This window comes from Rhinopithecus roxellana, chromosome 1 (assembly GCF_007565055.1).
Source record: "Rhinopithecus roxellana isolate Shanxi Qingling chromosome 1, ASM756505v1, whole genome shotgun sequence".
In the NCBI taxonomy this organism is placed as follows: domain Eukaryota; kingdom Metazoa; phylum Chordata; class Mammalia; order Primates; family Cercopithecidae; genus Rhinopithecus; species Rhinopithecus roxellana.
In genome coordinates this window covers 191,283,632-191,486,738 of record NC_044549.1, presented here as the reverse complement: position 1 = coordinate 191,486,738, position 203,107 = coordinate 191,283,632, and the positions used below count along the sequence as shown (strand labels likewise).

At 43.9% G+C, this 203,107-nt stretch overlaps 1 protein-coding gene and 1 long non-coding RNA gene across 3 annotated transcripts; both read right to left on the bottom strand.

Annotated features, from left to right (window-relative positions):
• Positions 1-25,927: 25,927 nt before the first annotated feature.
• Positions 25,928-175,606, bottom strand: CCDC3 (coiled-coil domain containing 3). Of its 2 annotated transcripts, none has more exons than XM_030934906.1 (3): positions 175,487-175,606; positions 125,368-125,542; positions 25,928-27,968 (listed from the first exon to the last, which is right to left on the bottom strand). In XM_030934906.1, exons 1-3 carry the CDS (start codon positions 175,567-175,569, stop codon positions 27,663-27,665), a joined length of 564 nt encoding a protein of 187 aa, XP_030790766.1. In that variant the 5' UTR covers positions 175,570-175,606; the 3' UTR covers positions 25,928-27,662. The 2 variants fall into 2 exon arrangements, with proteins under 2 accessions (XP_030790766.1, XP_030790764.1); XM_030934904.1 differs by lacking the exon at positions 175,487-175,606 and adding an exon at positions 128,507-129,066.
• A 2,326-nt stretch (positions 175,607-177,932) lies between these two features.
• Positions 177,933-202,589, bottom strand: LOC104664880. Its single transcript, XR_748331.2, has 3 exons — positions 202,359-202,589; positions 201,702-201,835; positions 177,933-178,207 (listed from the first exon to the last, which is right to left on the bottom strand). It is a non-coding gene; the product is annotated as an uncharacterized LOC104664880 (long non-coding RNA).
• Positions 202,590-203,107: the final 518 nt, after the last annotated feature.

The following is a 203,107-nucleotide window of genomic DNA, read 5'->3' as shown; positions in this document are numbered from 1 at the left end:
ATTCTCCTGCATCAGCCTCCCGAGTAGCTGGGACTACAGGCATGTGCCACCATGCCCGAGCTAATTTTTAATATATACAATTTGTATTTGTCAACTCTACCTTAATTTTAAAAAGAAAGAAGGGAGAGAAGAAGGGAAGGAAGAGAGAAACATATAGCCAAGGTACATTTCCTCAGAGCTCCCAGGTGAAGCATTCATCTTATAAAGTAGGAACCACGGAAAATCCAAGGATGTTCTTGAGGCAAATTCTAGCCCACTGTGTTTTGTGACCTTAGTCCTTTGGTTGCATGGTGAGCATGGAGGACTCTTGTTTTTATTTTCCTGATATTTGGGTTTTGAACTTGGAAGATGAGACAGGAAGAAGGAAGAGAGGTTAGTGAATGAGACTGGCCCATCTTCTGTTAAAATCACCCAGGGAGCTTCAAGGTACTGCCATGGTTGAGAACCACTGGTGGAGCTTGCCAAGGAGACACTCTACATTTTGCATACCCAACTGCACATGCTAGTAGACAAGAAAGGCAAGAACCACCACAACCCATCAACCCATGGTGTCTCAGCTCAGGCAGCTCAGATGTACCTCACCCAGGCCCAGGAACCATCTATAAATGCTCACACATGCTAAAGACCATTGAGGATATGAGACAGAAACCAGAATCCGGTGAGGTAATTCAGCCACCTGGGAAGGAAATGAGTGCAGCGAATGGGATTCCTGTTTCAGTGCTACATCTGGCCAGGATGTCTCTGTTCTCTCTTTTGAGCAGTTCTCACGTCCCTAGGGCCACCTCTCATGCCCATGTATCATCACCAATGGAAAGGGAAGAGACGTGGAGAGTTGGAGCTGGTTTACTGAGAGGCACCTGTGTCTGCATCATCTGTCACCTCTCTCGGGTGCCTGGCTCATTGCTAGCGGTGTCCCTCATCTTATAAAATAAATGGGGGAAGGACAGAACGTTGCTGTTTTAGGGCTCACTACAGTTTGGGCTGGTTGCTGTGACCGAACAGCTGAGCTCCTGTGAGGAAGAGGAAGGGCTGGTTGGGGGCTCTCAGAGCTCAGAGGACAGCGCAGGGCACTTCATTACATCCCCACCATACAGCCTTCCAGAATGCGCAGTGTCCACTTACATGGGCTCCAGGGAACCATTGCTTCCTTGTTTTCTTTCTGCTTCCTTTACACCCTTGCACCTTCCTGGCTGATCCTGGGTCTAGTCGGCCTTCATTCTTATGTCTGAGTCTGGGCCACCCATGCCTGGCTGTACCCTGGAAGGGCCATGGCTGGGCCTCAGGCAGGACCACCCCTCAGGACCCAGCCCCTCGGTTTCCAATACTTTCTTTATGCTGCATGATGTCGGGGATCACTGTGCCCATGGGATGGACGGGGCAGGACGGAGCAAGGAAGGGACATGGTGGAGACAGGAAGTAAAGGAGTAGAACATCATCTTGCCTCACACCCTCCCTGTGTGACAAAGGAGAGGGCCTGGGTGACAGCGGGGGATGACATGCACCAGAGAGCCAGAGCCACCTGCAAGAGCATCACCGAGCACCCCAGGTGCAGCTGCAGGGGAGGGCTGCAGGCAGAGCATAGTCCTCTTCTGGGAATTCTTAGGAAAGTGGGTGCAATTCATGGACTTTCACAGAATTTTCCATTCTGGGAGATTCGTGGAAGAGAAGCGTATGTTATTTCCATTAAAGAACATCTCTGGGGGACTTCAAGGTATTCAAATTATAGATCCATTCTTCCATGAATAAAGCCACACTTTAAAAAATGTGCAGCAGGAGACACACATCTCTAAGGGAACCATTTTATAGAGTGAGTAGCCCTGCGTGAAGGCAGTCCCCTTTGGAGCAGTGAAGAGCGTGTTGAGAAGCGCAAACCTCTACAGATCCCACATCTGCCAAATAGCACGCTCCCAGTACAGAGCTTTCTCCCTTTCATGTCTGAGCAGTTTCCATTTGTTTGTTTGTTTTGAGATGGAGTCTCGCTCTGTTGCCCATGCTGGAGTGCAGTGGTGTGGTCTCAGCTCACTGTAACCTCTGACTCCCAGGTTCAAACTACTCTCATGCCTCAGTCTCTCTAGTAGCTGGGATTATAGGTACCTGCCACCACATCCAACTAATTTTTGTATTTTTAGTAGAGACGGGGCTTCACCGTGTTGACCAGGCTGGTCTCGGACTCCTGACCTCAAGTGATCCACCTACCTCAGCCTCCCAAAGTGCTGGGATTACAGGCGTGAGCCACCGCACCCGGCTGGTTTCCAGTTGTTGCGTCCATGCCCACTGCATATCTCATTTCAGCAAGCATCGCCTCTGTTTTTGCACTGGTGATCATTCGTTCTTCTTCTCTTCTTCTGAAAATGACCTTCTGTCTCTTTCCAGCTGCTTCCCTCCCAGGAGCCCAGGGCAGATCTCTGCTCATGTGGCTCTTCTCCCAGTTACAATCTCCACTAAGGGGAGATTTTGTCTCTCTTTTACATAAAAATCTCCTCAAATCTACGACATGGGCAGCCTTCCGTGCTGCTCAGAGTGTGGTCTGTGCCAAGAGACAAACACGGAAATCGAAGGTAAACATCTAGAAAGTTTTTAGCAATTCGACATTGCCACAACACCCAAGGGGGCGATTCTGAACATGACATGATATTGCCAGACACCAGTCCTGCTTCTGTAGTAAGGGGCCTTGGAGCTGCTAAGGCAGTGTGGTGGTGACAATGGCTCCCGTAACATGCAGGTGACTGTACCGTAGCTCGAGATGTAGGAGGTAGAACAGCCTTATGTCTTGGTTTGCCTGGGACGGTCCTCTTCATCACTACGGTCTCAGCATAATTGGATGATGATGCCTCCTTTCCACTCTTAGAAGTATCCCAGCTTGGCCAGGCGCGGTGGCTCACACCTGTAATCCCAGTACTTTGGGAGGCGGAGGCGGGCGGATCACCTGAGGTCAGGAGTTCGAGACCAGCCTGGCCAACATGGTAAAACCCTCTCTCTACTAAAAATACAAAAATTAACTGGATGTGGTGGTGCATGCCTGTAATCCCAGCTACTCGGGAGGCTGAGGCAGGAGAATCGCTTGAACCCAGGAGGCAGGTTGCAGTGAGATGAGATTGAGCCATTGCACTCCAGTTTGGGCGACAAGAATCAAACTCTGTCTCAAAAAACAAACAAACCAACAAAACCATAATTCAGTCCACCAATGGCCTCAGGTTACTGTGGATACAAGGTGTTTGTGGAATAGTCCTGGTCTCCCACAATTTCAACTGATGTCCAGAGTTAAAGGGCTCTAAGTAAGTACCTGACCTTCTATAAAGTGTTGCTAAGCAAAGCCCCCAATGCTGAGGCTTTGATACAAAGTAGCATTCCTCCACCTTCCCCTCAATCCTTTTGTTTTGTTTTGTTTTGTTTTTGAGATGGAGTCTCGCTCTGTCGCCAGGCTGGAATACAGTGGCGCGATCTTGGCTCACTGCAACCTGTGCCTCCTGGATTCAACTGAGTCTCCTGCCTCAGCCTCCCGAGTAGCTGGGACTACAGGCATGCACCACCACGTCCAGCTAATTTCTGTATTTTTAGTAGAGATGGAGTTTCACCATGTTGGCCAGGCTGGTCTCGATCCCCTGACCTCATAATCTGCCCACCTCAGTCTCCCAAAGTGCCGGGATTGCAGGTGTGAGCCACCACATCTGGCCCCTCTCCATTTTTTTTTACATCAGAAGAGACATGAAAAGGGAGAAAATGGTAGTTGTGGTCAACTCCATGGTCAGCAGTGTTGGCAGTGGCAGACTGCAGAGTTGAAGAGAGGGGTGCCTTCCCTTCTCCTTTTGCAGAGGCCAAGTGGGAAAGGCTGAGGAGCAAGAGAGGGAGACCAACATTTCTGTTTCTCAGTTGGGTTCCAGTTTGGGCACCTGCCTGTCGGGTCATCCGCCCAGGAGGAAGCACTTCCTCGATAACCGTGCAGCAGTGCCTGACCCCAGTTCATGCGACTCAACTGTGGATTTCTCTCTTTAGTATGAGGGGTACTTAGCAGAGTATTTTTTTTTTTTCAGATTTGACCTTTAACTGGCAAATTCTGGGTCAGGAAGAGCGCCCCCCAACATTTTTTGATGCTAATCCTTTCCCCCCAAATCTGCCACTGGTTACAGTAACTCAACTTGGGAATCAAGGCTTTCCCACTTGAGCAATTTGAGGGATGCAGGGTCTGACAGGAGCCCAGAGGCCATTCAGAGGATGGGCAGCAACAGTGCCCTGGCTCCAAACAGGGCAGCCAGGTGCAAGGTGGGCACAGAGCTTAGCAGGGAAGGTGGGTCGGCAAGGCCAGGTGCATGGCAGGAGTGGCAGGGAGCCTGGTGGGCTGTGGGGAGTAGAGGTAGTTCATGGCCAGCCTGGAGTTGAGAACATGGAGAAAGAACCGCAAACTCTTAATTTTTCTGTAGAACTAGGCTGGTGCTCAGAGCTGCTGGCAGCCTCAGCTGGAAATCTGTTTACCCAGAGAACGAAGCATCAGATAAGCTTTGTGGTGGAAGACAGCCATGATTCTCAGTCTAAATGTTGCAATTAGAGGGAGAGGCAACGGGAATCCAATGGAACTTGTGTCCAGTGAAGCTCTAGTCAGCCTGAGGCAGTGACTTGGGTCTAAGGTGAAGCCTTATTTATGGAGAAGTGATCCCAGGCAAAAACAGCTGTTGGCCAGAGTTTTGGAGAAACATGAGTTGACTCAGAATTAGGCCATGAACTTAGGTTATTATTTGCCTTTTTTTCCCCCTAGATTTTTTGTTTTGGGTTTTATTTAAATTATGTTTGGTAGAAAGAGACTTACAAATAGACAGATTCTTATTTTTCTTAACTTTATCGTATGAGTTCCATTAGGAGATATAGATGACTAAGTGGTATTGTGGTTTTTATGAACATATTAGGGTTCTCCAGAGAAACAGAACCAATAGCATCTATTTTATATATATACACACACACGTATATATGTGCATATATACACATGCATTTATATTGATTTTTTTTTTTTTTTGAGACAGGGTCTCATTCTGTTGCCCAGGCTGGAGTGTAGTGGCACCATCACAGCTCACTGCAACCTCGACCTCCCAGGCTCAAGTGAGCCTCCCACTTCAGCCTCCTGAGTAGCTGGGACCACAGGCATGTGCCATCATGCCCAGCTAATTTTTCTATTTTTTTGTAGAGACGGAGGTCTCCCTGTGTTGTCCAGGCTGGTCTCAAACTCCTGAGCTCAAGCCATCCTCCTGCCTTGCCCTCCCAACATGTTGAGATTCCAGGCATGAGCCACCATGCCTGTCCTATTTATATGTATTTCTATGTGTATATAATATGTAGAGCTTTACTGTGAAGTATTGACCCATGCAATTATGAAAGCTAAGAGGGCCCACAATCTGCCTTCTGCAAGTGGAGACCCAGGAAAGTCAGTGGCATAGCTCAGAGGCCTGAGAGCTGGAGACCTAGTGGTATAGATTCAAATCCAGGTCTGAAAGTCTGAGAATGAGGAGCACTGAGGGAAGGAGATGACCCACCCTCCAGCTTCAGCAGCCAGATAGAGAGCAGATTCCTTCTTCCTCTGCCTTTTTGTTCTGTTCAGGCCCTCCGTGGATTGGGTGATGCCCAGCCACGCTGGGGATCTGCTTTATGAGTCCACCAAGCCAAAGGCAAGTCTCTTCCAGGAACATCCTCCCAGACACAACCAGAAGTAATGTCTAACCAGCTCTCTGGGCACCCCGTGGCCAGCTTGACACATACAGTTCCCCATCACTGCGAATCATGGATTGGGAGCTGTGCTTTGCTGGCGAAGCAGCTCTCCATGGGGAACAGTAAGCCCTGATTTGTAGCATTGGCTGGTCTTTGTGGCATAAATGCTCCCACTTCAACTCATTTCAAGCTCTCCCACGAAGTCACTGAGCGGAGAATGGGATGAGATACACACGATCAACTTTCCCAAGCCAGTACGAGCTGGCTCCAGCACTCCCCAGTGGGGACCAGACGTCTGAGACCAAACGAAACGTTTAGGCTCACAGTTGTCACTACTGTCTTAGAGTCGGGTGGAAGGACAAATTCTGGGATTCTGTATTTTTGTGGTAGGTGTTTTTTTAAGTTTTTCTTTATTTTTTGCTTTTTGGGTTTTGTTTGTTTGTTTTGAGATGTAGTCTCACTCTGTTGCCCAGACTGGAATGCAGTGGCGCAATCTCAGCTCACTGTAACCTCCACCTCCCAAGTTCAAGCAATTCTCCTGCCTCAGCCTCCCAAGTAACTGGGATTACAAGCGTGCATCACCACGCTTGGCTAATTTTTGTAATATTTTTAGTAGAGACGGGGTTTCGCCATGTTGGCCAGACTGGTCTTGAAATCCTGACCTCAGGTGATCCACCCACCTCAGCCTCCCAAAGTGCTGGGATTACAGGCGTGAGCCACCATGCCTGGCCATATTTATTTATTTTGAGACAAAGTTTTGCTGGTTCACCCAGGCTGGAGTGCAGTAGTCTGATCGTGGCTCATTGTGAGGCAGGAGAATAAGGCCTGCAGGCAGGGAACTTAAGGGCAGCTAACCCATGCTGACTTCCTAGAACAAAATCAAAATGAAAGCACTTCAGCAACAACAGGAATGTGAATGGCTTTGTAACTTCACTTCATCCTCTCCATTTACATAGACCACACACACCAAGTAACATCCTCTCCATTTACAATAGGGTGCATTCTGAGTAAATGAGTCTGTAACTTCACTTCTTTCTTGGTTATATGCCAGGTAACCAGTGGGAAGCCTCTAGAGTGTTGAAACTCCAACAAGGTCTGTAACCAGGGCTCTGGAGCCCCTATACTTGGGCCACACCCATTCTATGGAATGTACTTTAATTCTCAATAAATCCATGTGTGTTTTGTCCAATTTTTTGTCAAAGAAGCCGAGTACCTGGACACCTTCTACCGGTTACAACTGCAACCTCCGCCTCCTGGGTTCAAGCGATTCTCCTGCCTCTGCCTTTTGAGTAGCTGGGATTACAGGTGCGTGCTACCACGCCCAGCTAATTTTTGTAATTTTAGTAGAGCCAAGGTTTCACCATGTTGCCCAGGCTGGTCTTGAATTCCTGACCTCAAGAGAGCTGCCTGCCTTGGCTTCCCAAAGTGCTGGGATGACAGGTGTGAGTCACTGTGCCCGGCCAGTGTTTAGAAGTTTTTTTAAACAACTACCTACTATCTCTCTCTGGTTCTAATAGTAATTTCTTTCCCAATCGTCTAGGGAGTTAGAGAATTCAATCCAATCTCTCATGGAAATTTACATCAATCTAACATTCCTCAATCCGGAAAAGATCTTATGAGTTTTCTACTTCAAACCATTCATTTCAAGATGTGGAAACTAAGGCTCAAAGAGATAAAGTGACTTGTCTAAGATCCCAGGTAAAGTTTCCAAAGAAATCAGAACTAACATCTAGTTCTCCTGATAAGTGTGTGTGTGTGTGTGTGTGTGTGTGTGTGTTTCTACTACAATTTGCTGCTCCTCAAAGATGTAGAAACAGGGGCCCTGCCTCTGAACAATACATGAGAAGGAGCCCATATATTGTTCTGGATGGGTTAGAAGTTGACATCAGCCAGCAATGTACAGTATTACCCCTCTTTACTTTTGCTATGGTAAAGGGACAAGGAGTAGCAACCTGGGAGGAAGAGAAATTAGCTTTTGACCATAAACCTATAGCATTTGCCTCGAAATCAGTTTGAAGAAACCCTGACAGAACTCAACTCTGGAGCCCCAAGTATGCATTCCTTGGATCCAAGGAAAATCATGCCTTCCACCAAGCTCTGTAAGAGGCAGAATTGCATGGCACTTTATAAATTGATAGGGGATTTTTGTTTGCTTGTTTGTTTGTTTGTTTGTTTCTTGGGAGCTAGAGGTGGTAGCAGAGTCAGCTGCAACAAGATGGTGGTGAAAAATAGCGAGTACATGGGAAAAAAAGGAAACTGCACATTTCCTCCCAAAATGCAGAGGGTGCCTTGGCCTTAAAGTCACCAGGGGCAGAGAGAACACCTCTCCCTGGCAGTTGATTTTGAGTCAAAGTACAAAACAACTGAAAGACAAGAGGCAACAACCGGCCATTGTTTGAATCTACAGACATTCAAGTGAAGTTTTGTCTCCTCTGTATTTTTACATAATGCTAAGAAAGGCTAGGATTATCAAAGATGGAAACTAAATGGTCTCAGGACAGCCTCCTCACTGTTCTTTACAACACTAGCAGCATCTTGCCCCTCAGTAGTGCTTACCCTGAGAAGCAACCATTTTCCATCCTTGATACTCAGCTCAGTGTAGCCCTGACAAGCTCTGAAGGCAGGAATCGATTTTGTTGGACCTTCTTGAGAACTATTAGCTGAGGAGTATGGGAGCCTCTGTGGACTGTGTGGGGTTCGTGTTAACTTCTACAGTTGCTTATAATGGAGTCAGACTAGTTTTTTCATATCTAAATTGATTTCATTATTTTATATTCTCAGGTGGAGAATGAAGTTTGGGTAAAAGCAAGTCCTGGCTACATGTGGAACTCAATCATCAGCCTTTCTTCTCTCTGAGGCTCCTTTCTTTCCCACGCATATGGTGAAGATGCATAGGTTAGTTTCAGTCTTTCCCAAGTGGCCTCACAGCTGTGCTCCTGGAGTCTGTGGGCTCTCCCATCCCTCCGGGATCCCACTTTACTGCCAGCTAGGTGCTAACACACCCTTTGATAGGATGGCATTCCCTGTCCCTGGTTCCAATGGGGAGATGGGACTGCATTAGTAATTAAAAACTTAATTTGAATTAAAGTCTCCTTTTTAGTTTAATGTAGTTTGAATTAGGTTTTCTAACATTTGGAACCAAAGAATCTTCACTGAGTTCACTTCACTGCTATATATATTTAGCTTGTTTCTATCAGCCTGACAGGTATCTATTTCTCACATGTGGCACACTCAATGTAATTTATTTCTTTTCACCCCCTAAGTGAGCTCTATGTGGATTTTTCCGTGTTTCCACCTGTTCCGTAGTGGCTACTACTAAAGGGTATGGATAATTAAATGAAATTTCATTGTAGGGAGTGAGATGGATTTTATAGTAATGTGCTAAATATGACTTTACTCAGTGTCCAAGAGAAAAATCATTTAAGAAGTGAAGCCTTCCCAGTAGATCCACTCAATGGCATATTCCAGTTCCTACCCATTTTCCGAAGTGCTTCATCTCTACAATCTTCCAACACCATGTGAACTCTCTATCTACCTAAAGTGTATCCTGCAGTGCCTCAGCCCCTAGAGACAGCACCCCAAATAGTTGCTGTTATTAATATTCTACTCTGCAATTAGCTTGATGGCTTTGGAAGCAGACAGTCCAAGTTTCACAAACCTAACTCTTATCACTTCCTAGTTATATGAATGAGGAGGAAGTTCGCCTTTCTGACCTTTATTTTCCTCATCTGTAAAATGGGGCTCCATTTTTATTGTAAAATACTTGCTCCAGGCCAGTTGTGAAGATTCAATAGGATAATAAAGGAGAAAAAAAGAAATCCCAGAACCTGGTGCAGACTAAATTATAACCCAGGGCCTCACACTGGGGGGGCCCCCTCCACATGGGTCAAAGCCATTATGTATAGTTCTGTATTCATTTGATTGTTGTTAGCCAGTCAGAGTGCACCTTGTCAGTGATGCTGAACATCTTTTTAATAGCATTGGATTTCAACCATGCTGACCTTATGCTAGCCTTCAGTTTCTTCACTCACAGGACCCTTTTAAGGAAAGAACAACTTGGCAGTATCAAATAAGACCAGCTGCCCTAAATTAAGATTTTTAACATTTAGTTTAGTTCTAGTTTGAAAAGGACCAAATGTCTCCCAAAAGCTCTCTGATGTCTGGAGAAGCATTTTTATTTGGAAAGGGCACCATTTTGTTCTCTAAATGCCTTGAGGTTGGCTATTCATAAGACATTGCATTTTTAAATTAAATAATTAAAATCTAAGCTCTATTCCAATTGCTCCTGATATGGTTTGGCTCTGTGTTCCCACCCAAATCTCATCTTGAACTGTACTCCCATAATTCCCACATGTTGTGGTAGTGACCTGGTGGGAGATACTTTGAATCATGGGGGCGGTTTCCCCCATACTGTTCTTGTGGTAGTGAATAAGTCTCACAGGATCTGATGGTTTTATCAGGGGTTTGTGCTTTTGTATCTTCCTCATTTTTCTCTGGCCGCCACTGTGTAAGAAGTGCTTTTCACCTCCCAGTATGATTCTGAGGTGTCCCCAGCCACATGGAACTGTAAGTCCAATTAAACCTCTTTTTCTTCCCAGTCTCAGGTATATCTTTATCAGCAGCAAGAAAAGAGACAAATACAGCTCCTTACAATTCCTTTCTAAGATGTGGTTTTCCCTGGGATGTCAAGCTCAGTTCTACTGAGGAAAACACATCTCCTGGGAGAAGAAATGGGTTTTTAGGGATATGCTCTTTCCACTTCTGCTATATTGTCTTTGCTTTTAGGGATAATTAAATTAATAAAAGACATTGCTAGCTGGGTGTGATGGCTCATGCCTATAACCCCAGCACTTTAGAAGGTCAAGGTAGGATTGCTTTGAGTCCAGGAGTTCTGGACCAGTCTGGGCAATATAGTGAGACCCTGTCTCTACCAAAAAAAAAAAAAAAAAAAAAAAAAAAAAAGCCAGGTGTGATGTTGTGTGCCCATAGTCCCAGCTACTTGAGAGGCTGAGGCAGGAGGATCACTTGAACCTGGGAGGTCTAGGCTGCAGTGAACTATGATTGTACCACTGATACCCCATCCTGAATGACAGAGACCCTATCTCAAAACAAAACAAACAAAAACATATTGCTTTTGATTCTTGGGCGAAGGCCTATAAGTTAGAAACTTCTGTCCATCTAGGTTCATTGGAATTGTCATGCAGAAATGATAGCTTGTAGAGAGGATGAAGAGGAGTGAAGGAGATCGATGAGTTTGGAATCAGCAAATGAGGCTCAAGTGACCTGAAGACCCTTAATGGGAGGGTCCCCATATGAAATCAATGCCAGACACCATGGGCCGATCACCCACTAATGATCAAGCATGTGGGAAGTTCTTACCATTCATGACCTCATGGACCCTGATGCTTTTAGTCCCATTTCACAGATCCATTCCAGGGCTGTCTGACCCGAAAGCCTGGCCCTTTCTATTGTTCTAGCCAACCTTTCTAGGACTGAGATGAGATAACTACAGTGCAGGTCTACTTGGAAAGTCACCACTTCTGCAAAAAAAGATCTCACATCTTCGCATATCACTCTGTTCATCATTCTGATGGCTTTGGTAAACAGGGAGGAAGCTTTGGGTAATGGAATGAGCAAACCCCCAAGGCCCTGGGGGCAAGTCTCAGCTCTGTAATTTACTAGTTGCATGACCTTGTGATGACAATACCTGAATGAACTGAACTGTGTACTCCCAAAATTTGTATTTTGAAGCCCTACCCGCAACGTGATAATATGGCAGGTAATTAGAGTCAAACGAGATATAAAGGTAGATGCTAATATAATGGCATTGGTGTCGTTCTAAGAGGAGAAGATACCAGAGAGCTTGCTCTCTCTGCCCAGAAAGAGGGAAATGCCACGTGGATGCATAAGGAGAAGGTGGCTGTCTACAAGCCAGGAAGAGAGCCCTCACCAGAATTCGAATCTTCCAGCACGTTGATCTGGACTTCCAGGCTCCAGGACTGTGAGAAAATGAATTTCTGTTGTTTAAGCCACCCAGTCTGTGGTATTTTGTAATAGCAGCTCAAGTAGACTCATACAATGGTGAATACCATTCTAAGCACTTTAGAGACATCAACTATCCTAATGTATAACTACGAGGAAGATATTATCACCTGTATGTTACAAATGAGAAGCTGAAAGCTTAGAGAGGCCATATGCCTTAGGGGTGAAAAATAGTTTAGGTAATACACAAAAAATACCAGCACCAGCAGAAAGAGATCAGGAGTTGCCCAGTGCCAAGGATGACAAAGATTGAATGCAAAGGGGAACAAGGAAAGTTTTGGGAGTGATGGAAATATTCTGTATCTCCTTTTATGTCTTGGAGGTAGTCACATGGGTGTATATATTTGTCAAAACTTATTGAGCTATAGAGTTAAAATGGGTATATTTTACTGTACATAATTTATGACCCAAAGATGATTGAAAATTTTTTAAAAAGTAGTTGTAGCCAAAAAGAAAGATAGGAACTAGAGTTAGAACATTTGTGTCTGAATTGAATTCCAGCTCCACCACATATTATTTATGTGCTTTTGATCAAGTTATTAATCTCTCTGGGTCTCTCAGCCTTCAGTTTTTCATCTCTTAAATGGTAGTAGTGTTTTCTCAGTATATATTTTAAGACTGTTATGAAAGTATTTCATACTATATTTTATTCATTTGTGCATTCATCCGACAAGCATATAAAGAACACATACTGTGAGTCAGGCACTGTTGTTGGTAGGCAGGACAGATGCACCATTCTGGGAAGTAGAGCAGGAAACCACACAGAAAGGGACAGGAGACCAAGGTAGGGGGATTGCTTGAGTCCAGGAGTTCGAGACCAGCCTGGGCAACAAAGTGAGACCCTGTCTCTATTAAAACACACACACACACACACACACACACACACACACACACACACACACACCCTATGTATGTGTATGCATAAAACTGACAGGGACTCTGTGCCCAAGGAGCTAATTTTCTTTTTTCTAAATAAGGGATTTATTAGCTTTTTTTAAAAATAAAAAATAAAAACAACCTTTTATTTTAGGTTCAGGGATACATGTGTAGGTTTGTTATATTGGTAAACTCTGTCACAAGGGTTTGTTGAACATATTATTTCATCACCCAGGTACTAAGCCTTGTACCGAATAGTTATTTTTTCTATTTCTCTCCTTCCTCCCACCTCCACCCTTTGGTAGGCCCCTGTCTCTGTTGTTCACCTCTGTGTATCCATGTGTTTTCATTATTTAGCTTCTACTTATAAGTGAGAACAAGCAGTACTGGGTTTTCTGTTTCTGTGTTAGTTTGTTAAAGTTAATGGCCTCCAGCTGTACCCGTGTTCCTGCAAAGGACATGATATTGTTCCTTTTATGGCTGCATAGTATTCCATGGAGCTAATTTTCTAAAAAAGGAGAGGAAAGACCACAGACGAGTAAAATCACAATTGCAGGTAGAAATATATTCTATGAATGAAATTAAACAAAGCCATGTTATTACCTAGGGAATATATTGGAGAGAATGCACAGGGAAAGGCTTCCTGAACCTTGAGGGGGTGTCTGAACCAAGTTTTAAGGAAGGAGGAGGAGATCATGCAAGGATCTGAAGGAATGGGTCTCCAGGCAGAAGGAATAAGAAGTGCAAAGGGTGGAATGAGCTTGGGCAGTCAAGGAATAGAAAGCCCAGTATGACTGGAGAGGAGTGAGCCAGGCCGAGGGTTAAGGAACAGGAAGAATAGTTCGAAGTGGGTTTGTGGTGAGCATGGATCAAAGGCTATGTTGTGGAAAATTCTTCATGGTGGGGACAACGATGGAAGCCAGCAAACTTGTAGGATGTCATGACACTAGCACAGGCACCAGGGCTTGGGCCGGGCTGGTGGTCTTAGAGAAGGAGCAAAGCACGTGGACTCTGGATACACGCTGGTGATTGGGTCAGCCGGGCATGCTGCTGTATTGAGGGAGGGGAATAAGAAAGAAAAGACTCAATAATGGCTCTGAGTGGTTTTAACTTCTACAACCGGGTAGATGTTGGTGCCCTCTGCCGAGGGAAGGAAGTGTGGAGCAGGAAGCCCGGAGCTCTGGTTTTGACTTGCTAAATTAGACACGCCTGTTAGACAACCACGTGGAGATGGCAGGTCTGCAACTGGATATGAATCTGGAGCTCAGGGGCAAGTTCAAGGCTAGAGATGCAAGGAAATGCCTAGAGCAACGTACAGCATTTTGTTGTTACCTCTCCTTGCATTCACTGCAAGAACCACCACTTCCTCCTGTCACCTTCTAAAGAATATTTTATTCTCCCTAGATGCCTACGGGGTGGGAGCTCAACTGTGGGCGCAGGAAAGTGAGGTGAGCACAGAAGTGGTTCTCATGGTTCTCAGTAGACACGAGACACGATAGCCAGTCACTGCACTCCAATGAGTAGTCTCTTTCCTGAGGGATCATATATATTTGCAGGCTCCTTGTAAGGAGACAAGGTCTAGCTCTGTCACCCAGGCTCGAGTGCAATGGTGCAATCACAACTCACTGCAGGCTTGACCTTCTGGACTCAAGTGATTCCCCTGCCTCAGCCTCCCAAGTAGCTGGGACCAAGTCGCATGGTGTCTGCCACCATGCCTGGCTAATTTTTGTGTTTTTTGAATTAACAGAGTCTTGCTATGTTGTCCAGGCTGGTCCTGACCTCTTGGGCTCAAGCAATCTGCCCACCTTGGCCTCTCAAAGTGCTGGGATTACAGGTATGAGCCACCACTCCTGGCCAGTCCTTCTCATTTTAAAGACTACCTTCTGGCTGGGCACAGTGGCTCGTCTGTAATCCCAGCACTTTGGGAGGCCAAGGCGGGCAGATCACTTGAGGTCAAGAGATTGAGACCATTCTGGCCAACATGTGAAACCCCATCTCTACTAAAAATACAAAAAATTGACTGGGCACAATGGCTCACGCCTGTAATCCCAGCACTTTGGGAGGCTGAGGCAGGAGAATTGCTTGAAATCAGAAGGCAGAGGTTACAGTGAGCCGAGATGGTGCTACTGCACTTCAGCCTAGGCAACAAAGCAAGACTCCATCTCAAAAAAAAAAAAAAAAAGAAGAAAAATCAAAAATCAGTCAGGTGTGGTGGTGCATGCCTGTAGTCATAGCTACTCAGGAGGCTGAGGCAGGAGGATCACTTGAACCTGGGAGGCGGAGGTTGCAGTGAGCCGAGATTGCGCCGTCCCACTCCAGCCTGGCAACAGAGTGAGACTCCTTCTCAGAAGGCAAACAAACAAACAAACAAACAAACAAACAAAAAGACTACCTTCTAAGAAGCACCTTCTTGACCATCCTATCTAAAATGGGTCTTCTCCCTTAGCTTCCACTCCCATGGTGGCATTTCCTCACCCAGCACAATGTTGGTTTCATTGAAAGCAGTCATTTGTAATGATAATGACTAGTTCAAGTTCATTGTCTCTCTCCACCTTTGGAGAGAGAGTTTGACTCTATGTTGGAAGGAAATGTGCCTGTTGTGGCAATCCTTGTCAGCCAGAGCTACCATAGTGCCTGCCACACCCTAGGTGCTCAATAAATATCTGTTGAAGAACTTAATGAGTTATATCTGAGATATCATGGTTCAGAGTGCATTAATTGAAGCTCCAAGCATGGGCTGAAGCAGCCTTATTCCAGATCACCAGTCCCTTAGCCCAAGGCCAGAAATGGGTTTCTAAAGATGGCACAGGGAGCAATTATCGGGGCGTGTGGAGACGAACAACATGGCAAATCTCCAAGCCTTGCCAGGCACTGGGCGCCATTTGCATTCATCACTGAGCACCACGGCATATGCTAGCTTGTTAGCAGGATCATGGGCCAGAGATGGATAGATCCACTCCAGCCTCCTGCTAAGCTCCTGAAACCAAAGATTTTTGTAAGTGTTTTGAATTGTTCTCATGAGATGTCATGGCCGGCAAGCTGGAAAACCATGTGGCTCTTTGCCAGTTGCCTGGTTTTAAATCTAGTCTTCCATGGAAAATGAAATTGAGAAAGAATTTAAGATTTCTAATTGGGATCTGTCCCCTGGAGGGGAGAAGGCTATTTTTATGTTCCAACCCAACACACTGGAGAGATCTGGGAATGCAGCCTGTATCCAACTTCTTTTTTATTTTTTTTTCTTTTTTGAGACAGAGTCTCTGTTGCCCAGGCTGGAGTGCAGTGGCACAATCTCGGCTCACTGCAACCTCCGCCTCCTGGGTTCAAGCGATTCTCATGTCTCAGCCTCCTGAGTAGCTGGGATTGCAGGCGTGCTTTACCACACCCAGCTAGTTTTTGTATTTTTAGTACAGAGGGGGTTTCTCCATGTTGGCCAGGCTAGTCTGAAACTCCTGACCTCAAGTGATTCACCAGCTTAGGCCTCCCAAAGTGCTGGGATTACAGGCATGACCACTGTGAGAGAGACTGGAATGAGAAGCTAAGCACTAGCTGTCCTCCAAAGAGGAAGCCAGAAACATCACCCAGGTCTCAGCTTCTCAGCAAGGTTTATCGTCCAAATCTGTTCAGAGATAGGAAGAGAGGATTCAGTAGGTCCAGATAAGGAAGTAGGGCTGGGCATGGTGGCTCACACCTGTAATCCCAGCACTTGGGAGGCCAAGGCAGGAGGGCCACTTGAACCCAGGAGTTCAAAATCAGCCGGGGCAACAAAGTGAGACCCCAACTGTACAAAAAAGTAAAAAAATTAGCTGGGCCTGGTGGTCCATTGCTGTGGTCCCAGTCACTCATGTGGAAGATGTGGGAGAATCACTTGAACTCGGGAGGTCGAGGCTGCAGTGAGCTGAGATCGTGCCACTGCACTCCAGCCTGCACAACAGAGTGAGATCCTGTCGAAGGGAGGGGTGGGGAGGGGAGGATTCAGACATTTGTTATCTTGAAATAAGAGCCTCTTTCTATGCTGAAGAGTACTAATTTATGCATGTGAATTACCCAGTAGGAAGGCATGAAGGCAAAGGAAAAACCTACACGATTTCCATTACTGGAGAAGAGGGCAGAGTTCATGAGTTAAGAGAAATCGTGATGAATGCAGGGAGATGCTAGAATTTGTGTCTCTTCTGAAATATTGTATATGCCTCTTAGTGAGGGAAACACCTGTCTCTCCCTCACTAAATAGTGTGATAACATGCTAGAAGGATCTGCTTGTATCAATCACAGTATTTTGGGAGAAAAGGGAGGGGTTAAATGTTTGCAACCCAAGGAAACAGAAAACAGGAACTAGTGGCTCCCCAAGTCCAAAACCTCAATGGTATTTGATTATTTAAGAGCTGGAAAACGATGTGTATGACACATCACTCAGGCTTGTTGGCATTTGGTATCTGACACCAAAACGGTCAGGATGAGTTGAGGATCGGTCCCTTCCTCAGAGATGTAGAACAGTTCTTTGTGAAATGCTGTCTGGTTACTTTCTGGGTGCCCTGATTTGTGGCTGATAATGTTCCCTTTTCCCACCACCATCCAATCCTTGAAAGTCCCACTATAAAAGGAAAACGAAAAAGAGACCAATGGCATGGGTTGAAAAACTGCAGCCACAACCGACAGGATTTTAAAAGCAGAAACAGCTTCTGTGCGATGTGAGTGAGCACGGCAGGAGAATCCTACCGTTCTTTCATAGGCCTCCTGAGCTGGAAGCTTTCCCACTCTTCATGTTCCCCACCCCAATCTGGGTCCCTGCTCCGTGCCAGGGGGGCCATCGGCCACAGTGTGGAGGTGAAGGAGAGCTGCGGGAGCCCAGGCCCTTGCTTGCTGGGGTTCAGGGTGGGATGGAAATTCTACAGTGATGCCAGGACAAATATTCTACTCATCATCACTGATGCTCATGGTCAAAACAAGAAAAAGTTGTGGAAACAAAAATCATTTCTCTCAACATGATGTGTTGCTTTCCTCTCTGAAGTCCCCCCGGTGAATAGTTCTTGGCATCAGGCAGGCTGGGTGGATCTGAAAGGTCTGTGCCTCTGGGACACAGACAGGGCTACCTGGATGGACGCCGGGGAGGCCAGGCCAGCCCCTCTTTCCAGCTGATGCTTAGAAAAACTTTCCACGTGGCCTCGGGTTGGGTAACCCAGAGATCTGCGGCAGCCTGCCTCTTCCAAACTAAACACTCTGGTCTGCGTTGTTAACTCCAACTAAAGTAATGACCTTGGGGAACCCAAAGCAAAATCAAACTTATAAAGAAAACTGGTTTTAAACACAGGCCACAAACAACAGTGGGGCATTTAGGCAAAGCTATCCCTTGGAAGAGATCCACGCACTTGAGCAAGTATGAAAAAATCAGTGCCCTCCACCTATTTTCAGGGGCCATATTGGAAAGCAAGATAGATGTGAAGATGGATGGGTGGGTGGGTGGGTGAACGGACGGACGGATGGACAGGTTGATTGATTGATTGATTTTAAATTTACTCATGGGGAAACGAGTGCAGAGAAGCTAAGTCATTTCTAGGCATCACAGCGAAAGCAATTCTGAGGCAGAAGAATAAGTCAGCACTGTCCTTTAGCCTCTCACAGCAATGGCCTTCTCCTTATGAAACATGTCACTGTAAATTTCCCCATTGAGCCCAGGTAGCCAGCAGAGAGGGTGCTATGACCTGCCTATTTGTGTCCCCCTAAAATACCCATGTTGAAGCTCTACCCTGCAATGCGATGGTATTGAAGGTAATTAGGGAGGCAATTGAGTCATGAGAGTGGAGCCTCACGTTGGGGTTAGTTCCCTTAGCAGAAGAGACAGGAGGCCGGGCACAGTGGCTCATGCCTGTATTCCCAGCACTTTGGGAGGCCAAGGTGGGCAGATCACGAGGTCAAGAGATCAAGACCATCCTGGCCAACAAGATGAAACCCCATCTCTACTAAAAATACAAAAAAATTAGCTGGGCTTGGTGGTGGGTGTCTGTAGTCCCAGCCACTCGAGAGGCTGAGGCAGGAGAATTGCTTGAACCCAGGAGGCAGAGGTTGCAGTGAGCCGAGATTGCACCACTGCGCTCCAGCCTGGCAACAGAGCGAGACTCTGCTCAAAAAAAAAAAAAAAAAAAAAAAAAAAAAGAAAAGAAAAAAAGAAAGAAACTGGCTCTTCTCTCTCTGCTCTCTGTCATGTGAAGACACAATGAGAAGATGCCATCTGCAAACCAAATCTTGGACTTCTAGGCTCCAGAACTAAGAGAAATCAGTATTAGTTATTTAAGCCACCCAGTCTATGGTTATAGGCAGCCTGAACTAACTAAAACAGAGGGCTATTTAAAGAAGGGATTTGAGTTTGGATTGGAGTTGGCCTGCAGAGCCCTTAGAATTCCTTTTTATCCTGGATTTCTCTGTGCTTTAATTGAGTCTTATACACTCTTGTTGGATGTTGGACTACATCAGGGAGACCGTGGATGACTTACCAGTGCTTCTGTGATTCCCAGATACCTTGGGGGGTTGCCAATTGCCCCTCATAAAAATACCAAGCCCCTAGTGGTGGTGGAATAGAAATAGTGGAGACTGATAAAACTATGTTTGTGGGTATGTACTTGCCTCACCATAGGCTGTGCTTTTATAAGGTTAAGTTGAATTATGAAAGCCCAGGTGTGGCAGGCCAACTAAGCTGGCTCCCCTAGGTCCTCAGCTCCTAGTATTCATGTCCCTGTGACTTTCCTGCCCATTGGGCATGCATGGGACCTGTGACTTGCTTCTGGTCAGCAGAATATTGCAAAAGTGATGGCACGTCACTTCCTCGATGAGGTTACCTAAGATTGTGACTTACATCTTGTTGTAGACTTTTCTTTTGCCCTTTTAGTCTGCACACTTTGATGAAGCAAGCAGCCATGCTGGGGAGGCCCACTTAGCAAGGAACTGAAGGCAGCCAGCAGCCAGGGAGGAAATGAGGGTTTCAGTTCAACAACCTGAAAGAAACCAAATCCTGCCAACCATCATGTGAGCATAGAAATGGATCCTTCTCAGTCGAGCCTTCAGATAAGACCATACCCCGGCATGATATCTTGATTGCAGGCTCATGACAGACCCTGATGCAGAGAACCCAGCTATGCCATGCCTAGATTCCTAAACCATAGAAACTGTGAGATAATAAATGTGTGTTGTTTTGAGCCACTAAGTTTGTAGTAACTTGTTAAACAGCAATAGATCATTAACATATCAGTAACATATCAGTCTAGAGTGTTTGTATCACTTTACTGATATTCAGAGCTACTCCAAGGGCCTTAACTTGTATCTTCTTATCAAGGGGACTCCCCAAATAATTTTTCCCAGAATAAAGTGTTTATTCCAAAGGGAAAGAACCTCTTTTACCCTTAGAGCAGTGATTTTTCAATCCTGGCTGCATAGTATCTTTATGCAGAAGGCAGTTTGTTTTGTAGTGCTTTGCTTCATTTTGTTTTTAATGTCTATGCTGGAGGCCCATTCAGGTAGGAAGGGGGAAGCTGCCAGGTACCCTTTCATTTACAGCTCCCAGTTGTTCCTGTTGGGCAGCCAGGGTTGAGAACCATTAGTTTAGAGTCACATTATGTAATTGTCTGGCACTTTTATAGTGGCAGTTTTGTCCCTGTTTCCAGCCTCTAAAGGTCCAGAAATATTGAACTCTACTCCCAGCATACCCAGCTACACAATAAAGACATATTTTTAATAAAAGGACATTTCTGTGTCTGGTTTAAATATTCTCATTTTATTGGACAGGAAGAAATGAAATGCCAGGCCATTTAGTTCATGCCCAAGCATCTGGCAACTGGAGATTCATCTCGTAGGGGCAGAATAATGCAGCCGACTTGTGATCTTTCAAGGGAAGCAGGATTAGTTGGAAAAAACAGATAACAAAAATGTTTCACTTTAGTTCTCTTTTTCAGCCTCCTTTCTGAGCCCTTAGCAAAAGTGGAAGAAAGCTGCAGACAAGCTAATTACAGTTTTACCCCTTCACTATGTGCAGCCTCTAGGGCCAAAGCCAATATGATCTGGAGACACCCAGGGAGTGGCAGTAGGAGGGCAAAGGGGGGAGAAAAGCAAGGGGCTCTCTAAAATAAAGAAAAAAGAAAAGTGTTTCTCCCTCCCTGGAGAGACACTTACTGGGACACCAAGAAGTGAGTTTGCCGTGTAGCCATCTTATTATATAGTCAGTCATTCAAGGTGGGGAGCCAATGCTGCTATTGGAGAATGTTTTACATGATCCTATAGTCCAGGAGAGTTGGAAGCCAGAAAGAATTGGAAGCTAAAAAAATCTTTAGATATAGAACAAAGAGTTTTGAATCATAGCAGTTCAACAGCTAGAGGATTTAGCCATGAAACTATTCTGGTGTAGGAGTTTTCTTGAGGCCAGACACTGACGAGACCCTAGAACCCAAGGAGTGATTGTCATGGCCCCTGCTTTTGGCCAGGGCTGAGGCAAGGTGTGAGGCCAGGATGCAGAGGAAGAGGAGGAAACCTGAGTGGTGAAGAGTCCTTCTTTGTCTCCTTCTCTCCACACCTCCAGTTCTTACGATGCTGGCAGTCTCAGTACCTGATGCTACCATCTTCAGCCCTTCATTCTTTCCTCGATGAGCATTTAGTTTGTGTCACAGTGTGCAGGCCATGAAGATCAGAAGTGAGTCAGCCACAAGCCCTGTCCTCACGGAGCTCAAAAATTAGTGAGAGGAACAGACACAAGAGCTAACTGGACAGAAATGTGGTCTAGAACAAAAGCGTGCCCCAAATGCTATAGAATTACAGAGGGAGGAGTCATTGATTCCAATTAGGGGGTTAGGGAAGACTTCACCAATCAAGGTTTCAGTGATACTCAGTTGTTGCACAATGGTATCAATATGTTTAACACTATTGAACTGCACTCTTCAAAATGGTTAAGATGGTAGTTTTATAGTGTGTGTTTTTTTAAACTGCAATTTAACAAATTGATACTTACCAAAACTTTCCAGTTGGGCTTAGACTGGATAGCCCCCATCTTCTCAATAGCTATCCACTTCTAAACTATAATATTTTAAAGAATTACAAAAATTGCTTTGAGGAATGAGAACCATGGTAGCATCTGGGCAAGATTTTTAAACTTAAGTAGGATTTTCTCAGATAGAGGTGGACAAAGAGAGGCCGAGACAAAAGGTAAAGGAAATGGTACAAGTAAAGACATTGGTGCTGGGTAAGTTGCATCCAGTGAGGGTTTATATTGATGAAGGGAAGGCAGGAAGAACTGAGACAACAATTTCCTTTTATTAAGATAAAATTTGCATTAAAAATTCACCATTTTAACCGTTTTTAGGTGTATAATTAAGTGGTTTTCAGTATATTCACAGTGTTGTAAAATACTACTGCTATCTAATTCTAGAACATTTTATCACTCCAAAAGAGACCCTATACCCACTCCCCATTCATGTCCAGCACCTGGGAATTCCTAATCTACTCTCTGTCTCTTTCTTTTTCTACTCTCCTTCTGGGACTCTCAATATGTGTATGTTGGTCCACTTGATAGCACCCTATACATCTCTTCGGCTCTGTTCATTTTTCTTCATTCCTTTTTATTTATCTTTCTCAGCCTTGTTAATCTATAAGTTCACTGATTATTCTGCTTGTTTGAGTCTGCTGTTGAACCCCTTGAGTGAATTTTTCAGTTATTTGTACTTTTCAACTCCAGATTTTCCATTGGATTCCTTTTTATAATTTCTATCTTTTTGCTAATATTCTCCGTTTGGTAAAATATTATTCTCCTGGTTTATATTTTATTTACTCTTCATCTACTTTAGCATTACTAACAAATTGAAGTTCCAGGGTTTTCTCTTGACCTTCCCTGACACAATAACCTTAACCCCATGGTTCAGAGAGCCAGTGTGGGCATCTGCCCGATGCCAAGAATGTCTATTCTGACTACTTACTCAGGAGCTGGGGAAAAGAGCCACAGAATGGGTTTACAGACTCGTGAGGCTTAATGTGAGGTGGATTTGTGCCTGAGCACCATTTACTACTCTCTGACCCCCATAAGCATCCCCTCTAACTGTTGTCTCAGTAAGAGCTCAGCACCAGTATCAATAATCTCTCAAAGGTTTTAGGATTTCCTTTGCTGTGGTGCACAGTTACACTGGTGAGCATCTGAAGCTCCCTTTCTAGTAAGTATAGGAAGATCTATAGCATCCTGTAATGTTACCACAATGCCTTTCTTCAAGGGTTCCTGACCTCCCTTTGATCAAGGGGCTCTATGAACTCTTAGGTCTTGGAACTGGTTGAAGGGCCATGACTTTCCCATACATGTAGGCTCAAGTCAGGCTTCTGTCTGCCAGATCTAGATTTCTCTTTTTTTGAGAGTCTTGCTTTGTCACCCAGGCAGGAGTGCAGTGGCGCAATCTTGGCTCACTGCAACCTCTGCCTCCCAGGTTCAAGTGATTCTCTTTTCTCAGCCTCCCAAGTAGCTGGGATTACGGGCACCCACCACCACGCCTGGATAATTTTTTGTACTTTTTTTAGTAGAGATGGGGTTTCACCATGTTGGTCAGGCTGGTCTCAAACTCCTGACCTCAAATGATCTAACTGCTTCAGCTTCCCAAAGTGCTGGGATTACAGGCGTGAGCCACCATGCTTGGCCTAGATCTCCCTCCTTCTTTCCCTCCCTCCCTCCCTCCCTCCCTCCCTCCCTCCCTCCCTCCCTCCCTTCCTTCCTTCCTTCCTTCCTTCCTTCCTTCCTTCCTTCCTTCCTTCCTCCTTCCCTCCCTCCCTCCCTCCTTGCCTCCCTCCCTCCCTCCCTCCTTCCCTCCCTCCCTCCTTCCTTCCTTTCCTTCCTTCCTTCATTTTCCCTCCTTCCTTCCCTTCTGTCCTTTTCTTTTCTTGCCTTTCTTTCCTTCCTGCCTTTCTTTCTTTCCTTCCTTCCTTCTTTCCTTTCCTTTCTTTTCCTTTCCTTTCTTCTTTCTCTCTTCTCTTTCTTTCTTTTCTTTCTTCCTTCTTTCTCTTTTTCTCTCTCCTTCCTTTCTTCCTTCTTTCTTTCATCTTCCTTTCCTTCTTCCTTTCCTTTCCTTTCTTTCTCTTCCTTCTTTTCTTCTTTATTTCCCTCCCTCATTTGCTCACTCTCTTTTGCCCCCCCCTCTCTCTTCTTTCTTCTGTCTTTCTTTCTGGTATATATACAAATCAGTCCAGCGTTTCCTAGGAGGTCCATCTGTTTTTCAGTCCTAGGAACTCTATGATCAACCATGTAGATGACTTCCTTGGCCCTGCTTCCTATTCCAATGACCACATCCACTTTGTCTCTGGAAGTTGAGCATGGCTACATGGTGTTTGTACCCTAGGACCCCATAATCCACACTGAGCTCAGGGATCCAAGTTAATGGCAGCATCTCCCACATTCATCTCTAAGCTTCCAAGTATGACTGCCTCTGTGCTTTTCAAGGATGCCAACACATGATACTTTCTAAAGTGAATGTGTCTCAGGTGTCAAGTTAGGAACTAGCTGACTGAGTTGCAACTTGAACCTTCCTGTCTCCCTAATCCTTTGGATTGTTTTGTCTAAATTATACCTAGCAACTTCTGGCATCTCATTTTCATTCAGCATAGGTTACCATTGAGTCCATAGTTCAAGTAACTGAGGAAGAACCACCTCCAGCTGCCTGAGTGAGCTAGTACATTGAATCCTGACACTATCAAACACACCCATACAAATAAATTCTGCACACTCTAAATTTAGGTTTCCCCTTTGCTAATGTAGGAAAGACACTAAGTATCCATTCCCACCGTATAACCCTTAGGCTTTAACCACTATAAATTAGCAAAATCTAGAAATTACTTTGGTGTGTAAGCAGTTTTCTGAGTGTGACTTGGTGAATTTCCCTATGTCCAATTAATCTGATTATATATCTAGAGGTAAAGATGGAATGGTATCATGGGCAGGGCCAGTTTCACGGGCCTTTGACCATGCAGTCACATGGAGCATTGTGCTTCAGAGGGTCCCACACTTGGTTTAATGCTTTGCTGCTGCTTCCTTGAAATTCTCAATTTTTTTTAATAACAGGCTCTGAATTGTCATTTTGCACTGGGGTCCTGCAAATCATGTAGCTGGTCCTGAGAGTGCAGCGTGAAGACAATTGGGCTCTTTACACACAGTAAGTATCTCAGGAAAGGCCATGTGCGGTCCTTAAGCAAGGTAAGGACAGCTTCATCAGACAGGGAGGGAGCTGCTGTTTCTGCTAGCAGGAAAGCCCAGTAGGGTTTATGAGTTGAGGGGAATTGGACTGAATGTATCTATTAAGATTTTTGAGGTCCCCCTCATTTTCAATGAGTTACTGAGATTTTTCTATGAGTTCTGGTAAGGCTATGACTTCAACCTAAGTTGCCCTACATCTGATGTTTGCCTATGTTGGCTTTGTGGTTAAATAAATGGACTTTCTGGGGTTTTTGGCCATGGCTTAGGTCAATAATTTCTTGTTTGTTTTGTTTTGTTTTGAGATGGAGTCTCACTCTGTTGCCCAGGCTGGAGTGCAGTGGTACAATCTCGGCTCACTGCAACCTCTGCCTCCCAGATTCAAGTGATTCTTCTGCCTTGGCCTCCTGAGTAGCTGGGACTACCTACCACCACGCCCTGTTAATTTCTGTATTTTTAACAGAGACAGGGTTTCACCATGTTGGCCAGGCTGGTCTCAAACTCCTGTAGGTCAAGAATTTAAACCCATGCTAGCTATGGTCCACATGCTGCTATTTTGATTTCTGGAAACTGCAGTTTGAAGATTCTAGACTCTACCTGGCTCTTGTTATGTGAGTTTAGAAGTCTCCTGGGCTCCTCGTACCACAAAGGGAAAGTAAACAATGGCCTGGATCTCAGAGATAGTGTCCGGACAGGCTGGCTACAGTGAGTCAAGGTCTGAGTAATTATTAGAGTGTGAAGCATAATATATTCCTACAATTAACAGATGACGAGGGCAGCAGAAGATGACAGTGCAGCAGATAACAGGGGTCTGGGGAGTCCCCTTTGGCAGCAGATCTCAGTGTGCTTTTCGGAAGACATCGATTAATGTCGCTGCTTGTCCCTTGCGAGGAGCCAGGCAGGAGAACACTGCTTTTCTGCAGGTGTGTTGAGAAACGGAAACCTCAGGGCGAGATGGGGTGAGGCCACATCCAGACAGGGACAGCAGAGCAGGCTTGAATTCAGGCTCCTCAATGCCCCAGGTGTTACTAACAGGCATTTCCCCAGAGGATCTAAATCACTTTTCCAGGCCAAAGCTGGAAATCCTGAAATCTCCCTGACCCAAAAGAAACACTCATCATCTCACTGTTGTGGTTGAAATCGCCGCTCGTATTTATTGCAAAAGCAGAACAGAATGCACCTGTAGGGGTGCAGCTTCCACGGTTCTCCAAGCACGGGCTGTACATCACCCTTAGGCTGACCATTCCCTTGCAGGGGAGCAAAACTGCTTTGAGGAAATGTCCCCAGTAGGAATACACTAGAAGACGCACCTGCTATTACACCACGCTATGGAGAATACAGCTAATGAAGTGGTGGCAGAAGCTTGGTTGTGTGAGTGCCCTGGGGTAAAAGTCTCTCTTCTGTCCAGTCCAGAGCAGAGCAGAGACTTCTCCCCCTTGGATAGCAGCCTGCCACCAAGACTCAAGTGGCATAAGACTCATCTCGCCAGACTGGCTGTCAGAACAAAAAGCACCCAGCTTTCCTACAGGCGGAAGAGTGGAAATCTAACAGTGCCTGTCATTTCCGGTGCAGAGGACAGCATCACCAGGCCCTGCAGTGTCTGGGTGGTCGCTGGGTGGTCTCTGGTCCTGATGAAGGGCCAGGAGCCTTTATCGGTGGAACAGCAGGGAAGGACCCTTGTTGGATTGAAAGGCCATGATCAGAAGATAACCCAGAAAAGGCCACTCAGTTGACTTCTTAATCACACAACTGGGACCTGCTCAAATGTGCCTGAGCAATAAGTATAGTGAATATGCTCATGTTTACTTATAGTACTGTCTTAAAAGTGTTCTTTCCGGAAAGGCAAAGAAGTGCTTTGGTGGTGTAAGGAACGGACATAAGGAGAAGTGCCCTGATGTACAAGTATTCCTATCGGAACAAACAAGATTTGTTGGGGGAAAGTGTTTGTATAAAGAAGAGATTGGAATGGCTGGAAGGAGCCCTTTGGGAGCCTGGCTGGGAGTGAGGTCACGTCACCCGATCCCAAGAGGCAAGGAGGTGTCTTTGCAGAAGTTCACAGCGTCTTGGGGGCACCTCACTGTGAATTCAGAGACATTAGAAAACAATTACTGAGCAAACAAGAAGTTAGGCGATAGCAGTGGCGGAGAGACTGCTTAGCTTCTTTCAATTTAGGAAGCAGTTTGATGACCCATGGCAGGCCGATCAAGGCCGTTGCCCCCGTGCTAACACGACCCATAGGTATCATCTTCAACTTGTCGTAGCTGGTGTTGGAAATCAGGTATAATTTATCTTGTTTAATTACCTGCTGCCCTGCTCCTAATTCAATTCCCTCCCCTGTGATGAGCTTATTAAGTCTTCACCTGCCTCCGCTGGAAGGCAAATGCTGGCTGGATAGGGAGGCCCTGCACGTGTTGATTTTCAGGCATCTCGGGTGCAAGGCCACCATCCCCTTCCAAAGATGTACAGTAAGGTGCCAGCAGGTTTCAGCACTAGCGTCAGCTCACTCATCAGGACTAGTGGTTGTCCTGGACTGGGGAGCTCAGAACCACCCTGATTTTCTTCTGAAATAAAGGCTAAGCACGTTGATTCTACAGTGTTCTCTCCCCAGTCAGGGTTCTTTCTAGGCCGCTCTGCAGGCGAGCACACAGCACTCAGGGATCCCGCTGCTTCTGGACTGCCAGGCACTGTGTCTGGGATCAGGCCAGGAAGGGGCAGCGCGTGGGGTCTGACGCTGAGGCCAGCACCCAAGGGGAAAGCAAGCCTTGCATTGTATCCATTTAGACTCTACCAACTGCGTGATTAAAAACAAAAACTCCTACAACGTTTGAAACAGCTGCATGTACAAAACCTCACTCATTCTCAATTACCGCCAGGATTGGCCCCGCACACCCGGCAGCCCCGGGCCGTCACCCGCGCAGGTAGGGGGCGCGCGCGGGCCCCGGGCGTTGATGTGCGGCAGCGCGCCCGCCGCCAGCTTCTCGCTGAGTTTCTGGTTCGCCAGCTGCAGGTGGCGGCCCTTCTTACGCGCCTGCCGCAAGGACCTCTTGACCTTCTTCACCCGCTCCCGGAGCTGCCGGTTGCGCTTCTCCAGGGTGGCCACTTTCTGCTGCAGTTTCTTGACGTGGTCCTCCTCCTCAAACAGGGCCTTCTGCACCGAGGAGCACATGAGCTGGAGGCGGAGACAGCATGCAGGGAGAGGAGGTGAGTCCCAGAAATGGTGCTGGGGGCAGGGGAGTCCCAGAAGCTTCTCCAAGTGCTGACAGCAACAGAGACCCCGATTCCCCGCCCCAGGATGGGGATAAACCCCCGGATGTCCTTGACGGTGACATTCCCTGCCTTCCACCCTGTGAATCCCGCCCTAGCCTCAAATATAGAGCCTCCATTTTGCTTTCCATACTTGGCTTCCTTGGAAGATGTCGTTTTCAAAGGATATTCTGAATTCTTGTCATGCATAGCAAAAAGGAAAGAGCCCCGCTTTGGTAAAAGACCAAAACCAGAAATGCACAGAGAAGGTGGACAGTCCCGGGGATGGGGGGGAATCAGGTGACCTAATCAACAAAGGCTCTGATCAATGCTGGCCTGTCCGACTGAAGGGAGGGGTTCCCTTCAACAAAAGGGATTCTGTTTGCTCCCTTCAGCTGGGCTGGCCAGCACACAGAAGGTGGCTAGCTCGCAGGAAAGAAAACGTCAATATCTCTTAAACGTATTAAAAGATGCTTAGCCCCACTCATAATAACATAAAAAAAAAAATGAAAGCCACAGTGAATTACTATTTCTCACATATTGGCAAAATTTCAGAGTCAGGATTAGGGAAAACAGGTGCTATCATACTGGGAGGAGAGTGTTGACTTCTATGAAGACCAATTTGGCTCTGTCAAAATAACTGCATATACCCTCTGATCTGGTAATTCTGGGACTCTCTCATATAAATACTCTCATATGTGCAAGTTGCCACATGTGCAAACATTATGGCATTACTAAAAGATTGGGAACAAAAATATCCATCAAGAGAGGTCTGGTTCATTAAATTATAGTGAATCTATACAATGCAAAGATCTGCCGTTTTTAAAGGAACAAGACAGCTCCGTGTGAATGGTGGTGTAGCAATGTCTAAGTGGTGTTCATATTGAAAAGCTGTGCAGAACAGTGTGTATAGTGTGATACCAAGAGTGTGAAATATGGCACCCATCTGTGTCTGTTTAAATATGCATACGCTAGCTCTGGAAGCATGTGCAAGAAACGGGTAAGGATGGCCGTATCCAGGGAGCAGAGAGGACAGGAGTAAGAAGATTCATTTTCACTTTTTTAAGTTTTGAATTTTGTATTTCATAGGTTTGGCTGTGTCCCCACCCAAATCTCATCCTGAATTGTAGCTCTTATAATCTCCATGTGTCATGGGAGGGACCCAGTGGGAAGTAATGAAATCGTGAAAGTGGGTTTTTCCTGTGCTGTTCTCGTGACAGTGAATAAGTCTCACGAGATCGGATGGTTTTAGAAAGGGCAGTTCCCCTGAACGCTCTATTGGCTGCCATCATGTCAGACATGACTTTGAGCCTATTCGCCTTCCACCATGATTGTGAGACCTCCCTAGGCGTGTGGAACTGTGAGTCCATTAAACCTTTAGAAGTTACCCAGTCTCAGGTAGGTCTTTATTAGCAGTGTGAGAACGGGTTAATACAGTAATAAGGCTGGCATTTCCTTTATATGTGTGTGAACCTATATATAAAAAGAGGTATTCTCATCTCCAGTCTTTCTCCTCCCACCCATTTTACCTCATCAAAAGCTACATTCCCAAAGACAGACTTGAGCCTCAACTTTCCTCTTGCTTAGAAATCTCCATCATGTCGGGCCGGGTGTGGTGGCCCACACCTGTAATCCCAGCACTTTAGGAGGCTGAGGTGGGCAGATCACGAGGTCGGGAGATCAAGACTATCCTGGCTAACATGGTGAAACCCCATCTCTACTAAAAATACAAAAAAAAACCCACCAAAAACCAAAAAACAGCTGGGTGTGGTGGCAGATGCCTGTAGTCCCAGCTACTCAGGAGACTGAGGCAGCAGAATGGCATGAACCCGGGAGGCAGAGCTTACAGTGAACCGAGATTGCACCACTGCACTCCAGCCTGGGTGACAGAGACTCCGTCTCAAATAAATAAATAAATAAAATAATCTCCATCGAGCCCCACTATCTACACTGCAGTATGGTGGTGATTGGTGAAGAGCTCAGACCCTGAGGCCAGGCTGCTTTGGTTTCCAGTCCTGCCTCTTGCACTGACGAGTGACCTGAGACCTTGGGCAAGCTTCCTAGGCTCACAGTAGTGGACTCTGGGCTGCATTAGCCAGAACCCACTTCAGTACTAAAGGATTGATTTCCCCAGCTTCTTGGAGTGCTGCAGATTGATAGCCCTAAGCTGAGTCTCTCTCCGGAAACTGACCCTGGCCTAAGAGAGCTGCCCAAGGTCATGCCCCCTTCTTTGGAGCACCTGTGTCCAATGACTGGTTGATACCAGTGTATGAAGACCAAGACCCCTCATCCCAACTTGGAAGATCTCTGAAGGGCAGTCCCCACTGCTACGTGTCCTGGGGTAGGCTACAGCCTTTGTTGAGACTGGATCACAGGTCGATGTCTGCCTCTACCTGTTCTTGCTCTTTTCCTCCCCAGGTATTAATCCCAGGAGCATTCTTGAAAACACCACCTATACTTTTTTTTTTTTTTTTTTTTTTTTTTTTTTTTTTTTTTTTTTTTGAGACGGAGTCTTGCTCTGTCACCAGGCTGGAGTGCAGTGGTGCGATCTTGGCTCATTGCAACCTCCACTTCACGGGTTCAAGCAATTCTCCTGCCTCAGCCTCCCAAGTACCCAAGTAGTAGCTGGGACTATAGGCATAAGGCAACAGGCCTGGCTCATTTTTTTGTATTTTTGGTAGAGACGGGGTTTCACCATGTTGGCCAGGATGGTCTCGATCTCCTAACCTCGTGATCTGCCTGCCTCAGCCTCCCAAAGTGCTGAGATTACAGGTGTGAGCCACTGCACCCGGCCCACCTGCACCTCTTATTCCAAAGCCTCCATCTCAGGGAACCTGGCCACTCGCAATGGGATGATCATGGTTGTTGCATTTCATGAGTTAACTTGAAAAATGTTTAGAACCATGCCCTGGTGCACAGTAAACGTTCACTAACTGTTAGCTGTGATGATAGGATAGAGTCAAATCTAAAGCCTTTACCTTTTGTGATTGGACCTGGCCAACAACTCCAGTCTTACTGTTCTTCCTTCTGTTCTCACATTTTATACCCAAGACACACTGGGTCCCACCCAGCTCTTCCTCCAACACATCAGTGCTTTCTCATCCCAGAGGCTCTTCCTTCTGTCTGGAGCGCTGTTCTCCCCAGCTCCGCCTGGCCATCTTGGAAGCCCTCTGTGGTCCCCTCTCTCGATGCTTTCCACCGGGTTTCCATGTGTATGTAATGTGTCCCCCTCTCCAGTCTCTAAGGCACGCTGTAGCTATTCACACCCACACACCAAGCACCTGGTGGCACTAGGAGAATGACTCGAGGGCCTTGACATTCACAAGTCACAAGCTCCTGAAGGCCTAGTTCACATTGATTTTTGCATCCTTGTTGCCCTGGCCATTTTAGGCCTACAGCTAAGAAAAAGGTGCCAAGTGGAATGTTCCAGTAATACCTGTCATTTAATAAGAAACTCTGGCCTCCCGGGGAAGCCGCTGTTACAGGGGAGACCGTATGTGCAACACTGCCCTCTTCTGGCCAAAATGAGACCCCCCCCCCCCACCCCAAAAAGATGGAAGGTGGGCATGGGAAATTCCTGGGAGAACTGACAGTATTTCTATTGTCTTGTGGATAGATATTAGCTATATAACTTAGGCTTTAATATGGCTAAGTACCAGGCTGAGCACTGTATATTGACACTCCCTCATTAAGTCATGAGTTTTCTACAAGTTATAGTAGATTCTTCAACCAAGAACAAGACAAAAAAGTCCAGACAAAGCCCATGACAGCAAGAGTATTGGGTTTTTGGAAGGTTGCTTACTCAAATTTTCAAAGAATAGAACCCAATAGTGGCTGTAACATAACATCAAAGAGGAGTTGAAGGCAAGCTCGATGACGGTCTTCGGAAGCTGCATTTAAAAATCATGAAAAATAGAGGAGGATGCTGGGACTTGAGTGATCACGTGTTAAGAGTTCTTTTTTTTTTTTTTTTTTTTTTTTTTTTTTGAGACGGAGTCTCGCTCTGTCACCCAGGCTGGAGTGCAGTGGCCGGATCTCAGCTCACTGCAAGCTCCGCCTCCCGGGTTTACGCCATTCTCCTGCCTCAGCCTCCCGAGTAGCTGGGACTACAGGCGCCGCCACCTCGCCCGGCTAGTTTTTTGTATTTTTAGTAGAGACGGGGTTTCACCGTGTTAGCCAGGATGGTCTCGATCTCCTGACCTCGTGATCCGCCCGTCTCGGCCTCCCAAAGTGCTGGGATTACAGGCGTGAGCCACCGCGCCCGGCCACGTGTTAAGAGTTCTAAGACACAACATTCTTCATAGTCAGCCCTCGACTATGGACACAGCTGTTCTCCAGGGGAGCAAGAGGATGAATTTCACCTCCAGCAAGACTTAGAGCCCAGACGAAGGGATGACCTTGACCTAGGCTGTAAAAACCAAGATGGAACAGAGGGACGCCTTCACATGCATCTGTGTGTGTATCTGGAGGGAGAGGATCACTGAGATGGGAATGATAAATTCCCAAGCAAAGGTGAATGTGCAAAGAGCAGATGGGATGAGTGGAGTTCCTTAGTGAACACGCCATTCTTTGGTCCTCATGGCCTCTAACATGGGTAGGGTTTGAGTAGGAGCAAAAGACATCAAAGGACTCTAGTAAGGTATCCGACGTGACTGACATAGCACAGCCATGACCCAGGATAGCAGGCAGGTCTGTATCTCTGCAGCAAAGTGGGCCATGCCTCTGAGTAGAGGGAGCCGGTGTCATGTGAATTGAGGCTAACGCAAACCAAGCCATGGAGCGGATGAAGCTGGTGGAGCCCTCTAGCATCCCAACTATCGCCTCAAAGGAAAATCCTTTGTTTAAGAAAGCAAGAATTTCTAGAGGAGAGCTGTGCTTTCCAAAATGTGTGTTTCTTTAAGAAACGCTCCTTCCTTTGGAATGCTTTCCGAATGAAATCCATCTCCTTTTAAAACTGCTTTAAAAAGAAAAAAAGGTCCAGACATGCTATTTGCTCATTTTACTTTGTGGTATTTTTTGGTAAACTGAGAAGAGCAGGGAAAGGCCAGGCCAAGCTGAAACAGGTACTGCCATATTTTCTTTGAAGAAGAACCAAAGAGAAAGTCCTACAGGGCAGCCCGAAGCAACAGACTCCTCACAGGCAGGCCCCGCTCAGGGCTGCAGCACTCAGCGCCTCCCAGGTGCTTGGGTACCTTCGGCATTCGCCTGTCCAGAGCTTTTCTCTGGAAGTTTCCATGTGGCCAACAGGATGCCTGCCTCAGGACAGATGGGAAGATTGCCCTGTGAGCCTGCTCTCTTATTTTCAAAAAGACAAAAGTTAGGCTGGGATATCCATTCTTCCTTATCTGTCTAAAATAACACTTTTTAAACCATCAAAGCACACACTGATTGTAGAAAAACATTTTTTAAAAATATGAGAGTAACAAAAGGAAAATCAAAATCAATGATTCTATGGTACAGAGATCATCACTGTGGACATTGTAATCTATTTCTTCCTAGTATTGTTTCTATGGGTGTAAATAGGTAACTATTTCAAAGAAAACTGGAGTCCTGCTGTTATTCGGTTTTCTGTTCTAATTTTTTTTTCCCTTTTCATTTTATCATGACTGTTTTCCAGTCATTGGTCTGTACACTTCCTATGAGTATTTCATGGGAGCTGGAGGGAGCATCTGGTGGTTTCACCTGGCCACGAGGACTAAATCACTAGGCAAGACTGGCTCACTAGGCCGGGCGTGGCAGCTCATGCCTGTAATCCCAGCGCTTTGGGAGGCTGAGGTGGGAGGACTGCTTGAGCCCAGGAGTTTGAGACCAGCCTGGGAAACACAGGGAGACTCCCATCTCTAAAAAATAAAAATAAAAAATAGCCCAGCATAGTGGTGCTCACCTGTGGTCCCAGCTACTTGGGAGGCTGAAGCTAGAGGATCACTTGAGCCTGGGAGGTCAAGGCTGCTGTGAGCCATGATTGCACCACTACACTCCAGCCTAAGTTACAGAGCAAAACCCAGTCTTAAAAAAAAAAAAAAAAAAAAAGACTGACTCAGGCGCACTAGTTATTAATCCCCCTCTATCCTTAGGACCACAGGCCAACGGGGAGGGATGGCAAGATAGGTGCTTATGCATCCATGAGACTGAGTGGCCTTAACACGGCCTTTTTTGGTCACCTGTCTCCAGTTACGGGACAAATCCGCAGAGAGCCCTTCACCCGGGTCTCTATCTGAAGTCTTCGTATAAGTTTTCTGGTTTCCCCGGGAAGCTCAGGTGTGACAAAGTTTCACAATCAACATCTTGAGCAGGTAAGGAATTATATCCATGATACCATCTAGAATCACCTGTGTCATTTCCAAACGGTTTGGCTTCCATGTATTCATTCATTCTGGCAAGCAGCATTTATTCTGTGCCTGGTGCTGTATGATGCAGAAAGTCTTCCCCAGTTATTCTGCAATATAGCAAGTTTGTATGAAGCTAAACAAAAAGACAGTACATTTTTAAAAAAACTATCTCATGGCACCAGACAGACGAAAGAGTCACCAAGAGGATTCTTGCCTTTCACAGCTGCTTTTAATTTAAATAACCACCTATAAAGACAAGACAAAGTGTACTTCCTAAAATGTAAAAATATAAGGGAAGAACAGTCCAAAAGCAACAACACAGACGAATAGCTTGCCTTTTTAACACTTTGTTCCTGTTCTCGGGATTCAAAAATGAGAAGGAAGAAAAAAGAAAACCCAGAGCAGTGATCAGGAAACGCTGGCCTATGGGCCACATCTGGCCCCCTGCCTGTTTTTGTGAATAAAGTTTTATTAGAACATAGCTATACTCATCAGTTTGTTTTGTTTGTAGCAGCTGTTGTGCTACAATGGCAGAATTGAGTAGCTGCAACAGCTGATTCCACAAAACCTAAAATCTGGCCCTTTACAAGGAAGAGATGCTGAATCTTAATCTCAAGAGGGGCTCAAGGCAAACGGAGGTGGGAATTGGATGGGTTTGGAGGGCAGCTGGTCTATAGGCAAAGAATGGACGAAGGACAAAGGTACTGAAAAAAACACCTGGTGCTAGAGACTCCCAAGAACCTCACTGCCCACATCTCACCCCTTTCCCACCACGTTCAGACGCTGGTTTGTGATGATGGCTTTGGCTGCCAGGTCATGGTTCAAGGTCTCCATGATCCTTGTCAAAGGTCCCATTGACTCCATCTCAATGTACTGCAGCCAATGTTTGCAACTGGCTCCAGGTGGAAATGAACAAACCAGCTCTTCCCAACACGACTGACCAACTGTTTCTAAAATGCATCCCTTGACATGGGACAGATGCGCCTAGAGCCTGCCCCGTGCCCTGCTTGGGAACATCAACTCAGTGTGGAGAAGGATCTGTAGGGGATTGCTCTGGTCCTGCAGTTGGTTGGTTAATTCTGAAAAGTTTACATGGCGCTGTGTTTTCTGACCCAGTGGAGGGCAGAGGCCAAGATTCCTTCATCATCCGCATGATTCAGGGACTCTGGGGAGCTTGGTGGGAAGCCACTGGGCCTCCACCCACGTCCTCCACAGTGTCTTTTGGCCTTTTCCATAAACAGGTTGGAAATGCAGCTTTGTTCCTCCATCCTGTAAAACCCTTTAGAGACAGAGATCTGTGAGGAGGTGGGTGAAGAGCCACGTCCACATGGAACAGTTTCCTGAATGACTTGACAGGACCAGGCTGAAGGATGCCCAAAGCTGCTGAGACAACTCCCAAAGCTGGGAAGTGACAGCAGGGCAGTTCTTCCGAGGACTGTCTGGAGGGACAACGTGAGATGCCTCTGGCTGCATGTGGCTTGGCAGCTCATTCTCTGCTCCACCCAAAGTCAAAAGAGCTGCCTCCCTGATGCCAAGAGCCCAAACCAAGGGAACGCTCATGCCCAGGCTGTGGCTGGAGGGGAGGCAAATGAAGAGGAGGGTGGAGATGGATCAGGGAAGAGGTTGGGGCAGGAATTCTCTTTCCATGAGGCAGCACCTGGCCTAGCTGGGTCGGGCCACAGCAGCCTCTCTTGCGTCCGTTTTCTGATGCTGCTCGGGGAGGAGGCAGCCAGGCAGCTCCCCTGGTAGGAAGGGGTTTTGGAGTTAGGCAACTCTGGGACTGAATTCTGCCTTAAAGGATCCCACTCTCCACGTACCCAGATACCTGTTAGAATCCATGGTTCAGGGAGCCCACTCAACCCCACCATCGGGCAGTGAGGTCTCCCTTAAGTCAAAGAACCTGTCTTGGCTCAAGTCACCTCATGTGTACAATGGGCCTAATAATGCCTCTTCCCTAGAACTGCTCTGAAGATGAAATCAGATGATAAGGGTAAAGCATCTGATGTGGCACCTGGTGTAGGGTGAAGGGCACACGAAGCTTTTGTGATTGTTGTTCTCCTGAGCTTGACCTTTGCTGCTGGAACTGCTCTCTCACCATACTAGGTCCTCTTGAGTGTCTTATGATTTTTTGCATCTAATTCCTTCCGCTAATCTCTGCTCATCCACTGCTCACACCTTAATCAAATGATGACATTCTACTTCTTCTCCAAGTCTTGGTTCGAGAGTCACCTCCTCTGTGATGCCCTCCTGGTTCCTTCTGAAGTCTTCCTATAAGGAAGAGACCTGTCATCTTTTCCTGGTTCCATTGTCAAGTTTATCACATAGAGCTCTAACTGTTGGCTAGTCTGACTTTCTCCCAGACTGAGTCCCTTGAACACAATGGCTCCATCTTTTCATTCTTGCATCTACACTTAGCATGCAGTAAGCACTTTTAATAAATGGATGAAGGGATGCAGGTTGAAATAGAAGCAAGTCATTTTCAATGACTCAAAAATGGACAACCAGTGAAGAAGCTGGAGCTACCTTTTAATGCTGGGGCTGGATTCACCATCATCCCTGTGAAGCTCCATTTCCCAGGAATAAAGTTAGTTTTGCTGGGTGCAGTGGCTCACACCTGTAATCCCAGCACTTTGGGAGGCTGAGGCAGGAGGATCACTTGAGGACAGGAGTTTGAGACCAGCCTGGCCAACAATGGCAAAACCCCATCTCTACTAAAAATATAAAAATTAGCCAGGTATGGTGGTGGGCACCTGCACTCCCAGCTATTCAGGAGGCTGAGGCAGGAGAATCGCTTGACTTGGGAGGAGGAGTTTGCAGTGAGCCGAGATCATACCACTGCACTCCAGCCTGGGTGACAGAGCAAGACTGTCTCAAAGAAAAAAGAAAGTTAGTTTTGACCATTTGTTCTGGTAAGATCTGGGAGCTGGATTCAAGGAGCCCTAAACTTGGGGTATTTTCCTTACTTTCTTTTCTGCCTGCCCCTACCTGCCCATCCCCTGCTGACTGGGTTATTTTGTACATCCCCATACGAAATCCCTTAAGAATTGCGGGACATGACACAGATGAGAAAAGAAAATCCATCTTGGGAGGGGAGATGCTAGATGATGGAAAACCTGGGTAAATGCAGGAGAAGGGATCACATTTCAGAAGCTGGGGGCAGGGCCAGCCCTGCTGAGAGTTGGATTGCAGTAGCAGCTGGATGTGGGAAGAGGGGGCGGGGGAGGGGGGGGACAAAATCTTAAATGGCCAGGGGTTAAGTCCTGTTGATGGCCCATGATTAAAACCAGGAAACACTGAGCTGTCTTGGGTGAATTGCCTGCCACCAGAGGAAAGGGGGGTTTATTAGCTAAGTCCCACTACAGAGATCATAAAGCCATGTCTTCAGATAAATCTACTACAAAGGTTTCCCAAAGTGGAGTCTCCAGGACACTCATTTCATGAGATGTTTACATGGGGACCAAAAGGGTGGTTCTAGTTAAAAAAGGTTCAGGAATGCTGCATATTATGGCTTCCTCTCTAATGTAATGCTTAGGATCAGCTGTGCACAGAGGTCTGACAACCTCTCTAACTTTGTTTTACCCCAAATCTCATTGGCCTCTGGTGGAGATCTCCAACACACAGCAAGAATAGACAACAAGAGTGAGTGTCTAGGCTGCTCACTTATGAGCAGCCTCCTGTGTTTCTCCCAGGGAGTTTTGCAAACATTTTCTCTTGTCTGTAATACAAAGAAGCCTGGGAAACACTAGGTCATGGAATACTGATTTCAACTCTCAATCCTTTTTCTAGAACTACTAAGGGCTAGAAGGGTGCTGAAATCACCCTTGGCTAAGAACTGTGATTTTTTTGTTTTTGTTTTAGAGACGGAGTTTCAGTCTTGCCCAGACTGGAGTGCAGTGGTGCGATCTCAGCTCCCAGGTTCAACCAATTCTCCTGCCTTAGTCTCCCAAGTAGCTGGGACTACAGGCGCCCGCCACCACACTCGGCTAATTTTTGTATTTTTAGTAGAGATGGCGTTTCACTATGTAGGCCAGGCTGGTCTCAAACTCCCGACCTCGTGATCTGTCTGCCGTGGCTTCCCAAAGTGCTGGGATTACAGGTGTGAGCCACTGTGCCCTGCCAGAACTGTGATTTCTTAATGCTGACCACTGTCCATGGTGAGTGCAGAGAAGGCGTCCAGGTGAAGTGGGAAGGAAGATGTTCTACTTTTTTTTTTAGGTTCCCAGAAAATCCACATTACGGTGGACAGGGCACTGGTCTAGGTGCAAGGCTCCATCTACCTGGTGTCCTTGGACACTCATGGTCCTGTGAGTTACAGCATCTGAAAGACATCTTCCAACCTTGGATGCCTCTGCTTGTTTAGTCAAAGCCTCCTTGGGGGCACCTCAGTCCTTAGCCAGTCACGGCCAGTTAATTCTCTCCCATGAAAACAGCAGGAGGGCTATGAGGGCACTACAGCCTGGCTGATGCTGTCTGCCTGACCCATCTCTAATCTAGTGCTGGTTTCCATGGGGTACTTTTCAGGGTCTAGGCTATTGGGTAATTAGGGGCCAGTCTCCAGTTGTTCAACTGAAAAAGGCAGTGAAAGGCCAGGCTCCACCTTCTTCCTGAGGGCTGGGGCATGTGCCTGGTATCCTCAGTACTGGCTGAAAACCCCAAGGGCTCCTGGCCATCCGCCCTCCTGGGGAATGCGATGGGAATTTATGAGCTGTGATCGTGTTCGTGTTTACTTCTCAGAGACTGATGACTTGTCCACACAGCCACATCCAGGGCCTGCTTCAGCTAAGAGTCTGTTTATTTGGGAGAATTTATCAAACCCAGACACAGGCTTTTTTCTGCTACTGAACCAAGGCAGGTGGCCCTAGAGCTGACTCTCCTTGGATTGGAAAGAGCCGTGGGTGCGATTTAGTAAGACCTTGCTTCAAATGTGGTTGTGCCGCTTGCTGGCTATGTAGCTGTTTTCCTTTTTTAAAGCAGATATACTGATAAGGAGAAAAACTATGGTGTATTTGGTATGCCTTAAAGCCATTCAATGTTGACTGCAGTTGTTGCTACATATTGCCAGACTCAATCAATAACCATATGTCCCCAAATAAATTCTCAGTTAATATTTTATTTGGTAAAAATATTATTGGAAAACCTATACACAACAGATGACAAGCACAATGATATGTGTTTCTGCCAATTCAAGGATTGTCCTTCCTGGCTTGGTTTCTGGCACAAGTCCTTGCAAACTTGCAAGTTTCAATAACTTGCAATATAATAATAGAGCAAAAAAAAAAATTTTTTTTTTTGACATAGAGTCTTGCTCTGTTGCCCAGTCTAAAATATAGTGGCGTGATCTTGGCTCACTGCAACCTCCACCTCCCAGGTTCAAGCGATTCTCCTGCCTCAGTCTCCTGAGTAGCTGGGACTACAGGCACCCTAATTTTTGTATTTTTAGTAGAGGCGGGGTTTCACCATGTTGGCCAAGCTGGTCTCAAACTCCTGACCTCCAGTGATCCACCCACCTTGGCCTCCCAAAGTGCTGGGTTTATGGGTGTGAGCTACAGAGCCCGGCCAAGGGCAAAATTTATATGTGGAAGGCAGCACATTACAGAATCCTCCCCAGTGCATAGTTGCAGCCAGCCCCTGCGACATGAATATTATCTGTGAGAATTTTAAATATGTCTGAATTACTGTTCCATTCTATAAATGACCACAGTTATTCTCAGCGATTTCTTCAACAGTTTGCTGTTCCATCTTTCTGGAAGGCCATTCCATGACTCTGCAAGGCAGGTTCATTCTCATCCTGGTTCCTGTGTCACCTCCGCAGATATGTTCCCTTGTCACCCCATAAGTCGCCTCTCCTAGTGAGGCCGTTTCACAACCCTGCTTCTCTTCAGTGGCTTATAACATTGTTGGGTTTCCTTATTAATGGCTAATTTGTTCTTTCTTCCACTAGACTAAAAATCTCTCATTTTTACTGCCATAGCCCTAGTGTCTAATACCGTGCCTGACACACAGTAAGTACTCAACAGAGTCACTGCTGACTGAAATAACACATTCTAAAACTAATATATGCTAATGGTTTTTTGAAAATTATAAACTAATGAGAAAAAAGTCACCTGTAATCTCATCACTCAAAACTTGCATTTCTATTTTACTGGCATGATTTCTTAAACCTCGTTATAAACACCATATTTAACATTTTAAAAATATTTAAATTGACAAATTTCTATATATATTGAATGTGTACAACATGATCTGAAATATGTATACACTGAACTGGCTAATTAACAGATGTATTACCTTACCTTTTTTTTTTTTGTGGTGAGAACACTTAAAATCTACTTTTAACAATTTTCAAATACACAGTGTATCATTATTAACTGTAGCCACCATGATGTCCTTGTAACATTTTCTTTTCTTTTTTTTTTTTTGTTGAGACGGAGTCTCGCTCTGTCGCCCAGGCTGGAGTGCAGTGGCCGGATCTCAGCTCACTGCAAGCTCCGCCTCCCGGGTTCACGCCATTCTCCTGCCTCAGCCTCCCGAGTAGCTGGGACTACAGGCGCCCGCCACCTCGCCCGGCTAGTTTTTTGTATGTAGAGATGGGGTTTCACCGTATTAGCCAGGATGGTCTCGATCTCCTGACCTCATGATCCGCCCGTCTCGGCCTCCCAAAGTGCTGGGATTACAGGCTTGAGCCACCGCGCCCGGCCCCATGATGTCCATTAGATCTCGTGAAGTTATTCCTCGTAACTTAGAATTCCTGAAACGTTGTACCCTTTAACCAGCGTCTTCCAATATCTCCTTCCAAGTCTCTGGTAACTGCTATTCTACTTTTTGGTTCTTTTAGCTCATTTCTTTTAGATTCTACATTTAAATATTAGTAAGATCATGTGTACTGGTGCCTGGCTTATTTCACTTAGTATCTTCCAGTTTCATCCATTTTGTCACAAATGACAGTATATCCTTTTTAAAGAGTGCATAGTATTCCATTGAGTATATACACATCATGTTCTTTATCGATTCCTTCATTGACAGACAGTTTGATTCCCTATCTCAACTATTGTAAATAATGCTTCAGTGAACATGGGAGTGTAGATATCTCTTTGACATACTGACTTTGGATGTATACCCAGTAGTGAGACTGCTGGATCATATAGTAGTTCTGTTCTTAATTTTTTGAGAAACCTCCATACAGTTTTCCATAATTACTAATTTACATTCCCACCAAGTGCGTAGGGGTTCCCTTTACTCCACATCCTCACCAACACTTATCTTTTGTCTTTTGGATAATAGCCATTCTAACGGTTGTGAGATGATATCTCATATTCATTTTAATTTGCATGTCCCTGATTAGTGGTGTTGAACATGTCTAAATATACCTGTTGGTCATTTGTATGTCGTCTTTTTAGAGGTCTATTTAGGTCCTTTGCCCATTTTTTAATCGGGTTATTCGCTTTCTTGCTGTTGGGTGTTTGGTTTCTTTTGGTTATTAACCCCTTATCAGATGTGTGGTATGTAAGTATTTTCTTCCATCTGTTGATCATTTCCTCTGCTGGACAGGAGCTTTTTACTTTGAGGTGATCCCATTTGCATCTTTTCCCTTTAGTTGCTTATGCTTTTGTGGCCATACCCAAAAAATGATTGCCCAGACCAGTGTCATGAAGCTCTGCCCCTGTGTTTTTTTCTGGTAGGTTTACAGTTTCAGGTCTATGTTTAAGTCTTTAAACATTGAGTTGATTTTTGTATATGGTGTGAGATGAGGGCCTAATTTCATTCTCTGCACGTGGATACTCAGTTTTTCCAGCACCATTTACTGAAGAGACCGTCCTCTGCCCGTTGCATGTCTTGGCATCTCTGTTGAAAAGCCGTTGACCATACACATGGATTTATTTCTTGGCACTCTATTCTGTTCCATTGGTAGATTTCTGTTTTTAGGCCAGTGCCATCCCATTTTGATTACTATTGCTGTATAGTATATTTTGAAATCAGATAGTACAATGCTTCTTTTTTTCCCCCCTCAAGATTGCCTGGCTATTCAAGGCCTTTTGTGGCTCCATATGAATTTTATGATTCTATTTCTGTGAAAAATTCCATTGAGATTTTGATGGGGATTGCATTGAATCTGTAGATCACTCTGGTAGTATAGACACTTTAATAATATTCTTCTAATCTATGAGCATGGGATATCTTCCCATTTATTTGTATCTTCAGTTTTTTCCATCAATGTCTTATAGTTTTCAATGTACAGAGGTTTCACCATTTTGGTTAAGTTTATTCCTGAGTGTGTTATTATTTTGTAACTATTGTAAATAGGATTGTTTTATTGATTTCTTTTCCAGATAATTCATTGTTAGTACATATAAATACTACTTATTTTTGTGTGTTGATTTTGTATCCTCAGACTTTACTGAATTTATTAGCTCTAACAGTTTTGGGTGGACTCTTTGGGTTCTCTTTGTGTGTAAGAGCATGCCATTACAAACAAGGACAATTTGACTTCTTCCTTTCCAATTTGGATGCCCTTTATTTCCTTCTCTTGCCTAGCTGCTCTGGATAGGACTTCCAGTACTGTGTTGAACAGAAGTGGTAAGAGTGAACATCTTTGTCTTATTCCTGATCTTAGAAGAAAAGCTTTCAACTATTCACCATTGAGTATGATGTTAGGTGTGGGTCTGTCTTACGTGGCCTTTATTGTGTTGAGACACATTCCTTCTATACCGAATTTGTTGAAAGTTTATCATTAAAGGAAATCGAATTTTGTCAAATGGTTTCTCTGCATCTATTGAAATAATAAGGGTTTTGTACTTCATTCCATTAATGTGAGGTATCTCATTTATAGATTAGTGTATGTTGCACTATGCTTGTATCCCTGGGATAAATGTCATTTGATCATGGCAAATGATCCTTTTAACGTGCTGTTGGATTCAGTTTACTAGTATTTTCTTGAGAACGTTTGCGTCTATGTTCATCAGAGATTTGTGGCTTGTAACAGGCTTTTTATAGTGTTTTGGTCTGCATTTAGTACCAGAGTGATGCCACGTACAGTGAGTTTGGAAGTATTCCTTCTTCAGTTTTTTGGAAGAACTTGAGAAGAATCAGTATACTTCTTTAAATGTTTGGTAGAATTCAGTAGCAAAGCCATCAGATCCTGGGATGTTCTTTGATGAGAGACTTTTTACTGCCATTTCAATCCTCTTACTCATTATTGTTCTGTTCAAATTTTCTGTTTATTCATGATTTAATCATGGTAGGTTGTATGTGTCTAGGAATTTATCCATTTCTTGTAGGTTATCTAAATTATTGGCATATGATTGTCTGTGGTAGTCTTTTTTAGTCATTTGTATTTCTGTGGTATCAGTGTAATTTCTCCTCTTTCATTTCTGATTTTATCTAAATTTTGTTGTTGTTGTTGTTGTTGTTTTGCCTTTGAGACAGTCTTGCTCTGTCACCCAGGCTGAAGTGCAGTGGTGTGACCTTGGCTCACTGCAGCCTCTGCCTCCTGAGTCAAGTGATTCTCCTGCCTCAGCCTCCCAAGCAGTTGGGATTACAGGCATACACCACCATGCCCGGCTAATTTTTTGTATTTTGTAGAGCTGGGGTTTTGCCATGTGGACCAAGCTGGTTTCAAACTCCTGGCCTCAAGTGATCCATCCACCTTGCCCTCCCAAAGTGCTGGGATTACAGGTGTGCATGAGCCACCACGGCTGGCCTGAGTCGTCTTTTTTTTTTTTTACTTAGTCTAGCTAAAGGTTTGTCAATTTTGCCTTTTCAAAAAACCAACTCTTTATTTTGTTGATCTTCTGTATTATTTTTCTACTCTCATTTATTATTATTTCCTTCCTTCTAACTTTGGGCTTAGTTTGTTCTTCTTTTTGTAGTTCCTTGAGGTAACATTAGGTGTTTACTTTTTGATGCAGGCATTCATTGCTATAAACTTCCCTCTTAGAACTGCTTTTGCTGCATCCCATAAGTTTTGGTATGTTGTGTTTCCATTTTCATTTGTCTCATGATACTTTAAACATATTTTAATTTTTTTCTTTGACCCATTGGTGTTTAGGAACATGTTGCTTAATTTCTACATATTTGGGAATTTCCCAGAATTCTTCCTGTTGTTGATTTCTGGTTTCAAACGATTGTGGTTGAAAAGGATACTCGGTAGGATTTCAGAATTTTTAAATTTATTATCTATCCTGGAGAATTCTCTGTGTGCACCTGAGAAGAATGTGCATTTTGCTGCTATTGGATGGAATGTTCTATGTATGTCTAGTGGTCCATTCATTAAATGTCTTGTTTGGGTCATTTATTTTCCTGATTTGTTCAGTTGTTTTTCTGTATTTTGCAGGGTGGGGTGGGGTTACTGACCTTCCTTGAAACAATTATTTTGAATTCTTTGTCAGGTAGCTCATAAATCTCCATATCTTTTGAGTCAGTTACTGCTGCTTTATTTTGTTCCTTTGGTGAAGTCATTTTTCCATGATTGTTCTTGTGGGTATAAGTTGGTGTTTGCACATTTGAGGAAGTAGAGATTTATTTCAGTCTTTGTTTCAGAAAGCCCTTCACCAATAGCCTGTGCAGAGATTCTGGGCAGGCTGTCTTTGTGTGGTCATGGGTGGGTTTGCTACTGGAGTCTTTGGGTAGGCTGGCCTGGTGCCTAGATCCACTAAGGTGAACCTGTTAATTGGGACTGTGGAAGCCAGCCTGAAGCCTAGGTCCACAGAAACTGACAAGGTATTGTAGTGGACTTTGACCCTGGATCTGTAGTGGCTGGCCAGGCCCTGGGACAGGATTGGAGCCTCAGTCCATGAAGGCATCCCTTGCTCTTGGGACCATGGGTGCTGATCTGGCACCAGGGTCTGCTGGGTGGACCTGGGGGAGGTATGGAGCCTGGGTCCATGAGTGCTGAACTGGTACCTAGAACCATGGGGGCTGGTTTGGAACCTGGGTTCACAGTGGGTGGTCCTGGAGCCTGGGTCCTCAAGGACAGGCCTAGCACTCGAGTGTCCTGGGACAGGCCTAAACCCCTGGTCTGCTGGAGAATAGCACTGCAGGGGCTGCCCTGGCACTGGGCAGGCTTGGAGACTGTCTTAAGATGCCAACCTGGGCCAGGTGCAGTGGCTCACGCTTGAAAGCCCAGCACTTTGGGAGGCCAAGTTGGGCAGATCACGAGTTCAGGCGACCGAGACCAGCCTGGCCAACATGGTGAAACCCCATCTCTACTACAAATACAAAAAATTAGCTGGGCGTGTTGGCGCATGCCTGTAATCCCAGCTACTCAGGAGACTGAGGCGGGAGAATCGCTTGAAACTGGGAGGCGGAGGTTGCCGTGAGCTGAGATCATGCCACTGCACACCAGCCTGGGTGACAGAGAGAGACTCCATCTCAAAAAAAAAAAAAAAAAAAAATTGCCAGGCTGGGGCCAGGGGTGCCAACCTGGTACCATGGTGGACTCAAAGCCTAGAGCCATGTGGACCAACCTGAGGCAGGAGAATCGCTTGAACCTGGGTGGCAGAAGTTGCGGTGAGCTGAGATTGTGCCACTGCACTCCAGCCTTCGTGAGAGAGAGAGAGACTCCATCTCAAAAAAAAAAAAAATAAATAAACTGCCAACCTGGGACCAGGGGTGCCAACCTGGTACTATGGTGGGCTCAAATCCTGGAGCTAAGTGGACCAACCTGGCTCAGATCTGGTCTGGAACCTGAAGTAAGCCTGAAGTCTGGGGCCATGAAGACTTGCCTAGCACAAGGCTGGCCTGGAGGCTGGGTCTATGGCTGCTGGCTTGCTGAGTAAGACTACAGGGGCCTGTCTGGTGCTGGGGTGGACCTGAAGTCTGGAGCTATGAAAGCCATCTAAGTGCTGGAAGCAGTCCAGAGCTTGGGGCTACTGGGTTGGGCCCGGAGACCAAGTCCATTGGGCAGGTCAGGTGCCAGAGCAGGCCTTTATGCCCAGTGCAAGGGTACCAGTCTGGAGTCTGGGGCTGTGAGGCCCTTGCATGGCACTGGTTTTTTCTGGGACAGGCCCAATTAGGTCTGGGGCAAAGTCCAGAGCTCACTTCCCTTACCTTCCCCCAAGTGGAGAGGATCTCTCTCCATACCGTGCTGCTTGAGGTTGGGGAAGAGGTGATGGTGGAAATGTCCTTATTTCCATGCCACACTCAGATGCTGTAATCTCTCACCTGCTTTCTCTAGCTCTTGGGAAGGTGTTTTCATGTAGGGATAGTTGTGCCAACTGATTTTCTGCATGGGAGATGAGTGGTGAAGAGTCCTCTTATGTCATCTTGCTGACATCCTACTTCTTGAAACACAGTGTCGTGTAGTGTGAATTTTGCTTTCTAAAATGTACATGGTATAAAAACATTGCAACCCAAGTTTCATTATTCTAATGGCTGTAATGATTTCAGATGACTCTTTACGTTACCACAGTCCTTTTGTTGAGTCTGTGGGCTGTTACTGAAGTTTGTACTTTTCTAAAGGATTTGACGTGCCATGTTTTTCTTGATCAGGATTACTTCTTTAGGATTGACATTCAAAAGTGAAATTACTAGAACTTACGAACACTTCTTTGAATTATGGCTTTCCGTTGCCAAATTGTTTTTTAAAAACGTCATACTGACTGAAGGTTTCATGTTTCAAATTTCTGAGTTTATCTAGGATCTAGTTGGGTATATGGTATGAAGGGAGTGTATAAAGCTTTTCCAAGTAACAAATCAATTATTCTCCCATATTTTATTAAATACGGCTCCCTTCCCTACCCACCTGTATTATTAGGATTCTTGTGTATGCTAAGGTCTGATCGGACCCACCTTGTCCTGTTTAGCTGTGGGTTAATAAGTACTCCGATGCCATGACTTTTGTTAAATTAGTTTTACAATACGTGATGTGATAGGATGTTCCTTTTTCAAAAATTCCTTGGCCAACATTTTTTAAATACAGAAGCATTCTATAAAGATCTTCAAATATAGTATGAAACCTTTGCAGTTCCACACATGCTTTGAATGGATCAAACACTACAAACTTTATTAGGCTATTACAAAGTTATACTTTAGTTCTCTGATCAGTTTCTATGCCCATTATTTTTCCTTAAAGACACTCTTGATTCCTTCTCTAATTCCTAATCAGAGAACAAAGCCATAAAATTTTATGCTTCATTCTGGATTTAACCTATAAAAGTCGCATTTTCCCTTCTTCTCATTACCTATCTAGAAAAATATGCACAGATGTTCATAACAGGATGATCACTGAAGAAGTAGGAATGACTTTAAGGCCCATTCATAAGAGTACAGTTACATAAACTGCAGCCCATCTACCCTATGCAACACTATGTGCGATTAAAAAGATGGAATGGGGAAGGCTTCCAACATACATTATCGAGTAGAAAAAAAAGACACCAAGTTGGCTGAACACTGTGGCTCAAGCCTGTAATCCCAGCACTTTGGGAGGCCGAGGCAGGCAGATCATGAAGTCAGGAGATCGAAACCATCCTGGCTAACACGGTGAAACCCCTTCTCTACTAAAAAATACAAAAAATTAGCCGGGTGTGGTGGCGGGCGCCTGTAGTCCCACCTACTTGGGAGACTGAGGCAGGAGAATGGCATGAACCCGGGAGGCAGAGCTTGCAGTGAGCCGAGGTCGTGCCACTGCACTCCAGCCTGGGCGACAGAGCAAGACCCATCAAAAAAAAAAAAAAAAAAAAAAAAAGGACACCAAGTTCTAGCACTATTCCTATAGTCTGATACCATATAGTTTTTAAAATGCCCACATAATTATTTTTTAAGGGTCTATGTATATGTGTGTAAAGGCCTAGGCTGGAGGGGTCTTTACTGTTAGAGTGAAAAGGAAGCTGTGTTTTTACTTGCAATGCTTACATTTTTACACAGATCATGTATTTGTACATGCTTTGCTTATGTAACTAGAAATGAGTACTATTAACCAGGCGCAGTGGCTCAGGCCTGTAATCCCAGCACTTTGGGAGGCTGAGGCAGGTGGATCACTTGATGTCGGGAGTTTGCAACCAGCCTGGCCAATGTGGTGAAACCCTGTCTTTACTAAAAATACAGAAATCAGCTGGGTATGGTGTTTTGTGCCTGTAGTCCTGGCTACTTGGGAGGCTGAGGCAGGAGGATTTCTTGAACCAGGGAGGCAGGGTTTGCAGTGAGCTGAGATCGTGCCACTGCACTTTCAGCCTGGGCGACAGAGTGAGACTCTATCTTAAATAAAATAAAGAAAAATGAGTACTATTTTAAGAGTCACGCTCTTTGAAGGGATGATCGGCTCCTGGGCTGTATTCCTCTTGCAGTCGCCTTGATGCCTTTGCACCTTGCAGCTCCGTCCATGCTCAGCCAGACTTGTAGCCCCACAGAGTGCCCGGGGTGGGTGGCGGGCTGGGCGTTAGCCCGAGATGGCACGCAGCTCCCAGGGAGATGTGCTATGACTAAATCCTTGCCCTTCAGGGATCACAAAACTTGGCAGTTGCCATTTTAGGTAAGAAAAGCTATGCTCAGAAAAGAGAGAGGGGGTTTGACCAGGGACTTGGAGCCTGATCATGAGTGGAATTGAGGCTTCCCAGCCACCAGTCTCAAAATCCATCTAGTGGGCCCAGAAGGGTTCTCAGCAGAAGGTTGTGTCCCATAAAAAAGGAGAAGCTGCTAAACATGCTAAGTGCATTGGTCTGTTTTCATGCTGTGGATAAAGACATACCTGAAACTGGGTAGTTTATAAAGAAAAAGAGGTTTAACGGACTCTCAGTTCCACGTGACTGGGGAGGCCTCACAGTCATGGTGGAAGGTGAAAGGCACATCTTACGTGGTGGCAGGCAAGAGAATGAGAGCCAAGTCAAAGGGGAAACACCTTATAAAGCCATTGGATCTCATGAGACTTATTCACTACCAGGAGAACAGTATGGGGGAAACCGCCCCCATGATTCAATTATCTCCCACAACTCATGGGAATGATGGTAGCTACAATTTGAGATGAGCTTTGGGTGGGGACACAGCCAAACCATATCACTAAGGCTTTGGACATCAAATGTGGACAGTTCAGGGCTGGTTCATGGCTGTGGCAGGGAGCAGTTATTTACCCAGGGCAGAAAGTTTCCTTGACTGAGGACTTTATCTTCACTACATTCTGGTGAGGGAGAAACCATTCTTTGAGAATTTACTCTGTATTAGGTTGGCTCAAAAGTAATCGTGGGCCGGGTGCGGTGGCTCAAGCCTGTAATCCCAGCACTTTGGGAGGCTGAGACGGGTGGATCACGAGGTCAGGAGATCGAGACCATCCTGGCTAACACAGTGAAACCCTGTCTCTACTAAAAAAAAAAAAAAAAATACAAAAAACTAGCCGGGCGTGGTGGCGGGTGCCTGTAGTCCCAGCTACTCGGGAGGCTGAGGCAGGAGAATGGCAAAAACCTGGGAGGCGGAGCTTGCAGTGAACTGAGATCCGGCCACTGCACTCCAGCCTGGGCGACAGAGTGAGACTCCGTCTCAAAAAAAAAAAAAAAAAAAAAAAAGTAATCGTGGTTTTTGCCATTACTTTTAATGGCAAACTCTAAAAGTTTTAAAAACTTTAAAATGTTACTAATACCAGGCACTGTGTTAGAAGTTTTGAACACATACCTTATTAGATTCTGACATTCCACCCATACGGGAGGTTGTACCATTCTCCCTGTTTCGTGGATTATAAAAGTGAAGCTCAGAGCACTGACGTCACTTGCCTAAGTCCCCATGGTAAGTGATGGAGCTTGAATTGGAAATCAGAAGGTCTGTCTCAAAAGGTAGCACTCCCATGCTCATAACCTCCATGGTAGACTGACTACCTCTAGGAAAACTTGAGGTCTTCAAATAAGAAGATTTATTTTGCAAACCAGGGGCTCAGGGAGGAGGGCAGGCTTCAGCAGCCTTGGCTCCCCCTAACCCTCAGCAGCATATGAGAACATTCTCTTTGCAGAACAACTGCCTTCCAACTACTCTCAAGAAAAACATGGGCAAGCTACATATTATGATATTTGACTGGGACATCATGGTTTTAGTTACCAAAATATAAAACAACCTTTCCAGCTGACTGCCTTCTCATCTTCTTCCATAATCCCTCTTTTGCGAGCAGTCTGGGTATTCAATTTAAAATGAATTAAGGAGGCAATTGAGGAACGACGTCAGTCTGAGCTTTTAAACACTCACAGTTAATGAACATCAAATTCCATTCTAGTCTGCAAGAAGGCAACCTTTTGACTTGTAAACTTTATCCTCTGTGCTGTCATCTGTCCCCAAGGCTGGCTGTGTACGTCTGTGGGGAAGGTCAGCCCGGGGCCCAGAGCCGGCCTGTGCAACTTCAGCAGCCAACCGCCTCCCCGACTCGTCCCAGTGGTGCCCTCTGATGAACTTCAACCTGGAAGCTCTGTCTCACTGTCAGACTTCTCTGACCAGTGGAAAAGCCAGGCCTTATCTTTTTCAACTTTTTCAAAGGATTTCTTAAAAATGGTAGCAAAATATACATAACATAAAATTTACCATGTTAACCATTTTAAGTGTACACTTCAGTAGTGTTAAGTACAATTACATTGTTGTGCAACCAAGCTCTAGAACTATTTATCTTGCACAACAATTTTTTTTGCATTGTAGTTTAGACCATAAAACTTATTGTAGCCTTTTTTTTTTTAGACAGGGTCTAACTCTGTCACCCAGCTGGAGTGCAATGGCCCAATCGTGGCTCACTATAGTCTTGAAACTTCTGGGTTCAAGTGATCCTCCTGCCTCAGCCTTCCGAGTAGCTGGGACTACAGGTGCGGGCCACCATGCCTAGCTAATTTTATATAGAGATGGGTCTTGCCATGTTGCCTGGGCTGGTCTTGAACTCCTGTTCTCAACTCTCCTACCTCAGCCTTCCAAAGTGCTGGGATTACAGTCATGAGCCATTGTACCTGACCCTATCTTAACTATTTCTAAGTGTACAATTCAGTAGCATTAAGGACATTCACATTATACAAACATTACCACCATGTATAGTCCAAGGTTTATCTCTGACTCTAATTCCTCTTATCATCTGTTCAGCTTCTGCCTTTACAGATTGGCTTCCACTTCTCCAGATGGTTCTCTGCTCTCTTACATGAGTGCTGTGTTTGTGAATCCAGTCTACAGCATAACCTGCCCATGGAGCACAGGCTCCCGAGTCACCCGCACTCGGACGGGCTTCTGCAGACCGGGGTGGGAGCTCCCATCTGTGCCAGTTCCCAAAAACAACTCCTAGCCCAGGCCCTGTGTCCCACCCTCCCATCTGTGTCAGAAGATGCTTTGGAACCACATGCATGAGTTAGAATTGGCCCAGCACCTCCCTCGGCAGTTGACCCAACCCCCAGAAACCTATTCTGTCCTCCACAAAATGGGGCCACTGCTGTTAGGGTGGCTGTGAGAATTTAAGAAGAGGCTTATAAGGTCCCAGCACCTGGAAAGCCATCTTGGACATTAGCTGTCACATTCTATTCTAGACGACAACCTCCCCATCCTTCCTCACTCCCTTCCTTCCCAGCCCTTCTTTCTGCAACATGCTCTTCCCCTTCCTGGACCCCTTCCCGCACTGCAGGAACCCAGGATGTGTATGTTATTCCCGGATATGGCACACTGTAGGAATCTGGCTGTTTTTGGAACCTAACGAGCATCAATTTCTCACCTCTTTCCTTGACTGAGTCTGGCAGAAAATGCCCACTTAGATGTTGCATCTGATAGTATGGGATGTGCAGAAAGAGATGCTTCCCCAAATGCCAATTTATAGCCTAGAAGAGGAGCCCGGGGCCTTTCAGACTCAGGAAAACATACTCTTGTTCTGACGCTTGCCAAATGTTCAGTATATAAACTTATGACATCCTTTCCTTCCCTCTCCCTTTGTGAGTGAGATAGAAGGCAATCCTTTGATGAATTGGAATACATCACTTATTTTTAAAAGTCATTTGGGGGAAGAAGACCATCTGGATGCTTAGAAAGCCTCACAACACAGGAAAGAAAGACAAAACCAGTTGGGCTTCCAGAGACTCCCCATGGACCCACCATCTGTAAGTTTAATCTTCTAGAAGGGAAAGGAATCTCTGGGTGCTGTTCACCTGCTTGGGGAACACAGGTCAATACACTTGGAGCATGTCATGTCTATGCTCAGAAACTTCAAAGGCAACTGGAGGTCGCCATGAGATAGACGGTCATTATGTTTTCACAAATACCTGATTTACAGCCACCCTGAAATACTCGTTATTCCCTGAACATACCACAAACATTACTTCTGAGTCTTTATTCCTGCTGCTTCCTCCTGGCATGCCCTCCTCACTAGTTCATGTAGCACCCTTGCATGGCCAATCTGATGCTACCTTCAAAAGCCACTCCTGGATCCCCTGACGGCCTGAAACCCCCCCACCTCTGGCCTCCTGTGGCTCTTGGAACCTCCCTTTTTGCATTAATCCTGCAGCAGTTAGAATGGAAGCAATGATGTGACATTTTGTGATATGATACCTCGATGGGTTTTCCTTTGGCATATGTGTCACAGTCATTTATATCCTTTTTTTGTCCTCCATGCACCAGAATGAGCTCCGTGAAGGCAGCATCTGTGTTTGACTCCGGTCTGTGTCCCTCCCTACCCTATCTCCATACCTGGAACTGGGCAGGGACTCAGTAAAATAATTACCTACACTTCGCAAGTCAATAATGCTATTCTGAGCATAAAGGTTTCAGACAACGTCCTCTGTCATGTGTATCTTTGCAAATATCGATAAGGACATCTGAACTTGGCACTCCAACCCTGCACCTCCACCCACTCAGAAAATGGCCACACTTTGCAATGAAGCCAGGAGTGAATGGAACTTCCCCTTTGGTGGATGAATGAAACACTCCTAAGTTTGGTGTGAATTTGTGAGCCCAGTTTTATACCTTAAAGGAGACTGGCTTCAAATGCTATAGAATTGCCATGGCCTCAGTTTCTGCTTTAAGCACCTAGTATCATTAAAATAGTTTATGCAACCTTCTAAAGGAAGCTGAGTTTGGGGGGACCCTTCCCAATCTCCCTGAAGTCTGTAAAGACTAAGAGCTGGACATTCTATAGTCGCAACTTTGTCTCTAAACCACTGAAACTTCTTGAGCTGCGTATGTCGAGGCCCTCTACGTAAGGCCCTTTGCTGTACAGTGTGGTTGAAGATGGAGAGCACGGCACTGGTAGGTTGTAACCGCTTTTGAGCAGAAATGGCTCATTATGTTTTAGGAAATTGTGTGCTTGTGGGTTGAAGGAGAAATCCTAGAATGCTTTCTGAAGCAAAGATTCGTTGCCAAAACAATTTATAACTGTGTTGCCATGGAAGCCAATATGTCACGTTTCACTCAGCCTAAGAATATCTAAACTCTAATGATTCTGAGGATAGCCGAAGTGGAACAGCCAGGTGCGATCTCTACATGAGGCCCCGGGTTAACATCCATTTTCTAGTTCCTAATCCACTGTCTATGAATCTCTCAAAATCCACGACTTCTTCCTCTGAATGTCATTTGGGGAACATGGGCTTTCCAACTAGAGCATCTGTGAGGCAACTCCTCCTCTTCTCCCATCCAGGTAGTCACCAGGCCTGACCCTGCTTAGCTTCCAAGATCTGACGAGATCAGGCACATTCAGGGTGACACGGCCGTGAGTGACTCCTTTTCTTTTGTCGTGTTCTGTGTGTACATGAATGCTTGTGAGACTCTCCAAATATGTGGTCAACTTGGGCCTCCTGAGTTTGAGAGACAGTGAAAAAAGAATGGAAGAAAATAAAGTGAGAGCAGTTAGAGATTTTCTATGAAGACTTACAGCTGTGTGAAGTGAAATGGATGTGGCAGTGGCAAGCAACCCGTGGGGAACAGGTGGAGACAGTGGATTTAACCTCCAGTTCCAGAAGCTCTGTGTGTTGAAGGAGAGGGAGGCCACCAATACCCTACAGGGTAAAGGCACATTTCAGAGGCAGAAGTGTTCTGAATGAAGCACATGGTCAATTCAAGGAGAGCCCAGTTGGGGAGCAAAACCTGTGGGTCAGACTGGTGGGCCTCCCTCAGGAAGTAAGCACGTGGGGAGTGGGGTCTGGAGACAGGAATATGAAGGAAGGGTGCTGAGAAATCCAGCCAGTGGGAGAGCTGTTAAGGTCCTCAGACTGGGCTTTACTCTTGGCCTCTTTGGCTTATATTCAATAGGTAACCAAACTTAGTCAAAAAAAAAATCAGGATCTCCTTTCCCTCTTTAAAGTCCTTTGTGGGCCAATAATTTCAAAACTGACATCTCTTGAGTTGCATATTTCGAGGCCCTCTAAGGAACTTCTCCCCCAGTGAAGGCAAACCCTCCGCAACTCCCAGCAAGTGGCCAGTCTGCCTGAATGCCCCTGTGGCGAGACACTCTGACCCTGCCTAGCATCCAAACCACTTTTAAAAAAATGCACAACTGTCTATCCCAAAGATAAACCCTCTGTGTATCTTAAAATATAACATACATGGTTTTAACTCTTGCCTCTGGAGTCACACAGAATAAATCCATCTCATTTCCAAGATGGCATGTCAAAGTTGTGCACACAGCCATTGTGTCTTCTCTAAGTCCTCTGTCCCCATGTAGTCATCCCTGGATCATTTCTCACATTACATTTTACCCAAAACATCTAACTTCACATCTCACAAAATTCTCCAGTTCATCCTACTGTGATACCCAACACTGAACCCTGTGCTTAAGGGATGATCTAACCAGGATTATTATAGCTCAAACTTTATGTATGAGGCAGAAAAGAACAGGCAGAGCAAAAGCTGGGGTTTGCCACAAGCCCTGGGAGGCTTTATTGGGCCACAAAGGCAGAATCTGTAGGGGTAGTTGGGTACTTGAGATGCTATGCCCAAGAGGAGAGGCTGGGTAGGAGCAGAGGGACTGCTGGCTGTCTGCTGACCCAGCTGGCAGGAGTGCAGGATAGTGCTCAGTCCTGGGTCGGGACTAGAATACTGGGAAGAGTGAAAACAAGTGGATAGTCGGGAGCAGAAACCAAAGGATCCACGGAGGATGCTGGAGGACACAAGTAGAGTGTGAAGACAGCTGGGATTTGGTGATAAAAAGCTGCTCTCTACTCCATGGACTGAGTTGTATGTACCTGCTTGTGATCATCAACTCAGCTTAAGAAACTGACATGACCCAATTATATATATCTCATACAGGCCAAGAACTGTGGTTGAGCTGAACTTAAGAATGGCAGGCAGCCGGGCGCGGTGGCTCAAGCCTGTAATCCCAGCACTTTGGGAGGCCGAGATGGGCGGATCATGAGGTCAGGAGATCGAGATCATCCTGGCTAACACGGTGAAACCCCGTCTCTACTAAAAAATACAAAAAACTAGCCAGGCGAGGTGGCGGGTGCCTGTAGTCCTAGCTACTCGGGAGGCTGAGGCAGGAGAATGGCATAAACTCGGGAAGCAGAGCTTGCAGTGAGCTGAGATCCGGCCACTGCACTCCAGCCCGGGTGACAGAGCGAGACTCTGTCTCAAAAAAAAAAAAAAAAAAAAAAAAAGAATGGCAGACAATAGGGGCCTTAGCTATGAGGGCCAGAGACAAACAGGGCTGGCATAGTGCCCACTCTAGGGTGCCTTATTATTTATGATGTATTAGATTTGTGCCCCATGGAGCACAAAGAATGGCATTTCCTAGATTTCTATATCTGTCCATATGGAGAGGGCCTGCTTTCCTTGCTGTGTATCCTGTTGTTCTACTGGGCAGGAAAAAAGGTCAAATAAGAGATGGGGCAAATACAAAATATTAAGATGGTGAACTAAACAACTAAATATAAATGGACTAAACACTAATAAGTGTACAGAGATTAAAGCAAGACTCAACAACATGCCATTTACATATACAGGCACAAATAGGTTGAAAGCAAAAGGATAGAAAAAGTTACATAGGTATATCATGCAAACACTAAGCATAAGAAAGCTTGTAGGGCTATATTGATATCAAGCAAAGTAGACTTCAGAACAACATTAAGTATTACTAGAGAAAACAGGATATTTCATTGGAGGTCAACTCATGAAGACATTATAATCATAAATGTGTATACCCCTAAAAACAGAAATACATAAACTCAGAGCATTTAGCACTGTGGGCATTAGAAAGATGAATAATATAGAGTTATTACTCAAACGATTTCTATCTTGCAAAAAAAAAGTGGATGTTAACACTTTTAGAGTAGTATATTAGCAACCAAGAAAGAGGTCCCAAGATCCTGATATTTACCAGCTCCTGTTTTCCATCTCCCCCCACAAAAAGAAATTATTTTTAAAATGGAAATTTCCAAACACACATAAAAGTTGAGAGATGAGTGTAGTGAACCACTCATCAAGCCAATACTACAAGAATTCCTAGCATTTTTGCCTCTCATTTCATCTGTCTGCTGGCCCTTCCCCAACTATTTTTTGCTATAGCATTTTTAAGGAAATGTCAGATACCACCTGTAAATACTTTAGCATGCATCTCTCTAGCTGATAACATTTTTAAAAGCATAACCATAATACCATTACCTCACTTAAAATTAATAATTGCTCAATACTAGCTAATACTCAGTACAACTGCCTCAGATTTCTTTTTTATAGTTTGTTCACATCATGATTCATATAAGGTCCATATATTACACTGATTGTTAAAGCTCCAGAGTCTCTTTTATAATATTTTTTGTTGTTTACTTAAAGCCACTGATTTCTTATGAGAAACTGGGTCATTTATGCCACAAATGGCAAAAAAAAAAAAAAAAAAAAAAAAAAAAAAAAAAAATTTTGACTAAGCGTCTCTTCTAGAAATGATTATGACCAACGTGAAAATAAAAAGCAATAATGTAGATGCTGAGGAGTGAATTATCTAATACACACTTTGTCCCAAAACACTCCAAAGGGATTGCATCTCATTTCCCAACAAATACACTGGACCTATTGGGGTTAATTTGAACCATATTAGAAGTCTATGAATCCCATTAGAATCATCTGGAGCAGAAACTTTTTTCAATTCAATTTCAAGTGAAATTTAGTCTACATTTGAAAAGTACTAACAAGATGTATAAATTCTATCAATCTCAAACTACATACACAGTCCAGAAACGGAATTGCAATGGACAAAGGACTTCAGAGGCCCCCTGGGTAACAGATGAACATTGCCAAGTCATAAGTAATTATCTAATTTTCTTCTAACCTCAAGGCATGCTGGGGCATATGGGAGTTGTCAGGGAATGCAGGTGTGCACACCCAGGGCCTCAGCGTGTTACAACACAGCCAAGGAAATGGCAAAGCAATGCTGTTCACATAAAACTTAATGTAGACAGGCCCAGAGTTTAGAGGAGGTGATTATACCAACTGTGGCTGAAGGCATCTGAGGTTAGTCAGCCAGTACTACAGGGAACCATTTCCCTCCAACTCTCACCCCCACCAAATTCAAACTTCATTCTTTCTTAAGCTTGGAAAGCCAGTATCTTGGGAAGAAAGGGTTCAAAAAGTCCCAGGCACAAGAGAGAAGAAATACAATAAACAATACAACAAAAGGAAAGAGAAAGTGTGGGATGATTTCTTTTTCCCAGTAGTTTTCTGTTAAATTTCCCTCCAGCCTTTTTCGGAATTATAATACTTAACACCCTCAATAGAATACATCAGCAGTTGGAGAAGTGAACCAATACCAGCTCATGATCAGTGATCCATTTTCTTGTCTCTTGGCAGGGCAGCACTGAGCCACCAGAGTTGTCTCTTCAACAAGAGAGGTTTGATCACCTCAGTAACCTTCTTCTGGGACTCCTGTTAGACGTGTATATTTAATACTATCAGCTGAGTCAGTAACACTCATCCAAGTCAACTGACCTCCCAGCCTGCCCACATTGCCTCCCTGCAGGAAGTGATTTTGCACACAGAAGCCCCTGGTGGGGTACAGTGGAGTGTGAAGTGTCTGTTCTCGGACCACAGTTCCATCCCTGGAGCAGCGATTGTAAAGCATCGTTTTCCTGTTCCAGCATCTCTCCAAAGACACTCGGGTCTCCGTCACAGGATCACCATCGTTAAAGGTATCTGTTGCTCTGTCTGGAAAGGTGTCTTTCCAGGGGAGGAAAGGGCCAGCTTTGGAGGCACCTGGTTGACTTCAACTAGAGGTAAGGATTTGGGCAACTGGGCCCACCAGACTGAAGGGATGAATTGAAAGTTCAGCAGGTGGCTCACGCCTGTAATCCCAGCACTTTGGGAGGCTGAGGCGGGTGGATCACGAGGTCAGGAGATCGAGACCATCCTGACCAAGACGGTGAAACCCCTCCTCTACTAAAAATACAAAAATTAGCTGGGTGTGATGGCAGGCATCTGTAATCCCAGCTACTCGGGAGGCTAAGGCAGGAGAATTGCTTGAACCCAGGGGGCGGAGGTTGCAGTGAGCCGAGATCATGCCACTGCATTCCAGTCTGCATGACAGAGTGAGATTCCATCTCAAAAAAAAAAAAAAATTTCAGAATAGACCCTCCTGCCTTCCCCTATTTTTGTGCCCTGTCTTGTTAGAACCTCTGCCTTCTCTTTAAGTCACCAAAACAAGGTGCCAGGGCTGCATTCTCTCAGAGGCTGCAGGGACTCTGATGAGGGCCTTTCACAGAAGCAGCTTGTGAGCACTTAGTGAGATGGCTACCTCTGCCTCAATGGCTCTATCACTCACCCTGTGAAGCGCAACTCCTCCTTTTGATAGACTGACACCCCGCAAACCCAGATACGGGTTAGAGTCCACAGGGAATGGAGCTCACTCTGCCCCCTCTCTGCCACAGATTTTCTTTTTCACTCTCTACCACATGCCACTGGCCTCTCCAGTCACCCCCTCACCCTCCCTGCTTCCCCAGGCCCTTCCCCACAGGTCCAGCAGGTCCAACATGCCCCAAAGCCAAGCCCATTGAAGACAATTCAATACCACTTGATTCTAAGCTGGTCACCTTTACTTCTTGAGACTAAAAGGGGAGCTATGATGCCAGTTTAATGCCATAGGTGGGGTGGATGACCAAACAAATGGAAATGAGAGGTGTTTGAAAATGGTAAGATGCTGTACCAAAGCAAGCTAAGAAATCGAAGTGCGAGTGGAATAAGGTACTATTAATATAACAGAAGGCACAATCAGAGAAGAGTTAGAACTGGAAAAAATTTGCTGTTTTTGATCTGGCCATTGAAATTTCTTTTGTTTATGAGTAGATGAAAGTAAACATCAAGAAAAAGTCTGCAAACAGAAAAATGATAGTTGTATTTTAAAATAACATTGCAGTTCATGCATCTATATATGATAATGGGAGATGCTAGTTGGGGGTTTCCTCTGTTTTCCATAATTGCAGGGTTGAAGCAGAAGATCCCAATGTTCTCCAGCTCATGGTCTAGGCACAATTTCAGCCAAATTATTTTCATCAAATAGGTTTCTAATCTTTATAAAAAGCTGTGCAGGACAAGAAATTGTACAGTTTCTCTAGGAAATGCTGTAATATTTTTACATTTCTATTTTGTGATAATAGGTCACTGACTTGCATTGTGCCCTCAAAAACGTGTCAAAAAAGCATTTAGCAGACATTTAATAGTGATGAATATAATCAGATATTATTTTGAGGGACAGTGTCACCTAATTTCTGTTGACTCATATTCTGAACAATGGAAAACATTCTTTTCCCATGCTTGGAATGAGAGTTCCCCTTGATTTACAAATGTTTCTCCATGTTATTAGTAAGAGGTTTACATGACTTAAGAATATGGGATGTCATTTTGAAACATATGGGGCACAATAGTCGTCTTTGTGCAACTAACAACTATGCTAGCAAACAGTGGCTGCTTCCATTGGGTTAACAGCGGATACTACATTCTAGAGCACTGATTCTCAACCAGTGGCAATTCCATTGCCCTGGGGACAGGTGGCAGTGTTTGGAAATACCTTTGGTTGTGATGACTTGGGGAGCTATGCTACTGGGTCAGTAGGCAGAGACCAAGGATGCTACTAAACATCCCACAATGCATAGGACAGTCTCCTACGACAAAGAATCGCCCATTCCCAAACGTCAATGGTGCTGAGGTCAAGAAGCCCCGTTCTAGGGTACCTGGAGCATAGAGCACAGGAGGGGTTTGGGAGATGTCTGTCCCAGGCTCTGGTCCAAATCTCACTTTTCACAGTGATGGTCACAAATTTACTTGGCCGGCTGTGGTGGCTCACACCTGTAATCCCAGCACTTTGGGAGGTCGAGACAGGAGGATCACCTGAGGTCAGGACTTTGAGACCAGCCTGGCCAACGTGGCGAAACCCTGTGTCTACTAAAAATACAAAAATTAGCTGGACATGGTGGCCTTTGTCTGTAATCCCAGCTACCTGGGAAGCTAAAGCAGGAGAATCACTTGAACCCAGGAGGCAGAGGTTACAGCGAGCTGAGATCATGCCACTGCACTCCAGCCTGGGCCACAGAGTGAGACCCTGTCAAGGGGGGGGGGGGGGAATCTCTGACAAGTTTACTGTATTCACAAGACTTCAGGAATGGTGTCCACTCAAAATACAGCAATAAACTGTTTTACTTTCTAATCAACTATTTACAATGTACAGCAGATGGGAGGGAATGGGACTCAACCTTCTTCTGGGGTTACTTCCTCTACAACAGAGACTGGAAAGCTAAAAACTACATTTCCCAGACTTCCTTGTATTGACCCCTTCTGAATGAATTTAGAGTCCATCCATCAGATGCTGAAGATCTGAAAGGTGCAAGTGGAGACCAGCTTTCTGCTGCACCAGCTATTGCTCCTCTATTGTAGAAGCATTGGGTTTTTCTATAGCTGCTTTTGGCAGAGGCCGTGGCTCACCTAAAGGGCTGTGAATCAGTGGTGTTCTGAGAGTCATTCCTGTAGGTCACTTAAAGTTTTTTTCCTCTTGCCCTTCTGACAAGTTTGACCAAACTTCTCTAATATTTTCTGCTGAAAATACGCAGACTCATTACTGTTTTCTGTAACAGAACTGTGGTAGATACAGCCAGGATAGCCAGAGATTCTAAACTGTCCACATTTCAAGAATTACGTCTTGTGTGTTTCTTCCATGCAAGGGTTCTGAATCTGGGGTCTCTACTACCCAAAGGACCTGTAAGTAAAATTCAGAGGATTTGTGGATTTGGTTGGGAAAATACTACTATCTATCTGTCTATCTTTCTATCTATATAAACTGTTTTAGGTTCACAGCAAAACTGAATGGAAAATACCGATTTCTTATGTACCTCCTATTCCCACATATGTGCAACCTCCCCTACTATGGATGTCCTGACACTATTGCGTCTTCCTATCCATAAACACAGGCCATATCTCCATTCATTTAGTTCTTTAAAATCTTTCTTCAGAGTGTTGTGGTTTTCCTCATGGAGATCTTGTAAATATTGTTAGATTATTCTTAAATATTTCATTCTGGGGAGGTGTTAGTATAAATAATGTGTTTTTAATTTCAAATTCAAATTGTTCCTTGCTAGTAATGTTTCTTTACCTATGATGGAGTTACAGTTTATGATGGTTTTATCAGGACATAAGTAAAAAATGCATTTAATATTCCTAACATATCATAGCTTAGCTGACCTTAAACGTGTTCAGAACACTTACACTGGTCTGCAATTGGACAAGATCATCTAACATAAAGCCTATTGTATTAAAAAGTATAGACTATCTCACAATTTATTGGAGTACGGTTTCTGTTGAATGTGTATTGTTTCAACATCATAAAGTTGAACCATCCTAAGTTGGGGACCATCCACAGGAAAGCAATTGACTTTCGTCTGTTACCTGCGTATGCATGTAATCTTGCTACAATTGCTTATTAGTGTCAGGAGTCCTTTTGCTATTTGGGTGATAACAACCATGTTATCTACAAAGTTTTATGTCTTCCTCCTCAATCTGTATTCCTTTGATTTCTTTGTCTTGTATTAGCTACAATAGAACTTCCAATATGATGTTGAAAAGCAATTCTGACAGAGACATCCTTGCCTTGTTCCTGGTCTTAGTGGGAAAGCTTTGGGCTTCTCACTATTAATTATAATGTTAGCTTTAGGTTTTTTTGTAGGTGTTCTTTATTAAGTTGAGACAGTTCCCCTCAGAGTTTGCTGAGAGTTTTCTCATTACGAACAGGTGTTAGATTTTGCTGAATGCTTTTTCTGCATCTGTTGATATGATCATGTGATTTTTTCTTCTGTAGCTTATCATGATGGATTACACTAATTGATTTTTGAATGTTGAACCAGCTTTGCATACCCAGTTTAAATATCACTTGGCCATGATGCACCATTCTTTTTATGTACTGTGGATTTGATTTGCAAACAGCATCATGTTGATTTTTTTTCATCTAGGTTCATGAGATACGAGTCTATTGTTTTCTTGTAATGTCTTTGTCTGGTTTAGGTATTAGGGGAGTGCTGGCTTGTAGAATGAGTTAGGAGATATTCCCTCTACTTCTACCTTCTAGGAATTGTAGGGAACTGGTACAATTTCTTTCTTGCATGTTCAGTAGCATTTACCAGTGAATCTATCTGGGTCTGGGGCTTTGAGTCTGGAAGGTTTTAATTATTGTTTCAATGTCTTTAATAGATATAGGTCTATTCAGATTCTCTTTCTTTTTACATGAGTTTTAACAAATTGTGCCTTTTAAAGAATTGGTCCATTTCGTTGAGGTTATGAGATTTGTGGGCATAGAGTTGTTCATAATATTCTTTTTCTTTTTTTTTTTTTTGAGATAGAATCTTGCTCTGTTGCCCAGAGCAACAGAGTGCAGTGGCATGATTTCGGCTCACTGCAATCTCTGCCTTCTGGGTTCAAGAGATTCTTGTGCCTCAACCACCAAAGCAGCTGGACTACAGACATGCACGACCATGCCAGGCTAATATTTTGTATTTTTAATAGAGACGGGGTTTCATTACATTAGCCAGGCTGGTCTCAAACTCCCAGCCTCAAGTGATCCACCCAACTCGTCCTCCCAAAGTGCTGGGATTGCAGGCGTGAGCCACCGTGCCCGGCCGTAATATTCTCTTATTATCCTTTCAATGTCCACGGGATCTGTAATGATGGCCCCTCTTTCATATTTGATAGTAAATAACATGTCTTTTTCTACAATTAACCTGGATAGAGGCTGATTTTATTGATCTTCTCAAAGAACCAGCTTTTTTATTTTCTGTTTTCAGTTTCATTGATTTCTGCTCTAATTTTTATTATTGCTTTTCTTTTGCTTACTTTGAATTTAATTTGCTCTTTTTGTTATAGTTTCCAAAAGTGGAAGTTCAGGCCACTGATATTAGATCTTTCTTCTTTCCTAATATATGCATTTCATGCTATACCTTTTCTGTTAAGTTTTATTATTTTCACTACATCCCACAAATTCATAAGTTATATCTTCATTTTCCTTTAACTGAAAATGTTTTGAAATTTTTCTTCATTTTTTTCCTTGACCTATGTATTATTTAGAAATGTCTTGTACAGTCTCCAAGTATTTGGGACTTTTCAGATATATCTGTTATTGATTTCTAGTTTAATTCCATTGTCGTCTGAGAGCAGATATTACGTGATCTCTATTTTGATTTGTTAAGATATGTTTTATGACCCAGAATGTGATCTATCTTGGTAAATGCTACATGTGAGCTTGACAAGAATATGTAGCCTGTTGTTGGTGGATGAAGGAGTATGTAGGTGGCAATTATATCCACTTGACTGATGGTGCTTTTGGGTTCAAGTATGTCTTACTGATTTTCTGCCTACTGGATCTGTGAATTACTGATAGAGGGGTTTTGATGTCTCCAACTATGACAGTAAACACATCTGTTTTTCCTTGCAGTTCTACCAGTTTTTGCCTCGTGTTTTGATGATCTGTTGATAGGCACATAACATTAAGAATCATTACGCCTTCTTGGAGTAGTAACCGCATTATTATGTAATGCTGCTCTTTATATCTGATACCTTTTCTTGCTCTGAAGTCTGCTCTATCTAAAATTAATATAGCTACTCGTGCTTTCTTTTGATTAGTATTGACATGGTATAGTTTTGTGCATCCCTTTATCTATTTGAGACAGGGCCTTGCTCTGTTGCCCAGGCTGGTGTCAAACTCCTAGGCTCAATCTTCCCACCTCGGCCTCCCAAAGTGTTGGGATTACAGGCATCAGCCACCATGCCCAGTCTCATTTTATTATGTTACCCACACTGGAGTGCATTGGTGCAGTCATGGCTCACTGTACCATTATGTAACAAACGCCTAGCTCAAGCAGTCCTCCTGAGTAGCTGGGACTACAGATGTGTATCACCACACCTGGCTTTTTTAAGAGACAGGGTCTTGCTATGTGGCCCTTGCTGGTCTCAAGCAATCCTCCCACATCAGCCTCCCAAAGTGTTGGGATTATAAGTGTGAGCCACCATGCCTGGCCTGTGTCTTTATATTTAAAGTGAGCTTTTTATAGACAACATATATTTGGGTCTTGTTTGAGACAGAGTTTTGCTTCACCCAGGCTGGACTGCAGTGGCACAATTTCAGCTCACTGCAACCTCCATCTCCTGGGTCCAAACGATTCCCCTGTCTCGGCCTCCCAAGTAACTGGGACTACAGGCATGAGCCACTATGCTTGGCCTTGTTTTTTGATCCACTTTGGCAATCTGTCTTTTAATTGGTGGAGGTAGATGACTGAAATTTCAAAGTGACTATTGGTATAGTTGGATTAGTATTTCATATCGGTTACTGTTTTCTATTCATTACCCTTGTTCTCTGTTCCTATTATTTACTTCCTTCTGTGGTTTTAATTTAATTGAGCACTTTATATGATTTCATTTTCTATTTCTTAGCATGTCAATTATACGTCAACTCTTTTTTATTGGTTGTCCTAGAGTTTGCAGTATACACATACAACCAATCCAAGTACGCTTTCAAATAACACTATACTGCTTCACAGGTAGTACAAGTACCTTGTAATAACAAGACATTCCTAATTCCCCTGCTGTCCCTTGTATCATTGCTGTGATTCATTTCATAAGCATCTACATTGTCGCTATTCTTTTGAACAAACTTGTCTCGAGTTACTCATTCTCAGATGCCCATTTTTGTATGCAGATCCAAGTTTCTGACCTGTATAATTTTCCCCTCTCTGAACAACTTTAAACATTTCTTGCAATGCAGGTTTACGGGCCAATGGTAACCTCGGTTTTTGTTTATTTCTCCTTCATTTTTGAAGGATAATTTCACAGCGTACAGAACTGTAGGGTTGTTTTTTTCTCTCAGCACTTTAAATATTTTCCTCTCCTCTCTTCTTGCTTGCATGGTGTCTGAGAAGTTGGATACACTTCTTATATTTTTGCCTCTATATGTAAGCTGTTTTCTTTCAAGAATTTTTTTTTTCTTTTTGAGACAGGATCTCGCTCTGTTGCCCAGGCTGGAGTGCAGTGGGTGTGATTACGGCTCACTGCAGCCTCAACCTCCCTGGGCTTGGGTGATCCTCCCACTTCAGCCTCCCAAAGTGCTGGGATTACAGGGTGTTGAGCCACTGTGCCTGGCCACTTTCAAGATTTTATCTTTGATTTTCTGAAGTTTGAACATGATATGCCTAGGTATAGGTTTTTGGCATTTAACTCCAGCAGGTTAGATTCTGGTTAAACAGTTTCTCCTAAGGTCTTCTAAGACCAGGTGCACAGAGGCTCATGACTGTAATCCCAGTGCTTTGGGAGAATCTCTTTAGGCAGAGTTTGAGACTAACCTGGGCAACATACTGAGGCCCTCATGTGTACAAAAAAATTTTAAAAACTATTAGTCAGATATGGTGGCGCATACCTGTAGTCCCAGCTACTCAGGAGGCTGAGGTAGGATGGCATGAGCCCAGGAGTTTGAGGCCACAGTGAGCTGTGATTGCACCTGTGAATAACTACTGCACTCCAGCCTGGGTGACCTAGTGAGATCCTGTCTCAACGAACTAAAGAAATAAAACTCAGAAAGCTAGGGCATGTGTCAAAATGGTTCCGTTTCCCTCCTCCTGGCAGCACAAGGGGACCTGTATGTGACATTCACTTGTAAGACCTGGTAGCTTCTGGAGGTAAAACACACAAAAGCCTAAGTCTGGGGGCTGGCCAATGGCTTGGACGTTTTTTGGGTTTTTTTTTTTACCCTCAGACTCATTCACTCCGAGCCTCCCACAGTTCTGCCTTTCCTACCCTGATACTGGTTCCCACAGGCGTTTCTGCTCAGGGAAGTTATGACCCTGTATCCTCCTGCTTGATTGATCTAAGAGGAGCTGATTTCTCAGCTTGCTCATCCTATTTATTGTTAGGACAAAGTTGTGACTTCTAAGCCCCTTACAGGCTGCACTGGAAACTGGTGGTCTCTCATCTCCAACTTAGAGCATTTCCTTTTAGTATGTGTGTGGCTATCAAACCACCAAAGTACTAGCAGTACCTGAGATGTTGTCACCAGAAGACATCAGATATCATCACGTCACATTCTATCTCAATATATTGTGTTTTTTGCTTTTTTTTGGTGAGACAGGGTCTCACTCTGTTACCCAAGCTAGAGCATGGGGGCGTGATCATAGCTCATTGCAGCCTCAACCTCCTGGGCTCAATCCATCCTCCCATCTCAGTCTCCTGAAGTGCTGGGATTGAAAAATATTCTGAAAAAGAGCCCATAAGCTTCCTCAGACTATCAAAGAGCTCTATGGCACAGAAAAGTTTAGTTGCATAGGGACAGTGTGTGTGACTCAGAATAAGCTCATCATAGCTTGTTGGCCTGGCTAAGAGAAAGCTGATGTCCTGTGGAAAACATGTTCATTGTCCTGGCTCAGATGGAAGGCCACCACGGTCCCCTTACAAGAGTACTTTTCCAATGTCTGCCATCATTAAGCCACTATTTGGCACCGCATGGAAACTTGGAGGCAGTCTCCCTGTGTCTCAGTCATCACCCAAGATGTTGGTCCCTTTGGTCTTCCATCCTTGGCCCTTGTCCAATTTTCTGTGTTCATTCTTACGCCTTCAACCCAGCATCCTCCAAATTCCCCTCCCTCCGAAATCCCTGGAACTCTGCAGTATGGAAAAGAAGTCCTCCAAACATCTTCAACCCACATGGAATTCTCTCCATCTGCCTGCTTCATTGAAACCTGGCTCCTTCCCAAAGACACAACTTCCTTGGCCCTCAGCCTTTAGGGTTGGAAGGAGGGGTTAGCATTTTCCTCCCTGAGCAATGTTCCAAACTAACTTCCATCCACAGAGAGGAACGCTTCAGTTTTTGAAATCAAGCCATCTAATTGTATCACCATCTATACCTCTTCATTTGGTCACTGCTGGCTTTCTGATCACCAGCCCACATGTTCAATACTTTTAGCCCCCAGTCCTCTTGTCATTGTAGCAATGACATCAGTAACCACATGGATAATGCATCTGGCACTGGCTGCCACACTTGGCTTTAGCTTTCTCCTGTGGCTATCCCCACTGCTATGTCATCAGCTGGAACTATTCCACCTTTAAACTTCTGCATGCCCTTTGGACCACAACCTTCTAGAGGCAGTGCAGTATAGCATGAAAAACTTTGGCTTTGATGCCTGGGTTCGAATCCCAGCTTTGCCATGTACCAGCTAAGAGACCCTAGACAAGTTATTCAATCATTCCATGCTTATAAGATATGAATACACAGAGAGTTAATTGAGTTAATGTGCAAAATACAGAATAGTGCTTGGCACACAGGCTTCCATTACTACCCTTCCTGATTGCTCATGCCTTTACTTCTTTGGTTCCTTGAACTCCTCCCACCCTCTCTTTTTCCCTCCAAAAGTACCTGTTTGCTCCTGTCTTGGGCCTCCTTCCTATCCAGTCACACTGTCTCCTATATAATGCCTGCTTAATAGATATTTGTATCATGGGTGAATGAAGCAAGGACCATAATTTCACCTGCATTCTGGTCCACATCCTCAATCCCCTTGCCGCCTCATCTTTTAAATAAACACACCCAATAAATATGCCAACCCCAGCTCTAACTCTAGCTCTCCTGTCTCTGAGAGGCTGGCTGCATCCACTACAAAGTCAGCATCTCCAACCTCAATTCTGCCCAGCCTTTATGTGCCTCAGGTCAGTTCTCTTTCCCAGTCCTTACAACAGTGACTTTTAGCCTTTAACGCTTTCCTATCACTTCTGTATTTGCCCTTATCAATGACCTTGCTTCCTACTTTAGTGTTTCCAGGCCAGTGGACAAGGTGTCCTTCTGAGTAAGGTAAATACCTACCTCTGTGTTCCAACTTCTGTCCAATCCATCCAACCTGAAGCTTTTAAGCTGCACGAGAAGAAGTCTTTATATTTTATAATAAATGTTAGTAGAGGCTGGGTGCAGTGGCTTGTACCTGTAATCCCAGCACTTTGGGAAGACAAGGCAGACAGATCTCCAGAGCTTGAGACCATCCTGGGCAACATGGTGCAACCCCATCTCTACTGAAAATACAAAAATTAGGCATAGTGGCATGCACCTGTAGTCCCAGCTACTTGGGAGGCTGAGGCGGGATGATTGTGCCACTGCACTCTGCTCTGGGTGACAGAGCTAGATGCTGTCTCAAAAAAAAAAAAAAAAAAAAAAAAAATTAGTAGTATTTAACAAATGGTAAGAGTGGATCAATTCTGTCCAGATGAGATACCCTGGGAAGGCCAACCTCACATGGGGATTATGTAGAAAAATTATTGCCTGACATGACAGATTCTGATCAAATCATAGTAATTACCTAAAAGGGTGATGAAATCAAGGCCTGGTCAATCCGTTTAAGAGTAAGAGTAACAACAACAGCAGCAAAACCTTCTTCTTACAGCCAATGATTTAATAAAAATTTCAACCATTTTGCTAATTCACTTGGCTAATTCTAAGAATGTTCTGAATTTCAAGATTGTTAGGTGTGGGAATAGTTCAAAGGTCAGAGGCCTTTAAAAATCGGACTGACCTGGTCAAGATGGATTAAATGCCCATTCTAGGACCTTAACCCATTCTAATTCAACTTCTGTGTTAACATATCTGACCTAAATGTCTAAAAAACATACTGTTTTTTTTTTCTGATAAAGTGCAGAACCCCATTGGTGGATGTTTTTACATAGAAAACAGCTTAAAATATATCGGACTATTTTAGTTACAGAAGCAACAACCCAAAAAGAAAAATAAGGCATCTGGAAAAAGAATCATTGAAATTGAAATTATTGTGTGTGTGTTTTTTTTTTTTTTTTTTCCTGAACCAAACCCCAGTTTACTGTTTCTCCTGGGAATGTGATTTTATAGTTGGGAAGTGAAATGTGGGCATGGTGGCTGCATTTCAAGTGTATATTACTGGTGCACAAGAGAATACAATGAAAAGATCAGCAAGAACCTCAAAGTCTATGGCCTCTTGAGAGTTATATTAGTAATGGATGAGATTAGATGTCTGCAGAAGTCACTTTAAGGGTTAGGGTGGTTCCCTAGTCAAAGGAATAAAACTAGGGAGGTCTGAAGTATAGTAGAAATAACATAGGATCTGGGGTCAGATACCCAAGTTTGAATCTTAACCACTAATTAGTTCCATGACTGTCCAATCACAACCTTGTAGAGCCTTACCTTCCAGAATAAGCATATTTACTTCCTATACTGGTGGTACGGAAGCAGCTAAGTAATAAGTCAATTGTACATAAGAGATGGGCAATTTTCCCCTCTCCCTTGCCTTCTACGCATAAATTTAAATGAGGCAGAATTAAGTCAGAAAGAGCCTATAGCCTAACCCTCGGTGTTCCAAGTTCTGCAGAAGAAAACTGATCAACAGGGAAGAGCCTGACAAGATGCTGCGAAGAGGATCTGTGGACTTGACAAGGTTTACCCAGCACTGTCCAGGGACAACTGTCCAGGGACAGGAAAGGGAGGCACTGAATTTAGATCCCCGAGTAGGAATTGCTGATCTTTGAACTTGTGCTATTCTGTGGGTGTGTCAGACATGTATGAACCAGAGTGACTCCATTTTGTGTAGAGGCTAAAATAAGGCTGAGACCTACTGGGTTGCATTCCCAGACAGTTCAGGCATTCTGAGTCACAAGATGAGATAGGTCAGCCCAAAATACATGTCATAAAGACTTTTGCGGTAAAGAAGCTGGCCAAAACCAACATGGCGATGCGAGTGACCTCTGGTGGTCCTCACTGCTACACTCCCACCAGCGCCATGACAGTTTACAAATGCCAAGGCCACATCAGGAAGTTACCGTATATAGTCTAAAAAGGGGAGGCATAAGTAATCCACCCCTTGTTTAGCATGTTATCAAGAAGTAACCATAGCAATCCACCCCTTGTTTAGCATATTATCAAGAAGTAACCATAAAAATGGGCAACCAGCTGTCCCTAGGGCTGCTCTGCCAATGAACTAGCCATTCTTGTATTGCTTTACTTTCTTTCACTTTACTCTATGGCTATGGCCTTGCCTTGAATTCTGTCTTGCAGAAGATCTAAGAACCCTCTCTTGGGGTCTGGATCAGGACCCCTTTCTGGTAACAGGTGGGCTTCGGAGGGCTATTTGTGCACATCTTGGCACTGAATACAAATGTTGCATGTATATTAATGCATTTATCTGGGAGTCTGCATTCATCAGCAGACTCTCCAAGGAGTCTGTGACCTAGAAAAGATTAAGATGACTGCACCAGATGCTGAAGGGAAGCTAAGACATACTAAATTACAGGAGCCCATGAGTCTGAGGTTGAGTTCCTACATAACTTAGTATAAAAACAAACCGGGTTGGGAAACAACTGATCTAGCCAAGTTAGTCTCCAAAATATGCCTCTTTGGCATAAGGATTATTTCTAGCTGGTTATTTTCAGACCCCTTTGTAATAGAAAATTCCATCTATTAAGGAAGGAGATCTCCATTTGTACGGGTGCCTTCCTCTCTGCACCAGGAATAGAAGGAGGACTAAGGAACTAAAGAATGGAGACGGCACTGAATCATCTACTTCAAAAGCCTTAGTTTTGTTGAAGGTGGTTTTCCCGACCATCTTCTTAAATGGGCCTTTACCTATACCCTTCTTTGTTTAGGTAAATGATAGTAATTAAGCCAGAAGTCTATGCTCTATGCCTTTGAGATGTCCATTTTCTATCTTGTTTTCTCTAGAACCTTATAGCTAGCCCTTTGAAATGGAAATTTAAAGGAGATGACTCATCAGAAGAAAGACATTTGGGCAAATGAAAATTCTTGTCTTTTCCACAAATATTAGTAAAAAGCTGTGCTACCAGAGCAAGTAATCTTAACTTCTTCCATCTGCCAGAAACATAATTATAATCCAGCTATTCTGTAAAGTAGTAGATTTTGTGGGTTTTGTATCTGGTACCGATACAGGAGCTAAAAAGAAATTGAAGCAGTTGGTGAGGGTAAGAGTCCTCGGCAAAGTTTCCCTTTTAATAAAAAGCAGCCCCCAAATCATTTATTTTCTAACAAAGAGCAGCCTGAAAAATGAAGCTGCAGACATAGAAAAGCAAGCTGGAAGCTTGCACGGGTAAATGCCAGCAGCTGTGCCAATAGGAAGAGGCTACCTGGGGGTTAGGTATGTTCAACATGGATGCTCTAGCTTCCCTTTTATTTTCTCTGTCAACCACATGTACAGTAATGAAGCAGGCAACATGGCGCCGGCCAGGTAGAGACCCCATCTGCATAACAGATTCGCGTGGGATGGCCAGCCTCTTCATGTACTATGTAAATGGCACACCTGGTTCAACCAATCTTCTGGGCCCTGTGTAAATCAGACACCGCCTCCCGAAGCTTGTCTATAAAACCCTATGCATTTCACCACAGACGAGAAGACCCTCTCTGCAGGAAGAGAGTTTTTCTCTTTCTATTAAACTTCCACTCTTAAGCTCACTTCTTATGTGTCCACATCCTTGATTTCCTTGGCGTGAGAAGATGAATCTTGGGTATTTACCCTAGACAATGGTGCTGCTTCAATGGGAATGGAGGGGTTTTACCCTCCTCCCTCAAGAGTTTACATACAACTGACCAGTGTTAACATTAAAACAGGGATCTTAAGACTGACAAAGCAGTGGTATCTTACTGCTAACAAAGTGACTCCAGTATAGTACCACATAACAGATAACAGGCCCTGGAGGAAATTATTTTACCCCAAAATATATTTATTTGACATATTCCAAAATGGCCCTACAAAGCTCTCTTATGGGGGAAACTTGTGTTCTATAGAGAATCTCCTTCCCTTACTAGAGTCTGATACCTTTAAGGTCCAATAAGATATTCACCATCTATTCTCTCTGACGCCTGCTATCTGGAGGCTTCACCTACATGACAAGAACCTTGGCTTCCACAACCCCCTTCTCTAAACACAAGCATTTTTTAATGCTGAATTCAATTCTTCAGGCAGAGCTTAACTCTTTCAACCAACTGCCAATCAGGAAATTTTTGAATCTGCCTCTGACCTGGAAGGCCCTGCTTTGAAATGTCCTGCCTTCCTGGGCCGAATGAATGTATTCACTTCATGTATTGATTTATGTCTTTGCCTGCAATGTCTGTCTCCTAAAATGTATAAACCAAACTGTAAATCACCCACTTTGGGCACATGTTCTCAGGGCTTCCTGGGGCCATATCATGGGCCATGGTTCTTAACTTTGGCAAAATAAACCTCTAAATGGATTGAAATCTGTCTCAGATACTTTCTGGTTTAGAAATATAATACAGACACATAACTTTTCCTACTTATGTTTACTAGTAAAATAAGCTCATATTACCTCCGTAGTACAAAATTTGTTAGCAAGAAAAATAAGGTGACATATTTAATGTCTCATTTTCATGAGCAATCCAAGTATAATTGTTAAAAACAATGAATTAAATAGATGTAGGAAAAATATTCCCACGTGAAAGGGGTCTTCCTTATATTAGAAGGTTTTAATATTCTTACCAAGGATGGACGTTGAGGCTGAGGAAAATGTGTACAAATGACTATTTCATTCTCAGGCCTAGCCAAAAATTCTAATAAGGATAGAGATACAAGTTTTCCTTCCCTACAGCTTTTTATTAGACACTAAAGATAGCTGAATCTGTTAGTAAACATGTTCTGTGTCACCATGAAAAAAGTTATTCTATGAGGAAGCGCATGCATCTAGAAATTATGATTCACAAATCTGTCAATCTACAGACAGCTGGTGTAACAGGGTTCACAACTGCTTGCTTCCTTTCACTGGAAATTAAGGTGACTTAGGGTAAGAATTCTAATTAGTATATAACTAAAATTACCAGAAATAATAAGGGAAACAACTGTATATGCAAGCATACAAAGAAGGGTAAGATGCATTTTTTTTTTAAAGAAAATCTATGAGGTATGAGAATGTGTTTTGTTAAGGCAAGAAGAGTAATTTTTGACATTGATTCCACAGTGAGAAAAAAGTATAGGGGGAAAATTATAAGACGCTTGTAAAAGTAGAACCATGGGAAAGGAATTATATGTGATCAAGTTCCTAATATTTGCTAATATTTGAAAGGAATTAAGTTGTTTTTAAATTCTAACATGAATATCAAAAGTACGCTGATACAAAACTAGAATGTGGTCATCTGTGTTAAAACAGCAAGGTTTTCTTGGAGTTCTGGTCTGCTCTTAAAGAAAAACCTTTTGCCTATCTTATTATCTTTTAAGTAATTGGTTTAGGAAATAAAGACCGTTTTATCAAGATAATCTGTGCTTCATGTTGTCTTTGCCCTTCAATTAAGAAAATGGAATCCTTTCTAGTGAAAAGAACTAAGGTTGTTCTATCACTATGTTCAAGTTATTTAACAAGGTTGCCTTTGACTATCTGTTGGCTGAATGGGGGGCAGTGTGTGTGTGATAGCTGTCGCCTTCTGCTGCACTTAGATAACAAACAGGCAACTTGGTTTAAACAAGTAGATTCTTCTGGCTAATTCTTTGGTTTGGTTGGTTCTAATTGGTTTGGTTCATGGGTACATTGGTTAAGGAGCATATTTCGGTCTGCTAGTACTATCCTCCTGATAAGTCATCATAGTAGTATCTCCAGGGCACTGTATTCTCTCAAGAGTCTTAAATGCAGCCACCCATTCTGCCTCAAATGGCCTCACTCCATTTATAGCAGCAAAACCACAAAGGGAACATAACAAGTCATTCAACTCACTTGATGTCATGGCTCGTGAATTCCATACTGAAACCAAACAAGTCCACTATGATAGTGACAGGGAATAGCATCAGTGTCAGTCTCGAGGCTGACCAAAAGGGGGAAATTGTTCAAGTAGCAGAGGCCATTCGCTTGAGGCTGTCTCCGCACTGTGAGTTTCTACATAACAAACTACCTTAACTTAGTATGTAAACAAACTGAAAACTAACTAACTTAGGAGTATTTTTTTTTTTTTGGTAACAAATAGCCAGGTCACAGCAAATCACAGCCAGCCAACTGATCCAATCATGCCCAACTGTGGCTAATCAGGTCATTTCTCTACTTTGCTTCCTGTTCAGCCTATAGCAGCTCATGGTTCACACTACTAAGCAGAGTACTCTGAACCTCTTCTGTTTCTGAGTGGTGCCCGATTCATGAATTGTTCTTTGTTCACATTCTATTAAATTTAATTTCTCTATAGTTTTTCACAGGTATTATATTTCACCATGCCCCAAGACTCAAAAACTCCATTTGCTATTGTACCAGGAAAAGGTGTTCTTTCTTCATTCTGTCTTCTGCCTTTTCCCTCCTTTAATCAACATGCATTTTTTAATCAACATGCATTTTCCCCCCTATTTGGGAATTATTGCCTTATTTGGGGATGGATCAATTTGTACCATCTCATCTTATAATTTAGGAAAATTATACTTTCCTAAAGATCCTGTCACTACATTCAGCCCCCCTCCACCACTAGCATAAGGGAAGCCAAAAAGAAATAGAAAACCAAACAGAAACAGAAAAGCTGTCTTATTGCTGGTTTTTTGTTTTTTTTCTATCTCCACAGTTTATTTTCGGTCAGCCAAAAATTCTGCCACCCACAGCTCTGTCTCCTTAGTTTTTTGGAGTGCCTGATGTAGCTTCAAAGCAATGTAACATTCCCATTCTCATCTTTTGCTCACTTTTTGAGACAGGGTCTCGCTTGGTAGCCCAGGCTGGAGTGTGGCGGCATGATCTTGGCTCACTGCAACCTCTGCCTCCCAGGTTCAAGTGATTCTCCTGCCTCAGCCTCCCAAGTAGCTGAGATTACAGGTGCCCGGCACCACCCCTGGCTAATTTTTGTATTTTCAGTAGTGACATGGTTTCACCATGTTGGCCAGGCTGGTCTTGACCTCCTGACCTCCAGTGATCTGCCTGCCTTGGCCTCCCAAAGTGCTGAGATTACAGGCATGGGTCACCACATCTGGCTTTTTCACTTCTCTACAACAAATATTTCATGAGCTTCCACCATGTGCCAGAGTGTTGGGTGCTAAAAATACATGAGGCACTGATATCGACTTTATCACCTCAGCTACAGGCCACCCTATCTTACCCATGGTGTTTTGTATTTTCAAGTAGATTATATACTCCCTGTAGACAGGACTCTAGATCTTCTAATTATTTTGTGCCAGGCAGCAGGAGCTGGACAAACAGGAGATACTCAGCACCTGACTGAGTAGAATACATTGCTAAGAGTTGGGCTTAGCAGTAACTCATACGTTGATAATTAAGTACCTCTTGTATCAAGAGATGAGTTAACGGATTTTCTTCCTTTACAGTCCCTACCAAGGGGTCAGGCATTGTGCTAAGCACAGCTTCCTGACAATCCTGTGCTGTGCCTGCTCTTATTAGCATCGTCCCCCAGCTCATAGATGGGGGAAACAGGCTCAGAAGACAGACCCACAATGTCTCACCTGTAAAGTGAAATTGAAAGATCCAATCTGTGAACACATGCAGCCTGACTCCAGAGCCCAGCTCTTGGTCCGTGATACAGTTTGACTCTATGTCCCCACCCAAATCTTACCTTGAATTGTAATAATCCCCATGTGTTGTGGGAGCTAATTGAATCATGGGGTCAGGTTTTTTCCATGCAGTTCTTGTTATAGTAAGTCCCACGAGATCTGATGGTTTTATAAAGGGCAGTTCCCCTGCACACGCTCTCTTGCCTGCCGCCACATAAGACGTGCCTTTGCTCTTCCTTTGTCTTCCACCGTAATTGTGAGGCCTCCCCAGGCACGTGGAACTGTGAGTCCGTTAAACCTCTTTCCTTTATAAATGACCCAGTCTTAGGTATGTCTTTATTAGCAGCATGAGAACAGACTAATACAGCCCATATACTAAACTGACTCTTAGGATATGGAGGAGACCAGGGCCTTTCTCTCAGGCATGTGTGATGTCATGGTGAAGAATTTGATGTGGCTAAATGCAGGCAGACAATGTGCACACACACAGGGGAGGGGCAACCTTTAGCTCCAGAACCCCATATGTTTTCTCTACCTTTGGGACTTTTCCTAGAGTTGAGAAAGTTGATCTCTTTCTTCAACTCTAATGTGAGAGTCACTGTCAAATAGGGTTTGCCCTTCCTTAGACCCCTGGTCCAACACCTTAAATTACTAAAAGCACAACATTTGGTGACCAACTGAAGACCAAAAGGGGTCAAAATTTAAGTCCTCATTTTTAAGGCAATTCTTTTATCTCATGACATTATGGGGATACCTACATAATGTCCTCAGTAACTGGGCCATGAAGGAACTGCAACATCAACATTTTGGGGGCTCCAGGGAGCAAAGACTGCTGGTTAGCTAAATAGGAGAAGAGCCAGACACCACTGCCAGTGTTCCCCTTGTTTCCTCATTAGTAAACAGCTGCTAAGAGAACTCTGTAACTGGGCACATGGTTGCCCAGAATAAAGGCCACATATCCCAGCCTGCCTTGAACCAGGTGTGGCCACATGGGTAAGTTTCGGCTATGGGATATAAGCAGAAGTGGTGTGCACAGCTTCAGTGAAGTGCTTCATAAAGGGAAAAGGCATGTCCTTCTCTTACTCTGTTTTCCGTCCTGCTGGCTGGCATGCAGACATGATGGCTGGAGCTGCCATCTTGGACCAGGAATTGAACTTAGCCACGGAGGCTATGCTCAGTGGAGCAACCAGATGGAGGGATCCGACACTGTGGAGTTCTGTTCCAGCCTGGACTTCACACAAGAGAAATAAACATCTACCTGAGCCAGTATTATTTGGGTTTTCCAATACTGAAGCTGAGCTGAATCCTAAAGAATACACACTACTTTCCCCAACAAGATATATGACTGCCTAGCTTGCTCACCGAGAAACAATTTATAATCACAGCCTCACTTGCCTAAATCAATGTAAGTAATAGCCTGGCCTGGCTTTTTTCAGGAGATCCTATCAGATCCTGAAGCAAAAGACTATTCCAGTCTTAATACCAGTATATCTGGGTTGTCTGCCCAGAGCAAAGTGCAATCATGACTTCTAAGGAAGCAAATGGTAATGGGTGCAGAGATTGTCAAGAAATTAGGTGGTGAAATTAGGCTGAGGTCATCTCATCTAATGTATATTTGGTGACCGTGTATAGACCCAGAGATACACACCTCAAAGCAGCAGGGAGAACAGATTAGGAGCTATGTGGTATTCATATCTGTGTGCTACTTGAGTACACACACCTGTGTTCTCTCCTAGTTGGGGCCACCTGTCACATCCAAGCCCCTCATTGCCTCCTGTGCTCATCTCTGCTGTCTCTTCTCCATGCCTTCACTCTGGCCATGCCCCCAACCTCCCCTTCCCTTTCCTACATTTACTGTTCTCTTTTCTGACACTTTCTCTAAGACATAGGGGCCAACCCCATCTCCTTCTAAAAGCTTTCCTTGCCCAATCCAGACCACGTGGGTCCTTTTCTTGTCCCATCTCCTATAGAAGCTGTTATCTGTGCCCTGACTAACCCAAGGCCTTCCTCTGCCAGTTGGAGCTTAATTATTGAATGCATGAATAACTACGTAAGACCAATAAGGCCTCAGGTGTAAGAGTTCAAGCTAACAGAAAACTCTCCAAAGCACCCTCCGGAAAGCAGTTTTAAGAGAAAGAGATTCAACCTAAATGGTCACCAGGATGCTCTTCCCAGGGGTTTGTTTCAATTGAAAATACAGGCACCACCCCGTTGGAATAAAAAAGCAAGAATCTGAAGAAAAGAATTCATCCACCACCCCATCAGATTCTAGCCAGTGAGACTGAGATCAGTTCAGATGCAAACAGCAAAGCGAGGCAAATTGTTCTCTACTGAAACAACACGAAATGCTTTCATATGTTGGGGTTGGTGACCCCAAAAACCTTGCACTTGGTTTTTTTTTATCCTTATCCTGGACTTTGACTTAATCTCCTGTATACCATTAGAACAGAGAGGGCAAAGGCAAACATTTCTAAAGTTGCTGCCTCCTTGCCCATGTCAGAAACCCTTAGAAGCACCCACATACCACACAAACTCAGACCTGTGGGCTTCTCTAGGGAAAGGGGTCGTGACACGATCACATATTCAGCACTGACAGACTCTGTGAGGAAGGTATGGGGGACTTGAGGGATGGCTGCTCCCCCACCACACCTGACTCCATTTAATGCCCAACTGGAGTAATCATGACAGATCAGCCTGGGTCTCCTTGAAGGGGGCTGAGTCTGCAGCAGGGTATGTCTGACTAGTCTTCCTTGATAACACCAAGGTTGAGCTATCTCTGGCTGACTCTGTGCAAGGTAGCTTGAGTTAGAAAAGGCCAAGCAGGAGCTGAGGCAATCAATCAGCAAGTATTCAGTGAGCACTGTGAGAAATAAAAAGGTTAGGCCAGGCACAGCGGCTCATGTCATTCAAGCACTTTGGAAGGAACACTTGGGCAACAGAGAGAGACTCTCATCTCTACAAAAATAATTTTTTTTCAATTAGCCAGGCGTGGTGGTGTGTACCTGTAGTCCCAGCTACTCGGGAGGCTGAAGCAGTAGACCAAGGCTAGAGAGAGCTGTGATTGCTCCACTGCACTCCAGCCTGGGTGACAAAGTGAAACCGTCTCAAAAAAAAAGTTTAAAACCCATTTAAGGAATGTTTGACCTAATGCAATGGCTCCTAATCTACAGAGCATGATCCAGTAGCAGTGGGCTGTGAAATCCATCCAGGAGGTCTCTACCAGCATTTGTAAATAAGGCAGGGTGGATAGGAAGTATCAGGCATCATTTATGCAATTTTGTGACACTCTGCAGCTCACGCCTGTAATCCCAGCACTTTGGGAGGCTGAGGCAGGTGGATCACGAGATCAGGAGATGGAGACCATCCTGGCTAATACGGTGAAACCCTGTCTCTAACTTACATACAAAAAATTAGCTGGATGTGGTGACACGCGCCTGTAGTCCCAGTTACTTGGGAGGGTGAGGCAGGAGAATCACTTGAACCCGGGAGGCAGGGATTGCAGTGAGCTGAGATCACACCACAATACTCCAGCCTGGGCGACAGAATGAGACTTCATCTAAAAAAAAAAAAAAAAAAAGTTGTTCTTTGTGTGTGCTACAGCCCAGAGCATCGGGAAGTCACTGATTTAATATACAGTGGAGAGGGATAGCTGGTGTTCTTGTGAGAACTCCTCTTTTTGTGTCTCTTGTGCATTCACCTTCCAAGAAACTCAGTCCCTATCTGTACCATGTCTGGTTCAACCTTCTGGTATCTTCATCAAAGATGGCCACGAGTATACGTTTTGGACAGATAAGGAAATGAAGGTGCAGAAGAGAAATGACTTCTTGTAGCCACCTAGAGAACATAGCCAAACCGATTGTGCCCAAATCAGGTGAGACCAGGAAACAGGTTCTGTGGTTCTCCCCAGACCACAAACATATTATCTAGCAGGCACCAGACAGAATGCGAGCTCAGCAGGGAGAAGGTTTTGTTTGTTCACTGCTCCACCCTCAGTTCTTAGGATAGTTCCCGGTACAAAGTAGGCCCTCAATAAATATTAGCTCAATGAATCATTATAAGTTGATGATAGAATGAATTAGAACAGTCCCCAAACTCAAAAATAATATTTTACAATCATGGACCCTGTATTGAACCCAACAAAGAAATCATGTTTCAGTGAGGTACAAATGAATATACTCAGACTGAGAGAACTTGTTACAAATAGAACCCAGAATATATTTCTCTCCAGCTTGAAATGTTTTGATGGCATCCCATCTAGAATAACTCCCAGACTAGCCCATGAAGTGTCTTCATAGCCGAGTTCCCCTCTTACTTTCCAGTGGCACCTTCCTCCTCCTTGCCCCATTTTGAACTTCATCCTTTGGCATTAGTGAATGAATCCGAATTCTCCAGGTGCATGTGGCTATTTTATGACTTGGTGATACTGCACATTCAGTGTTCTCTGCCTGAGATTCCAGTCATTTTGGGAGCCCAGTAATTTGTCACCATCCTCCTTTAAGCTCCAGGCCAGGTGTGACCTCCAAGCCTTCCCTCACGAGATGCCCTTAACCTCGACCTCTGCTGAGTAAATGAAGTTCTCATCCAGATTACCACTGTACCATGTGCACATCCATGGTTTTATTTCTATCATCATCTTGTAATTCATCTGGTTAGATGTTTTACTCTCTACCCTCCTTCAGATTTTGAGCTCCTTGAGGGCTACAGTTGATCGTATTCAGAAAATATCAAAAGAAGGAAAGAAGGGAGGGGTAATCCACTCAGTCCTGTTGGACCCTGTATTAGTCCTGTTTTCACACTGCTGATAAAGACATACCTGAGACTGAGTAATGTATACAGAAAAAGAAAAAAAAAAAAAACATTTAATGGACTTACAGTTCCACACAGCTGGGGAGGCCTCACAATCATGGTGGAAGGCAAGGGAGGAGCAAGTCATGTCTTACAAGGATGGCAGCAGGCAAAGAGTGCTTGTGCAGGGAAACTCCCATTTTTAAAACCATCAGATCTCATGAGACTTATTCACTATCATGAGAATAGCACAGGAAAGACCTGCCCCCATGATTCAATCACTTCTCACCAGGTCCCTCCCACAACACCTGGGAATTCAAGATGAGATTTCAGTAGGGACACAGCCAAACCCTATTAGACCCCCTCCCCCTCCATTAGCTCATCTCTTTATATCTCCAATACTACATCTGTAGGGATATACTGAGGAAATTAAATTGGTTAAAACATACACAGAATACAAGTATGATTAGAGGCAAAAGGAAAACAGAAGATCCATTGTTGTGTTTGTACAGGCATGCCACGGAGAAGTTATTAGCCTACTGCTCAGGCACACACTGTTTAAACGTGGGCAGAGAAAACTCTGCTCTGAGTCTTACTGCTGCCTTGCTAGGGGGCCACCAGCTGGGAGGACAGCTTGCTCAGCTGTACCCTGAGGACCTGTGACTTCGGAAGAGCCACAGGGTGCCTTGAGGCACTCGGCCCCAGAGAATGCTCAAAAGCCTTGATCACAAGAGAAAAAAACCTGTGTAGGGAGAAGAGAACAACGTAAGTCTTTGGAAGTATCTAGAACAGGCACTGGCAAACTTTTTCAGTAAAGGTTGGATAATAAATATTTCAGCTTTGTGGGCCATCCCATCTCTGTTGCAACTACTCAACCATGACTCTATAGCAAAAGGCAGCCACAGACAAGGACAATTGCTAAACAGCTGAGCATGGCTGTGATCCAACACCACCTTATTTAAAGCCACGAATTTGAATTTCATACATTTTAATGCACAAAATATTCATTGTAACTATTACAATGTTTTAAAAAGCACACTTAACTCAGAGGCCACATGAAAACAGGTACCAGGCCAGATTTAACTAGCTGATCAGATGTAGCCATGGGCTCTAGTTTGCTGGCCTCTGATCTAGTGTGGAGAAGTCATGCTATGCAATGTCTACAGCTCGCTCAGAAAATCAATACTCTAGTAGTTTACCCAGAATGCCCATTGTCTGACCTAGCCAGCTATGCAATGTCTACAGGTTGCTCAGAAAATAAATACTCTAGTATTTTACCCAGAATGCCCATTGTCTGACCTAGCCCAAATTACTGGTTTGGATATATTAAATCCCAACACAGTGTTCATAAAAGACATTCACTCCAAACAGTTTTGACTTTGAATGATCCTGAATTTTCTTTCCATGATGTGGATTATCAAATTGTGTCTTTGTCCATTTGTGTTACTATAAAGGAACATCTGAGGCTGGGTGATTTATAAAGAAAAGAGGTTTATTTGGCTCACAATTCTGCAGGCTGTACAAGAAGCATGGCACCAGCATCTACTTCTCGTAGGGCCTCAGGAAGCTTCCACTCATGGTGGAAAGTGAAGGGGAGCTGGCATCACATGGTGAGAGAGGAAGCAAGAGAGAAGGGAGGCAGCAGGTTCTTTTTAATAACCAGCTTTCATGAGAACTGATAGAGTGAAAACTCATTCATTCCCACGAAGATGGCACCAAGCCATTCGCAAGGGATCCACCCCCATGACCCAAACACCTCCCATTAGGCTGCACCTCCAACACTGGGGATCCAATTTCAACCTGTGATTTGGAGAGGACAATCCAAACTATGGCAAATGGGATATAATACATATTATATAAAATAAGCCCAGTTAGAATCCAATCATTCAAAATGACTTCTCCATGAAAACATAAGGAACTCAGACAGTCACGATAGTTGTGAAACCCATAGGACTGCCATAATAGCCTTGCAAATACCCATCACCATCTGCATCTCCATTTTTAGAATGTGGACTGTCCCACCTAGACATTACCAGTTGTCATTCACAGCCTAGCACTTCACACCATCATCACACACCACCCACAAGAGCAAACTGTTCAAGTTTTTTGTGATGAATAATCATTTATTTTTAAAATGCTTAGAACAACCTCATTGTTCAGATGTGTCTGGCATTTCGATTCCTTGGTATACCCAATGAAGTTATGAATCACACAAAATTGTTTACTTCCCTTTCCTTAAAGAAGTAAAGATCCCTTTAAATAGCGAGCTCCCCTGAGGCAAATGAAACATAGTGTAATTAACTTTTCAAGGACATATCTAAGTTGGGCAACCTGTAGTCTTTTGCTTAAGAAAACTCTACTCACTCTCCAATTAGGATTCCACTCCTGATCCTACTCCAACACTTCAGAGTCTCGTTCCTGTGTGAAAATACAACCTTTCTTAGACAAATTCATTTCCAGGCCTGCCCACCGTTATTACAGGGCAGGGTGTTGGGATAGAGGAGAGGGAGGCAAATTCCAACTGAGCCCCAGGGATCATCTAGTTTGTAGCCAAGCCCAGGATCAGTAACTTCATCATACTTTTTTTTTTCTTTGAGAGACAGGGTCTTGCTGAGTCACTCAGGCTGGAGTGCAGTGGCAAAATCACAGCTCACTGCAGCCTCAACCTCCTGTGCTCCAGTGATCCTCCCACCTCGACCTCCCAAGTGGCTGGTACTACAGGTGTGTGCCACCATGCCCAGCTAATGTTTGTGTTTTGGTTGTTGTTGTTGTTGTTGAATTTTTATTTATTTATTTTGAGACAAAGTCTCACTCTGTCACCCAAGCTGGAGTGCAGTGGTGCAATCTCGGCTCACTGCAACCTCAGCCACCGAAGTAACTGGGATTACAAGTGTGTGCCACCCACCTGGCTAATTTTTATATTTTTCGTAGAGACGGGGTTTCACTATGCTGGCCAGGCTGGTCTCAAACGCCTGACCTCAAATGACCTGCCCACCTCAGCCTCCCAAAGTGCTGGGATTACAGACGTGAGCCACAGTGCCCAGCCCCAGCTAATTTTTTTTTTTTTTTTTAAATAGATAAGCTCTTGTTATGTTGCCCAGGCTGGTCTTGAACTCCTGGCTCAGGTGATCCTCCCACCTCGGCCTCCCAAAATGCTGGGATTACAGGCATGAGTCACTGCACCCACCCACTTCATTCTTGTTTCAGTGACTTGTGACCACTGGGTTGCAGTCTTGCCAAACCATCAACCCTGCCCCAGCACAAGAAGAAATGCAGTTTCTTATCCCATCATTCTATGCCTTTCAAAGTAGGCTGGACTGTCCCTGAGGAAACTAGGCTAATTACACTCTTCAGAGCAATCTTCCTCTACCTAGCATTCCTATGGAGGAGGAAAATGGTGGGGACCAAGGTCAGAGTCCTCTCGCCATCATGGCTGTGGACACAGAGACCCAGCCGTAGACCTAATGGCTACTCCCTGCCCCCTTCCTCCTACCCATGGAACCTCGATTTTGTTCACCAGCCTCATGGTATTGTGCCAAGAGAGGCCTTCCCCTTCTCCAGGGGATGAAGCTTAATGAGTCTAGACTATATGATAATTAGGGAAATTGCATTTCTTTTGCCTGGAGCTTCTGTTGGCTAAGTTTATCCCAGGCAGGTAATGTAATCTGGCCAAGAGAATCACAAAGACGCTCTTCTAGATCAAACTTTAGTCAAGCTCCCCTGAGCCCTCTTCTTAGCTAGGTCTCAGCCTTGGCTTAGAACAGCTACAACTTGTAGCACAAAGGATGTCACCTACTGCCTCCACCCTGCCCCCACCAAACTCACACACAGAGACTTGAACACACTCTCCTTGCAGCCTCAGGTCGTGTCCCTGGAATGATCCAACCTCCCTTAAGTTCCAGTCTGAAAAAACTTGAGGCTGCCAACAGAATTTACCATTTGTTCTAACCAACAACCCAACAGGCACCTGACCTCCCTTTTCACAGAGCAGTTTTTTAAACAAAGCTCCTATAAATCCTTTCTCTGTCCCTTTGAGATGTATATGTATCTTTTACAATTTAGGAGTGTCTTTTTCAAAGACCTGAAAACTTCCTTTGAAATTAATCATCAGAAAGAGCAAGGGCTCTGTCTCTGAGTCTCCACAGAAGGGTGGGAGCCTAACCTCCGAAGGGTCAGTTAGCAGGCCCAGATGGCCTAAGCACACTGACCAACCCCCTGGCCACTTTGTGTAACTTTGTAAATTTCCACTTGCTAACTCAGGTCCCTGCAGGTTCCCCCTCTTCCTCCTTTTAAGACACCCAGTCACCTCTACAGGGGTCGGGGCTGAGCTTAGCTCTATCCTGAAGCCTCTTCTGTCCTGCAGTAATACTGAATGAAATCTGTCTTTACCAACCGTAACTCATGTCTGTTTAGTTTTTCTGTAACAGAAACAGAAAAGTCTGCTAAAGGTTGCTAAAAAACAAAACGAAACAAAGAAAGCTGATGATATAGTTTGGATCTGTGTTCCTGCTCACATCTCATGTGCAACTGTAATCCCCAGTTTTGGAGGTGAGACTGGATGGGAGGTGATAGGATCATGGGGGTGGATTTTTCACAAATGGTTTAGCACCATCCCCTTGGGTGCCATCCTCATGATAGTGAGAGAGTTCTCTCGAGATCTGATTGTTTTAAGTGTGTGGCACCTCCCTCCCTCGTTCCTGCTCTGGCCATAGGATGACCCTGCGCCCCTTTACCTTCTGCCATGGTTGTAAGCTTCCTGAGACCTCCCCAGAAGCCAAGCAGATGCCAGCACCATACTCACTGAATAGTTTGTTGAACTGTGAGCCAATTAAACAAACCTCTTTTTCTTTTCTTTTTTGTTAATTTTTTTTTTCAGAATGAGCCTCGCTCTGTTGCCCAGGCTGGAGTGCAGTGGCATGATCTTGGCTCACTGTAACCTCTGCCTCCTGGGTTCAAGTGACTTTCCTGCCTCAGCTTCCCAAGTAGCTGGAACTACAGACATACACCACCACGTCTGGCTAATTTTTGTATTTTTAGTAGAGACAGGGTTTCACCATGTTGGCCAGGCTCATCTCCAACTCCTGACCTCCGGTGATCCACCTACCTCAGCCTCCCAAAGTGCTGGGATTATGGGCTTGAACCACCGTGCCTGGCCTAAACCTCTTTTCTTTATAAATTACCCAGTCTCAGGTATTTCTTTATAGCAACGCAAGAAGCTACAAATTAGCAAGAAGCAAATGTAAAAGTAAACAAAAAAGAAACCCAACAACCCAAGACCACGAAGAAGTTTAGGGAGAAACTTCCATTTGGGATAAAGCAGTTGAGTGAGGTGGCAATTTCTTTTTTTGACAGAGTCTCGCTCTGTCGCCCAGGCTGGCGTGCAGTGGCCAGATCTCAGCTCACTGCAAGCTCCGCCTCCCGGGTTTACGCCATTCTCCTGCCTCAGCCTCCCGAGTAGCTGGGACTACAGGCGCCCGCCACCTCGCCCGGCTAGTTTTTTTGTATTTTTTAGTAGAGACGGGGTTTTGCCGTGTTAGCCAAGATAGTCTCGATCTCCTGACCTCGTGATCTGCCCGTCTCGGCCTCCCAAAGTGCTGGGATTACAGGCTTGAGCCACCGTTCCCGGCCGCGAGGTGGCAATTTCTAGAACTTAAACCTCACACCATGTGGGCACAGATCTAAAAGCCAAGCCAGCAGCTGCAGGTGCCAAAAACCACACAACCTGAGCCACTGATAATACCAAATGACTAATCCCAGACCCATGCCACCTGGGCTTCTATTACAGGAGATGATAAAACCCCTCCTGCTTAAGCTGCTTTGGGTACCATCTTGAAGCCAAACGCATCCTCCCTGATTCACCCCATAGGGTTAAGAGCAGCCCAGATGATGTGGCAAACGGCAGTAGCGCCTGAAGAGCAGGACTGGTCTTGACTCAATTGTACGGGCAGAAACTCAGCTCAAAACTTCCATAGATAAAAAGAGATCTATTGTTCTACATAACTGACAGGACCAGGCCCAATTCTGCCAGAGCTGGGGGGCAGGAGAGACCATGTGGCCACTGAAGCCCCTCTCCTCTCCTCACATCTCTGCTTCCCCCAGCTGACATCAGCCTCATCCTCGGCAGGTTCATCCTGCACCCCTCCAGCCTGCCAACCCCCATAGGAACAGCACGCCTCTTTCCCTATAGTTCCAGCAAAGGTCTCACTGCCTGGCTTAAGTCCCCACCTGTTCCTTGACCACTCACCGTGGCCAGGGGAGAGGAGCAATTCTAACTGGCCAGTCCTAGGTCCTGGGGATGTGCTCAACCTAGTGGGAATGAGTAACCAAAGAACAGTCAAGGTCCGCCATTGCCAAAAGCCAGAGACTGACAAAAATAGCAGGTGTCGCCACATAGGGGGAATGAAGGATTAAATACTGGGCCCACATCAGCAGATTCCTACCACTGCCCCAGTCCACTGCAGACCAGTGATGGCCTCCACTCCCAACTCACCCATCTTCATCATTTCACAAGCTATAGTGTTTTTTCTGTTTTCTGGAGATGGCGCCTCACTCTGTCCCCCAGGCTGGAGTGTAGTGGTGCGATCTCAGCTCACTGCAACCTCTGCCTCCTGGGTTCAAGTGATTCTCCTGCCTCAGCCTCCCAAGTAGCTGGGATTATAGGGGCCCGCCACCATGCCCAGCTAATTTTTGCATTTTTAGTAGAGTTGAGATTTCAACATGTTGGCCAGGCTGGTCCTGAACTCCTGGCCTCAGGTGATCCACCTGCCTCGGCCTCCCAAAGTGCTAAGATTACAGGCATGAGGCACCGTGCCCAACCTACGAGTTAAAAAGTTTAGAAATATACTTCATGATTCCTCAGCACAGTGCCTGGCTAATAGATACCCAACAAACACTACCCAAATGCTCCTCTATTTGTGTAGTCGGGGTCAGGGTGAGCTAAGGAGCAGTGTGGGAAACCATAGTTACAGACACAGCATCTCCTCTGCCAGGACCGTCAGAGCTGGAAGGGGCCTTACAAACCATTCCCTCCAAATTCTTTGGTGTACAGCCGAACAATCAGAGGCCCAGGGAAGGTAAGTAGTGGGGCCTGAATCTCACGACTGGTCAAAGCCAGAGGCCTCTTCCCAGCCCAGCACTTACCATTGCGTCCCATGGCACCCAGAACACTCACAAGTGAAGCCCAAGGAAAATAACAATTTTCTCTCCTTTGTAAAGGGTTTCCTGGCCAGGCACGGTGGCTCACACCTGTAATCCCAGCACTTTGGGAGGCTGAGGCAGGCGGATAATTTGAGGTCAAGAATTCAAGACCAGCCTGGCCAACATGGTGAAACCCCGTCTCTACTAAAAATACGAAAATTAGCCAGGCGTGGTGCGGCGTGCCTGTAATCCCAGCTACTTGGGAGGCCGAAGCAGGAGAATCACCTGAACTTGGGGGACAGAGGTTGCGGTGAGCCAAGATCGCGCCACTGCACTCCAGCCTGGGCCACAGAGTGAGACTCCATTTCACAAAAAAAAAAAAAAAAAAAAAAAAAAGGAGGTTTTCTCAGCATAACTGTACTGTCCTTGAAAGCAAAAGCAATGAAAAGCATAGACAGACTTTTGAGTATCCTTTGTGTTTTTATCCTGCGGCTTTACAAAACTCTGGAGTCATTATTCCATTGTCTTTGAGTGTGTCATGTGTGTTTGGGAGAGAAGCCAGGACGGGGAAAGACGGAGACGGGAGAGAGATTGTCTGAGCCCTGGTGCCCCTGAGGATGGAAATTCCCCAACCCTGGGTTCAAGGCTTATCTGCCTGTTGGCCACAGAAAGCAGCTGCCAGGCAGGGAGATTTATAAGGTGACATTCCAGCACTGAGCAGTGTTGGGTAAACAGACTGAAGCCCACGATGCTGGACGTGCCTCCAGTACTTTTGTACTGGGCTCTAGAAGCTTTCCCACCACAGTGACAAATTACGCAGAAACAAAACATGAGGTGGGGCAGGGTGCAGTCGGGAGAGGCGAGAAACGTGGAAGATGGCCAGAGAGCTCAAGGCTGCAGGACCCTCCCTTAGAGCCAAAGGTTGGGACAAGTCAACACAGATTCAGAATCGCTCGGCTGCCTGAGCTCCGCCTGCCAGGTCACGTGCTGGGGATTCTGCTCTGACACCCAGAATGGGCATTATCCCGACCGAACCAAGCAGGGTAACATGTGGGGAAGTGTCCCGTAGAATATAAAGCATTCTGCACAAACATAGGGATGTTGTGGTGACCCTGAAGCTTTCTTCCTCTCTGCAGTCTGGGTTGGGATTCCTAGAATAGGGTCTCTCAGTGGGAGATAAAGTGGGCAAGAGGTAGAAGACCAGTACCAACAACAGGGAAGAGACCAAGACATACGCCTTTCCCTTTGCAACTTGGATGGCCTCCGAGGTGTCGTCAGGGAGCACCACCTTCCAGAAACATCTCTGTGCGGTGCTGCCTGAGCACGGGCTGGGAATTCCACAGACCTAAGTCCCAGCCCAGACTCTGCCAAGTTTAGTGGCTTGAGCAAGTGGCTTCAGCCCACCAAGTCTGTTTCCTCATCTGTGAGATGAGAATCAGAACAGTATGCACATCACAGCGTTACTGCGAAAATCTAGCTTCCCAAGAGCCTGCCAAGTGGCCGCTACCTACTAAATCCACTCTTGCCAAGAATGTGACAGGAAAGAAAAAGGCAGGTGGGTCAACTCATCGCTGAAAACCAACATCTCCTTTAAAGCCAAATAATAATGGGATCCAAATAGCATGTGGGGTGGAGGGAGAAAGCTTCCATTGGTCTTAAGTTGTCCTAGCCACAGTCTGTGTCGCAAATCTATTTATAGACATGGTCATTGTGAGCCTTTGCAAAGGACTTTGGCATAAACAATTTTTCCTGGAGGCTCTGGGACCACTGCATGAAGCCACCTAGCTCCCTGTGGAAGTTTTTTCTCTTAAGCTTGAAGCAAATCAGCACAGCGGGTACAGTCCGTTAAATTGACTTTCAAAGGCAGGCTTTGCATGAAGAAGTTAATGGAGCTCAAGTGCATTTCACGGTGGGAACAGAGAGGGTCTCCCACCCCTAAGTAATGAGATGAAATCAGCACAATTTCCATTGCAGCCCTTGGTTCCTGCTGATCAACCCCTCATGAAGCTTCCAAGTAGCCAGCTGCAGGCTGAACTTAAAATATTCCATAAATATGGAGAAATACCCTCTCTGACCTGTTTCTGAAGGACATGTATAGGAGGAAATGCAAACCTCTGATAAGGAATAAAGGATTACTTGGACCCGTATACGCTAAGTGCCAAGCCAGACAGATGGGCAAACATCTCATTTTATGAGATTGATTGATTGTAAATAATGGAACGTTGCTCTCTGAGAAGATTGAAAATAAATTTGATAAAAGGCCAAGAAGAATGAAAACAGAAACTGCTATCTTCATGCAGTATAAGAGCTCCCAAATTCCTCCAGGCCTTCTTCGGCTTCTCTGAAATTGAAGGATTTGATATGACAAATTCTCCTGTCGCATAGACACCCTCCCTGAAAGTAATTTGCTTTGCATTCAAGAAAAATATGTAACGATCAGTAAACCTCCCAAGTCTCCTCAAGGCTGCAAGAATAAAACTTGATGCATTAATGAAGTGCCATTTTAAATTGGACTTCTGGCCAGGCGCAGTGGCTCATGCCTGTAATCCTAGCACTTTGGGAGGCCGAGGCAGGCAGATCACGAGGTCAAGAGATCGAGACCATCTTGGCCAACATGGTGAAACCTCGTCTCTACTAAATATACAAAAATCAGCCGGGCGTGGTAGTGGGCGCCTATGCTTCCAGCTACTCAGGAGACTGAGGCAGGAGAATCGCTTGAAGCTGGAGGTTGCAGTAAGCCAAGATCGCACCACTGCACTCCAGCCTGGCGACAGAGTGAGACTCTGTCTCAAAAAGCAAAAATTAAAAAATAAAATAAAATGGGCTTTTACATTTCGAGCTGCTTACAACTGACACTGTTACATTTAAAATGACACATCAAGGGGTCAGAACAAAAAGCTAAGTCCTAAATGGTATAAAATGACATCAAATATTATAGGGATTTTTAAGTGTGAAAAACACTCAAAAATCATTCAGAATACACAAGAGTAAAGTTTTTCCCCAGTAATGCATCAAACATAGACCAGGAAGGTTATTTTTAGTTATAGCTAAAAGCTTAGGAAGCCAATTTTCTTCTTTTCCTTCTTTTTGGCTGGGATTGATAGAGCTTTTCTATGGTTTCTTCCAAGCTTTATGTGTGTGTTTTCATAAAAAGATTTAAATTTACATACTTATATACACTATTTTCCACCTCCATTCTTCCCTCATCAAAAGTAATGAGATCTATGCTTTTTATTTGGTTAAGAGACCTTGGCTGTTTTAAAAATACGTCTGCAGTTAAACACCACTTTCAACTAGCGAAAGAAAATAGCTGTGGGAAAGAGGAGGCAATTGAGACTGGGTTTCATTAACACGTTAGGCAATCGCAGTTTTTCTTTATTTAGAAGGCTGCTTTACCTCTTCTCAAAATACAGACTATGACCAAACATAGGCCAACTGCTCACTCCATCTCCTCTTTGCTTCTGAGACCTCTTACCTTGTTGACCTTTAAGATCCATCTCTCTTCCTCTATCTCTAATTAAACAGTGCCATTCATAGTGATCCTTTTCATTGGTGTGGCACTGAGACTTATCAAATCCACATGCTAATCCCAGTAACAACAGCAAATACACACATAGCAATTCCCATGTCTTAAGCACTTTCTAAAGAGTTTCATATACACTAACTCATTAAATCATATGTTCTATCATCTATTCCTCACAATAATCATATAGGGTTAGTATGTAGGGTGCCTAAATCCTGCCTTCCTTCCTATTGAACTCCAGTTCTGTTTTCTGAGTTGTTTTTTTTGTTTTGTTTTGTTTTTTTTGAGATAGGGCCTCACTCTGTCACCCAGGCTGGAGTGCAATGGCATGATCTCGGCTCACTGCAACCTCCGCCTCCTGGGTTCAATTGATCCTCTGCCTCAGCCTCCGACGTAACTGGGAATACAGGCATGTACCACCCATGCCCAGAGAATTTTTTGTGTTTTTAGTAGAGATGGGGTTTCACCATGTTGTCCTGGCTGGTCTCGAACTCCTGATCTGAAAGTGATCCACCCAGCTCAGCCTCCCAGAGTGCTGGGATTACAGGCATGAGCCACTAAGCCTGGCCTGAACTCCAGTTTTCTTAAAGTTGCACCATCTTTCACGTGGCTGTTACTTCAGGGCGGGATGTCCCAGGAGGCAAGTCATTGGTCTAAGCTAATTAAGCAGGCCTACAACGTACAAGTCAGTGATACAACTCTGGCCAATGACATGTGAGATAAACCTTGCTGATTGTGGAGAGGAAGAAGCTGGCTCATGAGAATGACATTTTCTGGCCGGGCGTAAGGACTCATGCCTGTAATTCCAACACTTTGGGAGGGCGAGGCAAGCAGATCACTTGAGGTCAGGAGTTTGAGACCAGCCTGACCAACATGGAGAAACCCCGTCTCTATTAAAAATACAAAATTAGCGGGGCATGGTGGTGCATGCCTGTAATCCAAGCTACTCAGGAGGCTGAGGTGGGAGAATCGCTTGAACCCAGGAGGCGGAGGTTGCGGTGAGCTGAGATCGCCCATTGCACTCCAGCCTGGACAACAACAGTGAAAAAACAAAAAGAGAGAATGACGTTTTCTGTTGTTTATAAAAGCCACACCAAAGTAATCTCTCCCTCTTTCAGATCTTGTTGGGTCTGGAGTTGATGCCTGGAACCGCTGCAGCCTTTTTGCAACCATGAAGGAATCTAGCCTTAGAACAATGGTATCACAAAAATGGAATGCCGAGCCAAGAGAATCACCAAGGGGGGACCCAGATCCCTGATTATCCTGTGCCTGGAGCTATGATCACCTCCGCTTTCTTGCCTCATGTGATAATACATTTCCTCACTGTTTGAAATTCGTTGAGTCCAGTTTTCTCTTACTTGTAGTGGAAGGCATCCTTAGTAATATAAGTGAGACTACTTTGCAGATGAAGAAAGAGACGAAGAGGGCAAATGACACCTACAGTCACACCACTGGTAAATGTATTAAGAACGTGCAGACATTAGGGACTAAAGTTTATACACAATTAAAAGGACTGTATAGGAGTTTAGGACATGCCACCCCAAAATACGCTGCTTTGGTATATAGACTACTTTGAGCTGGAGGAACTTGAAAAACAGCACATGCAGAGAGTGGCTTTCTCTGGATTCTCTTTATCTGCCTAAAGACAGAACCTCCAAAAGGAGCTCAGTTGTCATCAGTACCCCCACCCCTGGGAGTTTCATCAACCAAGGAAAATTAACTCTTATCACAGGAGAGGAGACTGGAAGTGACATCACACCCCAGGTTTGTCACAAGCTATCACTTATTCTAAGGGTCTGTTCATCTTTCCCCAACATCATTTTCTTTCCCCTAAATTGCCTACATCCCCCCCTCCCTGCTTTCCCCAAAAAGAGGGTACATAAACCTTCTAAATCTCACTGTTTTAAGCGGTATTCCTTTTTTTCCTATGATGTCCCTGTGCACGTAATAAATTTGTGTGCCTTTTCTCCTGTTAATCTGCCTGTTGTCAGTTTATGTCATAGACCCAGTTACTAAACCTTGGAAGTCAGAGGGAAAGTCTTCTCCCTCCTCCCTCCCAAAGGACTTCCAAACACATTTTATAAATTATATGTACATATACTGTCACAGTCACATATATACACCATGACTAAAATTATGGTTCAGTTCACCAACTAGAGTTCAATATAAATTTCTGATTCCTACTCCCGATGATCGTTAGATTTTGAGTGTAAGAGAGATGTCACTCACAGTGTCATGAGACACACAGAAAGGCAAATATATCTTTTTTTCTTACACACTAATTTTTGACTATAATAGTGCATCTTTAAAAACCAAATGATTAGCCATGACAAAGTATACACAACTTGTTATTAATTTTTAACACTTCTTTTCTCATGTAATCATGAGCCATTAACTTCTGGATGCCAGCAGTTTGGAATTTTCTATCTATAAGGAGACATCATGCAAGACAGAATGCCAACTTGGCTCAGCCCTAAAGAGAAGGCTTCATGACATACACACATTGTAAATGGCATGTGGAGAAAGCATCTGCACCAAAGTATGCAGAGAATAGGATTCAGAACACAGTTCACATTAGATGATAAATCATTGAGTCTTAGGAAAGTGAATAAGAAGTTCATTTTTGATGACCACAAATCATTAAGTATCTCCAGCACAGAGTGAATCCTCCATCCCATGCATTTTCTTAGCTTCCCTTTGCAAGCCTTTCCCGAGATGTTTCCAAGGCTGGGCCTCACTCTATCACCGTCTGTGGACAATAAACCCCTGGCAGTAGTGTAAATAGGCTGTGCTGAAGTCAAAGCCCACAGCCTCAGTTTCTAGTTTCTCGACCTTACTCAATTACCAGCCTTACTCATATTACCATATGAGTAAGGTCGAGAAACTAGAAACTGAGGGACTGTGGGCTTTGAATTCAGCAGAGTCCATTTACACTACTATCTATAGGAGGAATCTCCTTTCCGCAGCCTGCTAGTTTTTGTATAATGAGTCTTGCATTACAAGCATGCTCCTGGCTTCTCCCCAGACCCTCACACCCCTCTGGGAACAGGCAGGAATTCTGATTGCTGCATTTGCAAACAGGAACAAAGCATGCCTAGCTCTCCCCTTTTCCTCTTGGGAGCCAGCTGGCCACAGGGAGTTCCTGGTCACATCTGCTTCTTATCAAAGCAGAAAATTTTAGAGCATCAGACCCTCCAGACATGGGCTATGGTTTTCCAAAGTGACCTGTGCCTCCTAAGTCCATCTAACCCTGAGGTTGGGAATCATCCCTCTTGCCCACAGATGCAAGCCACACTGTATTATCTTCATCAGTTAAGAAAGGAAATCTTTGACTCAGTTAAGTCAGAAAGTGGGTGAGGAAACCAATATTTACTGGGCTCCTTCAAATTCCAACGTGTTCTAAAATAGAGAGATTTAACCATACCCTACTTTGTATAATACCTGACAGCGTTCAAAGCACTTTCCCATATCTTATCTCTTTGGGTCTCCTCAACGAACCTGGGAGGAAGGCAGGGTGTGGAAATGGAAACCCAGCTATTTTAAAGGAACTATCCAGTGTAACAGCCTGTATCATCTTCTGGATCTCTTTTGCTGGAGTCCCTTCATCTTCTGGGCTTCCTCCAGCTTTCTAAGGAGTGGAACAAGCTAAGTGATTTACCCAGGGTGAGGCAGCTGTGAAACCATGCCCCTTCTCCACCTTCTCCCACAAAGAAGTTTTGCCTTTTTAAAGGCTGCTTCCATAGGCAATGTGTTGACTTTTATGCCATTCACTAAATAGCAGAGGTCTTCCTATAGTGAAATGAGCCTATAGCAGCTCCAAGAGGCGACTTCTGCACTAAATGAACAGACATCAGCATAAAGTAACGAAGAAATAATATATCACATTCTTTGGGTGGTGGTATAATCTCCCAGTAACTAACCACGAAGAAATCAAGATATGTGAACTGCCTGACAAAGAATTCAAAATAATTATTTTACATTCAGTGAACTTCAAAAAATACAGAGAAATATCCCAATGAGTCAGGAAAATAATAAATCATCAAAATTAGAAATGTAATAGATATTAAGATCATTTTTTAAAAATCAAATTCTGGAGCTGAAAAATACAATTAATACAAAATTCGATAGAAAATGTCAACAGCAAAGTTGATCAAGGAGAAAAAAATCTGTGAACTGAAAGACAGGTTATTTGAAAATATGCAGCCAGCAAAGAAAGGAAAAAAGTGAAAAGGGATGAAGAAAGCTTCAGGATTTATGGGACAACATCAAAAGAACAAAAATATTTGAGTTATAGGAATTAAGGAAAAAGAAGAGAGGGGCGAAGGGGTAGGCAAGCTTAAACAATAGCAGAAAACATGCCAGTTCCAGGGAAAAACACCAATATCCATGTAAAAGAAAATCAAAGTTCTCCAATTAGATTCAATCCAAACAAGACTATCCCAAGACATATTATAATCACACTGTCAAATATAAAGATAGGCCGGTTGTGGTGGCTCACGCCTATAATCCCAGCACTTCGGGAGGCTGAGGCAGGCGGATCACAAGGTCAGGAGTTCGAGACCAGCCTGACCAATATGGTGAAACCCTGTCTCTACTAAAATTACAAAAATTAGCTGGGTGTGATGGTGCGTGCCTGTAATCCCGGATACTCAAGAGACTGAGGTAGGAGAATCACTTGAACCTGGGAGGCAGAGGTTGCAGTGAGCCAAGATTATACCACTGTACTCCAGCCTGGGTGAAAGAGCATATATGTGTATATATATGTATATACACACACACATACATATATACACATATATGCGTGCACACACACACACACACACAGGATCCTAAAAGCAACAAGAGAAAACAGGAAAACAACATATAAAGGACTTCCAACAAGGCTAGTGGCAGATTTCTCAGTAGAAACCTTCTAAGCCGTGAAAGAGTGGGATGATATATTCAAAGTACTGCAGGAAAAAACATGTCAGCCAAGAACACTGTACCTAGCAAGGCTGTACTTTAGAAATGGAGAGAAAGACTTTTCCAAACAAACAAAAGTTTAGTAAGTTCATCACCAACAGACCTGTCTTACAAGAAAGGTTAAAGTGAGTTCTTCAAGCTGAAAGAAGATGCTAATGGGTAACAGGAAAATATATGAGAGTATAAAACTCATTTGCAAAAGTAAGTAGTCAAATTCAGAACAGTCTAATATTATAATGGTGGTATGTAAGTAACATTTATCTTTAGTATGAAGGTTAAAAGACAAAACTATTTAAAATAATAGCTATAATTTTTTAAGGGATATACAAGATGTAAACTGTGACATCAAAAACACAAAATGGGGAGGTGGATTAAAGGTATATAGAGTATTATCATGCAATCAAGGTTAAGTTATTTACAGTTTAAAATAGCCTGTTACAATATCTTTTATGTAAGCCTCAAGGTAATCACAAAGCAAAAATCTACGGTAGATACACAAAAGATAGAAAGTAAGGAATCAAAGCAAACCATGAGAGAAAATCATCTAATTATAAAGACAGCAAGAGAGGAAGAAAGGAACAAAGGAACAACCAAAAAACAATGAACAAAATGGCAATAATACATCCTTACCTATCAGTAATTACCTTGAGTGTAAACAGATTAAAATCTCCTATAAAAGACTAACTATACATCTGATAAGAAGTTAATACCCAAAACATATAGGGAACTCAAACTACTCAATAGCATGAAAACAAGTCAATTAAAAAATGGGCAAAGGACCCGAATAGACATTTATCTAAAGATTACATACAAATCGCCCAAAGGGAAATAAGAAAATGCTCAACATTATGAATCATCAGGGAAAAGCAGATTAAAACCACAATGAACTGTCACCTCATACCTGTTAGAATGGCTATTATAAAAGAGACAAGCAATAAATGATGATGAGGATGTGGAGAAAACAGAACCTTTGTACAGTTGGTGGGAATGTAAATTAGTACAGCCACTATAGAAAATAGCATAGCGTTTCCTCAGAAAATTAAAAATAGATTGGAAAGTATGTTCAATTATGGTAAATATAAAACAACACACACACACAAATTAAAAATAGAATTACCCAAGGTAACTTAGTACATAAGATTTAGAAGCTTATGTACCCAGTAGTAAACCCACTCCTGGGTACATATCCAAAGGATATGATAATGGTATGTCAAAGATGCCAACCCAAGTGTTTATTGACAAATGAATGGATCAAGAAAGTGTTTATATATAATATATATGGTAGGATACTATTCAGCCTTTAAAAAAAAGAGGAAATCCTGTCATTTGTGACCACATGGATGCACCTGAAGGAAATTATGTTAAGTGAACTAAATCAGTCACAGAAAAGCAAATTACCACATGATCTCAGTATATGTGGAATATAAAAAAGTCGAACTCATAGAAACAAAGAATAAGACAAAAATAAAATATAATACTTCAAAGGGACTCAATGTATGTCTATTTAATGAAGTCATTTTAATTTAAAACAGGATAGCCTGCAATGCTTTATCTCAAGTTAAATTAGTTTCTTGATATATTTTGACAGTATTTTTTCTAATGTATAGGTTTTTAGGGTTTTTTCATCAATGGTGGTCTCCAAGATGGTAAAAGTTACAGGAAGGGGCGAATCACAGTTTTTCCTGACAAAGGCTGAAGGATGAGGGGCTTGGGGAGATGTTGGTCACAGACACAAAGTTTCAGTACACCGGAGGAACGAGTTTACAAAATCTACTGCATATCATGGCAACTACAGTTAGTAACAATATTATGGTGGTTCCGTATACAATAGTTCAACTTTACAATGGGTTCCCTGGGGTAGTAAATGCGTCTTCAACTTCTGGTGGGTTTATTGGTATATGACCCATCGTAAGTTAAGGTACATCTGTAGTATATATTTGAAAATTGCTGAATTTTCAGCAAAGAGTAGATCTTAAGGTTCTCACCACAAAAAAATAACTTTGTGAGGTAGTATATGTGTTAATTAGCTTGATGCAGTCATTCTACAACGTATACATATATTAAAAATCATACTGTACACAATAAACATATACAATTTCTACTTAATTAAATAAATTCAAAGTCAGTCTGGGCCGGGTGTGGTGGCTTACGCCTATAATCCCACCACTTTGGGAGGCCGAGGCGAGGAGATCACCTGAGGCCAGGAGTTCAAGACTAACCTGGCCAACATGGTGAAACCCCGTCTTTACCAAAAATACAAAAATTAGCTGGGCATGGTGGCACACGCCTGTCATCCCAGCTACTCAGGAGGTTGAGTGAGGCAGGAGAATCGCTTGAACCTGGGAGGAGGAGTTTGCAGTGAACTGAGATCGCATCACTGCATTCCAGCCTGGGCAACAGAGCAAGACTCTGTCTCAAAATAAAATAATAATAAAATAAATAAATTGTCAGTCTGCAAACGAATAACTAAGCAACTATACAGCACTTCGCAAAGTCCAGCCTATCATTAAACCCTTCTCCTTCTCAGCGTTCATTTTTTAAAATCTGGAATCTATCTACTTACAGATGAAATGTCAAGGCTTAAATATAAAGATCTACAGTTACAGAATTTTGAAGGGAAGAAAAGCCTTTTACTGTTCATGTGAATCAGACCCCCAAGCTGCCCAGTGTCCACAGAGTGCCGCCTCCCTCCCTGTCCCCAGGGACTCATGTGCTGCATTTACACCATGAGTATAACCCTGAGTAGCTGGAGTGAGCAGGAAAGGCGCCATCGTGGGCAGCTGAACCAATGCCTGGGCAGAATATGCATGTGGTTTCTATCCTTTCTGAAAGGAATGAGGACATGTGCTTGCCTTAACAGGTCCTGCAGATTGGCCAAAAGTTGGTCTAAGAGATCCTTAGATCTCTTACTCAGAGCATAGCTTCTCATTGTAGCCTACTGCAGATGGAGACACGGAAAAGGAGGAACCCGCGCTCTAGGTCCTAAATGGCCTCCTTGCCAGATCCAGTGTCCTCCTGGCATCCTGAATGTCAGCTCCAGGCACTGCTGCCCTGTTGTCCCCAGCAGTCTCTGTGCCTGGGTCCCGCCATGCCACAACCCCCGTTCTCCCGCCCGTGCTGTGACAGCGCCTTCGCTGTCTGCTGGGCTGTGTTCCCTCTTCTGCTCCCACCTGTGCCCAAACCCCAAAGTTTTTTGTTTGTTTGTTTTTGAGGCAGAGTCTCATGCTGTTGCCCAGGCTGGAGTGCAGTGGTGCAATCTCAGCTCACTGCAACCTCCGCCTCCCACGTTCAAGTGATTCTCCTTGCCTCAGCCTCCCAAGTAGCTGGAATTACAGGTGCCCGCCACCAGGCCTGGCTAATTTTTCTGTATTTTTAGTAGAGACAGGGTTTCACTATGTTGGCCAGGCTGGTCTCGAACTCCTGACCTCGTGATCTGCCCGCCTCGGCCTCCCGAAGTGCTGTGATTACAGGCGTGAGCCATTGTGCCCAGCCTGAAGTTTTTGACTTTACCCTCTGCTATCTCCTGCCTCCCCCAATGCTCCCCAATGCTATCTCCTGCCTCCCCCAATGCTTCAACCATCACCTCCCGTGCTGGGAGCCTGGACTTCTCTCCACCTCACACGCCGCTGCCTGCAGGACAGTAAACTCACTATCAAACCACCACCTCACGCCACACATAATCCAACCAAACTCACACAGCCACCCATGACCTCAAACTCAACCCCGCTCTCCAACCTCACTGGTTCCTGTGGGTTTCTTCATTTGTTTTCACTACAACATTTACAACCAAGCAGTCTCCAGCTTCCTCTTCCCCTCACCCTCAACTTCCAAAGCCACCTGGAGACAACTGCCTGTCCCTCATCCCTGCCATAGCCCCAGGCACGTCCTTGGGCTTCTGCCTCAGTTTCCAGCCTGGCATGGATTACAGGGGAAAGGAGTCGCAATGAGACTTTCTCTAAAGGATGCAAGAATGAAATAGTATAGCACAGCGCAAGGCACTGCACCCAGCCACGTGTCCCAGGTCCTGGGCCCAAAGACAGCAGCCGAGCCTACCAGTTAAATCACAGCTGAATGGAAGGGGAGGAGGCTAAGCAATGGGGGAGGTCTGAGCAACGGAAACGGGTCGAGAGTCAGGCAATAGATGACCTCATCCCTGAATTCCTGAAGGAGCTCCTTTGGGGAATGCCACTGATCCTTGCCTGTCTGTTTAGGAAAGTGTAAGGGAAGTCAACCATGTTCTTCCAATGTGGAAGTCTCCCCCAAAACATCACACGCAGTGATTACTGGGTAGGTTCCCCGCACAACCCTGTCCATGATAAGGTGTAAGTTTTCCTTTCACTCACTGCACTTGTTACCCATCTTCTACTGGACTTGGGCTTCCAGGTAAACCTGACCCAGGTTTTATATCCCTACGGTCTCCTGCATGACCCCGGATTTTCTTGCCACACAAGTAGTGTGATGTGGTTTTTTAAAAAAAAATCATTTGAGCAGGCATTAGGAAACCTGGAATTTTTTTCTCATCACAATCTCTGACCTTGACTGGGTCACTGACTTCCCTATTCTCATCCATCAAATAGGGAGAATGGCACCTCTGGTTGTGAAGATCCAACAGCAAGAGAAGTATAAGCACTCCGAGAACCAGGTAGCGTTCCAGAAAGGCCCAGAGGTTCCAGAAAGGTCAAAGGTCACAGTCTACAGCCCCTTTCATGGTGGGAAATATGGGGTGATGGACCCAGCATTCCAAAATCTGCAATAACCTAGGCAACGTAATGAAATTTTCTGGATAGGAAAGGCCTATTGGGTACAGTGAGAAAAACTCATCACATGCAGAAGACAGAGCCAGATGTGTGAACTTCCTGTCTGGAGTTTCCATCTGGGAGGGGGCCGCTTTCTGACCTGGCCAAGTCATCATCAACAGCATAGGCACGGGGCAGCCCGGTGCAGGCCAGAGGTTTCCGCTGTCCTGCTGGCAGGGGCTGACCTTATCCCTGTCCTGTTTTGCTCTCACGCTGTTTTCACAGTTGTTATCTCCATGACCAGAAGACGGGGCTGACTGCGGGTTGATTGTGATATTTAAGTGATCTCAATTATATGGGGTTTTGAAATCGTACATGTGGCTATTCTATCCACCTAAACTCAGCCTTCTGACAGCCTTCTGAAGGCAGGGGATGTTTGGGGTAGTGTGGAATATGAGGTGCTGGGAAGCGGAGGTGTGGGACACAGGACTGATTGAGTTCAAGTTCTGAGTCACCATGGGGCCAAGGGCTGAGCCCACAGCCAGGAAGACCCAGGCTGGGCTGTATCCTCCCTGGCCCACATGACACCCCCAGATCATTCATTCTTCCTTGGGTCTTCTTAGAGCACATGCACTGCCAAATTCTTCAATCCCGGCCTCAGACAAAGGTTTCATCACCAGATTGGGATCGCCTTTGGATTTCATGGCAGCACAGTCTCCCCAGTGATATATTCCTCCAGTTTCATCATTGAAAGGTACTAATATTTTTTGAGAACCCACTATGCATTAGAGACTGAACAGTGTCTGGTGTTTTCTACACATACACATTCCTAATTCCTTTGAGGTAGGTATGGTTATGCCCACCTCATGTCACGTAACAAATGAAGACTCGGAAGCACTGAGGTTAGGAAACTTCCAGAGCCGAAACAGCTGGCAAAGCCAGGAGTCTCGTCCACACCTAACTCATGCTGCTCTGGTCACTAGGTGGGGTTTTCTGGCTCGTTCCATCCTAGGTTTAAATCAGTGTTGTGGGCTCAGATCCTCCTTTACAACCTCTTCCCAAGCCCCTCACCCGGCTCCTTGCTCTAACAAATGCCCTCTGTGTAGGGCTCCGACGCCTCTGCCCATTTCACAACACTTAGCGAGAAAGGTGCTCACTCCTCCCTCCACCCAGGCATCCCCACTGCCCTCTCATGGAAACAAACCAAGGTTCATTTGGAGTTTTGAATAGGCAGGAACCTTCCAGAGTTCTGCTCAGCCCTAACTCCACCTGCTGACCATTCATTCCACCTTAGAAAGGAATAAGAACATGACAAGTTTCAGCAGCCTCTTTAGAGGAAACAAATCCACCAACTCACCTCACCCCTGGCTGTTTGTCAGTGAGAGGAAGGATGGGCAGATCAATGCCGAACCACCCCTGCTCTGGTTCCAGGACTTGCAAGCCTTCCTTTGTGCAGGTGGCCGAGGCTGCAGCAGGGACTCTGGACAGAAAGTGGCCCACCTGCTGAGAATTAGGTGGGCCAGTCCGGCTAACAGTCTTTTTTCTGTTGCCAAGCACCCTGTGTCACACGAAGAGGTAGCCCTGGCGTTTTACAGACAGAGGCACAGAGTGTTCAAATAATCGGCAATTTTCACAGAAAGGTCTCAAAGCATCTCACTCCTACTGTCCTTGAACCATGTCAGCAAGGGTGACAGAGTGATCCCAATCCCAAATTGCAGGTGTAAAATTTCATCTCCCCTGGTTTCATTGAGTTGAAATGAGCCAGGCTGCAAATTCAGGAAACAACCCAGTCAAGACCCGAGCTCCAAGACACAGTGTTCTGTACTGCATTGTACTCTCTTAAAGGCAGGAGATGCAAATCCCTGCAGAGGTGGGCTTTCTGCTATTTGCCTCTAAGCCCCATGTCTCTCCAGATCGGACCCACACATTGGAGTGATGCCATCTCTACCAGCTCACACCCTTGCTCACTCTTCCCAGAATGACAAGCGCAGGCGGGGCTGAGACACAACCTCTGTGTGTCTCTGGAGACCCAGCCTCGGCCCTCTTTCCCCTAAGATGGGTGGACAGAGATCTGGGCTTGGGCAGCAAGGAAGGGCAACCTGCGGTCAGGAAATGAGCATGTAGCTGAGTAAACAAAAGCATTTTAGGGCCTGGTGGTTGAGTGTTCATTCATTTATTCATTCACTCACACTCAGAGCATCTACTGAGCAATTACGACTGTGCTTTAGGCCCCAGGCTACAAAGATGAAGATGAAACGGTCCCTAATTTCTAAGAGCATCTGGTACAATGAAGAAAGGTGTGTGTGTTGGGGGTGTAGGCAGAGAGCTGAGGAGCTGGGCGGCCAGGAGTTCTCCAGCAGAGACCTCCATCACACAAAGCTGAATCATCAAGGTAAGAATCCACAGCAACAAGGGAAGGTAGCTTAGAGAATTGACTTATCTGATCCATGAACCTACTTTCACACACGGAATCGTGACACAAATGGATAAAAACAGATGTGCAGGCCTCTAAATAGGCCCTGTCCAATATGCAGAATCATTTAATTCTCGTTGAAAATCCAGTAAGACTTGGGGAGAGGAATAAATCAGCGAAGCACAGGGGATTCTTGGGGCAGTGATGTGACTCTGTCTGATACTACAGTGTGGGTACCTGTCATTACAGATTTGTCTAAACCCGTCGAATGTACACCAAGAGTGAACCCTAAACTATGAACTCCGGGTGTTTTGTGTGTCATTGTAAATTTAAATCTATCTTTTATAAACCAAACAATAGCACTAGATTATGGTATTGACAGGAGCAGTGGGCTCCCCAGTCCAAAGCTCAGAATGGTGTCCCCGGCTCGAAAGTGTCTGTCAGGCCAAGTACAGTGGCTCACGCCTGTAATCCCAGCACTTTGGGAGGCCAAGGTGGGCAGATCACTTGAGGTCAGGAGTTTGAGACCAACCTCACCAACATGGTGAAACCCCATCTCTACCAAAAAACAGAAAAATAAGCTGGGCGTGGTGGTGAGCACCTGTAACCCCAGCTACTTGGGAGGCTGAGGCAGGAGAATCACTTGAACCTGGTAGGCGGAGGTTGCAGTGAGCTGAAATCATGCCACTGCACTCCAGCCTGGGCAACAGAGCGAGACCTTGTTAGAAAGAAAGAAACTAAATAAACGAAAGAAAAGAAAAGAAGGAAGGAAACAAACGAAAAGAAACCAACGAACGAAAAGAAAACAAAAGAAAAGAAAGTGTCGTGTCTTTAAGATAGTAAGCAGTGCCCTCTAAATTTTCTCTTGGTGTCCCTAAGTGCCTGTGGACACCACTGTCTATAAACTTCTCAAAAGAAGAGAGCAAATCCCTGACCCCATAAAGCTATTAACAGTAGCTGATTGCAAAGTTAACAACTGTGGCATCTAAAGTCAATTTCCTTGGACAGATCTCTCCAGAAGCATAAACCCCAGGCATGAGAGAAACATATTTGCAACATGGAGTCGGGAGGGGCTAAAGAAATAACCCTCACAGAGTGTTTCAATTACTGCTTCTTATAACACAAAATCCAAGCCTCACAGGACCTTTCCAATAGACTTTATAAGCAGTTTTCAAACCATAGGAAAGATCTATTGCCAGCTTCATCAACCATGTTAATGTTTTATCATTAACAGATGCATATCAAGTTCCTCTTGTTTGTGAAAAGAATTGCATTTAAAAGGTAAGATTTCAAGTTCATTAGCGGTTTCAGATAGATACTCATAAAAGACATCCCTGGGATCCGCATAGGTCGAATCTTTCTCCAGAACAACAGGAGAAAGGACCGGAACTCAGGCCCGGGCTTGCGCATGGATGGCGTACAGATGGTGTCAACGATGTGGTTTAAGGGACCACGTTCTGAGAGAGGACGGCAGTCAGAAAGAAAGTTGGACCACACCCAGGGAGCCAACCGAGTCTCCAGACACGATGACCACCATCTTCCTGAAAACCGGGGAGTCCACCCTTCTCTCCAGCCTCAGAATAAGGAATTTATCGCTTGGGAAAGAAAAGCTATTTTCCACACTCTTTTTTTTGAGATGGAATCTTGCTCTGTCATCCAGGCTGGAGTGCAGTGGCACAATCTTGGCTCACCACAACCTCCACCTCCTGGGTTCAAGCGATTCTCCTGCCTCAGCCTCCCAAGTAGCTGGGACTACAGGCACATGCCACCATATCTGGCTAATTTTTTGCATTTAGTAGAGAGGAGGTTTCACCATGTTGGTCAGGCTGGTCTTAAACTCCTAACCTCAGGTGATCCACACCCCTCGGCCTCCCAAAGTGCTGGGACTACAGGCATGGGCCACCCCGCCCGGCCATATTTTCCACACTCTTGAAGTGCCTGTTCCAATCACATTTTCAGGTGAAGAGGTGAAAGCTTTCAAAGGTAAATGTTCATGGAGAGAGAATGAATATGCTACTACTCTCCTTTCACACTTTAACTCGAATTATCCGACGGAATCAGCTTTGACTGTCTAGCAGAACCTTGGGGTTACGTGACATGGTCAGGGGAGTATTCAGGAAGCAGAAGAAATCTGTGGGGCCTGGAGAAGGGACCCAGAGAGAAAGACAGAGAGAGAAGGCCAGAGAAAGCAGAAAGGCAGGAGGCCAAACAGGGGTCTGCAGGGAGACCCAGAGAGGATGGCAGTCAGAAAGAAAGTTGGACCGCACCCAGGGAGCCAGCCTAGTCTCCAGACATGATGACCACCATCTTCCTGAAAACTGGGGAGTCCACGCTTCTCTCCAGCCTCAGAATAAGGAAATGGAAAGAGGACCCTTTCCTTAGAGCAGGTAAGTAATTTAAAAGGACCTAACAAGTTACTATCTGGTACCATGTAAGAATGTTCTTCCTTCATTTTTTAATGTGCATGCTGTTTTGTGAAAGTAAATAGAATCTCCAGACCCCACACTCCTTATGCCAAAGGGAAAGGTCATCTTGGGAACTGAGTCACGCAACACTGCCTTCCTTTTGTTCCCAAATGAGAGTTGTTGTTTCACAACCTTGTGTCATCGCCTCATCCACAAGCCAGGCTCCCACAATGACAGAAGGTCACATATCTCCCCCGATGGCCTCCTCACAAATTGCTCACAAGGAGATTCCTCGTGAGTCCTTAACTCTTTCCGGATACATATCCTTCTCTATAAACTAGCCCTAAAACTGAGTTCTGTTGAATCTCACCCTGACAATGTCAATTACCAACTTATCTTCACAGGAACAGGACAAGGGCAAAATCATCCTCCCGCCTACACTCAGACAAATGCGTCCCTGACTTTTCACATGAAGGGTGTAGATTTACTGAGTGTTAATCAGTAAGTGCTCGCTGTCTATCCTTTTTTCCCCCTCCTGCTTGTTCTTTCCCTTTCAAATACAGAAGTTCCCCAAACCCTCTCTTTTTGTTTTTGAGACAATGTGTCACTCTGTTGCCCAGGCTGGAGTACAGTGGCATGATCACAGCGTACTGCAGCCTCAACCTCCTTGGCTCAAGCGATCCTCCCGCCTCAGCCTCCAAAGTGTCTGGGACCACAGGCACACACCACCATGCCTGGCTAATTTTTATAGTTTTAGTAGAGACAGGGTCTTGCTGTGTTTCCCATGCTGGTCTCGAACTCCTGGGCTCAAGTGATCCTCCTACCTTGGCTTCCCAAAGTGCTAAAATTACAAGCATGAGTCACCACACCTGGCCCCCAAAACCCTCTTTGGAAAAGCACAGGTCAAACACACATGCTCTGGTGACTTGTGTTTTCCCTGGTGCATCCTCAAACTTTGGCTAAGTGAACCGCTATTGACTGAGACACCTGCCTCAGTTGCTTTTTGGTTAATGATATGGATTGATTTCTTCACTTCAGCTGACCTTCAGTAGGACAGTTTTGCTTTACTACAAATCTGTGGCAAAGTGCACAGGCCTGTGCATTTTTGAAGCCCTATGCTAGTTTCTACTGATAGCCTTAATAGTTGAATCATTGAAATGATGATTATTGAATTTAAGGTCAAAACAGCATCACTAGGCTATGTGCCAATAGTTGTAGCTATGGGTATGTCCTAATTTTCCTTGATTCTTTTGTGATGTTACATGAAGGGGTTGGACTAGACAACCTCCCGGGTCCCTTTCAGTCCTGACATTCTTCATCCTATGTCTCTGCAAAGCAAACAGACTGGCCTCAAGTGCATCGGGTGATCTCTGGGGCCCCGAGTCCCTGGAAACTGCCAAAAGCATCTGGGTTTGCTTAGACCCCTGGGGGAAGCATGGCTCTGCCAGGTGTCACAGCTGATTTAACTAAAAGAAAGATGAGAACCAGCCAGGGGAACTGAAGCTTGACAGCATCCCTGAGGGTCTGTCCAGTGAGAGCCAAAACAGCATGGGGAAGACAGGAGGAAATCTTCTCCAGCCCAAGATTCACAGGCTGCGCTTATTCTAACCGCAGCCATCAGTCCCCAGAAATGTCCCCACGGATCTATAAAACCTCCGTGCAAGCTGAGAGAGGGGAAAGCTGAATCTGCTGGTGTCAGTGATGGATGGGACGAGGCAGAAACACAGAGCAGACAGGGAGGAGGGGGTGGGAGAAGAAAGCAGGTAAGCAAAGATACTGTCCTCTTCCCTGGAGAAGTCTGCATGAGCTAAGATGTCCACCCAGGGAGCTCAGATAGTAGCAATCTTTCTGCTTCCAAGACAGAGGGGAGATAAATAATCATTTCATACTTAAAACCACAGCTTTATGGCCAGATACCTATGAGCCTGTCATTCTTCTGTGCATAGACCCTATAAAGACAGTCGACATATTCAGACCCCACGTCTGCATGGGGACAAGACACTGAGAGAGGTTCAACGAAGCAAACAGCTGCAGGGGACTTTGGGAACAGAACTCAGAATCTTCCATCTCCGAGACTGCAAGACTCTCGAACGCTGTCTCTCAAGCTTTACTTCTAGTACCGTGGCACATTTCTATAATAACGAAGCTAGCATCGGCTACCTCATGAGGCCAGAGGAAGGCTGGCTTGAGGAGTCTCTCTTTGCAGGAGAGGAGACCCTTTATGGAAGATCAGACTTAAAAAAAAAAAAAAAAAAGATAGGGCCTTGCTATGTTGCCCAGGCTGGTCTTGAACTCCTGGCCTCAAGCCATCCTCCTGCTTCAGCCTCCCAAAATGCCAGGATTACAAGTGTGAGCCACTGCATCTGGCCCAGGATTTTTTTTGAAATGTATTCTCACAGTTGGCCAGACTGGAGTGCGGTGGCGGGATCTTGGTTCACGGCAACTGCCGCCTCCCAGGTTCAGGTGATTCTCCTGCCTCAGCCTCCCAAGTAGGTGGAATTACAGGCACGTGCCACCACACCCAGCTAATTTTTGTATTTTCAGTAGAGACGGGGTTTCACCACGTTGGCCAGGCTGGTCTCAGAACTCCTGACCTCAGGTGATCTGCCTGTCTCCGCCTCCGAAAGTGCTGAAATTACAGGCATGAGCCACGGTGCTCAGCCCAGGATCCTTTCGGATCCACCTGAGTATATCATGTACTGAGGCTCTCTGGAAAGGCTTGGGGAATTGAAGAATAAACTTAATTATACAAGAAAAGTGATAAAATTCAGGAAGAAATGAGGCCAGTGAAGCCTCTTCAACCAGGCAGGGTGAGAACTTTCTCCTGCTGACTTCTGACTTATTGGCACTGGTGCTATTACTGAGGGCATCTATGAAGCAGTCCATGGGAAGAGTCCCAGTTATTACAGAGCTCTGACTTTAGTTACTGCCAAATTCCATCCCCTATGACTTATGATGGAGAAAATGAGTTGTGGTGATATCACATGACTATCCATGAGTTAAAAATGAGAAGTGAGTGGCCAGGCATGGTGGCTTACACCTGTAATCCCAGCATTTTGGGAGGCTGAGGCAGGCAGATCACAAGGTCAAGAGATCAAGACCATCTTGGCCAACATGGTGAAACCCTGTCTCTACTAAAAATACAAAAATTAGCCGGGCGTGGTATAGCATGCGCCTGTTGTCCCAGTTACGCAGGAGGCTGAGGCAGGAGAACTCAGGAGGTGGAGGTTGCAGTGAGCCAAGATCGTGCCACTGCACTCCAGCCTAGCAACAGAGCGAGACTCCATCTAAATAAAAAAACAAAAAAACAAACCAAAAAGAAGAAGTGAGCTACCACCAATCAAAATCGACAGCCATGGTCACATGCTACAACATGGAGGACCCCTGAAGACATTAAGCTAAGTGAAATGAGCCAGTCATAGACACATACTGCATGATTCCACTTACATAAGGGATCTCAAGCAGTGAAACTCGCAGAAACAGACAGAATGGTACTTGCCAGGGGCTGGAGAGGTGAGGACTCAGTTGGGGAAAGGGAAACAGAATAGAGTTTCAGTCATGCAAGATGAAAAAGTTCTAGAAATCTCAATACCACAGTGTACACACAGTTAGCAATACTGTAGATTTTGTTAAGAGTAGGTTTCATATTAGGTGTTTTTAACCATAATTAAAAAAAAAAAATCGGTCAGGTGCAGTGGCTCATGCCAGTAATTCCAACACTTTGGGAGGCCAAGGCGAGTGGATCACGAGATCAGGAGTTCGAGACCAGCCTGATCAACATGGTGAAATCCCATCTCTACTAAAAATACAAAAATTAGCTGGACGTGGCGGCATGAGCCTGTAATCCCAGCTACTTAGGAGGCTGAGGCAGAAGAATCGCTTGAACCCAGGAGGCGGAGGTTGCAGTAAGCCAAGATCATGCCATTGCACTCCAGCATGGGTGACAGAGCGAGATTTCTATCTCAAAAAAAAAAAAAAGAAAAAAAAAATTCTATACCTCTAGGCGGGGCACAATGGCTCACACGTGTAATCACCATACTTTGGGTGGCCGAGGTGGGTGGATCACTTGAGGTCAGGAGTTTGAGACCAGCCTGGCCAACATCGTGAAACCCGTCTCCACTAAAAATACAAAAGTTAGCTGGGCATGGTGGCGGGTGCCTGTAATCCCAGCTACTCAGCAGGCTGAGGCACAAGAATTGCTTGAACCCAGAAGGTGGAGGTTTCAGTGAGCCAAGATTGTGCCACTGCACTCCACCCTGGGTGACTGCTGTCTCAAAAAATAAATAAATAAATTAGTGTGATATATATCTATATATCACACTAATATATATATTAATATATAATAATATCACACTAATATACATATATATCGCTCTAAAAGTTTTGGGGTAGAATTAAAAAGAATGTATAGCCATGAGTTGCTTAACAGTTGTGTCTCTAATCCATCTTAACACTGATGCAAAGAAGAGCTTGAAAATGGCAGGGAGTAGTGGCTCATGCCTGCAATCCTAAAACTTTTGGGAAGCTGAGGCGAGCAGATCACTTGAGGTTAGAAGTTCGAGAACAGCCTGGACAACATGGTAAAACCTCATCTCTATTAAACATACAAAAGTTAGCAGGGTAGTGACGTGCATCTGTAGCCCTAGTTACTCAGGAGGCTGAGGCAGGATCATTTGAGCCTGAGAGGTAGAGGTTGTAGTGAGCCAAGAGTGCACCACTGCACTCCCACCTGGCTTTTGGGTGTGAAACCCTGTCTCAAAAAAAAAAAAAAAAAAGACTTTGAAAACATTTAACATACTATAAAGGGAATGTTTATAGTCATAGCTCTAATAAAAAGAAATGACAAAAAAAAAATTGGGCAAAAGATATGAACATTTTACCAAAGAGGCCAGAGAGATGGTAAATGTGCAGATGAAAAGATGATTGACATCATTTTAGCCATGTGGGAAATGCAAATTAAAACCACACTGAGGCTGGGTGCAGTGGCTCATGCCTGTAATCCCAGCACTTTGGGAGGCTGAGGTGGGCAGATCACTTGAGGTCAGGAGTTGGAGACCAGCCTGGCCAACACGGTGAAACCTTGTCTCTACTAAAAACACAAAAATTAGCTGGGCATGGTGGTGCATGCCTGTAATCTCAGCTACTTGGGAGACTGAGGTGGGAGAATCACTTGACCCCGGGAGGCAGAGGCTGCAGTGAGCCAAGATCGCACCACTGCACTCTAGCCTGGGTGACAGAGCGAGACTCTGTCACAAAAAAACAAAAACAAAAACAAACAAACAAAAACTCCCAAACCCACAGTGAAAATACAGCACAAAGAATGGGAGAAAATGTGTACAAATCATACATGTGATAAGGGTTTAGTATCTATAATAAATAGGGAACTATTACAACTCAACAATAAAAAGATAACCTCGTTAAAAAATGGGCAAAGGACTTAAATAGACATTTCTCTCAAGAGGACACTATACAAATGCCCAATAAGCACCGTAAAGACGCTCAACATCATTAGTCGTCAGGGAAATGCCAATCAAAACCACAATGTGATACCACTTGACTCCCACTAGGATGACTAAAATCATTAATGTATACAGTAACAACTACTAGTGAAGAAATTGCAACCCTCATACACTGCTGGGGGGCACGTAAAATGGTGCAGCTGCTTTGGAAAACAATCTGGCTGCTCCTGCAAAGGCTAAACATAGTTACCATCTGACCCAGCAATTCCACTCCTAGTTATACACCCATGAAAAATGAAAGCTTACATCCATACAAAAACCTGTTCATACCAGCATTATTTATAACAGGCAAGAGTGGAAACAAACCAAATGCCCAACTGCTGAATGAATAAACAAAATGTGGTAGCACCATACCATGCAATATTATTCAGCCATAAAAAGAACAAAGTACTGATTCATACTACAGTATGAATGACGCTTGAAAACATTATGCTAAGTGAGACTTGCCTGAGACAGACAAATCTTACACAATAGTGTAAGATTTTATGTATATGAGATGTCCAGAGTAGGCAAAGTCATAGAGACAGAAAGAGACTAGCAATTGCGGGGGCTTGGAAGAAGCAAAGAATTGAGATTGATCAGTAAAATGGATCTGGGGTTTCTTTCGGTTATAAAATGTTCTGAAATTAAAAGTGGTGACGGTTACACATATATGTGGATATACTGAAAACCACTTAATTGTACAGTTAGAGACTCAACTGTTTAAGCTATTTGTAGCTATAGCTTTTTTACTCTACCCCAAAATTTTCAGAGCTATAGTTTTTTTTTTAATTATGGTAAAGAACAAATAATATGAAATCTACTCTCATCCAAGGTGAGTTTGTGGCATATAAATCATACCTTAATTTTTTCAAAAGCAAAACCTTAAAACCAGAATGAGATAGCACTATGCACCTATCAAAACAGCTAGAATAAGAAATAGTAATTACACCGAATGCTGGCAATGAGGCAGGGAACTGGATCCTTTATCCACTGCTGGTAGAAATGTAAATGGTACAGGACCTTTGGAAAATAAATTTCAGAGTTTCTTTGAAAACTAAAAATGGACTTACCATGCAACCCAGCAATGGGACTCTTGGGCATTTATCACAAACAAGTGAAAACTCATGCCCACACAACAATCTGTATGTGAATGTTCACCGCAACTTTATTCATAATAGCTAAAAACTGGAAGTTACCGTAATGTCTTTCAGTGAGTGACTCATAAAGCAATCAGCGGTGCATCTACACCATGGAATATGACTCAGCAATGAAAGGGAATCCAGTAACTTGGATTAACCTCAAGGAAATTATGTTGAATAAAAAAAGACAATCTCCAAAGGCACATATAGTATGACTGTGTGTACATAACACCCGAAATAAAATTATAGATATGGAGAAAAGATAAAGAATTGCCAGAGTTTAGGGATGGGTGAGGGGAAGGGTGGCTTAAAAGGGGTAGCAGGAAGAAGCCACTTGGTGATGGGACAGTTCTGTATTTTAATTGTGGTGGGGATTACAGGAAGATACACGTGATAAAATTGCATTGAGTTTTACACATATACATAAATGACTGCCTGTGTAACTATTCGGTTGGTGCAAAAGGTAATTGTGGTTTTTGCCATTAAAAGTAATTACTTTTGTACATTTTACAGTAAGATACACATAATAAACTTGCACAGAGTTTTACACATGTACACAAATGAGTGTCTGTGTAGCGATTTAATACTAACATCTGAATAAACTCTGCAGATTTCATCAATGTCATTGTCTGGTTTTGATACTGCACTACAGTTAAACAACATATTAACAGTAGGGGACAAGGGGTGAGGGGTGCCTGGGACCTGTCTGTACATTTCTTTGCAACTGCCTGTGAATTTAAGATTATTACAAAATAAAAAGAATTTTTTAAAAAAGTAATCCCTGTACAACAGGAAACTAAAAATGTAACAATAATATAGCATCTGTCCCTGTTTAAGAGTAATAACTGTGTTTCAATAAAACTTTCATTTGATGGCAAAAAAAAAAAAAAAAGAGAGAAAGAAATACCGTACACAGTATAGTCACAAATCCTGACCCCTCCTTGCTGGAGGGCAATCTCTTCAAGTGTGAGCTGCCTACACTCATAAACAAGGCAGGAACTCCCAGTGTGGGTCCATTGACCTGTGCACTCTCATCTGCCCTCCATTCCCTGGTATGCAGCTCTGTCCTCTGCTGTGTGCTGGCTCACCCCAGCGCCTGCACACATCCCTCCCCTGTCTAAATTCATCATCTCTCCCCTCCACCAACTCCTCGCATTTCCTGTGGCCCAGCAGGAGTACCCATCTTTCATGTGGGTTAATTGTATCTTGTCACTTGACTTCAGAGACCAGGTCTAATTCTTCCACAACATTCTCCATAACCCATGACACAGTGCTAAGCATGTAGGAAGGATTTTCCTTGTGGATGGAATAAACGCCTGTCTGCCTCGAGATCTTATGGGATATGCGGGGATATGAGAGCTGTAACATAACGCCTCACACATAACCAATACTCTGTCCTTATTAGTATGTTACCTTGTTTTTTTATTATTACAGTGCTATGGATAAACCAGAGTAGGTATATTAGGACCAATTTTACAGATAAACTAAGTTCAGAATAGTCAAGTGACACCCAGTTAGAACCCAGAACTCTATTTTAAAACCTATCAAGGACCTTTCTTGCATCTATCAAGATGCAAATTTCTGCCTTAAAACAATTTTCAACTAGGTATGTTATTAATTAATTCAGGTACAAATATTCCCAAAGGAAGTGTAATATTTTGCAGCACAAAGCATGACATTGGCCAATACCCTGGGGGTGGTCGAGGTGCTGGAGGAAGATGACACAGAGCAAATGTCTTAAAAAGTAGGGACAGCAGTGGTCTGTGATCAAGGACGAATTGGAAGAACACAGGAGAGCACCCCTTCCAGACATATCCCAGATCCAGCCATTTCTTCCCAGAGCCACTGCTACGCACTAGTCCAAGCCTCTGGTCTTGCCTAGACAGTTCCAGTCATTTCCCCAATTGGTCTGCCTGCTTCCGCCTTTGCCCCTCAGCAATCTGTGGTTCACTCAGCTGTCAGAGTGTTCCTTTTCTGAAAGGCTCATCAGATCTCACTATTCCGTTCAATGGCTCCCCAAAGCACAACGATCTCATCGTCCCCCACTTGCTTAGAAATGTCCACATGATCCAGCCCACACTCACCTCTCCAAACCCAGCTTGTCGCATTCTCTCCCAACCACCAGTGCTCATTCCTATTTTTCCACCCCTCAAGAAGGCCAAACTGTTTTCACCTTGGGTCCAGTTGCAATGGCTTCTTGGTCTGCTTGGCATGCTTTTCTGCCTGATCTTTGTATGGCTGGTTCTGTGTCCTTCAGATTTCAGTTTAAAAGTCATCTCTTCAACCTAAAGTGGCTTCCAGTTCCTATCATATTACCTTTTTGTTTTTTTTTTTTGAGACAGAGTCTCACTCTTGTCACCCAGGCTGGAGTGCAGTGGTGCAATCTCAGCTCACTACAATCTCTGCCTGCCTCCCAGGTTTAACCAGTTCTCCTGTCTCCACCTCCTGAGTAGCTGGGATTATAGGTATGTGCCACTACTCCTGGCTAACTTTCGTATTTTTGGTAGAGACCAAGTTTCACCATGTTGGCCAGGCTGGACTTGAACTCCTGACCTCAAGTGAGCTGCCCACCTCAGCCTCCCAAAGTGCCATGATTACAGGCGTGAGCCACCACGCCCGGCCTACCCTCTTTTAATTATTGGTCAAACACCTATCATTATCTGATATTTTTCCTATGGACTGATACATTCACTGATGTAGTGACTGTCTCTCCCTCATCCCACTACCATGTAGGTTCATGGAGGGCCTGGAGCTCTTTTCCCCTGTTCCCTTTTGTATTCCCAGTGACACACCATAGGTGTTTAGTAAATATATGTAGAATGAAGATACAAATGAATAAATTAAAAAGACCACTATCCTACCTACTTCACAGCTTTGGCTCTATTTGGCCAATCAAGTGGCCGAGTAATGACAATCAGAGTACATTAACATCCTTCACGTAGAAAGCAGGGAAGAGCGCAATTCTGAATAGCTCAAAAGCTTTCTGAAAACAGTATATGCTTAGTCACCCTCCAAAGCCCACTCGATCCAGGGTCTCCTGAGTCTCAGCCCTGGAATCTTTACAAAGTTTCTCACAGTCACCTACAATCTGGCCGAACCCTGCCCACGCAGCTGCCCATTATTCAGCAGGGCTAGAAGCCGAGCTCCTGAAATCATTCCAAGCTCAATGTTCACTCAAGGTCTCCTGAAATTCTGGGCTGCATACTACTGAGGTCACATACCTCCCTGCACTCAGACCATTAAATCCCCCATTCCTTAAGCCCTCGGCTCAGTCAATACCTTTCTTCTACCATTGTCCATCACTGACTTAGTCCAGAGCAGCAGTTCCCAAAGTCTGCAGAATCCTAAGGGGCCCCAGGACCCATTCATTCATTCATTCATTTTACTTACTTATTTAGACAAAGTCTCACTCTGTTACCCAGGCTGGAGTGCAATGGCACGATCTCAGCTCACTGCAACCTCTGCCTCCTGGGTTCAAGCGACTCTCCTGCCTCAGCCTCCCAAGTAGCTGGGATTACAGGCACGTGCCACCACACCTGGCTAATTTTTGCATTTTAGGTAGAGACAGGGTTTCACCATGTTGGCCAGGCTGCTCTCAAACTCCTGATCTCAAGTGATCGGCCCACCTCGGTCTCCCTAACTGTTGGGATTACAGGCATGAGCCACTGCACCTGGCCCCAGCACACTTTTAGGCAGTCCATCAGATTAAAACTATTTTCAGAATACTACCAAGATGTTATTTGTCTTTGTCACTGTTTGTCATTTGCACTGCTGGTGCAACAGCAAGGTAAGTTAAACTGCCGGCCTCGTAGCGCAAATCAAGACAGTGGGACCAGATGATTCTAGTAGTCATTGTATTCTGCAGTGCCATGTGCAAGCAGAAAAAAAAAAAAAAAAATGCCAGTTTAACAATGTCTTCACTGAAGCAGTAAAAATTATTAAATCCTGACCCTTGCGTACACATTGTTAATACACACAAGTGTGAAGAAATGAAGTATACACACAAAGGCCCTCCACATAGCAAAGCATGACGGTTGTTTCGAGTTCTGAGCTGATCTAGCGGCTTTCTTCATGAAACACTATTTTTACTTGAAACAATGAAATAAAGGGCCAACCATATTTATTCAGATTTGGGTATTTGATAGACATTTTCTTGAAGGTGAATAAAGGAAGCTTGTCACTTGAAAGAAAACAACAGAGAGTACTGGTTGCCAGTGACTGAGTATGAGCCCTCAAGCAAAAATCAGAATTTTAGGAAAGTTGCTGCTATGAGTTTGACAGTTTCCCAATACTTAGTCTTTCCCCCATCAGATCAATAGTGATATTAACAAACATGATTTTTATATTGTATAATTAAATCTCACCACATTTGGAAGGTCTGCATATGCAGTAAAACTACTATTTTCCAAACGGTCAGTGCATCATGTTATGAAATCACGCATGAGTAAGAAATCCATTCAAAGTACAAGATAAGCCAAAGTATTTTCAGGTAGGAATACAGCAAGTTCATTGATAAGGTTTCAGATTCTATATTATAACAAATTTTTAAGATACCACCACTTTTGAGTTTCGGTGCAGTATCAAAGAAGAGTCAAGAAACAGAGATCTCTAAGGAAAGAGTATCTTTGTTTTTGACCAACTGATCTGTTAAACTTGAGGATCTCAGCACACTTGTGGGGACACCTTTAAATTGTTTTAGAACCCTTTCTGAAAAATGTGAATGAAATGAGTTCTATCTGATTCTTTTTTTAGTCTATTTGGGGTTCAAATCTCGCTTTAGAAACTATAGATCCTGTCCCATTCCTATTTGCTTTTGATCACCAAAAAATAAATACTGTTCATTTTTTTCCCTCCATGCTATATATTCCATCAAAGCTTGAACATATGTTTTTTTGTTTTGTTTTCTTTTGTTTTTTTTTTCTTTGAGAGGGAGTCTTGCTCTGTTGCCCAGACTGGAGTGCAGTGGTACGATCTCAAATCACTGCAACCTCTGCCTCCCAGGTTCAAGCGATCCTCCTGTCTCAGCCTCCCAAGTAGCTGGGATTACAAGCACATGCCACCATGCCTGGCTAATTTTTGTATGTTTAGTAGAGACGGGGTTTCACTATGTTGTATCACCATGTTGGCCAGCCTGGTCTCAAACTCCTGACCTCAAGTGATCTGCCCGCCTCACCCTCCAAAACTGCTGGGATTACAGGCTTGAGCCACCAGTCCTGGCTTTGAACACACATTCTTAATGGAGCCAGTCAGATAGACAGAAATGTCAACTCCAGCGCCAGTCAAGATGAAGCAAGCCGACCATACTCTATGATTCCCACTGATTTTAACTGAAATCTCTGCATATAGTTAAAAAAAAAAAAAAACCCAAAACCCTACCTGCCTGAACTCTGAACACTAAACAATTAGAAGCAATGGGGGATCTGACCCAAAGGGGGCTGAATCATGGAGCTGTACAGGAAAGACTCCAGGAGAAATCCCTTATTACAGACAAAGGCCTTGGTTTCTGTCTCTTTATCTTTTTTTCTCACCCAGTCTAGCCCTCAGGCCATGCATATGGAAAGATCTCCCAGATCTACTCATGAATGAGGCAAGGTGTAGTGAAGTGTACACAGTGTGCTACCATCTGTGTCACAGACGATGGTAATAACACATATTTGGATTTAAAAAAAAAAAAAAAAAAAACCTCCATTAAGGACCGGGTGGCGTGGTTCACATCTATAATCCCAGCAATTTGGGAAGCTGAGGTGGGTAGATGACTTGAGGTCAGGAGTTTGAGACCAGCCTGGCCAACACGTGAAACACCATCTCTACTAAAAATACAAAAATCAGCTGGCCGTGGTGGCGGGCGCCTGTAGTCCCAGCTACTCAGGGGGCTGAGGCACGAGAATCGCTTGAACCAGGGAGGCAGAGGTTGCAGTGAGCTGAGATTGTGCCACTGCACTGCGGCCTGGGCAGCAGACCAAACTCTGTCTCAAAAGAAAAAAACAAAACAAAACAAAACAAGCAAACAACTCCATTGAGATAAAGAAAATGCAGTTTATATATGTCATGGAATACTACTCAGCCATAAAAAGGAATGAAATAATGGCATTTGTGGAGATCTGGATGGAATTGGAGACCATTATTCTAAGTGAAGTAACTCAGGAATGGAAAATCAAACATTTTATATCCTCACTCATAAATGGGATCTAAGCTATGGGGACGCAAAGGCATGAGAATAAGAAAGGACTCTGGGGACTCAGTGGAAAGGGTAGGAGAGGGTGAAGGATAAAAGACCACACACTGGGTACAGTGTACACTGCTCAGGTGATGGGTGCACCAAAATCTCAGAAATCACCACTAAAGAATGTATTAATGCAACCAAACACCACCTGTTCCCTAGAACTGATTGAAATAATAATTTTTATTTTTATTTTTTATTTTTTTTAATTTTAATTTTTATTTTTCGAGACGGAGTCTCACTCGTCGCCCAGGCAGGAGTGCAGTGGCCAGATCTTGGCTCACTGCAAGCTCCGCCTCCCGGGTTTATGCCATTCTCCTGCCTCAGCCTCCCCAGTAGCTGGAGTTTTTTTGTATTTTTTAGCAGAGACGGGGTTTCACCAGGTTAGCCAGGATGGTCTCGATCTCCTGACCTCGTGATCCACCCGTCTCGGCCTCCCAAAGTGCTGGGATTACAGGCTTGAGCCACCGCGCCCGGCCGAAATAATAATTTTTAAAACACCACTGACTGTTTATACAAGAAACTAATAACAGTGGCTACTTATTTGGAGGGTGTGTGGGGACTGTATGGATGGGTGTCAGAGGTAGTAGAGAACCCACATGAGTGTGTTATCTGTTAACAATTTAATACACTATATTTTTAAATGTCATCCTTGCTCAGAACCCAATCAATTCTGTTGAATGAGAAAAGTACGCAAGATAGCTTCCCTTCCATCTGTTCCCATATCCAGCACAGACCCGTCACTACTGATGTTGCCACTCCTCCATGGGATGTTTCAGGACCCCCTGGACAGCAGCAGGCAGCTCTTCAAAATTTTTTTTAATGTGGTTTTTAAAGCAATACTTGAGAATAATCAGCTTCCAGTAACAAGCCCTTGCATCACTCTATAAAAGTGTTTTCAAAAGTATGTTCAAATTAGGTCCTTAGAACACCCTGAGACAGTTTATCTGTTCCAGGCTCTATCTTATAGAAGGGAAAACTGAAGTTGTGGGAAGTTAGGGGATCTGCCCATGGTCATTCCTCCAGAAATGGCAGAGCCGATTGAGATCTTCTGATTACAAGTTGACAGTCCTTCTAAGGCAGCTTAGAGAAGGGTAACACCCCTATCATCCTTCCCAACTCCAAAAGAAGAAAGAAGAAAATGATAGCAAGACCTCCGCAGATTTTCTTTCAATCCCATGACATTTTATGACAGACTAAGTATGGGTCAGTCTGGGTCTTGGTCCTAGGGGACAATACCAGCAGAGAGGGAACAATATCCAAATTCTGTTTTGACTGTTGCACTTGTCCAGCAAGAGAGAAATGAGGAAGGAGAAATGTCCTTGGCTGGTGTGGAGAGAACTCTGCCAGTAAATCTGGCGGATGTTCCAACAGTGCCAAAGATATCCCCCCAAGTCCTATTAACACCATGACACTGAACCAGAGGCGGTGAACACGTACTAACACTGCTGACATCTTGGCAGCTTTTGGAAGAAAGATCCTGTTGCTATTTACTAATGCGTGGGTGGGATATTTGAAGATGGAGAGGTGCTGGAAAGGAACCAGAGTGTGGGAGGACTTTGCTCCCAAGGACTGAGTTGAATGTCGCTCTGCACACGCTTTACAAAAGTTTCCCTCCATAAGCTTTTCCTCCCCTTCCATCTCCTACTCTCCAAATCGACTCTAGAGTCCCAGATCCTCCAACAGAGAGAAAGCGAGAACTATCAGGGAAGAGAATGAAACATGCCCTTCATAACTACAGTCCGGATCCACTGTCCAAGCTGAACGGAAGCTTAAAGAACAGCAGTATCAACAGCATCTAGAGGCGGGGTGTGGTGGCTCACGCCTGTAATCCCAGAACTTTAGGAGGCCAAGGCAGGAGGATCACTTGAGGCTGGGAGATCGAGACCAGTCTGGCCAACATGGTGAAACCCCATCTCTACAAAAAATATAAAAATTAGCTGGGCACGGTGGTGGGTGCCTGTAATCCCAGCTACTTGGGAGGCTGAGGTAGGAGAATCGCTTGATCCCAGGAGACAGAGGTTGCAGGGAGCTGAGACTGCACCACTGCACTCCAATCTGGGCAACAGAGGGAGACTCCGTCTCAAAAAACAAAAACCAAAACCAAAACCAAACAAAAAACCAGCACCTAGAAAGTCCAGGAGAACATGGGATGCCTACAGGATCTGTAATCGAAGACTCAGCACATAATACAAGAAAGTCTCAGGCCGGGCGCGGTGGCTCAGGCCTGTAATCCCAGCACTTTGGGAGGCCGAGACGGGTGGATCACGAGGTCAGGAGATCGAGACCATCCTGGCTAACACTGTGAAACCCCATCTCTACTAAAAAATACAAAAAACTAGCCGGGCGAGGTGGCGGGCGCCTGTAGTCCCAGCTACTTGGGAGGCTGAGGCAGGAGAATGGCGTAAACCCGGGAGGCGGAGCTTGCAGCGAGCTGAGATCTGGCCACTGCCCTCCAGCCTGGGCGACAGAGCGAGACTCCGTCTCAAAAAAAAAAAAAAAAAAAAGAAAGTCTCCTAAGCAAAGTCCCAGGCCCTTCATAACCGCTCTTAGAATATGCAGAATGTTAGTGTGTTCTGATTAACAAAAGTCTAACATCTATTCTTACTGGAATAAAAGGGTGATCATAACAGCAATTCTGACCCCTCCTAAGGTTAAGAAACAATGTTGATTGCCTCTGACATATCCTGGGTAGGATAATTTGATGCTTACCTTCCCACAGGAAAAGAAACACTTAAAGCTTTTCTTTTCTTTTCTTTTTTTTTTTTTAAGGAAAAAAGAAGCAAGTGGGCCGGGCACAGTGGCTCACACCTGTAATCCCAGAACTGTGGGAGGCCAAGGCAGGTGGATCACCTGAAGTCAGGAGTTCAAGACCAGCCTGGCCAACATGGTGAAAACCCCTCTCTGCTAAAAATACAAAAATTAGCTGGGCGTGATGGCACACTACCTATAATCCCAGCTACCTAGGAGGCTGAGGCAGGAGAATCGCCTGAACCCGGGAGGTGGGGATTGCTGTGAGCCAAGATCACACCACTGCACTCCAGCCTGGGCTACAGAGTGAGACTCCATCTCAAAAGAAAAAAAAAGAGGAAGGCGCAAGTAGTAGTCAATAACTCAACTATTTTAATTACTCCAGGGTATGTAAAATTATTTTAGGGAGCATCACAAAACTTTAAAAAGTCAATTTAATTTTAATTTCAAATTTTAAACTAACAGGTTAATTTTTCTTGTTTTGCTTTGTTTTGAGACAGTCTTGGTCTGCTGCCCAGACTGGAGTGCACTGGCACGATCTTGGCTCACTGCAACTTCTGCCTCCCAAGATCAAACGATTCTCCTGCCTCAGCATCCCAAGTAGCTGGGATTACAGGCACGTACCACCATCCTCAGCTAATTTTTGTATTTTTAGTAGAGACGGAGTTTCCCCATGTTGGCCAGGCTGGTCTCGAACTCCTGACCTCAGGTGATGGGCCCGCCTCAGTCTCCCAATGTGCTGGGATCACAGGCGCGAGCCACTGCAATCAGCCCATAATAGGCTAATTTTATGTAGCTTTGATGTGATCCCTTTCAAAGTGGATAGGGAATAAAAATGGCACAAGCAAAGGTCTGGAAACGTGCAGGGTCCCCCAGGTTGAACTAAATTCTGCTCCACAGCAGTTCAGCAAAGTGAAATAATTATCTTCCTCGCCTCAAGTTTCCACTTTTCCTCCAAGCCTGGAACGCTCCCACACTTTGTTATCTAAGAGGCCAGGGTGATTCAAGGGAAAGGGGACAGGAATTCTCCCCCAAGATCTACATCTGATCAGCAGAAACGGATCTGCCTTCACACTGAAACAATTCTCCACGGTCCTATTGTTCTTTGTTTATCTCAAATGATGGAAAAATCTGATTCCAGAAAAATGTTAGTAGCTAGATTATGTGACCATAGTGCTAAAAAGTTATGTAGCTTAAGATTTTAAGGGCTAACCTATTCGAGTATTTTCAGAATAATATCTGATCTCTTGACATAAATCTATTATACAGTCATATAAGCAAAGCTCCCACAAGATGGAGAACAAAAGGGCCAAGCCTAAAAGTCTTCACTTGGAAAAAATTAAGTATGACTCAGGCTTGGGATACTCAGGCTTAGACTTGCTGGGTCCAACTCCATATGGAGTAGACAACCGTAAAGATTAAGAAGGGGAAAAGGAAGAATAAAAACAGGTGCTTGGAGCCACACTGGGGGCGAAATACTTGACAAGTGTTCAGAAAGTTCTGGCAAACTATCAGGGAGGGGTTAGAAAAGTCTAGACTACTGTCAGTAGTGTAGAGCTGAGGAATGTTTGTTTGTTTGCTTGAGACGGAGTCTCGCTCTGTCACCCAGGCTGGAGTGCAATGGTGTGATCTTGGCTCACTGCAACCTCCGCATCCCAGGTTCAAGCAATTTTTCTGCCTCAGCCTCCCGAGTAGCTGGGATTAGAGGCACGCACCACCTTACCTGGCTCATTTTTGTATTTTTAGTAGAAGCGGGGTTTTGCCATATTGGCCAGGCTGGGCTCGAACTCCTAACCTCATGTGATCCCCCTACCTCGGCCTCCCAAAGTGCTGGGATTACAGGCATATGTCAAAGAAGAATAAATCATTTCCCGTAGTTGGACGTACCTTCCCTTCACAGGAACAGCTTCTATGCAAGAGCATGAAGAAGGCCTCCAGGGTCCAGGGAGCCCTGGGCAAAGCTCCCTTTGAATCTCCCTTTGAAGGGAAGTTTGAATCCTGTCCTTTGTAGACATGGATGCAGCTGGAGGCCATTATCCTAAGCAAATTAATGCAGGAACAGAAACCCAAATACTGCATGTTCTCACTTACAATGGGAGCTAAACATTGAGTACGCATGGACACAAAGAAGGCAACAATACACACCGGGGCCTACTTGAGGGTGGAGGGTGGCAGGAGGGTGAGGATGGAAAACTACCTCTCAGGTACTGTGCTCACTACCTGAGTGATGAAACGATTGATATCTCAAATCCCAGCGGCACGTGATTTACCCACATCACAAACCTACACACATAGCCCCTGAACCGAAAATAAAAGTTGGAAGGAAAACAAAATAAAAAGTACACTAGGGATTGGGAAGAGCAAGGCAGCTATGCTAAGCCATCCCACCAGACAAGAGAAAGACACTTCCCTCAAACTTTTCTTGATGGGTAGAAAGAAGGGAGTTTCTTAACATGTGCAAATGGGTTCATTAATGCAAAAAAAAAAAAAAAAGTCCTTATTCCATGTGATACCCACATAAGAACTCTCTCCAGCAGTGTGTCACATTGCCCTAAAAATGTCTTCCATCGGGAGGACTGGAAGAGATGGGTCACTGTCCCAGAGGCCTAGACTGGCCTGCCCCCCACTATCACCCCAACTTGGTTGTGGCAATGCCATAGCTTTGGAAGAGTGATGATCATCAAAATTTTCCTCCAACTCTGGCATTTGGCCCAGATCAGAAGACTCTCTTATATTTTCATTCCCAAAATGATTCCAACCCTTAAGATCCCGACCCTTACATTTTGCAGCCACCTTGGCCATCCTGCACCTCTATGTCTTACCAACTACAGTTAAGAATCACAGGAGTGGTAGCAATTTCATTTCATTTACCTCAGCACTTTTCCTTTCCTCTAAGATAATTCCTTAGAGCCCTACGCTGTCAATAACAATCATACAGTCAGGAACAGTCGTAACAGCTCACATGCACTGAGCACTTACTCTTTCGAGCATTACGCTAACGGATTTACATAATTATAGTTTTTACACATTTAAACTATATTGCATTAGCCCTCTGACATAGATCGGGGTGTCCAATCTTTTGGCTTCCCCGGGCCCCACTGGAAGAATTGTCTTGGGTCACACACAAAATACACTAACACTAACGATAGCTGATAAGCAAAAACAAAATTGCAAAAAAATCTCGTCATGTTCCAAGAAAGTTTACAAATTTGTGTTGGGTCACATTCAGACTGTCCTGGGCTGCAGGTTGGACAAGCCTGATATAGACGCTACTATTGTCCCTGGTCTGCAGAAGAGGAAACTAAGGCTGAGCATGCCAATCTTCATCTCATCCTGTTCTCATACTTTGGGAAGAACTCCTTATCCAACAGTAAAGCTTCAGGGATCCAAAGTTTATGAATGGTCTTTTTTAACAGCTGGGAGGCAAGGAGGGATAGTAGGAGAGAGAGAGGGTATGCGATAATGCTTTCCGGTCTGGGCTTTTGGAAGAGTATTCTTGACTCCTTTGGTCACAAAATGCACACAAGGTGTAGCTACACTATTGTTATGCTGTGGCACAGGATTTAGCTGATTCTTACCCTATTGTCTTCCTGGATTTCCCAGTCACTGGAGAAAGTCGCCAGCTGCTGCCCTTGGGAACAGTTTGAAAACTGGAAAAGGCTAGAAAACATCCTTCTGTTCTCTTGAGTGTCCGGGAAGATGGCATCTTGGAAATTGACTCCATGAGGCAAGAGGTTATAATTTTCATCCATCCTAATGGAGAAGAGAGAAAAAAAGGCAGACGTAGACTCGACAGTCAAGGGTGTACCAACTTCAATCAAGAGTCACAGACAACTGCGATGGGCTTGTCAGTTTCACATCAATGTCTGGCGTGGCTCTCATTAGAGGAGTTACTACTTCTAATTATTTCTTTGTCTCACACTACATCAGTCTATCCTTAAGGTTTTCAAAAAGATGAGTGTGAGCAAAGTATGGAGAAAAGTATGTGTATGGTGCCTGTTTGTCTATTTGTGTTGTCTTCCAAGTCCCCCAAGGGGTCTTCCTTCTCAAAGAGGGTTCCTTATTTCCTGGTGAAAAAAAGGCCAGCTGTAATGACCTATGTTCTGTCTTTGCTATTTATCTTCTATATGACATGAAACAAATGTCTTAACTCCTCTAAGCCTCAGTATTCTAATCTGCAAAAAGAATATAGTACTGGCTGGGTGTGGTGGCTCACGCCTGTAACCCCAGCACTTTGGGAGGCCAAGGCGGGTGGATCACCTGAGGTAAGGAGTTCGAGACAAGCCTGGCCAACATGGTGAAACCCCGTCTCTACTAAAAATACAAAAATCAGCTGGGCATGGTGGCACACTGTTGTAATCCCAGTTACTCAGGAGGTTGAGGCAGGAGAATCACTTGAACCTGGGAGGCGGAGGTTGCAGTGAGCAGAGATTGCACCATTGCACTCCAGCCTGGGTGACAAGAGTGAGATGCCATCTCAACAAAAAGGAATATATATATATAGCATCTACTTTTTTGGTGATGTCATAAGCATTGCATCAAAAACTAAGTAAACGAAGCACTTGGTACAAAGTAAATGCAGTATACATATTAGTGAACATATTTAAAGGCCTAGCATAAATCAATTAGAATGATTCTTTAAAAAGTCACAAAAAGAGCTCAAGCCTGTAATCCCAGCACTTTGGGAGGCCGAGACGGGCGGATCACGAGGTCAGGAGATCGAGACCATCCTGGCTAACACGGTGAAACCCTGTCTCTACTAAAAATACAAAAAAACTAGCCGGGCGCGGTGGCGGCGCCTGTAGTCCCAGCTACTCCGCAGGCTGAGGCAGGAGAATGGCGTAAACCCGGGAGGCGGAGCTTGCAGTGAGCTGAGATCCGGCCACTGCACTCCAGCCTGGGCGACAGAGCAAGACTCTGTCTCAAAAAAAAAAAAAAAAAAAAAAAAATCACAAAAAGAAAGAGATGAAAGTTACACTCCAGTCTAAAAAAAACAACATGTATGGCTCACCAGCAAGTCTCCACTGCCACCCTCACCCCTGACAGTGACCAGAGATCCAGTCTCATCTCAGTAGGGCCCAGAATAACAGAGGAGGAATGATTTGTATGTAGTTGTTAACACACTCCAAGGCAAGACAGCCCTGTGAAATGAGAATGTCAGACTACTGTCTGACTTTGTATTTCTTTCCTAACTTTTGTAAACATGGTAGAGTAAAAAAGATGAGAATTGGCTGAGCACCACGGAACCACTGGACGAACTGTATTTCATGATAAAAATTTCTTTAAAAAGCCTGCTCAAATACTTGGGCTCTTTTTTCTTTGGAGAAAAAAGTTCTGGTTTTGAATAGTTTTATAGATGGTATCTCAGTATTTTTCCTAATTAAAAACATGAAACCCTAAGTTTCTCTGTATCGAGAAGGGCACTCTCTCAGCCCCACTAGCTTTATTTAGAAACTACACTTCTCTGGAAACATAGAGAGAAAAAACTTAATCTAGCTGAACCCACTCAAGCCAACACAAAGCAAGACATGTTTTTTAAACTTAGATATTCTGGCTTCAATATGGAAAACATGTGTTGGTATGCACTTCCAAACACCACTTTGTAGAACTGTTTTCTTTCTCAGAGAAATGCGAGCTAAAAGTGAATCCGCAGACCCACATAAGCCTCATTCCAAATACCCTTAGTGCCACTTCCCAGACTGGAACTACTATCGATCACCACAACAGTGGATTAATTCTCTATCTTGATAGATAGGTTAGATTCCATTTTGATGTTTTTCTCAGTTGTTTTATATCACTCTCCAAATCCAATTGAAGCCAATCAAAGAATTTAGGGTTCTACCTGGTGCTCGCTATTCAAATTTCAGAAGAATTCACTAGTCAATGAGAATTGACTGAGTTCTTAGGCAGATGCATTCCATCCTGACCACAGGCCAGTGTTCATGGAACTTCAGAGGATTCCAGTGGTCTAGAATCAGAGAAGATCTCCTGCCTGGTTGACTTCTCCACCTCTCAAAGCATTGCTACCCAGGATTTTACCTGCAGCAGAACCCCCTACCCCCAATACACCTTTGCTATTTCAAATAACCTGGCAGCTGATATGAGATAATGAAGCAGTCCTGGGCTACATTCCCCATCATTCACATCTTGGCATTTGAGCAAGTGGAGAAGAGGGGAGGGTGGACAGCTGGTCAACCTCTAACCTGCACCAGGTGCTTTGCATGAGTTACGTTTTTCCCTCAACCAGCCCTGCCTCTCACTTTACACAGGTGAGGCTATGGAAGTTCTTGAGAAGCTGTCAAGAAATGGGCTCAGAATCACGATTAGGAAAGGCAGAGCCAAAATGCCAGCCACAGACTGATTTCAAAGATTGTTCTTCTCACCGTCCCAATCTACTCCCATTGAGGCCAGTTTAAAGACCCGAGTCAAAGGGACCGTTGGAGAGCGCTTTGAGCTTTTGCCTGCAATGCTCTTCTGTGTACGAGGCACAGAAAGCCTCCCTGTCTGTTCAACCGCCTTTACCAGGGGTAGCCAGGGTGTCTGTAGAGACGTCAGACGGAGCAAGAGAGATCCAAGGGGGCAAGGGGTAGGCGCCCCAGGGGCGTTCTCATTTGGCACCGATAGGTTGCCCTGGGAGTTACCGGCCTGGCTCCAGGTAACAGCGACCTCGGGAGGTGGCGCAAAGGGAGAGAGAGGTGGCGGCGCCGCCGGGCTCACCTGAGGAAGAAGAAATAGGAGTAGTCCTGGACCACGGTGTGGGAGTGGCACGAGAAGTAGCCCAGGCCGGTGAGGTTGAGCCTGGAGCCGGCAGGCACCTCCAGCATGCTGCCCCACGCCTGGTCGCACAGCATCTCGACCTCGGCCGAGTAGAAGAGGCCCCCCCGGCCGGCGTGGTACTGCCAGGGCAGGTGGTTGTAGAGGCCGGGCGCCTCGGGGTGCAGCGCCAGCACCCTGGCGTACACAATGGTCTCGGCCAGCTCGGCGCGGCAGCCCTCGCTCAGGGGCCTCCACTCGGAGGGCAGCTGGCAGGCGCGCGCGGGCGCTGGGGGGCCCGCCAGGCAGAGCGCGGCGAGCAGCAGCTGGCGCAGCATGCCGGGCCCTCCCGGGGCGCACGGGCGGCGGCGGGGAGCCGGGGAGCCCGCCGGCCCGGGAAGGGCAGCCCTAGGCGCTCGGCTGCTCGGGCCGCTCCCGGGAGCTGGGCGCGCCGCTGTCTCCGCCGCGGGGCTCGGCATGCCCGGCCCCGGCGCGCCACGCTTTAAAGGGGTCCCGGGGACAGGACGCGCCGGGCGCCCGCCTCCCGCCCTGCCCCCTGCAGCTGGGGCGTGGGCGGGGACTCGGGCGGGTCCCGGCACTGGCCGGGGCGGGGACCAGGGACGCGGAGGAAGCGGGGACCCCGGGATCCAGCTAGCCCTGACTTGGGGACAGCGGCCCACCCCGCTCCTGGCGCCCCACTTTGGAAGGGGTCCGAGTTTGCCAGGCGTGAAGCCTGTTTGTAAACGCAAGGCATTCATAAAAGAATGACTCTTAATTTGCACGATTACTAAGTTTTTACATTTTCTCTGCATTTCGGAGTGAAAATACATAGAAACCAAATCTGACTTTATCTTCCCAGAGATTAACTAGGAAATTCAGTGTGGGCTTTAAAGCTTTTTTAGATCTCGTGCTCTCTCAGATTTGCTTATTATTTAATGAAGATCTTAGAAAAGCTTTGATAAAAGATTCCAAAAAGCAATCATTTGGCCCTGATTTTCTTAAAACTAGATGGTTTCCATAATCCCTGCTTCCATTTTCTCAACACTGTACACCCGAGAAATACATTCAGAAGTAAATTTCAAACACCTTTTCACATCAGTGAGTGATTTTGAGGATACTCAAACGCCACAGTTGCATCTTTATCCCTAAATGCAACAGGTTTCTTGTTTTGTTTTGTTGTTTTTCTTGAGACAAAGTCTCCGTCTGTCACCCAGGCTGGAGTAGTGACTTGATCAGGGCTCACTGCAGCCTAGACCTCCCCTGGGCTCAGGGGATCCTCCCAGGTCAGTCTCCCAAGTAGCAGGGAATACAGGCACACTACCACCCCAGATGATTTTTTTTTTCTTCAGTAGAGACAGGCTATGTTGCTCAGGCTGGTCTCAAAACTTCTGGGCTCAATCGATCCTCCCACCTCAGCCTCCCAAAGTGCTGGGATTTCAGGCGTGAGCCACCACATCCAGCCTGAATATTTAAATTATGCAATTTCATCATGCTATTAGTCTCCCAGGGCTGCCATAATAAAATACTCTAGACTGGTGGCTTAAATAACAGACCTTAATTTCTCAGAGTTCTGGAGGCAGGAAGTCCAAGATTAAAGTGCCAGGGTTGGTCACTGGTGAGGCCTCTCTTCCTGGCTTACAGACGGCCACCTTCTCACTGTGTCCTCACATGGCCTTCTGTGTGTGATGGAGAAAGTGAGCCCTGCTCTCCTCTTCTAACAAGGTCACCAGTCCTATCGGGTTATCACCCTACCCTTATGTCCTCATTTAATTACCTGCCTGAAGACCCTATTTCCAAATACAGTCACATTAGGGAGTTAGCACTTCAACATATGAATTTGGAGGTGGGAGGGGAGACACTATTCAGTCTATATGAGCTGTTTAGCAGGTGTTCTGCAGGTTTGCTAGAGAAAGAGAGCAGGGATCCCAAATGGTTTATATTCTGGACAGGCAGACTCACAGCACACATTGCCAAGTTATAATAAGAATTGCTAAACTTTAGTCATTGTTGACCATGGGCCAAGTACTGTTGTAAGGACTGTACATATGTCATTTTAATTAATTCTCCAAACAACATTCTGAAGTAGATATAACTATTATCCTCATTTTACAGATAAAGAAACAGGCACAGGGAGGTTAATTGACACCAAAGATCACAACGCTACAAGATGACCAAGCCAGGATTAAGCCCCCATCATTTGGACTCCAGAGTCCATGTACTTAACACAACACTAGAATAGGGCCAAATATAGCAAATGCTCTAAAGACACAGGTCGGCCCTTTAACCAGAATATACACAGAGCAAATCAAGATAAAAAGCTTAGCAGAATCACCAACCATGGCTCAAAGAGTGTGCAACTGACCTAACATTAATTTTGTGTCACCCAGAATCCCTGCTCTATTTTAGTCCTATACTGTAACTTATGTAGATAAGATAGTAAGAAAGTTTTTATTATTAATTGCATCTTCAAGTGCCTTGAAGACCTGGAAAAGATTTGTCTACCCCTAAAAGACTGTAAGGCCCTGTCTTTTCTTTCCACATAGGTGAGCAAATAAATAAAAATCAGCAAACATGGCTGTTTTTTCTCTTCTTGTATAAACTTGACACAATCAAAACTCTTCCAGTACTTCCCAGAATGTATTTTGCAGAAGTGAGTACCTGCAAGAAATCGTCCTCATGGATTCAGCAGACACATGGGTCATGCTTTTCTCCTCTGTAAGATCTGGCAGAGTGCCTCGCTGATTGGGTTTCTCTTCCTGATCGAGCCACTGCAGCATACCCTAGTGAGCAGTTCCCCTCTGGGGACTAAGACTTCCAAACAAGCTGAGCTCAAGGTAGCCAGGAGGGGAAACAACCCTTCTATGAGTGAATTATTGGGTTTAATAGTGACATGAGCCACTTCCATCTCTTGATTCCAAGACCCATGTGTCCTGGCTGTGGAGTGCATAGTACCACATATGTTCTGTTTCAAAGCACTCACAGTAAGTACACTGTGAGATGGACTCCATCATTTCAGTGTGGTGACTCCCAACTGACGCTATAATTAAGTCTTCACTAAGCTGTTACACCTTTCAGAATTTGTCCAATTTCTTCCAGGTGATGGGACATGTGGTAAAACCAGTTCATTGTATGGCCTTGAGACCACTGCTGCACTTCACTACTGTGAAAGAAGCAATGCTATGGGAATCATTGATCAGAAACATCATTATGGGAAATTCCATGATAGTGGATAAGGTGCCCAGTGAGTCCATAGATGGTGCTACTGGCAGAAGCATTATTGCAAGGAAGGCATATCCATGTCCAGAATGTGTCTATTTCAGTGAGGACAAATCTCTGACCCCCACCCCCCACCCCAAGATGGAAAAAGTCCAATGGAATCAACCTGCCACCAGGTGGCTGACTAGTTCCCCAGGTGAATGGTGCCATATTAGGGGATCCATGCTGGCCTCTATTGTTGACATATTAGGCTCTCAGCAGTAGTGTCAGCCAGGCCAGCCGTGGTAAGAGGAAGTCCACATTGTTGAGGCAATGAATACCCTCTGTTTCTACCACTATGGCCACTCTGTTTATGGGCTCATTGAGTAAGCACTAGAGTGGGCAAGAAAAGAGGCTGACAGACATCCACTGAGTACATCAATTTCCCACCTAATCACTAAGAACTTCCCCTCCAGTGAATGCACTTTGGTTGTCAGTCACATGGGTCATAAATATCTTCACAGTTGGTAACCATTAGGAGATGTCCATTCATTCACCTCTTCCCAAAATGTCCTTGTCATCAATCTTCTGATCCTATTTCTTTCAAGTCCCTAACCATCCACCAAACCACTAGCAATTGCCCATGAATCAGTGTCCATGTGTACTACCAGCCATCTCTCAGTCTAGACATAGCATACAATGAAATCTGCTGCTCAAAGTTATATCCACTGGGAGAAATTTTCTTCACCAGTGTCCTTCAGGATCACCCCTGAGTGAAACTGAGTAATATTTGTGTATAATACAGAAAAAGCTGTAAACCAGTCTTGTTATTTCTTCCTCATTCAACTGGAGTATCTTCAAGAGGCTATAAACCATATGAATGGAAGAGGCAACATACCTTCAGAGTCAAAGGAATCTAAGCCACTTGCCCATGCAACTTGCTTGTACCATCTGGACCTGCCCAACCCCACTCTCTTGGATACCATTTCCATTTGATGGTAGATTGCTGCTGTGCACACATGGCCTCATGTCTAGGAAGGTCATGCAACACCCAGTTCATGATGAGAAGTTCATATTACATAATCACCCAGCATACCATGGTTAAGCATTCAATCTCTTCCAAGGCCTAATAGCAAGGGAGATGCTATTTTTCAAAAGGCAAACAGCCATATCCAGAATAAGGCATAGATGTGCACTAAAACCCTAGAGTTTGGTGTGTAATTTTCCTTTTGGTGCTTGCTAAAGACTCCATACAACATTCCCATTTCTCATAAGTACTTTATCATCGGACCTTCAAGATAGTAAGGCTCAAGTGATACAATGGCTTGTATACAGCCTGAACTTGCTGCAGAGACTTCTCAGAACTTGCTCAATACCACTTGAAACTGACAGCCTTACAGATAACTCTATAGATGAATCTAAAAAGCACATTTAAATGTGGTATATGTTCCCTCCTAAATACAAAAAGGCTGAACACACATTTTTCCTCTTTTCCCATTGTAGGTCATCCAAGGACCAGCAACTTTCCTTTTGCCTTGGAGGAGTGACAATTGAGCCCCCAGAAACTATGCTGAGGTGGCAGGCCCCTGAATTTTTGTGGAGCCTATCTCCCACCTTATATCTTACCAAGGCCTCTAAAGTATATGGTGTTTTGTGAACATCAGATCCATTCATCATAATGTCATCCATGAGGTAATCCAATGTGATGTTTTGTGGAATGTCAAGACAATCAAAATCTCTGCAGAATAAATGTCATAGAGAGCAGGAGAACTGACACAGCCTGAGGCAAAACTGAAAGTATACTGTTAGCCCGGACAGGTAAACGCAAACTGTTGCTAGCAATCCTTGCAAATCAGTGAGGAGAAAAAGGCAGGTCAGCAGCTACAAAGTAAATGCCGGAAGACATATCAATTTGCCCCAGGAAAGATACTACATCTAGGACAGCAGCTGGAATTTTAGTTGCCACCTCATTAGGTTCATAGTAGTCCTCACTCATTCTTTAAGACCCATGTGAGTTTTGCACAGACCAACTGATGAATTCAGTGGAGATGTGATAACTATCGCCACTTCTTTCAAGTCTTTGATGACAGCATGGATTTTTGCAATCCCCTTGGGGATGCAATATTGCTTCTGATTTATTCTCTTGGTAGAAATGAAAGTTCTAGGAGCTTCTGTTTAGCTCTTCCAACAATAAAAGCCATCACTCATGGGTCAGAAAATGTGGGGGTTTGTCAGTTGTTAACTTTGGTCCCTTTGGAGAAGTCTTAGAGGAGGATTTATGGTGTGTGTATGTGGCAATTGTGCAGGGTCCTTCCTCAAGGGCACCTGGCTTACTTTTCAGTCAAAAGGCTCTGTGTCTATACATTTATTTATGTCTAAAAGCTGGGTAAGGGGCTTCAGTTCCTCTCAGTGGGAATTCAAGTCAGGTTTTCAGCTACCAGAGTTTTTGCCGTTACATAGATCAAGCACTGCACTAGCAGGCTGCCCACATGTTTACTTTCAAGAGACATCATGATCAACTATCCACTGTCAAAGATCTCTGCCAATCAAAACATTCTGATTATTTGTATGCCCCTCCTAACCTTTATGGTAGAGGTACTTACCTTCCCTTTGGCAGTTAAGTGCTGCCGCTTGACCCCTGCTACTTCAGAATTCCATCATTCCTTTGAAATCTGGGAATCTTTCCTAATGCCATCATTCTGTACTAGAGTAATAACTTTTCTAGAGAGAGGAGAAACACAGAGATGTTCAAGGATGCAATACTCCCTTCATTAATGATAATGGATTATTAATAATAATTATAATTATTAATAATTAATTAAATAAGTAATGATAATTAATATTTCTCATTACCATCATGAAGGAGATAACTCTGGGTCATCTTGCGGAATGTAGTTGGCAGGTGGCTGTGCAGGTCACACATCGAGCATTCAGTTCAACCTTCCTAACTCCCTAAGCCTTTGGGTTCCCTCCTCTACATTGTTTCAGGAAAGCTCTGGCATCTCAACCTCACTGAATAGAGGCCACCACTGAATTCCTTCAAATTTTAGTCAACCAATCAAGTAAGCTGTTAGAGTCACCTCTAGAAGTATATTAAATTTGTACTCTCAAATGCATCAAAACAATACATTTTGTCAAAACTAGTATTGTATTCTGCCCACTGCGATTCTGCCTGGAGTCTGCTGATAAATATATTTAGGTAGTCTTGAAATTTCTTTAGTGTCTGGGGTCTTTCCTCCTGGATCATAGTGTATACCTGTCTCCCGGGACATGCTGAGCTTTTACCTTAGTTATACCACTAGTTGAACTTAATTATGACTACAATTGCCTTATAAAAGATACTTTTGAAGCAATAATGGAGCTACACCCTCTTGAAGATAGACCAAGTACTGTCAAATATGTCCTTTCTTCCTAAAATACTTTTTTAAAAATCCCAATATAAAATAGTGGAAAATTTTTTAGTTATGTAAAAAATATTCTAAGTTAGTCATGAAAAATAAATTAGTTCTTCCTCTTTCTTCTTTTCTTCCTATCTTTACCTGAAAAACTCAGCGCTAAAAGTCTTTAGCTAGGGCCAAGCAAGTTAGGTCTCCAAGCTGGGCAGGATAAGAGATGGAAGAGGCACGCAAGACAGGAGGAGCTTCTGTCTGGGGCTTCCCACTGCAGGTATGAGCCACAAGGGGTGAGGAGGGCATCAATGCAGGGGAGTGGCCCACTTACAGGCTGTCAGAGCCCAAGAAGGGTTAAGGAGAGTCCCTGCATAGGAAGAGCCTGTCATGGGGGTACTGACAGGGTACCCTGTCATGGGGTTGACCACGTGAGAGGGCAGCCTTTGCAGAGACTCAGTGTCTAGGCAAAGAGGGCCTCCTAGGCATGCAGCCCAACATGGGTTTCAGAAGCCAACAGGGGTAACATCCACAAGAATGTCAGTGCATGAGCAAGTACAGGGGGCTCCCATGTGAAAGGGCATGACCCAGTTCAGAGAATCAGAGCACGGTTAGGGTGAGGTGAGTGTCCATGCAGAAGGGCAGCCCAAGCCAGGGAGTCAGAGGCCAAGCAGGGTAGTGAGGATGTCCACGCTGGGGAAGGCAGCAGCAGTGCAGTGAATGCCAGACTCCAAGTGTGATGTGGAAGGCATGGTGTGAGCTATGGGATGGGAGTAGTGATAGGAGAATAGTTACACACAAGAGGTTGATCAAATAAGCAAATCTATTAAGGAGGATGGAAACCAGTTTCTCACTATCAAAAAAGGGAGTTAAATATATGGGAACGAAGAAAACTAGAATGGATCCTGTGGTGCTGAAACATGAATTCATAGATTTTAATAATAGATATAGAAATCAATATAGTTGCATGTGAATTTGTGTGTGGATATATATTTTTGTCTGTCCTACAAGTCTTAGAAATATATATTATATGCTTACAAAAAGAGAATTCTTGATAAAACTCAGTAAGTTAGAAATAGAAGGGAACTTTCTGAACCTGTAAAAAGCATCTATGCAGTCTACTACTAACCTTACACTTAATGTGAAAGACTGAGAGCTTTCCCTTAAATCAGGAACAAGACAAGGATGTTCAGTTTCATCGTGTCTACTTAACATATTACTGGAAGTTCTAGCCAGTGCAATAATTCCACAAAATAAAATAAAAAGCATCCAAATTGAAAAAAAAAAAAGATGTAAAACTCTATTTACCCATGACATGATCATCTGTCTAGAAAATGCAAATGAATCTACAAAAAAGCTACTAGAATGCATAAGCAAGTTTAACAAGTGGAGTACAAGATCAATATACAAAAACCAATCGTATTCTCTATACTAACAACAATTGGAAATTGACATTTTAAAAAATAATATCATTCACCATGGCATCAAAATATATGACATACTTAGAAATAAATCTCATAAAATATGTAAAAGGCTTATACATTGAGAACTATAAAACATTACTGAGAAAAATTGAAGAATATTTTGAAAATGGAGTTAGATACTTTTTTCATAGGTTGGGAGACTCACTATTGTTAAGATGTTCATTCTAGCCAAACTGATCCACAAATTAAATGCAAGCTCAATAGAAATCCCAGTGGACTTTTTGATAAAAATTAATAAGCATAGTCAAAATTCCATACGGAATGTAGAGAACTGAGACTAGCCAAAAACAACTTAGAAAATAAAGACCAAAATCAGAAGGCGAACATCACCTGATTTCAAGACCTACTGTGAGGCTATAGTAAGCAATAAAGCGTGATTTGGTGCAAACACAAATACCTATGTCAAAGGAACAGAATGTAGTCCAGAAATAAACCCATAAATATATGGAGAACTGATTATTTAAAAAGCTGCAGAGATAATTCATTGGAAATTGATTGGAAAAAGAATGACCTTTTAAACAAATGGTCTTAGAACAATTGCGGGAAAAATATTTCAGCCTATACCTAGGACTGTACACAAAAATTAACCCAAAATATAAAACCTAAAACTATAAAACATCTACAAGGGAACCTCTGCTAACTTGAGTGAGACAAAACCTAGACATCATCAAAATGCCTAATGAAAGAATTAAATATCAAGCCATAGACTGGAGGAGAATATTTACAAATCATATATCTGATAAAGGATACATATTCAAAATACACAAAGAACTCTCAAAACTCAATGAGGAGGCTGGGTGCATTGGCTCACGCCTATAATCCCGGCACTTTGGGAGGCTGAGGTGATTGGATCACCTGAGGTCAGGAGTTCAAGACCAGCCTGGCCAACATGGTGAAACCCCATCTCTACTAAAAATACAAAAATTAGCAGGGTGTGATGGCACGTTCCTGTAGTCCCAGCTACTCAGGAGGCCGAAGCAAGAGAATCGCTTGAACCTGGGAGGTGGAGGTTGGAGCGAGCCAAGATCATGCCACTGCTCTCCAGCCTGGGTGACAGAGCAAGACTCCACTTCAAAAACAAAACAAAACAAAGCAAAAAAAAAAAAAAAAAAAAAAAAAAAAACAGAAAACAATGATGAGAAAACAAACAACCCAATATAAAAAATGAGCAGAAGATTTAAAAAAACACTTCACCAAAGAAGATAAGAATGGCAAATAAGGGCATGAAAAATGCTCAAAGTCATTAGTCACTAGGGAAGCTCAAAACCATTATGAGATACTCCTCCACACCTACTAGAATAGCAAAAATTAAAGATAATGACCATACCAAGTGTTGTCAAGAACATGGAGGAACTGGAACTCTCATGGGGCTGGTGGAAATGTCAATGGTAAAAGCACTTTGGAAAACAATTTGACAGCTGCTTAAAAAGTTAAACATATAATTAAGCCATTCCACTCCTAGGGATATACTAGAGAAAATTAAAGCATATCCCATATCAAGACTCATATATGAATGTCCATGGCAGCTTCATTTGTAGTAGCCCCAAACTGGAAACAACCCAAGTGTCCATCCACAGGTAGATGAATAAATAAACTGTGGCCTACTCATCAATACTCATCAATAGACTACTACTCATCAATAGAAAGCAATGAACTATGACTACACAGCAAAACATGGATGAATCAGGTGATAGAGTAGTCAAGCAAGTGGATTTCCCCTACCAATTCATTTGGTCTCAGAAATTCTCATCTATAAAACTGTCACAAAGGGCTGGGCGCAGTGGCTCACGCCTATAATCCCAGCACTTTGGGAGGCCGAGGCTGGTGGATCATGAGGTCAGGAGCTTGAGATCAGCCTGGCCAACATGGTCATCTCTACTAAAAATACAAAAATTAGCCGGGTGCGGTGGTGCACGCCTGTAATCCTAGCTATTTAGGAGGCTGAGGCAGGAGAATTGCTTGAACCTGGGAGGCAGAGGTTGCAGTGAGCTGAGATGGCACCACTGCTCTCCAGCCTGAATGACAGAGTGAGACTTTGTCTTAGAAAAAGAAACTGTCACAAAGAAGTCATCCAAATAGGAAGAGAAGAAATCAAACTATCCCTGTTTTCAGAAGACATGATTCTATATCTAGAAAATCTCAGTCTGTCACCAAAAACTTCTTGAGCTGATAAGCAACTTCAGCAAAGTTTCAAGATACAAAATCAATGTACAAAAATCAGTAGCATTCCTATATACTAATAGCACTCAAGCTGAGAACCAAATCAGGAACACAATCCCATTCAGAATTGCCACAAAAAGAATACAATACCTAGGAATACAGCTAACCAGGGAGGTGAAAGATCTCTACAATAAGAATTACAAAATGGCTGCTCAAAAAAATCAGAGATGATACAAACAAATGGAAAAATATTCCATGCTCATAGAAAGAATCAATATCATTAAAATGCCTACATAACATGCTATAATGCCCAAAGCAACTTATAGATTTAGTGCTATTCCTATCAAACTACCAATGACATTGTTCACATAACTAGGAAAAAACTATTCTAAAATGCATATGGAACCAAAAAATGGCCCAAATAGCCAAGGCAATCCTAAGCAAAAAGAACACAGCTGGAGTAATCACATTGCCCAACTTCAAACAGTACTGTAAGGCTACAGTAATCAAAACAGCATGGTAGTGGCACAAAAACAGACACATACACCAAGGGAACAGAATAAAGAGCCTAGAAATAAAGGGACATACCTACAACCATCTGATCTTTGACAAAGCTAACAAAAACAAGCAATGGGAAAAGGACTCGCTGTTCAATAAATAGTGCTGGGATAACAGGCTAGCAATATGCAGAAGATTGAAACTGGACCCCTTTCTTACACCATATACAGAAATCAACTCAAGATGGATTAAAGACCTAAACATAAAACCTAAAACTATAAAAACCCTGGAAGATAACCTGGGAAATGCCATTTTGGACATAGAAACTGGCAAAGATTTCATGATGAACATGCCAAAAGCAATTGCAACAAAAGCAAAAATTGACAAATGAGACCTAATGAAAGAGCTTCTGCACAGCAAAAGAAACTATCAACAGAGTAAACAGAAAACCTACAGATTGGGAGAAAATATTCACAAACTATACGTCTAAGAAAGGTCTAAATATCCAGAATCTACAAGGAACTTTAAACCTACAAGCAAAAAAGAACCCCAGTAAAAAGTGGGCAAATGAAATGAACATATATAAATATATATATAAATATATATATATATATTTTTTTTTTGAGACGGAGTCTCGCTCTGTCACCCAGACTGGAGTGCAGTGGCCGGATCTCAGCTCACTGCAAGCTCCGCCTCCCGGGTTCATGCCATTCTCCTGCCTCAGCCTCCCGAGTAGCTGGGACTACAGGTGCCGCCACCTCGCCTGGCTAGTTTTTTGTATTTTTAGTAGAGACGGGGTTTCACCGTGTTACCCAGGATGGTCTCCATCTCCTGACCTCGTGATCTGCCAGTCTCGGCCTCCCAAAGTGCTGGGATTACAGGCTTGAGCCACCGCGCCCGGCCGAACATATATTTTTGAAAAGAAGACATACTTGCCAATAAGAATATGAAAAATGCTCAATATCACTAATCATTAGAGAAATGCAAATCAAAACCACAACATTATACCATCTCACACGAGTCTGAATGGCTATGATCAAATAGTCAAAATATAACAGATGCTGGCAAGGTTGTAGAGAAAAAAGAATGAATGCTTATATACTGCTGGTAGGAGGAGGGAGAAGTTCATTTAAAAAAAAAAACTGTTGTAGTCCCAGCTACTTGGGAGACTGAGGCAGGAGAATCGCTTCAACCCAGGAGGCAGACGTTGCAGTGAGCTGAGATTGCGCCACTACACTCCAGCCTGGGCAACAGAGTGAGACTGTCTGAAACAAGCAAACAAATAAACAAACTATTGAGTAGTATGCTTAGTACCCTGGTGACAAAATAATCTGTACCCCAGATCCCCAAGTCACAAGTTTATCTATATAACAAACTTTCACATGTAACCTGAACCTAAAAATTAAAATAATCTAATAAACTGTCACAAAGAAAAATATTTCTCTATTGCTGCTGAAAAAATTAAAGAAAAACTCAAACTTTTTATATTCGAAATTCACAAAACTAAGTATAGGAGTATAAATAATTTCCAAAATTTTTTTGGTAAATTTATCACATTTATTCCTCAGAAGTTATTAAAACTTTCAGAAGTATTAAAACTGCACTAAGACATTTGGGAGACACACACATATTTCCTAGCTCTGTCCTCCAAGAAGGTCCAGGAGCAATAATATTCCAAAAGCAATGCGAGCACCTAGCAGCCAGATTTTGGTTTCTAAATATCATTCTCCATTAAAAAGAACCAGAACTCCTTAGAGAGATGGATGATTCCAGAGAGTAGATGATGAGTGGACATGAAAATTCTGATTAGCCACAAACATTTTGTGCCAAAAAGTAAGGGAGTTCGGAAAGAATAACTGGGAAGTGTCACACACAGACACACACATACACACACACACACCCCCTTAAAGGGGCTGCCAGTGATGCATTTAAATTAATAATGAATTACAACTGAGAGAATAAAATAGAAAACCATGAATTCACAGTAGTAAATACAGAAATGAATCATTAGAAAAGTTTAGAGATATTTACATAGTTACAAATAGCTCCCAATAAATATTTATTTATTACAAAGAGAAAAAGAACAACATTATAGATGGAGAATCCTGGCAGACACCACGTAAGACACCATGATATTTACACCAAGTAAATATCATGGTAATGGAGCAAACTGGAATCTTGTGCCAGCTGATAAAACATACTGAGAACACGGCATCACCTCGTGATACTCCTGCCAATGATGCAAAATGTGAATGTAAACATGAGGAAATATCAGATAAACACAAACTGAGGAACATTCTACAAAATAACTAGCCTATAATCTTTGAAAGTGTCAAGTTCACAAAAATCAATAAAAGACCCTGTAGCTGTTCCAGATTGAAGGAGATGAAGGTGTGCTAGCGCACACCTGTAATCCCAGCTACTCAGGAGGCTGAGGCAGGAGACTCACTTGAACCCAGGAGGTAGAGATTGCAGTGAGCCGAGATCATGCCATTGCACTCCAGCCTGGGTGACAGAGCAGGACTCCATCTCAAAAAACAAAACAAAACAAAACAAAGAGAAAAGAAAAGAAAAGCCGGGCATGGTGGCTCATGCCTGTAGTCCCAGCACTTTGGGAGGCCGAGACGGGTAGATCATGAGGTCAAGAGATCGAGACCATTCTGGCTACGGTGAAACGCCATCTCTACTAAAAATACAAAAAATTAGCCAGGCGTGGTGGTGGGCGCCTGTAATCCTAGCTACTTGAGAGGTTGAGGCAGGAGAATGGCATGAACCCAGGAGGCGGAGCTTCCAGTGAGCTGAGATCACGTCACTGCATTCCAGCCTGGGTGACAGAGCAAGACTCTGTCTCAAAAAAAAAAAAAAAAAGAAAGAAAAGAAAGAGGGAGAGAAAGAGACATGCAGAAGACTAATGCAACACACAATTCTGAACTAGATCCTTTTGCTATAAATGGCATTATTGGGACAAGTGGCAAGATTTGAATGGGAACTGAAATGTCAATGGTGATACTATATAAATTCTAATTTTCCATTTGTATGCCTTTGATTTTAGGAAACACACACTAAAGTATTTGCAGATGATGCATATCCTATAGCAGTTTGTTGGTACTGGGCTTGCAACTTTTTTGTAAGTTTGAGTGAGAAAATAAACATGAGAAGAAAATTTACTAAATAAGTGAAATAGCTAAGAATTTTTTGAAAGAGGATTGGCATAAGTAATTTCTTCTTACAGATATTTAAAAAGTATATTATGGAGCTACAATGCGTGAAACAGTGTGGTAACTGCAAGAATCAACGGTCATATAAGGAGAACAAAACAAATCTTTGTTCATAAGAACTTAATATAGTTATGTAGGAACAACTGAAATTGCCAACAAACAGGGAGTGATTTATAAATTGTAGCACATTCACATATTTGAATATTTTACCACACACATATTTTTAAACGTTCTAAATGGCGTGCATGTGATATAATGTTAAGCGAAAGAAGAGTATAAATGAGCTATAGGCCCATGATGGGCTTTTGGGGTGCTGGGTTGACTTCAGTGGTCACTATATGGTCATTCATTTTGTTTCATAAATCTGATTTATGTATTTGCCTGATGTAGTTACAATAAAAGATTTTAGAAGGACCTATAAGATCCTCTCTCCTACTGGACTATATTCTTGAGATTGAGCTGGTAAGTAGATTAAATTCCATCAGCCTCTTATACAGATTAGGAATCAAATTCCAAAAGGGCTAGATCATTGCTCTCCAGGAGCTGATATCTAATGAGGCCAGGATGGGAATTCATCCCTGCTCTTGCCATAGCACTCCCCTGGGTCTTCTGGCATTGACGATGGGAGAGCTAACAGTCATCACAGCGGTTACTGTGATTGTGTGTCAGTGTGCTGAGGATGCCACATGTTTCACTCATGCAGCCCTTACGACACCCTTGCAAAGGTGGTGTTACTACCCCCAATTTATAGAGAAGGAAAGGGGGTGCATAGCTGGCAAAGAATAAAGCTGCAATTCAGACTCATCGACTCATTCATTAAATCAACCCAAACTCGTTCGCAGCTGTATGTCAGACACTGGAAAGATTCTGGAGATAGAAACAGACGTGACACAATTTCTACCCTCCAGGAACTGCCCATGCCGATGAACCCCAAACTTGGGCCGCTCCATCTGTGCCTATCATTGCTCTGACAATAGGAGAGCCTAGGTTCAGCGAAAGAGGGGATGGTTAATAGGTACAAAAAATAGTTAGAAAGAATAAAAAAAGATATAGTATTTTCTAGCAAAACAGGGTGACTGTAGTCAAAAATAATTGAGTTGTTCATTTAAGAATAACTAAAAGAGTATAATTGGATTATTCAAAACACAAAGGATAAATGCTTGAGAGAATGGATACCCTATTTTTCCTGATGTGAGTATTACACACTGCATGCCTATATCAAAATATCTCATGTAATCCATAAATATATACACCTACTATGTACCCACGAAAAGTTAAACATTAAAAAAATTTAATAAAACAATAGTAGAGCTTATCTGCTACCGTTTACATATGGTCCAAAGTCAGATACTTCTCCCAGTGGCAACCAAGTTACTGCCTCTCAAAATTCCCCTCCCATCAGAGTTAACAAATGAATAAACAAATAAAAACCCCAGCGGCTGTGATGCAGTTATCCCACCTGAGTTGAGCTCAAAATTTTCTTTTTCCCGTTTGTGACTTTTTTGGTAAAGCAAATAAAAAAACAAAACAACTTTCTTCTACATTTGAATACTGTATACGAGGAATGGGCCCCGAAAACCTAAACAGAGACAAGCAACTCAAAAATAAAAGACATTCTTCCTATGATATCATATTTCCTACTTATTCAGGGCCTTCCTTGGAGGCTCCTAATGTACAATGTAAATGTTAACTCATTCTTCCTTCTGGTATCCTTGGGAGGCAGGAAGCCAATGTTATTTCATAGATAAAGAAGCTGCAGTCCCAGAGGTTGAATGCCTTCCCCGGGGTCACATAACTACAGGCAGTGTGAGGGGCTGGGAATGGAACTTGGGGTTAGGACTCCCTGCCTGTGGTCCCCTGGCTCTCAAGTGGGGCCTCCTTCCTAAGAGATAACTTTGTATGTTGAAACTCTGTTGGAATCTGGTTCTATAAAAGGAATGCTATGGAACTGCTGAGACAAAATATGCATTTTTCTTCCCCTGCACATTAATACAGGGTACATCTTCAAGAGGCGATTTAGCACATGTAAGCACTGTCTGCAATACTTCCACATTTATCCAGTGTGGGGACTAATATTTAGCCTGAATGACCCAGTGCCAAGTCCATGACAATTCTGTTCTGTTGGGAGAGGACAAAAACAAGGGACTGAACTCTAGGCATCATGGTCTCTGCCAGTTTAAGCATCTGTGGTTCTAAAAGGAATGAGCTGGGTCTGAGGTTGAGGAGCACCTCGTACAAATGCGTTACTCTTTGGGAGGTGTCATAGCACTTTATTAAGCAATGTGCTGGTGTCCTCGCTCTACAGTCATGAGGAAGACACAGCCAAAGGCTTTTTAACAGTGGGCAAAATGGAAACAGGGAGACAAGTTGATTTTTCATGTAAGTGAGATGAAGTTCTAAGAACGCCTGTTTTAGGGCCAGGCGCAGTGGCTCACGTCTGTAATCCCAGCACTTTGGGAGGCCAAGGTGGGCGGATCTCCTGAGGTCAGGAGTTTGAGAACAACCTGGCCAACATGGTGAAACCTCATCTCTACTAAAAATACAAAAATTAGCCAGGCGTGGTGGCAGGTGCCTGTAGTCCTGGCTACTTGGGAGGCTGAGGCAGGAGAATTGCTTGAACCTGGGAGCTGGAGGATGCAGTGGGCTGAGACTGTGCCACTGCACTCCTGCCTGGGTGACAGAGCAAGACTCCTTCTCAAAAAAAGAAAAAAGAAAAGAAAAAAAGGAATGTCTGTTTTTTTTTAATTTCAAGTCCATCCAACCAATTTTCCAACATCTTGTGTAGATTTTTAGATTCTAATGGAAATACTAGGCATGGCCTGAGCATTTGACAATATTCGTCATTCAACATTTACATTTCAACAAATAACTTTCAATATATTTCTTTCAACTACCATGTGTTAGGTACTATTCCAGGCACTGGGGCCACGGCAACGAATAAAACAGACTCTATCCCACTGGGGTTGACATCCATCGGGACGCAAATTGGTGTGACTGATAAGGAAGGAAGAAAAAACTAGCCTTTGGAGACATCACGTTTCCTTGGGAAAGAATGGCTTCAAAATCTTATTCCACATCCTCTGAAACACCTTCATTTAAATGTCCTTGTAACTAACCGGGCTAAGATTAGACATGCCAGGGTCTCAGGTGAGTCCTTAAAATGCCAAATTTCCCTTTGTAGGTTAGAGCAGAGCAAATCCTAAACTGCGAACAAGGTGGGTTTTATTGACTTTCCTGCCCTATCTATGTCCTTGGAATGAAATGAACTAATAAAATAATAATAATAATAAGCTCCAGAGGGCTGGGAGAGGGAATATGTGTGGATATCATAAACATAAAGCTGGGTTGTTGTCAACAAGTGCCTCTTTCCCATAAGAAGTGAAGTCTCTGGGGACGTGGTAGAAATATGGACAGTGAAAGAGTGGAACAAAGTTCCTGGGGCGGGGGGGAGTCTTCCTGCCGAAGGGAAGACCCACAGCTGGGCCCTCTCAAGAGACTGTAAATTCACAAACTGTGCACGCTAGACCAGCTTCATCCCTGACATACTTGCCTGATACCTCATCAGCATCTGCCCAGGGAATGTGAAAAGCTGGTAGAATGAGATACATGGGAAAGTTTACAAAGACTCCTGGCCTGTAGGCCACTGTGTGTTTTCAATGTGCTGGTTCTATGTTTTTGCTAGCTGCACGGGGGACTTAAAATCCTGTTGAAAACTTCCTGGAGAAACAGTTTCTTATCCTGGAGGAACAATCTCACAGGATTTTCGGCTTGGTGGGACATGATGATGGACTATTGAAAAACGAATAAAGGCCGGGTGCAGTGGCTCATGCCTGTAATCCCAGCACTTTGGGAGGCCGAGATGAGAGGATCACCTGGGTTCAGGAATTCGAGACCAGCCTGGCCAATATGGCGAAACCCCGTCTCTACTAAAAATACAAAAAAAAAAAAAAAAAAAAAAAATTAGCCGGGCGAGGTGGTGAATGCTTGTAATCTCAGCTACTCAGGAGGCTGAGGCAGGAGAATGACTTGAACCCAGGAGGCGGAGGTTTGCAGCAAGCTGAGATCATGCCATTGCACTCCAGCCTAAGTGACAAGAGCAAAACTCTGTCTAAAGAAAGGAAGGAAGGAAGGAAGGAAGGAAGGAAGGAAGGAAGGAAGGAAGGAAGGAAGGAAGGAAGGGAGAGAAGGAAAGAAGGAAGGAAGGAAGGAAGGAAGGAAAGAAAGAAAGAAAGAAAGGAAGGAAGGAAGGAAGGAAGGAAGGAAGGAAGGAAGGAAGGAAGGAAGGAAGAGAAATGAATAGAAAGTATAGAAGACATTGGGCATTCTTATGTTTACCATGAAAGCACCGCATTAAAAGGGTTAAGATTGCTCTGAGCCATACATAAAATTTCAGTCCTTTTTTGGAATCAGAAAAAAGTCCAACTGGTTCATTCACAGCAAAAGCCCACAGGTATCACAATGAGAGCACTTCTCCCACTACGTGGTTTTCACGTACACACAGCATTTACTGACCTTTCCGTCTATGTTCTCATTGCAGAGGTATCACGTGATCAGCATTGCACTAACTTCTACCCCTAGGTAAAGTACTTGGTAGAAAAATATCTGTTTTTTCCTTAAATTTTCCATTACTAACTTTGCTACATTTAAAAATACATTATAACTTAATGTTGGTGACCCCACATGACTTATGATAATTTTTAAAAATATGTTTTTCAAGACTGCATTAATAAATGTGAACACTGGGCTGGGCAGGGTGGTGCCCGCCTGTAATCCCAGCACTTTGGGAGGTCAGGGTAGGTGGATCACCTGAAGTCAGGAGTTCAAGACCAGCCTGACCAATATGGTGAAACCCCGTCTCTACTAAAAATACAGAAATTAGCCAGGTGTGGTGGTGCATGCCTGTAGTCCCAGCTACTCGGGCGGCTAAGGCAGGGGAATCGCTTGAACCCTAAAGGTGGAGGTTGCAGCGAGCCGAGATTGCACTACTGCACTCCAGCCTGGGCAATAAGTGTGAAACTCCTAAAATAAACAAAAATAAATAAATAAATAAATAAATAATATGAACACTATTAGTAAATTATGAATTTACAAATAAATTTGATTCTAGGACCTTGGAAAATACTTTGATTGGAATATAGATCCATTTTTCCTCAAAACAATTTTCACTTCGATTTCAGATAGAAGGGACATAAAACCAAATCCCCACTCTGAAAATTCAAGGGGAACTCTTTTCTGGTAACGTGAGGCATGAGTGGCAATGGTTCACAGGTTCATTTGCTCCACATAAACTCAGGGGTGGGACCCAGCTATCATTTTTCTAATTCATTCCCATGAATTCTAAATTGTCAACACCTAAAGTTAATGATACCTATCTTTTTGCTGTCATGAACAGTCAGGGCGGTTTAGCAAGAGATAAATCATCTTCTCACAAAGGGTTGTGCTATTATTCTCAGCAAACAAAGGACAAAGCTTATTTCTATATAATGGTAAACGTCGTTATAAGGGAATAAGCTTTTTTTTTTCTTTTATGCGCTAATGAAATTGTTAGCCTACAACACATTTCTTTCTTGATTTGAAACATCTATTCTTCAAAAGTTTGTAGAATAATCACAGAGACTTTCCATGCATAAATGGATCACTCTCATCTCAAAATATGCACTGATTTTTAAGTAATGTACAGGAGGAAAAGTCAACCATCCTTTTGATTATTGGATAACCAGATCAGCCTTGATCTGAAAAATACTCCACTCAATTGAGGAAAATACTTTTAGCTGCTAAATAAAATACACAGTGATAAAGTAGGGAGGAGGTATGGTATAACAACTTTACCAAGATTAGCCAACAGGTTCATCTTACAATGACTATGAGCAAAAAGTTTTCAGAAAAAATGTCTTATTAAAGAAAATAAAACAAAAAATAAAAAAATGAATAAATAAATATGAGCAGTAGGTATCAGCAATGACTGGCACCGAGCAAGCACTCAAATATTTGCTGAATGAATGAACTCATGAATCAGCATTTCCTGTACCTATCAACATAAAACTTCATCTTTTGGGAGGTTTATTTAGCACTAAAAATGCTTATTCAATTTAAATATTCTCTTGTCATGTATTTATTTTTTGTGTTCAAACTCAAAAGTGTAGGCTTTGAGGGATAGACTATAACAATGTTATATTATAGCTATGAATGTTCTATTCAGCATCAGCAAAAATGCAGTTCTTTGAGGAAATCACTAAGCTTAACATTTAACAATAAAAGAAGATTTACTTCTGAGGCAACTTTTAAGAATACGCCAATTCAAAGTACCACCATTTTCTCTCCATCTTTTTACTCCTATCAATCATAGCTTAATCTTACTGGAATCTCCAGGTCTTCACTCAAAAGCTTCTCTCCACTTCAATTCTCTCTTAAAGTGAACTCCCTCCTAGTTCTAGTATCAGACTTTAGGCAAAGCTGACTTCAAAAAAACCTTGCAGCTTTTTCCAGCCATAAATTCTGATAACTTGACTCTGACAAGAGCTCTTTCCTGTGACAGCTTCTCTTAGTCTATTGCTAAATCGATTCTGCCCAGAGGTATGGCTTCCTTTGTTCAGGTCTCTTTTCTCCTTTCCACAGGGCAGAACAAATAGAGAAATTCAGAATAATCTGCCCTCTTAATGTAATCTTATCTCTATTTTGTGGCTTCTAACCTCCCATTATCCAATGGATAGTTTATCTCCAATAAGATGGATATTGTAGAGCGATGGGAATCCTCAGGCCTCTTTTCCTACTCCTTTTTTTTTTTTTTGAGACTGAGTTTAGCTCTATCGCCCAGGCTGGAGTTCAGTGGCACCATCTTCGTTCACTGCAACCTCTGCCTCCCAGGTTCAAGCAATTCTCATGCCTCAGCCTCCCAAGTAGCTGGGATTACAGGTGCGTGCCACCATGCCCAGCTAATTTTTATATTTTTAGTAGAGACGGGGTTTTACCATGTTGGCCAGGATGGTTTCGAACTCCTGACCTCAGGTGATGTGCCCGCCTTGGCCTCCCAAAGTGCTGAGATTACAGGCGCGAGTCACCACGCCCGGCCTTACTCCTCTATTTTTCTAACCCATTCCTTCCTCTCCCAACCCACCACAAGAGATGAGGAATGACTAAGTTTATTGATGAGAGTCCAGGAAATTCACTAAGTCACATGTGCCAGTGAACAGATGTCCTCCTCTCTTCAACCTCCTCCTGCAGACCATGCAGAAGCTATCTTCTCAGAGCAATCCTCTCTCTCTTCTTTTCACCCCTTCCACACCTATAAGGGCATGCCCAAGCAGGTCAGGACCCGATCTAAGAATCCAGACTTTTCTCTGACTTGCGCCTTCCTTGAAGTTATACTAGAGTGTGTTGGTACCAAAATTTTGATTCAGGGTGAAAAGCAGGAAGTCTGTCTTAGATCAGGAGCCTAAATCAGTGCTTCAACTCAGCATTTACCAGAAAGCCCAACATCAGCTATCCTAGGACCTGCTCAGCTATAGATGCAATGGTATTAGGTGGGTGCAAAAATAACTGTGGTTTTTGCCATTACTTTTAATGGCCAAAAGTAATGGCCATTTTTAATTAAAAGTAATGGCAAAAACTGCAATTTCTTTTGCACCAACCTAATACAAGGGGTCCTTCAATCTGAGCATCCATTATCAGAGTTATTAACAGAAGCAAAATCATGACTCGAAACTGTTCATTTAAAAACTGACCATTTATAAATTAATTCCCAAACAAATGCTCCTCCTTTCAAGACATTAGCATCTATCATCTAGCTCACTAATATTATAACAGATAATAAATTCAAGTAGAGTGGAAGTCTACTGTGAAAGAAATTACAAATATTGCAAGAGATGCAGGATTTTACAAAGTTGATGAAAGTGATGTTGCAGAACTGCTTGGAATATAGGCCAAGTCATTAATAATTGAAGATACAGCACAAGTTGACCAGTTAAAAATCAAAGAGAAAGTCAACAAGGAAGATGACATAAAAAGTACTTTAAAAGAAAGAGATTCAAATAGCAAAAGATTAACAAAGTACTTGGGAAAAATTAAATAAAATCCTTGAGTTGTGGGTTTTTTGTTTGTTTGTTTTTTGCACAAAACAGCCCTTTTCATGATTGTACAGCAAAAGTAAAGTGTAAAATAAAAGATAGTTAACGCTGCTGTTGTACAATTTTACCTAAAAATTATTAGCCTCCTGTTTGACTTTACTGCTGCATAAAAACCACCTATACATTTCATGATTTAAAACAGTAACAATGTAATATTGCTCGCAATTCTGTTAATTAGGTTTTTCTGCTTCACTTGTAATCTGGATGCTGGAATGACAAGAAGGTCCAAAATGACTTTATTCACATGGCTGAAAGTTGGTACTGGCCCATTGACTGGGGGCTTAGCTGGAAGGGTTTTCTGGGGTTTCAGTTCTCCTACCCAAAGTTGCTCAGGCTTCCTCCTAGCTTAGTGGCTCGATTTCAAGAAGAACTATTCTAAGAGAAGAAGCCCCAATGTGCAAGTATTTATCAGGTCTCCCGTCACACCACTCTTGCTAACATCCCGTTGTCTAAAGCTAGTCACATGGCCAAGCTGAGAATCAATAAGGGAGGGAACTACACAAAACTGTGAATCCCAGGAAATAAGATTCATTGAGGGCCACCAGAGCACTCTCCATTCTCTAATGGACCACGTCCTTACTACATGAAAAATATAATTATCCCCTCCAAGGCATCCGAGGTCTTATCTCATTTTGTTATCACGTACAGAATCTCAGCATCCAAATCAACCCAGGTGCAGAAGGGGTTTCTTGGGTGCAGCGCCTCTTGATCTGAAGATGTGTGAATTAAAGAGGCGTGTTTTCTGACCTACACACATCCAATATACAATGATGAGGCAAGCATAGGGAGACCCGCAATAGACATTCCTACTCAAAAAGGTTGAAAATGGGTGGTACACAGAAGTTACTGGTCCATAGCAATTTTGAAATCCAGTAAGGTACATGCAGCTAGTTTACTGATGATGGCTCAGTTCTAGTCCCTGGAACTGATTCTCTGTGCCTCTTACCTCTGCCCTCTGTGCTTTAGGCTCCGTTCTCTGGGATATCCTTCTTTTTCCAAGATAAATGACCCAGGTGTGTAACTGAGTTTCTTTTCTGGCTTACTTCCTCCCCATAGAAGTTTGGAGGTCTTGAAGCATCTTTTTGTTTTGAACTATCTCTTTCCTTAGTTTTTTTTTTTTTTAGTCCAGGCTGATATAATTTTATTAAAAATTGTATAGTTTTATATGCTTCAAACTATAATCTCCATTAGAGAAAACCGCACTAACAGATCTCTTCAAGGCAGTCCTCTCTCTGCAGAACTGGCAATTGCAGCCTCTCTCTGGCTGCATGTCAGGATGCTATGGGAGAATACTCTTAAAATTCTTAGTGTATTTTGCCTAGCTGAGAGACTCTCTGAGATATTCCTTAAATATTTCTAACGTGTTAACAAAGATCTTGACCCTAAAGCCATATTTCGCTCCCAGCACCCTGCATGGCGTCTTCAAACCAAGGCCATTTCTTACTTTGAAAATTCTTTCTTGGAAAGACTAGGAATGAAAAACAATTGTGTTATCAAACACAGCAAGTTGTAGCTCCTTTTTAGTTCTTCTAAATTATGCTTGAAATCTGAACAGGTCCTTCTTTAGCTTAACTTTTATCTTCTGTTCTCTATCATAGACAACTAAAAAGAAACCAGATGGCACATTCAATATTTTCTGCCTGGAAACCTCCTTAGCCAGGTCCACAAGTTTATTAGGTATGTTTTCTATTTCCCATATTCCAAGGCAACCATTCTGTTACTTGTTCTGCCAATACATAACTTGGGTTCTCTTTCCCCCAGCTTCCCATAGGCATCTCCTCATTGCCCTTCCAGACCCTGCTAACAGTCTCCTTCCCATTCTTCCACATTTCTTCATTCCTTCTGCCAGACTCAAAGTCTATGTTATTACAGGACCCCATGTTCAGGTAACAATTTCTATTTTAGTTATCTATTGCTGCATAACAAACCATCCCAAAATTGGATGGTTTATAATAATTTGTTATTACTTCTTCCAATTCTGTGGGTTGACCAGGGAGTTATTACACTCCATATATTGTTGACTGAGAATTGGACTTTCTAGAAGGTCTGCCATGGCCTCATTTATATGGCTGTAAATTGGTGCTGGCTGCTGGTTGGAGGCTCAACTGGAATGGGCGAAGGGGCTTCAGTTCTTCTTCATGTGGTTGCTTAGGGTTTCTCATAACATGGCAGATTGGTTCCAAGGAGAAGCATTCCAAGAAGACAAGCCTCAAAGTGCAGGGACCTATCAAGCCTTCCCTTGCATCACTCTTCCTAAAGTTGTATTGGCCAAAGCTCATCCTGTAGCCAAACACAGAATCAACATGTAAGGGAGTTCATAAGGGAGCAAGTAATAAGAAGTAGTTTATTGAGAGCCACCAAATTCTATCACAGCCTTTGTTTGGTTGAACAAATGACTTAGGGTGCTATTGTCATTATAAAAGAATCTTGTTAATTATAACATCAAAAATCACTTTTATAAATTTTCATTTTATTTTAAAAAACTACCATCGAACCTGTTTTATGTGGTCTATGGTGACATTTTGGTCCTCACTTTAAGTGGATTCCAGTTGAATGGCCTTTTCCTGCTATCAATTATCCTCAGATATAAAGAGATCTTCTTGTATTTTGTTTTTCACTTAGTTTTTGTACTTAGAGTCTCATTCTCAGACCAAGAACACTTTGCAGAAAAGGTGTAAGACACAAAACAGTCTTTGGACATTGCTGGTCCCTGGAAATAACACCATCATAATAGCACCAAACATCATCCCTCTTCCTGAAAATATCTTTTTTAAAAAACTTGGCCAGGCATGGTGGCTCACGCCTGTAATCCCAGCACTTTGGGACCCTGAGGTGGGAAGATCACTTGAGGTCAGGAGTTCAAGACCAGCCTGGCCCACATAGCAAAACTCCATCTCTACTAAAACTGTGAAAATTAGCTGGGTGTGGTGGCATGTGCTACTCGGGAGGCTGAGGCATGAGAATCACTTCAACCCGAGAAGTGGAGGTTGCAGTGAGCCAAGATCACACCACTGTACTCCAGCCTGTGTGACAAAGTGAGACTCTGTCTCAAAAATAAATTTAAAAAAAATTAAAAGTAAAAAACTTTACTTTTTAAGAAGAATTAGAAGGTCACTCTCCCCTCAGCTTTATGACTAGGCACTGATCATTAGGTGTGGCCTGAAATTATATACAATAGTACTTTTCTCATCGTACCTTAATAACCTACAGCTTTTACAAACTGCTTTAGTGGGAGGATTCTACAGAAATTAATTCTAAAAGGCCTATAGTCCTTACATGGAACATTTTGAACAAAGGTATAGTTTTTAAATGGGGGTTTAATTTTTTTTCTCGGCTTCATGTTTAAGCTTTAAATGAAAGTTTGAAGAATACGAGTACTTCACGTTTTATAGCACTGCACGGTCTGCACTTAGCATTCAATACCCGGGATATGCCTTTTTCACATAGCAATAGAAATGGCTTGAAATGGCTGAATTCACTAAAATTTAGGAAACACTCCACATTCTCATCTAATCCCTGATGAAACTACAGGTAATTGTTTTTTAAAGAGATTTAAAATCCAGCCAAAAAGCATACATGCTGACCATTTTGTTTTCCCCCCGAAGAAATTCTCAGTTTAATCTCATAATAGTCAACGTCATAAGCTTTTCTTTCCCACTCCAGCATGAGTATAAGAAGTACTGTAAGTAAAACTCTGTCATCAAAATGCTTCCACGGAGCCAGTGATCTTAACAGAGCTGCCTGGGCCGCCCCCAAGGGTGTTGTTACCTCTTCTTCCATTTCCTCCTCCTGAACAGATCCGTCATTTTACCAGATCTGAAATTTCCTTTCCTTTCACATATCTTCACAAGCAATTAAGCAAAGAACACCCAACCCTTGGGGTTTTGTCATTGTTCCTTTGTTTCCATGGCACATGGCACATGGCAATCTTGGTAATTTGTAAAGGACCTGTCAACCTTGCTTTAGTATCAGCTCTGTGTCTGTCAAACTTGAAAACAAAACCACTGAAGAACAGGGAGTTGGTCTATGGGCAAGCTGGAGGGTGGAGCTGTCAACAGGGGTGAGCATATGTGAGGGTCAGTGTGTAGGTTCGTGGGGGAATCTTAAGAGCAATTCCTCCACTAACAGATGTTTCTCAGAACCCAAAGCACACCTCAGGGGGCATCCCCTCCACATCCAACTCTTTCAACGAACAGATGCTGTCTTAAAGAATCTAATGAGAAAGTGATTCAACAACTCCCTTCAGAAATAGTTCCCAATTGTCATATTTATCAGGAATTTCTACACATCCCATAATAATACGAAGTCTTCCCCTGTCTCTTTCTCTCTGACTTCTCATTGCACTAAGACACTGATTAAGAGGCTAAGCATGAACTTATTAATAGCTGTCATTCACTGAGCAGCTGCCATATGTCATATTATATATCAACCACCCATGCCCGGGGCACAGTGGCTCATGCCTCTAATCACAGCACTTTGGGAGGCTGAGGCAGGAGGATTGCTTGAGCCCAGGAGTTTGAGGCTGCAGTGAGATGTGATCTTACCACTGCACTGCAGCCGGGGTGACAGAGTGAGACTCTGTCTCAAAAAAAAATTAAAAAAAAAAAAAGAAAAAAAAACTACTCAGTACTTTCTGCACCTGAGCTCATTTAACAACTACAACCTTACAAGGTGACTATTATTGGCCCCATTTTATGGATAATGAACTAAAACAATAGTTGAGAGGGGTTATATTAACTTTCCCAAGTTCTCATAGTTACATATAGGAAATGTCTAAACCAGAATATAAATCCCACATTCTGTCTCCTCAATCAATGATAGAAACAAAGATTGCTCGTCTTAGGTGACATGATAATTTTGCAGTAGTGCGTTTGCCACAGTTTGACCAGGACCCTCTGGTTTACAATGACCAGGCTACTACAATATATAGTTTATTAATGTGAAAAAGCCAGAATGGTATGGTTTGGCTGTGTTCCCACCCAAATCTCATCTTGAATTATAGCTCCCATAATCCCCATGTGTCATGAGAGAGACCCAGTGGGAGGTAATTAAATCATAAGGGTGGGTTTTTCCCATGCTGTTCTTATGATAGTGAATAAGTCTCATGAGATATGATCGTTTTATAAAGGGCAGTTCCCCTGCACACATGCTCTTGCCTGCCGCCATGTAAGATGTGCCTTTGCTCCTCCTTCACCTTCTGCCATGATTGTGAGGCCTCCCCAGCCACGTGGAACTGTGAGTTCATTAAACCTCTTTTTCTTTATAAATTACCCAGTCTTGGGTATGTCTTTATTAGCAGCATGAGAACAGACTAATACACACAATCCAGAACTGAATTTAGAAGAGGAGTGAACCAGACCACCCAGATAGCTGAACAACTCATTGGGATTTTGAGTTAATTTTTTTCCTAATGTGAGAACTACTCAATTCTCATCTCAGAGAGCACCCACAGATGACAGGGTTGCACCAAACAATTAGGGATTTAAATGGATTATCCCATTTCATCAGAAAAATGGTATTGGAGTGAATTTGTGGACTCTTTCTAGTCCCTTTGACCCACACACTAAACAACTGGTTTGGGGTGGAATCCCAGGAGGATGAATTGATGAGATACAAATATGCATATTTAGGAAATAACAGGATTATAGTGGCACATGCAAAGGGTACCATCTCTCTCTCTCATAGTCAAATCCACCAAAACCAAGCTTCTGCCTCTTGAGAAGTAAGGAATTATTCTGGACATTGCTAGACTGGAACTGACCTGAGGACAGGAAGCATAGTACTTCCCTTCCTGCCATACCATAGTACCTGCAAAATGACTCCAGCTGCCAGTAGATACTTATTGGATCAGTGAATGACCTGACAGTGTGTGAAACTGCCCTCTGACTTTGAATAGCTTGTTCGGCCACTAAACAGGGTGTGCAGGTGTGTGACTGGGGTGCAGGAGAGAGTGACAGGATGCCAACCTCGACAATGCGCTCCTGCTGTATCCTTTCTGATTCCACTGCCCACTCCACGGTTTTCACCTCCAAATCCCACATCCCCAGTCATAAGGAAAGGTGTTTTGATACTGCCTCAGGAAGCTGTTTTGTGTTGTCCTGTTGGGTTAAAAACAGGTCTGGGGTTGGGCGCGGTGACTTACGCCTCTAATCCCAGCGCTTTGGGAGACCAAAGTGGGTGGATCGCTTGAGGTCAGGAGTTTGAGACCAGCCTGGCTAGCATCTCTACTAAAACCCATCTCTACTAAAAATACAAAAATTAGCCAGGCATGGTGGCGGATCCCTATAATCCCAGCTCCTTGGGAGGCTGAGGCAGGAGAATCGCCTGACCCCAGGAGGCAGATGTTGCAGTGAGCCGAGATCATACCATTACACTCCAGCCTGGGTGACAAAGTGAGACTCTGTCTCAAAAATTAAAAAAAAAAAAAGAAAAGAAAAGAAAAGAAAAACAGGACTGGAGGGAATCTCTATAAAGCCCAGTCCTGGCGTCATTTCAGGTTACCCGGGTAGAGAACACTGATCTCTCTGAATTTCTGGGTGGCAATCTCACAGCCAGAGGCTTTCCTAGGTGGAAGCTGCCTCTTCTTAGCTGTAGTACATTTTTCTCCTGTTTTTGCTCTAGCATGTCTTACATTATTTTTTCAGCTAACTTCCTAAAAGCTAGAAAAAAGAAATTCTCACTTTTGGGCATGACTGCAGTGATGGTTCTTGTAGCTCGGCAGTTATATGTTAGACATTAGAGACCAACAATAAAAATAAAATAAAAAATAAACGCTAGCTAGTAAAGAAGGTAAGTCGCAACTTGGTTCTGGAATGAATGACAACATTTTTCAAAAACGCTTTGCCAGAACAGCCTCTAGTCTATGTGAACCTTTTAAAACTGTTGTAATTTTTGTTTTTGTGGTTAAACCTGTGAGTTAGTTAAGGGAAAGCTCTGTATCATGTCTGTATATGTTCCATTGAACCAACCATGTTCTGCTTGTTTAATTCATGTTAAGGGAAGGACTATATCATCCCAAGGCAGGTTTTAAAGTATCAAGAACATCCAGGTTTCATGATCACTATTCACATGCAACCCATTGCTCCTTGACTTAAGCTGTCCTGGAACTGGCACTACTTGGGAAGATATTTCAGGAAATGGGCTTGAATAGACCAAAAAACAAAACCTTTTCCTCTAGAGAGAGAAGGAAAAAGGAGCTGAAGTGTCTAATACCGTAAACAAGTAGCTGCCGGGCCGGGCGCGGTGGCTCACGCCTGTAATCCCCGCACTTTGGGAGGCCGAGGCGGGTGGATCACGAGGTCAGGAGATCAAGAGCATCCTGGCCAACATGGTGAAACCCCAGCTCTACTAAAAATACAAAAAATTAGCCGGGGGTGGTGGTGTGCACCTGTAGTCCCGGCTACTCAGGAGGCTGAGGCAGGGGAATCACTTGAACCCAGGAGGTAGAGATTGCAGTGAGCCAAGATCGCGCCACTGCACTCCAGCCTGGTGACAGAGCAAGACTCTGTCTCAAAAAAAAGTAGCCGCCCACCAGGATGAAGTAATACAGAAAAGGAGAACATGGAAGAAATATTATACTGGGGGATAACAGATGTTGTCATGAGTCCTGGCCTATCTCTTTTATACTGTTGACCTCACTGTATTTAACAGGTTTTTCAAAGCCTTTTTAAAAATCCATACTATGTATTTTTTAAAACGTCAAGTAAACCATACCAAACTTTGCAAATAGGAAACTCTTTCCCAAAGAGCTTAAATCAGAAAAACTTACAGAAAACCATGTTCTCTCCAAGCTAGACAGAAAAGTGAAGGCCTTCTGTACTTTTTTTTTTTTTTTTCTGAGATGGAGTCTCCCTCTGTGGTCTAGGCTGGAGTGCAGTGACATGATCTCCACTCACTGCAACCTCTGCCTAATGAGTTCAAGCAATTCTCCTGCCTCAGCCTCCCAAGTGGCTGGGATTACAGGTGCACGCCACCACACCCAGCTAATTTTTGTATTTTTAGTAGAGATGGGTTTCACCATGTTGGCCAGGCTGGTCTCGAACTCCTGACCTCAGGTGATCTGCCCACCTTGGCCTTCCAAAGTGCTGGGATTAGAAGCTTGAGCCACTGTGCCCAGCCCTTATGTACATTTTTTTTTTTTTTTTTTTTTTTGAGATGGGGTCACCCAGGCAGGAGTCAAGTGGTGCGATCACAACTCACTGAAGCCTCAACTTCCCAGGCTCAAGAAATCCTCTCACCTCAGTATCCAGTGTAGCTAGGACTACAGGCATGCACGACCATGCCCAGCTGATTTTCTTTTTTTATTATTTTGTAGAGATAGGGTTTCACTATGTTGCCTAGGCTGGTCTTGAATTCCTGGTCTCAAGCCATTCTCCCGCCTCAGCCTCCCAAAGTGCCAGGATTATAGGCGTGAGTCACTGTGCCTGGCTGCCTCATGTACCTTAAAAGTACCTTTATCACATAACTAATTCCCATATTTTTATATAAAATATTTGTCATCGCTACATTTTTTAAAATAAAAATGTCTAAAATAGTGTACAAGCCCTCAGCTTTAATAATTATCAACATTTTATCATACATTTCATCTACACTTACTTTTTAAAAGTCAAAATATTTTAAAACAAATCCAAGTTTTCAAGACTTTTTTAAACGAAATACTTCACTGGGTAACTAAAAAGAAGATAATACTGTATTACGTAACCATAATGCCATTAACACGTCCAACAAAATTAATCATCTGACACTTGATCCTATATAAAAATTCCCAATATCTAAAATAATCTTTTTACCATAGGTTTATTGGAAACATCGTAGAAGGTGATCATGTCTCTAAGTCTCTTTCATATTTGTCTCACTAGAATCACTAAAATAATCATCTCTCTCCTCCCTTTTTCTTTCCATGCTATTGGGTAGTTGAGGAAACTCAGTGCGTTGTCTTGAAGAGCTAACCACCCTCTGAATTTGGCTGCAAAGTCATCTCTTAAGCTTTGAACCCCCTTGCCAGCCAAGATATCCAGAGGAGGCCAGGCAGAGTAGCTCGTGTCTATAATCCCAGCACTTTGGGAGGTCAAGGTGGGAGGACCACTTGAGCTCTCCCTCCAAGGAGTTTGAGACCAGCCTGGGCAACATAGTGAGACCCCATCTCTCAAGCAAAGATTTCCAGAGGAGCATCCTTTGATCTTGTAGGCACTCTGTACTGCCTTAGTTGGTGGAACTGGCTGCATATACCCTGAGTGTCTACACTTTCCTACTCCTCTGCTGGTTCCACAGTGGAGGAGGGAAACTAACAACTTAGACCCTAACAGCCTTTTCCCCAGCCAGGTCTCCAACAGATTTCAGAAGAGAAAATGCAGTACCATGGAATACTATGCAGCCATGAAAAGGAATGAGATCACGTCCTTTGCAGGGAATGGATGGAGTTGGAAGCTGTTATCCTCAGCAAACTAATGAGGAACAGAAAACCAAATACCACATATTCTCACTTATAAGTGGAGCTGAATGATGAGACCACATGGACACACAGTGGGGAAAATCACACACTGGAGTCTGTCAGAGGGTAGAGGTTAGGAGGAGGGAGAGCATCAGGAAGAGTAGCTAATGGATGCTTGGCTTAATACCTAGGTGATGGGATGATCTGTGCAGCAAACCACCGTGACACACACCTACCTATGTAACAAACCTGCACATCCTGCACATATACCCCTGAACTTAAAAGTTGGAAAGCAAAAAAGAAGAAAAAGAAAAAAGAAAGCTGGAAGACCTGAGATCTGCTCCCAGGACTCAGCAAAGAGAAAGAGCAGCCCAGGGCTGTGTAGGAGCTCTGTTGGGAAAGAACAAAAGTTGATTGTTTAAGATAACAAACCAGTAGTTATGTTCCAAAAGAGGAAGCTTCCATCACAGACAAATATATAGGACTTCCTGGGGCTTAGCTTAGAGGCTTGGCATCACTGGTTGGAAAAGCACTAGCAACAAGTAGCCTGGGTGCTCTAAGCCCTGGCTTCTGTCTACCCAGCCCCACTGCTGTCTTGGTATTTACAGACAGAGAGCTCAGGGTCTGCATATTAGAAGCAATAATGACAGTGTTTGTGTAGCACCTTGTTCCGGGCAGCTTCAAGTGCTTGGCAGGAAGCATCTTGCTCCGCTGACGCAGCTGTGGGAAGGGAGAGATCTGTGGGCTGGGGAGGGGGCTATTTTCTCCCACACGGTCCTGCAGCACTTATGCCTCCTTGTGGCTACATCTTGCACACCTGCTCAAAGTGGCTCCTTTAGCTCCCATTTGGGCTACTTCTGAAAGTCCAGTTCCCTCCCCGCAATCCAGAAGAACCTAAACAGGGGTCTCTGGAATAGATAATGTAACTCCAAGAGAAACTTTTTGACAAAATATCTAGGAGAGCTCAAATGCTACCAGGTGCATGCTTCAGTTCAGATAAACAAGCACTGGCAGGGTTGTGGTCATCTATTCATCCCTGATCTAGCTTTCTTTAGAAAAAGTACTTTGAGCTCATGCCTGTAATCCCAGCACTTTGGGAGGCCAAGGCGGACAGATCTCCCGAAGTGAGGGGTTCGAGACCAGCCTAGGCAACATAGTGAAACCCCATTTCTACTAAACCCCCATCTCTCAAAAATTAACTGGGTGTGGTGGCGCATGCCTGTAATCCCAGCTACTCAGGAGGCTGAGGCAGAAGAATCACTTGAACCTGAGAGGTGGAGGTTTCAGTTAGCTGAGATCGTGCCACTATGCTCCAGCCTGGGTGACAGAATTTTTTGTCTCAAAAAAAAAAAAAAAAAAAAAAAGTACTTCCAGAATGGATTACAATTTAAATTATTATTTGGTTATTTACACTGGAATTGATAGTGCTTTGAGTTACAAATAAACAATAAAGAACTAGGAGTGGTTACTTAGTATCTTTTGCCTAGGAGTTTAAAGCATTTCACAGATACTGGTCACAAATAGTAAGTTAATTAGGATGTTTTTCTGCTGCTGTACAGATGGATAGTATCAGGACAGAGATTAAATGTGGGAGCGTGCAGAGTAACATTCTGATTTCACTGTAATTTGCATTGTGACCTCAGGCAAGTAATTCTCTGTTCCTGGATTTCCTCCCTGTGCACAGCATTGTCAGCTGAAAATGGTAGGACCCCCAGTACTTGGAAATGCGGGAGAGGTGGGTTTTAGTTTTTACAGTAATTGTGACAGACGTACTCGTGACATGCAGTAGGCAGGATCTAGAATGTTGTTTGTCCTGCATGGAAAGGTTTCACAGAAAAAGATCTTCCTGCCTGAGTTGCCGATAGCACCTAGGTGACCGCTGACATTGGTAAATGGTCTCTGGCATCCTCCCAGCTTGATAGTCTATGAATATCTGTCTGATTTCACTGTAATTTGAATTATGCCTTCAGGCAAGTGATCCTCTGGCACTAAAAGTCCAGTCACAAAGGCATTAACTTGAAAGTCCAGGTTGTCTGTCCCAGGCAAGACGGGCATGAGAAGGACATCTCAGAACCTGGGGTGAACAGAGTGAACTGAGATGCAGGGTACCATTTGCAAGTTTTTCACAATACCCAGATTGTGCTTGGGAAAATTCCATGCAGAATTTAATATTTGTGACACTGTCCCCTTATGTTAACATGTTTGCCAGCCCAAGATAGGCTGTGACAACAGGAAGTGAGCCCTATCTGTCAGTGGAGGTTGAACCACCAGCAACGTGAGTCATCCGCAAAAGTAAACAGCTGGGGATGCGATGGCTCACGCCTGTAATCCCAGCACTTTGGGAGGCCAAGGCAGGTGGATCACCTGAGGTCAGGAGTTCGAGAGCAGCCTGACCAACATGGTAAAACCCTGTCTCTACCAAAAACACAAAATTAGCTGGGCATGGTGGCACATGCCTGTAATCCCAGCTACCCAGCAGGCTGAGGCAGGAGAATTGCTTGAACCCTGGAGGCAGAAGTTTCAGTGAGCTGCTACTGCACTCCAGCCTGGGCAACAAGAGCAAAACTCTGTCTCACACACACACACACACAAAGTAAACAGCTGGAGCCAACCAATGAGGACAGGTAAGATAAATTCCAGGTTACTAAACTCCTGGCCACCTGCATACCCAAACTTTGAGGTAGCCTTTGAGGATGACCTTGTATTATGTACAATGCTGGAGTCCTGTCTAGTAGATTATTTCCTGTATGCACTAAGTGGATGCAAATTATTTATTGTGTATCTCACCTTTAAGACCTTGAGAATCTTTCTTGTTTTTTAGAAATTTCATTTGACTTTTAATGTTCTCAAGGGCTCAGCCTCAAATGAATACACCTCATGCTGAGGAACCAAAAAACTTAAGCCCCAAAGACTGGGTAATTAATTTTCCAATATGTATATCTAGGAGCCTTTTTAGTAAGTGTACTAAGAAAAAAAAAATTCTCCTCGAAAGTTCTCAAAAGTAACACCCAAAGCATAAATTCAACTTAGCCAGCCAGAAGTAACTATTCATCTGGGCCCTTTGACGTACGCTGAAACAGATTTAGTATTTCTCTTGGTTTCTTAAAAGCCTTTTGTCTTCAATTAAAAATAAAAACTAAAGCTAGATGAGTAGTATTTTGACATCTGACCAATTCTTATTTCTGGTATAACTATACAGACTAAAACACCACTCACGGCAATCCTGCACATTTTTATATGAATGTTTATTTCTACTTGTCTTGGCTCCACACTGTGGTATCTTGTTCCACACTAATTATCTGTATGTGTTGATTTCCCCCTCACTGTAAGTTCACTCCAAGTGTCTGGCAGATAATTTTTTTTTTTTTTTTTTTTTTGAGCCAGAGTCTCACTCTGTCACCCAGGCTGGAGTGCAGTGGTGCAGTCTCGGCTCACCGCAACCTCCACCTCCTGGTTCAAGCAATTCTCCTGCCTCAGTCTCCCAAGTAGCTAGGACTACAGAGGCATGCCACCATGCCCAGCTAATTTTTGTATTTTTTTTAAAGACATGGTTTCACCACGTTGGCCAGGCTTGTCTCGAACTCCTGACCTCAAGTGATCCAACTGCCTCAACCTCCCAAAGTGCTGGGATTACAGGTGTGAGCCACCATGCCCAGCCCTGGCAGATAATCGTGATGGAAGCTCCCAGAAGAGACCAGGGACACCCACTCACCACCATCTCCCTAAGAGTGCTGAGTGGGCTCCCAGACTCAGGCGATCCCAGTTGCTTTGGCCTCTGTCTAAAAGAAGACTCTCCAGAAACAATGAGATGTCGTGGATGAAACACAGAGCTTGATGACCGATAGCTTGGATCCAAATATTAACGATGTTGTTTCTTACTGTGATCCCCGGGAAATCACTGAAATCCTCCGAGCTCCAATTTCTTCACCTGTCACAACAGGTAGCAGTGAGGAGCGGAAGGAGAGGAAAACACTTGGAAAACTGCAAATCTGCAAACCATGGTTAACTGTTGAGATGGCTGGTGGACGGACTAGGGCTTGGGAACTAGTACCAACATTTCACCTTCTACTTTCTGAGGCTTTCTGGGATTTGAGGCAAGGATGAGTCAGGGAATGAGGGACAGGAGACTCCCACAGGACAGTTTCCATAAGGCGGTCCCATGGCCCAGTCGATGAGGTTGGTTATCGGGTATGAAAGAAATGTGGGAACAGCTCAAATGCTGGTTGAAGCCAAATGTTGTCATCTCCGAATACCTATTTTTAAGTTCTTCTTATGTGCTGTTGGATGCAGAGACCTTCAACTTCTTGCTTGGTTACCTTCTACAATTATGGCTGAAAACTCCATGGCTTCTCGGCCGGGCGCGGTGGCTCACGCCTGTAATCCCAGCTCTTTGGGAGGCTGAGGGGGGCGGATCACGAGGTCAGGAGATCGAAACCATCCTGACTAACACAGTGAAACCCCGTCTCTACTAAAAATACAAAAAATTAGCCGGGCGTGGTGATGGGCGCCTGTAATCCCAGCTACTTGGGAGGCTGAGGCAGAAGAATGGCGTGAACCTGGGAGGTGGAGCTTGCGGTGAGCCAAGATCGTGCCACTGCACTCCAGACTGGGTGATAGAGTGAGACTCCGTCTCAAAAAATGAAAAAGAAAAAGAAAAATTCCATGGCTTCTCATACCCATTTAAGTTAACATCTCAAATGTTCCTTCATAAGTTTGCATAGAAAGGATACAACTTCCAGTGAATTGCAAACATTGAACATTTAAAAGGAAAACTTGTAAAAAAAAAATTTCAACTTTTATTTTAGGCTTAGGGGGTATATGTCAGGTTTGTTACATGGGTATATTTGTGTGATGCTGAGGTTTGGGACACAAGTGATCCTGTCATCCAGGTAGTAAGCATAGCACCCAATAGTTTTTCAACCCTAATCCCTCTCCCTCTCCCCTACCCAGGAGCCCCTAGTGTCTATTACTACCATCCTTATGTCCATGAGACATAAAGATGAAAGCAAAGACAAAGACACAAAGATAAGCTGGGCATTGGCGGCTCACACCTATAATCCCAGCTACTTTGGGAGGCTGAGGTGGGCGGATCATCTGAGGTCAGGAGTTTGAGACCACCCTGGCCAACCTGGTGAAACCCTGCTTCTACTAAAAATACAGAACTTAGCTGGGCGTGGTGGTGTGTGCCTGTAGTCCCAGCTACTCGGGAGGCTGAGGCAGGAGAATCACTTGAACCCAGGAGGTGGAGGTTGCAGTGAGCCGAGATCACGCCACTGCATTCCAGCCAGGGGCATACAGTGAGACTTTGTCTCGAAAATAAAAATAAAAATAAAAATAGGGAGGGTGTGCCCAAGAGGGCCAAATAGGAACAGCTCCAGCCTCCAGCTCCCAGCATGAATGACACAGAAGACGGGTGATTTCTGCATTTTCAACTGAGGTACTGGGTTCATCTCACTGGGGCATGTCAGACAGTTGGCCCTGGTCCGTGGGTGCAGCCTGACCAGCAAGAGCTGAAGCAGGGTGAGGCATCGCCTCACCTGGGAAGCGCAAGGGGGAAGGGAATTCCTTTTCCTAGCCAAAGGAAAGTGAGACACACAACACCTGGAAAATTGGATAACTCCCATCGTAATACTGCGCTTTACCAAGGGTCTTAGCAAATGGCACACCAGGAGATTATATCCCACACCTGGCCCAGAGGGTCCCACGCCCACAGAGCCTCCTGCATTGCTAGCACAGCAGTCTGAGATCTAACCGCAAGGTGGCAGCAAGGCTGGCGGAGGGGTGCCCGCCATCGCTGAGGCTTAAGTAGGTAAACAAAGCCACCAGGAAGCTTGAATTGGGTGGAGCCCACCACAGCTCAAGGAGGCCGGCCTGCCTCTGTAGACTCCTCCTTTGGGGACAGGGCATAGCTAAACAAAAAGCAGCAGAAACCTCGGCAGAGGTAAATGCCCCTGTCTGACAGCTTTGAAGAGAGGAGTGGATCTTTCAGCACGGAGGTTGAGATCTGAGAACGGACAGACTGCCTGCTCAAGTGGGTCCCTGACCCCTAAGTAGCCTAACTGGGAGATATCCCCCACTAGGTGCAGACCGACAACTCACACCTCACATGGTGGGGTACACCCCTGAGACGAAGCTTTCAGAGCGAGAATCAGACAGCAACACTCGCTATTCAGCAATATTCTATCTTCTGTAGCCTCTGCTGCTGATACCCAGGCAAACAGGGTCTGGAGTGGACCTCAAGCAAACTCCAACAGACCTACAGCTGAGGGTCCTGACTGTTAGAAGGAAAACTAACAAAGACAAAGGACACCCACACCAAAACCCCATCAGTGCGTCACCATCATCAAAGACCAAAGGCAGAGAAAACCACAAATGTGGGGAAAAAGCAATGGAGAAAAACTGGAAATTCAAAAAGTCAGAGTGCATCTCCCCCTTCAATGGAACGCAGCTCATTGCCAGCAATGGAACAAAGCTGGACGGAGAATGACTTTGACGAGTTGAGAGAAGAAGGCTTCAGTCGATCAAACTTCTCAGAGCTAAAGGAGGAACTACGTAACCAGTGCAAAGAAACTAAAAACCTTGAAAAAAGAATGGATGAATAGATAACTAGAATAATCAATGCAGAGAAGACCTTAAAAGAACTGATAGACATGAAAACCACAACACAAAAACTACGTGACAAATGCACAAGCTTCAGGCACTGACTCGATCAACTGGAAGAAAAAGTATCAGTGATTGAAGATCAAATGAATGAAATGAAGTGAGAAGAGAAGTGTAGAGAAAAAAGAGTAAAAACAAATGAACAAAGCCTCCAAGAAATATGGGATTATGTGAAAAGACCAAATCTACATCTGATTGGTGTGCCTGAAAGTGACGGAGAAAATGGAACCAAGTTGGAAAATACTCTGCTGGATATCATCCAGGAGAACTTCGCCAACCTAGCAAGGCTGGCCAACATTCAAATTCAGGAAATACAGAGAATGCCACAAAGATACTCCTCGAGAAGAGCAACTCCAAGACACATAATTGTCAGATTCACCAAAGTTGAAATGAAGGAAAAAATGTTAAGGGCAGCCAGAGAGAAAGGTCGAGTTACACACAAAGGGAAGCCCATCAGACTAACAGCAGATCTCTCGGCAGAAACTCTCCAGCCAGAAGAGAGTGGGGGCCAATATTCAACATTCTTAAAGAAAAGAATTTTCAACCCAGAATTTCATATCCAGCCAAACTAAGTTTCATAAGTGAAGGAGAAATAAAATCCTTCACAGACAAGCAAATGCTTAGAGATTTTGTCACCACCAGGTCTGCCCTACAAGAGATCCTGAAGGAAGCACTAAACATGGAAAGGAACAACAGGTACCAGCCATTGCAAAAACATGTCAAAATGTAAAGTCCATTGATACTAGGAAGAAACTGCATCAACTAGTGAGCAAAATAACCAGCTAATATAATGACAGGATCAAGTTCACACATAACAATATTAACCTTCAATGTAAATGGACTAAATGGTCCAATTAAAAGACACAGACTAGGCCGGGCGCGGTGGCTCAAGCCTGTAATCCCAGCACTTTGGGAGGCCGAGACGGGCGGATCACAAGGTCAGGAGATCGAGACCATCCTAGCGAACACAGTGAAACCCTGTCTCTACTAAAAATACAAAAAAACTAGCCAGGCGAGGTGACGGGCGCCTGTAGTCCCAGCTACTTGGGAGGCTGAGGCAGGAGAATGGTGGGAACCCGGGAGGCGGAGCTTGCAGTGAGCTGAGATCCGGCCACTGCGCTCCAGCCTGGGCGACAGAGCAAGACTGCACCTCAAAAAAAAAAAAAAAAAAAAAAAAAAAAAAAGACACAGACTGGCAAATTGGATAAAGAGTCAAGACACACCAGTTTGCTGTATTCAGGAGACCCATCTCACATGCAGAGACACACATAGGCTCAAAATAAAGGGATGGAGGAAGATCTACCAAGCAAATGGAAAACAGAAAAAAGCAGGGGTTGCAATCCTAGTCTCTGATAAAACAGACTTTAAACCATCAAAGATCAAAAGAGACGAAGAAGGCCATTACATAACGGTAAAGGGATCAATTCATCAGGAAGAGCTAACTATCCTAAATATATATGCACCCAATACAGGAGCACCCAGATTCATAAAACAAGTCCTTAGACACTTACAAAGAGACTTAGACTCCCATACAATAATAATGGGAGACTTTAACATCCCACTGTCAACATTAGACAGATCAACGAGACAGAAAGTTAACAAGGATATCAAGCAAGAGAACTCAACTCTGCACCAAGCAGACCTAATAGACATCTACAGAACTCTCCACCCCAAATCAACAGAATATACATTCTTCTCAGCACCACATCGCACTTACTCCAAAATTGACCACATAGTTGGAAGTAAAGCACTTCTCAGCAAATGTAAGAGAACAGAAATTATAACAAACTGTCTCTCAGACCACAGTGCAATCAAACTAGAACTCAGGACTAAGAAACTCAATCAAACCCGCTCAACTACATGGAAACTGAACAACCTGCTCCTGAATGACTACTGGGTACATAATGAAATGAAGGCAGAAATAAAGATATTCTTTGAAACCAATGAGAGCAAAGATACAACATACCAGAATCTCTGGGACACATTTAAAGCAGTGTGTAGAGGAAAATTTACAGCACTAAATGCCCAAAAGAGAAAGCAGGAAAGATCTAAAATTGACACCCTAGCATCACAATTAAAAGAACTAGAGAAGCAAGAGCAAACACATTCAAAAGATAGCAGAAGGCAAGAAATAACTAAAATCAGAGCAGAACTGAAGGAGATAGAGACACAAAAAACCCTCCAAAAAATGAATTAATCCAGGAGTTGGTTTTTTGAAAAGATCAACAAAATTGACAGACCGCTAGCAAGACTAATAAAGAAGAAAAGAGAGAGGAATCAAATAGATGCAATAAAAAATGATAAAGGGGATATCACCACTGACCCCACAGAAATACAAACTACCATCAGAGAATACTATAAACACCTCTACACAAATAAACTAGAAAACTTAAAGAAATGGATAATTTCCTGGACACTTACACTCTCCCAAGACTAAACCAGGAAGAAGTTGAATCCCTGAATAGACCAATAGCAGGCTCTGAAATTGAGGCAATAATTAATAGCCTACCCACCAAAAAAAGTCCAGGACCAGATGGATTCACAGCTGAATTCTACCAGAGGTACAAGGAGGAGCTGGTACCATTCCTTCTGAAACTATTCCAATCAATAGAAAAAGAGGGAATCTCCCTAATTCATTTTACAAGGCCAACATCGTAAAATGTTGTAAAATGTCAGGCTGATACCAAAGCCTGACAGAGATATAATGACAAAAAAAGAGAATTTTAGACCAATATCCCTGATGAACATCAATGCAAAAATCCTCAATAAAATACTGGCAAACCAAATTCAGCAGGACATCAAAAAGCTTATCCACCATGATCAAGTGGGCTTCATCCCTGGGATGCAAGGCTGGTTCAACATATGCAGATCAATAAACGTAATCCAGCATAAAAACAGAACCAAAGACGAAAACCACATGATTATCTCAATAGATGCAGAAAAGGTCTTTGACAAAATTCAACAGCCCTTCGTGCTAAAAATTCTCAATAAATTAGGTATTGATGGAACGTATCTCAAAATAATAAGAGCATTTATGACAAACCCACAGCCAATATCATACTCAATGGGCAAAAACTGGAAGCATTCCCTTTGAAAACTGACATGAGACAGGGATGCCCTCTCTCACCACTCCTATTCAACATAGTGTTGGAAGTTCTGGCTAGGGAAATCAGGCAAGAGAAAGAAATAAAGGGTATTCAGTTAGGAAAATAAGAAGTCAAATTGTCCCTGTTTGCAGATGACATGATGGTATATTTAGAAAACCCCATTGTCTCAGCCCCAAATCTCCTTAAGCTGATAAGCAACTTCAGCAAAGTCTCTGGGTAAAAATCAATGTGCAAAAATCACAAGCATTCTTGTATACCAGTAACAGACAAACAGAGCCAAATCATGAGTGAACTCACATTCACAATTGCTTCAAAGAGAATAAAATACCTAGGAATCCAACTTACAAGGGATGTGAAGGACCTCTTCAAGGAGAACTACAAACCACTGCTCAATGAAATAAAAGAGGACACAAATGGAAGAACATTCCACGCTCATGGATAGGAAGAATCAATATTGTGCAAATGGCCATACTGCCCAAGGTAATTTATAGATTCAATGCCATCCCCTTCAAGCTACCAATGACTTTCTTCACAGAATTGGAAAAAACTTATTTAAAGTTCATACGGAACCAAAAAAGAGCCTGCATTGCCAAGACAATCCTAAGCAAAAAGAACAAATCTGGAGGCATCACACTACCTGACTTCAAACTATACGACATGGCTACAGTAACCAAAACAGCAAGATACTGGTACCAAAACAGAGATATAGACCAATGGAACAGAACAGAGCCCTCAGAAATAATAGCACATATCTACAGCCATCTGATCTTTGACAAACCTGACAAAAACAAGAAATGGGGAAAGAATTCCCTATTTAATAAATGGTGCTGGGAAAAGTGGCTAGCCATAAGTAGAAAGCTGAAATTGGATCCTTTCCTTACTCCTTACATGAAAAGTAATTCAAGATGGATTAGAGACTTAAATGTTAGACCTAAAACCATAAAAACCCTAGAAGAAAACCTAGGCAATACCATTCAGGACATAGGCATGGGCAAGGACTTCATGTCTAAAACACCAAAAGCAACGGCAACAAAAACCAAAATTGACAAATGGGTTCTAATTAAACTAAAGAGCTTCTGCACAGCAAAAGAAACTACCATCAGAGTGAACAGGCAACCTACAGAATGGGAGAAAATTTTTGCAATCTACTTATCTGACAAAGGGCTAATATCCAGAACCTATTAAGAACTCAATCAAATTTACAAGAAAAAAAACAAACAACCCCATTAAAAAGTGGGCAAAAGATATGAACAGACACTTCTCAAAAGAAGACATTCATACAGCCAACAGACACATGAAAAACGCTCATCATCACTCGTCATCAGAGAAATGCAAATCAAAACCACAATGAGATACCATCTCACACCAGTTACAATGGCAATCATTGAAAAATCAGGAAACAACAGGTGCTGGAGAGGATGTGGAGAAATAGGAACACTTTTACACTGTTTGGTGGGACTGTAAACTAGTTCAACCATTGTGGAAAACAGTGTGGCGATTCCTCAAGGATCTAGAACTAGAAATACCATTTGACCCAGCCATCCCATTACTGGGGATATACCCAAAGGATTATAAGGCATGCTGCTATAAAGATACATGCACACGTATGTTTATTGTGGCACTGTTCACAATAGCAAAGACTTGGAATCAACCCAAATGTCCATCAGTGACAGACTGGATTAAGAAAATGTGGCACATATACACCATGGAATACTATGCAGCCATAAAACGGATGAGTTCATGTCCTTTGTAGGGACATGGATGCAGCTGGAAACCATCATTCTCAGCAAACTATCTCGAGAACAGAAAATCAAACACCACATGTTCTCATTCATAGGTGGGAATTGAACAATGAGATCACTTGGACACAGGAAGGGGATCATCACACACTGGGTCCCATTGTGGGGAGGGGGTAGGGGGGAGGGATAGCATTAGGAGATACACCTAATGTAAATGACGAGTTAATGGGTGCAGCACACCAACATGGCACATGTATACATATGTAACAAACCTGCACGTTGTGCACATGTACCCTAGAACTTAAAGTATAATAAAAAAAATTAAAATTAAAAATAAAAAGACACAAGGATAATGACATAAAGATCTCCACCCAAGTTGCTGCAAAGGACATGCTTTCATTCTTTTTCCTGGCTGTGTAGTATTCCCTGGTGCATATGCACCACACTTTCTTTATCTAGTACAGCACTGATGGGTACTTAGGTTGATTCCATGTCTTTGCTATTATGAATATTGCTGTGATTAACATATGATTGCAGGTATCCTTTTGGTGGAATGATTTATTTTCTTTTGGATATATACTCAGTAATGGGATTGTTGGGTTGAATGACAGTTCTATTTTAAGTCATTTGAGAACTCTCCAAACTGCTTTCCACCACAGCTGAACTAATTTACATCCTCATCAACAGTAAATAAGCATTCCCTTTTCTCTGAAGTCTCACTAGTCTGTTGTTTTTTGACTTTTTAATGATTGCCATTCTGACTGGTGTGAGATGGTATCTCATTGTAGTTTTGATTTGCATTTCTCTGATGATTAGTGACGTTGACCATTTTTTCATGTGTTTGTTGGTCATTTGTACAGCTTCTTTTGAGACGTGTCTGCCCACGTCTTTTGCCCGATTTTAATAAGATTTTTGTCTCTTGCTTGTTGAATTAAGTTCCTTATAGATTCTGGATATTAGGCCTTTGTCAGATGCATAGTTTGTGAATATCCTCCCATTAAGTAGGTTGTCTGTTTACTATGTTAATAGTTTCTTTGGCTTTGCAGAAGTCCTTTAATTGGATTCCACTTGTCAATTTTTGGTTTTGTTGCAATTGCTTTTGAGGATTTTGTCATAAATTATTTTCTAAGACCAATGTCCAGAACGGTGTTTCCTAGGTTTTCTTCTAGGATTTTCCATTTAAGGTCTTACATTTAAATCTTTAATCCATCTTGAGTTAATTTTTCTACATGAAAGGTAAGGATCCAGTTTCACTCTTCTGCATGTGGACAGCCAGCTATCCCGGCACCATTTATTGAATAAGCAGTCCTTTCCCCATTGCTTATTTGTGTTGACTTTGTTGAAGATCAGCCGGCTGCAGGTGTGTGGCCTTATTTCTGGGTTATCTATTCTGTTCCATCGGTCTATGTGTTTGTTTTTGTACCCGTACCATGCAGCTTTATAGTACAGTTTGAAGTCTAATAATGTGATGTCTCTTTTTTGGTTCCATATAAATTTTAGAATAGTTTTTTTCTCTAATTCTGTGAAAAAAAATGACATTGGCAGTTTAATAGAAATAGGGTTGAATCTGTAGATTGCTTTGGGCAGTATGACCATTTAACATATTGATTCTTCCAATTCATGAGCATGGGAAGTTTTTCCATTTGTTTGTGTCATCAATGATTTAAAAGGAAAGCTCTTACATGACTTCTAAAAATGTTTCCCGTGGAATCTAAATGCCATAGCAATTTCATATCAAATACAATTCCATTTAAACATACATGAACAAGCTCATCTTTAACAGGCAAAAAAGTACTCCATTTACTGCTTAAACTTGTATTTCCATTCTACTTTCTCTACATTATATTATGTTAATGTGATATATTCAATGCCAGATATTCTTTCATTGACCACTCATAATTATCTATGACAAAAGCATGCATATAAATTGAAATTAATTTTTAAAATTTTCTGTGACCATATGGCTCCAGGTATCAAAGAAATCTCTCTGGACTGAATTACCAGTATAGGTACTGTTAATATGCAACTTATCAAAATAACATATATATTTTTAAGAAATTATTGGCCACACGCAGTGGCTCATGCCTGCAATTGCAGCACTTTGCGAGATCGAAGCAGGTGGATCACAAGGGCACCATCCTGGCTAACAAAGTGAAACCCCATCTCTACCAAAAACACAAAAAATTAGCTGGGTGTGGTGGCACGCACCTGTAATCCCGGCTACTCGGGAGGCTGAGGCAGGAGAATCGCTTGAACCCGGGAGGCGGAGGTTGCAGTGAGCCAATATCACGCCACTGCACTCCAGCCTGGGTGACAGAGCAAGACTCTGCCTCAAAAACAAACAAACAATATATATATATATATAACATAAAAATTAGAATTTTACTGGGAAAACTATTCTTCATTCCACTTCTTACTAAAATAGGCAGGGTCCTCATCAACATTTTTCTCATTTTACAATTATTGTTGCTACTGCTATTGTAAGCACTATAAAACTTTTTTCATATAAAGAAGTATATAAGCAGCCAGGAGCAGTGGCTCACGCCTGTAATCCCAACAGTTTGGGAGGCCGAGGCAGGGGGATCATGATGTCAAGAGTTCAAGACCAGCCAGGCCGAGATGGTGAAACCCCATCTCTACTAAAAATACAAAAATAAGCTGGGTGCGGTGGCATGCACCTGCAATCCCAGCTACTCAGGAGGCTGAAGCAGGAGAATCACTTGAACCCCAGGAGGCAGAGATTGCAGTAAGCTGAGATCGTGCCACTGGACTCCAGCCTGGGTGATAGAGTGAGACTCCATCTCCAAAACAAAACAAAACAAAATAAAAAAAGAAGTACATAAGCTGGGCATGGTTGCTCATTCCTGTAATCCCAGCACCTTGGGAGGCCAAGGCAGGAGGATTGCTTGAGCCCAGGAGTTAGAGACCAGCTTGGGCAACATAGTGAGACCTCATCTCTACAACAAATAAAAACATTAGCCGGGCATGATGACTCACACCTGTCATACCAGTTGCTAGGGAGGCTGAGTTGGGAGGATCCCTTGAGCCCAGGAGTTTGAGGTTTCAGTGAGCTGTGATCACATCACTACATTCCAGCCTGGGCAACAGAGCAAGAACCTGTCTCAAAAAAAGAAAAAAAAAAAAAAAAAAAAAAAAAAAGACCAGATGTGGTGGCTCATACCTGTAATCCCAGCACTTTAGGAGGCCGAGGTGGGTGGATCACCTGATGTCAGGAGTTTGAGACCAGCCTGGGCAACATGGTGAAACCCCATCTCTACTAAAAATACAAAAAAATTAGCCAGGTGTGGTGGGGCATGCCTGTAATCCCAGCTACTCAGGAGGTTGAGGCAGGAGAATTGCTTGAACCCGGGAGGCGGAGGTTGCAGTGAGCCGTGACCGGGCCATCGCACTCCAACCTGAGCAACGAGAGTGAAACTCCGTCTCAAAAAAAAAAAAAAAAAAAGAAGAAGAAGAAGTAGACAAGAGTGGAAGCAATTTTATCATAGCAATATCAATTATTACTCAAGCTCCTTCAGATACAGTGATCTATCATCAAAAATATGTAATGATCTAATTCTGACAACTCAATTAGGTCTCCTCTCAAATTTCATGAAAGCCAAGAATTAGAAATCATCTCATCTGCAAAAAGATTTATTACTTAGTCAATAGAATCATTCACTTTCTAAAAAAAAAAGAAGCCAATCCAGCAATTTGTCTGGCAACCCAGATATCTGTCCACCCTGGGGCAATGCACCCTAGTAAGATGAGAGAGAGTGAGGGATGTCTTGCATTTATGAAGCAGCTGTTACGAAAGACGAGACAGAACGGAGAGGCTCCATTCAGCAGCAATGGCTCATCGCCATTCAGTTCTCACCAGAACAATTACAGGAGAGAGTGCGTGGAAATTGTGGACCTAGAATTTAAAAAGAACAAAAACCATGTACCTGTGTTGCCTTAGAAAGTCCTCTTGTGACCCTGAAGATGAGGGTAGCCAAATTTGAAGCCCATGGGTTTGGAATGGCCACATTAAACTGGTAGGTGAGTCTCCATGGAGCTGGGGACCGGCAGCTGGGGCTTCCTTGACATCTCCGGGTGGCTCTCTCCAGCCTGGGCTTTGTGGATCACAGTGCCCTTTGGAATGTTAGGAAAAAGGGATTCTCAGGACAAAAAAGTTTGGGGAAAACTTTCTATTCTTTCTGCCTCTTACAGATTCACAATAAAATCTGCATACCGAAGACCAAAGAAACCTGCTTAATTTTGGGTAATGCAAAATTTCCCAAACTAACCTGGCTCTCCCCTCCCGCCTCCTTTCACACAGAATGCCTGGGTACGTATAAAGAGACTTCAGTAATCTGCTCCGGAGCCTGGTGTGATCCTGAGAACTGCAAGCTGGCTCTCCATCCATGTCCTCCCTGTGAGACCTGGGTGATTCCTGTTAGCCATGGGCCTCTCTAAAAGCTCTCCAGAGGGACTAAGACCTGAGATCGGTTTGTTTTCTTGTGTGAACCAAAAAGGATCTGAGACAGGTCTCAATCAACTTAGAAGTTTATTTTGCCAAGGTTAGGGACGTGCCCAGAAGAAATAAACATGGAGTCCCAGAAACAGTCTGTGGTCTGTGCCTTTCTCCAAAGATGATTTTGAGGGCTTAAAGGGGAAAAGCAGGCTGGAGGGAAAAGAGGAAGGTTATGGTCACATGGCCGAATCCACACGTTGCAAGAGAAAAGCAGCAAGCAGGGGAATGGTCAATTATGTACTCACCTCGCGCACACTGTAAGGTGAACTAAGAGTAACTATCTGCGGGGATGTTTAATATTTTATCCATAGCTATCTTAGGAACAAAAGAAAAGGTAGCTTCTTGCATGACTGCGCTTTCAGTTTTTTCTTTTGGCAGAGTGAATTGAGGTCCCAATTTTTTTTTCTTTTTTTTTTTTTTTGACAGAGTCTTGCTCTGTTGCCAGGCTGGAGTGCAGTAGTGCCATCTCAGCTCACTGCAGCCTCTGCCTCCCCGGTTCAAGCAATTCTCCAGCCTCAGCCTCCCGAGTAGCAGGGACTACAGGCACGCACCACCATGCCTGGCTAATTTTTTTGTATTTTCAGTAGAGACGGGGTTTCACCATGTTGGCCAGGATGGTCTTGAACTTTCTGCCCGCCTTGGCCTCCCAAAGTGCTGGGATTACAGATGTGAGCCACGGCACCCGGACAGGGTCCCAAGTTTTTATTTTCCTTTTACACTTGCACTTTATGGATTCTGTTACCTATGCAGAAAATGCTCCTTTCCTATTGATGTCATTCACTTTTAGATGGAGGCTCTCATATAATTGGGAGGTTTCTATGATACGGACTTTGGGCAGCACCCACTGCAGACAGGAACTTGAAGGTGTTTCCTAAGTGTTACATCCACAGCCAGAAGAGTCGACTTGGCACGTCGCTAGCTGTCCCTGTGGGGCCCTGGCCATCGATAGTATGTGCCAACTGAGAAGGGATTAAAATTAGATGCAGAGTAAAGTAAAAAATCCAAATATTTAACAGTGAGGAGTGTGTCTAGGAGAGAAGGAGATTGTATCTGAAAACATTTGCCTGTCTTTCATTATACCCCGAGTCACGTGGTCTTTTTTTTTAATCATCTGGCTTAAATTTTCCGTTTTTCATTGCACAACACCAAGAGTTGGCTACATAGTCAAGATGAAGATGAGCATACAAATGTCAAGTGTCACAGTTGGAGAGAGAGGCCTCCTAAGTTGTGCATTGCATGGGAATGAGGATCAGGTCACCTGACTCGATGCAGGCTTTCGGACATCTTAGGCATCTAATCTCTCTAATCCACTGGAGAGATGCAATAACGAGACCCCGCTATCTCTTCCCTTTTCATCAAGACCGCACATTAGAGATTAGTCAATATTCTACGCACAACTCAAATATTTGGTGAGCAAAGAGATCACTTAGATTCTCCATCCTTGATTGCAGCTCAAAATTCAAACAAATCAATACCTGCTGGGGAAGAAAAAAGACACCCTGTAGAGCACCTTTTTTTTTTTTTTTTTTTGAAATACAAGAATCATGAAGGAAATAAATATTAACTTTATTCCCCTATTCAGAACAAGTGAATTGGATGATGCCAATGCAAACAACATGGACTTCTGGCTCTGCTTCAGCCAAAATGCATTTTGCTCTTTGGAAACCTCAGTTCCAACCTGTGAAGCTGGAAAAGCACTAATGAATTTGTATAAGACTCCACAAACCAAGCAGGGCAAACCAGAGAACAGCTGGAAGAAATGAGATCAAGAGTGAAAACTAGCTTTTTATTTCAAAACAACTAGAGGTTTCTTGGAGAATTACATTTTTTTAAAATGCCCTTTTATGGGAAAACAAAGGCAGCAGAAATCAAATGGCTTACTTACATTTAAAGGGGAGTTTGGCAGCTGAAATGTGATGGAAATAGACTCTTCGCTCTCCGGGTCACAGAGAAAGCTGCCCAGAAGCGCCCCGGAGAGACAACACCATAGGCACCACAGACCACCCTTTCCGGTGGGCGGGTGCGTTAAGCGCTTATTAAAAACATAGCCAGGTGTGGAGAACAGCTGTGGCTGATTTCTTCGGCATGCCTCTGCCAATTTCCCAAGAAAAAGAAACAATATTTTTCTCTCCACTGCTCTTCCAAGAAGTAGCTGAGGACGGGAAGAAACACAGAATCGAAGTGTTGCTCAAGGGTGCTTTCTGATCCAAACCCACAGTGCGACATAAATCTGTCATTTTGATTCCACTGGGGGGGCATCTGCAAACCCAAAAAGTGAAAAAATGAAATTAGCCCAGGTGGTAACCTGGATGTGAGGCTGAGGGTGAGAGCCCAGATATTAACCTGGGTGTGAGGGCCGGGGAAGGGGGACACAACTTTCTCTGCTGTGGCCATGGGTGTGGAATTGGGGCCAGGGCTGGTTGATTTGCAGCCTGTGTGTGTCTGTGCTGATGGAAGCCTCATTTACACACAGCACAAGGAAGGCGGGCATTCTCCTTGGTAGTTGGTGAATCTGTCAGACTGCAGGGAATTAAACAGCAGGAGGCAGGTGTCAACGTTTAAATGCCTAAATAAGCCATATCAATCTAAGGGCTGAGGCCGTGGGCCAAGGCTGGGCCTAGGCTTAGAGAAAACTGGTAATAGTCATCATGGGATTATTTATTCTTTTTTTTTTTTTCGAGAAGGAGTCTCGCTCTGTAGCCCAGGCCAGAGTGCAGTGGAGCGATCTCGGCTCACTGCAACCTCTGCCTCCCGGGTTCAAGCAATCCTCCTACCTCAGCCTCCTGAGTAGCTGGGATTACAGGAACACAGCACCATGCCCAGCTAATTTTTGTATTTTTAGTAGAGACAGGGTTTCACCATGTTGGCCAGGCTGGTCTTGGACTCCTGACTTTGGGATCCACCCGCCTTGGCCTCCCAAAGTGCTGAGATTACAGGCATGAGCCACCGTGCCCGGCCTGTATTTATTCTTTATCATTATGTTTTAGTTTATTTTTTAAATTTTAATACAGATGAGGTCTCACTGTAACCCAGGCTGGAGTGCAGTGGTGAGATCACAGCTCACTGCAGCCTCAACCTCCTGGGCTCAAGTGATCCTCCCACCCCGGCCTCCTGAGTAGCTGAGACTACAGGTGCACTCCACCACACCCAGCTAATTTTTAAAATATTTTTTTGTAGAGACCAGGTCTCACTATGTTGCCCAGGCTGGTCTCAAACTTCTGGTCTCCAGTCATCCTTCCACCTTAGCCTCTCAAAGTGTTGGGATCACAGGTGTGAGCTCTGTATCCAGACATCATCAGCAGATTAGACAAAGCTCTAATCCTTTGGGATTCATTTGAGTTATTATTCAGATTCTGCCCCCAAAGGAACCTCGAGTGTTTCCAACCGACTTACTCTATTTTATCTTATTTATTTTGGTCACAGCCTGCAAATTAGTGGGGAGGAAGAGGGATTACTTCTCACCCAGCAAGGCCACTCCAGCGCTGGTTTAGCATAAGCTAACACCCACCACCCTAGGCCCTGCAGGGGTGGTCAGAAAAGCAATGAGGTATGGCAGGAAGATTGAGGCTTTGGTGGCAGGTGGGTCATTAGTGTGCAAATCCCAGCTCAGATTTTGGGCTTCAACTGTCAGCTTCAATTGTTTCATTTCTAAAGTGTCACTCACCTTAAAGTTACCGTGCACATTGAAGATTACCATATCAAGTGCAGGGTACCTGGCAGGTATGATGGCAGCTGTCACTACTATTACTATTGTAACAGAAGAGTATAATTACTCTTCTTTCAAAATCAGAGTAACACTGTCCCCGGGTGGGACACTGGTGTATTAAGGAGAGACTTCAGATGTTACCAAGGCTCGGTAATATCTAAAGTCTGGGGCAAGGTTGGGGTAGAAGGGGAGGCAGACTGCTAGAGAGTGGGGCAGGAGGGCTGGGGGGTGGTGTGCCTGGGACAGGTGAGAATCAGTGTCCCAGACCCAGGAGTGAAGGGAAGGGGCATGGAGGGTGCATCCCGGGCATGGTGGCTTACACCTATAATCCCAGCACTTTGGGAGGCCGAGGCAGGCGGATCACTTGAAGCCAGGAGTTTGAGACCAGCCTGGCCAACATGGTGAAACCCTGTCTCTACTAAAAATACAAAATTAGTCAGGTGTGGTGGTGCATGCCGGTAATCCCAGCTCACGACCTGAGGCTGAGGCAGAAGAATCGTTTGAACCTGGGAAGCAGAGGTTGCAGTGAGCTGTGATTGCACCACTGCACTCCAGCCTGGGCAACAGAGTGAGACTCTGTCTCAAACACACACACACACACACACACACACACACACACACACACACACACACACACACACAACTAGAAGTTCCAATGTTTTTTTCCTGCCTTCCAGTGGATCTTCTTACACATCCAGTTTTGGATACTTCTGGTCCCAAAAAGAAGGAGGTGGGGTAGGAAAAAGGATTTTTCCTCTCCAACCACAGAGGAATAAGAAAAGTCATTTTTCCTTCCTCTAATGCAAACAACTAAAAAGACTGAAGGTAGAATAATCTTTTTTGTTTTTGTTCTTGTAGGCAGGAAGGTTAAAATTAAGAAGATGAAAACATGTAACAACCATTGACTTAGGTAATAAAAGTGCAAAGAAGTTGGGCTTAGTAGCTCATGCCCGTAATCCCAACACTTTGGAAGGCTGAGGTGGGAAGATCATTTGAGGCCAGGAGTTCAAGACCAGCCTAGGCAATATAGTGAGACCCCCATCTCTACAAAAATATTTAAAATGTAGCCAAGTGTGGTGGCATGCACCTATAGTCCCAGCCACTCAGGAGGATTGCTCGAGCCCAGGAGTTTGAGGCTGTAGGGAGCTAGGATCACACCACTGCACTCCAACCTGGGCAACAGAGGAGACTCCATCTCTAAAATAATAAAATAAAAAGTACAAATAACTCAAATTCAAGCTTCTTATGAAAACCAGAGGTGATACAAAAGACAACCAGTTCTCCAAGTGAGGAATGTTGATCAGCCTTGGAGGGCACATTTGTTTCATTTGTCACTTAAAACCTGAGCCTGATGCTCCATTTGTACACTGCTCATCCCAAAATGGGAGCTGCCTCATTTGACTCTGTTAAGCCATGTGGGCGGGGGTGAAGGTACACAACTTCACAGTGTCATCTGGCACCATGTGGCACAGAGCATCACCAGGCGGTAGTGAGACATGCACGTTAAGAATGAGGAAACAATCCCAGCACTTAGTGAGGCTAAGGTGAGATCTCTCGAGGTCAGGAGTTCAAGACCAGCCTGGCCAACATGATGAAAGCCCGTCTCTTCTAAAACTACAAAAATTAGCCAGGCGTGGTGGTGCACACCTGTAATCCCAGCTACTCAGGAGGCTGAGGTAGGGGAATCGCTTAAACCTGGGAGGCACAGTTTGCAGTGAGCTGTGATTGGGTTGCTGCACTTCAGCCTGGGTGACAGAGAGAGAGACTCTGTCTCAAAAAAAAAAAAAGAAGAAGAAGAAGAAACTCGGCAAGGGTCACCTAGTCTGCCTCCTCTCAAGCCCAGCTATTGCACACTATCTGTGTTCCCTCCAATCAGCACATCAGGCCACTTTGGGCTGCCTTTGTGCATGAGCTGTCTCTGCCTGGAATAGTTGTGCTCCTCCTCTGCAATCCCCTCAGCCGTTCATCCTATCCTACTCATCTTCCCGACTCAGCTTCAGCTTTTCAAAGAGGATTGCTTCCATTTGTTTTGTCCCCCACTCACTAGCAATTCTAAAAACTCACTGTTTGTTTGCATTTCTGTCTCCCTCTGCTTGACTACGAGCTCCATGATGGCAGGAATTGCATCTCGATGATCTCTGGGTCCCCCAGCCTAACAGACTCAGTCCTAGGTGTCTAAAGAAAAGGAAAGTTCAGGACCTTTCAAATTCATTATGCCAAGGGGAAAAGTTCAGCCCAGGAACCCGAGTCAGGTAACATGGCTCTCCCCTCGTCTCCCCTCCTCTCCCCTCCTCTCTTTTTTGAGCCAGAGTTTTGCTCTTGTTGCCCAGGCTGGAGGGCAGTGGTGTGATCTCGGCTCACTGCAACCTCCGCCTCCTGGTTCAAGTGATTCTCTTGCCTCAGCCTCCCGAGTAGCTGGGATTACAGGCATGTGCCACCACACCTGGCTAATTTTTGTATTTTTAGTACAGACGGGGTTTTGCCATGTTGGCCAGGCTGATCTCAACCTCCTGACCTCAGGTGGGTGATCCGCCCGCCTCAGCTTCCTAAAGTGCTGGGATTACAGGCATGAGCCACTGCGCCCAGCCAAGGAGTTATTACTTGTTATGATTCTGTGGGTGCACTGACCTCAGATCAACAGCTCTGCCTCATGTGGCGTGGATTGTGGTTATGCATGCAGCTGCAACCAAGTGGAGTTCAGCTAGGGCAAGGCTGGGGTAGAAGAGGGGGCAGACTGCTAGAGAGTGGGGCAGGAGGGCTGGGTGTGGTGTACCTGGGACAGATGAGAATCAGTGTCCCAGACCCAGAAGTGAAGGGAAGGGGCGTGGAGGGTGGGAGCATTGTGATAAAGGCAACAGATTGTGGGGACAGTTCTGAACCAGAAAAGGAGCTAACTTCCAGACCAAGCACTTCCACCTGGACAGGACAATGCAGAAATGGCCTGGAACCCACGATCATGCCATGGCACTAGGGATGACAGAGGACTCCTCTCCTGGATTCCTTCTGCAGAAGTTGTGTATGTAGCTGCTCATCTAAGTGTGAAGATAGGAGGGTCCCTTTTATGGGATTTCAGGAGGAGCCTAGAAGGTGCAAGCAGTTGGTGCTGGCCTTTGGCTGAGGCCACTGGGTTCTCTCCATCAAGGCCTCTCTTCCTCCACAGGGTATAGGGACTTCCTCTCTGCAAGGCAACTGGATTTCAAGAGAGTGGAAGCTGCCTGCATCCAGAACTGACACAGCACTATTTCAGCTGCATTGTGTTAGCAAAAGCAAGTCACATTCAAGCCCACATTCAAGGCTGGGGGGAACAGAAGCCACTTCATTTTCTTTCTTTCTTTTTTTTTTTTTTTTTTTTTTTTTTTTTGAGACAGGGTCTCACTCTCTCACCCAGGCTGGAGTGCAGAGGTATGATCATAGCTCACTGCAGCTTCAGACTCCTGGGCTCAAAGTGATCTCATCTCAGCCTCCTGAGTAGATGGGACTACAGGCATGCACCACCACACCTGGTTAATTAAAAAAAAAAAAAAATTGTAGAGACAGGGCTATGTTGCCTAGGCTGGTCTCAAATTCCTGGGCTGAAGCAATCCTCCTGGCTCAGCCTCCCAAAGTGCTGAGATTACAGGCAGAATCCACCTCTTGATGTAAGAGAAACATGTGTGTACAGAGAGGTGAGAAATTGTTGGTGGTTAGCTTTAAAGACACTCTTCCAATCTGAATAGTTCTTATTACAGTACCTTTATCTTCATGAAGGATTTAATTCACTCCAAAATGCTTGGCAAATTCCTGGTTACCTGCTTTACTCATAAACAAGTTTGACCACATGCTACGGTCTCTCTTTTTCCTAAGCTACTGTGCTTTCTCCTTGCTAGCTGCCTGCCTTTGAGTCTGCAGATCACGTCCTTTGCTTGCTAAAACAATTGGGATGGGGAGGTCTTTACAACCCCTTTTGACAGGAAACCTGTTTGGAGTCTAATATGGAGAAAGAAATCCCTATTGTGCAGAAACATGGATACTTCCCATATTTTCTACAGGAATATCACATAGGACATTAGGGTTTCATCAGTTCATCTGTGTATCAGTTGTGGTAGGGAAATTACTGCAAAAAATTTCAGTGGCTTCGCCAATTACAGTTTAATTCTAAGCTTGTGTAACAGCCCAACGTAGATCCAAGTCAATTCAGGAACTTGGCTCCATGCAGTCATTCAGGGGCCCAGGGTGGTCACAACGCCACCATCTTCAGCCCATGACCTCCAAGGTCATTTTGGGCACTGACATCAGCTAGTGGAGGGCCAAGAGCATGTGAGTTTACAGATGGGGCCTAGAAATGGCACACATCACTTCCTTTTGCATTTTATTGGCCACAACTTGGACATATGGCCAAATCTAACTCTGCTGGAAACCAAGAAATGTAGTCCAGCTGTGTGCCCAGGAAGGAGAGGAAGCAAGTTCCATGGCAGGCTAGCAGTCTAAGCCCACACATCTGAAACCACATACATTACACACATACTGACAGTGTTACTTGTGCCTTTTAGCACACAGATCACACTAAAGCCTGGGAGGAGGAGGGCGAGTGCCTCACGAAAATTATAGGAGTGTTTAGCAGGAAGCTTGAGTGCATTTGCCCCAACTTTCCCTGGAAACAGAGAGCATCTTTCCAGACTTGGACACAGTGCCATCTGCTGCTCAATAAAAAGCAGGGAGGTGGACTGGGCTATGGTTGGGCTTGGGGTCAGAGTAACCAGGTTAGAAGAATCAGAACTCAGTACTCTAGAATTTTCATTGGTTTGGTAACCACAGGAGATTAGAGGAAATTCACGCAGCAGCCACTTTCATTTAACAGACACCAAACAAAAATTGTGAGGAGGAAGGGAAAGGAGTTGTATGGTTGGTTTTGGCTTTCTGTGGAGTTAATTAATTAAGGCAGCTGAGTATCATGGAAGGCAAGACTGGAGTCAAAAGACCTGGGTCCTAGGCCCCACTTTGCCATTATCTGGGCTGCAGTTTCCTTAGTTCTAAAATGAGGGGACAGGCCCAGCACAGTAGCTCTTGCCTGTAATCCCAGCACTTTGGAGAGCCAAGGTGGGAGGACTGCTTGAATCCAGGAGTTTGAGACCAGCCTGGGCAGCAATAGCAGGACCCCATCTCTATAAAAAAAAATTTTTAAATAGCCAGGTGTGGTGGCATGTACCTGTAATCCCAGCTACTCAGGAGGCTGAGGCAGGAGGATTGCTTGAGCCCAGGAGTTGAGGTTGCCGTGAGCTATGGTGGTGCCCCTGTACTCCAGCTTGGGTAACAGAGAGAGACCTTGTCTTAAAAAAAATAATAAAATTTTAAAAATAATGAGGGGACAAGACTTTTCATGATTCCTTCCAGCTGGGAGCTCCAATCCAGTTCCATAGTCATATGTGACCATTTTCAAGATGACAATTGAAGCCATATAAACACATCGGATCCCTCAGGGAGAGGGTTTCTTGTTTTGTTTTCTTAAAAAAAAAAAAAAAGTCCATATAAGTTCCACATCAGAAATATCTATTACTCGCTTTTTTTTTTTTTCTGTCAATAAGTTTATTGTCTGTATCTGAAAAATCCTCATAGAAAATTGTTTGGTTTGACCGAGTGCGGTAGCTCACATCTGTAATCCCAGCACTTTGGAAGGTCGAGGCAGGCAGATCACAAGGTCAGGAGTTTGAGACCAGCCTGACCAATACAGGGAAACCCCTTCTCTACTAAAAATACAAAAAATTAGCTGGGCGTGGTGGTGGGCGCCTGTAAATCCCAGTTACTCAGGAGGCTGAGGTAGGAGAATCACTTGAACACAGGGAGGCGGAGGTTGCAGTGAGCCAAGATCGCGCCATTGCACTCCAGCCCAGGTGACAGTGCGAAACTCCGTCTCAAAAAAAATTAAAAACCTTCTTTTTGGGGCTTCTTTTCATAGACTGGATTCTCTCATACAGCAGCATGAGCTTCGTGTATGTCTCCTCCATCATGTCTGGAGTTACATTGTTCTTTATGTATTGAAAGAACTGTTTCTTGTAAGCATCTTCATCCTTCTCCATTAAGTAGCACATGTAATCTGCAACATTCTAGCCTCTGATGTGCTTCTGGTATACTTCAGCATTAAATTCCTTGTTTTCAGAATCATAACCAGGGAATCATTTGGTATTGTGAGGGATAGACAAGCCTCCATCCACAGCTTCCTTCAGGGCACCAAAAAACTTTATTGCCAGTGGTAGTTCTGCCAAGGCCTGCATCCAAATAGCAGGTAAAGGCACCTGGCTGACCATCAATGCTTTCCACATCGTATTCATCGCCAGTCACCTCCACTTGGCCTTCATAGATCTTGGCCATGCCAAACCCACTGAGGAGCCTGAGGGCCAGCAGCAGGCCAGGACAATACGCTGCAGCATCATTTGTCAGGCCAAACTTCACACCATATTTTGGCAGTTCGTGTGCATATGCTGTGCAGACTATCATATGCCCCTCAATACAGGCAAAAGCAATCTGATAAATGATAACTCTGTTTGTTACACGAACTATCATCCTGTATTTAGGTGTGCTGTATTTATTTTTATCCCGTATCACCAAGCGTTTCCGGGCATAGTAATCCGTTTTACCCTCTGTCGTCTTCTAAATTTCACTTGGTATCTCTTAAAGTCGGCTTTGTTCTTCACAACTTTAGCAAACTCCCTCCTGTGGATCAGAGACCTGTGTCTGTGGCTTGACAGAGACCTGCAGGCCTATGCCTTGCATTTAAAGAAAAGTAAAGATGTATGAATTTTTAAATGAACAAGCAGGACTTGTTGATTGGAGGTGGATGATGAGAGAAGAGCGTTTCTAGCTTGGCACAACTGGGTGGCTGAGGAAGTCCCACAGCTAACGAATAACTGTTAGCATTCATACACTCTGGTGCCTCCATATGACTCAGGTGTATTCTAATTGCTTCACATAGCCTGTCTCAATTTTCATAACAACTCCTGTGGAGAGTACTATTATTGGCCCATTTTACAGAAAAAAAAATACACACACACAGAGGAAATACTGATGGAAGAACCGATGAGAAACAGGGAGGAAGGGAGTGTGGCAGACAAACTGTCCACCAAAGTTTGCTGTTATGCTCCCTCCCATACTGTAGACTTATTGCTGGCATATGTACATTTCATAAGGGTGATGCTAAAATTTAGATATGCCCTTCTGCATCCTCTTTTCCGTTCCCTTCTCCTGTCTGGATGATGCCAAGGCAATCTTGGAATCCACCTATTGAAGACGGCAGTCCTCAGTCTGGACCTTTGAATGACTTTGCAGAGTGGACCTCTCATGCCCCAATTTCATCCCCTATCTTCTGCCCTAGAACGCCTACTTTGGATATGAGATGAGAAATAAGTTTTTATTGGTTAAGCCATTAAAATGTGGGAGTATCTTTGTTACAGCAACAATACTGAGTGAACATCTTGCTACATCTAATTAAAACTGGGATGGGAGGTAAAGACAATAAATTAAATACTGGACATGTTGAATTTGAAATCTTGCAGGACGACCAAATGGGAAAGGCCTAGTAGGTAGACAGTGAGAGACGGGGTGGGGAAGAACAGAGTCATCGTTAACACACAAATTCACTGTGTGGGCTTGCTCCTAAATAAATCATAGAGAGAAAGGAAAAATTACTGAAATTTTTTTTTCTGCCATTTCACTTCATGGCTATGTGGTCTAAACTGACCACAAAATGGGAGGTGTGAATCTGCTGTTCCTCCAATGGCCTCATTTCTCTTGTACATTCTCACATTGTGAACTCTCTGAGTAAAATTTCAGCCTTTAAAACAAACATTGTTTTGGCTGGGCACGGTGGCTCATGCTTGTAATCCCAGCACTTTGGGAGGCTGAGGCAAGCAGATCATGAGGTCAGGAGATTGACACCATCCTGGCCAACATGGTGAAACCCCGTCTCTACTAAAAATACAAAAATTAGCTGGACATGGTGGTGTATGCCTGTAATCACAGCTACTCGGGAGGCTGAGGAAGGAGAATCACTTGAACCAGGGAGTCAGGTTGCAGTGAGCCGAGACTGTGCCACTGCACTGCAGCCTGGCAACAGAGTGAGACTCCATCTCAAAAACAAAAACAAAAAACATTGTTTTTCTACATAACGGCTCCAAATCTGAGCCAGCTGTTGCATCAGCTGAAACAAAACAAAAAACAATGAACAAATTTCAGAGTGAGAAAATGCTATTTTTACCTCAGCCTCAGACTTTAGAACTCAACCTCATGGAAGACGTGACCTTGCTGTGCGTGTCTCGGAATTCATGCTGTCAAGATGGCGTCTGAATTCATGAAAGGGGATTGGCTCTCTTGGGAAAAATGCATAGAGTAAGAAGAGGAGAGGACCAAAGATGGACCCTCAGGGAGCGCCAGCATTTGGGATGTGGGCTGGAGAGGAGTTACCCATAAAAGCCAAGGAGCAGAAGTCATCAGAAAGGTGGGAGGGATATCAGGAGTAACAAGAGTTCCCAAGGACAAAGGAAAACAGAATGCCAAAGAGTGTCTTTGTAAATAACAGACAGGGTCTCACTCTGTTGCCCAAGCTGGAGTGCACTGATGCAATTATGCTTCACCGCAGCCTTGAACTCCTGGGCTCAAGCAATCCTCCTGCCTCAGCCTCCCAAGTAGCTGGGACTAGAGGTGCACATCACCAAACCTGGCTAATTTTTAAATTTTTTGTAGAGACAGGGGTCTTGCTATGTTGCCCAGGCTGGTTTCTAAACCTTGGCCTCAAGCAGTCCTCCCTCCTCGGCCTCCCAAAGTGCTGGGATTACAGGTGTGAGCCAACACACCTAGCATTCAAATTTTGTTTTTAAAGGCTGAAAAAAGGGGTTACTGGGTTTGACAATAAAAATATCATTTGTGAGTTTTATGATAGCAATCTCAACAGAGGTGTAGATATAAAAATCCAATTTTAATGGAGTGAAAAAATTCAAGGAAGAGAGGACTCTAAGAGGTTTGGTAATAAAGGCATGGCCCAAGATTAGATTGGGAATTAGCAGGTTCAAATCCTTGTTCCATAATTTTCCAACTGTCGAACCATGCTTGGATTCAGTTTCTAAATCTGTAAAACAGTTTTAATAATCCCTGTCTCAGAGAGGTTTTTGAGGATGAAAAGAGAGGACGGTTGTGATTGTATTGTAAAACCCAAACAACTAGGAATGAGTATAAATTATGGATTTTCCAGCCAGTCTAAAATCTTCCTGAGGATACAAAGCAGAATCGCAGAGAGCTGGAACACACAATTCCACCTCCTCACAGAACTGCTGTTACTGGAATAGGCTTCTGGTGATGATCCACCTAATGTTATGGGAAGCGGTTCTGTAAAACACTGGTTCATCTGCTGGGAAGATATCAGAGATGTTGTTTATTACATGATTCAGCCTCATCTCAAAGATGATGGCTGGGACCCTCTGGTCTTGTGGACGAAAACAGTCCAACTCTGTAGAATATTTGAAGATGTTTGTTCTGAGCCAAATATGAATGACCACGGCCCATGACACAGCCCTCAGGAGGTCCTGAGAATACGTGACCAAGGTGGTCAGGGCACAGCTTGGTTTTATACATTCTAGGGAGGCACGAGACATCAATCAAATACATTTGAGAAATACATTGGTTTGGTGGAGAAAGGCGGGACAATTCGAAAGGAATGGGGATGACGTCTTCCAGGCTATAGATAAATGTAAACATTTTCTGGCTGCCGATTGGTTGAGTTTGTCTAAAGACCTAGGATCAATAGAAAGAAAATATTCGGGTTCAGATAAAAGACTGTGGAGACTGAGGTTCTTTTGAAGTCTCATAGTGGCTGCCCTTAGAGACAATAGATGACAACTGTTTCCTATTCAGACCTTTAGAAGGTGCTAGACTCTCAGTTAATCTCAGGATTGGGAGGGCCTGGAAGAAAAAGATCTAGCTATGTTAATAGAGATTCTTTAGAGATGTAAATTTTCCCCCCAGAAAGGACAGCTTTGCAGGGCCATTTCAAAATATGGCAAAGAAACACGTTTTGGGGTAAAATATTTTGATTTTCTTCTCTGCCACATAATGTTATGCCAGATTCAGAAGGGAAAGTAAGTTGCAATATGTAGGGTTAAATAAAACCCATCTGATAAGAATTATGGCTTGCAGGGCATGACTCCTCAGACCCCTTAGATAAGAACTGGGGCAAGAAAAGAAAAAATCAGAGCTTAGTCCTCAGTCTTAATATGAAGAATAATTGTGCTTCTCCTGAACAATTGGTCTGCTTTTATCTTGTGACTGACTGACGGAGTTTCTCTTTTGCAATGGTTGCTAGAAAGTTTACAGTCAACCATGTGGCCCGCCCATTGTATGTACAAAAGACGCCACGGGGTGCTTTTTTTGTACTGGATTCTTCTCCAGTCCTCCTTAATGTTCCTACTTCTACTATTCTCATATTTTAAATCTGTACCACACTGTTTTATATATGCATTCTTACAAACAGTCTTAAATGTTTTCTGTTACAAGGGATGATATTGAAACTGCCTTTGGAAAATTATGACTGAGACAGTGAAAGAGATCTAACGTAACTGACTCCATCCTACTTCTAACCTCCAAGCTGTCCTTATTCATTCCTGGGGGTAGGCTGAACTAACTTTGGGAGAAACTTAGTTTATAGTTTAAGTAAAGATGGTAACAGCCCTTTCCCAAGCAAACCTCCTTCTTGCTTGGGGACTAGATTGCCTTTGTAGGACTAACATTAGCCACAAGATTAGAAATTACGGTTTAGGAGTCATGCAGCTGGAGGCTACAAGATTCTGACCCTCCCTCTACTGCTCCTAAGATCAATGCTTGAGACATTTTGCAGACCCTGCACTTGATGGATCCGCTGGCACCACCCAGATCAATAAACTGGCTCATCTGCTCTTATGGCCCCCACCCGGGAACTGACTCAATGCAAGAAGACAGCTGACTCACCGTGATTTCATCTCTGACCAGTCTGCACTCCTGGCTCACTGGCTTACCCCCTCCACCCACCAAGTTATCTTTCAAAACTCTGCTCCCTGAATGCTCGGGGAGATTGATTTGAGTAATAACAAAACTCTGGTCTCCCACACAGCCAGCTCTGTGTGAATTACTCTTTCTCTATTGCAATTCCCCTGTCTTGATGAATCATCTCTGTCTAGGCAGCAGGCAAGGTGAACCCCTCGGGTGGTTACGATATAAATAATTGTTCTAGGCATAGTGTCTTGCTAATTTTTCATCCTCTATTTGATTTTTATGTGTGTATCAATACATCTCCAGTCTTTCTAGACACTCCATGAAACTGAAACTGTCATGCCCTTGTGTACCTTCCTTAACATCAGAGCTCACAGTGGCTGCCCTTACAGACAATAGATGACAACTGTTCCTATTCAGACCTTTAGAGGGTGCTCAACTCTCAGTTAATCTCAGGATTGGGAGGGCCTGGAAGAAAAAGAGATAGCTATGTTAATAGAGATTCTTTAGAGATGTAAATTTTTCCCCCCAGAAAGGACAGCTTTGCAGGGCCATTTCAAAATATGGCAAAGAAACACAACCTTCTCGAGGGGCAGATAGGAATGCTTTATGTGTGAAGATGTTTATGGATTCATTGAATCACAACAATCTTTTTGTTTACTTCACAGATAAGAAAACTGAGGCACATCAAGGTTCAGTACCTTCAAAGCCACATAAATAGTAAGGAGTGGATCTACCATTAAAAACCCGGTTGCCCAGCGCCAGAGTCTGTGCCACCAGATGTACCACCTCTCTACAAACTCAGGAAAACTCTGGGATACAACTGCTTCAGTATTTTGGCTTGCTTGCTTTGTAAGATATTAGCAAGGAGGGCTGAGAAGGCTTCCTTGTTAATATAATATCTTACAAGTTCTGTGAGGAGGTAAAATTATTTGTTCTAGGTCTCCGTGATCCTGCTTTTTATCCTGAGGAAGACTTTAGAATGGCTGGAAAGCTCATAACTTACACTCATTCTTAGTGTGGGTTTTGGTTTTGGGGTTTTTTGTTTGTTTGTTTGTTTGTTTCTTGAGACATTGTCTCGCTCTGTCGCCAGGCTGGAGTGCAGTGGTGCTATCTCGGCTCACTGCAACCTCCGCCTCCCTGATTCAAGCAATCCTCCTGCCTCAGCCTCCCAAGTAGCTGGGACTACAGGTGTGCACCACCACACCCAGATAATTTTTGTATTTTTAGTAGAGGCCAGGTTTCACCATGTTGGTCAGGTTGGTCTCGATCTTCTGACCTCATAATCCACCTGCCTCAGCCTCCCAAACTGCTGGGATTACAGGCGTGAGTCACCGCACCTGGCCAGCATGGGTTTTAAAACTCAATCACAACTGTCCTCTCATTTCATCCTCAAACGCCTCTCTGAGACAGGGGTTATTAAACCTGTTTTACAGATTAAGACATGAAATGTAACAGTGGCTGGGCAGCTAGAAATTGGTCTTCATGAAATAAATTACATAAAATTTCTTTCATGTGTGAACCCTGAAAATATGAGCCAGGTTTCAGTTAATTTAGAAAGTTTGTTTGGCCAGGCTTGAGGACATGCGTCTGTGACACAGTCTCAGAAGGTCCTGACGACATGTACTCAAGGTGGTCGGGGCACAGCTTGGTTTTATACATTTTAGGAAGCCATGAGATAGCAATCAATATATGTAAGATGTACACTGGTTCTGTCCTGAAAGGCGGGAAACTTAAGCAGGGAGGGGGCTTCTAGGCCACAGGTAGATGAGAGACAAATGGTTACATCCTTTTGAGTTTCTGATCAGCTCTTCCAAGGGAGGCAATCACACATGCATTTATCTCAGTGAGCAGAGGGATGACTTTGAATAGAGTGGGAAGCCGGTTTTCCCTAAGCAGTTCCCAGTTTGACTTTGCCCTTTAGCTTAGTGATTTTGGAGCCCCAAGATTTCCCAGATTTATTTATTTTTCACACATGTAATAGGATTGGTAAAATATAGCTAAAAATAGTATGTCTAAGGAGAAGTCTTAATGAATACAGATCTCTTTCTTAATAAGAAGTAATTTTTAATTAGATTAATCTGCCTCTCTTGGTGTCAAACAGTCCGAATCTTCCTAGAGTGCTAATTATTTATACCCTACATGGATTTTATGGTCAGCGTTTTAACTTTTTGGAAGTAGCTGGATGAAATACATATGGACCTAGGAGAAAAACAGAATACTATATAAACATGTCACGTCAAAACATCCTACTATTTATCAACTTAGCATAAAAATGGTCCAATTGGCATCAGAATATTGAAAAAACAAGGAGATGATGTTGCTGATTCAGGAACTTCTCACTTCTTTATTTCTCCTCTGAAGGTAGTTAATGAGATTATAGTTTTAATCCTGGACATGCTTGGCCACTCTGCTATCTTTAGTATAGGCTTATGGATATTAAAAACGTTCTTGCTTAATAATTATGATATGAACCTAATGCTGTTTCCTTCTCTTTGATATCCTGCTCGTTCCTCATCAGTTAGGGCCCAGGCAATGTCCCACCCCGTCCACAGAATAGCTCCTCCATCCCTGTCCACTTGAACCCACGTTGACACAACTTCCTTCTAAATCCCTGCAACATTCTCTTTGGCAGTATGGACATATTCAATACTTACCACTTGGTGATGTCAATCATACATCAATGTCATATATATATATATATATATCAGCCATTAGATATAAGTTCCCTCCAGGCAGGAACCGAGTCTCTTTACATTACCGAGTCCACATCGCTGTGTACAATGATAGGGCACTATAAATGTTTGTTGAATTAATAAGTTCAGGAAAGAATGAATGAATGAATGGGAAGTGAGTTGAAAGACCTCTGCGATTGACCAACTCTGCCCTTGCTTAGGGTAATGTTTCTCTAAAAGAGGTCTTTAAATCTGCATCTGAATCTTCTGAAATGATTAAGATGCAAAATCCCAGGCTCCATCCCCAGTTCCTTTCATTAGAATGTGTGGAGTTGAGCCTAGGAATTTGCAGCTTAACAAGCACCCCAGGTGATTTTTTTTTTTTTTTTTTTTTTTTTTTTTTTTTTTTGAGAAAGAGTCTCATTCCTGTCACCCAGACTGGAGTGCAGTGGTACGATCTTGGCCCACTGCAGCCTCGCCCTCCCAGGCTCAGATGATTTTCCCACCTCAGCCTCTGAGTAGCTGGGACCACAGGTGTGCACACCACGCTCAGCTAATTAGGTGATTATTTAGCCCACGAATGTGAGAGCCACTAGTTTACCAGAGTATGTTTTAGTAGATATTTTTTGACTGATTCATTGGAATAATCTGAATTACACACCACACCTCTCCACAGATTTTATAATTAAGCTCAAACTTGTAACAGTTTGTAATATTCTTTTGTGTTTAGTTTTTGGGCACCAGTGTTGTGAGATCACTGGAATTAAGGTAAATTGCAAAGTCCATAGTATTTGTATACCATGATGAGATAGCCAAATGCCTAGGCAGATAAAAAAGTGTCCTCAGAGAACCTCTGACCCACCCCACAAGTGTTTACATCAGATGCTCTTGTGCAGAAGAGGGAACCTGCCCAGGGCCTTGTCTGAGTCTGCCCACATGTGCACTGGGGGAACGGGGTGGAGCCACAGGCGGGGGGAGGAACCTGGCTCTTCAGTTCCTGTGTGGTGGCCTGGGATTCAATCTGTGAGGTGAGGGGCTTGCTAGCAGGACGCCATCTCACTTTGCTGAGGTTTCTTTTTTCCCCCTTTTCGCCCAATAAAATCCTGGTCTTCTCACAAGCTAGAGCCCAGTTTTAGCTGAACTAAGGAGCAAAATTCTGCAACATTTTGGCTCCTAGACGAGCTTGAGGAAGGGTGGGTAAGATGTGAACCAAAAAATCTTTTTTCCCTTTCACTTCTAAGCCTTTTTGTCCTTGAACTTCTTCTGAGGATAGAGAAAACTGCGCACCACCTCACCTCAATGGCTTTAGGCACCTGCGAGATAGACTGGCGAATGGTGGGTTCTCACTTCCCTCCCAGCCAGAGCTGGGGTGCATGGCCCATGGCCCAAGGGTGCCCAATGGGGACAGCAATTAAGCTTCTCTCCCTGTTGGAGGAACCCATTTGTGTAAGAATAAGAAGTACTTTCCCCAGGCATCTTTCCAACACTGCATTTTAAACTTTTTTTTTCCTTTCTCTAGCCTGTCAGCATTTAACTTTTAAACGAGAAGGGTTTTTTTTTTTTTTCTTTTTGAAGACATTTTACTAGTCCAGGAATAAGGATCACTGTGTGTATTCACAGTAAAGTTTTAATTATGAAAAAGGATTTGTGAGGTTGGTCTTTAGCTGTAGCCAGTCTGGTGGGCTTTGCATGACCTTCTGTATGGTGAGTAGCAAACCTTGCTGCAGGCTTCCATCTTGTTTTGGGGAGCATGACCTGTAACCACAGGGCAATGTTTTGTCTTAGCCTCCACCATTTTACAATGGTGACTGGGTTCAATCCTGTCTTAGGGAATAAGTCCTTTCTAGTTTGATATCTGCATGACCTGTTGCTGATTCTCTTCCCCTCCACGAACTGCCTTTTATCTTCCTTTCTCTGAGCACCTGGGAGGTCACCGTTAGTATAGTTTGAAAGCCAGAAATATTGGCCACTTGGTGCGGCTAGTTGGGTAATAAGGGAGTTAAAAGGTTTTTCTCAAAGAGCACTCAGCTTAATTAAAAGTGGATATCCAAGTTACAAGTATATTTAAAAGGTCTTTATGTATTGTTTTGTTTTTTTTTTTTGGATCTCTGCTGGAAAGGGCATTTTCTCAGTAGACTGGATTATTTTTCTCCATTTGCCTTGTCACTCTTAATATATGCATTGAGAGGCCCTAAGATAACTTCTGGGGGCATAGGGCTCCTTGGGAAAAACAGACAAGGTGCCACTAACCCCGTTTTGGGAAGAAACCTGTTTTTCTCATGGAACCCCAGGAATTAAATGCAGATAGATCCCTCTCAAAATCTGTTTTTGCCTCCCAGTAGTGCCTGTTTTACTAGGCCTTAAAAGCTGCATGTTTTTCTAGCCCTATCTCTTAAAGGGCACCACGCAGAGGCCAATAATCCAATTAGGAGATTGGCAGATGAAAAATCTCATGGCTACTGCGTTTTCTTCTGCCTGTGTAGTTATATATGTGTTGTGTGTGATGTCTATAAAAAAGCTCTAATTAATTGACTTAAAAAAGGATAAGAGCTTGAATCAAATGTGTTTGGACGAACAGAGGTAAGATGACGCACTTCCGGGTTCTTTATCACCAACTTTTCCCGCACGCGCAAAAATGCAGCCAGCGCCCAGGGAAGGTGCAGACCAACCGGGCATGCGCCAGGTGACGTCAATCCAAAGAGACCAAGATTTACCTGGTCGCACCTACGGAACGCCCCCCGACACACCCGTGTCCCGCCTATTGCCCTCCCACTCCTAGAAAAGCCACTCCCAGCAGACGCCCTGCGCGGGCTTCCTCAGCCCCCACTCTTGTCGGGACTGCAGGAACTCCGCCCGAGAGCTCCACCGGGTGACTCTCTTGGCCTTCTTTGCCAGAGGCTGACAGACCTCTCCCTACCCACCTTCTTCCCTGAAGCTAGGTGACCAAAAATAAATTTGCAGTTTTGCTCCTACCCTTGCCTACTCGCTGGTTCTTTTGTGCTCGCTCTGGTGGTCTTAGAAAAACAAATCAAAATGTTTTTTAAAAGGAAAGATAAAAGCTGTGGTATGTTTCAGTTCACATTACTTTAATCCTTAAGAAATAAAAGCAGCCTTAAAGATTATTGGTAAAATGCAGATGTCATCAAAATGTAAATAGGTGATCTAAATTAATGCAAGTCAGATACTAGGTTTCCTTAATGTTTTAAGGTTATAAACTGTCTTTTTGGTTTCTGAGAACTGTTTGACCTGCCTGCGTCACAAGTGGTAAGGCCTAGAGACATATGGAATTAACCACACCCTTAATTATGCTGGAAGGACTCAAACCTTTGCTGCAACTTGTACATAATTATAACAAGTTACTAGGTTCTACATAAAAGTTTAAAATTGCTGGGAGTTACCATTATAACATGTAATCGAAACTACTGCAAATTGATTTACACGTGAGGTGTGTAAGAACAGTAAGATATGTTTTTAGCAAAAGATTATAAGAAGGCGTGGAAATGTAAATTATTTCCTAGGCTTGAAGGATTGTTTTGAATTGGATAAGGTAAAGCTGAAGGTTTAATCAAATGATGAAAGGAGTATAAAAATTAATCTTGGCCAGGTGCAGTGGGTCACACCTGTAATCCCAGCACTTTGGGAAGCTGAGACGGGCAGATCACCTGAGGTCAGGAGTTCAAGACCAGCCTGACCAACATGGAGAAACCCTGTCTCTACCAAAAATACAAAATTAGCTGGGTGTGGTGGCGCTTGCCTGTAATCCCAGCTACTCAGGAGGCTGAGGCAGGAGAATCACTTGAACCCGGGAGGTGGAGGTTGCAGTGAGCCAAGATCGCATGATTGCACTCCAGCCTAGGCAACAAAGAGCGAAACTCTGTCTCAAAAAAAAAAATAAAAAAATAAATTTTGCAAAAGAAATTCCATGTGTGAATATATTAACCAAATTCAAATGATTATTATATTGTCTTCTGTAAATTGAGCATTGAGATAAAAGCACAACAAGGTATTTTTTTTTGTTTTGTTTTGTTTTGTTTTGTTTTTGAGACGGAGTCTCGCTCTGTTGCCCAGGCCGGAATGCAGTGGCACTGTCTCCGCTCACTGCAAGCTCCGCCTCCTGGGTGCACACCATTCTCCTGCCTCAGCCTCCTGAGTAGCTGGGATTACAGGTGCCCGCCACCATGCCCAGCTAATTTTTTTGTATTTTTTAGTAGAGATGGGGTTTCACTGTGTTAGCCAGGATGGTCTTGATCTCCTGACTTCATGATCTGCCCGCCTCAGCCTCCCAAAGTGCTGGGATTACAGACATGAGCCACTGCGCCCAGCCAACAAGGTACTCTTAAGGCATTAATGTGCTCTTTAGCAAAATTTGTAAAAGGTATACAAGGTTTTTTGCTTTTTTAAAATTTCAGTCATCATTTTGGCAAAATAAATAATTTATGGCAATCTGGAATTGTATTTGATAACATCAGGTGTTTTAAATCTCTAACACATAACAGACTTCCCAAAATCAACCTTCAGTTTCAAAATTTTCTTTCCTGATGCCTGGACTTTGGGATGCTACAGAGGGCCTCTGGAGTATCCATAAGAGAGGTGAACCGGATTATTTGACATGTTTAAGTACACAGGATTGCCAAAATGATGTTTAATCTTCAGGTTAGATTTTAGAGAATTATAGTAATATATGTTCCAAAACTATATGGGAAGTCTAAAATTCTAATGTGTGAGTATATGCTATCAATCATAATTAAGGTTATTATGTTAAGTTATTGTAAACCATGGAGATAACCAAATTTATTTGTCTATCATGTTTCTGACTATAACTACCCTGGACATTTTGTTATTTACAGACAATTGTCTTCTTTTGCTCCTCTTCAAAAGATGGTTTATAATCAGTTATAGAACTTTGACAGGTGCTCTGAATGAAATGCAGGTTTCTGATAACTTTGGAGATTGTGACATTGGAATAAAGGAAAAACATACAGGACTCATGAAAAGCTGAAATGTTTATGAATATCAAGCAAAACAAGAGTTAACTGAATGGCCTATCTAATGCAAAACTGAAGTAATCTTTTTGACTTTTGCTTGAAATATTGCTGATCCTTGTTTTGTTTTTCAGAGTCAAGCAAACTTATTTTGAGCTATTTACAGCCTTTAATAATTGACTAAGGTATACTCCTGTGAATAAAATTTGGAGTATATTTGTCTCTGTCTCTCTGCCTGGTTTCTCCAGAATTTGAAAACTAGTTGTGAGTACTCTTAATTTATGGCCATATAGTTGTTTGTGTCAGTGCAATAAGAATCCATTTTCTTTTGCAACAGGACACAATTAGAGAAACTGGTTGCTTGAATAAGGCTTTGACTGGAAGGGTATGCTTCCGTTTAAGGAGTCAAGCTTGACTTGCAGAGCCAATAAAGCCCCATGGGAGAAACTCGCCTCATACCTTGTGTACACAGTCCCCATACAGGGTTCCTAACCTGCAGTAGGTAAAGAATGTCACTTTCCAACAGACCCAGGGACCACATCTCTTGAAACCTCAAGAAGAGAGGAGTTTGCCCAACTCATCGGTATTTGAGGATACAAACCCATGGCTAGGCTCAGCTTTAAAAGGTCTTACTTGAGATTCCCTGTGGAACAAATTTCCATCAAAGCCAATCTAAAAGGCCTGTTTAGGAATAATTATTCTTGCGGTACTTTACGCAAATAATTAGGCCAAGTATAACACTAAAGTCTATTTTGCAAACAACTCAGTCCTATCATGATTTGTTTTTAACAAAAATGAGGACTAGAGAAAGAGAAATAATGTTTCAAAATTTATCATTAGGTTCTAGACTCATTAATGTTTTTAACTTTTTGCCTACATTTTAGGTGAACCCTGCTCGTTCCTGTGAACCAAACAGCAATCTCTGGCTGCAGCTCAGAAAAAACAAAAGGGATGGGTGATGTAAAAATCTGGATCAGTATTCTAGTCCTGAGCAACTATCCTGCAAATCCTGCCAGGTGATGAAAATAAACAGGATGCCCACCACCCAGAGGTTTCCTTTTTGGGAAAGTAAGACAAAGGGAGCTAACCAAAGCCAAGCCTCATCACTCAAATATTAGCAAGCATAACTATAGCCACCAGTTATCTGGGGGTGTCACAAGACATCCTTTTCACTCCCTTGTTGGAGGAGGACTCAATTCCACTGCTCCACCTTAGCATTCAGCTTATAATAAGGAGTCCATGCAACCACCCTTAAGACATATTTTTGTCCCAAACTCAATTCCAAACTTCAGCTCAAAGCCCTAGGAAAGAAAACTGGATCTGAGGAATCCAGAGACAGATGATAATGGAAGTTAAAAGACACAGCACAGGTGAGCATGTCTAATTCCTGCTGATTAAGCCAAGCTTCCGGTTCCATGGACAAAGGTCGTGCTAGTGTCCACGGCATAAATGAGGTCTAGGGAATTCAAAGGCTACTGACAACAGCGGGGATAGGGCGTATGTGGGTAAGAGTAGATATTCCCAGCCCTTAGGCCCCCCTTTTAACATGGGAGAAAGCCACTTTGACACCCATGGGTGGCACCCTGTTGTGACTGCCAGGACTTGGGGATACAAGGACAGAGGAAAGAAAGAGGAATGCCTCACTTTCCTTCCCTTACGTACTCTGGGTACTTGCTAGGAAGAGAAGGGAACCAGGGATGCCTGCTCCCTTCTTCCTAGATGGGCAACCATTCATCTTCAGTCTGTATCTCTTTTGAATGCCTCCTGAACCCCTGGGACTCCTCTAAAAAAAATCTTTTTTCCTTTTTTTTCCTCTGTCTTCAGCGATAGATAACAGTGTCTCTGTACTATGAGACACTCCCCTCAGATGCATCCTCCAAACTGGGAAGAGTTAATTTCCCAAACCTTAGACTGGTTCGTTTAGGACTGGGCTCAGGGGAAGGGAACCCAGAAATCCAAATGCTGGCAAAAGGGTAGTTTCATTCTTTATTTTTTTAACCAGTTGGGCTTTTGGCCTCCCCTCTCCCTTTGCAAACCAGTAAAAGGCCTTGGAATTTTTTGAGCTGTCCTTACCGTAACCTCCTTGTTTTTTTTTTTGATGAATGTTTCCTGATAACCTGATTGTCTCTTCTCACCTTCAGACCATCACACTCCAAACCGTCATGCAACCAGAGCCTCAGACGATGGCCTCTTCTGCTGGGGATCATTAGATAAGCCTCTGAGGGAGCTCTGACTGCTGTTTTCCCGAAAACAGCACCCCTGTTAGCAGAAAGCAGTTAACTTTGGTCATCATCTTTATCCTAACCTTATTCTAACTGCCATTGGATGTACTTCTTTAGAGGGGGGAATGAGACAGTCAAATGCCTAGGCAGATATAAAGGTGTCCCCAGAGAATCTCCGACCCACCCCGCAAGTGTTTACATCAGATGCTTTTGTGTAGATGAGGGAACCTGCCCAGGGCCTCCTCTGAGCCTGCCCACATGTGCACTGGGGGAACAGGGTGGAGCCACAGGCGGGGGAGGAGCCTGGCTCTTCAGTTCCTGTGTGGTGGCCTGGGATCCAGTCTGTGAGGTGGGGGGCTTGTTAGCAGGATGCCATCTCACTTTGCTGTTTTTTTCTTTTTTTTCCCCTTATGCCCAACAAAATGCTGCTCTGCCCACACTTCAATGTGACTGCATGTCTAAATTCTCCTGGTCATGTGACATGAACCCAATTTTAGCTGAACTAAGGAGCAAAATTCTGTAACAATGATGCCTTACAGACATTTCTGCCTGCACAATCATTTCTTTTCTTTCCTTCCTTCCTTCCTTCCTTCCTTCCTTCCTTCCTTCCTTCCTTCCTTCCTTCCTTCCTTCCTTCCTTCTTTCTTTCTTTCTTTCTTTCTTTCTTTCTTTCTTTCTTTCTTTCTTTCCTTTTCTTTCTTTCTTTCTTTCTTTCTTTTTTTTTCTTTTTTGAGACGGAGCCTTACTCTGTCACCCAGGCGGAGTGCAGTAGCACGATCTCAGCTCACTGCAACCTCCACCTCCTGGGTTCAAGTGATTCTACTGCCTCAGCCTCCCAAGTAACTGGGACTACAGGCATGTGCCACTATGCCTGGCTAATTTTTATATTTTTAGCAGAGACGGGTTTCACCATGTTGGTCAGGCTGGTCTTGATCTCCTGACCTCTTATGATCCACCCGCCTTGGCCTCCCAAAGTGCTGGGATTACAGGTGTGAGCCACTATCCCCGGCCACACAATCATTTCACTTAGGACTTTTATAACTTGCAATAGTTCCTAAGAAAAATAGCATTTTACTGAGGCAAACTATGGTAGATTCTTACTCTTCTCTTTGGTGGTGGCCTCTGTGATCTCTTTGGAATAGCTCAAGAATGCTCTCTTTTGTTTTTCCTTCTTGCAATGTCTCAGGACAGGTGACATAGGACACTGAGCTGGAAGAACACACAAGCACAGACACAGGGAACTGTTTTCTAAACTCAGGTGTCATTCCTGCTCCGAAAGCAGCTTCTAAATGGAACAAACAAATCCAGCTGCAGCAGGAGTAACCGCATGCCCTTCCATCTTTCACCTTATTAGATGAAGACTTTTTTCTTGAGACAGGATCTCACTCTGTCACCCAGGCTGGAGTGCAGTGGTATGATCATGGCTCACTGCAACCTCCTCCTCAAGCAATCCTCCCACCTCAGCCTCCTGAGTAGCTAGGAGGCTACAGCTACAACTGCAAGTACCTGCCACCACGCTTGGCTAATTTTTTGTAGAGACGGGGTTTCTCAGTGTTGCCTAGGCTGGTCTTGAACTCCTTAGCTCAAGCAGTCCTCCCGTGCCAGCTTCCCTAAGTGCTGGGATTACAGGCATGAGCCACTGTGGCCTGCCCAAGACTTTTTTTTCTAATGAGAGATTTTAAAAGCTTAACAATGAGAGACTAAACCCAACAGGTCTACCACTCCAACTCACCTTTGCTTTTTTCTTTTCTTCCCTTCTACAGTAGGAAGTATCCCTCTCAGTACCTAAAGCTTTGATGTCACGTCCTCTAACAGCTACACTATGCAGTGTAGATCATTCCAAGTCTTTATGAGCACTAAGTTACAGTCTCTCAAAGAATTGCATTGAACTGGTTCCAGAGTTGGTGTCTCTTTTCTAATCCTCCATTTATGATAATCACTTGAAATTCAAGTCACCTGTTACCAGGTTTGCAAGAAACAGAGGAATCAAATTTTTTTTTTTTTTTTTTTTTTTTAGACTGAGTTTCGCTGTTGTTGCCCAGGCTGGAGTGCAATGGCATGATCTCGGCTCACTGCAACCTCTGCCTCTGGGGTTCAGGCAATTCTCCTGCCTCAGCCTCCCAAATAGCTGGGATTATAGGCATGCACCATCATACCCTGGCTTTTTTTTTTTTTTTTTTTTAGTAGTAGAGATGGGGTTTCTCCATGTTGGTCAGACTAGTCTCAAACTCCCGACCTCAGGTGATCCACCCGCCTCAACCTCCCAAACTGCTGGGATTACAGGCTGAGCCACCGTGCCCAGCGGAATCAAGTCTTTTCTTCTGGAGTTCTTTTAACTAAAGCCTTTAAACCAAGGCCCCAGCTCTCATGTTCATTTGAACTAACTATCTCTCTCTCTCTCTCTCTCTCTCCCTCTCTCTCTCTCTCTCTGTCTCTCTCTCTCTCCCCCCACTCCTTCTCCCTCTGTCTCTCTCATCTTCT

Excerpts from the sequence above, each read along its gene's own strand:
- CCDC3 (XM_030934904.1), bottom strand. The coding sequence starts at position 129,021 with ATGCCGAGCCCCGCGGCGGAGACAGCGGCGCGCCCAGCTCCCGGGAGC. Across the intron at positions 125,543-128,506 it reads TCCTATTTCTTCTTCCTCAG|GATGGATGAAAATTATAACC; the intron begins GTGAGCCCGGCG and ends CTTCTCCATTAG. Across the intron at positions 27,969-125,367 it reads AAATCCAGGAAGACAATAGG|CTCATGTGCTCCTCGGTGCA; the intron begins GTAAGAATCAGC and ends CTCCGCCTCCAG.